The 288,358-nt window shown below is 44.8% G+C and overlaps 3 protein-coding genes across 5 annotated transcripts; 2 read left to right on the top strand and 1 right to left on the bottom strand.

Moving 5' to 3' along the window:
• Nucleotides 1-73,609: 73,609 nt before the first annotated feature.
• Nucleotides 73,610-100,831, top strand: gsdma (gasdermin A). Its single transcript, XM_033035588.1, has 10 exons — nucleotides 73,610-73,696; nucleotides 85,136-85,347; nucleotides 87,147-87,339; nucleotides 88,171-88,342; nucleotides 89,730-89,838; nucleotides 91,325-91,387; nucleotides 94,910-95,040; nucleotides 97,404-97,578; nucleotides 99,026-99,099; nucleotides 100,484-100,831. The coding sequence occupies exons 2-10, from the start codon at nucleotides 85,137-85,139 to the stop codon at nucleotides 100,700-100,702; spliced, it is 1,347 nt and encodes a 448-aa protein (XP_032891479.1). The 5' UTR covers nucleotides 73,610-73,696; nucleotide 85,136; the 3' UTR covers nucleotides 100,703-100,831.
• Nucleotides 100,832-124,522: 23,691 nt separating this feature from the next.
• On the bottom strand, nucleotides 124,523-214,685 carry rapgefl1 (Rap guanine nucleotide exchange factor like 1). The gene is made up of 17 exons (XM_033035033.1): nucleotides 214,634-214,685; nucleotides 183,147-183,728; nucleotides 162,988-163,066; nucleotides 158,186-158,336; nucleotides 151,735-151,832; nucleotides 150,191-150,227; nucleotides 148,536-148,614; nucleotides 146,445-146,618; nucleotides 144,608-144,705; nucleotides 140,731-140,853; nucleotides 138,644-138,822; nucleotides 137,687-137,777; nucleotides 134,000-134,050; nucleotides 131,771-131,858; nucleotides 130,182-130,246; nucleotides 125,834-125,888; nucleotides 124,523-125,134 (listed from the first exon to the last, which is right to left on the bottom strand). Exons 2-17 carry the CDS (start codon nucleotides 183,532-183,534, stop codon nucleotides 125,010-125,012), a joined length of 1,881 nt encoding a protein of 626 aa, XP_032890924.1. The 5' UTR covers nucleotides 183,535-183,728; nucleotides 214,634-214,685; the 3' UTR covers nucleotides 124,523-125,009.
• A 61-nt stretch (nucleotides 214,686-214,746) lies between these two features.
• med24 (mediator complex subunit 24) lies at nucleotides 214,747-258,901 on the top strand. Of its 3 annotated transcripts, none has more exons than XM_033035030.1 (27): nucleotides 214,747-214,931; nucleotides 217,354-217,492; nucleotides 218,298-218,380; nucleotides 220,203-220,241; nucleotides 220,880-220,953; nucleotides 221,928-222,151; nucleotides 223,613-223,724; nucleotides 225,129-225,276; nucleotides 226,517-226,630; nucleotides 227,483-227,530; nucleotides 230,569-230,651; nucleotides 233,168-233,254; nucleotides 234,555-234,666; nucleotides 236,867-237,009; nucleotides 238,072-238,109; nucleotides 239,676-239,758; nucleotides 241,215-241,390; nucleotides 243,269-243,368; nucleotides 246,038-246,213; nucleotides 247,028-247,292; nucleotides 247,971-248,152; nucleotides 249,691-249,784; nucleotides 251,265-251,364; nucleotides 253,014-253,094; nucleotides 254,130-254,278; nucleotides 255,132-255,258; nucleotides 258,017-258,901. In XM_033035030.1, exons 2-26 carry the CDS (start codon nucleotides 217,363-217,365, stop codon nucleotides 255,246-255,248), a joined length of 2,958 nt encoding a protein of 985 aa, XP_032890921.1. In that variant the 5' UTR covers nucleotides 214,747-214,931; nucleotides 217,354-217,362; the 3' UTR covers nucleotides 255,249-255,258; nucleotides 258,017-258,901. The 3 variants fall into 3 exon arrangements, with proteins under 3 accessions (XP_032890921.1, XP_032890922.1, XP_032890923.1); XM_033035031.1 differs by lacking the exon at nucleotides 258,017-258,901 and adding an exon at nucleotides 256,589-257,135 and having other exon boundaries at nucleotides 214,816-214,931; XM_033035032.1 differs by lacking the exons at nucleotides 214,747-214,931; nucleotides 218,298-218,380 and having other exon boundaries at nucleotides 217,357-217,492.
• Nucleotides 258,902-288,358: the final 29,457 nt, after the last annotated feature.

Here is a 288,358-nt window from a genome sequence, read left to right as displayed (position 1 = left end):
TTAGGTTGAACGGATGTAACCGGTGGAAGGCAGAGTGTACGGCATCTAAATTGCCGGCAGCATAAAAATAGATGGGAAGGCATGTTGTGATGTGAGGGGGTAAAACTTGGCAAATGGGAGAAATGAAGCCACAGCACTTTGTTAAGAGAAATGTAAAGGAAGATTGTTATCTAAATGGTGGCAGGATGCGGATGAGTATTGTACTTCTTGTGCGAGAGGAGTTTGTATTTTAGTTTGAGTTTGAGTTTAGTTTTATTGTCACCAAGGCACAGTGAAAAGCTTGAAAATAAATTAACAGGATACAATTAACAGGCAGGTGAAGCAGACATTTAGATGGCAAATGGCAGATAGATATTTATCTATGCAGTGCAGGCTCGAAGGGCCAAATGGCCTCCTCCTGCACCTATTTTCTATTTTCCATAACAAGTGGATTGGAATTTAGAACTAGCGAGGTATTGAAACAACTGTACAGGATACTAATGAGGCAATGCCTGAAATAGCGGGCTGTTTTGGTTCCATTATTTGAAGCAAGAACGCACTTATATTGGATGCAGCCCAAGAAATAATCACCAGGCCAGGTCCTGGGCAGAGAAGGTTGTCCTTTCATGAGGAGCTGAGGAAATTAGATTTCTATTCTCTGAAGTTTAGAGGAATAAGGGTCGATCTTGTTGAAACATGTAACATCTTGTTGAAACATGAGGGGGGATCTTATAGAAACTTACAAAATTCTTAAGGGGTTGGACAGGCTAGATGCAGGAAGATTGTTCCCGATGTTGGGGAAGTCCAGGACAAGGGGTCACAGTTTAAGGATAAAGGGGAAATCCTTTAGGACCGAGATGAGAAAAACATTTTTCACACTGAGAGTGGTAAATCTCTGGAACTCTCTGCCACAGAAGGTAGTTGAGGCCAGTTCATTGGCTATATTTAAGAGGGAGTTAGATGTGGCCCTTGTGGCTAAAGGGATCAGTGGGTATGGAGAGAAGGCAGGTGCGGGATACTGAGTTGGATGATCAGCCATGATCATATTGAATGGCGGTGCAGGCTCGAAGGGCCGAATGGCCTACTCCTGCACCTATTTTCTATGTTTCTATGTTTCTATGTCAGATCCTGAGGGGTGTATACTGAGATGCTTCACTTGCGGGGGGATCTCAAACAAGGAAATATAGTTCAATGGTTCTTCATGGTCACAGATGCCTAGCACAGTGAAATTCTTTTGCACAACCACATATGCACAGTCGCCACCATTTGTTATGAATTTGAGGGTGATCATTTAAAACTGAGGCGGAATGGAACTGAGGGAGAAGGAGGTGACGTTTCGGGTCGGAACTCTGGACGACAGATGGCACAATGGGCTAAGTGTTCGGCTGGCAACCTGAAGGTGGCCGGTTCAAATCCTGCTTGGAGTGTGTACCGTCGTTGTGTCCTTGGGCAAGACACTTCACCTACTTTTGCCTGGGACTAGAGACGGAAATTAGCTACTGATTGGCTACAATCTCGCATATTTACATGCAAAATGTTCATTAATATGCACTGTCCCCATAAACAAAACATTATTATTATTCAGACTTCAGTCTCAAAAAAGGCTCCAACCCGAAACATCACCCTTCCTTTTTCTCCAAGGATGCCACCTGACCCGCTGAGTTACTCCAGCACTTTGTGTCTATCTCTGATATTGTATGTTCTGCTTACTTAGTGATGCATCAAACACTCTGTGTAATTTAACATCCGGAATGAAAACTATTGAATATTTATTGTCTCTTCCACAACTGATATCCATGACATTTTGTCAGTCCCGTGAGTACAGAAGCTGGTGAGACACTGGGCAACGTTACAGCATCCATGTCTTAGCTTTAAAACTTAGTTGCATTTTTAATAAGATATTTATGCAGCATCTTTTCAACAGAATTAATTGGCACAGAATTAACTATGATGCTTGATTTCCTTCAGCATTCGGTTCAATATTTACAACAGAAGGGAAGGGGAATCCTGTTTCAAAATTATTCATTGGCAGGCATGAAACAAATGGCATTGGTATATACGCTCCAATTATTTAATATGAAGTAAACATCAGGCACGTAGTGTGATCGCTTGCAAAATTGATACAGTCTATTTATATCACTGATAATCCATTAGGATTCGATTTATCCTATCATCTCTGGTTTTGCTTACACTTTATTGACATTGAAACAGCTCTACAAGTTCACAAGAGATGGGAGCAGAATGAGGTCATTGGGCCCATCAAGTATGCACCGCCATGGTTGATCTATTCTCCATTCTCCTGCCTTCTCCCCAAAACCCCTGACACCCCCGTACTAATCAAGAATCTATCTACCTATGCCATATAATATCCATTGACTTGGCCTCCAAAGCCTTCCGTAGCAAAGAATTCCACTGATTCACCACCCTGATAACTGTGTGATTTTTTTTAATTAAAAAAAATATATATTTTTATTAGAAGTACGGTAAATTACAATAACACACAACACATATATCTTAATACATTTTTTGTAGCGCTTCATTTTTTTGAGCTTTAAGAAAAAGATAGAAGTAAGGAAAGTAAAGAAAGTGCGCAAGAGTCGTGAAGGTGCAGGAGAGTGTTGGGAAAAGAAAGCCCCTTAGAAAAGAAGTTAGAGAAGGAAGTAAAGTAAGAAAGTAGACCCTAGAAAAGAAAGAAAACGAAAGTAGGGACAATCGCTCTGTTATAACATTAAACTCCGCAGAAAGGGGACTACCAACCAAGTCTATTTTTGTTGTTTTACCTCCCAATGCCAGGTCCTGATACCATTTATTTATTTATTTATTTTTAAAATTACTATTGCACCTCATGCTTGTAATACCCGCTGAAGGTAGTTGAGGCCACAGTTCATTGGCTATATTTAAGAGGGAGTTAGATGTGGCCCTTGTGGCTAAAGGGATCAGGGAGTATGGAGAGAAGGCAGGTACAGGATACTGAGTTGGATGATCAGCCATGATCATATTGAATGGTGGTGCAGGCTCGAAGGGCCGAATGGCACGTCTTTTGGAATTGGTCTGCTTTACCTGCTAAGAGGAATCTCATCTCTTTCAGATGTAATGTTTCCAACATATTTGATGTCCACATTTTTATTGTTGGTGTGGGCGCATTTTTCCAGAATAACTGTGTGATTTCTTTAGAAATTAATCTCATTCTCCCGCTTTCTCATCTCTCACACCAGTGCTGATGATACAACTCCTCATACCAGGGATTTATTTGGATTTATTTTTTCTTCAATTGCATTCCCATCTATCTTGGTTGACACTGACCTGAGCTGTGTTGTTGCATTTCCTGTACTTCTGCTCTACCCCTTACTCCCTGAATCACGATAGCTCCCTCTTGTCCTGTACTTTGTACATTCTCCCCGTGACCGCATGGGTTTTTCCTGGGTGGTCCGGTTTCCTAACATACTCCAAAGACCTACAGGTTTGTAGGTTCATTTGGCTTTGGTAAGAACAATTGTAAACTATCCCTAGTGTGTAGGATAGTGCTGGTGCACAAGGATCACTGGTTGGCATGGACTCGGTGGGCCGAAGGGCCTTTTACCGCGCTGTATCTCTAAACCACACTAAACTAAACTAAGCTAAATTAATTTAAACGTTATAGACAATAGACAAAGGAGTAGGCCATTCGGCCCTTCGAGCCAGCACCAACATTCAATGTGATCATGGTTGATCATCTAAAATCAGTACCCTGTTCTAGCTTTTTTTCCCCATATCCCCTGAATCATTTAGCCCCAAGAGCTAAATCTAACTCTCTCTTGAAAACATCCAATGAATTGGCCTCCACTACCCTCAATGGACTGTGAAGGCTCAGCTGCTGTGTACATTCAAGACTGAGAATTGGTGATTTTGTCCATTGGGAGAACTAATGGATGTGGTGTGGTGGACTCAGCCCGGTCCATCATGGGCACATCCCTCCCCTCCATCGGAAACATCTACATAAGGCCTTGTCTCCGGGCAGGAGGTACTGAAGCCTGAAGTCTCACACCACCAGCTTCAGGAACAACTACATCAGGTTATTGAACCGACCTGCATAACCCTCATTCTACCTCAGCAATAGGAAAGTATGGACCACCTCTTGCACTACCGTGAAATTGTTATTTTTTTCTAAATTATGTTTTTGCACTATTGTCTAATTATTTTGCACAGTTTTATTTCTTTTAGACTTTTTGTGTTATTTATGTTTAATTTATTTACACTTTTGTCTTTGTGTGCTTGTCTGAGCCTATGTGGTTGTAATGCTACTGTGAGGAAGCTTTATATTTGATTTAGTTTAATTAAGTTTAGAGATTAGATTCTTTTTTAGATTAGATTCGTTTTATTGTCATTCAGACCTTTCGGTCTGAACGAAATTTTGTTTCCCTGCAGTCATACATATAATTTAAAAAATGGCAAAAACACACAATCAACACAAATTTAACATCCACCACAGTGAGTTCACCAAACACCTCCTCACTGTGGTGGAAGGCAAAATCTTAAAGTCTCTGTCTCTTCCCTCTTTGTTCTCCCTCTGCGCCGAGGCGACGGTTCAAACTCCGCGGGTGGTTGCTGCCTCCGCCACAACTCCAGGGCCGTGTCGGGTCTCCGCCGCTGCTGCTGCTGCCGCCGCCACAGCTTCGGGGCCAAGCCGGGTCTCCGCTGCTGCTGCTGCCGCCGCCACAGCTCCAGGGCCGAGCCGGGTCTCCGCTGCTGCTGCTGCCGCCGCCACAGCTCCAGGGCCGAGCCGGGTCTCCACTGCTGCTGCTGCCGCCGCCACCGCTCCAGGGCCGAGCCGGGTCACTGCTGCTGCTGCAGCCGCCGCCACAGCTCCAGGGCCGAGCCGGGTGTCCGCTGCTGCTGCTGCCGCCGCTACAGCTTCGGTGCCGAGCCGGGTCTCCGCTGCTGCTGCTGTTGCTGCTACAGCTTCGGTGCCGAGCCGGCTCTCCGCTGCTGCTGCTGTTGCTGCTACAGCTCCGATGCCGCCAGCTCCGCCATTAGGCCTCGGCGCATGCAGATATAGCACGGAAACAGGTCCTTCGGCCCACCGAGTCCGCACCGACCAGCGATCCCCGCACATTAACACTATCCTACACACACTACATCGAAACATAGAAACATAGAAAATAGGTGCAGGAGTAGGCCATTCGGCCCTTCGAGCTTGCACCGCCATTCAATATGATCATGGCTGATCATCCAACTCAGTATCCTGTACCTGCCTTCTCTCCATACCCCCTGATCCTTTTAGCCACAAGGGCCACATCTAACTCCCTCTTAAATATAGCCAATGAACTGTGGCCTCAACTACCTTCTGCGGCAGAGAGTTCCAGAGATTTACTACTCTCTGTGTGAAAAATGTTTTTGCTCACTACGGACAACTTGCATTTACACCAAGCCAATCAACCTACAAACCTGTATGAAGATCTCAGACAAAACCCACACGGTCGCGGAGAGAGCGTACAAACACCGTACAGACAGCACCTGTAGTCGGGATTGAACCCTGGTCTCCGGCGCTGTAAGTGCCGTAAGGTAACAACTCTACCGCTGCACTGCCATGCCGCCCCATTTGATACGGAAATCAAATAGGAAATTAGATTTGATTTACAATTCAGCCCTGGTTTAACTACCTCACTGGCCTATAACTGCTCATACGTTTGGGTTGATGAAAGTTAAAACAAGCCATTCTTCAGTCTGAAGAAGGGTCCCAAACCAAAACATCATCTGTCCATATTCCCCTGACCCTCCGAGTTACTCCAGCACTAGGTATCTCCAGCATCTGCAGCTTGTTGACTCCACAAGCCATTTTAACACCCAAGGAGCTTGGCTTCTACAGGAAACAAGATTAAAATTGGGCTTATACTCTGTATAATTACCAAGGATATAGTGAGACAGAATTAGCGAAGGTAATTAGAAACCTAAAATTAATTGCTAATTTAATTCAAGGGTTGTTATGAATTTAAATCAACCTCCAGAAGCACCATTTACTCAAATGTAAACAAAGAAAAGAATTTGGTTCCTACAGTTACATGGAGAATAAATGTTCAAAGTTAAAAATCAATGCGGTGTAATTGAGCCCACAGATAATGGGACTCAAGTTAAGTGTCCTCCCTTAAAGGAACACCGAACACGACACTGAAAAATAACACAATGCCGTTTCAGAGAAATGTTCTCTCCATCTTGAATAACGACTGCTCCAGGGCCTTGGCATTCTTGTTAATTCATTTGTGCTTTGTCAGATCGAAAAACCATTTATCTTAAGCCAGAAATGGGAAGGACTTCGTTGAACCGAGGAACTAAAGGTGCTTCAAGCCAAACCAAATAGCCATGTCTGCAGCTCCCAACTTGATATCTATTCATTATATTGTCAGGGCTGCCAACATTGGGTGAGAGTTGGGAGTGAGAAATTTGCGAGAGACCAAGCCCGAGGGAGCATAGCGACCGGGGGGCGGGGGGGGGGGAAGGGTGCTCCCTCCCATTGGTACGGAACATTTGCATTTCTCAGCTTCAAATTGTGCAATATGGTGCATACTGTAGCGAGTCTTATAACTTACACTTGAATGCAATATATATGCTTTAAATTGGATTGGAGCGTTTTTGAAAGGGGGGAGGCTGAGCGATCACTGATCACTGGCCTTGGGGGTACCCGGTGAGGGAGTGGAGCAACTGAGTGGGGAGAGGGTGTGGAAGAAGGGTATCCCCCCCCTCCCAGGGTAGGAACTTTTTGAAATTTGATGTATTAAAATCATGTTTTAGTGCACTGTAGAAGTATGATTTCAATGTGTTTTGTATGAAGTATTTTTAATAGGTCACTTTTTAAGGGGTAACTTTATCCACACAAAGGGTGATGGGTGTATGGAACAAGCTGCCAGAGGAGGTAGTTGAGGCAGGGACCATCCCAACATTTAAGATCATGGCTATTCATCTAAAATCAGTACCTCTTTCCTGTTTTTTCCCCATATCCCTTGATGTCGTTAGCCCCAAGAACTAAATGTAACTCTCTCTTGAAAACATCCAGTGAATTGGCCTGCACTGCCTTCTGTGGCAGAGAATTCCACAGATTCACAACTCTCTACGTGAAGAAAGTTTGTCCTCATCTCAGTCCTAACTGCCCCCCCCCCTTTATTCTTAAACTGTGACCCATGGTTCAGAACGCCCCCAACATTTTTCCTGCAGTTACAGTAAGTGAAAATCTAGCAGGCAAGCAGAATGCTTTCACCAACCACCCCCATTTGAAGTCCATTATCTTCCACCGTTTCTACCCAGTGCTTGGTACTTACTTCCAGCAGCCACTGGTTGTCCTCCACGATGCACCGAGCCGCAGCCTGATCCATGCCGGTCACCTGGGCAAATTTGCCTCTCTCTCTCCCCCTCTAGCTCCCCCCCCTCTCTTTCCTCTCTCGACTCAGAGAAGAGCTCCAAGATCGCGGAGAGCCTCGAAAAATGAGAAAGAGACCACGGACGGAGGAGCCCCCCCCCCTCGAGAGGACCCTCGAGAGCCCTCCTCTCGAGCAACCTCGGGCCCCCCTCTCTCCCTTCTCTTGCGCAGAGAGCCTCAAACCTTACAAGGCCCCCCTCGCGCGGGAGTCCCCTCTCGAGCTCTCGACCCCCGCTCTCCCGCGCTCGCCCCTCGAGGGCCCCGAACAGAGCTCCCCCGCGGGCCCCCAAAACTCGATCCCCGCCGAGCGACACGGAGCGGGAGGAGACGAGCCCAAGGGAGCTCTTCGAGACGAGAGCGAAAAAGCTCTCTCCCCAAAGCCTCTCTCTCAAGGCCAGAGGCGCCCAAGAGCGCTCTTTCACGCGCAACGCGCTCTAGTCTCCCGAGCGCTTTCAGCCTCGGCTCCAGGGCGACACAGACCGGCACGCTTCCAGGGACGAGGAGAGACAAGAGAGCGGGAGCTAAGAGGGAGAGAGAGAAGGGACAGGGTCACCGAAGAGAGCAGGAACAGGGGAGGAGGGAAAAGAGAACCAATCCTACTGTCCCTGATCTTTTTCCCTTTTTCTTTGCCCCTTCTATCTTCTTCTCTTTCCCCTTTTCCTTTTTCTTTCCCCCCCTTTCTCTTTTCACCCCCTCTCACCCCCTCTCCCCCCTCTCCGGTTTTAACCTCCCCTCTCCCCCTTTCCGTTCCCGTTCTCTCTCTACCCTTTTTCTCTCCACTCTACCTTCGCTGAACACTCCCCCTCACACCCTCTCTCACATCCCCCCAAAAACCCCCTCTCTCCAACAGAAGGAAAAAAGAGAGACCCACCCGAAAAAAAAAGAGGAGCCCCCTCCAACAAAGAGAACCGAGCGAGCAGTTCAACAACCCCTCCCCTGTCTCTCCCCCTCTCTCTCCTCTCACCCCCCTCTCTCCCCCCCCCCCCACTGTCTCCCTGTCTCCTTCCCCTCTCTCTCTCTCCACCTCCCTTTGAGAGTCTGTCCCTTCGGCACAGAGACTCTCGCGGCAGCGGCAGCGGCATGACGCTTCCGACGCCTCCGACGCCCGGGACTTGCACTGTCCGGAGCTGCTCCATGGCCGGAGCTGTAGCGAGCGATTCGCAGCCCCGGCAAACCCTCGCCAGTCCCGGCTCCCCGCATCTTTTCCCGCCACTGGTTCTGCTCCCATCCCTCCCGCAGCCCCTGCTCTCCAACACCCGCGGACCATGCAGTTTATCCGAGTTTTGAAATTTTCGTTGAACACAAAATTTCTCACCACTGAGCGTGAGAAATTTCTGATGAGCGTGAGGGCGTGAGAGTTTGCTTGAGGGCGTGAGTCTCACGCTCAAAGCGTGAGAGTTGGCAGCCCTGTATTGTTTGCAGTGAAATCAAATACAAATTGACGCTCTTTGCAAAGTCTACCACAATGAACTTTGAATGGGTAACTTGAATTCTATCCTTTTCCTGGACGTTCGGCATGCCCTCAGCAGCTCTCACCAACTTCTACAGATGCACCCTAGAATGCATTTTATCGGGATGCATCACAGCTTGGTTTGGGAACAGCTCTATCCAAGACCGCAAGAAATCGCAGCCAATTGCAGACACAGCCCAGCCCATCACACAAACCAACCTATATTTATACCTCACGCTGCCTCGGCAAGGCCAGCAGCATAATCTAGGACAAGTCGCACCCTGGTCACTCCCTCTTCTCCCCTCTCCCATCGGGAAAAAAGTGTAGAAGTGTGAAAACGCACACTTCCAGATTAAGCGACTGTTTCTTCCCAGCTGTTATCAGGCAACTGAACCATCCCACCACAATGAGAGGGCAGTCCTGAACTACTATCTACCTCATTGGTGACCCTCATACTATCGTTGATCGGACTTTACCGGCTTCATCGTGCACTAAACGTTATTCCCATCTTGTATCTGTCCACTGTGGACGGCTCGATTGTAATCATGTATTGTCTTTCCGCTGACTGGTTAGCAGGCAACAAAAGCTTTTCACTGTACCTCGGTACACGCGGCAATAAACTAAACTGAACTGACGTTCATGATGATCCTTGACTTCAGAAATAAATGGACTAATTCAGTATTTCTTAATGAAAACCAATAGAAGGCTGATTCAACCTATTTTTCTTGGAAACTTTACAATTTCAAGCTGCAGCTTCCTAGAATTGTCAATGGATAGAGGAACAAATACATGCCTGCATATATCAATAACGACATACAGCTGTAGGGGTTTTGCGTTTCCCTTTACTCCACTTCGGGCCCAACTGCCCGAGTTATTCTTTCCCTTGTCGGAGGGTCAAACGGCCACCACACCACTCGAGCGGTTTCCAAGAGAGAGAATACAACAAAAAGGATTCCCCTAGGTTTTAGACCTCGGAATTATGGTGGGATATGATAAAAAGGTTGAATTGACCAGAGTGTGCTGATGAGAGAAAACAGAAACCAAGATGGACTCAAAGCAAGTCTAAATTACAGGCTTTATTAAACAATGAGAAATCGAATCTCACCAACACTACATAATACGTGGCTAAACTTATGCTTTAAACTAAGACTATGGACGAAAAACTATCGGGCACGTCGTAAAACTTACTTTACACAATTTTACCCCCCCTTTGACCTCTTTCCCCTTCTCAACCACTATCCTATTTCGGGAATTTCACCAGGTCACCGGGATACTCACAGCTAGGTCGGTGCAGGCCCACGAGCTGTCCAGCAGAGCAGAAAGAGCAGGAAGAGAGCAGGAAGAGCAGGAAGAGCAGGAAGAGCAGGAAGAGCAGGAAGAGCAGGAAGAGCAGGAAGAGCAGGAAGAGAGCGAGTTCTGGCTTGACCTGTTTTATACCTGAGATTCCTTTGAAACCCCCAGGTGGTCCTCTGGATAAAAGGGGTTCTTTTGATGTTTCCCAGTTTCGATCTGGCATGAACAATAGGCTTCCGATGATAAGGGGTTTGCTGATGTCATGATCCCTCAGCCTGATCGTTATCATCCCCGATGGTGATTGTGCTTCTGCTGGCCTGTTTACCACCGTCTGCTGAGGCTTGGTTCCTTCCTTTGTGTATCCAAGAGAATCTCGTTATCTCCATCTCAGCCTTTCCTGTGTGATGCCCAAGTCCACAGGCCAGACAGGTTTGAAACTTGAAACTGATTCTTTCTGTGGATTGGGGGTTTTTCTGTTGCAGCCAGCAAATCTGTCTTTTTAAAATATCCATGTCCTTATCCAAGTTCTTCCATTATTTTGGAGGATTTGCCCCAATAACTTACACAGCTAAAATGTAGAAATCAACGAGTACCCAGTCACTCTGTGAAAATGGCGGTGCCTCGAGGCAGCGGCCCCTGCTGTCCGTCTGTACATTTAATTTTTTTTGTCTCGTTCAATATGTAGTTTGCTGGCTGGCCTCGGAGCGCGAGGAGCTGTGGTGGCGCGCGGCTGCGACCAGACTTCGGAGCTTCGGAGGCTCCAGTTGCAGGCCTGTGGACGGTGACATCGGGAGCTCGCGGGTCCCTGGTTGGAGACCGCTTTTCAGAGCTCCCGCGGCGGCTGCTTCTCCCGCCTGAGATGCGGGGCTGAAAACGACCCGGAGCGGGACCTGACATCGCCCGGCGCGGCTTTAATGGCCGCGGGACTTGCCAACGTCTGCCGGTGGTTCCAACATTAAGACCCGGAGCAGGGCCTTACATCGCCGGCGCGGCCTTAACGGCCGCGGAACTTACCATCGCCCACCGGGGGTTTTGATATCAGGAGAGGATGGAGAACGTGGGAGAGACAAGACTTTGCCTTCCATCACAGTGAAGAGGAGATTCACTGTGATGGATGTCTGTGTGAATTGAGTTGGTTGTGTGTCTTGTAAAATTGTTTCTACTTGTTGTATGGCTGCAGAAACCAAAGTTCCTAACGGATAAATAATGTTTAATAAGAATAAGAATAAGATAAGTACTTGTTTGGAAAGCCATTGCCAAGAAGAGGCGGGAGAATACAATGAGAAGGACTGAATGAAACATAAACATTATAATTCAGTGAAGAGGAAACAAGGAACTGCAGATGCTGGAATAGAAAAAACCCCACAAGTTCTTGGAGTAACTCAGCACGGGTCAGACAGCATTCCTGGAGGAACATGGGTAGGTGACGTTTCGGGTCGGGACCCTTCCTCAGCATGAGTGTAGTAGGGGGGAGAAATCTAGAAAAAAGGGTGGTGGTGCGAGACAAAGCTTGGCAAGTGATAGGTGGATACAGGTGAGGGAAGGTTTGATCAGCAGGTGGGTGGACAAAGGGTGAAAAGAAGACTAAAGGGCGTAAGGAGAGAAGAGGAGTGAAAATGTGAAGCAGGAGGAAGGAATGTAGGTGGAAGGGGACAGAAGGAAGGGGAAAGGGGGGCAAGGTAGTGGGGGAAATGGGTATGAGTGGTATGGAGCACAGGGAAGGGAGGGGGGAAAGGGGGGGATATTACCTAGAAATGGAGAATTCAATGTTCCCATTGTTGGGGTGTAAGTTACTGCTTGGGAATGAACAGTATGAACATTGAATTTCGGCCCGAAAACGTTGCCTATTTCCTTTGCTCCATAGATGCTGCCGCACCCGCTGAGTTTCTCCAGCACTTTTGTCTACCTTCGATTTTCCAGCATCTGCAGTTCCTTCTTGAACATGAATATTGAATTTGTGACTGGAATCGCACTCCAAGCAAACTCTTCAACTGCTTCAATGTTGATCTTTCATCGCAAGGTCAGAAATGAGCATGTTTGCCGATGAATACATAATATTTCTTAAGGTCATAAGTTCATAAGTACATAATATTCAATTCCATTTGGTACTCTGCAGCAAATGAACCGGTGCATGCCTGAGTGCGGCAGGGACTGGCAAATGGAAACTAATGGTCATGTATATACTGCTGGCAATGACCTCATTCCCACTGCTGGCACTCAACCAAAGTAATTGTGCCCAGTCCCAAGCTATCAAGATTCCCTGGGGATCACCATGAAATAGAACTCAATTGGACCAACTACACCGAGCTGTGGGTAAAAGAGCAAGTCAGTAACTGCGTACGTACACAAAAATGCTGGAGAAACTCAGCGGGTGCAGCATCATCTATGGAGCGAAGGAAATAGGCAACGTTTCGTCCCGAAACGTTGCCTATTTCCTTCGCTCCATAGATGCTGCTGCACCCGCTGAGTTTCTCCAGCATTTTTGTGTACCTTCGATTTTCCAGCATCTGCAGTTCCTTCTTAAACAGTAACTGCGTACGCTGTGGTGAGTGATTCATCTCCCCACAGTCTCAAACCTGTCCACAAATTACAAGGCAGAAGCATGATAGTTTAGTTTAGTTCATTATTGTCATGTGTACCAAGGTACAGTGAAACGTTTTTTTGTGGTGTGCTATTCAGTCAACGAAAAGAGTACACATGATTACAATCAAACCTTCCCTGTAACCGCAGGAGATGCAACACCTGTCCCTTCACCTCCCCTCTCGACTCCATCCAAGGACCCAAACAGTCTTTCCAGGTGAGGCAGAGGTTCACTTGCACCTCCTCCAACCTCATCTACTGTGTCCGCTGTTCCAGGTGTCAACTTCTCTACATCGGCGAGACCAAGCGCAGGCTCGGCGATCGTTTCACTGATCACCTCCGCTTACTCCGCCTTAACCTGATCTCCCGGTGGCTCAGCACTTCAACTCCCCCCCTCCCATTCCCAATCTGACCTTTCTGTCCTGGGCCTCCTCCATTGTCAGAATGAGGCCCACCGTAAATTGGAGGAACAGCACCTCATATTTCGCTTGGATAGTTTACAGCCCAGCGGTATGAACATTGACTTCTCCAATTTTAGGTAGTACCTGCTTTCCCCTCCCCTTCCCAGCTCTCCCCACTGTCTCCACCTCATCCTTTCTTCTTCCCGCTCCCCCCCCCCCCCCACTTCCACATCAGTCTGAAGAAGGGTCTCGGCCCGAAATGTCGCCTATTTCCTTCGCTCCATAGATGCTGCCTCACCCACTGAGTTTCTCCAGCATTTTTGTCTACCTCATATTTCCCTTGGGTAATTTATACCCCAGCGGTATAAACGTTGACTTCTCAAACTTCAGATAGCCCTTGCTTTCTCTCTCTCTCTCCCCTTCCCTTTCCCAGTTCTCCCACTAGTCTTACTGTCTCCAACTACATTCTATCTTTGTCCCGCCCCCTCCCCTGACATCAGTCTGATGAAGGGTATCGACCAGAAACGTCGCCCATACCTCCTCTCCAGAGATGCTGCCTCACCCGCTGAGTTACTCCAGCTTTTTGTGTCCACCTTCAATCAAGCCGTCCACTGTATACAGATACAGGATGAAGAGTATAATGTTTGTTGCAAGATAATGTCCAATAAGACCCGATTAAAGATGGCTGGAAGGTCTCCATTGAGGACAATGGGAGGTCAGGACTGCTCTCTAGCTGGTAAGAGGGCGGCTTGGTTGCCTGTTAACAGCTGGGAAGAAACTGTTCCTGAATCTGTGTGTTGTGTGTTTTCAAACAGCTGTACCTCTTGCCTGATGGGAGTGGGGAGAAGAGGGAATGGCCTTGCTGGCCTTGCTGAGGCCTTGCTGAGGCAGCGTGGAGTGTAGATGGAACATTCACCACGGAAGCTACACGTGCACTTAAGCAGCATGGCGCCATTCAACACAAAGGAAGCCACTTGTATGACACCCTATCCCCCTCCTCAACATGAATTCCCTCCGCCAGCTGGCCACTGTTACTATTATGTACATCATTTACCAAATGCACAGGTTAGTCAAGCACACCTTCCAAAGCCATGACACCTACTACTATAAAAGGACAAGGCAGCAAGCGTATGGGACAATCACCTCTTGCAGGTTCCTCTCCAAGTTAAATACTATCCTAACTTGGAAATATATTGTTGGTCGCTGGATTTAAAATTTGGAATTCCTACCTCACAGCACAGAGGGAGTATTTTGATCAGAAGAAATGGTAAATTTCAAGGAAGTAGCTCACCACAGATAGACACAAAATGCTGGAGTAACTCAGCCGGGACAGGCAGCAACTCTGGATAGATCGAATGGATGACGTCTCGGGACGAGACCCTTGTTCAGACTCACCACCATGTTGTCACGGTTCACCTAAAGACGGGCAATTACCTGTGATATCCACATCCTGAAACATGTACGGAAAAAAAAAGTATGGATCTGAAAAAGACAGATAAAAATAAACTCTGAGTGGGATGAACAATGACAGGTAGAAAATAATGGAAACATATGACGTATTGCACTATGGAAACAAAAATGCTGACGGAAGTGTCCTCTGAATTGTGCTGAAACAGCCTAGCACAAGTTTGGAAATAAACTTAAAATGAAAAAAAAACACAATCCGCTCCCTGTAAGTTACGGAGGCCAATTAATGTACAAACACACACGTCTTTGGGATGTGGGCGGAAACCAGAGCATCGAGTTCATTCCACCATTCAATCATTTGGAAAGTGGTGAAATCATTGGACAAAGTCAGCATGGATTTACAAAAGGTAAATCATGTCTGACGAATCTTATAGAATTTTTCGAGGATGTAACTAGTAGCGTGGATAGGGGAGAACCAGTGGATGTGGTGTATCTGGACTTCCAGAAGGCTTTCGACAAGGTCCCACATAAGAGATTAGTTTACAAACTTAAAGCACACGGCATTGGGGGTTCAGTATTGATGTGGATAGAGAACTGGCTGGCAAACAGGAAGCAAAGAGTAGGAGTAAACGGGTCCTTTTCACAATGGCAGGCAGTGACTAGTGGGGTACCGCAAGGCTCAGTGCTGGGACCCCAGCTATTTACAATATATATTAATGATCTGGATGAGGGAATTGAAGGCAATATCTCCAAGTTTGCGGATGACACTAAGCTGGGGGGCAGTGTTAGCTGTGAGGAGGATGCTAGGAGACTGCAAGGTGACTTGGATAGGCTGGGTGAGTGGGCAAATGTTTGGCAGATGCAGTATAATGTGGATAAATGTGAGGTTATCCATTTTGGTGGCAAAAACAGGAAAGCAGACTATTATCTAAATGGTGGCCGACTAGGAAAAGGGGAGATGCAGCGAGACCTGGGTGTCATGGTACACCAGTCATTGAAAGTGGGCATGCAGGTGCAGCAGGCAGTGAAGAAAGCGAATGGTATGTTAGCTTTCATAGCAAAAGGATTTGAGTATAGGAGCAGGGAGGTTCTACTGCAGTTGTACAGGGTCTTGGTGAGACCACACCTGGAGTATTGCGTACAGTTTTGGTCTCCAAATCTGAGGAAGGACATTATTGCCATAGAGGGAGTGCAGAGAAGGTTCACCAGACTGATTCCTGGGATGTCAGGACTGTCTTATGAAGAAAGACTGGATAGACTTGGTTTATACTCTCTAGAATTTAGGAGATTGAGAGGGGATCTTATAGAAACTTACAAAATTCTTAAGGGGTTGGACAGGCTAGATGCAGGAAGATTGCTCCCGATGTTGGGGAAGTCCAGGACAAGGGGTCACAGCTTAAGGATAAGGGGGAAATCCTTTAAAACCGAGATGAGAAGAACTTTTTTCACACAGAGAGTGGTGAATCTCTGGAACTCCCTGCCACAGAGGGTAGTCGAGGCCAGTTCATTGGCTATATTTAAGAGGGAGTTAGATGTGGCCCTTGTGGCTAAGGGGATCAGAGGGTATGGAGAGAAGGCAGGTACGGGATACTGAGTTGGATGATCAGCCATGATCATATTGAATGACGGTGCAGGCTCGAAGGGCCAAATGGCCTACTCCTGCACCTAATTTCTATGTTTCTATGTTTCTATCATGGCTGATCTACAGTGCCTCTCCCTCTCAACCCCATTCTCCTGCCTTCTCCGTGAAACTCTTCACACCATTACCAATCAAGAACCTGATCATCTCCGCTTTAAAAACACCCAAATGACTTGGCCTGCACCGCCGTCTGTGGCAGTGCATTCCACAGATTCACACCCTTTGGCTAAAGTAATTCAATCATCTCCTTTATAAAGGTACTGCGTGTTCTTTAAATTTGAGGCTGTGCCCTCTGGTCCACTCTATTGAGACCTTTCATTATTCGGTAAGTTTCAAAGAGACCATGCCACGATTGATCACCCACATTTGCCTCCACTCCCTACACACTAGGGACAGATGGCTACATATTGCTAAAAAATGTCATGACTTCAGGAATAATATGCTCCTGTGCACTGCATGAAATATCCTAAGACACTGCCTAACGAATTTTGTGTATTGCTTGATTGTACTCATTACAGTGCGATTTGACTGGATAACATGCAAAGTTTTTCACTGTATCTTAAGGGCCTGTCCCACTGACGCGACCTTCCAGCGACTGTCTTCGACCTTCAAGCTCGAGGGCACTCGCCTGAAAAACCTCGAGCTGGACCGACCGTCAGCGTTGACACCGCGACCTGGATCGACCGACCGCATACACACACACACACACACACACACACACACACACACACACACACACACACACACACACACACACACACACACACACACACACACACACACACACACACATCGCAAAGGTAGGGGCCAGGGAAAGCAGGGGAGCGCTGTCTGAAATTCACACCCGCGATGAAGAGGAAGGTAAAAGACAGCTGCACAGTGTACGGTAAGTCCTTTAGAGAGCGGGGAGGGGGGGGTGGGAGAGAGAAGGAGAGAGAAGGGGAGAGCAGGGGAGAGATGGGGAGAGAAGGGGGGAGAAGGGGGGAGAAGGGGGGGGGGGGAGAAGGAGTGGAGACACCTTTAGGACGACAGAGAATGTTTAATAGCGGGCATTTATCGTACCGGTCGGTTTTCCTTGGTCCTGAAAGCTCCAATGAGCCAATTAAAATGCCCGGTCAGCGAAGGTGATTGCCTACGGCTGCCCTCGACTGCCTATAACTACATAGCGACCCCACTCCATTGCACTACGAGTTCAAAAGAACTATGCCGACCAATTTTTACTCACAGGAAATTTTCCAACATGCTGACATTTTTTCCTCGACAAATCTGAGCGGGAACATCCCTCGAGCATGAAGGAGAGTTCCCGTGACCTCATAAGACCTCCTAGGACCACGTGTCGACCATGCTGCGAGTTTGAGTCGGGGGCAAACTCTTCTAAACTCGCAGATTAGGTCGCCGCAGTGGGACAGCCCCTTCACAACCAGAAGGAAGGTTTCTAATGGACATTATAGTGTAATAAGATGTGATAAAGCATTCCTTTGGCAAGTTATTAACATTTTCCATGACATTTTATTTTCAGCCGTATGATATATTGACGGAAACATCAATTAAAAGTCTATTAATGTCTACAATTTTTCGTAAATAAGATAGGTTACATACTTTAAGAAACACAAGCTCTAAAGTTGGGTTAAAATTAAATTGCTAACATGGAGTATTGTTATATATCTGGTTGATGTGATTACTTCCACAGTATATTCAATGTTCTCTTGTTAAAGAAGCATTAGTTGCACTAACATAATTGGATTCTCGCACCGTGCTACAATTCTTTGAAAACCTAATTGGCTAGAGTCAAATTAGTATTGACAACAAGAAACAACCTTGAGGCATGGTTCCTAGGCATTGTGAAAGAAAGTCCCACTTGGTCACATTCAGTGCAGTGCACTTCCTCCATAAATTATTAAAGGTATGATAGACCTCTCCTTTGAAGAGGCTGGCGCTGTCCTCTGTAACTAACAGCACAGTGACAGGGTTGGTTGGCATACTCAGAGCTCATCTCCATCAATGTTAGAGTTAGAGAGTTAGATAGCGTGGACATTCAACTTGCCATTCAACCCACCTCGTCCATGCCAACCATCTTGCCAGTACGTGCAAGTACCTCACGCTAACCGTTCAAACCTTTTCTATCCCTGCGCTTGTCCAAGTTGCAATTGTCCCTGTCCCTAACATTTCCTCTATAACTATCCTGCAACCTGGGGACAGTTTACAATTCTCACCGAAGCCAATTAACCTACAAACCTGCACGTCTTTGGAATGTGGGAGGAAACCGGAGCTCACAGAGATAACCCACTTGATCGTAGAAGTTGGGGGAGAACGTAGAAACTCCGCGCAGACAGCACCCGTGGTCAGGATCGAACCCGGGACTCTGGCGCTGTAAGGCAGCAACACTACGTGCTACACCGATCTCGCCTTTCTTTGGTTCCCAATGCCCTCACTCCTCCCTCTACTGGACCCCCTCCTTGCTCTCCCACCCCCTCCCATACGGTGTGCACACACTCAAACCGTGGTTTGGAAGTATTTGCCTATAGAGACAGTCCAGAAAGAGAAACTGGTTTCAAATACGCACAAGAGGATGGGGCTGGGAAGGGACAATTATAGAAAAATATATATTATTTGGCAACTTATAATGAGGAAACTTATAGTGAGGCATAAGCAGATGACATATATCTAAGAGTATTTGATGCTTTGAACATTCAAGGACTTCAGTAACTCCGTGAGGGGCAACTTTTTTCACTCAGAGGGTAGTGGGTATATGGAATGAACTGTCATTAGGGGTAATAGCGGCAGGTACTAGAACAGCTTTGAAAATATACTTGGACAGGTACATGGAAAGGAGAGGTTTAGATGGATATGGGGCAAACACAGGCAAATAGAACTAGCCTAGATGGGGTACATGGTCAGTGTGGACGAGTTGGGTCGATGGGCCTGTTTCCATGTTGTGTGTCTCTATAACTCCATGACACAAAGTTATGGGCTATTCTCCGTACAATGAGATTTCTGTTCAGTAGCTTTACGAATATTGTACTTGGAGGTGGGCACTGCTGAGGTGGTGTCTGTAGTATTCAAGATTGATAGTCTTTAAAGAAAGGATTCCTTCCAGTATTTCCTGGCAAGAAGGAAGTTTCAAATTATTTCTGTAGTCTGAGTTGATTCTTTTCAGTATTGACCAAACCCCTATCTAGCAAGTCTATCCTGGCCAATGACTTGTTACTGCATGATACATTACCACTAGAGAAATAGGAAATCTATAGTTATCTTGTACAGTGTGACCTACTTCCCACTCTATCATGGAACACTCCCTTCAATACAAGAGAGCTTGGGTGACGGTAATGATAAAAGAGAATGTTAAGGGCCTGTCCAACTTGGGGGTGATTTCCGTGTCATTTACGCGACATCATTTATACGACGCGCACGTGATGCGTGCATGGCGTGCATTATGCCCGCATGGCGCGCGGTGAGGCGTGGTGGCATAGGAAGTGACGCGCAGTCGCGCGCGGCGCCCCAGGTTTTTGGGATTCACAAACGTGATGCGCAAATGACGCCCAAGTGGGACGGGCCCTTTACAGTGGTGGAGAGCGAGGGTGTCGCTGAGAGGGCAAAGTCAGCATCGGTTTCGTCAATGGGGAGAACGGTTTACCACTTTAACTGCTCGATGCATTATAGCGGGGTCACCAACGAGGGGGACTGATAGAGAGGAGCAAATATGTAAAGAGATTACGAGAAATGTCAGGACTAAAGGTTACATATATCGTGGGATTTTAATGATCTGAATGTGAATTGGTACAATAATAGTGTTAAAGGGCAGAGAGGATGAAAGATTTCTAAAAGGCTCAGGGGGGTTCAATGAAGGCCAACATGCCATCAGCTTTCTTCACCGCCTGCTGTACCTGCTTGCTCACTTTCAGGGAGAACGTGCAAACTCTGAACAGACAGCACCTGAGGTCAGGATAGAATCTGAACAAGCTGCCTCTCTCTGCCGCCCACTGCTTCGTTCACCAAAGTGAATGACCTCATATTTTTCCACATTATATTCCATCGGCCATGGTTTCACCCATATACAGTATGCAACATATCCATATCCACTTGAAATGTCTTTACATTCCCCTCTGCACTCATATCCAACACAGTATAGTTTTGTTGTCAAGTTTGGAAACGTTCCTGAGTCTAACACTCAATATTGTCATTCAGGCTGGTGTCCAAGTAACAATCCCAGTGATGCCTTCCTAGTCCCAACGTACCAACTGGAGAATCTTCCGCCTATTCCCACTCCTTGCTTCCTTCCCAATACCCATTTCTCACGTTGTCAATATATGTGGTCTAATCTTGCTGAACAACTTCCTGTGAGGGACCTTATTGAATGGTTTCCAAAAATCCAAATACGCCACATCCACTGGTACAACTTTATCTACTCTTCCAAGTCAATCTCTCAAATGTGACCCGGCTCGCTTCAATTCATTTTGGCCTTGCTGAATCTAACATTCTCTTCAAGATGTCCTTCCATCCTTCGTTATAGATTCCGGCATTGTTTATCGTAGGCTTATTGGGTACAGACCACCAGATCTTCAGAACTAATTGAATTCGTTTTTCTCTGACTGTGCAGCTTTGCCGCCTCCAGGAGGAACAATTCAATACTTCAAGATGTAAGGAAAGCACAAGAACCAATTTAAAGACGTCAACATCTCACAAACTTCGAGGAGATTAAATTGCTGTTGCCTGTGGAAATATTTTGTTGAGTTGACTGATTGGAGTGGAATCGTTTTGGAAAGAAGTAATCAGGTTTATTCAAACTAAATAGTAAATGTAGACCAGGGTGACAGTTTTCATCAAGAGGAAGTTGATGTAACGTGATCCATTTCTGACACTGATCTTTGTTTGGTGTTCCTTGGAGTTTAAACATCCCTCGTTCAACAACTCAACCGGCTGCCTTTCCTTTCCTGTTCGCCACTTTCCCGCCTTTCCTTACCATCGCGGTGGTGCAACGTGCTGCACAGTGATGCAGCTGATAGAGCTGCTGAATCACAGCGCTAGAGACCGGGTTTGATCCTGACCTTGGGTGCTGTCTGCGTGGAGTTCGCACGTTCTCTCTCTGTGACGGCGTGGGCCTCCTCTGGGTGCTCCAGCTTCCTCCCACATCCCAAAGACGGGCGGGTTTGTAGGCCTCTGTTATTGACCTTAGTGTGTATGGAGTGGATGAGATGGTGGGATAACATGGAACTAATGTGAACGGGTGTTCGATGGGCAGCATGGACTTGGTGGGCCGAAGGGCCTGTTTCCATGTTGTGTCATTCAATCAATCAATCAATCTACCTATCCTTGTTGTACCACTAAATATTCAAAAGTCAAGTGTTAAATATGATATGTGCTGGCCCCAGAACAAGTTTACTTCGGAGTCACGTGAGTGACTACGTGAAGAACCCCGCCAGGACGCATGCGTGTCATATCTCTACACGCATTGCAACGTGTCACAGCAGGGGGAACGACGTACCCCTTAGCGGCAAAAATTGAAAGCCGGGAACAGCAGGTAAGGAGACTCTGCGTACCTTCCACTTACCTTACAGGTGGAGACATGGACCAGATCCACGAAGGCTGCGGGAAAGCTGGCGGGGGAGAACCGCGGAGTTGCGGGCAGCCAGCAGCAGCAGCCAACGGCACGCCAATCTCCCGTAATGGGAACAGCTGTGCCCGACTTCGCTCCCGCACCGGCCACGGCCGGGCGGTAGAGCGAAACAAAAAACCAACAGAGTCGTTGACTCCGATGAGTCCGACTCTGAATAGCCGCGAGCGGCCAGTGCCCATGCGCATTGGGGCCGGTTGGAGCGGCTGGGAGCGGGGAACAAAGCAGCCGCGAGTGGCCTATGCCCGAGAGCATAAGAGCCAGTTGGAGCGGCTGCTGGAGGAAATATTCCAAAGTGGCAGGCTCCGGGAGATGGAGGCTAGCCACAGTGGGCAGTTAGTAAGCCCCACAGCAGTACCTCTTGTGGGGCTGCACAGTGTTTCTCCCTCATCAGAGGGGAGCACGGAGGGTCAATCCTGGGCTGACTGCAGGAGCTGGAGCAGGAGCGGCTTCAGGAGCAGCCGCGACGGCCAGTGCCCGTGAGCATTGGAGCCGGTTGGAGCGGCTGCAGGAACTGGAGCAGGAGCGGCTTCAGGAGTAGCGGCTTCAGGAGCAGCCATGACGGCCAGTGACCATGAGCATTGGAGCCGGTTGAAGCGGCTGCAGGAACTGAAGCAGCAGCGAGTGGCCAGTGCCCAAGAGCATCAGAGCCAGCTGGAGCAGCTGTTGGAGCAGGTAAGTGGCAGGCTCCGGGAGATGGAGACTAGTCACAGGGGGCAGCTAGTAAGTCCTACAGCAGTACCTCTTGTAGGGCTGCACAGTGTTTCTCTCTCATCAGAGGGGAGTATAGGGGGTCAATTCTGGGCTGAACCTGAACAGGGGTGCAGAACATACCCCTAGTGCACATGGAGTGCAAGAAAACCTATTGGAAGACACTTACCATCAGGGAACTGCAAAACACTGAATGTTCCCAGTGTCAACCAGTGTATTTGAAAACATGGCAGAGCCAGGGACTTGAAACAACAGAAAGTTCTGAAAGTCCTAACAGCGGGAATTACGGGTTTCGCCCGCACAATAAACAAAAAAGACATGACACAAGATCACCAGGATGCACTGGCTTTATTTTGCAACTACCAATACGAGTAAACAGCATTAGAAGAAGTGCCATCCAACCGGCTTTAGACCCTAATTTGTAGGCCTATGCAAACCTGGAACCTCCAAACCACCAATATTACTATTTGGAGGCAACTTATCAAAACAGGTAAAAGAACTTGACAAAGAGGGTAAAACCCTGGGGCTCATTAAAGCAACGTCTAAAAACTACTTCCTGGGGAATGCGCTAACCCTCAACACCGACCCAACTACAGATCCAGACACCGGCACCTCAACGTCCACGGTGGATGCCGAAAAAGTAACAAATCTACCAATAGTAACCATGGAGGTAGGTGGGTCTGGTTCCTTACGAGGTTGGTGGGAGATTACAATTCTATCTGGATGCATGGAATAAATTAACTACCGACACTTATATTTTCAGAAGTATAGGGTTATACCATAGAATTTATACAAAACATAATCCTCCAGTTCAGCATGTACCGAACCGAATGTTCGTGTTTACAGGCAAAGAAAAAAAAAAAAATTAAAAGCGCATGCTGAACTACAGTGCCCATATAAAAAAGGAGTAATGGAGGATATCCAACACGAATCACAGGAATTCGTGTCCAAAATCTTTATCATAAACTAGATGGTGGTTGCCACATCATCATAGATTTGACTAATTTGAATACTTTCATACTATATATTCATTACTAGATGGAAACCTTTGTTACTGCTAAGCAATTGATTCCTAGGTTACTACATGGCAAGCATCGTATTAAACGATGCTTACTATACAGTACCCATTAGAGGTGACCACAGATGTTATTTAACACAATGGATCATCTGCGGTACACCCTTAACACAGCTCACATGTCAGTGACTTTGCCGAAAGAAAAGGTTACAGCTTTAATGGAGGCTTGCAGCAAAACAAAACCATCCATCAGACTGGTAGCAAGAATAATTGGCATTATAGTGGCTGCGTTTCCAGCCACACAAATCGGACCTTTACATTATCAAAAATTACAGAGGGCAAACATTCGTGCACTCAAAAATTATGGGGGTCATTCTGACAGACCAATGAAGCTACCAACAGAGGCCACAATCGAACTAAAATGGTGGAAACATAACATTAGGCATTGTTCCGATCCAAACATTATCAGCTACCCGTCTATGGAACTACATACTGATGCCAGTGCACTTGGATGGGATGCTACCAATTCCATCTCCAGCTGTGGGGGAGATGGAATGCACAGGAGGCATCATTATTACAAACACTGGGCATAAACTACCTGGGAATGTTGAGTGCATTCCATGGCTTTAAGTCATATTGTTCTGGGTTATATCACCAGCATGTTAGACTACAAATTGACAACACCACCGTGGTAGCATATATCAACCATATGGGTGGAAACATATAGATATAGATAGATAGATATGCCATTTATTGTCACTATAGATGTACAATGAGATTAAAAGCAGCTCATACTCAGTGCATACATATAATTTAGTACAAAAAACAAGAAACAGAAAACAAAACAAGGGGGGGGGGGGGTAGGTGCACAATTCTGCGGCGCTATATACATATCTATAAAGGCAAAATGGTGAAGGATGAATAGGTAGTATTCTTAGGCAGATGTTTAAAAGTTATATTAAAATATTAAAAATTATTTAAAAAATATTAAAAATTACAATTACAATACACATTACAGTTCCAAATTTCAGTACGTGGATAGAATAGATGGAAGTCCGGGTGTTGGGCTGTGAAGTCAGTGCATGTGTGAGTTAAGAGTAGTTATGACTTTCGGAAAATAACTGTTCCTGAGTCTATTTGTCCTAGTTTTGATGCACCTATAGCGCCTTCCAGAGGGCAGCAGGTCAAACAGTCCAAACGCAGGATGGGAGCTGTCCTTGATGATGTTCTTTGCCCTGCTAAGGCAGCGGGAGGTGTAAATATCCATCAGGGAGGGGAGAGGGCAACCAATGATCTTCTGTGCTGTCCTAGTTACCCTCTGAAGCCTCTCCCTGTCTGCCATGGTGCAGCTGCCGTACCATGCTGTAATGCAGTATGTCAGCAGGCTCTCGATGGACGAGCGGTAGAAGGTCAGGTTAGAGTCCAGGTTGTGCTTCCTGAGAACCCTCAGGAAGTGCAGCCGCTGCTGAGCCTTCTTGATGACCGCTGTCGTGTTGTCTGTCCAGGAGATGTCAGCAGAGATGAGGACGCCGAGAAACCGGAAGGTGTAGACCTTCTCCACACACTCGCCGTTGATATGTAGGGGGACTAAGTCGGTGCTGTGCCTCCTGAAGTCGACAATGAGCTCTTTTGTTTTCCTGGTGTTCAGAGCCAGGTTGTTTTCTGAGCACCAGGCTGTCAACTTCAGGACTTCCTCTCTAGGCTGCCTCGTCTCCCTTTGAAATAAGTCCGACTACAGTAGTGTCGTCAGCAAATTTGACGATGTTGTTGTTGTTGTGGGCCGGACTACAGTCGTAGGTGTAGAGACAGTATAGGAGGGGGCTTAGCACACAGCCCTGTGGGGAGCCGGTACTCAACCTGCGAGTGGAGGAGAGGTGGGGGCCGAGTCTCACAGTCTGGGGCCGGTTGGTGAGGAAATCTTTTATCCAGGCACATGTGAGAGTGGGGAGGCCGAGAGTGACCAATTTATCAATGAGAATGTCCGGAATGATAGTATTGAAAGCTGAGCTATAATCCACAAAGAGCTCTGCCCCAGCTCCAGGTGGCTCAGCACAGAGTGGAGATCTACGGTGATGGCGTCTTCCGTGGATCTGTTTGAGCGATAGGCGAATTGGTGCGGGTCGAAGTCTGGTGGTAGATAGTCCTTGATGTGCTGGAGGGCCAATCTCTCGAAGCACTTCGTGATTACCGGAATGAGGGCCACGGGACGGTAATCATTTAGGCTAGTGATGGAAGGTAGGCGGCGCGACTCTCGTCAGCAGCGGCCTCTACAGTCCGTCTGCGTTTTTATTATTTTATGTCTATGTTTTAATGTAGTTTTTGTTATTTTTGTTGGGGTATGTGTGTGGGGGGGTGGGGGTGGTGTGGGGGGGTTGGGGGTAACTTTTAAATCTCTCCCTGCACGGGAGACCCGACCTTTTCTTTGTCGGGTCTCCGTTGTCGTTGGGGCTGCAACGAGGAGCGACCTCCAACAGGAAAACCGGGGGCTCTGGTACTGACTACTCACCTCACCGTCGTGGAGCTGGCCGAGTCCAGAGCGGGTGGAGCTGTGGTGGACGCTGCTGCGACCCGACCCCCGGAGATTCGGTGGCTGCAACTGCGGGTTTGGCGGGCGGCGACACCGGGAGCCCGCGGGTCCCTGGGGGGAGACCGCTTTTCGGGGCTTCCGCAGCGGTGACTTCTCCCGCCCGAGTTGCGGGGTTGAAGAGCACCTGGAGCGGGGCCTACATCATCGCCCCGCGCGGCTTGGAATGGCCGCGGGAGTTTGCGAGCGCATGCCGGGGGCTCTAACACCAAGACCCGGTGCGCGACCTTGCATCACCTGGCGTGGTTTTAATGGCCACGGGACAATTCGCCATCGCCCGCCGGGGGCTTTGACTTTGACTCTGACATGGGGGGGGGGAGTGCAGTGGAGAGAAAAGTTTTTTTGGCCTTCCATCACAGCGATGTGATGGATGTTTATGTAAAATATGTTGTGTCTTGGGTCTATTTGTTTGTAATGTATGGCTGCAGAAACGGCATTTCGTTTGGACCTCAAGGGGTCCAAATGACAATAAATTGAATTGAATTGTATTGTATTGTATAGTGATGGGAGACTTCTTCGGCACTGGGACGATTGCGGCTGATTTTAGGCAGGACGGAATAACTGCCTGGTCCAGGGAGAGGTTGAAGATTCTGGTGAAGATGACAGTGAGCTGGTGGGCACACGCTTTGAGCACCTTACCAGGTACTCCATCCGGGCCGGCAGCCTTCTTGGGGTTCACTGCCAGGAGCACCCGTCTGACATCGTGCTCCCTGACAGTGAGTGGAGTAGTACAGGAGCCAGGTGAGGGTGGGAGCAGGGCTGTAGCAGGTGAGTGCTGCTGTTGTGATGTTTCAAAGCGGGAGAAGAAGCAATTTAGCTTCTCTGCCAGCGGTGCACTCAGGTCTTCTGTCGTTGTGGCATAGCCTCTGTAGTTTGTGATGTCTTGTATGCCCCGCCATAGCTCCCGTGTATTATTGCTGGACAAGTGGGACTCTATGCTCCTCTTATGGTCCGCCTTGGCTTTTTTAATTCCACTTTCCAGATCGGCTCGAGCAGCCCTGTACAGAGCTCTGTCACCTGACCTGAAGGCAGCATCGCGGGCTCTGAGGAGTGTGCGGACCTGGCTGGACATCCAGGGTTTCTGGTTTGGGAAAACCCGAATGTTTTTGTCCACAGTCACGTTTCCGATGCAGAACTTGATATAGTCCAGCACCGTTTCTGTGAGAATTTCCAGATCCTGGTGTTCGAATATGTCCCAGTTTGTCTGTGTAAAGCAGTCCTGTAGTTTGGAGAGTGCATTTTCAGGCCAGGTTGTAACAGACTTTATGGTGGGCCTGGCACTGCGTCTGAGGGGGGTGTAGGCTGGGGAGAGCAGGAGGGAGAGATGATCTGACTGGCCGAGTTGGGGGAGGGGGATGGCTCTATACGCATGCTTGATATTGGTGTCGACATGATCCAGCGTGTTCTCCCCTCTAGTAGAACACTTGACATGTTGATAACATTTCGGCAGTACAGTCTTCAAGTTGGCCTTATTAAAGTCCCCTGCAATTATGTGAACACCTTCGGGGTGGGCCCGCTGCTGTTCATTAATGGTGTTCAGCAGGAGAGAGAGCGCCGTGTTTACATTGGCGTCGGGTGGAATATACACAGCCGTGACAATCACTACTGTTAGTTCTCTCGGTAGAAAAAAAGGCCGGCATCTTACAGACATGTACTCGAGGTCAGGGGAACAATGATTGTCTATGATTATCCCGTTGTTGCACCAATTCTCATGCACGTATATACAGAGGCCCCCTCCCCTGCTCTTACCGGAGTCCATAGTCCTGTCCCCGCGGAGCAGAAAGCGTCCTGCTAGCTGCATGCTAGCATCAGGTATCCCCGGGTGAAGCCAGGTTTCGGTGATAATCATAATACAGCAGTCGCCAACATATCGATTTCCAGCGAGTTGTAATTCCAGGTCATCCATTTTGTGAACCAGGGAGCTGGCATTGGAGAGATACAGGCTCGGTAGAGGTGGCTTATGTGGTTGTTTTCTTAGCCTTAGCAAAACACCGGACCTGCGGCCTCGCTTCTGCTTCCTCTCCCTCCTCCGTCTGCGCCGCCTCTCAGACCCGACGACAATCCACGGGGACCCCGATGGTCTCGCTATGTCGCCCGGGGTGTTATGCGTGCGATGGAAGACACCCGAAACAGATGTCTAATGCTGGTCACCGATATCCACGAGGTTCTGGCGGGTGTAGCGGGTGTAGCGGATGTTCGTAGAACCGACAGCAAAGACGTACACGGACAACGCAACGTACACGAACAACAAGAAAGAGCACCGAGACAGAGAGCCGTGCGCCGCTGCGACTGTGCGCGCCGCCATCTATCGACATCATGTGACAATCTGGCCAACACAATTTGGCAATAGTGTATCCAGAGAGATATTTGGATATCAGCTACCTACTTACCAGGTAAACTGAATTTAGTGGCAGACAACAGGTCACGCTAATTCTATGAAAACACTGAATGGATGTTGGATAAAAAATGTATTGCTGAAATTACTCAGCAATGGAACACCAGATATCAACCTATTCGCATCCATGCTCTCACCAGTTATCGAATTATGTTCATGGGAACCAGAACCTGGGGCAGTGGCTACAGATGCATTTTCGCTGCATTGGGGGATTATTTATTTATGCATTCCCTCCTTCTGCCTCATCAGTCGGGTATTTAGGAATATACAGTAGACTCCGCGTCTGGTATTTTGATAGTACCCGATTTGCCTACTCAACCATGGGTCCCGGTGATACACGACATGGTTTTAGAACCATGCATCACCATCCATCATAGACCTAATTTACTGGTTCTTCCCGCAACAAGGGGTAGCTACCCATGTCATAATTATATAAACCTATTAATTTATAGAGTTGAAAGCACCTCTACTACACCTGGGACTGACGGACCGAACAGGGGATATTATTTCAGCGGCCCACAGACAGTCCACCAAAAAACAGTACTTGGTGTCATCAAGAAATGGGAAGTACTGTCACAACAATAAACATCACCCACAGACCTATGAACATCCCATCTGTTCTGCAATTCCTGGCAAGCCTCCATTACGATGAGAGGCTCAGTCATAGTGCCATCAACTGCGCCAGAAGTGCTCTGTCAACATACCTGTGGCAAGGAACAGAGCGGCATTCTGTTGGGACACACCCTGGTAACCAAACTCATGAGGGGCATTTTAATGTTAATCCCCCAAGAAATATGGGATGTGAGCATTGTACTGACCATGTTAAGAAACTGGTCTCCAGCTACAGCTCTGTCCCTACAGAAACTGACTATGAAAACAGTCATGCTGATGGCCTTGGTCACGGCACAAAGGGTCCAGTCACTACAGAAACTAATGCTGGACAACATGATTATTTCATCTGGAAATTTAACTTTTCACATCAATGAAATAGTCAAACAGAACAGACAGGGGTCAGCAGGCCTAAAAACAGAATTCAGGGCCTACCCGACAGATGGTCGTCTCTGTATTGTAACACACTTACTATTATATATGGAGTATACTAAGATCATCAGAGGGAAAGAAATGTCACTTTAATCAGCTACAAACAGCCACTCAAAACAGTGACAGTCCAGACCATCTCTAGATGGCTAAAAAAGGTCCTAATAAAGACTGGAGTAGACACTAGCATTTTTAAATCTCACTCCACCAGGGCTGCAGCTACATCGGCAGCTATGAAGTTGGACGTTCCTATGGACCAAATCCTCAAGACAGCAGGATGGTCAACGGAGGAAACTTTCCAACGACTTTATAACAAACCAGTCATTGAACCTGGAACATTTGCAGAAACAAATTTAAGTTCTGTAATATAATTTACCCCATAAATAGGGGCAATAATTGGTGTTAATATATTTATCGTTGGGTTTCAATATCATATTGATGTCTAATGATGTTAACTCTATTCTCCCCATAATCAAGGCAGATGTGATGCATGGACTCGTTTCCACGGCATGAAATCACAGAGCTTTAAAATCTTCACGTAGTCACTCACGTGACTCCGAAGTAAAATAGTAAGATTAAACGAGAACTTACCAGTTTGAAGTTTGATCGTTATTTTATGAGGAGTAACGTTGAGGGAATACGTGCCCTCCGCTCCCACCCTTGATCATATACTCAACTGGTATCTCTTCTCTAATCTTACTATGTTTAGTCATTACAGTTATCTGTGATTTCACACCGCTGCTTTGAAGAATGACACGCATGCGTCCTGGCGGGGTTCTTCACGTATTCTCTCAACGTTATTCCTCATAAAATAACGATCAAACTTCAAACTGGTAAGTTCTCGTTTAATCTTACTATTAAACTCTATTCTGGTAACACATTTTCCAATTCGTTTTCTGCAGCTGCCTCGGTTTTCCATTGTCAATCAGTTCAGTGTGGTTAATAGGTATATGCACATCATGATTATAGTTACAAAGCTCTTTGTTTGAGATTTAGTTCGACCAAATTTAATCTCTCCCATCTCGATTGTAAGCTTACATAGGATTACATTCAATACGTGACGTAGAAACAGGCTTGCGTCCAAGTTATGAAAAATATGAGGAACTCTTCATAGTTTTAAAGATCTCTTTCGAGAGAGTTTAAGAAGGAACTGCAGATGCTGGATAACCGAAGGTAGACAAAAGTGCTGTAGAAACTCAGCGGGTGCAGCAGCATCTATGGAGCGAAGGAAATAGGCAACGTTTCGGCCCGTTAACGTTGCCTATTTCCTTCGCTCCATAGATACTGCTGTACCCGCTGAGTTTCTCCAGCACTTTTGTCGAGAGAGTCTGTTTACCCTTTCCTGATATGTATTTATCACATTTCTGGTATCATCCTTGTAATCCCTGTGATATGCTTATTATAAGATGACGGCTCCAAATAGTGGGCAGTGTGCATGGCACAGCTGTTAGAACTGCTGCTTTACAGAGTCAGATACCCAGGTTCGTTCCTGATCACTAGTGCTGTCTGCGTGGAGTTCGCATGTTCTTCCTGTGACCACGTGGGTTTCCTCCGGGTGCTCCAGTTTTGTCCCACATCCCAAAGATGTATGGGTTTGTAGGTTGATTGGCCTCTGTAAATTGTCCCTGATGTTCAGCAGGCAGTGAAGAAAGCGAATGGTATGTTAGCATCATAGCAAAAGGATTTGAGTATAGGAGCAGGGTGGTTCTACTGCAGTTGTACAGGGTCTTGGTGAGACCACACCTGGAGTATTGTGTACAGTTTTGGTCTCCTAATCTGAGGAAGGACATTCTTGCCATAGAGGGAGTACAGAGAAGGTTCACCAGACTGATTCCTGGGATGTCAGGACTTTCATATGAAGAAAGACTGGATAGACTCGGCTTGTACTCGCTAGAATTTAGAAGATTGAAGGGGGATCTTATAGAAACATACAAAATTATTAAGGGGTTGGACAGGCTAGATGCAGGAAGATTGTTCCCGATGTTGGGGATGTCCAGAACAAGGGGTCACAGTTTAAGGATAAAGGGGAAATCTTTTAGGACTGAGATGAGAAAAACATTTTTTAAACAGAGAGTGGTGAATCTCTGGAATCCTCTGCCACAGAATGTAGTTGAGGCCAGTTCATTGGCTATATTTAAGAAGGACTTAGATGTGGCCCTTGTGGCTAAAGGGATCAGGGGGTATGGAGAGAAGGCAGGTACAGGATACTGAGTTGGATGATCAGCCATGATCATATTGAATGGCGGTGCAGGCTCGAACGGCCGAATGGCCTACTGCACCTATTTTCTATGTTTCTATAACATAGGACTAGTGAACGAGTGATCAATGGTTGGCCACAACTTGATGAGCTTTATGGGCCCGTTTCCATGCTGTATCTCAAAACTAAACTAAACTACAGTCCTACTTCTAAGCTTGCATATATATTTGATTGACTTTTTCATTTTACATTATGGCTTTTGTTGGAAGAAACATAGAAACATAGTGAGTTGATTGGGAAACAAAGGCTGTATGAAGATGAAAATAAAATTAGACACATTGACAATAGACAAAAGGTGCTGGAGTAGGCCATTCGTCCCTTTGAGCCAGTACCGCCATTCAATATGATCATGGCTGATCATCCAGAATCAGTACCCCGTTCCTGCTTTCTCATCATATCCCTTGATTCCGTTAGCCAAGGAATTGTAGATGCTGGTTTACACCGAAGATAGGCACAAAATGCTGGAATAATCCCAATGAGATAGGCAACATCTCTGAATAGGAATAGATGACGATTTGGGTCGAGACCCTTCTTCAGACTTGACTTGTTTGAAATATGGAAGTAGTTCAGTAATGAGCCAGAAATTGTCGATAGCAGCTGGTCTCAAATGCTAGTAGCTGACTTGTATAACAGAAGTTTAACTTAAAGTATGTGGGATCCATCACTGTTAACTTGCTGTGCAGGGAAGGAACTGCAGATGCAGGTTTGCACCAAAGATAGACACAAAATGCTGGAGTAACTCAGCGAGCTAGGCACCATCTGTGGACTAGGTGACGTTAACATGCTGTAAACTACTGCCCTGATCCTAAAGGGCGAGTCCACATGGATTCCTTGCCTGAGCAATTCCCTTACGATGGGGGATTAGGAAAGGAGGCAGACCAAATGAGCAAAATAGCTGAAAAGCTCATTACCGAGCTAGCCGAGCCCTATCTCCCAGGTTAGCAGACCTGCAAGAATCAATTCATCAATTTAATCTAAAATTAATGAAAATATTAAACATTTTAAAATGGTCGAAAAAAAGCATAAAAGCTTCTATCCAAATAAAAACATTTTATTAAACACTATTAACCTAAAGCATTAATTACTGAATTGCAGTAACACTCCGTTAATGAGGAAGGTATGGGACTTTAGTGGTACCGAACTGACAGATTTATGGACCATTGGATGGTAATTCTGTCCATTCCTCAGCGCTATTTTATTTCACTTTTTTATTGATATTACATGCTAGATTAATACATTTTCCAGAGAGCCAAAGTAGGTTTACAGGAAGCATAGCAAACAGGCTATGGTGAGTTTAAAGGGAGCGTGTGAATCGAGCTTGCGCTGACGTTCAAAGGAGTGCTGGAGACGGTGTCTCGGTGTGTTTAAAGGAAGTAGGAAAAACATTACCTGGTGAGGCAGATGCTGAACCTGTGCAGTTTTCTGAGGAATTGCAGGATAGTGGACGATCAGAGTTTTACCCACACCACCCTGGCCACACACCCTTTCCACCCCTGCCATCAGAAAGAAGATATAGGAGCCTGAAAACTGTATAAGAACCCTACCACCATTGAGCTATTAAACACTACAACCTCCAAAGAAGCTCTGAACCACATAGACTTGGGGCACTGGTTTTGTCTTTTTGCACGATTATTGTGTTTGATTTTATGTGTATGTATGTATGTGTGTGTGCGTGTGTGTGTGTGTGTGTATGTGTGTGTGTGTGTGTGTGTGTGTGTGTGTGTGTGTGTGTGCGTGTGTGTGTGTGTGTATATATATATATATATATATATATATATGTGTGTATATATCTGTTTTTATATCTATATATAACTTTTTTCATTTCTTATATTGTTTACAGAGCACTATGTTGTGCTGCTGCAAGTAACAATTTTATTGTTCTGTCTGGGACATCTATATATTACTAAAACTCTCATCTTGTTTGTAATTCTGTGTGCGTGCATGCGTGATCCCAGAAATACGCCAAAACAGTACATGATAGCGCTACAATTTTTGGACCACTTTACTCACAATTGCCTTGTGGTGTGTTTTTATCAAGTTTCGTTCGGATTGATGTTATATTTTACAACTTATTCACATTTTTTACTTTACATAACCCCACTTTGAGAAAAATGACGAAGCTACAATGGGATCTCATTTACATAAACTGCCCCTCAATTGCTGGCCCTTCCTGCTACAATGTTGCAAATCCCAGGATACTGAGTCCTGGCAGCAAGTGCAATTGGATATTTTATCCTGCCAGAAAGTGCAATTGGATTTTTTTTTAAGTTTAAAAAGAGGGCAGGTGAATAAAGGGAAATGAGCCACCCCTGCACAGTTGGGGGCTATGGGTGAGTGGTGGAATATTGCGTTGAGGAAACGGGTTGCTTTGGGGGAACAGGTGAGTGGTGGAATATTGCGTTGGGAAACGGGTTGTGTTGGGGGACTAGGCCTTCCTTGGGAACTATGGGTGAGTGGTGGAATATTGCGTTGGGGGAACGGGTTGCGTTGGGGGACCAGGCCTCCTGTGTGACAGGGACCCAACGGGTCCCACTTGGTCTAGTATGACAATAAAACCCTCCTGAATCTTACCTTTGTCCCTCATAGCTGTCGCTCTCTTATTAAAATGAACGGACTCACTGCCAGTAGGTTCGGCAGGCACATTATTCAACCCAAGTGACAAATGAAACAGCCTGTCAACCATTTACCCTTCCGATATACAGAAGTCCACAATTTTCCCCAAACCAGTGGTGATTATTGCCATAAACATCATTATTTCCCTGTTGCGATGTGGCAATCTGCCACTTATTCTGCAAGTCATCACCGAGCTGAGAGAGCCAGTATGCAGGTCTAGTTTATGAATCAGAAATGAAACTACTTACAAGCAATAAAACTTAATTGGTTTCTTAACAGAATTTACTGGTGCTTAAATATGTTAGAAGGGAGAGGAAGTTTTTATAAAGGTCAATAAAGATTCAGGGCTGGAAATGTGGATATATTGCACTGAGTATTTCTCAGAGTTGCATATATGAAAATCATTTATTTTCAGATTGGAATCAGATTACAACCAATTCTTGGTGGGCCAATTCCTAGTGGAGTCGCCCCCACTATGGAAATTTGAACAAGTGCACCTTCATTGTGATTCACCTTTAAGCGTAGCGTGATTTCCATATTTGTTGCTTTCAGAATGTAATTGCTCCCACGCAATGTTCCTCCCGCTGAATTGTTGGGAATCATTAACCATGTAGTCCCTGTTCTAACAATGGCAGTCCCAAGCTCTGTGTCCCCATCCAGCCCCTTGTCCCATTGCCATCGACACTTGGCAATGGGCTTAGCCTTAGGTTTAGCTTCATTATTTTTACTTTAGATTAGTTTAGTTTAGAGAAACGGCGCGGAAACCGGTATTTCGGCCTACCGAGTCCGTGCCGACCACCGATCCCCGCAGACTAACACTGTCCTACACAAGCTAGGGTCAATTTACAATTCTGCTAAGGCGATTAGCCTACAAACCTATATGCTTTTGGAATGTGGGAGGAAACCGGCTCTTCTGAAGAAAACCCACGCAAGTCATGGGGAGAACGTACAAACTCCATACAGACAGCACCCATGGTCAGGATCAAACCCGGGTCTCTGGCGCTGTAAGGCAGCAACTCTACCGCTGCGCCACCGTGCCGACATGTAATAAATTACAATGAAAAGCTTTGTTTGGCATGATATTCAATCAGATCAGATAATCCTCTACATAAATACAATCAAGCTAAAGATAGATCAAAGGGGAAGATACAAAGTACAGAATATAGTTCTCACCATTGTAGCTCATCAGTCTCATAGACAAAGTCCAACATCCACAGTGAGGTAGTGGTGGATCGGACAGTACCCTAGCTTATGGAAGGACCATTCAGAAGGCTGATAAAAGAGGGAGTATGGTCTGTTGAACTAACGTCTTCCCAAACCACTTCCCAGACCCTAAAGGGCCTGTCCCACTTGGCCGTCATTTGCGTGTCACGCAGATGGCGCGCAAAGATTTTGTACATCACAAAATCCTGCGACGCCGCACGTAGCCGCGCGTCACTGCCTATGTCATCTCGGACCATGCTCGTGAATTGCGCACCACGCGCGCATCACGTGCCTGCCATGACGCGTGCGTCGTGCGTCGTGGCGCGTAAATGATGTTGCTGCTTGCATTTAGTTGCAGTCAAGGCCCAGGATCTCGGTCATGACCATTAAGGCTCGGCCTATTTTTGGGACCCAACATGTGCCACCCAGCGTAACGAGCCTGAGATTGATGTGATGTTGTGGGAGCAAGGGGAGGAAATCAGTGGGAGAGGTCTAGATGAAAGCGAGGATAGGATGAACTGGGGGATGTGGGTGAGTGGTGGCAGCAAAGGAGATGAAGAGAGGGAAAGGACATTACGGAATCAGGTGGGCTACAGATCCGTGCGAGTGGGAAATTGGTGATCCTCATTAGATCATAATATCATGTTCATAAGTGATGGGAGCAGAATTTTGCCATTCGTGGTGCCGGAAATACATTTTAATAATAATATATTTTAAATATATATATATATTTAATAATATATTAAAAATAATATTATTTTAAAATAAATCATAAATTGAATTTCCTTTTGAGTCAAGTGTCTCAATGAATTTAATGAAGACGCCAATAGTAATAGCAAGGAAAGTATTGGTTCCCAAATGTGAGTAGTTGTTCAAGGTAGACAAAAGTGCTGGAGAAACTCAGCGGGTGCGGCAGCATCTATGGAGCGAAGGAAATAGGTAACGTTTCGAGCCGAAACCCTTCTTCAGATTGATGTAGGGTGGGGGGGGGGGGGAGCAAAAAGAAGAAAGGAAGAGGAGAAGCCAGAGGGCTGAGGGGGAGCTGAGAAGGGAAGTTGTTCAATATGTGATTCTCCCTTTATGCTTTCAGGGATATTGGAAGTACAGCCCATTAAGTCTTTGGTTCTTCCCAAGCTACAGTTTCCCCATTCAGAAGGGAGGGTTCTGGCAGGAAGTGAGCCTGGTGGCAGGATAAAGGAGATGGGAAGTTCACACACAGAGCAAAGAAAATCAGACAGTCCGGAATCATTGATTGTGTTCTTCCCGGGGAGGCATAAATCAGAGGAAGGAAGGAACATTTGTGTTCAGTTTTGGTCGCCCCCATTATAGGAAAGATGTTATTAAGCTGGAGAAGGTGCAGAGAAGATTTCTGAGGATGTTGCCAGGATTTGAGGGCCTGAGCTACAGGGAGAGGTTGAGCAGGCTAGGACTTTATTCCAGTTTGACAGAACATGGTTCCTTCGAGGTTAGACTACGCATGCAAGCAGCTGTAGCTTAGATTAGGAACATAGAACAGTACAGCACAGGAGCAGACCCTTCGGCCCACAATGTCCATGCCCAACATGATGCCAAGTTCAACTAATCTCCTCTGCCTGCAAGTGAACCCTATCTCTCCATGCCCTGCACGTCCATGCACCTGGATGAAAGCCTCTTGCAGTAAATGCTACTATCGTATATGCTTCCGTTACCATCCACGGAAGTATATTTCCATGCACCCACCACTTTAAAAAACATTCTCCACACATCTCCTTTAAACCTTGCCCCTATCATCTTAAAGCCATGCCCTTGAGTCCTTAACAATTCCACCCTGGGAACTAGTTTCTGTCTACTTATATTTTAATATCATCATTTTATAAACATCTGTCAGGTTTCCCCTCGGCCTCTCTCTCTCTCTCTTTTTTCTTTTTTTTTTCATTCAAAAACTTTATTCGACACAAACATATGATACAACACATTAAATCATAAACAAAAATTACACTATATCAAGTATCATTATAATACAACATTGCATTCATTATTCACAATACTCTCAACCCCACGCGGTGAACAGCGCCCACGGAAGCCCTCTCTCTCTCTCCCTCTCCCTCTCCCTGTCCCTCTCCCTCTGGAGAACATGGACAGCGACACTTTGGGTCGGGATCTGAAGAAAGGTCCAGACCCAAAATGTCACCTTTCAATGTTCTCCACCTGACCTGCTGAGTTACTCCAGCACTTGGTGTATTTTTGTTGTTGTTGTAATCCTGCAGTTCCTTGTGTCTCCTGGATCAGAATATTAATTTCTTATCCAAAGACAAACCCATTTGAATAAAAAGCTCGTAACGGCCAACCAAAACACCACCAGACTATTGCAGGCTGCCAATGTCCTAGAGGGGTACAAAGTCTGCCATGCCAGTTCGGTCTGACAGATGCAAGGCTGCCACCACACAGCAATGTAATTGACACCTAACTAGTTTCTGCATCGGCACTGATATCCCCTGAAAGAACTAAAACTGTAATTGCTTGTGAATGTTCACTGCCGTGTTCAGCTGTCGCACTTTAGGCCAAAGGAAGTCGGAAAGAAATGGATTTGTTCGAGTGGAAGAGGCCACGCTAGAGCAGGCTACTGATTGTCTACCAACCCAGTCAGCATTGCTGCCAAAGACCCACTTCACTACTGGAGGTTCTTTGTGTGCACTCGCATGCTCAATAAATAGATTGCATCAAGTACAGTGTTATGATTCAGTGAAAGCATTCTTAGTTTAGTTTAGGTCAGAGATACAGCACGGAAGCTGGCCCTTCGGCCCATCGCGTCCATGCCGACCAGCGGTCCCTGGCCCTTCGGCCCATCGCGTCCATGCCGACCAGTGGCCCCTGCACACTAACGCTGGTTCTACACACACCAGGGACAATTTACAAGCCAATTAACCTACAAACCTGTACGTCATTGGAGTGTGGGAGGAAACGTTGCCCCACACAGCTCCTTTAAACTTTGCCCTACTCATGGTGAACCTATACCCTCTCATCATAGAACATAAAGTCAGGCCCTTTGGCCCAACTTGCCCATGCCGACCAACATCTCCCATCTACACTAATCACACCTGCCTGTGTTTGGCCCATATTGCTCTAAACCTATCCTATTCATGTAGCTACTCAAATGTTTTTTAAATGTTGGGATAGTATCTGCCTCAACTATCTCCTCTAGCAGCTCATTCCATATACCTACCACAATTTATGTAGAAAAGTTGCCCCTCAGGTCTTATTATATCTTTCGCACTCCACCTTAAACCTATGTCCTCTGGTTCTTGACTCCCCTACTCTGGGTATTCCCCCTATCTATTCCTCTCATGATCCTGTACACCTCCCTAAGATCACTCCTCATCCTTCTGTGTTCCATGGAATAAAGTCCTAGCCTGCTCAACCTCTCCCTGGCAAAGCTCGTGGCAAAATCCTCGTAAATCTTCTCTGCACGCTTTCCAGCTCAATAACATCTTTCCTGTAACAGGGCGACCAAAACTGACCACAATACTCTCAACGTAGCCTCGCCAACGTCTTAAACACTCCTTGACGTTTCCACCTTGGAGAAAAAGGCTCTGAATGTCTACCTGATCTACGCCTCTCATAATTGTATATACATCTATCAGGTCTCCTCTCAGCCAACGTAGTTTATTTTCTCTTATTTATAAAAAGGGATCTATTGGTAAATATGCAACCAGCTTTATTGGCTTTAGCACAGTAGCAAATCAAATGCCCTGACAAAACGGAACAATTCAGTACTTGCGTACCAAGTCGTATGAAAAGTCAAAATTTCAGCATTAAAAACAATGCACAGTGAAGATGTCTCGGTGATGAATACATTGGATACTGGAGGCACCGCATTGAACTATCATTAAGCTAAGCAAGAGCCATAAGTATATAAAGCAGTGAAGCAGGCGGAAAATAAATTTCAGCATTTTATTACTCATAAGTCTGGCTCAGTCAGTAAATAGATGGAAGGCAGTTTATCAAGGGAGGCAAGTTTTAACCATTAACAGTGAGGAAATGGGAAACGTCCCAGAGCTTTATGAGATGCGATCTATCATGAAGCTTCATCATGCATTCATACATTTTTTCATCATTTTCTTCAGATGAAAGTATATTACTTTTACCCAGCTACTGCGGTGCAATTGAGCAGGCAGTTCCAACATTTATTTTGTTGAATGAGATTTTTCATTTTGTGCTGCCAATGTTATTTTCCTCTCACCGTGACTTCCATTACAATCAACTCACCTGGCGCTTAATAAGTTGCTGGCGGGACGTAGTGGGTTAAGAGGCATCTGTGGATGGTTGACAGTTTTAAGGGCGGCACAAACTAGAGTAGAGCAGTAGAGTTGATGCCTTACGGCGTCAGAGACCCGAGTTCGATCCTGACTACCAGTGCTCTCAGTATGGAGTTTGTATGGTGTGGCCGATTAGGGAAGGGGAGATGCAACGAGACCTGGGTGTCATGGTACACCAGTCATTAAAAGTAGGCATGCAGGTGCAGCAGGCAGTGAAGAAGGCGAATGGTATGTTAGCATTCATAGCAAAAGGATTTGAGTATAGGAGCAGGGAGGTTCTACTGCAGTTGTACAGGGTCTTGGTGAGACCACACCTGGAGTATTGCGTACAGTTTTGGTCTCCTAATCTGAGGAAGGACATTCTTGCCACAGAGAGAGTACAGAGAAGGTTCACCAGACTGATTCCTGGGATGTCAGGTCTTTCATATGAAGAAAGACTGGATAGACTCGGTTTGTATTCGCTAGAATTTAGAAGATTGAGGGGGGATCTTATAGAAACTTACAAAATTCTCAAGGGGTTGGACAGGCTAGATGCAGGAAGATTGTTCCCGATGTTGGGGAAGCCCAGAACAAGGGGTCACAGTTTAAGGATAAGGGGGAAACCTTTTAGGACCAAGATGAGGAAAACATTTTTCACACAGAGAGTGGTGAATCTCTGGAATTCTCTGCCACAGAAGGTAGTTGAGGCCAGTTCATTGGCTATATTTAAGAGGGAGTTAGATGTGGCCCTTGTGGCTAAAGGGATCAGGGGGTATGGAGAGAAGGCAGGTACAGGATACTGAGTTGGATGATCAGCCATGATCATATTGAATGGCGGTGCAGGCTCGAAGGGCCGAATGGCCTACTCCTGCACCTATTTTCTATGTTTCTATGTTTCTATGTTTCTATGTACACTCTCCCTGTGCCCTGCGTGGGTTTTCACCGAGTGCTCCGGGTTCCTCCCACTTTCCAAAGACGTACAGGTTTGTAGGTTAATTGGCTTCTGTAAATTGTAAATCGTCCCTAGTGAGTAGGACAGTACTAGTGTACGGGGTGACGGCTGGTTGGTGAAGGCTCGGTGGGCTGAAGGGCCTGTTGCCGTGCTGTATCTCTAAACTAAACTAAACTAATCAGGCACTGCCCTGGTCACTAGAGCATGTTACCCACCACACGCTGAATGGGGTTGTTCTGGAAATGCTGGAGTAACTCAGCGGGTCAGGCAGCATCTCTGGAGAAAAGGAATAGGTGACGTTTCGGGTTGAGACCCTTTCTTCATACAAAAGTGATACAGTTTGTAAAACTGTACAACTTTTGCCCTCATCACAGACAAAGAGTTATCACTGGGTTGATTAACACTTTGCTCCAGTTATTCATTCAGACTGTGACTTAAGCAAAGTAAACTGATTCATGTTTAGTTTAGTTTAGAGATGCTGCGCAGACACAGGCCCTTCAGGCCCACCGAGTCCGCCCCGACCAGCGATCCCCGCACACTAACACTAGCCTACACACACTAGGGGCACTTTACATTTATACCAAGCCAATTAACCTACAAACCTGTACGTCTTTGGAGTGTGGGAGGAGACTGATGATCTCGAAGAAAACCCACGCAGGTCACGGGGAGAACGTACAAACTCCGTACAGGCAAGCACCCATGGTCAGGATTGAACCAGGGTCTCTGGTGTTGTAAGGCAGCAACTCTACCACTCCGCCACCGTGCCACCATATCTGACCTCTCCATTCCTCCCCATGTCTAACCCAATGATGGAATTCTGTGTACTCAGCCAAATGGCTCTGAACTGTCTCGGGGTTTTAACACTTGGCTGTGAGTCAAGCTGAGACAAACCGCTTACACAGAGCAACCTGCAGCTGTGCATTAGCATGGCAAGATAATTCATAAAGAGCTGAATATTGGGCTGACCCTGGATATAATTTGTGATCTGTCAAACCAATATTCACCTTGCCATTCTTCAGTCTTGCTGTTATACTGTGCCTCTGGCATGGGTTAATCACTTAGCTAATCAGTTAAAAAAAACACTCTTTGTGCTTTTGGATGGATAGTAAATGCTGGCACTGTGAGATATGTCTCCATGATGTCAACAGACAATAGACAATAGACAATAGGTGCAGGAGTAGGCCATTCGGCCCTTCGAGCCAGCACCGCCATTCAATGTGATCATGGCTGATCATCCCCAATCAGTACCCAGTTCCTGCCTTCTCCCCATATCCCCTGACTCCACTATCTTTAAGAACCCTATCCAGCTCACTCTTGAAAGCATCCAGAGAACCTGCCTCTGAGGCAGAGAATTCCACACACTCAAAACTCTGTGTGAGAAAAAGTGTTTCCTCGTCTCCGTTCTAAATAGCTTACCCCTTATTCTTAAACTGTGGCCCCTGGTTCTGGACTCCCCCAACATCAGGAACATGTTTCCTGCCTCCAGCGTGTCCAAACCCTTAACAATCTTATATGTTTCAATAAGATACCCTCTCATCCTTCTAAACTCCAGAGTGTACAAGCCCAGCTGCTTCATTCTCTCAGCATATGACAGTCCCGCCATCCAGGGAATTAACCTTGTAAACCTACACTGCACTCCCTCAATAGCAAGAATGTCCTTCCTCAAATTAGGGGACCAAAACTGCACACAATACTCCAGGTGTGGTCTCACTAGGTCTCTGTACAACTGCAGAAGGACCTCTTTGCTCCTATACTCGACTCCTCTTGTTATAAAGGCCAACATGCCATTTGCTTTCTTCACTGCCTGCTGTACCTGCATGCTTACTTTCATAGACTGATGAACAAGGACTCCCAGATCCCGCTGTACTTCCCCCTTTTCCAACAAACACCCATACCACGCGCGCTGACCTTTCAGTTCAGTTTAGTTCAGTTTAGGTGAGTCAGATTAATGGAAATCCCAAAGCTTTTTATACCTATATTAAAAACAAGCAGGTAACCAGGGAGAAGGTAGGACTACTCAAGGATTAAGAAGGGAATTTGTGCTTGGAGTCTGGAGATGTAGGCAAGCTATTGAATGAGTATTTTGCATCCGTTTTGAACAAGCAGAAGGATATGAACCGGCCAATATGTCCCATCTACACTAGACCTGGCAGCAATTGGCCCATATCCCTCTAAACCTGTCCTATCCATGTACCTGTCTAAATATTTCTTAAACTTTGCAATTGTACCTGCAGTGTCTATAGTCCCAGATCCTCACTCAACCACCTAGCTTTTACCTTAAATCTATGCAGTCTTGTCTTGCACAGTTAACTGCAGGAAAGGATTCTAACTACCTGACTACAGGTGCAGTCTGTATGGAGTTTGTACGTTCTCCCCTGTGACCACGTGTGTTTTCTCCGGCTGCTCCGGTTTCCTCCCACACTCCGATGATGTACAGGTTGGTAGGTTGTGTAGGAAGGAACTGCAGATGCTGGTTTAAATCGAAGATAGACACAAAATGCTGGAGTAACTCAGTGGGACAGGCAGCGTCTCTGGAGAGAAGGAATGGGTGACGTTTCGGGTTGAAACCCTTCTTCAGACTGATCAGGTTGGTAGGTTAATTGCCTTTGGTAAAACTGTGTAGGATAGTGCTAGTGTACGGGGATTGCTGATCGGCTCTGACTCGGCGGGCTGAAGGGCCTGTTTCCACGCTGTATCTCTAAACTAAATTAAATTAAACCAAGTCTCGTGGATTAAATGGATTCTCATGGAGGTTTGAAATGTACACCCTTGTTATACAATCTTTCTTCAGGTTACTCTCCCTCCCTATCAGGGAATTGATGCTGACCAGCGCCATCTCATGGTAATGCACCAATTGTGGGTATCAAGCATTTCCAGATCAGTGGAGCTACCATGATTGATATTCTCTAAATTGCAGACTTGTGCATGGCTCAGAAATAATATCTTAATTCGCCTAGAACCCAGTGGATGTGACAAGGAATACCCTTATTAACAGCAGTGCGTCATAGTCATAGAGTCTTACAGAGTGGAAACAGGTTCATTGGGCCAACGACCACAATAACCAATATGTCGCATCTACACTGGTCCCACTTGCCACGTTTGGCCCATATCCCTCTAAATCCCCCTGTCCTATCCACGTACTTGTCCAATTGTATCTTAAATGTTGTGATAGTACCTGCCTCAACTACCTCATTTGGCAGCTCATTCCATATACCCACCACCCTTTGTGTAAAAATGTTAACCCTCAGATTCCTATTAATTCTTTTCCCCTTCACTTTAAACCTATGTCATCTGGTTCTTCACACTGTGTTTTTGATTTTCTGTTTTTGGATTGAATTCTGTTTTTAATTTGTGTCTCTGTGATGTCTTTATTACTTGTTATATTCCGATTATATGTTATTCCGATTACTATGTAAGGTGTCCTTGAGATGTCTGAAAGGCGCCCATTAAATAAAATTTATTATTATTATTATTATTATTATTATCCATGTTCCTGACTAAATGTGTTTTACATTTTGTTACTGTACCTGCCTTAGCTACTTCCTTTGGCAGGTCATTCCCGATACCCACTGCCTTCTGGTTGAAAATGTTGCCCCTCAGGTTAGTATCAAATCTTTCCCCTCTAACCTGAAACCTGTGCTCTCTAGTTCTTGATTTCCCTACTCTGGGTAAAATAATCTGTGCATTCACCCTATCATTTCCCCTCGTGATTTTACACACCTCTATAAGATCACCATTTAGCCACCTGAGCTCCAAGAAATAAAGTCCTAGCTTGCCCAATCTCCCTCTAGCCCTCGAGTCCTGGCAATAACCTGGGACCATGGGGCATAGCCCCAAAACAAAAGGACGTACCTTTAGAGTGGAGATCCAGAGCAATTACTTTAGCTAGAGGGTGGTGAATCTGAGGAATTATTGCCACTGACGGCTGTGGAGGCCATCATTGGGTATTTTCAAAGCAGAGATGGATAAGGTTCTTGATTAGTAAAGACGTCAAAGATTATGGGGAGAAGACAGGAGAATGTGGTTGACAGGTTCAAATTACAGAGCAGACTCAATGGGCTAATTCTGCCCCGAAGTCATATCATTTTTATAACACCCTTGTAAATTTGACAAAAAATGCGGAGAAACTCAACGGGTGAGGCAGCATCTATGGATAAAAGAAGTAGGCGACATTTCCTGCTCCTTTTCTCCATAGATGCTGCCTCACCCGCTGAGTTTCTCCAGCAGTTTTTGTCTACTTTCGATTTTTCCAGCATCTGCAGTTCCTTCTTAAACAACTGTAAATCTTCTTTGGGCTCTTTCCAGCTTAATGGCAACCTTCCTATAATAGGGTGACCAAAACTGCTTGCCTCGTGATTCCCCCCCCCCCCCCCCCTTAATCGCTGGCAATGTTTACAAGGAGAAGACAACATAAGTGAAGATAATGTTGTGTCTGGTTGGCCACTGAGGCAGAGAGCTCAACCAATCATTTGGACATCCAGAGAAGAAGTTTCCAAATATTTTGAGAATTATTGCAACGAGACCATGGACAGTTTCAAGCATTTCAGAATAGACAATAGGCAATGGGTGCAGGAGTAGGCCATTCGGCCCTTCGAGCCAGCACTGCCATTCAATGTGACCATGGCTGATCATTCACAATCAGTACCCCGTTCCTGCCTTCTCTTCATATCCCTTAATTCCGCTCCTCTATCTAACTCTCTCTTGAACACATCCGGAGAACCAGGCTCCGCCGCCCTCTGAGGCAGAGAATTCCACACACTCACAAATGTGCTTGGCCAATGGAGAGATTTTGACTGGATTGAAGTTGCGAATTGTAACTTCGGAGATCGGAGGGGCTAATTGATCCCTGCGGGGTTCTGCACTGAATTTGAAATGCAGGACCGAAGCGGTATCTGTTGAGAAAAACAGACTTTGACCTGACTGAGCACATGTAATCCTGCAGAGCCTCAGAGCTATCTGAAGCCAGCGTTGCCGAGCTGGACGGAAGACAACACAATACGAAGATGTTGCCAGGACTAGAGGGTCTGAGCTACAGGGAGAGGTTGAGTAGGCTGGGTCTCTATTCCATGGAGCGCAGGAGGATGAGGGATGATCTTATAGAGGTGCATAAAATCATCAGAGGAATAGATTGGGTACGTGCACAGAATCCCTTGCCCAGAGGAAGGGAATCGAGGACCAGAGAACATAAGTTTAAGGTGAGGGGGGGAAAATTTAATAGGAATCTGAGGGGTAACTTTTTCACACAAAGGGTGGTGGGTGTGTGGGAATGCGATGTAAAGCGCCTTGAGTATTAGAAAGGCGCTATATAAATCCCATCCATTATTATTATTATTATAGTTGAAGCTGGGACTATCCCAATTTTTAAGAAACAGTTAAACAGGTACATGGATAGGACAAGTTTGGAGGGATATGGACCAAGAGCAGGCAGGTGGGACTAGCATTGCTGGGACATGTTGGATGGTGTGGGCAAGTTGGGCCGAAGGGCCTGTTCCTATGCTGTATCACTCTATGACTATGACTCTATGTCCAACCACTCAGTAGAACAAAGCATAGAAGGAAAGAAGAGCAACCGTTTAAAAGATTGTGTCAAACAGCATTAACAACAGAAATCGAGAAATACCCAACTTATGGGAAGGAACATTGATGGTTTTGGCATCATGTTCGGCATGGACATTTTTATACCTGTTCCTGTGCTGTACAATTCTGTGTCGGAAAGAATTGGAGACGCTGGTTTAAATCGAAGATAGACACAAAATGCTGGAGTAACTCAGCGGGACAGGCAGCATCACTGGATAGAAGGAATGGGTGATGTTTCGGGTCGTGACCCTTCTTCTTGGGACTCGGAGGAGAGGGAAACTGGAAATATGAAAAGCTACAGGACAATCGGACCCTGCACCGATGACTCAGGGAAAATGGAGCCCTCAATGGTCAATGAAATAAGGGATATATAATATATAATTGATATTATGGGAAGGAATGCCATAATGTAAACAGATGAAAAGAACACAAAGTGCTGGAGTAACTCAGCAGGTCAGGCAGCATCTCTGCAGAACACAGATAGATGATATTTTGTGTTAGGACCCTTCTTCAGTTTGAAAAAGTGTCTCTATCTAAAACACCCGTATGGGTCTGAAGAAGGGTCCCAACCCGAAACATCACCTATCCATGTTCTCCTGAGATGCTGAGTGACCTGCTGAGTTACTCCAGCACATTGTATCCTGTTGTATATTAACCAGCATCTGCAGTTCCTTGTTTCTACAAAGTAAATAGTTGGAGCAAGTTTTATCTCACTACAGAGTAAAGGTGTTTCACGACTATGCTCAACTTATTAAGTGGTGTAGAATGTCAGAGAAAGACAATTACACTATCAGTTATGACAGGTAAAAATGAAAGGAACACATTATTTGTTTCCGCGCTGTATCTCTAAACTAAACTAAACTAAACTAAACTAAACTAAACTAAACTAAACTAAACTAAACTAAACTAAACTAAACTAAACTAAACTAAACTAAACTAAACTAAATGAAATGGCCAAGGACCAACACACAGTTTTTGCTACAATTGAAATGCAACGAAAGGAGACATTTTCAGGTGGATGGTGATGTAACATGGGAAGATTGCAAAGAGATTTGAAACGACAAAACACATACCAACTATGTACAAAGTGTACCATTGTGGCGTCAATGGCAAATGCAAGCTGGAAATGGAAAATCTATGGAAGAAAGACAAGTGCAAAGAAAACGTTGTTGTACCATGTGTGGAGTTACTCCAGCTTTTTGTGTCTATCTTTGGTTTAAACCAGCATCTGCAGTTCCTTCCTACACATTCGTACCATGTGTGTTGGAACATAACCACATTATAACAGAGGAGTTGCTGGTGGGGTCCTTGGATAGATTGTTGAATCAATCGGAGGTAGACACAGAATGCTGGAGTAACTCAGCGGGACAGGCAGCATCTCTGGAGAGAAGGAATAGGTGGATGTTTCGGGTCAAGACCATTCTTCAGACTGATGGGTGATCCTCAGGGCTTGATCAAGTGTATCCAAGGACATTGTAGTAAGTAAGGACTTGCGAAGAGAGTACAACAATTCAGTCAGTTCCCGATGTGGTAGATGTAGGAGAAATAGTCATCAAATGAAAACTCCTGTAGATTTTTGTGCTGGAACTGATAGTGTTATTAGTGGCCCGGGTATTTGCATTGAAATTGTATGCTGGCAGTATAGGATTTCTGTTGAAAGGTAGTTTAAATTACATGGATGCCTGGTAATTAATGTAAATTTATTTGGGTTTATTGGAACTAGGTGTATCCGTTTCCCATTTTTTTTTCAATGCTGAATTCAAAACACTGAAATATCTGGAAGAGAGCAATTTTTAAAAAGCCGACAAATAGATAGCTAGAGGATCTCAGCGGGTCAGGCAGTTTCTGCGGAGAGGACGGACAGACATATCGGGTCGCTGAACCCCTTCTTCAGCCTCAGACTCAGTCTGAAGAAGGGTCCCGAATAGGGAAATGTCATCTCCCCATTCCCTCCACAGATGCTGCCTGACCTGCTGAGTTCCTCCAGCATTTTAGGTTTTGTTCAACATTCCAGCATCTGCAGTTTCTTGTGTCTCCACTTGTCAATGGCCAAGCTTTTCAGGTCATGGGGGGAGGTTCCTAAGATGGAGGACATCCATATTGCAGGTTTGTGAGGACCCTGACCAAGGGTGCTGTCTGTATGGAGTTTGTACGTTCTCCCCGTGAACTGCTTGGGTTTACTCTGAGATCGTGGATAAAAAACTGTTTTTATCCACGAGTAGTTGCTCTACTCAACAGCCAAAAATCTGTGGCCTCCCTTTGATCTGGTATTTTGTTGGTTCACATGCTTGATCAATGGTGTTTTATCAGTAATGTTTTATTATTATTAATGTTTAGTGTTTTCTGAGTCATTCGTAACTGTCATGTTGTTACTTGTGGGCGGAGCACCAAGGCAAATTCCTTGTATGTGAATAATTGGCCAATAAACTTACTTACTTATCTTCGATTTCCTCCCACACTTCAAAGAAGTACAGGTTTGTAGGATAATTGGATTGGTATAAGTGTAAATTGTCCCTAGTGGGTAGAATTGTGCTAATGTGCGGATCGCTGGTCGGCACGGACTGGATGGGCCGAAGGGCCCGTTTCCGCGCTGTATCTATAAAACTAAAAACTAAACTAAAACGAGACCCTCCATAAAACCTGGTTATGACAAGGAGTGTTTTACTTTCAGAAAGAAATGCTATCTGATATAACATAGTGGTCATCCATCTCCTCACTATCCTCACTTCTCCAGAGCCATGCTATTTGCAGTCTTCTAATTTTTAGTTTAGTTTAGAGATATAGCGTGGAAACAGGCCCTTTGGCCCACCGGGTCCGTACCGACCAGCGATCCCCTGCTCATTAACACCATCCTACACCCACTAGGGACAATTTTTTACATTTACCAAGCCAATTAGCCCACAAAACCTGCACGTCTCGGAGAAAACCCATGCAGGTCATGGGGAGAATGTACAAACTCTGGACAGACAGCACCCGTGGTCGGAATCGAACCGGGGTCTCCAGCGCTGCATTCGCTGTAAGGCAGCAACTCTACAACCCTGACCACCGCTGTCTCTGAATTTAAACTCTCCACCATTGGTGGTTGTGTCTTTGGGTTCTAACATCCTAAACTCTGGAGTTCAGCCAGCCACCCCCAACTTCTGCTCCTTCATTCTTGAAGGCACTTCACAATGCCTCCCTGCTTGGCTCCAGTAAATCTGCTCTGATCAAGCTTTTGGCCGTCTTCAGTGACTGGCATTTTTGTTTCTGGCCACTTCTGTTTATTGGTTTAGTTTAGAGACACAGCACAGAAACAGGCCCTTCGGCCCACCGAGTCCGCGCCGGCCAGCGATCCCCGCACGCTAACATCATCCTACACCCACACTGGGGAACTATTTACAATCTTTACTGAAACCAATTAACCTACGAACCTGTACGTGTTTGGAGCGTGGGAGGAAACCGGAGCAGCCGGAGAAAACCCACACAGGTCACGGGATGGGACGAGCGTGCAAACTCCGTACAGACAGCACCCGTAGTCAGCATCAAACCTGGGTCTTACTCGGATGTAAGACAGCAAATCCACTGCTGCGCCACCGTGACGCCCAGCGTTGAGCCTTGAGCGGCTGTTGTGTAAATGGAAGTAATTGTGGTTGCTAAAAGTGAGAACAAGTTTTTGCAAACTGTAAAGATCTGGATCTGCTGTAAGCCCTGAGACCTCGGTCTTTATGACATTGCATTCATTGCTTTAACAAAAGCTCTTCAAAATCACTGCAAGAGCCAAGGAGGATTTTGTTTTGGCAGCCTTACAGCAATTGCATTCATATTAAAGTATAAATATCTCGAGGGACGATTCCAAAATGTAATGTACGATGCAAGCTCGGTGGAAATTGGACTCCCCGAGGGCACCGTTCCAGCATCATCACCATCCCTAAATGAGGAAGCTGCCTCCTGAGGGCGACAAAGCTGTTTCATGTGCTGATGAGTTTGTTTAATTGTAGCCTAACAAATCATCTGAAACTGTTAAAAGCATCAAGGCTCAGAAAGCAAATCTCTCAAACTATAATCGCCACCTTTAATTTGGTTTATAGCTTGATAATTTATGATTTTTTTCAAAATTTCGTGACAAAACATTGGTGAGATAGTTGAACACAGTGACCACCTGGCCACTGCTTTATTTATGCTGGTTCACTGATGTCCTTTGGAAAGGAGATCCTTGTGTCGGATGGAACTGCAGATGCTGGTTTAAACCGAAGATAGACACAAAAAGCTGGAGTGACTCAATGGCACAGGCTGTATCTCCAGAGAGAAGGAATGGGTGACGTTTCACAGAAGGGTCTCGACCCAAAACGTCACCCATTCCTTCGCTCCAGAGATGCTGCCCGTCCCGCTGAGTTACTCCAGCTGTTTGGATCTGTCATCCTTATAGAAACATAGAAAATAGGTGCAGGAGTAGGCCATTCGGCCCTTCGAGCCTGCACCGCCATTCAACATGATCATAGCTGATCATCCAACTCAGTATCCTGTACCTGCCTTCTCCCCAAACCCCCTGATCCTTTTAGCCACAAGGGCCACATCTAACTCCCTCTTAAATATAGCCAATGAACTGGCCTCAACTACCTTCTGTGGCAGAGAATTCCAGAGATTCACCACTCTCTGTGTGAATTGTTTTTTTCTCATCTCGGTTCTAAAAGATTTCCCCTTTATACTTAAACTGTGACCCCTTGTTCTGGACTTCCCCAACATCGGGAACAATCTTCCTGCATCTAGCCTGTCCAACCCCTTAAGAATTTTGTAAGTTTCTATAAGATCCCCCCTCAATCTTCTAAAGTCTAGCGAGTACAAGGCGAGTCTATCCAGTCTTTCTTCATATGAAAGTCCTGACATCCCAGAAATCAGTCTGGTGAACCTTCTCTGTACTCCCTCTATGGCTAGAATGTCTTTCCTCAGATTAGGAGACCAAAACTGTACGCAATACTCCAGGTGTGGTCTCACCAAGACCCTGTACAACTGCAGTAGAACCTCCCTGCTCCTATACTCAAATCCTTTTGCTATGAATGCTAACCTTGCCTGCTCTGTAATCTCAATCCCACATCAATGTTGTTGGGGTATTGATAGTGCTCCTATATTCATGTTTCTCTGGGTAACTTTGTGTTTTGGGTGATAAATACCAACTATTCCATTGATTTCATGCAACATTGAAGTGGGCCCTTCGGCCCAACACATCCATGCCAACATTCGGTTGGCTTCACAAATCCCATCTGCCCACATTAGGTTCTTACCCTTTCATGCCTTAGTTATCTAAGTGCCTGCCTAAAAGTCTCTTAAACATAGTGATTCTAACAGTTTCCTCAACATCCTCTGCTGGCATATTCCATGTATCGTATAGTCTGTTCTTGATTTCTTGGTCCTCCAAAATATTGCAAATGGAATTTAAACTGGAGGTGGTGGAGGGAGTACTGTATAAAAAACCTTGTACCCTTTAATTTACTGTATATGCCATACTCTATTTGCAGCACCTTGCACTTGTCATGGTTAAATTGCATGTACCGAACCTTTGCCCAACCTTTGCCCAACCTTTGCCCAACTTTCCATCTGATCCATGTCCTGCCGTAGCCTTGGACAAACTTCCTTGGCATCAGTAACATCCACAAACTTACTCATCATGTCTACATCTTGAGAATGAATTTGAAAGGGCATTTAAGCATCTACCAAATACTAAGTGGGAGACCAGAGAAGATAAGCACCCTTACACAGATGGATGGTGCCGTTTGGGGGATTTGGGTTCATACGTTCTGGGAGCAGAATAAGGCCATTCATCCCATCAAATCTAGTCCAACATTCAATCATGGCTAATCTATCTTACCTTCTCAACTCCACTCTCCCACCTTCGCCCCATAACCCTTGACACCCTTAATAATCAATCTCCACCTTAAAAATATCCATTGACTGCCTCCACGGTCGTCTGTGGCAATGAATCCCACAGGTTCACCACTCTCTGAGTAAAGAAATTCCTTCACGTCTCCTTTCTGAAGGAACGTCCTTTTATTCTGAGGCGATGGCCTCTGGTCCTCGACTCTCCCACTCGTGGCAACATGCTCTCCACATCCACTCTATCCAGGCCTTTAACTTAAGGCCTTAAGGATACAATTAAAATCAGTTTTGCACACCAAAATGGCAACGGTAAATTAATATCAAATGACAATTCAATTAAAATCAATTTTGACCATTATGCTAATCTTTTGTAAATCTTAATGAATGTGCCACATAATGATCTGAACACTTTGATGGTCATTGTTCAATTAGGCAGTCGATATGTAGCAGTGTGATTAAGTTACTGAACTGCCTACATGAAGACTCCGATTATTCATCTGGAACCACAAATTAGGATCCCATTATGTCAATAGGGTAAATTAATTCCAAATTACAAGAAAAAAGTTTGGGAATAAACTGCTGGCCTCACAATTACTCCACTCTTACACGACCCATCTGGTTCAGTGCAGGGAGAAGCAAATTTGCTAACCTTATCTGGTTTAATATGGTTGAATTTTAATTACCATCTGAAATAGGCTATCTTGACTCTTGGCTCAGTCCTGCTCACATTTCACGACCAAAGAGAAACTGATTGTCAGCGATTTTTTTATTTCCTGAAATACGATTTAAAGAATGTTTATCACTGAATACCAATTTTGTTCATGATGCCAAAAAGTTTTGAATCCAAAACTGAATTACGACAAAATGAATTACGACATATAATTATTCTCTCTGGTCAACAAAACGCCTATCTAAACTCAATTAAACACGCAGAGAGAAAAAATGTTCTCCGGCACTTCGTAGAGAAAGGATTGTGCATCCGTTTCTGGATATTGGCACATTGAGGGCGGCACAGTAGCGCAGCGGTAGAGTTGCGGCCTTACAGCGCCAAAGACCCGGGTTCCATCCTGGAGTTTGTATGTTCTCCCTGTGACCATGTGGGTTTCCTCCGGGTGCTCCGGTTTCTGCCCACACTCCAATGGCGTACAGGTTTGTAGGTGAATTGTCTCCGGTAAAAATTGTAAAATGTCCTTAGTGCGTAGGATAGTGCTAGAACACAGGGTGATCGCTGGTCAGCACGGACTCAGTGGGCCGAAGGGCCTGTTTCCACGCTGTATCTCTAAATTCTAAAGTAAATTGAATCCCTCCTCAACACCTAACTAATACAGCTGCAGTGAGTAGTCGAGGATGCTGTTGAATAGAATGATTTTCTTCTTGCTTGCAAGATTTTAATAGTCAGACTTCAGACTATCCTAGTCTGAATTTCTCAAGCTCTCATTCCTTGTTTATACAAAATAGACCAGTTTAAACACAATCCCAATTTCCCAACCTCATCTTGTTGCCGTCATCTTTTAATAATGCAAGCCATTGGTATTTCCATTTTCTTCTCACAATAATAATAATAATAATAATGGATGGGATTTATATAGCGCCTTTCTAATACTCAAGGCGCTTTACATCACATTATTCATTCACTCCTCAGTCACACTCGGTGGTGGTAAGCTACTTCTGTAGCCACAGCTGCCCTGGGGCAGACTGACGGAAGCGTGGCTGCCAATCTGCGCCTACGGCCCCTCCGACCACCACCAATCACTCACACACATTCACACACAGGCAAAGGTGGGTGAAGTGTCTTGCCCAAGGACACAACGACAGTATGCACTCCAAGCGGGATTCGAACCGGCTACCTTCCGGTTGCCAGCCGAACACTTAGCCCATTGTGCCATCTGTCGTCCCAACAATGATTGCATTGACTTTGTTCATCATTCTGCAATTGTACAAGTCATGTTTTACACTTCCGTTAGCTTTTCATGTGTTATTGCGATCATCTTGAGAGAGAAGCTGTTCCCAACTGCAGGTGGTTCTGGCTCCAAGGGGACCTGTTTCTGGATGAAAGTTGAAGGGAGGATTTTTTTTTTTTTTGGTGTGGAGAGTCGTTATGATCTGAAATGTAGGCGACATGGAAATATAATCAACGCCTTCAAAAGGGAATCAGTAGGCAACTCAAACATATAACTTCTTCAATGTAATTTCACCCAAAGAGCAAGAACAAATGATGGCAAGCGGAAGTTGAGAAGTTAGTTTGGAGAGCTGCCTGAAAGTACAGGAAAGATATTGGAAACATAGAAGTTTTGGGGATTATTTTAACGCACAGTCTTTTACCCAGAGTAGGGGGAATCAAGAACCAGCGGGCACGGGTTTAAGGTGAGGGGGGGGAAAGATTTAATAGGAACCTATGGGGCAATGTTTTTAAACAAAGGGTGGTGGGTGTGTGGAAGGAGCTGCCAGAGGAGGCAGTTGAGGCAGGTACTATCACAACACTTAAAATACATTTGGACAGGTACATGGATAGGATAGGTTTGGGGGGGATAGGGATTAAATGCAGGCAGGTGAGACCATGTTGGTCAGTGTGGGCAGGTTGGGCCAAAGGGCTTGTTACCATGCTGTATGACTCTATGACTTAAGAATGAAGGGAGAGGATAAGGCGGACTGGATTCAAAAGAATCATAGAATTGGTATTACTCCGAGGAGAGCATTTGGACTGTTCCAGGTGGAGCAACTCTTCCCCACAAGTTTGTGTCTCTCAAATCTCTGCTCCGTCCTATTTTTAAGCACTGATTCCCCCATCCCTACAGGCGGAGATTGTCAGATTCTAATTACCTTCTGCATGAAGAAGTCTACTCGAAGGACCACCTACCTTATATAGCAACCTATCACCATTTCAAATCATCCCTCGGTCTTTGCTCCCAAAGATAAACTTGTCCCCTTCTTGCAGAAGTCAACACAGTAATTGTAAGCAGTGCAGAGATAGTCATGGACATAGTAATGGCACCTTATTAAATAGTGAAGGAGACCAGAGGGAGCTGGGATCATGTTTAGAGTCAGCAGGCAATCATATATAGATAATGACTTAGGGCTTCAGAAGTTCGGACTGGCTTGAACTGGAGTTTGACTTTTGAGATATGGAAGGCAAGAAGAAAATCATCCATCTAATATATTGCAGAAGAAAGAGGACACATTGGGGTGGCGGCATTTTTAAAGAAAAATGGACAAACCTTGAAGAGATTTGTATAATTCAAGGAGAAATTTGAAGTCAATGAGGTGGAAAATCGAGAACTGCTGGACCATGTTAGCAGGGACTGGGATGAATCACCACTATTTTGCCTAAAGGAATGATCAAGCTCCTGGTCACTTTCTAATTCTCTGTCTCACACCTGCTCAGATTTCTGCCTTCAGTTCTTGAGTCAAAAGACCCCCCAGAGTCAAGAGTATTTAATTCTTATATAGTCATAGAGTGATACAGTGTGGAAACAGGTCCTTCGGCCCAACTTGCTCACACTGGCCAACATGTCCCAGCTACACTACTCCCACCCGCCTGTGTTTGGTCCACATCCCTCCAAGCCTCTCCTATCCATGTACCTCCGTCTACGCCGCAACTGCGCCCAGGATGAGGTTTTCCATACCAGGTCATTGGAGATGTCCTCATTCTTTAGGAAACGGGGGTTCCCCTCTTCCATTATAATTGAGGCTCTCACTAGGGTCTCCTTGATATCCCACAGCTTTGCTCTTACTCTCCCTCCCTCCATTCGTAACAAGGACAGAGTCCACCTTCCACCCCATCAGCCGTCGCATATAATCCTCCAACATTTTCGCCACCACCAACGGGATCCCACTACTGGCCACATCTTCCCATCTCAACCCCTTTCTGCTTTCCGCAGTCACCTATTGTCTATTGTCGATAACATACAGTAATTAACCAAAAATAATTCAATAAACTTAAAAAATATATTATTGCAAAACTTCAGAAGTCCTTAGTGCAACCAAGACCATTTGTATTTCGTAGTTTAGTTGGTGTTTGTAGCGTTCAAGAGCCTGATGGCTGAAGGTATAGAAGTGTGAAAACGCTCACCTCCAGCGCCATTTTCTTCCCAGCTGTTATCAGGCCACCGAGTCATCCTACAAACAACTAGAGAGCAGTCCTGAACTATTATATACCTCATTGGTATCTCAGGTTATCTCTGATTGGACTTTACCTGGCAATAAATGTTATTCCCTTATCATATACCGATGGTAGTGGGTTAAAAATAAATTGGATAGGCATATGAATGAGAAGGGAATGGAGGGTTATGGTATGAGTGCAGGTAGGTGGGACTAAGGGAAAATAATTGTTCGGCACGGACTTGTAGGGCCGAGATGGCCTGTTTCCGTGCTGTAATTGTTATATGGTTATATGTTATATGGTTATATATCTATACACTGTAAATGGCTCGATTGTAATCATGTATTGTCTTTCCGCTGACAACAAAAAGCTTTTCACTGTACTTCGGTACACGTGACAATAAACAAAGCTGAAATATTGGGAAGAACCTTTCCTTGAGCCTGGAGGTCACGGGTTTCAAACTTCTGTACCTCCTCCTTCTTCATCCCAATTTGCTCTTGCATACATTAGTATTCTCAAGAACGTTAAAGGATTGTGTGTGTTTTTCTGGCAGTTGGGTCCTGGGGAAATATCGACCTGAATGCTGTTCAAGAGCCACAACATCTCTTAGGCCCCCCTCAGTCATGGCTGACCACGGGTGTCTCCAGGGTGCTATTCCCTATATGGAGGGCGCCTGTGCGTGACTTTGTTTAATGTGGGGAGACTGGTGCACAGACAGCCACCACACCACAGGTCCTTGACAGATCTGGGTCAGGATCCGGTGGCATGGAGTCCAAGACGACCGGAGACCCTTTTCTGCTGCAGCCTTCATCCGCCTTCCCAGCCGTTGTGACGGTCCACAAAGGTCAGCCATCGTCCTCCGCTTGTTCCACCGTTGAGGTCTTGGTTGGATTGCTCTGTCAGAGACCTCCCCCTCGACCTTACCGCCATGGGTGGCCCTACCAGACGGCATCACTCCACACAAGCTTCTCCACCACGATAAGGTGATAATCCACGGAGAAGGACCCCTCGCCCCCAACATCTACTTAATCTCAAGATGCCCTTGCTCATTAGTATTCTCCACACTGATTTCATCCTCATTCATATCCTTCTCCTTGGTGAAAACAGATGCAAAATACTCATTCTATAGCTTGCCTACATCTCCAGACTCCAAGCACAAATTCCCTTCTTGATCCTTGAGTGGTCCTACCTTCTCCCTGGTTACCCGCTTGTTTTTAATACAGGTACAAAAAGCTTTGGGATTTTCTATAATCCTACTTGCCAAAGTCTTTTGGCTCTTGTACATATATGATTGTGCCTATGTATAATAAGATTTTTACTGAACTCTATACGAATGAAGAAGTTCACTGCATCTAGTGAAATTCTTTTGCTAAGGGGTGAAGTCAAATTTAAAGATGCGTTGTGCTCAATAAGGTTTGTGTCTCTAATCATTTTTAAGGGGGGGGCAAGGAGGGAGGGGGGAGTGGGAGAGTGTAAGGTGAGAGGGAGGAGGTGGTGGGGAGGAGGACAGAGGGAGGGGGCAAGGAGAGAGGGGGAGGGGGAACAGGAGGTAATGGGAAGGGGGAGGGGGTGGAGAAATGGGAGGTGGAGGGGGAGGGGAAGATGAAGGGGAGGGTTTGGAGGGGGGAGGAGGGAGAGGGGGTTAGTAGGAAGGGGAGAGGAGGGGGTGTGGGGAGGGGGAGAGCGGAGGGGGAGGGAAGGAGAATTACATTAGCCTCTTTTAAAGTGATTTCCCCTGCCGTCTTTCTTCTTTTATCTAATGATTCTTTTTTTTTTAAATCATATTTTTATTGGAAGCAGTGCACAGTAGTATAAACCGCCGCATATGACAAAATACATTTATTGTACATCTTCCATTTTCATTTTAATTTGACAAAAATGAAATAGAAAAATAGAAAAAGAGCAAGAAAGAGAGCGAGTGAAAGAGCTAGCGAATGTGTAAACTCCTAAACTACCAAAGAGTGTGGTCGCAGAGTGAAGAAGTAAAAACTTGCAAAAAATTTAAAAGACAAAAATGAAAAATAATAAAAAGAAACAAAAAAAAAGGCCAAAGCGTGTTGATATACCTACTTTGTTTCTCACCACACCCGTCACCCTGTCCGTATGATTCATTCTAATGACTTGTACAGTCCAATTTAAGCAGATGGAAGAATAGTCTTCTCTGTGGAATTAGTCTGGTGTTAACTCACCTTCATGCATTTCCAGTTTACATTTCCATTCTCAATTTTCCTTTATTTAATCTCACAATAAAACACCTCGAAAGGAATAATGGGCTATTCATAGTGCCTAAAAACAGACGCAGATTACAATATATAGATTAGTCATGAACGGAAGACAAATGTTACCATGAAGAACTATTACCAAATTCATTAAACAATAAGGGTGCTTGCTGAGTTGATTCATACCTTCACTAAAATCTGAACTCCACTGATAATCAGAGTGTTGGTATTTAACTGGCGGCGATGGAAACTAATGAGAAATGTGTTGAACAGCATTCAGCTGACAATCTCATTTACTTTCCAATATTCTCCCCAAGGTGCATGCAGGGCTTCTGATATATGATCAGAGCGGTAAATCAGAAGTGGGAGGTGATTTGAGCTGCAATTTAATACCCTCCTTAAAGCGACTGGAACTGATGATAGATGGTGCAGTAGGTTTGTGAATAGTCCCCTCACCTCTGCCACCTGGACAGGAGACTGGAGCCAACATTGGACAATGGTAAGGTGCAGGAAAGAACAGCAGACGCTGGTTTAAATCGAAGGTAGACGCAAAATGCTGGAGTAACTCAGCGGGATAGGCAGCATCTCTGGAGAGAAGGAATGGTTGACGTTTCGGGTCGAGACCAACAGAGATAAGGAAGGGTAAGGTGTGAAAACGAGAGATCAAAGGGACATGAAGGTGAAGATGGAACGGGGAAGATAACCCTAGCTAACAATGATTTATTCTACATTTTCCTTGAACTTCCTCCCCTTTGATATCTCGTTTTCACACCTTACCCTTCCATATCTCTGTCTCTCTCTCTCTCCCTCCCCTGACTCTCAGTCTGAAGAAGGGTCTCGACCTGAAACATCACCCATTCCTTCTATCCAGTGATGCTGCCAGTCCCGCTGAGTTACTCCAGCATTTTGTGTCTGTCTTCGGTGTGAACCAGCATCTGCGGCTCCTTCCGACACAAGAGAGTGGAGGGTTTGTTGTGCGGGAAAGACTGCAACAATGTAAAAAAATCCCATCATCGCCCTCACTATTATTTTGTACAAACCCTCCATTGCCGTAGAGAAGATTAATGACAAAATGTGAACTGAATTCCTACTCTAAATAAGCATTAATATTTAAATATAATTTGTGAAATGCATCACTTTCCAATTTGCCTGCCACAGACCAAATTACTGTACAGATTTTCAATTTATTTTTTACATTCACCCCATTTAACCTAGGTTTACTCTCATGTGCCATAAATGATTTTTATTCCACAATTATTCTAGTGGCTTTGAAGAGTATAATTTCCTCTTTGACGATCATACAGTTCACCACATCTCACGGCACATAAGGCGCATTGTACTGTAATGTCTACAGCTGCGGCCATCGGCATTTTATATGTTCACATTTGCAGCTTGTTTAAGGAATATGTCTGACAAATTCTTACAAGAAGTACACCACTGCAACATCAATGGGATGCTCTGAGTCTCATTCTTTAATATTAGAACTCATGGTCCTGCATTAAATATATCCTTGATAGACACAAAATGTTGGAGTAACTCAGTGGGTCAGGCAGCATCTCTGGAGAAAATTACTAGGTGACGTTTCAGACCGGGACCCAAAATATCACCTGTGGGTCTGAAGAAGGGTTTCGACCCGAAACATCACCTATCCATGTACTCTTGAGATCCTATCTGACTTGCTGAGTTACTCCAGTACGTTGTGTCCTGTAGTGTATTATTTATGTATTGTATTTATTTACCTTTCTTGTACATCAGTGGAGCTGCACACTAAATCTCGTTGCACTGACGTGCAATGACAATAACAGATATTATTATTATTATTATTATTATTATTAACCAGCATCCCGAAACATCGCCTATCCATTCTTCAGACTGAAGAAGAATCCCGACCTGAAATGCCATCTATCCATTTTCTCCAGTGATGCTGCCTGACCCGTTGAGTTATTCCGGCATTTTGTGTCATATCTTTGGTATAAAGCAGCATCTGCAGTTCCTTTTTTATAACACTATTAAATTATCCTTGATCCTCTTGACGATGTAACGGGATTGGAGAATGTCCAAACAAATTTTGCAATAATTTCAAAATGATGAGGAGAGCCAAAGTTGGGATTTCTATCGATGAGTTAAAGGAGAATGAGGGGAGATATAGTTGTGGTGTATAAAATCACGCGGAGCTTAAACAGGATAAATAAAACTGATCTATTACCCCCATTGGAGAAAGTTCAAGGTATAAGGATTAATTGGTAAAATTAGACCAAAAGATAATGAGAATCGGAAATCCTACTAGCTGAAAGGAAGATGGAGGCTGAGATGGACATCGTACTTGGTAACTCCAAACACAAGATGGTAGGCGTTGTTAACATGGAGGTATCTAAGAAGATGGACAAGATAAGGTGGTAGATGCTGTTTATATGGGAGGCAACTAGGGAAGTTGAAGAAGACAGGTTTTTAGATATTGCTGAAATGTGAGGTAACTAAGAAGACTGAAGGGTAGTGGAATAAGGGGTTATCTGAGAAGGTTGAAGAAGGCAGGGTAATAGACATTTTACTTTGGAGCCACGTGAGTGACTACGTGAAGACCCCGCCAGCACGCGTGCGCGACATAGCGTCACGCAGTGCAACAGCGACGGGCGGGGGTGGAGCGCTCCCGCGGGAAAAATTCAAACCGACCTAGGCAGGTAAGGAAAAATTGAAGTTGTATTCTGCCCCTTGCTGTGCTTTATGTTACAGCACGTTGGACAAGGGGAAGAAAAAACGGACCTGGACCGCAGGCTGCCGCGGGGAACCAGGTAGGTCCCGGCAGCCAACACCACGGACGCCCAGCGACTCGAGGACCACAGGCTGCGGGGAACAAGGCAGGTCCCGGCAGCCAACAGCCATGGGCAAACAGCGGTTCCAGGACCGCAGGCTGTGAGGAACTAGGAAGGTTCTGGCAGCCAACAGCCGGGTACGACCGGCGCAGGCTGAGCCCAGCACCGCGAGCTGTATATCTGGAAACAACACAGCGGGCTGCAGGCAGGCAGGAGTCGGTACGGCCGATAGACTCAGGGAGTCCGGCCAGGAGGATGCACTGCCCAAGGGCAGTGAAAGTGACCGTTGGCGTGGTTACTATGGTCCACTTACCGACTCCAAGCAGAATCCAGCGCCATGAGTCGTACAGCTCAAAGCAGCGCAGCAGGCTGGAGGCAAAGCCCAGCAGGATTCGGCCCGGCCGATCATACTCATCTGAGTCCGGCTGAAGAGGCGCGCTGCCCGAGTGCAGCAGAGGTCCGCCCGTGACTTGCTCCGGGAGATGGAGCAAGCTCACTATGGGAGTCTTCGCACTCCCACAACAGCACCTTATCGAGGGCTGTAAAACAATGCATCTCCCTCGATAGAGGAATGCGTTGTGGACCAGGACTGGGCTGGTCCGGAAGAAGGGGACGTGGCTGAAGAAAGCGGCAGTGTGCAAGGGATGCAGAATCCTAAGGAGCTACAGGGAGTGATCACCAAAATTGCGGATCAACGAAAAGTACCATTACAGACCAGGCTGGCGGCCAGCATCGACTATGTGTACTTCCATCTTCTGCAGGAACAGGCAACGAAATTATGCAGAAGTGTATAGGCCTCCTGTGAACTTTACTTCGTTAAAAATGCCTGCAGCAAACAATGCGATCTGGGGGTACAGTGGGACTGGCACAAAAACCCAGGAGGTCAAACTACAGAAGATTTCAAAACTTCTGACAGCGGGCATATCATTGGTTGCTCGCCCAGACGATGGTACAGAGATGACAGCAGGATTGACATTGCTCTGCAATACCCACTATGAGATCAATTGCTTGCGAGAGCACAGTAAACCTGCACTAAACCCCATATTTGCAAGGTTGTGCGAAATAGCTGCAACATAACCACGGGGGAAACTTGTTTAAACAAGTAATAAAGCTCGACGAAGAGATTAAAAGCCGTCGGGCTAATAACAGCGTCATCAGCAATGACAGCACCCCTATGCATCCACCAGCAGGTATCAACACCAGGGCGCTGGTGAAAGCATGAGGACCGCGCAGCGCCACAAAGGTCCTTTTTAGGCCAAGGTTCAGAGCGACCCTCATGGAAAACGTGCCAACCCCGCACTCCGGAGCCTCTTCCGCAGAAGAGGCAGAAATTGAAGAAATGGACGTACCACCGGCAACCAGGTAAGTAGGTGGATCTGGTTCCTTCCAGAACACAAAGGTGTACGACCTGTACTAACAGGGGGAATATTACACTTGTTTTTGGAGACAGAGGGATCATTGTCGATACCTAAAATTTAACTGGATGGGGCAACAATGGCAGGGTATAGCGTTGCCTAATGGCCTAACTTCAGCCCCAAGACTTTTCACCAAGATATTAAAACAGGCCTTGGCAATATTAGAAACAAAAACATATTGTCATGGCATATCTTGATATATCAATTGTGGGGAAAAAACCCTGGATCTAGCTAAATCAGCAGTTTTAGCTACCAAACATAGGGTGAAACTCTGGGGTCATCTCCATCCAGATAAATCTAAGTTGACGGCATCCACAACTGGACTTTCTGGGATTTACAATTAACGTTATCCATATGTCTGTAACATTGCCAAAGAGTAAAGCAGACTTGGTGGAAGCCTACAACAAAATTAATTACTAAAAACACTGGTGTTGGGTGCGTTTTATGGGCTAAAAGCCTACTGCTAACAATGCACCATCTGCATGTCCGCCTACGAATTGATAATATCACAGTGGTGGCATATATTAATCATATGGGAGAAAAGATCGATATCATATGTCAATCTGGCCAATATATTTGGCTATGGTGTGTTAACATACATATTTGGCTATCAGCAAACTTACCTACCAGGTAAGCTCAATACTGAGGCACACTGAGTCATGAAAATTCAATGACAGCACCGAATGGCTGTTGGACCACAAAAAAGTTGCTGATATTACCAAAAGAGGGACACCAGATATCGATCCATTCACCAGTTACCAACATATGCCGCTTGTGAACCACACTTGGGGCAGTAGCAATGGACGTTACTCACTGAATGGGGAATAATTGTTTACAATGTTTTTTCCCTCCTGCCTCATCAGTCTGATCCTAAGCAAAAACACATACGGACTCAACATCAAGTGTCTTGAAAGTACCTGATTGGCCTACACAGCCATGGATCCCTGTGGTCTCGGACATAGTCTCTGAACCATAGTCCACCATGCTAGATCCGGGCTGGCGGACAGGACCATGAGCTTGATCACGGCGGCCTATCAAGAATCAACAAGGACTGGTGTAGCGTATAATACAGCTACAACCACCAACGTCCTGGGAATTCCTATCCAGCCTTCATGTAGATGAAGGACTGAGCTGCAGTACTATAATTATGCAGGAATGCCCATGTCAGCTTGCTGATGGCAGGCACCACGACAACTCTCCATGGGATCTCACCCTCTAGTTGTCAAACTTATGAGGATTATTTTTAACATCAACCCTCCTAGAGGGAAGTACTCCCAGATATGGGACGTCAGTGTTGTACTAACATTGCTAGGGGCACCAGCAATGTCCCTGTCCCTGGGGGGGGGGGGAAACTGACATTTAAAAACAGTATGCTGATAGTACTGGTCTCAGCTCTAGGGGTCCAGTTTCTACATAAACTGAGACTGGGATAAATGATGGCATCTCCAGAAAAGATAACTTCGCATATTAGGGCTTGTTAAACAAGATAGACCATGAACATCAGGACAAAATTTGGAATTCCAGATATACCCAACTGACACCCGACTATGTGTAATGACACACCTTCTATTATACCTTAAAACTACTAAAACTTAAGAGGAAGTAAATTAGCACTATGGGCAGCCATAAACAGCCTAATGGCCGGGTATCAGCACTAACCATCGCTAGATGGCTCAGACAGGCTTGGGAGCTGCTGGGGTGGATACTGACATCTTAAGTTTCTATCCACAAGGGCAACAGCAACACCGGCAGCTAGAGACAAGGAAGTGCCTATGGACCATATCCTGGCAACAGCAGGATGGTCTAGAGAAAGACCTTCCGATTCTTTATAATAAGCCAATAACCAAACCTGCGGTATTGCAGAATCAAGTTTGAATTCTGCAATATATTTAGCCCTAGGAAGGATTATTTGTTAAAATAAATTGTTATTGCCTGAATTGGATGCATGTCTGAATACAATAACTTACTTCCTCCCTTGAATGACTTCGGCAGTGAGTGAAGCATGGACTGTTCCACGGCTTGAAATCACTGAGCTTTAAAATCTTCACGTAGTCATTCACATGACTCCGAAGTAAAATAGTAAGATTAAACGAGAACTTACCAGTTTGAAGTTTGATCTTTATTTTATGAGGAGTTACGATGAGGGATTACGTGCCCTCCGCTCCCGCCCTCTATAATAAAGGTCAACTGGTATATTAGTTCTTCTTATCTTACTATGTTTATTTCAATTACTATTACTGTGATTCCACACCGCTGCTTTGAAGAATGTCGCGCACGCGTGCTGGTGGGGTCTTCATGTAATCCCTCATCGTAACTCCTCATAAAATAAAGATCAAACTTCAAAATGGTAAGTTCTCGTTTAATCTTACTATTATATAGGAGGTAAACAAGATGATTGAAGGAGGCAGGATGGAAGATGTTGTCTATATCGAGGTAACTAAGAAGACTGATGCAGACAGGGTAGTGGCCATATGCACTTCACTAAGGCACTGCATGGAAGATGGGATCCAAGGCAAGCTAAGTAATTGGATGTAAAATTGACTTAGGTGATGAAAGGCAGAGTGCATTGATGAAAGGTTGTTTTTCTGAGTGAAGTAGGTGACCACTGGTGTATTTCAGGGCTCGGTGCTCAGGCCTTTCTGATTTGTTTTCTATAAATATTAATGACTTGGTTGTGAAGGTAGGAGTGATTAATAAATTTGTGGATGACATGAAAATTGGTGGTGTATGAAGGTTATCCAAGGCTATAGCAGGATATAGATCAGACAGAAACTCAGTCGGAGCATCGGCAGATGGAATTTAACCCCGACAATTGCAAGGGTAGAAGATATACAATAAATAAAATTGATGTGCAGGAGGACCTTGGGGATCAAGTCCATTGCTTCCTGAGGGTGACAAGACAGGTGAATACGATGGTGAAGGAGACTTATGGCATGCTAGCCTGCATGGGTCAGAGCATAGAAATGTAATAGCCTTTGACGGAACTGGGCCTGTACTCGCTGGAGTTTAGAATGATGAGGGGGGACCTCATTGAAACTTACCAAAAGGTGAAAGCTTGGATCGAGTGGATGTTGAGAGAGTGCTTCCGCTAGTGGGAGAGTCTAGGGCTAGAGGTCATGGCCTCAAAATTAAAGGACATTCCTTTAGGAAGAAGATGAGGAGGAATTTCTTTAGTCACAGGGTGGTGAATCTGTGGAATTCATCGCCGCAGAAGGCCGTCAATGGATATTTTAACGGCACAGACAGATTGTTGACTAGTACGGGTGTCAGAGGTTATAGGGAGAAGGCAGGAGTATGGGGTTGAGAGGGAAAGATAGATCAGCCATGATTGAATGATGGGCCGAACGGCCTAATTCGGCTCCTATAAGTTATGAACTTATGAATGTCACGTGTACGGAGATATAGTGAAGATCTTTGCTTTGTGTACTTTAGCAGCTGATCGTGTCATTTATGAGTACAACAGATTGTGCAAAAGAGAAAATAAGCAAATGCAAAACATGATGTCAGCTACAGGGAAAAATGCAAAGGAGGTCAGGATCATACCTGGGTCTTTGGCCCTGTGAGGCTTTGATAATAAAATTACTGGTTTGTGGGTATCTACCCACTGATGTCTGCTCCACTTGGACTAACTCATTTCCTACATTCAAGTCCAGCAGCAACATTTGCCTCAGAAGTAAAAACATTCCCATCAATAAAGTGTGTAGGGAGGAACTGCAAGACAGACGCAAAGAAGTGCTGGAGCAACTCAGTGGGTCAGGCAGAATCTCTGGGAAAAGGGTGATGTTTCAGGTTGAGACCTGTCTTCACACCAATCAATAAAACTCTTCAGAACACACTTAAGAAACTCCTCCCCTTTGCCCCAAATGCTTTTAGGATAATTGATATCCCTCATTGGATGGCACAGTGGTGCAGAGCTAGAGTTGCTGCCTTACAACTCTAGCGACCCGGGTTCGATCCTGACTATGGGTGCTGTCTGTACAGAGTTTGTATGACTGCCTGGGTTTTCTCCGGGTGCTCCGATTTCCTCCCGCATTCCAATGACGTGCATGTTTATAGCTTAATTGACTTCTGTAAATTGTCCCTATTGCGTAAGATAGAACTAGTGTAGGGGTGATCGGCATTGACTCGGTGGGGTGAATGGCCTGTTTCCACGTTGAAACCCCAAACTAAATAAATTAAAATTACTGCAGCTTTTCCACATCTATGTAATTTTCCATGTAATTTGCTCCTCAATACCGTTTACACTAAAGAGTTGGCCCAATGATGTAAAAAAGAGAAGGTTTCTTTATAAGGTAGACAAAAATGCTGGAGAATCTCAGCGGGTGAGGCAGCATCTATGGAGCGAAGGATAGATGCCGCCTCACCCACTGAGTTTCTCCAGCATTTTTGTCTACCTTCGATTTTCCAGCATCTGCAGTTCCTTCTTAAACATGTTTCTTTATAACCTCATTTTAATAACATTTTAATAACATTACAATATTTTGACATGGTTGAACATGGTTTTACTTTTTATTCATATTGTGGATCATTTTCGTTTTAATTTCTGAAGAAGATGTCAGAAGAGAGTCCATAAAGTTTCAGCTGCTAGGGACTAAATAACCTTGTCTAATAGAACAGCCACTTCAGTAGTGATGGAGACAGTACTCAGGGAGTTGCACCTCAACGGTGGAACAGGCGGAGGATGATGGCTGACTTTAGCGTCACAAGGGCTGGGAAGGCAGAGGAGGGCTGCAGCAGAAAAGAGTCTCCGGTCGTCTTGGACTCCACGGCACTGGCTCCTGACCCAGATCTGTCAAGGACCGCGTGGTGGCTGAGTGTGCACCAGTCTCCCCACGTTAAACGAAGTCACGCACAGGCGTCCTAAAGGACAGTCATACAATTTCTGAGTGACAGCTGACGATGATGATGATTACACAGCCACAAAATGCAAGTGCAATTGTAAACGTCCATGAGAGGTGAATGAGAGGGGAAACACAATTTTGTTGCAAGGTGGTCCGCTAAATTAGTTTTTAATCAGTAAAGGAGCATAAAAACAATTCTACCTACAACGTATCTAATCGAATCTAGTGGCAACTTCTGGCACGGAACCTTGCAAAGCTTTAACAGAATTAGATGTAACTACAGGGCTGAGAAATTACAGACAAGGATCGAGATAAATCCTCACAGTTGGCAGATCTACTGTAAGCTTGAAGCAAATGGCCAGAACAGCGCTCGAGAATTCCATCAGTGATTCACAGCCCCCAGGGTGAATGGTGGATCTTAATTAAAGATTAACGACAAAATAATCCTCGTTTGTTAAAGCAAACAGTTTCTGTGTTGGAATTCCCGTCACTGGCTCTTGTAGATATGGCTCCAAATTGCATGATGAACAAGGCAATATAGACTTTGTCAGCCTTAATCTACCCACAGCTGAGCCCTACGTAAACTCCCAGCTCACAAATGTGTGCTGTACCTGGTCACTGCTCAGAAGCAATTTGTGCCTTTTATCTCAGCCTGTGGAGGTTATGTGTTATGACAGTGGTGCAATCAACTTCCATTGGGACTTTCAAAAGAAAATTAGACCATCCAGAATCGGGATAATTGTTGAACTTAAAGCTGACAATTCCTTTGCATGAGGTGTTGCCGGATGAAGAATTAACCCATAATTCTTCATTGCAAACTTTGGGCTTTTTCTCGGGAACTGTAACGTTACAACACTGAACTATTATCTGCTAGGGCGGCACGCTGGTGCAGCAGTAGAGTTGCTGCCTTACAGAGCCAGAGACCAGGGTACGATCCTGACTACGGGCGCCGTCTGTGTGGAGTTTGCACGTTCTCCCCGTGACCTGCGTGGGTTTTCTCCGGGAGCTCCGGTTTCCTCCCACGCTCCAAAGGTTTGTGGGTTAACTGGCTTTGGTAGAATTGTAAATTGTGCCTAGTGTATGTCGGATAGCGTTAGTGTGCGGGGATCGCTGGTTGGCGAGGATTTGGTGGGCCGAAGGACCTGTTTCCACGCTGTATCTCTAAACTAAACTGAACAAAACTATTTCTGGTATTTTTCTCTTTGCTCTACCTTGTAGGTGTGTATGGTTTGATGGTATTCATGTACACTATTCGGTGATTGAATCGGATAGCACACAAATAAATGCTCTCACTATATCTCAGTGCACGTGACAATATTAAATCAATACCAATACTAATAATTCCTTTCGGCATGAAGACCTTCTAACTATTTATGCCCCTGTCCCACTTAGGAAACATGAACGGAAACCTCTGGAGACTTTGCGCCCCGCCCAAGGTTTCCGTGCGGTTCCCGGAGGTTATTGTCAGTCTCCCTACCTGCTTCCACTACCTGCAACCTCCGGCAACCACCTGCAACCTCCGGGAACCGCACGGAAACCTTGGGCGGGGTGCAAAGTCTCCAGAGGTTTCCGTTCAGGTTTCCTAAGTGGGTTACCAGAATTTATTTTCTGCAATCAATCAATGAAACAGTGACTTTACTTTAGACATTAGACTTTGGAAATACAGCATCAAAACAGGCCCTTCGGCCCACCAAGTCCATGCCGACCAGCGATCACCCCTTAGTCTAGCCCTATCCTACGAACATCAGGGACAATTTACAGAACTTATGGAAGCCAAACCTGTACGTCTTTGGAGTGTGGGAGGAAACAGGAGCACCCGGAGACAATCCATGCGGTCACAGGGAGAACGCACAAACGCTGTACAGAGAAGGCCCGCGGTCAGGATCGAACCTGGGTCTCTGGTGCTGTGAGGCAGCAACTCTACCGCTGTGCCACCGTGCCTCAAGACAGACAGCCTCATCATTGCCGTAGAAGTGACAGACCTTCTGCAGCCCTGACTGAGAAACAAACAAGAAGCAGTGGTGAGTTCTAAAAGAGGTTGGAATCACTGGAGATAATGACACATCCCTTTCAGGAAGGAGGAGGAAAGGTTTATAGTCAAACACAGCTCGTCTCCAAAGACAGACACAAAGTGGTGGAGTAAATCAGCGGGTCAGGCAGCATCTCTGGAGGAAAAGAACGGGTGACGTTTCGGGTCACCTACAAGAGTCTGAAGAAGGGTCCTGAACCGAAACCCGACTGTCACCCAATCGATTTTCTCCAGAGATGCTGCCTGACCCGCTGAGTTACTCCAGAACTTTGTGTCTGTCTTCGGTATAAACCAGCACCTGCAGTTCCTGCACAACACCTCTCCGCCTGGGATCATGGTTCCCATTCCATCTCAACGTTGGGCCCACATTTTACGTAAATACATCCAATAAGCTATTTAAGAAAGAACTGCAGATGCTGGTTTAAATTGAAGGTAGACACACAATGCTGGAGTAATTCAGCGGGACAGGCAGCATCTCTGGAGAATAAGCTGTTAATGGACACGGGGCAGTGGAGACCAGGCTCAATTTGAATGAAACATAACAGCAGCTGCTTGGTTCAGCGTGTGGAGAACATCTCACCATCTGTCGCTGTCCACGACACTTCTGCCTCAATTAAAGTTTGATTCCTTACCTTCAGGAACAATTTCCCATTGTTTCCCCTCTGCAGCTGCAGATTAAAACAGGTTGTTCACCCCAGGCGTGAAGGATTATCCATGGGCTCAGCACCATCTTTACTGGCAGTTCTTTACAAGGAAGATGTATCATGATCAAATAGTTGGAAGCAAAGGCTGCCAGCTTATAACAGCCAACACCAGGTGATTTCTGCATCTGTAAATTAACCTATTTTAAAAAAACCCTGCAGATGCTGGATATTTAAAACCAAACAGAAAAGGCTGGACTTGCCCAGCTGGCCAGACAGCATCTGTGATAAGAGAAACTGAGTTAATTGATAAATTGTGTAGGAAGGAACTCCAGATGCTGGTTTACACCGAAGACAGACACGAAATGCTGGAGTAACTCAGCGGGATGGACAGGATCTCCGGAGAAAAGGGATGGGTGATGTTTCAGGCCGAGACCTTTCTTCGGACGAATTGACAAATTGTCTTCAATCTGAAGATGCTGAATATTTGCGACATATTCCTTTTTAATTTCTATCCTTGCAACAGGTTCAATGGTCCAATGGCACTTTAGTTGTCGAGGTACAGTTCAGTACGTATCACTATACATAAGCTCTTAGATAAGCATCTCAGATACAGTACAGGGACGACAGATGGCACAATGGGCTAAGTGTTCGGCTGGCAACCGGAAGGTAGCCGGTTCGAATCCCGCTTGGAGTGCATACTGTCGTTGTGTCCTTGGGCAAGACACTTCACCCACCTTTGCCTGTGTGTGAATGTGTGTGAGTGATTGGTGGTGGTCGGAGGGGCCGTAGGCGCAGATTGGCAGCCACGCTTCCGTCAGTCTGCCCCAGGGCAGCTGTGGCTACAGAAGTAGCTTACCACCACCGAGTGTGACTGAGGAGTGAATGAATAATGCGATGTAAAGCGCCTTGAGTATTAGAAAGGCGCTATATAAATCCCATCCATTATTATTATTATTACTAGTGTACAGCAGTAGTACACTGAGGCAGTATACAGGGTCGCCAGTTTGGCGCCATTTTCAAGTCCCAGTTGTTGTAAGTGCAGGGATCTTGACCAAACCATATAATTGTATACGTTTCTATAAGATTTCCTCTCATCCTTCTAAATTCCAGTGAATACAAGCCCAGTCTTTCCAATCTATCTCATATGACAGTCCCTCCATTCCGGGGATTAATCTTGTGAACCTACACTGCACTGCCTCAATAGCAAGGATGTCCTTCATCAAATTAGGAGACCAAAACTGTACAACAAAAACAATTGTAATCAATTATGTACAAAAATGATATGTACAATACAAAACAATACAAACAAACCCACCAGCATGATACAAAGTAAAATCAATATTCTTTAAATTCAAAATATTAAACAACTATTTCCCCATCCTTATTGAGGTTTACTTTTCACCCCCCCCCCCTCCCAGCGGTGCCCAACGGTCCCGGAAATCCCCCCAGGGCACCCGTGGTCAGCGCCCGAACCCCAGGCTGTTGTAGGGCCCACTCCATGGTCGATACACCGCACTCCCTCCTGTAGCCAGTCTACTCACCGGCACTCCATCCCGCTATCTTCCACTCTGGACCTCACAACCAGATGCAGTAATAGAATAGAATAAAATAGAATGCCTTTCATTGTCATTCAAACAGCTTGGTTTGAACAAAATTGCATTTTCTACAGTCTTAACAGTTACAAAAAAATCCCAAGACCCACACTTAACACACTTTACACAATAGTCAAGGCGCCAGGTGAAATAGGACTGCCTGCCCCTCTTACACGGTTACGTCCGCGCCTGGGTGTCACTAGAGAGGGACTACGCACTGTCCATGTGGGAGGTGGAATTTACCCTTAACAAGGAGTGTAATATAGTTGTTTAACATTCAATCTATTTGATACTTAAGAATATTTGTTTTAATTATGTACTGTGGTGGTGGGTTTGTTGATATTGTTTTTTTTAATTGCATATATTATTCTTGTAAATAATTGATTATTGTATCGGTGGAGGGTCATGTGGTCATTGACCAGCAGGTGCAGGTGGTTCAGCCTCGCCATCGGGGGCGTCCACTGTCTCAGCCCCTGTTGCCCGTGCCTGTGATGTGTCCGAATGCGGATCCTGTGGTTATGAGATCAGGCCGTTGCATCCGTCTGACTGCTTGCTTTTGTTCCTCTGGTTCGGTGGGGGGGGGGGTTGTGTGGCACTGGTTAATTACTCATCATGTGGTAAGAGGCGCATGACTGAGGGACGGGGATTAGAAAGGAAGTCAAGGGTGTGCCCTGCTGCAGCAACACGCAGTTACTCCGGGTTCTGCAACACTGCTATTGTTTTGGAATTCTTTGTGTTTAACAAAGCTTGTCCTTGAATTTACAACATGTGACTCACTTCATTGCGCTTTAATATTGATGATAGACACAAAATTCTGGAGTAACTCAGCGGGACAGGCAGCATCTCTGGAGAGAAGGAATGGGTGACGTTAATTAGTCCTTCTCTCCAGAGATGCGGCCTGTCCCGCAGAGTTACTCCAGAATTTTGTGTCTATCTTCAGTGCAAACCAGCATCTGCAGTTCCTTCCTGCACAAAAAGCTTTCTTGGTGTTGAAGTGGTCTCTTTTTCTGGATGTGCCACTAAATACATCCAACCCCAACTTGGAGTATCATTGGTGATATCTTGGAGTATCATTCCGAAGGATGATAGGGCAGTCTGCACCCTAGCGGCATAAACATTGAATTCTCCTATTTCCGGTAGCCCTTGCTGTCTCCTCCCCTTCTCAGCTTTCCCTCAGCCCTCGGGCTCCTCCTCTTCCCTTTCTTCTCCCCGCCCTCCCCCCCCCCACCCTCCATCAGTCTGAAGAAGGGTTTCGGCCTGAAACGTTGCCTATTTCCCTCGCTCCATAGATGCTGCTGCACCCGCTGAGTTTCTCCAGCAATTTTGTCGACCATCATTCAGAAGGACTTCCCTAGTTTTGGGTCAGTTTAGTTTAGTTGAGAGATGCAGCGTGGAAACAGGCCCTTCGACTCACTCACTGAATCCGCACCGACCAGCGATCACCTGTATACCATTTCTAACATGCACACTGTAAATTAAAATACATCACATGAGTCCAACCTACTGTGAATGTCAGTGTGGTCATTGCTGAACGTGGCGTCATTTCTAAGGGGGATAGTGAGAGACAAGTGAAAGACAAGACTAGGAAGGTCATTTTTCAAAGCAGAGGCACCAGCTTAAATCAGCTTTTTCTCCATAACTTCCTAATTTCTCATCACTGGTACAGATCATCTGACTGTAATCCACTAAATGTCGCAACTTCCTGTAACTTTGTGCTCTGCTCTGAATAGAAGTCGCTGTAACCACATTCGCTGCAACATCTGGGACTGTAAGTGTGCTGTCGAGAATGACAAATATCAGATGAGGATTAGACTGTGTGTTTGCCGTCAAGGTAAGCCTCAAGCTCTCGTTATTTCGGGGGTACTTTGTCTCCCCAACTCCGATTACGCTCAGACAGGTTGTTTTTAAAAATCATTTTGAAGCTGTTTCTTCTGAAGCTAAAAGAGGAATCTTTGACAGACCAGGGGGGTCTGTACGGAGTTTGTGCGTTCTCCCCGTGACCTGCGTGGGTTTTCTCCTGTTGATCCGGTGTCCTCCAACACTCCAAAAATGAACAGGTTTGTAGGTTAGACACAAAATGCTGGAGTGACTCAGTGGGACCTCTAAGGGAAGTATGTCATTAAATTGGAGAAGGTCCAGAGAAGTTTCACAATCATGTTCCCGGATCTGCACGTATTCATTTTTATTTTTTTGGAGATACTGCTCGGAAACAGGCCCTTTGGCCCACCGGGTTCGCACCGAATAGCGATCCCCGCACATTAATATTATCCTATAAACATTAGGGACAATTTACATTTTATACCAAGCCAATTAGCCTACAAACCTGCACGTCTTTGGAGTGTGGAAGGAAACCGAAGATTTCGGAGAAAACCCACACGGTCACGGGGAGAAGGTACAAACTCCGTACAGACAGCGCCCGCAGTCGGGATCGATCCTGGTTCTCCGGCCCTGTAAGAACTGTAAGGCAGCAACTCTACCGCTGCGCCACCGTGACCCGCCACATGTTGGGAGTTGAGGATGAATAGGCCGAGTCTTCTGCCAGTGAAGCATAGGATGCTGAGGTCTGACCTTACGGACGTTTATGCGGGGCATAGAGAAGGTGATCAGCCACAGTCTTTTCCCTGTGGTATGGGAGTCTACATACGAGAGGATTTAGGTTTAAGGTGAGAAGTGGGAGCAAGATTTAAAAAATAATCTGAGGGGCAACTCTTTCGGACAAATAATGGTGCGTATATGGAATGAGTTGCCAGAGGAAGTGGTCGAGGCAGGTAGAACGATGTCATTTAAAACATTCAAGAACAGGCATGTGGACAGGAAATGTTCGGGGGTGCAGGCAAGGGGGTCAGCACGGTCGAGTTGGGCCAAAGGGCCTGTTTCCATGCTGTATAGCTCTTTAACATTATGATTTAAATTAGAGCCTCACCACACTATGGTCAGGTACATTCTCGAAGAAGAGCAAAAACATCTCCAAGGTTTGGTGTTGTGGGTTGTAAATAGTTTGCTGGTCTAAATCTGGGTTAACCCATTCACCATTGAAGTTCCTGTTTGAGTATTGTAAGTGCTTCTGTAAACTGGGTCACAGGCATATGAAAGCTTAAAGAGAAAATATCTTGCGCTGCTCAACCATTCAGTAATAGCAGGGCTGATCTATCACCACGGTGGGTTGAGAGGGAAAGATAGATCAGCCATGATTGAATAGACAATAGACAATAGGTACAGTAGGCCATTCGGCCCTTCGAGCCAGCACCGCCATTCAATGTGATCATGGCTGATCATCCCCAATCAGTACCCCGTTCCTGCCTTCTCCCCATATCCCCTGACTCTGCTATTTTTAAGAGCCCTATCTAGCTCTCTCTTGAAAGCATCCAGAGAACCTGCCTCCACCGCCCTCTGAGGCAGAGAATTACACAGACACCACTCTCTGTGAGAAAAAGTGTTTCCTCGTCTCCGTTCTAAATGGCTTACTCCTTATTCTTAAACTGTGGCCCCTGACTCCCCCAACATCGGGAACATATTTCCTGCCTCCAGCGTGTCCAAACCCTTAACAATCTTATATGTTTCAATGAGGTATCCTCTCATCCTTCTAAACTCCAGAGTGTACAAGCCCAGCTGCTCCATTCTCTCAGCATATGACAGTCCCGCCATCCCGGGAATTAACCTTGTAAACCTACGCTGCACTCCCTCAATAGCAAGAATGTCCTTCCTCAAATTAGGGGACCAAAACTGCACACAATGCTCCAGGTGTGGTCTCGCTAGACGTCTGTACAACTACAGAAGGACCTCTTTGCTCCTATATTCGATTCCTCTTGTTATAAATGACAGATACTGCTCCAAGAACTTATGATATGAACAACAGTTAGATTCGGTCTGCCAAGGCCAGCTGGATCTCCTGGTTGCTAACGATTTGAAGAAGGGTCTCAACCCGAAACGTCACCCATTCCTCTCCAGAGATGCTGCCTGTCCCGCTGAGTTACTCCAGCATTTTGTGTCTATCTTCGGTTTAAACCAGCGTCTGCAGTTCCTTCCAACACATGCTAATGATTTTAACACTCCTTCCCATTCCCGTACTGGCATTTCTGGCCTCGGCCTCTGAGACAGTCTGAAGAAGGGTCTCAACCCGAAACGCCACGTATCCTTGTTCGTATCCAGAGGTGCTGAGTTACTCCAGCACTTTGCATCTTCATTTGTAAACCTCCATCTGCAGTTCCTGGTGTCTACATCTTCCTTAGGTTGGCTGATTCCGCATTCCCAGTGAAAAATAAAAATAAGGCAGTGACAAATATTTGGGAAAATAGCAAGGGATTAATGGGATAGTCCTATCGATGAGCACAAGGGGCCGAATGGCCGTCAGAGCAGTATTCTTGTGAGATTCTGCGCAATTATGGCACCAGGAGACAGGTTTTTGACCCGGTTACTCAATCAAGCTGGAAGTATCTAAAGAGTTGGAAACTATTTATTTGTTGGGGACTTCCTCCCATGTCTCAGGGGAGCAGGATCGCAACAAAAAAAAGAATCCAATTACTTTTAAATCTAAAAATACAACACTGGTTTTATTTTTCTGTCAGGGTTGATGTGTGTGAGATTCATAAATCCCATTCTGTCATGCAGAGTTCATCTCTTCAAGCTGTTCTCCTAATGTCCTGTCAGACTAGGTTTGCACACTTTGCTGAATGTGTAGCTGATGGATAGATGGTAGTCTTTTGAACAAGCATCCATTGTACACCAGTGTCTTCCCTGACACCTCTCCCCTAACCTCTCTCTTCCCTCAAACAAATGGTACAGACTTTGTGATAATGATTCAATCCCAGAAACCTTTGTGTTTGGAAGAAATTTATAATCAGAGGGAAGTGAAAGATATAAGATTGTTAAGGGCTTGGACACACTAGAGGCAGGAAACATGTTCCCGATGTTAGGGGGAGTCCAGAACCAGGGGCCACAGTTTAAGAACAAGGAGACGAGGAAACACCTTTTCTCACAGAGAGTAGTGAGTCTGTGGAATTCTCTGCCTCAGAGGACGGTGGAGGCAGGTTCTCTGGATGCTTTCAAGAGAGAGCTAGATAGGGCTCTTAAAAATAGCGGAGTCAGGGGATATGGGGAGAAGGCAGGAACGGGGTACTGATTGGGGATGATCAGCCATGATCATATTGAATGGCGGTGCTGGCTCGATTAGGCCAAATGGCCTACTCCTGCACCTATTGTCTATTGTCTATTGTCTATTATCTATTGCTTAAGTGTTATTTTGAGGGAGAGATAGATAGATTCTTAATTAGCATGGGTGTCGGGGTTATGGAGAGAAGAGAGGAGAATGGGGTTAGGAGAGAGAGTCAACCATGATTGAATACCAGAGTAGACTTGATGGCCCGAATTGCCTAATTCTGCTCTTATCACTTATGACCTTATAGGTAGAAGAGGGAGGGAGGATTTTATGGGTGAGATCAATAGAAGGCATGAGATTTGGGGAACTATATACACTGGCATGCACTAGATAGGCCAAATGGCCTGTTTCTCTATTTATTTCATTATGAAAGAGTGTGCGTAATTCACAAACGTTGATCTTCCAGCAAAGTAAATTTACTGCAGCAGAATTAAAGGCCGTCTAGTTTAGTTTAGTTTAGAGATACAGCGTGGAAACAGGCCCTTCAGCCCACCGAGTACGTGCTGACCAGCGATCCCCGTACACCAATACTATCCTACACACACACTAGGGACAATATACATTTTGTACTGAAGACCAATTAATCTACAAACCTGTACGTCATTGGAGTTTGGGAGGAAACCAGAGCACCTGGAGAAAACCCACGTGGTCACCGGGAGAACGTACAAACTCCGTACACACAGCCCCCCTCCCCCCCCCCCAGTCAGGATCGAACCTGGTGTCTGGTGTCTACCGTGCCACCCCTAACTAGACATTTTAATACAATATTGATACAAGGACAGTGTAAGCTAAGGTATTGTCTGAATTACCTCTACTCCTTTGTGGACATTGGACTTTGTCTATGGAACAGATGCGCTACAATGCTGCAAACTATATCCCTCACTCTGTATCTACCCCTTTGCTCTACTTATTTTACTTGAGTTTGACTTGATTGTATCTATATATTTGATTTGTTTGGATAGAATGAAAAATAAAGCTTTTCACTGTACCTCGGTATCTGTGACAATAGTAATCTATACTTAAAGGCCTTAATTTCAATCACCTGAACTAAAATAAATTAAAATAAAAGCCCTGTCCCACGGTGCGAGCTCATTCCAAGAGCTCTCCCGAGTTTAAAAAAAATCAAACTCGTGGTATGCATGGAGAATGAACGTAGCAGGTACGTCGGAGCTCGGGGACGTCTCTTAGCGCTAACGGCAGGTACTCGGGAAGACTCGCTAACGGCAGGTAAGCACGGGAAGACTCGTGAAGATTTTTCAACATGATGAAATATATCCACGAGAGCCCCGAGTACCGACGAGTGGCTGTTACCGTAAATCTCCGAGCTCGAATCAGGGCAAACTCGGGAGAACTCTTGGAATGAACTCGTACCGTAGGCCAGGGCTTTAACGGGCTGAGTGCCATTTGTTCGCATTGATGTTAAGTGAGGGGACTTGTGCACTTATTTTCCTTGACCAGTTGACCCAGTAGTAACATTTATCAGATTTATCAGTTTGGCAGAACTAGAAGACATAAGGTCTGAAAAAGGGTCTCGACCCGAAACTTCACCCATTCCTGCTCTCCAGAGTTACTGCCTATCCCACTGAGTTAGTCCAGCATTTTGTGTCCACTTATGTTTAAGGTATGAGGGGGAAAGGTTTAATAGGAGCAGCTTTTTCATGCAGAATGTACAGAAGCCAATTAACCTCCAAACCTGCACGGGTTTGGAGTGCGGGAGGAAACCGGTGCACCCGGAGAAAACCCTCGCAGTTCACTGGGAGAACGTACAAAGTACGTACCCGGGTACCTGGCGCTGTAAGGCAGCAACTCTACCGCTGCGCCACTGTGCCACAATGGATTCTGTTCCAACTTGGAGGCTGCAATTAATCAAACCCTTTCTCCAGATCAAATAAATGTGAAGTTGTACATAGTCCTGCAGGCCGTGTTATTCCATCATCAATCTAAGTCTGGTTGTTGGATCAGAGCATTCCTCCTCCTTTATTAGTTCGTAGTGTTGCGAAAGATTATTTCATTAGCCAGTTCCAGCGGTCAGCATGAGCCTGCATGTTATCAACATTTCTAAACAAGACAAATGCGTGAAACAGCCACGGATCCTCTGGTTGGTGCCGGCGTGATCTCAAATTCATTTCATTGATTCCAAAGGTCTCCAGCTTCACGGGTACAGTTGTGATCTGACTTTAAAACTGAGGCCTTTGCCCTTCAAGTTGGCACAGTGCCAGGCTAACTTGGCCTTACTGGTTGGCTGCAAGCAACATGTACTTTCCTCATAAGGACCTATATGATCACGATACATGGACGCTGGTTGCATTTGTTGAATGAGGAGGGGGTGAGGGGGGAGGGAGGCCGAAGATTCAATAGGAACCCGAGGGGTGACTTTTTCATACAAGGGGTGGTGGTTGCATGGAATAGCAATGTCACAAAATTTTGAGATTTAAAAAATCAAGTCTGCAATTTATCCCATCAGATAAAGCATAAAAAGAAGTTTAATTTGACATCTAATTCACTTTCATATCTTCAGTATTAAAAAAGGTATGGTCATTTTCATACTCGGAAATTAGCATCTTGTTCCCTATTGATTTTCCATTGACTTAACACAAAAGCTGTGATCGAGGACAGTCAAATGGCCATAACTTTATTAAAAATTAAGAGAACTGAAAGAAATTTTCAGTTATTATAGATTGAAGCATTCTGAAACAAATATTGAACAATCTTACTTGGATGACCTGAAATTAAAGCAGATAATTAGTTAGTTACCCAATTGTAGCTAATTCCAAAATTCAATTACTAGATCTAAACATCTATCCATTTCTTAAGAAAAGATTAACATTTTTAAATAGCCTAAGTGTCTAAAGAACATTCACATAAGAATTCACAATAAAACATGATTTTTTAAAATCTCACTGACATTAATTTATAGGCCAAATGGAAGGAATTTAGTGTTCAATTGCTGTAAATTAATGGCCATTTAAATCAGCTTGCGAGTGGGTTTTTCTGGAACGCGATGGTTTGGAATGTTGCCATTGCAGTGGATTTGAAGCCCATATGCGGCATGAAAGATACTGCGGGTTTGAATGGGCCCCCAAGTCACGTACTCGCAACTTAAAATTTTGAATAAAGGGATCTTAAGAAGCACTTTTTAATGTAAAAATAAACAACCTACCTTGCGTAGTCCCCTACATGAGATCCGTCCCGTTGTCGGGGTTCGCGGCTTTAGAGGATGATTTTTAATCTACTATAACAATTAAATAACCCAATCTAGTTTAAAAATAGCTGCAGCAAACGAATGTCGCTGCGATTTTTCGTCAGCAACTAAGTAGGCTGAACAACCTCGATTTCAATAGCCTAGAGAAAAATCGCGTTTTAAACCCGTCCCCCCTCTCAAAGGCGCCAAAGTCGTGCACACGGGCAGCGACAGAACTGCAGCGCCGCTGAAGGTAAGATTTGCAACATACCTACATGGAACGAGCTGCTGGAGGAGGTAGTTGAGGAAGGTACGACCACAACGTTTAAGTAACATTTACATGGGTACATGGATAGGATACGTTTAGAGGGATATGGGCCAAACGCAGACAGGTGGGTCTAGTGTAGATGGGACATGTTGGTTGATGTGGGCAAGTTGGGCCGAATGTCCTGTCTCCACGCTGTCAGACTCTATGCTGGAATAACTCAGCGGGACAGGCAGTATCTCTGGATAGAAGGAATGGTGAAGAAGGGTCTCGATCCGAAACGTCACCCATTCTTTCTATCCAGAGATGCTGCCTGTCCCGCTGAGTTACTCGAGCATTTTGTGTCTATCTTCGGTGCTGTGTTCTGTGCATTCCCAGCTATGGCGTGTGGGACTGAGTCATGACATATATTGCACAATGATTTTTTTGCCTTTTGGATGATTCAGCTGACAAAAGAAAGATTGCAAAATAATTCTCTTGGAGGTTTGACGTTGGAAATTCCACGGCGACCCTTTTATTTCATCAGTGTCTGGTGAAAGAGAATGGGTTTAAAAGTTGCAAGACAATTCCTCCTTTCACAGCCTGCCTGTGTACATGGAGAAGGGGAGGACAGGAGTAGCACAAGGACTGCCAACATCTGGAATTGGGAACTGAGGACGAAAGTCAGGGTGTGTGCCGTCCCTGTCACAACATTTTTCCACGTACGTGAGCGCATTTTTCTTATTCAGACCTGAAACATCTCAACGTTTCCCCCAGAAACAGGCAGTGGCGCAGCGGTAGAGTTGCTGCCTTGCGGCAAATGCGGCGCCAGAGACCCGGGTTCGATCCTGACTACGGGCGCTGTCCGTACGGAGTTTGTACGTTCCCCCCCGTGACCTGCGTGGGGTTTTCTCCGAGATCTCCGATTTCCTCCCACGCTCCAAAGACGTACAGGTTTGCAGGTTAATTGGCTTGGTAAATGAAAAATTGTCCCTCGTGGGTGTAGGGTAGTGTTAATGTGCGGGGATCGCTGGTCGGGGCGGACCCGGTGGGCCGAATGTCCTGTTTCCGCGCTGTCAGACTCTACGATTCTATGCCTATTCCAACTAGGAAATAGAATTCATCTTTATTTGATGCATTAATGGATGTTGTGCTTGGCACCATGCCCAATGAAGCACAGGCGTGTAGGTAACTTGGCTTAGTTAGTGTAAACAATGTGTGTAGGATAATGTTAATATGTGGGGATCGCTGGTCAGCTTCGATGGGCCGAAGGGCCTGTTTCCATGCAGTATTTCAAAATGAATCAGGAGTTAAGATTGCACAATAACACTGTTGGCTTGGAGCTTAGTCCTGGTGTTTCAAAGTCAGATGGTTACACTGGCTGAAACTCCAGTGCTTCTCTTATAGGTGATGCAGGTGGGGCCTCTCAAAGGGCAAACCACTAGCTTTGCTGCTCTTTTGGGTGAACATAAAATATCTGATGGCAGTATCTTGAAAAGGATCTGGCGAAAGGCAACAGATCCTCACTATGTAGGTGAGAGGGGCAGGGTTTGATGTGAACCTGAGGGGCATCTTTTATATTCAGAGGGTGGTGGATGTATGGAACGAGCTGCCAGAGGTGATAGTTGAGGCAAGTACTATCACAGCGTTTAGAAGACATTTGGACGTGTGCATGGATGGGGAAGGTTCAGAGGGATGTGGACCAGGAATCCCAAGGGAAGTGACGGTGAGGCAGGTTCCCGATCAAGAATTATTGGTCTTTGCCTGACTATTATCATTTGATTTGTGCCATTCTGCACCAATTCGTTTTAATTTAGAGATACAGCGTGGAAACAGGCCTTTCGGCCTACCGAGTCCGCGCCGACCAGCGATCCTCGGACACTAACAGTATCCAACACACACTAGGGACCAATTTACAATTTGACCCAGCCAATTAGCCTACAAACCTGTACGTCTTTGGAGTGTGGATGGAAACCGGAGCACCCGGAGAAAACACACGTTCTCTCTTTGACTGTGTAGGTTCCATCCGGGTGTTATGGATCCCTCCTGCATCCAAAAGTGAATTGGCCTCTGTAATTTGCCCCTGGTATGTGGAGAAAATGGGATATCATAGAACTGGTGCGAATGGGTGATCAATGGTCAGCATGAACTCAGTGGGCCGAAGGGCCTGTTTCCATGCTGTATCTTTAAACTAAACTAAATTGTGGTGATATGCATTCTCCACTGTAAGACTGCAGCAGATACTCTGATTTATTTATAATCAAACATGTAGAACACCTTTATGATTGCAGAATAAGAGAAGTGGCTGATGTTTATGACGTTACGATGCCCAATATGTTCCTGGAAGGGTGACATCTACACCACTCAGGTCTTTGCTTTGAAGCTGATTTGACAGTGGGAGCAACCTACCCGTTTGGGTTTGTGTTTGCAGTGTTTGGATGTCACGGCTGCTTGCTGCTCATGACTTCAGTAATTGCCGAGATTTATGCCTTTGGATAATCCGGTTTTGTTGGCATAAGCGGTGACTCCACCTGGCAACCAATGATGCATCACACCCAGAGACTGTCGTGACCTCTACACTTGGATCCTTGGTGCTAAATTGTGTTGGTGGTGTGGAATCACACTGCACTGTTGAGGCAAAGGTGTGCGAGGTTTGCTGTGGACTATCATAGGGGCATTGAGTCATACAGCTTGAAAATGGGCCCTTCGGCCCAAATTGCCCAAGCTGGCCAACATGCCCCATCTACACTAGTCCCACCTGCCCGCGCTTGGCCCATATCCCTCCAAACCTACCCTATCCATGTACCATATCAAAACACGTCAAAGCGTTTTCTGTGATTATAGACAATAAACAATAGACAATAGGTGCCATTCGGCCCTTTGAGCCAGCACCGCCATTCAATGTGATCATGGCTGACCATCCAAAATCAGATTAGTTCGGAGTAGAAGAGAAATAATTTGGGGGGTTGTCTGATGGGATCGCATCCGATCCAATTTAGGAGAATAAGACTTTGGAGGGATATGGGCGTAATTGAGGCTAATGGGTTTAGGCCAATATGCCAAGTTGGGCAGCGTGGACAAGGTGGGTCAAAGGGCTTGTTTCATTGCCGTACAACTCCATGACTCTATGAATCTACAAGGAGTCCACAGCGCATTGATGGGCCAAATGGCCTGCTCCTGAACGCTAACAATTTTATGATTTCACGATTTTTGAATTTATTTTAGGAGTGTGGAGGTGGTGAACAATAATTCATTTATCACCATTTTGCAAATCCAAACGAAAACAAGTGAGGCACAGATAATTGTTAAACCCAGTGAAGGTTTTGATTTTAATCAAAGAAAGGGGATGAAAGTGAACAAAGTCGTCCCTCTGGTTTCAGTAAAGGTGATAAGGTCATGTGGTCGGAGCAGAATTAGGCCATTCGGCCCATCAAGTCTACCATTCAATCATGGCTGATCTATCTTCCCCTCTCAACCCCATTCTCCTACCTTCTCCCCACAACCCCTGACACCGATACTATTCAAGAATCTATCTATCCCTGCCTTAAAAATATCCATTGACGGCCACCACAGCAGATTGTGGCAATGAATTCCACAGATTCACCACCCAAAAAACAATTTGTGGAAATGTATTAATTTCACCAAACATGCACAGAATGAAGTCTGTGTAAGAAGGGACTGCAGTTGCTGGTTTAGCCCGAAGAGAGACGAAAAATGCTGGAATAACTCAGCGGGACAGGCAGCATCTCTGGATAGAAGGAATGGTGAAGAAGGGTCTCGACCCGAAACGTCACCCATTCCTTCTATCCAGAGATGCTGCCTGTCCCGCTGAGTTACTCCAGCATTTTGTGTCTATCTTCGGTGCTGTGTTCTGTGCATTCCCAGCTATGGCGTGTGGGACTGAGTCATGACATATATTGCACAATGCTTTTTTTTGCCTTCTGGGTGATTCAGCTGACAAAAGAAAGATTGCAAAATAATTTTCTTGGAGGTTTGAAATTGGAAATTCCACGGTGACCCTTTAATTTCATCAGTGTCTGGTGAAAGAGAATGGGTTTAAAAGTTGCAAGACAATTCCTCCTTTCACAGCCTGCCTGTGTACATGCAGAAGGGGAGGACAGGAGAAACACAAGGACTGCCAACATCTGGAATTGGGAACTGAGGACGAAAGTCAGGGTGTGTGCCATCCATATCACAACATTTTTCCACGTACGTGAGGGCAATTTTCCTTATTCCGTCCTGAAACATCATAACGTTTCCTCCAGAAACAGGCGGTGGCGCAGCGGTAGAGTTGCTGCCTTGCGGCAAATGCAGCGCCAGAGGCCCGGGTTCGATCCTGACTACGGGTGCTGTCTGTACGGAGTTTGTACGTTCCCCCCGTGACCTGCGTGGGTTTTCTCCGAGATCTCCGGTTTCCTCCCACACTCCAAAGACGTACAGGTTTGTAGGTTAATTGGCTTGGTAAATGTAAAAATTGTCCCTCGTGGGTGTAGGGTAGTGTTAATGTGCGGGGATCGCTGGTCGGCGCGGACCCGGTGGGCCGATGGGCCTGTTTCCGCACTGCATCTCTAAACTCCAAACTCTAAATGCTGCCTGACCCGCTGAGTTTCTCCAGCATTTTGTGTTTTGTTATATAAAATCTTTTTTCTCTCTCTCGCTCTAATCAACCATATTGATTCCCTCGTTTAAGGATGTTTAAAAAAGCAATGGAGCAGCTGATCAGCCAGATTGATTGTGGAGGCGAGCTGACGCCAGCCACCAGTGCGTACGACTCGGAGAGGTTTAAGCCTCTGTGCCTGGTCCACAGGAGACGTGGTGGCCCATTCTGGAGAAAGGCCAGGTACCGTGGCACGGATTTCAAGCTGAAGCAGATACTGGCTGATGGAAGCAACTTACCGACTGGTGGGTCTCCCCCTGTTCAAGTGGACACTCGTTGACCGCACGGTTCTGACCTTGAACCATCCCATTCACGTTTACCTGCCGCTCCTTGGTAACAACATCTGAAACCACGGCACTGGGTTATACATCAGCATCAGCTCCCTTGTCCCATCTACTACCTCCAGCTTGCACCAGTTGACTCCCAGTTAAGCCACACTCTACAGCTCTCAACCTTGTCCATAAAGGTCCAGAATTATCTCTCGTCTTTTCTCTATTGCAGAATTATCACATTAATGCTTTAACATCTTGCCATTCGTTGCATTAGATGCGTAGTATCTGATCCACATTTCTTGCTTTAGTTTCCTCCCACACGTTTGTAAGTTAATTGGCATCTGTAAAATTGTAAATTGTCCCTAGTGTGTGTAGGATAGTGCCAGCTATTGTATGGAGTGATCGCTGGTCGGCCTGGTCACAGTGGGCCGAAGGGTCTGTTTCCACGTTGTATCTGGGAGTCCAGAACCAGGGGCCACACAGTTTAAGAATAAGGAGTAAGCCATTTAGAACGGAGACGAGGAAACGCTTTTTCTCACAGAGAGTGGTGAGTCTGTGGAATTCTCTGCCTCAGAGGGCGGTGGAGGCAGGTTCTCTGGATGTTTTCAAGAGAGAGCTAGATAGGGCTCTTAAAGATAGCGGAGTCAGGGGATATGGGGAGAAGGCAGGAACGGGGTACTGATTGGGGATGATCAGCCATGATCACATTGAATGGCGGTGCTGGCTCGAAGGGCCGAATGGCCTACTCCTGCACCTATTGTCTATTGTCTATTGTCTATCTCTAAAGTCAAAATTCTGAACAGAGGACAAAGTCCACTGGTTGGCTTCACTGAATCCTTTTCATTGATGGAATTTGCAAAGTTGCATAGGTGGATTCTTCTTCTTTTATTCTCTTCCCCTCTTCCTCTCAGCTGCTTTTCGCCTGTGATCGCTGCTATCGAGCCATTGTTATCAATGTTGGTGGGAAAGTGCAACAAGCTCACAGTTATTCCTTTAACCGATGAAACAAGATTGAGAAATAGAAATCCTTCATCTGTGTTAGATGTTTAGTTCAGTTTAGTTTAGAGATACAGCGCGGAAACATGCCCTTTGGCTCACCGAGACTGCACCGACCAGCGATCCCCGCACACTAACACTATCCTACACACACTAGGGATAATTTTACATTTGCACCAAACCAATTAACCTACAAACCTGTGTAAGAAAGAACTTCTTGCGTATGGCGTGCACAGTCTAAAGTTGTAGGACAACTTGTTCTATTTGATCTATTTGTTTGTGCACGTCGGGTTGATTGCATTAGTCGAAACAGGCTGGACCACGTGAAGGTTGCAATCTCCCACCCCAAGAAAGAACTGCAGATGCTGGTTTAAATCAATGGTAGACACAAAATACTGGAGGGACTCAACGGGTGAGGGAGCATCTCTGGAGAGAAGGAATGGGCGACGTTTCAGGTCGAGACCCTTCTTCACGCCCATTGGGTCTCGACCCGAAACATTGCCCATTCCTTCTCTCCAGAGATGCTGCCTCACCCGCTGAGTTCCTCCAGCATTTTGTGTCAATCTACAAACCTGTACGTCTTTGGAATATGGAAGGAAACCGGAGCATCCCGAAGAAAATCCACGCATGTCACGGGGAGAACGTACAAGCTCCGTACAGACAGGCACTCGTAGTCAGAATCGAACCCGGGTCTCCAGCGCTGTGAGGCAGCAACTCTACCGCTGCACCACCGTGCCATCCTAAAATGGTGATATGTTTTATTTATTTTCATGCAGTTCAGCAGACTGATATGTCCTTCCAGTTTTCGAAGTCATTCGAGCGGCCGATTAAAGGGATGGCTAAGCTAAGTATCGATCCACTGGTGGGAAATGTTGCGATTACAAATAAAGTGAGCAAAACCATACAGCTGGAAGGAACCAAGCAAGTTTACATCAGAGTGTCAGATCTAGCTGAGTGCCTGGAAAACAGGTAACATACAGCGATAATGATATCTCTAATGTGGTCAACTTTAGTCATTGATTGTTTAGCTTAGTTTAGTTTCGTTTAGAGATACAGTGCAGAAACAGGCCCCTCGGCCCACCAAGTCCGCACCGACCAGCGATCCCCGCACATGAACACTATCCCGACACACACTGGGGACGATTTTACATTGAAACCAAGCCAGTTAACCTACAAACATGCAGGTCTTTGGAGTGTGGGAGAAAGCCGATCTCGGAGAAAACCCACGCAGGTCACGGGGAGAACGTACAAACTCCGTACAGACAAGCACCCTTAGTCAGGATCGAACCTGGGTCTCTGGCGCTGCAAGGCGGTTGTTCGATTGTAAGATTGATTAAACATTGAAACAGGCCGTTCGGCCCACCGAATCCATGCCAACCATCGATCAAACATTCACACTAGCTCTACATTGTCCCACTTTCTCATCCACTCCCCATCCACAATTTACGGAGGCCGACTAAACTACAAGCACGCACGTTCTGGGAGGAAACCGGAGCACCCGGGGGAAACCCACGCAGTCACAGGACGCACTCTGGAAAATAGGAATAGGTGATATTTCGGGTTGAGACCCTTCTACAGATACGTCTCGACCTGAAACGTCACCTATTCCTTTTCTCCACAGAAAAGGACCTGCCTGATCCGCTTGAGTTACTCCAACTTTCCTTGTGTCTATCTTCAGGCCTACTTCCATGTGTATCTTTGAACTAAACTGAAGTACTTGGGTACCAAGATTTATGGTTCGAACAATAGATTGAAAGCTAAAAATTTGAACCTGTTCACAATTCTGTTTTTTTCTTTCAGTAAGGTCAGTCGGTCTTGGGAGCTCATTGAAAGAAATTACTCAGGCGATCTCTGTATAGTGACTGAAGTATTATTGTCAGTGCAACCCCTCACACTGAAGAAAGTTCATCAAAGTGGATCAGAATTCTACGTAACCATACCTTCCAACTCCCTGGTTGGAGAACTAGCCACGGTTAGTAAATTAATTCCTTTACTCTGAGAATTCTGCAATAGAGTTTGATCGATAAAATCAGATTATTTTGGAAAACAGTGGTATGAAACAATCTACCTGTTCAATCTGTGCAGGAAGGAACTGCAGATGCTGGTTTACTCTGAAGATAGACACAAAATGCTGGAGTAACTCAGTGGGTCAGGCAGCATCTATAGACAAAAGGGAACTTCATTGAGGAGAGGGAAGAGGGGTTAGCTCTCCCCTGAGTCTCAGTCTGAAGAAGGGTCTCAACCCGAAACATCGCCTCTTCCTTTACTCCAGAGATGCTGCATAACCCACTGAGTTACTCCAGTATTTTGTCTATCCACCTGTTCCAACTACCTGATCTGAAAGAGGGCCCCTGACCCAAAAACATCACCGCTGAGTTTCCCCAGCAATTTTGTGTACCTTCGATATTCCAGCATCTGCAGTTCCCTTTTGAACTCAATAGAGATACTGTTGGGCTGTGTCCATGTGAACTTGGGGGCAGGGTGGCGTCTTGTAGGAAAGTTGATAAAGTCGATGAATTCTGAATGGATTCAGGAGTCATCTCTGATATAATTGTTGATGTGGTGATCCAAGTGAATTTGTGGGCAATGTGGATATTAGTAGTAAAGTGTCCTAGTGAGTTTGGGGGCTGCGTGCCTGTTCAGTACAATAGCTTCATGCCTCACAATTTTAATTAAGAGACTCAGCCATTTAAGGAGATTGAGTATATGGCCAAAATCTTGGTCAAAGAGTTGGGCTTTAGGGAGGAGAAGGGAGAGAGGCAGAGAGACTGAATGGAATTTGGTAGCTGATATTTGGATGGAACAAAGAAAATGAAGGCAGAGATCGATAGATTCTTGATTAGTACGGGCATCAGGGGTTATGGGGGAGATGGCGGGAGAATGGGATTAGGAGGGAGCGATAAATCAGCCATGATTGAATGGCGGAGTAGACTTGATGGGCCGAATGGCCTAATTCTGCTCCGATCACATGAAAATCAAGGGACTTATTGGTGATCTAGGTGGAATTTGAGTATTCCTGTTGGGAAAGCTGACAGAGAGGGGGGAAGAGTGAGGCAACGGAGAGATTTGATGGAGGTCCAGATTCTGCCCGTCTCCGTTGACAGTGCAGAATTTCCTTCAGAAGATGACAAGACAGATTATTAATCCAAGCAGAGGGACTTTAACAGAAAATTCTCCTCTGACTCAATTGATTCTAATCTAGGAGATTGCGCAGAAAATAAATCAGATAAATTGGTTTCATGCAGAAGTTATTTTTAAAAAGGAAAGCCATTTGTGATTCCTGAGTTTCGGAGCGATCAGCAGCTCCCTTGTTTCGGATCTCAGGAGTATTTCATCTCTAATCACTATGTCCTTTTTAGGTGGGTGCAGAATACGATCTTTCTACAGATAGCACACTGTGCATCCCTGAGGGATCAGTCCTTGCCTACAAAGTGTGGGACCTCTCCCTCACAAAAGAGGATGTGCTGTGTAAGTGGAATTAGTTATTGAACTGTCTCAAGAGACAAGAGTCAAGAGAGTTTTATTGTGTGTGTCCCAGATAGGACAATGAAATTCTTGCTTGCTGCAGCACAACAGAATATGTAAACATAATGCGGAACAGGAGGTAAAAGTCCAGTGTGTCCATATCTCACATTCTCTCACATTCCTGCCTAAAGCGTGGCTGCATGACCCAGCACAAGTCCTCCTCTTCAGTTTGGTTTAGTTTAGTTTAGTTTATTGTCACGTGTACCGAGGAACAGTGAAAAGCTTTTGTTGCGTGCTAACCAGTCAGCGAAAAGACTGTACATGTTTACAATTGAGCCGTCCGCAGTGTACAGATTCATGGTAAGGGAATAACTTTTTCGTGCAAGTTAAAGTCCCAGTAAGCCAAGTCGCGTCAATGATAGGCACATAAAGCTGGAGTAACTCAGCGGGACAGGCAGCATCTCTGGAGAGAAGGAATGGGTGACGTTTCGGGTCGAGACCCTTCTTCAGACTGAAACGTCACTCATTCCTTCTCTCCAGAGATGCTGCCGGTCCAGAGTTCCTCCAGCATTTTGTGTCTATCACAGGGACAAAGCTCCCTGGCCTCATTAATGAGACGTACATTCAGCAATACTGGATTGATTTCTTTCTCAATCGCAGTTCATTCCAGGATCAATAGCAGTGTTGTTGCTTTTGCTCCAGGCATATGAGCTATCATCACTGGGCAAGGATTGATTATGGAGCTGAGTGGCTCAGCAGGGATCTGCTTCACCCCAGTAAAGGGTCACAGGTTTCATTTTCCATTCTGCCTCCATTATCTGGAAAAGGTTCAATGACCCAAGTGTACGTTTAATCCCTTCATTTAACTCCATCCACTGAACTCTATGCAATTTGGGCGGCACGGTGGCGCAGCGGTAGAGTTGCCGCCTTACAGCGCCAGGTTCGATCCTGACTACGGGCGCTGTCTGTATTTAGTTTGCACGTTCTCCCTGTGACCACGTGGGTTCACTCCGGGATCTCCGGTTTCCTCCCACACTCCAAAGACGTACAGGTTTGTAGGCTAATTGGCTTGGTATAAAATGTAAATTGTCCCTAATGTGTGTAGGATAACGTTAATGTGCGGGGATCGCTGGTCGGTGCGGACTCGGTGGGCCGAAGGGCCTGTTTCCGAGCTGTATCTCTAAAAAAAAAACAAGTTAGTGTGCGGGGATCGCTGGTTGTGGTAGACTTGGTGGGCGAAAGGGCATGTTTCCGCGCTGTAACTCTAAACTAAAGAAACGAAATAATAAAAAGTTATAGGTACACAAAAAAGCTGGAGAAACTCAGCGGGTGCAGCAGCATCTATGGAGCAAAGGAAATAGGCAACGTTTCGGGACGAAACCCTTCTTCAGACTCAGAAGCAGTTCCTTCTTAAATAAAAAGTTATAGGTTTGCTGCACTCGTTTGCCCTCCATTTTCCTGTAACTCAGTGGTTTTTTTTCTTTTTCAGGTCTGTCGAAGCCAAAGTGGAGGAACCAGGCGAAGTCTTTGTTTTGCCAGGACACTGCAAATGGTACCGTCACTGATGGAGCTGGTTGGAAATTAGTGAAAGGGTAGACCATGTTCCTGATAGAAGCAGAAACAGGCATAGAGTCACAGAGAAACAAAGCATGGAGATAGGCTTCTCGGCCCAACAAACATCAACGGCCAAATTAAAGTGGTCATAGAGTGATACAGCGTGGAAACAGGCCCTTCAGCCCAACCTGCCCACACTGGCCAACATGTCCCAGCTACACTAATCCCACCTGCCAGCATTTGGTCCATATCTCTCCAAACCTGTCCGACCCATGTACCTGTCTCACTGCTTCTTAAATGTTGGGATAGTCCCTGCCTCAACTACCTCCTCTGGCAGCTCGTTGCATACACTCACCACCCTTTGTGTGAAAATGTTACCCCCTCAGATTCCTATCAAATCTTTTCCCCTTCACCTTAAACCTATGTCCTCTGATGCTCGAAGTAGTTCAGCTTTAATCCCATTCGCCCTGCTTTGCACTAATTCACCCAGATTGTACCTCAGCATAAGCAACTTGCAATGATCAATTACTCGACCAACCCGCATGTCTTTGGAATATGGGAGGAAAGATGGTGAAGGAGTTCCCTGGGTGAATCTTACCCGGAACGAGCATCTTAGCAATTGTAGCGTTGTTTCACTGCCCAGGAGGTGTTGAGGTAAAATGAGAGACAAGGCATTCATAGCAAAATAATTTGAGTATAGGAGCAGGGAGGATCTACTGCAGTTGTACAGGGTCTTGGTGAGACCACACCTGGAGTATTGCGTACAGTTTTGGTCTCCTAATCTGAGGAAAGACATTCTTGCCATAGAGGGAGCACAGAGAAGGTTCACCAGACTGATTCCTGGGATGTCAGGACTTTCATATGAAGAAAGACTGGATAGACTCGGCTTGTACTCGCTAGAATTTAGAAGATTGAGGGGGGATCTTATAGAAACTTACAAGATTCTTAAGGGGTTGGACAGGCTAGATGCAGGAAGATTGTTCCCGATGTTGGGGAAGTCCAGAACAAGGGGTCACAGTTTAAGGATAAGGGGGAAATCTTTTAGGACCGAGATGCGGAAAACAATTTTCACACAGAGAGTGGTGAATCTCTGGAACTCTCTGCCACAGAAGGTAGTCGAGGCCAGTTCATTGGCTATATTTAAGAGGGAGTTAGATGTGGCCCTTGTGGCTAAAGGGATCAGGGGGTATGGAGAGAAGGCAGGTACAGGATACTGTTGGATGATCAGCCATGATCATATTGAATGGCGGTGCAGGCTCGAAGGGCCGAATGGCCTACTCCTGCACCTATTTTTCTATGTTTCTATGTTTCTAGGTAGGCGGGCATGGTAGATATGACGAGGATGTTTTGTTACCTTCCTGATACTTACTCCAGTGAAACTAGTTTATCTTTTATCTATTCAGGCTAAACCTCTATTTTTTTCAAAATAATCTCTCCTTCATCTCTTTGTGTGGAGAGAAAAAGAAATAGCAGTAGATATTTCCAGTAATCCTGCCAACAGTTTAATACAAGAACTGGATTCGAAATCGGGCTCTGGGGAAGGATCAAGCAAAGCCCTGAACTATCTCAGAACAATGAAAAGTGTGTGTGTGTGTGTATGTGTCCGCTTGCATCTCTCTTACTGCTCCTGAGGACACAGAGATTCATTTACCTGTGATTATATTGAGTGCATTCCTTCTGGAGTCCTAAGTTTGATTCAAGACCTTAAATCTTACCTGTTATATGTATCTACAAGTATCCTCACTTTACCCTGTCTCAATCGATATTTCAAAGACTAATTTACTTCACTGCCACAGTTTCTTTACTGAAGGGGTTTGCTGTCACTGTCAATAATAGCGGGCCCAACCTTCCCCAACCAAGGAGAAGACTCTTCCATCTAACGAAGGAGTTTAAACACAGTTATATTATTAAGTGAAGCATGTTTAATTCTGAGGGGGTAATTCCTTACAGAGGTCATAATTTACAAAGGATGTACGAAACATAAGTACAATTCTTACAAACTAGAAAAATATATCAATGTTCGAGAGACAAAAACAAGTTGTCCATCGCAGAAAGAAGGCTCCAGGGAGAGATTATTCATCTCTCGCAGCTGTGGAGTGGATTAATCTCTGACCACCTTGACTGTCCTCTAACATTGATACTGTTTTTTTACTAGTTGACATCATCTGCATGGGATGTTTTGCAGGTAAATTGAACACTGTATGTTGGCACAGCAGTAGAGCTGCTGCCTTATGCCCCTGTCCCACCTAGGAAACCTGAACGGAGACCTCTGGAGACCCAAGGTTTCCGTGCAGTTCCCTGAGGTTGCAGGTGGTTGCCGGAGGTTGCAGGTAGTAGAAGCAGGTCGGGAGACTGACAAAAACCTCCGGGAACCGCACGGAAACCTTGGGTGTGGCGCAAAGTCTCCAGAGGTTTCCGTTCAGGGTTTGTGGGACTGGGGCATGACAGCACCATAGAACCGGTTCTGGTCCTGACAAAAAACTCTGCCAGTACAGAATTTGTACCTTCTCCCAGTGACCGCGTGGGTTTTATCCAGTTTCCTCTCACATTCCAAAAACGGGCAGGTTTGTAGGTTAATTGGCTTCCGTAAATTCTCCCCAATATGTAGGATAGTACTATTGTACGGGCGACTAAGGTCTGCATGGACTCGGTGGGCCGAAGGGCCTGTTTCCAAGCTGTATCTCTAAAAAAAAAAGATGGAATGACTTCATTAGGTCCACTCGAACCCTCTGGTTTCCCTGGGACAGATCACAGTCATAACTAGGTCAAGGTGGTGTTTACTATTTCTTTTTATCAGGTCACGAGGGTGATAGTCATTCTGGTTACTATTGTCAAGAGGATGTGGAAATTGCACCAGTTGGAGGTTTTAACTGAATTAACAACAAGCAACTTGAACCTTGGACAGTTTCTATGGCTGTGTTAAAAAGCTGAGGTTACCAATAAGCCATTTGGACCTTTGTCAATGCATTTTGCCCTTTGAGCTAGGGTAATGAATGACCTTCACATATTGGTCTGGTAAAACAGGGTCACCTTTTTCAAATATCCCCATTTTAATTTAGTGTATTTTATGCTTGGATGGTTAAAACCATGAACGAAAACAGGGCGGCACAGTGGCACAGCGGTAGAGTTGCTGCCTTACAGCGCCAGGGACCCGGGTTCGAACCTGACTGCGGGTGCTGTCTGTAGGGAGGTTGCACGTTCAACCGCCTGGGTTTCCTTCGGGTGTTCCGGTTTCCTCCCATATGCTAAAGACGTACAGGTTTGTAGGTTAATTGGCTTCTGTGAATGGTCCCTAGTGTGTAGGATAGAACTGGTGTACGGGTGATCGCTGGTCGGTGTGGACTCGGTGGGCCGAAGGGCACGTTTGCACACTGTATCCCTAAACTAAACTAAACTAAACTAAACTAAACACAGCCCAGCCAGGATTTTTAATAAGATGTCTACACCACATGGGTACAACTGCTGCAGAGTCTCACACACTTTTAATCTACCAGTTCTGATTGAATTTTATTTCTTCCAGTTAATGGAGATGAAGTGTTTGAAATCTGCTGCGAGCTTCAATGTCTCGACAAAGGTTTGAAGCAACGTCTCCTGGGCCTCGTGTGTCAGATCATTGAAGACTCTGAACTTCTTTCAATTCTGAGTGATGTGGTAAGAAATTATTTTTGATATTGATGGAAAGATTGACTTCAGATTTGATTCTGATCGGAATTGGTGTTTTTTTTTATGTCAAAAGAGGCACTGGAGTGTGGAGGACAATCGTACAAATGGACCAGTAACTATCCAATGGCTCCACGTGGGAAATAGCCGAGAGGGGAAGATGTGTGTGGACAGGATAGAGTTTAGTTTAGTTTAGTTTAGAGATGCAGCGCGAAAAACAGGCCCTTCGGCCCACCGTTGCTGGACGCGACACGGCTGAACATGATGCCAATTTTAAAAAAAGTACTGGACCGTGCAAAAGATATCCCACTTCTGACACCATGTTGAGTTCCTCACACATAGATCTGGTATATACAGTATTTATTGAGTAACTTAATACAACACACTGCAACATGTTACTCCTACCATGCAGCAGCACTAACTAACAGCACATGTCGGGTTGCGATAATATGAATGGTGTGGTAGTAGGCGAGGTTTATAATAATAATAATAAAGAACTACATTAGTTAGTAAGTAAAGTAACCAATTGATCCCCGCACACTAATACCATCCTACACCCACTAGGGACAATTTTTACATTTACCAAGCCAATTAACCTACAAACCCTGTACGCCTTCGAAGTGTGGGCAGAAACCGAAGATCTTGGAGAAAACCCACACAGATCACGGGGAGAACGTACAAACTCCGTACAGACAGCACCCGTAGTCGGGATCGAACCCGGGTCTCTGGTGTTGCATTCCCAGCAAGGCAGCAACTCTTCCGCTGCGCCACCGTGACTGTTTGCAATGGCCCTCCAATATAGTCATAGAGTCATACAGCATGGGAGCAGGCCTTTCAGCCCATCTTGCCCACACCGGCCAACATGTACCATCTATACCAGTCCCACTTGTTTGCATTTGTCCCATATCCCTCTAAACCTGTCCTTTCCATGTATCTGCCTAATTGCTTCTTAAACATAGCGATAATCCTTGCCCCAACTACCTCCGCAAGCAGCTTACACCCGCCACCCTATAAGTGGGCAAGTTACCTCTCAGATTCCTATACACTCTTTCCCTCCTTCACCTTAAACCTATGTCCTCTGGTTCTTGATTCCACTACTCTGGGCAAGAGACTGTGCATCTACCCAATCTATTCCTCTCATGATTTTATACACCTCTATAAGATCACCCATCATACTCCACTGGTCAGGAAAAAACTTGGACAAAATCACCAGCAAGACTTTTCATTGAGAGCTGGACTCAACCGTAATGGAGAATTCACAAAATGTCAGCGACGACACGATGACTAAATATAGAAGATGCTGGAAACTAAACCAGAGACATCTGCGGATAGAGAAACAAAGGAGTAAACGCCCCAGACTGAAAACCCTTTGTCAGAAAATGGAGAGAAAGAGGAAAAAAGTTTGTTTTAATTCATTTGTGGAAACAAGCAAGTAACCAAGTGAAATAGTGGAATTGCACACAATGAGATCAGGTTCCATGTTTAGATGATTATTGTCACGTGCACCGAGGTACAGTGAAGAGATGTACGTTGGGCTTTACGGGTAGGTTTGGAGTCAGAGAGCGAGAGGTCACACGCGGGCAGGTCAGAGCGAGGGTCGGATAGAATAGACAACTTAAACTCAGGATCACATGAACACACAGGTTGACGGTGTTCCACAAAGCAGTCATGCAATGTGGAGGAGACCACCTTGTTCGTTATGCAAAGTGCAAGTGATTCTGCAGCTTCCTCCATTGGTGTCCACGCGATGGTTTCATTCATTTCCGTGAACCTCCTCCGCATGATCCTTCTGTGTTGCTCTGTTTAATTAAGACAATGTTGTGATTAGGGTCGCCAACTTTCTCACACTCCCAAATAAGGGACAAAAGGTCAAAATAAGGGACAAATTCCCGACGGCAATTCGTTGACCGACTCGGCCGTGGCTGGGTGAATGATGAGTTGGCCCGGGTGCTGGACTGCACACAAAGCCCAGCCGGCGGGCCAGCTGAGGAGTTTTGGCCCGGGCAACGTTGCACACAAAGTCCCGGCACCCCATCCAACTCATGAACCGGTGATCGGCCATGAGAAGGAGGGGTGGTGGTGGTGTCGGCGGCAAGCGAAGGTCTGAAGGTCGGACAGCTGGCCGGGCTGCCGACCGACGGGGCCACGGGCGAGGCTCTGCTGCTGCACTCCATGGGCTGCACTACGTCGGGACGGGTGAGGTGGGGCCGGACATGGCGCTCCGACCCGACAGTCCCCTCGACACGAGTAGTAGCCGTCAAATACGGGACAAGGGCGGTCCCATACAGGATAAACCAATTTAGCCCAATATACGGGATGTCACATTTCCGCACTGTCTTCCCTTCAATTCCCAGCTGTGTGAGGCTTGTGCTGGAACCGACTACACCCTCTCAGAGCTGGAGAAACTGGATAAAAAGAGAAGAGAGTGCGGGGAAAACCTCCTGGCCATCTGGAGTGAGGACCAGTTGAAGAATGCAGTCGAGGACAACCTTCTTAAGGCTGTCTCTATTCTCTTTGCAGCTTTGGAAGGTAAGGAATCAAATACCTTCAGTGTGGCTCAACCTTCCTGGAGTTGACGTAGACATAGATGCAGATGGCTGAAAACACATGCGGGCTGGTTAGCTCGTTTACAGAGGCCACCAAGATTGCCGTGCTGTGTGAGCCCTCAGCTGCCTGGCTGTGAACTCTTGCGATAGAGTGGATGTGGAGAGAATGTTTCCACGAGTGGGGGAGTCTGGGACCAGAGGCCATAGCCTCAGAATAAAAGGACGTACCTTTATAAAGGAGATGAGAAGAAATTTCTTTAGTCAGATGGTGGTGAATCTGTGGAATCTGTGGAATTCATTGCCACAGATGGCTGTTGAGGCCATCAATGGATATTTCTAGGGCAGAGATGGATAGATACTTGATTAGTAAGGGTGTCAGGGGTTATGGGAAGAAGGCAGGTGAATGTGGTTGAGAAGGAAAAATAGGTCAGCCATGATTGAATGGCGAAGTAGACTTGATGGGCTGAATGGCCTAATTCTGCTCCTAGAGCCTATGAACGTATGAAGTCTACAGACCCTTCTCAGCTTCGATACTGTCCCTCCTAAAGCCCCTGTCCTAGGATGCGAGTTTACCCAAGAGCTCTCCCGAGTTAAAAAAAAGAATCAAACTCGTGGTACTTCATCACAAGTATTTTTTTACTCTTGGAAATTTTTCACACTGTTGAAAAAACTTTACGAGTTTCCGCGCTTCCCGAGTACCTGCCGTTAGCATTACGAGCCGCTACGGGACATCCACGAGCTCCGACGTACCCTCTACGTACATTCTACGTACTTACCACGAGTTTGATTTTTTTTTAAACTCGGGAGAGCTCTTGGGTAAACTCGCATTGTGGGACAGGGACTTTAGACCCCTCCTTATAATATGGTCTTTAAGCAAGTGACTGGTGTCTAACTCGAACTTAGTTTAGTTTAGCTTAGAGATGCAGTGGGGAGACAGGCCCTTCGGCCCACCGAGTCCGCATCGACCAGCGATCCCCGCACATTAACACTATCCTACGCACACTGGGGATAGTTTACATTTATACCAAGCCAATTAATCTACAAACCTGGGCATCTTTGGAGTGTGGGAGTAAACTGAAGATCTCGGAGAAAAGCCATGTGGTTAAGGAGGGAACGGACAAACTCCACACAGTCAGCACCCGTAGTCGGGATCAAACCGGGGTGCCTGGAGCTGTAAGGCAGCAACTGTGCCACCGTGCCGTCCTAGCTAAGAGAACAGTTCAGTGTCTCAGTTGACGGAGGCATCTCCAGCACTGCAACTACCCACTGCCCCAGCACTCCCACTCCCCCACTTGGACCGACAGCCTGGATACCTCGCTCTAAGCTCTGGGTGAGTGGGTTCAATTCCAGACCAACCCCCCCCCCCCCCCCCCGATCGTCCTTGAGCAGCCTTGCCAACAAACCTGGCTATTTTTCTTTTCTTATTTCAGATCTGCCACCAACAACGTTACCAGTGCTAATTCAAAGTTTGAAGATGCAGATTCTGCCCCAGCAGCTCACCCTGGTAAGATGCCACAAAAGGGGGAAAGAGGCAAATAACCTTCCGCAGTCAGGGTAAAGATTACCAGAGGATGTCTGAACATTGGCCACAAAAATGGAAATAGTGAGACCCAACAGTAAATTAAAAGGGGAGAAATAGTCACCTGGAAATTAGTATGGAAAATGTGAATTTTAATCATTTTGAAGATAATGTATTTAAAGGCCAAAATATTTGAAATTGGGAATACTATATAGACGATGAAAATCTAAATCTAAAGCATTGATTCCAGGAGTGCATTAAAACGGATTAATACTATTGGGGCAGGTTAAAGTTAACATTGAATTCTCCAATTTTAGGTACTATCCCCCTTATTCCCCCCCCTCTTCCTCACGCCTCACCTTGGCGCACACCTATACCTTCCCCACTGCAATCCCCTTTTCCTCCTTCCCCCATCTCCTTCCATCTACATTCCTTCCTCTGGTTTCAATTTTCAATCCACTTCCCTCCTGATCTTACACCCTTTTGCTTCTCCTGCCTTTTCATCTCCAGCCTTTGTCCACTTCTCCGTCACTCTAAACTCCCCCTCACCTGCATCCACCTATTTCCTTCGCTCCATAGGTGCTGCCTCACCCGCAGAGTTTCTCCAGCATTTTTGTCTACCTTCCACCTATCACTTTATCACTTGCCGGGCCTCGTCCCGCCTTCACCTCTCCTCCGGCTTTCTCCAGCCACCCCCCTGATTACAATACGGCCGGCACGGTGGTGCAGCGTGTAGAGCTACTGCCTTACAGCGCCAGGGATCCGGGTTCGATCCTGACGAAGGGGGGGTTGACTGTACGGAGTTTGTACCTTCTTCCTGTGACCTGTGTGGGTTTTCTCCGAGATTTCCTTCCACACTCTAAAGACATGCAGGTTTGTAGGTTAATTGGCTTGATATCAAATGTAAATTGTCCCTAGTGTGTGTAGGACGGTGTTAGTGTGGGGGATCGCTGGTCGGCATGGACTCGGTGGGCCAAAGGGCCTGTTTCCACGCTGTATCTACTAAAGAGGGTTCCGACCCGAAATGTCATCCAGCATGTCCTCCAAAGACATTCCCTGTCTCGTTGAGTTACTCCAGCATTTATAAAGTTTTATTGTGTTAAAGGTGTGGGATGAATCCAACTTATTGTTGTATATGTCTAGGAAGGAACTGTGGTGGTTTAAACCAAAGATAGACCCAAGAAGCTGGAGTAACTCAGAGGGACAGGCAGCATCTCTGGAGAGAAGGAATAGGTGCCCTTTCAGGTCGAGGCCCTTCCTTCTCAAGTCACCCATTCCTTCTCTTCAGAAATGCCGCCTGTCCCGCTGAGTTACTCCAGCTTTTTGTGTCTATGTTCAACTGACTGTTGCACTCTTTGTATTGCCGAAGGTCACCGGCATCCTCAAGGATCTTGATCACAGCCAAGTGGACCAGGCGCTGAAGGTGGAGACAGAAAGTTTCACGGAGGATGCGTTTGGAATAACTGCGGAGATGCTGACTGATGTCGGGCTTCACCTGGAGAGGGACAGTGTCCAGAAAACGAGGGAACCCAGTCTCCATGAACTGTCCGTGGCCTTGTACTGTCTAAACGCGCTGAGCAGCAACTGAGGGAATGAATGAAGGGGGTCCCAACACACAAATCACTTTGAACAATCTGTTTCTCTTCATTATTATTTTATCCAAGACAAGGATAAAATCGTAAAATCCTCTATTAAACTAGATCTTAGTTCCCTCAGCAATGACCAGAATTGTCCCAAAATAATAAAATAATTTGGAAAAACTCAGATCAAATTTTCGGGTTAATTTTCTGAAAGATCTATTTGGATATCAGTCACGTTGCCCACAATCTACTATCGAGCTCCTGTATCATCTCCAGTAGAAAAGCTCAGTGGTGGAGCTGCTGCCTCACAGCGACATGAGTTCGATCCTGACTACGGGCGCTGTCTATATGGGGGTTGTACCTTCTCCCCATGACCTGCGTGGTTTTTCTCCGGGTGCTCCGGTGACTTGTCTGGTGAAGTGGGGACATATTGAGCAGAATGGAAGTGCTGCGGGCGCCGATCTTTGAGTGCTGACTGATCACAAGTTGTGTCTGCAAGAGTTTGCGTCAGCATAGATAAGGGGAGGCAGGAGGACAAAGTTCTGGGCAGGGCACACAGAGTGGTGGATGAGTAGCAGAGGGCGGAACCTGAGTTACAGCTGGCATAGACCCGAGTGTCTCTTATCATAATTCACATTGTTCAGGGCGAGAGTGGTCATCTCCACTGCCTGCTCCATAAACACTCTCCACTTGTATGGTAACGGACGGTGCTGAGATTGCTCTTTGAGTCTCCCACAGCGATGGTGTAACTCAAGAGGCCTTACTGGAGTCATTGTCCTGCGTTCAAAAAGTAAGTGGATCTTTCAGCGCAGGGAAGGAACTGCAGATGCTGGTTTTCGAAACCAAAAGCAGGCACAAAGTGCTAGAGTAACTCGGTGGGTAACTCTGGAGAAAAGGGATCAGGAGGCGTTTCGCGTGTCGGAACCCTTCTTTGGACTGAAAGATAGAGAAGGCCAGAACAAAACAGGGTCGGCAACAGATGACCTCGGGAAAGGGTGGAGTCCATAATGGGGAAGATGTGCCAATGTGAGAGATACGAGGATATCAACAGTGGAACTAATAGGCGAGTAGGGTGGGAGAGAGAGGAGAGGGGTAGAGGGAGGGAGAGGGGATGTGGTTTAAGTGTATGTGTTTGTGTCTGCATGCATACATGTGTACATGGGGTATAAGGTACAGTATGTACTTCCAGCACAGTGCAGCAAATGGTTCCACAATGGCAACGTGCAGTTTCATCAGTATGGCCGCAAGAGTTGCTATCAATTCTTTGTCATCAAATAAATGTAACACTTAATAATGACGTATTTAAGGTCACTTAACGACTGGTGTCTGGGACAGAGGGTATTACCTGTACGGTGAGATTGGACAAACTTGGATTGTTTTCCCTGGAACATCAGAGGTTGAGGGGGGAAACGTGATAGCAGTATATAAACATTAGGAGAGGCATCGATACCAACGCTTAAAATGTGGATTTCAAACATGTTGGAAACCCTACATCTTGCGATTCCTCCTAACAGACAAAGTAGACCAATTCCAAAGGATTTGGTCTCCATTTGTCGACTTATTGGTATTATTTATTTATTTTTATTTTTATGATACTGCCTGTAAGGGAAATTCATTGTGTTGTCTCTAACTGAGACAATGACAATAAATTTGAATACAATACAATACAATACAGTATGGTGCAACACAAACGTAGAAACGATACGTTTCAGGACTGGGTGAATGGTGGTCAAGAATAACAAATAGCTATCTCTCCTTTATTCTTCTGCTTACTACCTCTGCTTCTTTTCTCTTAATTTTCTTTCTTTTCCCATTTTCCTTTCCTCACTTTCTGATATCACACACTTCTCTATTTCTTTTCTATTCTTTTTCTGTCTCCTTTTTATTGTTAAAATAAAAATAATAAGAAGCTGTACTTGAATTGTAACATGACAATATATACTAGGTACCTATGGTACCATATTATTGTACTTACTTCTAATTATTTTTTTTTTTTAAACATTTAGGAGAGGCATTATTAGCGTAGACAGTCAGAACCTTTCTCCCAGGGTGGAAATGTCAAAGACTAGGGCCGTAGCATTAAGGTGAGAGGGGAAAAGTTTTGGAAGGAGATGCGTGGGGCAAGTAATTTTACACGGAGAGTGGCCGGTGCCTGGAATGTGCTGCCAGGAGTGGAGGTGGAGATGACAGCGGTGCTTAAGAGGCTTTAGACGGGTACAGGATATACAGGAAATGGAGGCATGTAGGCATATCATCCCACCACAACTAGAGAGCAGTCCTGAACTGCTATCTACCGCATTGGTGACCCTCGGACTATCTTTGATCGGACTTTACTGCCTTCACCCTGCATCAAACGTTATTCCCTTATCATGTATCTATACAGCGTAAATGGCTCGATTGTTATCATGCATTGTCTTTCTGTTGGCTGGTTAGCATGCAACAAAAGCTTATCACTGTACACATGACAATAAACTAAACTGAACTGAAACTGAAACATATAGACCGCCTACAGGCAGAAGAGATTAGTTTAACTTGGCATCATGTTCAGTAGGGATAATGTGGGCCGAAGGGCCTGTTGCTCTGTTGTATTGTTCGATGCTCTACATCCCTGGCAGGGTGAAAGCTGCAGTTGCTTTAAGGCCAGTTTGAAAGCGTTAGTAACTTTATCTTTTCGGGTTTTGTTTGAAAATCATTGCTGTTTGCTGCTCATTACTTTGGTAATTCACCAAGATTTATGCCTTTAGATAATAATGTTTTGTTGGCACAAGGGGTGAGTCCGCTTGGCAACCACTGGTTTATTGCACTCGGAGATTGTCATGACCTCTACACTTGGAGTTGTGTTTTTTTTTAAATGTTTTTATTAGAAGTAAAGTACAATAATATAAGGCATGAATAACATATTACATTTTGTGTACAACTTATTTTAAATTTTAATAGTAAAGAAAAAGAGTAAGAAAAGCCAGAAATAGAGAGAAAGAATTATATAAAGTAGCGATATTGTTAGTTCGAGAGGAAATAGAAAAGAAAGATCCCATGGGGCTGTATAGCCCGAAGGAGAAAACAAAAAGGTGAGGTGAAATAAGAAGAAAAAGAAAATAAAGAAGAAAAAAGAGGAAAAAAAAGAGTTGAAAGGAATATACCCACTTCGTATCTTTACCCACCCCTCACCCGGTTCTGAAACAGTTAAGTTCTAAGGTTGCGTTGCACCATATGCTTGTAATAGGTCGATAAAGGGAGACCAAATTTTTAAGAATTAGTCTGACACTTGGAGTTTTAGTGCTACATTGGTGTGGAATCCCACTGTGCCAAGGGAAAGGCTTGTGTTGGACCAACTTCTGTGAGGCTGTCGAATGGAAGGGATAGGATTATCCAAGGGGTAACATTTTCACACTGAGGGTGGTGGGTGTATGGAACAAGCTGCCAGAGGAGGTAGTTGAGGTTGGGACTATCCCATCGTTTAAGAAACAATTGGACAGGTACATGGATAGGACCGGCTTGGAGGGTTCTTGGTTCTTGGTTTCCTGGTCCTCCAAAATATTCCAAATGGTATTTAAACTGGAGGTGGTGGAGGGAGGACTTAAGCCAGAAAGGGAAGAAAGAGCTACTTTAAATGTAGTTGCATCTGGTTGGGTAACTATGGTAGGGTGAAGACTATTCCATGCTTCAATTGTGGTTATGGACCAAGTGCAGGCAAGTGGGACTAGGGTAGCTGGGACACTGTTGGCCGGTGTGGGCGAGTTGGGCCGAAGGGCCTGTTTCCACAATGTATCACTCTATGACTATGACTAATTGGAGACTTTGATCAATGGTATTGCTCTGAAGATAGACACAAAAACCTGGAGTAACTCAGCAGGACAGGCAGCATCTCCGAAGAGAAGGAATGGGTGACGCTTCGGGTCGAGACCCGTCCTCAGACTGAGAGTCTGGGGTAACTGGAGGTATGAAAAGAGGCATCTTTTCATGCTTCATCTTTAGGGAGTCAGTAGAATCGAGGCAGCATGTTTGTGAGCTCCAGGTCATTTTCACCTTGCCATCTAGGTATAGTTTTATATCTAAATTTCATTGCTTCCTTTGTCGACAAAGTAATTATACAAAGTGCAAAACACAGAGTGTCGGAGTAACTCAATGGGTCAGACAACATCAGTGAAGGGAATGGATAGGTGATGTCTGGCTGAAGAAGGGTCCCGACCTGAAACGTTACCTATCCATGTTCTCCAGCGATGCTGCCTGACCCGTTGGCTCCTCTTCGGAGATGCTGCCTGTCCCGCTGAGTTACTCCAGTGTTTTTTGTGCCTATCTTCAGAACGATACCATTGATCAAAGTCTCCAATTCTACCCCCTCCACTCCACACCATCACAGAAATTGGTCTGGCAAAAAACCTTTGTGTTTAAGAAGGAACTGCAGATGCTGGAAAATCGAAGGTACACAAAAATGCTGGAGAAACTCAGCGGGTGCAGCAGCATCTATGGAGCGAAGGAAATAGGCAACGTTTCGGGACGAAACCATTCTTCAGACTGATGGAGCCAAAAACCTTTGCCTTGGTGATACAGTGTGATTCCACACTACTATCACCATCTTGCACCGAGTTCCAAGTGTAGAGGTCGTGGCAGTCTCTGAGTGTTCTCCCCAGCACCCTGTGTCTTTTTCTGTTAACCAGCGTCTGCATTTCCCTTATTTCTCCAGAGTGAACTCATCTTTCCCAGAATTTCCAGATTTGAGAATTTAATTTGAAAGTATCATTAAGTGAATTGGTCTGTCGCTGCCTCAAAAAGGCTGGCAGTATCATCAAAGACCCACACCATCCTGGCCACACACTCATCTCCCTGCTACCTTCAGGTAGAAGGTACAGGAGCCTGAAGACTGCAACAACCAGGTTCAGGAATAGCTACTTCCCCACAGCCATCAGGCTATTAAACCTGGCTCGGACAAAACTCTGATTATTAATAACCCATTTTCTGTTATTTGCACTTTATCAGTTTATTTATTCATGTGTGTATATATTTATATTATGGTATATGGCCACACTGATCTGTTCTGTAGTAAATGCCTACTATGTTCTGTGTGCTGAAGCAAAGCAAGAATTTAATTGTCCTATACAGGGACACATGACAATAAACTCACTTGAACTTGAACTGTTCCCCGTGGTCTGGTAACAAAGGTTTTAAATTGACCACAATAACTCGCGTTTTTATCATCTCTTTAAGGCATGTCGCAGGAGTGTTATCAGGCTGTTTGTGACACAAACTGCTGCTAGAAAGGGAACAAAGTGTAATCGGAAGCCACTGCAGGAGATGGGAGGGGTAGGTGAGGGGGGGTTAGAGGGATCGGCAATAAGGGTACAGAGAAGGGGAACGGAGCAGAGTGACAAAGGAGATGGTGGAAGGAATGTGCGTGCGTTGGTGAAGGGAGAGGTTGGTGAAGTAGTAGGGGCATAGTAGCTTGAAATTGGGAATTCAATGTTGATACCGCCAAGTGGTAAACTCCACGGGCTGAATATGGGGGGGTTGCACGTAAGGTCATCGGGTCAAAGGCCGTAACGCACGGACCAGCTCAATCCATGTGGAGGACAAGGCAGCTTCCGGCATATGCTGTTAATACACGAAACGCGTACTATCTTATCCGTTTAAAAAACGCTGAAAAGGTAAAAATTTTTTGCACTGTAAATACTTGTGGAAATCGGGGAAAGGGTGAGAGGAATTTATCCTACTTCAGAATTGCAAAAGTGAGGAGAAATGATGGTGGAGAGAAGCGAGAGCTGAAGGGACAACAACAGCCAATGTGCTTGGCGAACATTGGCCGTACAGATATCGAGATTGTGAAAATATTGGGGATTATCGCGTATGCTCGCTGCATTTCAGCAACTTTAAGGCATTATTTGTGTTTTTTCTTGATTCCTTTGGTATCTAAAAAGTTTCAGAAGTGATAACCCACTTGAGAACTATGGGCGATTTTTAAATCTTACAGCCAGATTTATCACTTCTGAAACTTTTTAGATGAATAAACATAAGTGTCACGTGGCCATAAAATAAAATAATGAAGTTTAACATTTCAGAGGCGTAAGTACACCGGACCACTACTGACTCACAATAAATACACAGCTGAAGAGGAGCAACTCATTGCGTGATAGATTATTGATTACATGATCACCTTACAGACACACGTGACCTATATAGACGCAGAATAACATAATGTCTCGATTAGTGAAGGAAAAGGTGAGGAGAAAGATGCCATGGAGAGACAGAGGCAGAGACTGAGAATGAGAGGGGTGGGGGAGAGAGAGAGAGTGAAAAGAGAGAGAGGTGGAGAGAGAGAGAGAGAGATCAGAGGGAGAGGAGGAAGGAGAGCAGTATTTTAGACCCAGCTCATGCTGTGTTCAATTTTCTCATATAGCACATATATTATCTCTTGTTTAAGGATGTTTAAAAAAGCAATGGAGCAGCTGATCAGCCAGATTGATTGTGGAGGCGAGCTGACGCCAGCTACCAGTGTGTACGACTCGGAGAGGTTTAAGCCTCTGTGCCTGGTCCACAGGAGACGTGGTGGCCCATTCTGGAGAAAGGCCAGGTACCGTGGCACGGATTTCAAGCTGAAGCAGATACTGGCTGATGGAAGCAACTTACCGACTGGTGGGTCTCCCTCTGTTGAAGTGGACACTCGTTGACCGCGCGGTTCTGTCCTTGAGCCATCCCATTCACGTTTACCTGCCACCCCTTGGTAACAACATCTGAAACCACGGCACTGGGTTATACATCAGCATCAGCTCCCTTGCCCCATCTACTACCTCTAGCTTGCACCAGTTGACTCCCAGTTAAGCCACACTCTACAGCTCGCAGCTTATCCACGAACATATCCAGGATATTCCTCTCTCCTTATAATACTGATAGAGCACAATAACAGAGACACAGAGTTGCTGCCTTACAGCGCCAGAGACCTTGGTTCGATCCTGACTACTGGTTACTGTCTGTGCGGAGTTTGCACGTTCTCCCCGTGGCCGCGTGGGTTTTCTCAGGGTGCTCCCACTCTCCAATGACCTCCAGGTTTGTAGGTTGATTGGCTTCTGTAAAGATTTTAAACTGGCCCTGGTTTGTAGAACTGTGCTGGTTTACGGGCATCGCCGGTCGACGTGGACCCGACGGTGCTTCTGCGCTGTATCTCTAAACTAAGAAACGGGTGCGTGAAAAATATAGAACAGTACAGCACAGGAACAGGCTCTTTGACCCACAAATTGTCCACGTTTAACATGTTGCCAGTTAAGGGCCTGTCTCAAGTGGCGATTTTTTTCGGCATCATTGACTGGCATATCAGGTCACTGAAGCATTTGCGGCGTGACAATGTGTTACTCGCGGTGTTTTTTCAAGTGTCGCCGCTGGATTTCGAATTTTTTGGCGACACTGATATGATGCCAAAAAATTGCCAAGTGGGACAGGCCCTTTAAACTGATCTCCTCTGACTGCATGGGATGCATATCCCTCCGGTCCCTGCATATCCAAAAGCATCTCACATGCCACTATTGTACCTGCCTTTGCCACCACCACAAGCTGTGTGGTCCAGGCACCCACCACTCCCTGCGTAAATAAAACCTGCCCCACAAATCTTTACTTTAGAGATACAGTGCGGAAACAGGCCATTCGGCCCGCTGAGGCCACGCTGACCAGCGATCACCCGTACACTAACACTATCCGTCACAATAGGGACAATGTTACGAAACTATAGAACTTTATTTATCCCAGGAGGGAAATTGATCTGCCAACAAAAACACAAAATATATGAAACATGAAATTAAAGTGACAGGTGGAAAGGATTGGGCATGTGCGAAGATTGGGGGTCAAGGAGGGGGGTTAACCTCAGTCTACCCCACGACAGAAGGGGGAGAAGATGCAGAGTTTGATAGCCACAGGGAAGAAGGATCTCCTGTGGCGTTCTGTCCTGCATCTTGGTGGAACCAGTGTTCAAGAAGGAACTGCAGATGCTGGAAGATCGAAGGTACACAAAAATGCTGGAGAAACTCAGCGGGTGCAGCAGCATCTATGGAGCGAACCAGGTGGAACCAGCCTGCCAAATCCTACCAAAGCCAACCAACCTACAAACCTGTACGTCATTAGAGTGTGTGGGGGGGGGGGGGGGGTGGGGTGGGGGGGCTGGAGCTCCTGGAAAAACCCCACAGAGTCACAGGGTGAAGGTACAAACTCCGTACAGACAGCACCGTAGTCAGGATCTAACCCAGGTCCCTGGCGCTGTAATGCCCCTGTCCCACTTAGGAAACCTGAACGGAAACCTCTGGAGACTTTGCGCCCCACCCAAGGTTTCCGTGCGGTTCCCGGAGGTTTTGGTCAGTCTCCCTACCTGCTTCCACTACCTGCAACCTCCGGCAACCACCTGCAACCTCCGGGAACCGCACGGAAACCTTGGGTGGGGCGCAAAGTCTCCAGGGGTTTCCGTTCAGGTTTCCGAAGTGGGACAGGGGCATAAGGCAGCAACTCCACCGCTGCGCCACCGCGCCGCCCTACATGTTTCCCCTCTCACCTTAAACCTAAACCCTCTAGCTTTTGACATTACCACCCTGAGAAAACTCCCGATTCTTTGACCTGCTGCTTGAAGCTGCAGAGAAATATCGGCCGGGGCCAAAATGAGAAATTCTTATCCTGTTTCTTTTATCCGCGCAGTGCAGCAGAATGATTTCTCCTTCCATTTCTCGGAGTCATTGGACATGAAAGGGTTTGCGAAGCTGAATAACAACCCGTACATTGCAAAACATCTTTACGTAACCATTCAGCTGGAAGGAGCAAAACAAGTTTCCATCAGTGTCTCAGATCTAAACGAGAGCCTGGAAAACAGGTACTGTATTGTACAGCGACAAGAACTTACCTAACGTAGACACAAAATTCTGGAGTAACTCACCGGGTCAGGCAGCATCTCTGGTGAAAAGGAATAGGTGACGTTTTGGGTCAAGACCCTTCTTTGGACTCAGAGTCAGGGGAGAGCCGGCACTGATTTGTTCTCAACCTCTTCATGCCATTAGTTTCCCTCTCCCCTGACTCTCAGTCCGAAGAAGGGTCTCGACCCGAAACGTCATCCATCTATTTACTCCAGGGATGCTGCCTGACCCGCTGCGTTACTCCAGCGACTTGTGTCTATGTTTGGTTATGTTGGCATGCTGGTTAATGTACTTGGCAAGCATCTGGGACCAAAGACCCTATAGCGAGCAAGATAGCCCACTCGATGAAAAAGACGTAGTACGGTCATGGGCAGATTCTGAGAAGAACTTTTTTTCACACAGAGAGTGGTGAATCTCTGGAACTCTCTGCCACAGAGGGTAGTCGAGGCCAGTTCATTGGCTATATTTAAGAGGGAGTTAGATGTGGCCCTTGTGGCTAAGGGGATCAGAGGGTATGGAGAGAAGGCAGGTACAGGATACTGAGTTGGATGATCAGCCATGATCATATTGAATGGCGGTGCAGGCTCGAAGGGCCGAATGGCCTACTCCTGCACCTACTTTCTATGTTTCTATGTTTCTATTCATGGGTAATTTTCGGCCCCATTTCCGTAACCGGCTTCCGTCTCCGCACCAAAGATCTCACAGCGGAGCAAAGGTAACTAGTACGGAGACGGAAGCCGGTTACGGAAACATCCTCGTAAGAATAAAAGTTCTTTGGTAAAAATCTTCTCCTCATTTTCAGAATTTAAATTCATTAACATAAACTGTTCCCCCGCGACAATGATTACACTGCTGGTCGGGTCGGGTCGGGTCTGGTTACGGAAATGGATGAAAAAAAGGCCCACGTTCCGCTCCGTTGCGCACTACACCTCAGCCCATTGCATTTAGCAGGAGTATCTCAGCGGGTGCAGCAGCATCTATGGAGCGAAGGAAATAGGCAACGTTTCGGGCCGAAACCCTTCTTCAGACTGAAGAAGGGTTTCGGCCCGAAACGTTGCCTATTTCCTTCACTCCATAGATGCTGCTGCACCCGCTGAGTTTCTCCAGCATTTTTGTGTACCTTTGATTTTCCAGCATCTGCAGTTCCTTCTTAAGCATTTAGCAGGAGTAGTCTATTTTGCTCTGCTATAGGATCTTTGTCTGGGACTATTGATCAGGACATGAAGGCTTGATTCCCTTCACATTATTTTATGAAATTAATAAAAGTAACTAAATAAAATTGATTGAATAGAATTGAGTCAGTGATGGTCTTCTGAACATCGACCAATTTTCAGAATCCATCATCATAGAACAAGTCCAAGAACTTTTGGAAGGCAATCATAGGTGTAAAGAGATGGTTCTGGAGTAAGCTGGAGTCACAGGTCCATGTTTAATATTGTGGCAGGTCTTGCACATCATCTATTATCACTTCCAACAAGGCAAAACTGGGTAAGCCTAACTGGCAACGACATATCAGTTCCAAATGAGTCAATGTGCAGGAAGGAACTGCAGATGCTGGTTTACACCGAAGATAGACACAAAATGCTGGAGTAACTCAGCGGGACAGTCAGCATCTCTGGAGAGAAGGAATGGGTGACGTTTCGGGTCGAGACACATCTTCAGCCTGGGAGTCGGGGGAGAGGGAATCTAGAGATATGGGAGGGTGAGGTATGAAAATGACATCAAAGAATTACAGGTAGACAGAAATGCTGGAGAAACTCAGCGGGTGGGGCAGCATCTATGGAGAAATGGAATAGACAACGTTTCGGGTCGAAACGTCGCTTCAAAGTGTAATGCCCCTGTCCCAATTAGGAAACCTGAACGGAAATCTCTGGAGACTTTGCGCCCCAGCCAAGGTTTCCGTGCGGTTCCCGGAGGTTGCAGGTGGTTGCCGGAGGTTGCAGGTAGTGGAAGCAGGTAGGGAGACTGACAAGAGCCTCCGGGAACCGCTCGGAAACCTTGGGTGGGGCGCAAAGTCTCCAGAGGTTTCCGTTCAGGTTTCCTAAGTGGGACAGGGGCATTACTGTACTTCAGTTGTGCAGTTGTACTAGTCATGTCTCTACTATTTATTTCATTCCCCTTACATGTTTTTCCTCTACATGCTCAATTTTTGTAAGGTGTCCTTGAGACTCTTGAAAGGCGCCCATAAATAAAATTTATTATTATTATTATTACCTGAGCACCAAGATTTCTGGTAATAATAAAAGGTTGTCAGTTAAGAAATTGCACTTATTCACAATTCTGTTTTCCTTTCAGAAAAGTCGGGCAATCTTGGGAGTTTGTTCAAAAAAATTACTCAGGAGGTCTCTGTGTGGTGACTGAAGTATTAATGTCTGCGCAGCCCCTAACGCTGAGGAAAGTTCAAAAAAGAGGAATTGAACTTTACATGGCTTTACCCAACCTCGTTTCGGTAGGAGCATTTCTTTGAAAGTTTGCTGTGAGATTTCTGCTTGATTTCTGTGCGATTTGGAACTGATATGTCGTTGCCAGTTAGGCTTACCTGGTTTTTTTGTGCCTCTCTTCGGCTGTGGAGGGAACTGTGTCGAGTGGTTTGGTTCCCGGGAATTTCTATTGGACAAGGTTACAGCAACAGGGAGCTGTGGGATGTGGCGGAGGGATTTGATGGGATGCACATTCTTCCTGCCTCAGCTGATATCACAAAGTTTACACAAGCCTGATTACTTACCCAATCAACCGAAACATTTGGAAAAACTCTGCTCTGACCAAACTGAGTCCAGTCTAGGAGATCACACCGAAAATAAATTGCAAACAGTTGGTTTCAGGGAACATGTGAACTCATTGATCCGTGTTTTCTTAGTTTCGGAATAGTCAGAGCTCTCTTGCTCCATATCTCACCGGATAAGGCAGCACGGTGGCGCAGCGGTAGAGTTACTGCCTTACAGCGCCAGAGACCCGGGTTCGATCCTGGCCACGGGTGCTGTCTGAATGGAGTTTGTACGTTCTCCCCGTGACCGCGTGGGTTTTCTCTGGTTTCCTCCCACACTCCAGGCTTGGAGGTGAATTGGTTTCAATAAAATTATAAATGATCCCCAATGTGTGTAGGATAGTGTTAATGCAAGGGGCGAATCCTAGTTGGCACAGATTCGGTAGGCCGAAGAGCCTGTTTCAGTGCTGCATCTCTAAACTCTAGAGTCTGAAGTATTTTATTATTCCCCACCTTCCTGTCATTATTCTGCCTCAATTATTTCCTTCTAGTATATAGTCTGGTCTGCTGGGAAAGTTTAATGGAGATGTGCGGGGCAAGTTTTTTTTTTTTTTAACGCAGAGATTAATGGGGACCCTGGAACCCGTTGCCAGGGGTGGTGGTGGAGGCAGATAGTTATGTTTCAGGGGCTTTTATATTGGCACACGGAAGGGCAGGGAATAGAGGGATATGGGTCATCCCCAGAGCTATAGTTATAGCTGCTCTGAACCGGCCCTGCAGTGTGCCCCCTACCCCCATTAACTGTCTCCCTCAGATGGTCACGTCGCACAGACACATTTACACTTTAGACTGTTTTGACTGTTTTACTGTTCTTTTTATAATGTATAATGTTCTCAGGGTATCTAAATCTAAATTTTAATAGTTGTTTAAGTTATGACATCGGATGGAAGCTGCATACCAAATCTCGTTGCACCTATGTGCAATGACAATAAAATATATTATTATTATTACAGGCAGATGAGATCAGTTTAACTTGGCTTCGTGTTTGGTGCAAACATTTTGGGTGCAGTCCTGTTTTACGTTCTACATTCTAATGACAATGTCCTTTACAGGTGGGTGGAGAATACCTTGTTTCCGCCAAAAGCACTCTGTGCATTCCTGAGGGATCGGTCCTTGCCTACAGAGTGTGGGATCTCGCCCTTACAGAAGACGGCGAGCTGAGTAAGTGTTTTGGGAATTGAAATTGGACGTCACAGTTTTCACATATAGTTCAAACAAGTGAACAAAATCACTGCCTCATTCAAACAAGACCCATTGACTAATTAGTGAAAGGCCTGTCCCACTTGGCCAATCTTTTTCGACGACTGCCGGCGTCATATCAGGGTGGCCAAAAGATTTTGAACATTTCAGAATCCAGTGGCGACAAGAAAAAATGTAGCGACACTTGAAAAAACACCGCGCGCCATACGTCATCAGGCCGCGTCACGCCACAAAATTTTCGGTGACCCGATACATCAGTCAATGATGCCGGCAGTCGCCGATAAAATCGCCAAGTGGGACAAGTCCATACTTGATTCTTTAAGTTGCACAGCTTTTTAGTTGGTTGTGTTCAGATATTTCTGACTTTGATTAACCTGGCTGGCCAAGGGTCGATGTGACAACTTCATCTGTGAATCAGGGACTTGGGTTCCTCATCTCGGGTTAGTGGTTTCCAGAGCTATTGTCACCATTGATCTCATGAGGCCACTTTTAAAACATTTCTTTACAAAGGTTGCTCTGATTTTACACCAATTTTATCGCTATCAGTCAACCTGCTTCCGATATATTTGCAGGAAGGAACTGCTGGTTTACACCAAAGATAGATACAAATTGCTGGAGTAACTCAGAGGGTCAGGCAGCATCTCTGGAGATAAAGAATGGGTGACATTTCAGGTTGGAACCCTTCTTCAGACTCAAAGGTGGGGGGCAGGGATGGAGGGGGGGGGGGGGGTTATAAACTTGGGGCAAGAAAAGGCCAGAACAATTCAGGGCCAGCAACAGATGACCTCAGGAAGGATGACTCGGGAAATCTGAGGAAGGGTCTCGACCCGAAAGGTCGCCTATTCCTTCTCACCACAGATGCTGCCTCACCTGCTGAGTTCCTCCAGCATTTTTTGTCTACCTTCGATTTTTTTTCCAGCATCTGCAGTTCCTTCGTAAACACCTCAGGAAGGGTGGAGCCCACAATGGCTCATTGTTGGCTGGGGATGGTGTGACAACAAGAGGGATACAATGATGCGACCCGTGGAACTGGTCGGACTAACTAGGGAGGGAGAGGGTGGGAGACAGGGGAGGGGAGGGAATACAGGAGTCAATCGAAATCAACGTCCATGGGGTGTAAGCTGCCCGAGTGAAATATGCATGTCCAGAGATGTTGCCTGACCCGCCGAGTTCCTCCAGCATTCTGGGTCTATCTTCACTTGGGGTAAATGTTTCTTTTATTCTATCAAATTCCTACCAGCTCCCACGATCACATTAGCCACCTGCTCTGCAATTATCAGACTTTAGGCTTGTGCAATTTGCCAGATTGTATCCGCAAAGGTTTGTGCACATCCAATTATCCTTATCTGTCTTCCACACTGTTCAGGGATAGTGATATTTTCTCCGGGCTATAAAGACTTCTTGGCAGAAAAGCTGAAATAGTTTTTCAGCCCAGACAGAGCTCCCTGCTGCTCGCTATTTCAATTCCGCTTCCCATCCTCATAGCAGCCCTCCTGTTCTCAGCATCCTCCATCACCAGAGGGAGGCCACAGGCAAGGTGAAAGAACAGCACCTCACAAGGTAACCTACAAACCAATCCCACGGGCATTAAATTCTCCAAAGGTAGACGCAAAAAGCTGGAGTAACTCAGCGGGACAGGCGGCATCTCTGGTGAGAAGGAATGGGTGACGTTTCGGGTTGCGACCCTTCTTCAGACTGGGCCCGAAACGTCACCCATTCCTTCTCTCCAGAGAGGCTGCCTGTCCCACTGAGTTACTCCAGCTTTTTGTATCTATCTTCGGTTTAAGCCAGCACCTGCAGTTCCTTCTTATACATTAAATTCTCCAGTTTCAGGTAACAAGCCTGTTTGATTTTTGCGTTTTAAATAACATACGTGTTGCTTTAATGCCAAATCTGGATTTACATGCTGGTATTTTTGTAATATCGTGCTCAGATTTACTGCTGACAACGTGTTTGCTTACATGTGTAATTTACGCGTTGTTGCATTACTTGTCATGCCACCCCCGTGTGGAATGCAAGGAGCATGCAGATTAGTTTGTAGTTTAGAGATTCAGCGTGGAAACAGGCCCTTTGGCCCACTGAGTCCGTGCCGACCAACGATTCCCGTTAAGGGCCTGTCCCACTTACCCGATTTTTTTCGGCGACTTGCTGGCACCCGTCATGGTGGCTGCAGGTCGCCGAGAATTTTCAAACTGTTGAAAATCCAGCGGCGACCAGAAAAAGGTACGTATCTTTGGCCGACTGCTCACGACCACACAGGCGTCACTCCGCGACATTCACGCTATCAGTATCCGCGCACTCGGGACAATTTACAACTTGTTAGGGAAGCCAATTAACCTACAAAACCTGTTCGTCTTTGGAGTGTGGGAGGAAACCGTAGCAGCCAGAGAAAACCCACGCGGTCACGGGGAGAACGTACAAACTCCGTACAGACAGCGCCCGTAGTCGGGATCAATAATAATAATAATAATATCTTTTATTGTCATTGCACAAAGGTGCAATGAGATTTGGTATGCAGATTCCATCTGATAGTCCATCCGAAACCCGGGTCTCTGGCGCTGGAAGGCAGCATCTCTACCGCTGTGCCACCCTGTACCATAATAATTGTTCACCATCCAGTACAATCCAGGAGCAATTACCCTGTTCCTGCTTTTGCCCCAAACATGATGAGCTTTCACCACTTGGAGAGGATCGATTATTGAGCTGACTGGCTCAGCATGGCGCCACATCACCCCAATTACTCCAGTGCGGGCACCTTGTATTTCCACGCAGAGGTTACGTGCTTGAGAAGCAGCGCGGAATTCAAAAACGCATAAATGAAACATATACTTGAATATCTTGTCAGCAGGTAAATTTCAACATGGTATTCCCAAAAATACCAGCATGTAAAACTAGCTTTGGTTAAAAAAAATGGAACAAGAGGATTATTTCAAAAAACGCACAAATCAAACATGCGTAAAACAGAAGATCTTGTCTTGCTGAAAAGCTTCCAGAGTGAATACACGGCTGATTAATTAAGTCAGAGAGTCTGGGGCCCTGTCAGGGACCAGAGATTTCATCTTCCCTTCGATCTCCATTATCAGGGAAACAGTTCAATGATCCAACCAGATGTTTAATCCCATTCGTTTAACTCCATCCTAAGAGTTACAGCACTCGTAAGCTCTGCAATTTCCTGCAACTCAGTGGTTTTATCTTTTCCTTCTCAGGCCTGTCGAAGCCAAACAAAAGGAGCCAGCCACAGTCTTGGATCTGCTGTGACAGCGCAGATGGTACAGTCTCTGCTGGAGCTGAGTGGAAATTAGTGGAAGGGTGGATCGTGTTCCTGCTAGAAGCATAAATAGTTATAGAGTCCCATAGAAACAGCACGGAGTCAGGCCCTTTGGCCCACGGAGTTCCACACCAACCATCAACCACACATTTGTACCAGTTACACTAATCCTTCATTAATCCCATTCGGGTGGCACAGTGGTAGAGTTGGTGCCACACAGCACCAGAGACCCTGGTTCAATCCTGACTATGGGTGCTGTCTGTACGGAGTTTGCACCTTCTCCCTGTGACTGCGTCGGTTTTCTCCGGGTGCTCCGGTTTCTCCCCACATTCTAAAGACCTGCAGGTTTGTAGGTTAATTGGCTTCTGTATATTGTCCCTAGTGTGTAGGATAGGACTAGTGTACGGGTGATCATTGGTCTGCGTGGACCCGGTTGGCCAAAGGGCCTGTTTCCATGCTGTACACCGAGGCCCTTCTCCGCTGAGTTACTTTTTGTGTCTAATCTTCGGTTTAAATCAGCATCTGCAGTTCCTCCCTAAACTAAATTAAGTTTTAGTCCAAAATCTGGATTTGAAATAGAGCTCTGGGGAGGGATCGAACAAAGCTACTAATTCTGAACTTACTTCCGATGGTCACAGTGGCGCAGCGGTAGAGTTGCTGCCTTACAGCGAATGCATTCACCAGAGACCCGGGTTCGATCCCGACTACGGGTGCTGTCTGTACGGAGTTTGTACGTTCTCCCCGTGACCTGCGTGGGTTTTCTCCGAGATCTTCGGTTTCCCCCACACTCCAAAGACGTACAGGGTGTGTAGGTTAATTTGCTTGGTGAATGTAAAAATTGTCCCTAGTGGGTGTAGGATGGTGTTAGTGTGCGGGGATCGCTGGTCAGCGCGGACCCGGTGGGCCGAAGGGCCTGTTTCCGCGCTGTATCTCTAAACTAAACTAAATGAAACTATCAATGCAAAGTGTGTGTATGTGCCAGGAGGCATCTCCCTTTCTTCTCCCAAGGACAGAGATCCATTTACTGGCCATGCAGAATATGCCCATTTAAATTCAGCGCACATTGCGGCAACAATCCTTGGACGGTAGAAGCAGTGAACATAAATGTTGCCCACCAGGGATGTTCAATAAAATGTCCACACTGCATGAGTACAGTTTCTGCAGAGTATCAAACGCATCTAATTCACCAGCCTTGATCGAGTTTTATTTCTTCCAGTCAATGGGGAGATCTGCTATAAGCTTCAGTGTCTCGACAATGGGTTGAAGCAACGTCTCCTGGGCCTTGTGTGTCAGGTCATTGAAGACTCTGAACTTCATTCAATTCTGAGTGACGTGGTAAGGTGCAGTTAAGTCAAGTGTCAAGTTAAGTCCAATCGAGTTTACTGTTGAACCAGAATAAAAGGACGTACCTTTAGAAAGGAGATGAGGAGGTATTTCTTTAGCCAGGCGGTGGTGAAGCAGTGGAATTCATTTGCCACAGACGGCTGTGAAGTCATTGGGTATTTTTAAAGCCAAGATTGACAAGTTATTGATTAGTACGGGTGTCAGAGGTTTTGGGGAGAAGGCAGGAGAATGAGATTGAGAGGGAAAGATAGATCAGCCATGATTGAATGGCAGAGTAGACTCTATGGGGCGAATGGCCTAACTGTGCTCCAATGACTTATCAACATATGTACAAGTACTTTGAGGTACAGCTCTAATGAAAATCTTGATGGTAGCAATGTCACAGGCACATAAACACAGACAACTGACAGACACCTAATTTATACATAAATGACTACAAAATATTGAAATGTGAAGAAAAAGATATGATGGGCAAACACAGGATCAGGTCGGGTCCCTTTTTCAAACTAAAAGTAGACGGGAAGGAAATGGGGGTTAGAAAAGGCCAGAACAAAGCAGGGCCGGCAACAGATGATCAAAGAGCAGAGCCCACAATGGCCCATTGTTGCCTGGGGAAGGGGAGATAACAAATGGATACAAGGATGCGAACAGTGGAACTGGCCAGGTGACCAGGGTGGGCGGAGAGAGGGAATGTAAGGGTTACTTGAAATTAGAGAAATCAACATTCTTACCACTGGGTTGTATCAAGCACAATATGAGGTGCTTCCATGAACCTCCTTGGGATAATCTTTCTACACTGATAATGTTGAGATGTTGTGGTGCTAATCACATTCTCTCCCTCTCCCTCTCCCTCACCCTCTCCCTCTCTCTCCCCCTCCCTCACCCTCCCCCTCCCCCTGTCCCTGTCCCTCCCCCTCTCTCCCCAGTTGGCTGATGCTTGTGCTGGAGTTGATTACTCACTCTCAGAACTAAACAAGCTGGATAAAGAGGGGAGGGAATGTGCAGAAAACCTCCTGGCCATCTGGAGTGAGGACCAGTTGAAGAATGCAGCTGAGGACAACCTTTGTAAGGCTGTCTCTATTCTCTTAGCGTCTTTGGAAGGTAAGGAATCAAATCCCATCCTTCAGTGCAGATCAACATTCCTATAGGGGTCGAGAAGGGAATGATACCATTGGACGCAGTCTTTGACAAAGGGACCATAGATACTGCAGATGGTGGTGGGAAGAACACGTTCTTTGACGAGAGGCTTGGACTGATCTCCCGGAGAATGTCTGAAAATGAAAGCAATGCTTCTGAATGAGTGTCGAGAGTTGACATTGAGAATAATAACCGGCTGCTCTAATTAGATGTGGCCTCCATACGACGACAGGCACACACAATGTCCTGCCCACAAATTGGAGGAACAGCACCCTATAGTTCGCTTGGGCAGCTTACACCTCAGAACATTGACTTCTCTAACTTCAAGTAACCCCTCTCCCCATCCCCCCCCCCCCCCCCACTTCGCAATTCTCCGACCAATCTGGCTGTCTCCGACTACATGTTATCTCTGTTTGCTTTTTGTAAACCATCTCCCAGCAAACAATGATCTATTTTACATTTTCCTTGATCTCTATCCCCACTGTCCTGTTTTCACACCTTACGCATCCTTATCTATGTATCTCCCCCCCCCCCCCCCCCGACATCAGTCTGAAGAAGGGTGGCAACCCGAAACGTCACCCATTCCTTCTCTCCAGAGATGCTGCCTGTCCCGCTGAGTTACTCCAGCTTTTTGTGTCCACCTTCGGTTTAAACCAGCACCTGCAGTTCCTTCCTACACATAATGTACAGATGCCCAACTGTCCATTGAAGTTACCCAGCTATTGTTCACCACTGCACTGGTGTGTGAGTCCTCAGGTGTGTGGTCTGCCTGTGAGTCTGTAGTCCCCTCTGTACCTCTGTACCGAGCCTCCTTAGTCCTCTCCTTATAACGTGGTCTTTGAGCAAGCAATTGGCGTCCAACTCCAGCTGAGAGGTCCGTTTAGTGCCTCAGTTGATGGAGGCATCTCCAGCACTGTAACTCCCCACCCCTCCAACTCCCACTCCCCCACTTGGACCAGCAGCCTGGATACTTCGCTCTAAGCTTTGGGTGCGTGGGTTCGATGCCAGAACAACCCCCCCCCCCCCCCCCACATCCTGCCCCCGATCGGTCTTCAGCAGCCTTGCCAACAAACCTGACTATTTTTTTCCTTATTTCAGATCTGCCACCTACAACGTTACCAGTGCTAATTCAAAGTTTGAAGATGCAGATTCTGCCCCAGCAGCTCACCCTGGTAAGATGCCAGCTGATGCCACCAAAGGAGGAAAGAGGCAAATAACCTTCTGCAGAGATGCGGCCTGAGCTGCTGACTTATTCCACCACTTGGTGTCCTTGTGTATATTAACCATAATCTGCAGCTCCTTGTCACGTAACCTTCTCAAACACCACAATCCTTCCGCATTCCTGACTTTGTCCATTTCTGTGTCAGTGGTGGCCAAGCATTCAGCTCCCAAGGTCCAAGCGTTGCCATGGGTGGCACGGTGGCACAGTGGTAGAGTTCCTGCCTTATAGTCCTGTCCCACGGTACGAGTTCATTCCAAGAGCTCTCCCGAGTTTGCCCTGATTCGAACTTGGAGATTTACGGTAATGGCCACTCGTCGGTACTCGGGGCTCTCGTGGGCATTTTTCAACGTGTTGAAAAATCTTCACGAGTCTTCCCGCGCTTACCAGCCGTTAGCGAGTCTTCCCGAGTGCCTGCCGTTAGAGTTACGAGCCACTAAGAGACGTCCCCGAGCTCCGACGTACCCGCTACGTTCATTCTCCGTGCTTACCACAAGTTTGATTTTTTTTAAAACTTGGGAGAGCTCTTGGAATGAACTCATACCGTGGGACAGGGCTATTACAGCGCCAGAGACCCGGGTTCGATCCTGACTACGGGTGCTGTCTGTACGGAGTTTGTACGTTCTCCCCGTGACCTGCGTGGGTTTTCTCCGGGATCTTCGGTTTCCTCCCACACTTCAAAGACGTACGGGTTTGTAGGTTAATTGGCTTGGTGTCATTGTAAATTGTCCCTAGTGTGTGTAGCATAGTGTTAGTGTGCGGGGATCGCTGGTCGGCGCGGACTCGGTGGGCCGAAGGGCCTGTTTCCATGCTGTATCTCTAAACTAAACTAAAATGCTGGAATTGCCTTCCTGAGCTGTTCAATTTCTTGACCTCAAATTCCTCCTTGCGGGCACCTGTTTAACTCTTAATCAAACTTTTTACAATCAATCCTAATCTCCTCAGTAGGCTCAAACTTTGTTTGTTAATCTTTAATGAAAGTCCCTTCGGACGTTTTGCGCTGTCAAAGGTGCTATGTGTATCCCACAAGCTGTTGTACCTGGTTGTATTTCCGAAGGTCACCGGCATCCTCAAGGATCTTGATCACAGCCAAGTGGACCAGGCGCTGAAGGTGGAGACAGAAAGTTTCACGGAGGATGCGTTTGGAATAACTGCGGAGATGCTGACTGATGTCGGGCTTCACCTGGAGAGGGACAGTGTCCAGAAAACGAGGGAACCCAGTCTCTATGAACTGTCCGTGGCCTTGTACTGTCTAAACGCACTGAGCAGCAACTGAGGGAATGAATGAAGGGGGTCCCAACACCCTGATCTTGGATTTATTCCTGCTGATCACAGCATATCTGTGTGTTTTTATATCCATTTATTATGCTTTTCTTATTTACCTTGAACAACCTGGGTGTCTCATTGGTAATATTTTACCCAAAGCCACGTTGGAGGAAGGAACTGCAGATGCTGGTTTAAACCGAAGTTAGACACAAAATGCTGGAGTAGCTCAGCGGGACAGGCAGCATCTCTGGAGAGAAGAAATGGGTGACGTTTCGGGTCGAGACCTTTCATCAGACATTCTTCTGTCGAAGGGGCTCCACCCGAACCATCACCCATTACTATGTACAATCAGAATCTCCTGGGTCAAAATAGACTTTAAGACCTCCGACAATTATCAGAAAAGTCCCAATTAGAAAAGGAACGTAAGGAAAACACAGACATCACCGGCAACAATACTGATTCAGTTTCTATTTGGATACCAATTATATTTGCCACAGAATACTGATTTGCTCATAACCTGCTCATCATTACCAATTTGCATAGTATGCCTCGACATTTTAACCCATTATTACTAAAATAGCCAAGTAAATTGGTTGTTTGCGGGCATTTATATAACATCCTTCCAATGTATGTGTGTCATTCTTGTGATTAGGCCTTGAACATTTACGTTTTAATTGATTGTAAAAATAAGATTTATTTTAAAGTTAAAATAAAGTTTCATTTCATTTGGAGATACTACACGGAAGCAGGCCCTTCGGCCCATCGAGCCCACGCCGAGCATCAGTTTTGGATCCACTCCCTGCATGCGAAGGGCAATGCACAGTTGCCGATTGGCCGACAAACCCGCACGTCTTTGGGGTGTGGGGGGGAAGCGGAGCACCCCGAGGTTAGTTTAGTTTAGAGAGACAGCGCTGAAACGGGCCCTTTCAGGATCCAACCCGGGTCTCCGGCGCTGCATTCGCTGTAAGGCAGCAACTCTACCGTTGTGCAACCGTGCCTCACAGGGAGAACGTACTAACTCCACATAGACAGAACCCGTGGTCAGGATTGAACCCGGGTCTGTGGAATTCTCTGCCTCAGAGGGCGGTGGAGGCAGGTTCTCTGGATGCTTTCAAGAGAGAGCTAGATAGGGCTCTTAAAAACAGCGGAGTCAGAGGATATGGGGAGAAGGCAGGAACGGGGTACTGATCGGGGATGATCAGCCATGATCACATCTGCCACAGAAGGTGGTTGAGACCACAGTTCATTGGCTATATTTAAGAGGGAGTTAGATGTGGCCCTTGTGGCTAAAGGGATCAGGGGGTATGGAGAGAAGGCAGGTACAGGATTCTGAGTTGGATGATCAGCCATGATCATATCGAATGGCGGTGCAGGCTCGAAGGGCCGAATGGCCTACTCATGCACCTATTTTCTATGTTTCTATGTTTCTATGAATGGCAGTGCTGGCTCGAAGGGCCAAATGGCCTACTCCTGCCTATTTGTCTATTTAACAGACATTTGGACAAGTACATAGGACAGGTCTGGAGGGATATGGGCCAAAGGCAGGCAGGTGGGACTAGTGAAGATGGGGCATGTTGGTTAGTATGGGCAACTTGGTTCTACCTTTGGAAGACTTTTACTGATTTTTGACCACTTTTCCCAGGGCCACTCTCGGCCGAGGAATTCTCAGCCCCACATTCCCACGTCCGGGGAAAGACATGCCACGTTTTGTTTTTTTAAAAACGATGATTTATTCATTCTTTAGCGCATGATTTCAGTCAGACCTGTAAGTGCTTTATGTAGACAACACGTAGAGAGCAGATGAACACAGCTTAGCCATCTCACTTTGAAACAAAATAAAACTAAACAAGAGAACCCATTCTTTGCACAAAATTAAAAACAACTATTTTCTAAATGCAATTCTTGAAATTAGAATCAGAAATAATCGATCAATATTATATTACAACTTATATTACAAATATGTCAAATCAAGTATGGATACAAAACTGGCAGTGTTATGCAGGGCTGTACGAGTCTGGTCTGAAAATGTTTTCTGTAATGGAATTGCCATCCAGGATCCCCAATGGAGATGGGGGGGGTGGGGGGGTAGGAGCAGCTCAAGGGTCTTCCCAACGAGGGCAAAGGGGTTGGAAAGGGGTGTCAGTCCATCCCTCCCTTCCTCAACACTCTTCCAGTCACCCTCACCCATGTCTGAGTGGCCCAGAAAAGTCAGACTGGTGGGTGGACATACAACTGGAGCAGTCACTATAGTGGGAGGCGCGGTGAGGGGGGAAATACGAATAAAATATATATTTTTAAATGGCGGCTGAGGGAACGAAGGGAAACTGCACGCTGGATTCACAACAGTAATGATGCAGTCGAAGCTCGCAAGGGACTGGTTTAAAACTTGCACCTTCTACTCCTTGCCAACAGAGGGAGACACCGTCTAGGGATGAAGACCTTGGAATGAGGCCCACAGTCACCAAACCCAACCCAACATGGAAATGTGGATATTCCCAAAGGCCCACTTGCACACACATACACACGTACATGTGCACACACACACACACACATTCACACGTATACACTTGCACACATACACACATGCATGTGCACACACACACGTACACACACACACACATACGTACACACACATACACACAGATTCAGATTCAACTTTAAGTGTCATTGTCAGTGTATAGTACAGAGACAACGAAATGCACGTATACACTTGCACACACACACACACGTACATGTGCACACACGCACACGTACACACGTATACACACGCATACATATACACACGCACACATACACACGCACACGACATACACGCACACATACACGCACACGTACACACATCCCCTCCCGTCTGCTCCAATTCCTGATTCTGGTTCAATCAAGTTTTGCTTGACAAGAATTGTTCCGTGGCTTAGCGAAGCAGAATGATAAATAGCTTGCAGCTTACGATATCAGTGCATGCAATTCCTGGGTTGGAAACAGAGCATAGAGCAGGTGTTGCTGTCCTGTGCTGGCCCAGGATCTGTTCATGAAGGAGTCAGCCATGGGGCCCACCTCATGGTGAGGGCTGGTGGGCAGTGCATCATGAAGCCGGTGCAGAGAGGGCTCTTTTGGTCAGGTTGATGGTTCTACACGGTTACACACAGTAGGTTCTGGTCAGCAGTGGCACAGCCACATACACTTCCAACGCCATCGACTAGCATTGCAGACTGGGAGCAGCAAGGAGCAGACGCTCCAGGGATCACGGGTCCTTGGGCTCGAGTCGGTACGACAGATCATACAGCAACTGCTGGTTGTCGATCACCTGGAGCTGGCGCACGTACGCCTTAATCTGGAAGTGGCTCGCAGCTGATTCCGACTCCAGGACTGTGTGAAGAGGAACGAGGAAGAAAAGTTAGTCAGTAATGGGACAGAGAGGGAGTGAGAGAGAAAGAGAGAGAAGGGGGGGGGGGGGGGGGGGGGGTGGGGGATGAGTAGCTTTCTCTCTCTTCTCTCTCTCTCTCTCTCTCTCTCTCTCTCTCTCTCTCTCTCTCTCTCTCTCTCTCGCTCTCTCTCTCTCTCTCTCTCTCTCTCTCTCTCTCTCTCTCTCTCTCTCTCTCTCTCTCTCTCTCTCGTCTCTCGTCTCTCTCTCCTCTCTCTCTCTCCTCTCCTCTCTCTCTCTCTCTCTCTCTCCTCTCTTCTCTCTCTCTCTCTCTCAATATCTCGCGCGCTCTCCTCTCTCCTCTCTTTCCCTCTCCCCTCCCTGTGCTCTTCGTCTAACTGGGCAGAGGGAGGGAGGAAGAGAAAGGACACAAGGAACTGCAGAACATGAATCTTGTCGGCACGTGTGGGCATTTAGTGTCGGGGCCCTTCAGGTGACCCACCTATCCACGTCCTCCAGAGATGCTGCCTGACCTGCTGAGTTCCCCCAGTATTAGAAAATACTCCATTCCTCATAGCTGTCAACCATGGGCCCTGGTTCCCCATCAAGAATCCCTTACGGGGACTCCTCTTGTTCCCACTGAAGCTGACATGTGCATGTTCTTGTAAAACCCCCTGCCCCTTTAGATTGTGTTGGTCACTCACCGAGCGGACTGCTGCGATACTTCCTCAAGGTCCGTACTGCATTTGCGACCATGTGCTGTGAGAGAGAGAGGTGAACAAGATTGTTGGTCAACATTAACATTTCAAGATCTTTATTTTGACATTAGCGGCAAACTCCTGCTCTTGGTCAGCTTTAGACTTCACTTTCGAGATACAGAGCAGAAAAGGGCCCTTCGGCCCACAGTGTCCGGGCCAACCAGCGATCACCCATACACTAGCACTATCCTACACACTAGGGACACCTTACCAAACCCAATTTTGCCCCAACAAACCTGTATATCTTTGGAATGTGGAAGGAATCCGGTGAAAACCCTCGTGGTCACAATGAGAACATACAACCCCCGTACAGACAGTTCCGTAGTCACAAGCAAAGCTGGGTCTGGGGGGGGGGGCAGTAAAGGGCCTGTCCCACTTTCACAACCTAATTCACAACCTTTTTTACTCGTGGACATTTTTCATCAGGCTAGAAAAACGCCCCGACTTACCTGATGCCACGAGTACCTACGACTAGCATCACGGCCTGCCTATGACTTGCCTATGACCTCGTGACGACCATGCTGCGGGTATGAGTCAAGGGCAAACTCGGCAGAGGCCGTGAATTAGGTGGTGAAAGTGGGACAGGCCCTTAGGGCAGCTAATCTACCGCTGCGCCACTATGCTGCCGTAACTGTCATCTCATCATAGTTGAAAACATTAGCGACGCAGTGGTGCCGGTTTCCAACGGGAACGGTGACGGACGCACCACCACACATCTCTGTCCTCCAGTTCCTGTGTGTGTGGTTTATCATCATTCTTTACAATGCCGTGTACGACAGTGATCGCAACTTCCACTGAAGTGTGGATGGCCGTTGGCTCGCTAGAAGCTCATCCCGCCCTTTGGCAGGTCTTGTTTTTGGCCCTGCTGGGGGTCCACAGCCCCCTCCTCACCTGGCAAACCAGGTGGGAGAGACGGTTTAGTCGCCGACTATCCGACCATATAACCATATAACAATTACAGCACGGAAACAGGCCAACTCGGCCCTTCTAGTCCGTGCCGAACACTTATTCTCCCCTAGTCCCATCTACCTGCACTCAGACCATAACCCTCCATTCCTTTCCCGTCCATATAACTATCCAATTTATTTTTAAATGATAAAATCGAACCTGCCTCCACCACTTCCACTGAAAGCTCATTCCACACAGCTACCACTCTCTGAGTAAAGAAGTTCCCCCTCATGTTACCCCTAAACCTCTGTCCCTTAATTCTCAAGTCTCAAGACCATGGAGCAGGTAGCACGGGATTACATGGTACCCCTGGCGGGGGAACTCCCCCCCGACCTGACCTGATACCACTGTCATCTGATGACACTCAGGTGAGGTGATTTACTGGCTAGAAGTGCTGTAGAAATGCAAGTTGTCGTATGAAGGTTGTCCCTTGCGAGTGTGAAGATCATATGATCAGCCATGATCATATTGAATGGTGGTGCAGGCTCGAAGGGCCGAATGGCCTACTCCTGCACCTATTTTCTATGTTTCTAAGATGGGTCCCGACCTGAAATGTGTAGGAAGGAACTGCAGATGCTGGTTTAAACCAAAGATTGACACAAAAAGCTGGAGTAACTCAGCAGAACAGGCAGCATCTCTGGGGTGAAGGAATAGGTGAAGTTTCGGGTCGAGAACCTCCTTCAGACCTTAAAAAGTTGTCTATCCATTCCCTCCCCAGATACTGCCTGACCTGCTGAGTTCCTCCAGCACTTTGGGTTTTGCTCACACGTCCAGCATCTGCAGTTCCTTCCGACTAAAGTGCATCCTTCTGTTGTACAACAGGATGCCTGTAAAATACCGACAGCCTGCAGCTGGAACAGCTTGAGCTGTGGAGAGTCGCTTGCCAGGGGAACAATCCATTTAGCCGTCACACTGAATCATCCTCCAGCCCTTGAGGACGCTGTGTTAAGCTGGAAGAGCAGACAAACTGTTTCCTCCATGAGTTTCCACACAGAGCGCTCAATAGCGGAGGTCTCAGGAGATCAGTTCAGTGAAATGAATGCAGTGGGACTGGCGTCAACGTTTATGATCCCTGACAGTGGCTGCTTGCTCCCTATTCCTGATCGCCACGGATGTTCATTCACCGCACCACCGCCAAACTCACAGGTACGGCTGCCGTTTTCATGGGCGATAGGAGCAGAATTAGGCCATTCGGCCCATCATCAAGTCAACTCCGCCGTTCAATCGTGACTGACCTATCTTCCCCTCTCAACCCCACTCTCCTGCCTTCTCCCCATAACACCCTGACACCAGTGCCAATCAAGAATCTGTCAGTCAGTCTGAAGAAGGGTTTCGGCCCGAAACGTTGCCTATTTCCTTCGCTCCGTAGATGCTGCCTCGCCCGCTGAATTTCTCCAGCACTTTTGCCGACCTTCAATTTTCCAGCATCTGCAGTTCCTTCTTGAACAAGAATCTGTCAATCTCTGCCTTAAGGGCCTGTCCCACGAGCATGCGACCTGCATGCGGCAAACGCGACCAAACCGGAAGCGAGGTCGAGTGAGTGGCGTGCAGTTCGAGCGAAGTCCGCGGGAAGTTCGCGCGTGACGTACGGCGTCGAGGCGGCTGCGGGCCGGCAGGCCGTTGCTGCACGGAACTTTTGAACACGGTCAGTTTTTCGGAGCCCCGCGCGATGTCGGGACCAGCTCCGCACAACCACATACGGCCCCGCGAGGCCGTACGGCTCAAGCGACCACGTTGGGTCGCGCTTGCCGCATGGAGTCGTATGCTCGTGGGACAGGCCCTTTAAAAACATCCCTTGACTTGGCCTCCACAGCCTTCCGTGGCAATGAACTCCACAACTCACTGCCCTCTGACAAAATAAATTCTTCCTCATCTCCTTCCTCCGAAGGAACGTCCTTCAATTCTGAGGCTGTGGCCTCTGGTCCTAGACTCTCCCACTAGTCCGGAGACTCCGAAGTCTTAATTTTAAAAAAAAAACAGCTAATTTTATCTTGTTCCTGAGAACAATTGTGCTTCTTGAACCGATAACTTAGCGAAGATTAATACCTCACTATTGGGAACTTTCTGTGCTGTGTTATTCTGTCCCTGCGGCAAAAGGGAAAGGTTTCCTTAAATTAAATCAGTATTAAAAATATAACAGCTGCCATAGAGAAACTGCAGTGTTCTCATACATTATTGATCACTATACGTGTCTCTGGGGACCAATTCGAAGTCTAAATTCTTGAACAGATCGTGACTGTCTGAAAAATCCATAACACAGTGATTAGCAGCCGCTTGCAGTGTTATTATGTAGAGATCTTCAGGTGTCTGAATAGTTTTGCCTCTCTCAATGAACTAAGTTGTGCCATTCAAGCCTTCTCACTGTAAAGATTTTCACTCTGGTCTTTTCACTGAAGATTTTCACTGTACCAAGGCTCGCTTGGCAATAAACGAAACTAAACAAAACAAATCTTACTTCCTTTCGTTGTAATATGAAGGAACTAGGTGACATTGTGTCAGGAGATAGTTCACTTGGACGTGTGCCTGAACATTATACATTGGGTGCGGATAGCGTACTGTGTGCTGGAACAGTACAGCATGATAGCACACTGTTCATTTGTATACTGGATAGTGTACTCATAAGTGATAGGCGTAGAATTAGGCCATTCGACCCATCGAGTCTACTCCGCCATTCAATCATGGCTGATCTATCTCTCCCTCCCAACCCCATTCTCCGGCCTGGCCAAGCTGGCCATTCGCCAGTCACGGCACCAGAGGGCTTCGCCCGAACCTGATGCTTGCCCCTTTACCGGGGCTACGTCCGCGCCCGGGTGGTGTTAGAGAGGGACATAGTTGTATCGTAGTTATTTAATATATTTGTAAAGATTGTAACATATGTTTGGAAATCTAGTGTCTGAATAATTTGGTGATTTTGTAATACGGTGGTGGGCGTGCCACCACGGTTTGGTTTTGGATCGTGACAGTAATTAAATATTTTATTTTTGATTAAACAAAACATTCTCCTGCCTTGTCCCCATAATCCCTGACCCCCCCCCATACTAATCAAGAATCTATCTATCTCTGCCTTGAATATATCCACTGACTTTGCCTCCACAGCCTTCTGTGGCAAAGAATTCTACAGTGTTAGAATACTGTGCATTTGGACATTGTGTGGTGTACAGTGCTAGACTGTGCCAGAATCTTGCCCATTTGTGAAATAGAGCAGTACAGAGTTGAGTCCATGGTACATCCGATCATAGGATGGTGGAGTGTACTAAAACACTGCCCAGTAAACTCTCGGGCGGTTAGGTGCGGCAGTGTGGAAACTGTTGCTGTTTTATTCCAGAGCAATAAAAGAACTACTCACCATTTTCTCAAAGTTCACCAGCTGATTCAGGAATGTCTTGTTGCCTTCGTGAATGAAAGTCATGTCTGGAAAAAGCATGAAAGATAAAATGACTGAGATTTCTGCGGTAAACTGCCAATAAGGTGAACACTGTGACTGTTTAGATTTCGTTTAGTTTAGAGATACGGCCTGCCCTTTTAGCCCACTGAGTGCGCGCCAACCAGCGATCCCCGCACGCTAGCCCTATCCTACGCACACTTGGGACCATTTACAATCTTCTACTGCAGCCATTTAAATACCTGCAAACTTGCATGACCATGGAGTGCGGGAGGAAATCGGAGAACCCGGAGAAAACCCACGCGGTCACGGGGAGAACGTACAAACTCCTTACAGACAGCACCCGTAGTCGGGATCGAACCCAGGTCTCTGGCGCTGTAAGGCAGCAACTCTACCGCTGCTCCATCGTGCCACCCCTGGTCTGGACACTGGACAATTCAGGAGCTTCCCATCTACTGTAATATTTAGTCTATCAAGCAGGTAGGGATGTCCTGAAATGGATGTGAAAGGTGCTACAGAAATGCAAATCTTTTTTTGTGAGCTATTCATCATCTATATCAGTGAAGGTCCTACACTGTGACCCCAGTGCTGACACTGGGACTCCCCTGTTGCTTCTCCAGTGCTCTGGCATCATTCTGTCGACAATATTCTCCTCCCACAGGGTTGCCGTTGGTCTGGTGGACATCTGATGTGGACAAAGAGGGCAGCTGTCATCCCCCCCCCCCCCCCCAGGATCATGGTCGTGTAGCAGTTAGTACCGCTGCCTCCGTGGACCCAACCACCTGTCTCAACCCTGACCCATGCTGCTTTCTGTGTGGAGTGTGCACATTCTCCCTGTGACCATGTGGGTCTCTACCCCACCCCCCCCCCCAAAGAGTCGCTGGTCGGAAATTCAATTAGCGGCTGTAACCAAGTGCCTCTGGGTGGAGGAGATAGGAACAGGATGGCGGGATATTAATGTGGGGGATGGGATTGAACTGAGGGTCAGGATAGATTCGATGGGCTGAGTGGCCATCTACATTGTCGGAGAACAGTTTAACAAAGAAAACTGTGCAGCAGCTGCAGTCCCAAGGAAGAGAAGAGAATGGAACTTAGAAACAAAGAACTGCAGATGCTGGTTTATACCAAAGATAGAAGCAGAGTGCTGGAGTAACACAGCAGATCAGGCAGCATCTCCGGAGAAAAGGGATGGGTGGCGTTTTTGGTCGGTACCCTTCTTCAGACTGACAAGTCTAATGCCCGAACCGAAGCATCACCCATCCTTTTTTTTCTCCAGAGATGCTGCCTGACCCGCTGAGTTACTCCAGCACTTTGCATCCATCTTTAGAGAATGGACAATAGACACAAAATACTGGAGTAATTCAGCGGGTCAGGCAGCATCTCTGGAGGAAAGGAACAGGTGACGTTTCAGGTCGAGACACTTCTGCAGAATGGAACTCATTTGACACCTCTTTCTAAGAGTTTCCGCAAAGATACAGCACCTCGATGCTGTGGCATTTGTTGGGGACGCAGCCAAGAGGAGATTGGTGATAGGGGCAGCTCCGTTGTCTCACCTTTCAGTAGCAGGGGGACAAAAGGAATAATAGGAGGCTTCATCCTGGCAATGGTGTCTCTGTAGGTTTTGTGATTTCTTGAGGGATCCTGCAAGACAGGAAAGTGTTCACATTGTCAGCTCTCATGTACAATGGCACAATAGACAATAGGTGCAGGAGTGGGCCATTCAGCCCTTCGAGCCAGCACCGCCATTCACTGTGATCATGGCTGATCATCCACAATCAGTACCCCGTTCCTGCCTTCTCCCCATATCCCTTGACTCCGCTATCTTTAAGAGTTAGATAAACTCTTTCTTGAAAGCATCCAGAGAATTGGCCTCCACTGCCTTCTGAGGTAGAGAATTCCACAGATTGCCATCTCTGTGGGTGAAAATGTTTTATCTCATCTCCGTTCTAAATGGCCTACCCCTTATTCTTAAACTGTGGCCCCTGGTTCTGGACTCCCCCAACATCTGGAACATGTTTCCTGCCTCTAGCATGTCTAATCCCTTAATGATCTTATATGTTTCAATAAGATCGCCTCTCATCCTTCTAAATTCCAGAGTGTACAAGCCCAGTCGCTCCATTCTATCGACATACGACAGTCCCGCCATCCCGGGAATCAACCTTGTGAACCTGCGCTGCACTCCCTCAATAGCAAGAATGTCCTTCCTCAAATCTGGAGACCAAAACTGTACACAATACTCCAGGAGTGGTCTCACCAGGGCCCTGTAACCACTACGGAATCGGTCGCCCTGCTAATTATTCAACTCGGGTTTCCCAGTACAAAGCCTTGCACCCGTTATTAAAGCTGGGCCGGAGCGAGCGGGAGCCTGGTTGAAATTGATCCAAAGTCCATGGGAAGTGACCAATACTGGAAACAACAGCCAGGTGGATGGGAAGTGAGAAGTACCTTCGGTGGACTTTAAATATTCCACCACCGCCATATAATGGTGGTTTCACGTACCATGTACACTAACTCTACCCCACACACACTTGGGACAATTTATATTTATACCAAGACTTCTTCTTCTTCTGTTGTATGTCTTTTAGACCTGCAGCTCGGTTGAGGCGAGCCAGGCCAACGTGTCATCGTCCAGGTCAATCAGACCGCGTTCACCATTCGGTGGCCGGTGTTTGGGGCAACTGGTGACTGTGTGTGAATGTGTGTGAGTGATTGGTGGTGGTCGGAGGGGCCGTAGGCGCAGATTGGCAGCCACGCTTCCGTCAGTCTGCCCCAGGGCAGCTGTGGCTACAGAAGTAGCTTACCACCACCGAGTGTGACTGAGGAGTGAATGAATAATGCGATGTAAAGCGCCTTGAGTATTAGAAAGGCGCTATATAAATCCCATCCATTATTATTATTATTATGTGCTCCACTGTCTGTGTTGGGTCCCCACACTCGCAGGAGGCGCTGTCCAAGCCAATTAACCTACAAACCTGCACGTCTTTGGAGTGTGGGAGGAAACCGGAGCACCCGGAGAAAACCCACGCGGTCACAGGGAGAACGTACAGACAAGTACCCATAGTCAGAGTCGAACCCGGGACTCTGGCGCTATAAGGCAGCAACTCTACCACTGCACCACCGTGCCGTCCCAATCCCTACAAGGTCACCCCGTAGCCTCTTAGGCTCGAGGGGTAAAAAAGCCACAGCTCCTTATATCTCAACTTCTCCGAACCCAGGAACATCCTTCGAATTTATTTTTGCAACTTTCCAGTTTAATGACAACCCTCCTATAGCAGGATGACCAGAATTGTACACACCTCATTGAAACGTACAGAATAATGAAAGACACGGATAGAGTGCATGTGGAAAGGATGTTTCCACTGGTGGGAGAGTCTAGGACCAGAGGCCACACCCTCAGAATTAAAGGGCGCTCTTTTAGAACGGAGGTGAGGAGGAACTTCTTTAGTCAGAGGATAGTTAATCTGTGGAACTCATTGCCACAGAAGGCTGTGGAGGCCAAGTCAGTGGATATTTTTAAGGCAGAGAACAGGGAGGAGGTAAGAAAATGGAATGGGGAGGCAGAGATCAGCCAGGATTGAATGGCGGAGTAGACTCGATGGGCTGAATGGCCTAATTCTACTCCTATAACTTGTGAACTCGTGAGTCCAATTGTGGCCCTCTGCAACTGGCCCAATGCCTGTACTCAAGACCCTGACTGCTGAAGGCAAGCAGAGGGATTCAAAGAGATCGCAACTGTAACCACCCCCTGTCCAGTTCAGAGCGAGACGACGCAGCTTACTTACTGTTAAACTTTCAAATTTCTGGAAGAGCTTTTTACATTTTGTCGGGAGTTTCTGTGGAGCAAACAAGACATCAAACAAGAGTTGAAATCAGGATTTTCGTATTTTTGTTTTGGAAAATCAAAAATCTTCTAAATAGAGGAAATTGGAAATAAAAATAGAAAATACTGGAAACACTCTGTGTGTGGAGAGAGAAGCAGAAATTGTTGCTTCAGACCAGAGAATGGGGGAGGAGGGGGGGGGGGGGCTTATGATGTAGAGTTCACCTGTCTCTCTGTCCACAGATGCTGCTGGATGTCAAAGTATTTTCCACATGTGCTGGGGTTTTTTCATTAACTATACATCTTGCTTTGGAAAGGCAAGCTAAATTAATAAATCACCTTTTCATATTGGATGTTATTAGTATTTTTGGGTAGCATTTCTTCTTCTTCTTGAGTGAATTATTGTCATTGCACATGGTACAACGAAATTGAAAAGTCAATCCCACGGTGCAATTCACAAGAGCAATTTTAAATATATAAGAAAAGGTAAAAATATACACATATAAAAAAAAAAAATTACAGATAAATAACAATAGCAGCTGAGGTAGAACCATTCAGTTGAATGCGAGTGTTATTTCTTATTTTGTATTGTTAAGTTCACGTATGGCTATTGGGGTAGAAGCTGTCTCTGAGTCTGTTTGTGCGAGTTTTGAAAGACCTGTACCGTCTGCCGGAGGGCAGCAGGTGGAACAGGTTGTGTCCAGGGTGGGAAGGGTCCTTCAGGATGTTGGCTGCCCTGCCAAGGCAGCGAGAGTATCCTCAATAAGGATTGTATCATAGTTGTATAGTAGTTTATTATGGATACATGTTTGTATTGTATTATGGTGGTGGGTTCTGGCTTGTTTTATTGTAATGTAAATATTATTTTTAATAATTGAATAAATTTTTTGATTAAAAAAAAAAAAAAAAAAAAAAAAAAAAAAAAAAGGCAGCGAGAGCTGAAGATGTCCTTCAGGGAGGGCAGTGGGCAGCCAGTGATTTTTTGTGCGGTGTTGATGACCCTTTGAAGGGCTCTCCTGTCCGCTGCAGAGCAGCTGGCATACCATGTGGTTATACAGTACGCCAGCACACTCTCGATGGAGCAGCGGTAGAAGGACACCAGCAGCTTCTCCTCCAGGTTGTTTTTCCTGAGGATCCTCAGAAAGTAGAGTCGCTGCTGGGCCTTCTTGACTGCTGTGGTGGTGTTTGTAGTCCAGGAGAGATCCTCCGTAATTTGTGTGCCCAGGAATCTGAAGTCTGAGACCCTTTCCACACAGTCCCCATTGATGAATAGGGGTTTGGGGGCTGCACTGTTCTTACGGAAGTCTATGATAATTTCCTATGTTTTTGTGGTGTTTAGGATGAGGTTGTTGTCTGAACACCACGCTGCCAGTCTTTGGACTTCCTCCCCTGTAGGCTGCCTCATCTCCTCCTGAGATACGTCCAACCACAGTCGTGTCGCCCGCAAACTTGACGATGGTGTTGGTGGAGTGGGCGGGGGCACAATCGTGGGTGTAGAGGGCGTAGAGGAGGGGGCTCAACACACAGCCCTGTGGGGAGCTGGTGCTGAGTGTGATGGGGGTGGGGAGGTGATGGCCCAGTCTGACGGTCTGGGGGCGGCTAGACAGAAAGTCCTTGATCCAGAGGCAGATGGGTTGGGAGAGTCCTAAATCCATGAGTTTGGTGACCAGTCTGCTGGGGATGATGAGATTGAAGACGGAGCTAAAGTCAATGAAAAGCATCCTCACATAGCTCCCCTGGTGTTCGAGGTGGGTCAGTGCAGTGTGAAGAGCAGTGGCGATGGCATCCTCAGTGGACCTATTTGCTCTGTAGGCAAACTGGTGTGGATGGAAGGTGGGCGGGAGGCTGGCTTTGGTGGGCTGCTGGACCAGCCTCTCGAAACACTTCATGATGACTGGTGTGAGAGCGACCGGTCGGTAGTCGTTAAGGCCGCTGATAACAGGCTTTTTTGGTAGTGGGATGATTGTGGCAGACTTCAGGCCACGGTGGGATGATGGATTTGGACAGGGACAGGTTGAAGATTTTCGTGAAGACCTCGGAGAGCTGGTCTGCACATTCCTTCAGAACCCTTCCCGTCACGCCATCCGGGCCGGCAGCCTTCCTCTGGTTCACCGCCCTGAGCACCCGCCTCACTTCATGCTCCTGCACAGTGATGGCGTATGGCGTGCACAGCCTAAAGTTGTAGGACAACTTGTTCTATTTGGTCTTATTTGATTGTGCACACCGGGTTGATTGCATTCGTCGAAACAGGGCGGACCACGTGAAGGTTGCAATCTCCCACCCCTGGGTGACACTGTGTAATCTAGATTGGTAAAAGCGCCATTGGCAGAACCACCATTAGGGGGTGCTGGTGGACAAAAGATGGCCACCCTCACTCTGTCACTTTCCTCTCCCCCCTCGACAAACGGTCTTGTTTTTCTCTGATTTACTGAACCAATAGAGCCTATAAGCCCTGTCCCACGGTACGAGTTCAGTCCAAGAGCTCTCCCGAGTTTAAAAAAAAAATCAAACTCGTGGTAAGCACGGAGAATGAACGTAGCGGGTACGTCGGAGCTCGGGGACGTCTCTTCGCGGCTCGTAACGCTAACGGCAGGTACTCGGGAAGACTCGCTAATGGCAGGTAAGCACGGGAAGACTCGTGAAGATTTTTCAACATGTTGAAAAATGTCCACGAGAGCCCCGAGTACCGATGAGTGGCCATTACCGTAAATCTCCGAGTTCGAATCAGGGCAAACTCGGGAGAACTCTTGGAATGAACTCGTACAGTGGGACAGGGCTTTATGTATTCTCAAACTTTGCTGCGTTATTGAGTCCCACTTTTCCATTCGGAGCTCTCACATTGAAGAGAGAGCCACACAGTCGGGGGAAAGGATTCCAAGGACTCTTGGTCTGCATCAAAGCTGGGTTTGGCCAGGGCTCTGCCTTGGACCACACAAGGAATTTCAGAGCAATTTACAGAGGCTAATTAACCTGCAGGCCTGCACATCTTTGGGACGAAACCAGAGCGTCTGGAGGAAACCCCACGCAGGGGGTCACAGGGAGAACGTGCAAACTCCACACAGACAGCACCCGAGGTCAGGATCGCAGCTGGGTCTCCGATGCTGTGAGGCAGCAGCTCTACCGGTGTTAAACCCGTCTGCAAGAAGTAAGAAGACCTCTTCCTCCAAATGATTTTCCTCTCAACTACTCATCCCATTCAGTATCAGATTGCAGTTACTGCAACACCAAAGGCAGTCGGCGACTGTAATAGATTAATTAATAATGTGTACACATTTTTAAGGCGGACATAGATAGATTCTTGATTAGTGTGGGTGTCGGGGGTTATGGGGAGAAGGCAGGAGAATGGAGTTAGGAGGGAGAGATAGATCTTTATCATTGTACCGCTGCTGGCAAATTCATTTCACTTGCACTTTATGTGCAATGTGACGAATAAAACTGATTGATTGATTGATTGATTGATTGATTGATTGATTGATTGATTGATTGATTGATTGATTGATTGATTGATTGATTGATTGATTGATTGATTGATTGATTGGCAGAGTAGACTTGATGGGCCGAATGGCCCGATTCTGCTCCTATCACTGCTGAACTCAGTAAATGGGGTGATGAATGAGCGTGTACGAGGGCCGTGCTGTGTTCCACTCACCTCCCAGGTCAGGCAGAGGCGACTGACTGCCGGATTGCACAAGCCCATGACAATGGCAAAGAACGAGAACAGGTTCTGCTTCTCCTTGCAGCTGCAAGAGGGAACGAGCATCAGGGTCGGCATAAAGCATGGGGGGGGGGGGAAGAAACATTCACATCAACGAAGAAACAAGGGACTGCAGATGCTGTTTTAACCCCCCCCCCAAAAAAAAGACACAAAGTGCTGGAGCAACTGAGCGGGTCAGGCAGCAATCAGTCTGAAGAAACATCCCGATCCCAATCCCAATCCAAGACATCATCTGTCCATGTTGTCCAGGGATGCTGCCTGACCAGCTGAGTTGCTCCAGCATTTAGTGTCCTTTCCATCTTTTCATCTATGGCCTTAGCCCAACCATCTACCTGCCAACAGCCCCACTCACCTGTATCGACCCATTTATTACCCGCAAGGCTTTGTCCCTCCCTGGTCCTCCTCTCTTCCAGCTTTCCCCCAACCGCCCACTACAATCAGTCTGAAGAAGGGCCCCGACCCTAAGCACAACCCATCCATGTTCTCAAGAGATGCTGTGTAAGGAAGAACTGCAGATGCTGGATAAAATTTAGGAGTTTAGGAGTGTTAAACTCCTAAAACACTCAGGAGTTTCTCCAGCACTCCAGAGTGCTGGAGAAACTCAGCGGGTGCAGCAGCATCTATGGAGCGAAGGAAATAGGCAACGTGTCTGAAGAAGGGTTTTGGCCCGAAACATTGCCTATTTCCTTTGCTCCATAGATACGTCACCCATTCCTTCTCTCCATAGATGCTGCGGGGGGGGAAGGGGCGAATGGCCTGTTTCCGCGCTGTATCTCTAAACTAAACCAATCTAAAGACCAGGAGCCGGTGTTACAGTCCTGTCGCGGTGCCCATCTCTCCTCGTCCCCACCATTCCCCAGTCACGAGCCTAGATGGCAAACGAGTACTTACAAGGCGGCCATGTTGATGAAGTTTTTGAGAAGCTGCACGCGTTTGCCCAGCCGCTCGCACATCAGGATCTCGGTGGCCACCCAGTGCTGCACCTCACTGCACCGCTGCAGCACCAGCTCCAGGTTCGCCGTCCGTTTCCGAATGCTGTCGTTCCGGAAGACGTAGTGGATCAGCTCCAGCTGCAAGAGTGTCAGAACCCCGGGTAACACGGTTAGTATCGTTTAGCTGAGTGTCACGTGTACCGAGGTACGGTGAAAAGCTTTTTTGTTGCGTGCTAACCAGTCAGCGGAAAGACAATACATGATTACAATCGTGCCGTCCACAGTGTATAAATATATGATAAAGGGAATAACGTTTAGTGCAAGATAAAGCCCGGTAAAGTCCGATTAAAGATAGTCCGAGGGTCTCCAATGAGGTGGATAGAACTTCAGGACCGCTCTCTGGTTGGTGATAAGATGTTTAAGTTGCCTGATAATATCGGGGGAAGAAACTGTCCCTGAATCTGGACATGTGCGTTTTCACACCTCTGTCCCTCTTGCCCGAACACTAGAATTGTTTTGGTTAGCCACCTTGTCTGCTGCGGGTATGTGACGTTATTGTCCCTGAAACTGTCCTTTATCCCAGGGGAGAAAGGTACACAGTTTACAGCATCGAGAGAGGCCATTCAAGAGTGTTTTATTGTCATATGTCCCAGATAGAACAATGACATTCTTACTTGCTGCAGCACAGCAGAATGTGGAAACATAGTACACTGTAAACAATATAATAGAGAGAAAAAAAGTTTCCGTGTGTGTGTATATACATACTCACAATATATACACACACATATATACATATATATATACACACATACTCAAAAAATAAATAATAATAATAATAATAATGGATGGGATTTATATAGCGCCTTTCTAGAATACTTAAGGCGATAATAGTGCAATAATAATAATGATAATAATGACAATAATGACAATAATAATAATAATAATAATAATAATAATAATAATAATAATAATAATAATAATAATAATAATAATAATAATAATAATATTATTAAATGGCGGCGCTGTAATGGTGCGGCCCCTGCAGTTCGTCTGTCCATTTTTTAAATTTTTGTCCCGTTTGCTGTGGTTTTTATATTTTTTTCTTTTTTCGGCCCATCAAGTCTACTCCGCCATTCAATCATGGCTGATCTATCTCTCCCTCCTAACCCCATTCTCCTGCCTTCTCCCCATAACCCCTGGCACCCGTAATAATTAAAAATCTGTCAATATCCGCATTGAAAATATCCATTGACTTTACCTCCACAGCCGCCTATGGCAATGAATTCCACAGATTCACCACCCTCTGACTAAAGAAATTCCTCCTCATCTCCTTCCTAAAAGGCACATCCTTTAATTCTGAGGAAATGGCCTCCGTGGAAACTCTCCCACTGGTGGAAACATCCTCTCCACATCCATCCTATCCAAGCCTTTCACTATTCGGTAAGTGTCAATGAGGTTCACCCCTCATCCTTGGGATGACAGATGGCACAATGGGCTAAGTGTTCGGCTGGCAACCGGAAGGTAGCCGGTTCGAATCCCGCTTGGAGTGCATACTGTCGTTGTGTCCTTGGGCAAGACACTTCACCCACCTTTGCCTGTGTGTGAATGTGTGTGAATGTGTGTGAGTGATTGGTGGTGGTCGGAGGGGCCGTAGGCGCAGATTGGCAGCCACGCTTCCGTCAGTCTGCCCCAGGGCAGCTGTGGCTACAGAAGTAGCTCACCACCACCGAGTGTGACTGAGGAGTGAATGAATAATGCGATGTAAAGCGCCTTGAGTATTAGAAAGGCGCTATATAAATCCCATCCATTATTATTATTATTATTATCCTTCTAAACTCCAGCGAGTACAGGCCCAGTGCCGACAAACGCTCATCATATGTTACGCCAATAATTCCTGGGATCATTCTCGTAAACCTCCTCTGGACCCTCTAGCATGGCCAGCACATCCTTCCTCGGATGTGGGGCCCAGAATTGCTCACAGTACTCCAAGTGCGGTCTGACCCAGCGCCTTCTAGACCCTCAGCGTCACACCCCTGGGCTACCCACCTCATGCACACAGTTTAAAAGCTCCCAGTCAAAGGCCGTGATCTGGATGGCCATCTCCATCATGTTCACTTCGTTGATCTCTGGGCCATCGTGAGAGAGCCGCTCGATGGCGGGAGGGGGAACCTGTGAACCGATGGAGAAACAACAGTCAACTTTGCACAGAACATAACGCAATGACAAGGAACTGCATATGCTGGTTTATAGACAATAGACAATAGGGGCAGGAGTAGGCCAGCCAGCCCTTCAAGCCAGCACCGCCATGCAATGTGATCACGGCTGATCTATAACAAAGATGGGCACAAAATGCTGTAGCAACTCAGCGTGTCAAGAAGCATCTCTGGAGAATATAGATCATTGACGTTTCGGGTCGGGACCCTTCTTCAGACTGATTGTGAGGCGGGGGGGGGGGGGCGGGGCGGGGGGGGGGGGGGGTGAAATGTAAAGCAGGAGGGAGGGTTATGGGTGTAAAGGGAGGGGAAAGAAGAGGGATAAAAGGGGAATGTGGGATTGGAGGGTTGGGAGGTGAGCGTAACGTAATGGGGAATGAGACACAGTGATGAATGAGGAAAAATGTGGCCACCTCAGTGGGGGGGGGGGGGGGGGGGGGGGGGTGAAGGGAAAGGGGGGGGGTGGGGGGAGAGAGGTGATTAAAGTTTGTTAGATTGTAGAAATCCATATTCTTCTTCAAATACTGTGGGATCCATTTCAACCGCCTGAGTTAGCAGATACATCATGGGTCTAATTCAATTCTAATACCTCTCCCTCAGCACATCGATGAAGTGTCAGCCTGGATGACATTGTAAAGATTCAAGATTCAGGATTCAAGAGAGTTTATTGTCATGTGTCCCAGATAGGACAATGAAATTCTTGCTTTGCTTCAGCACAACAGAATGTAGTCAGAATGTATAAAGAAGAATACTTCGATAGACACGAAAAGCTGGAGTAACTCAGCGGGACAGGCAGCGTCTCTGGAGAGAAGGAATGGGTGACGTTTCGGCCCGAAACATCACCCATTCCTTCTCTCCAGAGACGCTGCCTGTCCCGCTGAGTTACTCCAGCTTTTTGTGTCTTGTCTTCGGTTTAAACCTGCATCTGCAGTTCCTTCCTACGCGAAGAATACTTCATCCCAGGTGGCATTGAGTCTGGAAGATCAGTTGTGTCTGCTTCTGTCCTTTTGTGCCCCAGTGATAAACAGGCATCAAAAACAAATGAATTAAATCATTCATGCACTTTCCACGGTAGCCACTGGTGCGGTCTGCAAAGTGATCCTTTCATTAGCAGCAATGGAACCATTTCACCGCAAGCTCAATGGCGCCACCTGCTGTAAGTGGAGTCGAGAACAGCAAACATCATCTCCCGGTTGCTAAACACATCAAAGGGCCTGTCCCACTTTCACGACCTAATTCACGACCTTTTTGTACTCGTGGACATTTTTCATCAGGCTAGAAAAAACGCCCCGACCTACTTGATGCCACAAGTGCCTACGACTAGCATCACGGCCTTCCTACGACCTCGTGACGACCATGCTGCCAGTATGAGTCAAGGGCAAACTCGACAGAGGTCGTGAATTGGGTCGTGAAAGTGGGACCAGGCCCTTAATTTTCCTTCCCATTCCCACACACAGACCTTTCTGTCCTAGGTCTCCTCCATTGTCAGAGTGAGGCTAAACGCAAATTGGAGGAACAGCATCTCATATTTCGCATGGGCAGCCTACAGCCCAGGGGTATGAATGTTGATTTCTCTAACTTCAGGTAGCCCCGGCATTCCCTCTTTCTGCATCCCTCCCCCAGCCAAGTCACACCAGCTTCTCGTTTTCACCCAACAAAAAGCTAACAATGGTCTGTTTCCGTTATCGGGGGATCAGGGGATATGGGGAGAAGGCAGGAACGGGGTACTGATTGTGGATGATCAGCCGTGATCACATTGAATGGCGGTGCCGGCTCGAAGGGCCGAATGGCCTACTCCTGCATCTGTTGTCTATTGTCTATCACCAATACATTTTTTTTGCATATCTTTTATTCATTATTCTTTATCTCTCTACATCATCGTCTATATCTCTCGTTTCCCTTATCCCTAACCAGTCTGAAGAAGGGTCTCAAACCCATTCCTTCTCTCCAGAGATGCTGCTTGTCCCACTGAGTGGTTCAATTCTCCAGCTTTTGGTGTCTATCTTCGCAGCAAACATAATGCTCAATATTGAAGATAGACACAATATACTCAGCGGATCAGGCAGCATCTCTGGTAGAGAAAAGGAATGGGTAATGTTTCAGGTCGATTGATTTATATTGAGCAGCACAGGAACAAGCTGCCCGGAATACAATGTGTATGCTGAACTTGAGCCAAAACAGCAACGTTTTCATTCCTTAGATCTCGAAAGCTAAACTCCAGCTAGTTTAGATGCATTCATTTTGCATTTTTTAAATGTTTTCACATAAACCATTCAATTTTCTCCAGAGATGCTGCCTGACCTGCTGAGTGACTCTAGTACTCTGTGTCCATCTCTTGTATAAACCAGCATCTGCAGTTCCTTTTTATTACAATCAATCAACCAACAACTTAGGACAGTACCCTAGCTTATGGAAGGACTTCTGAATGGTCCTTCCATTAGAAAAGACACAAAGTGCTGGAGTAACTTCGGTCTGATGGAGAGTCCCAACTGGAAACGTCACCTTTCCATGTTCTCCATAGATGCTGCCTGGGTCGGGCATGAGGTTAAATTTAGTGGAGTGTCCTGCAGAAGGGGACAAAGGTCAAGGAGGGAGATACAAGAAACTGCAGATGCTGGGATGTGGAGCAAAAGACAAAGTGCTGGAGGAATTCATTGGGTCAGGCAACATCTGTGGAGGGAATGAAGAAGCATTTTGAAGAAGAGTGCCAATCCGAAATGTTATCTGTCTTTTCCCTATCCTGACTCGTTGAGTTCCGCCAACACACTTGGTGTTTGGTTCAGGAAAGAATTCCAGAGCTCAGCAGTTCCAGCATGCTGGATCCATGGTATTCAGGGGTGCAAAGGCCAGGACCGTTAGAGCACAAAGAGTTAGCAGAGATGTGGAGACAGAGGGAGTGACACAGGTCGGGAAGGGAATGAGTGGGGTAACATATGATGAGCCTTTGATGGCACACGGCTTCTACTCGCTGGAGTTTAGACGGATGAAAGGCGACCTCATAGAAACTTACCGAATAGTGAAAGGCCTGGACAGAGTGAATGTGGAGAGAAGGTTTCGACTCGTAGGAGCCTCAGAATTAAAGGACGTTCCTCTAGGAAGGAGATATTGAGGAATGTCTTTAGTCAGGGGGTGGTGAATCTGTGGAATTCATTGCTACAGAGGGCTGTGGAGGCCAAGTCAATGGATATTTCTACGGCAGAGATAGATAGATTCTTGATTAGTGCGGGTGTCAAGGGTCATGGGGAGAAGGCAGGAGAATGGGGTTAGGAGGGAAGAGATAGATCAGCCATGATTGAATGGCGGAGTAGATTGGATGGGCCGAATGGCCTAATTCTACTGACCTTAGGACCTTATTTAATTGAGAGAATAGTATTTAATGTGCCTGCTTTGTAATCTCACAAATGGCCAAAGGATTTCCTAACATCAAAGTGGTTCAGTTCTGCTCTGATGTTCACTTTAATGACAGGTCTGTGTGTTATAACCAGGATAAGGGTTAGACAGACCTGTGTTTCGTTTGAGTTTATACAGTGAACAGCTTTTGTTGCGTGCTATCCGGCCAGTCAGAAACAATACATGATTAAAATCGAGCTGCCCCAAAGTGTAAAGATACATGCTGAATGTAATAACGTGAATAACATCTTCTGCTCCTATCACTTATGAACCTATGAGACATGGGCGAGCGGCGATGTGTCAGTACGTTGCTGTCTCACCAGCGATTCCACCGACTCCTTCGTGCAGGCAAACAGGTGAGTGTTCACACCCAGCGTCGTAAACACCGAGTCTTCATCCAAACGAAACGTCGTTTTCTCTGCAGAATGAAAACACAGTTTTGAACATCAGAACTCGAGAAGGAGCACAATGTTACTCAAGCAGGAGAAGTTTCTTGGTTTCTTGGTCCTCCAAAATATTCCAAATGGAATTGAAACTGGAGGTGGTGAAGGGAGGACTTAAGCCAGAAAAGGGATATTGGGAAGAAAGAGCTACTTTAAATTTAGTTGCATCTGGTTGGGTAACTATAGTTGGGTGGAGATTATTCCATGCTTTAATTGTGTGGGGGAAGAACGAATTGCTGTACACATCTGTCTTTGTAGCTGGGATCACAAATTGGATCGAATGCCCTCGTCTGCTCCTAATTGGTTTGGGTTTGGTGTAGATCTTGTAGTCTATGTCGAGCTGACCATTAATTTGACAATTAATCCTCAGTGAAGGAGAAGTTACTGATGTCTGAAGATGGGTCTCAACCTGAAACGTCTATAATATGTCCATTCAATGTCTTCACTGTTCTCTTGTACCAACAATGTCTTATTCTCTGGATAATAATAATAATAATAATAATAATGGATGGGATTTATATAGCGCCTTTCTAATACTCAAGGCGCTTTACATCGCATTATTCATTCACTCCTCAGTCACACTCGGTGGTGGTAAGCTACTTCTGTAGCCACAGCTGCCCTGGGGCAGACTGGCGGAAGCGTGGCTGCCAATCTGCGCCTACGGCCCCTCCGACCACCACCAATCACTCACACACATTCACACACATTCACACACGGGCAAAGGTGGGTGAAGTGTCTTGCCCAAGGACACAACGACAGTATGCACTCCAAGCGGGATTCGAACCGGCTACCTTCCGGTTGCCTGCCGAACACTTAGCCCATTGTGCCATCTGTCGTCCCTCTTCTCAATCTGAGTACACCTCTTCTCACTTCTGCCCTGAATGAGCTTGTTTGTGACAGGACAACATCTGTGGGGGGGGCAATGGACAGTCGACGTTTTGAGTCGCGATCCTTCCTCTGTGCCGATGAGAGATGGACACTAGACAGAGGTGAGGCGGCCGGGACACGAGCTGACACAAGACACACAATGACACAACGGTGGCGCAGCGGTAGAGTTGCTACCTCGTAGCGCCAGGGACCCAGGCTCGATCCTGAGTACAGGTGCTGTCTGAGCGGAGTGTGTACTGTACGTTCTACCCGTGATCTGTGTGGTTTTTCTCCGGGATCTCCGTTTTCCTCCCACACTTCAAAGACGGTCCCGTTTTTGTCAACTAATTGGCCTGGTATAATTGTAAATTGTCCCTGGTGTGTGTAGGAAAACGTAAATGGGCGGGGATCGCTGGTCAGCGCGGACTTGGTGGGCCAAAGGGCCTGTTTCCGCTCGGTATTTCAAATTTCTAAACTAAACTAACCAATAGTCGGAAGAAGGGTCTCAACCCGAAACGTCACCTATTCCTTTTCTCCGGAGATGCTGCCTGACCCGCTGAGTTACTCCAGCATTTTGTCTAACCGATGGGTGGATCCCGGTGAGGAGGGACGGACTGGTGGATGGAGTCAAGTGGGGAAGAGAAGGGGGGGAGGAGGGAAGGCTGGAGATAATGGGATCAGGAGCTGGGATGTTGTGGGAAGGAACTGCAGATGTTGGTTTAAACCAAAGATAGACACAAAGCTGGATGTGATCGGTGGAGGTGACCCAGGGGCTGCAGATGATATGGAATCGGATGGGAAATGAAGGCGGAGGATGGGGCCAGGTTAAGGACAGGGTCTTTCTTACCTCCTGAGGATCTTATCGCCACCAGCAGCAGGTTCGTATGCACAGGCTCCTTCGATTCCTCCTCACAGTGCTGAAGCTTCTCGGCCACCGACAACACGATGTCGTTCACCGACGCCGATAGCCTGCTCTTGATGGTCACGTAGGAATGGTCAGTAGCGTAAATACGGCAGAAAACTGGTGGGGCAGAAAGGAGGAAGGGAATTAATATCAGTAGCACATTGGCAACTGGGAAACAGGCCTGGTCTGAACCAGACACAATCATGACTTCTTCAACAACCTGCTCATAGTTTTGGGGAAATACTCAATTTCATTCAGTTTACAAATTCGACAAACATTGCAAGCATCTTATAGTCATAGAGAGTCTTAGTTTAGTTTAGAGATACAGCGCGGAAACAGGCCCTTCGGCCCACCGAATCCGTACCGACCAGCGATCCCCGCACATTAACACTTCTGTACACACATAGAAAATAGGTGCAGGAGGAGGCCATTCGGCCCTTCGAGCCAGCACCACGGGGGACAATTTTACATTTATACCAAGCCAATTAACCTACAAACCTGTACATCTTCGGAGTGTGGGAGGAAACTGAAGATCTCGAAGAAAACCCAGGCAGTACACTGGGAGGACGTACAAACTCCGTACAGACAGCACCTGTAGCCAGGATCGAACCTGAGTCTCTGGTGCTGTAAGCTCTACTGCTGCACCACTGTGTTGCCCTTAGGAGGCATCGAATCCTACAGCATGGAAACAGGCCCTTCGGCCCAACTTGACCATGCCGACCAACAGGCCCCATCTACACTCGTTATACCTGTCTGCATTTGGCCCATATCCTTCTAAACCTGTCCTATCCATGCACCTGCCCAAATGTCTTTTAAACTTTCACACCAGTTCTATGTTGTCCCATTTTCTCATCCACTCCCCGCACTCTAGAAGCAATCTGCAGAGGCCAATTAACTTATAGACAAACCCACACGTCTTTGGGGTGTGGAGGGAAACCGGAGAAAACTCACGTGGGCATCGGGTGAACGTGCAAACTCCACACAGAGAGCAACCGAGGACAGGATTCAACCCGGGCCTCTGGTGCAGTAAGGCAGCTACCAGTATTTGGCCACTGGATGATTATTTCCAGCGGGGAGGGAGGGGGGGGGGGGTGATGCGTGGAAATCAGTCACAAAACAGTCCGATAATGAAGTTGAATCATCAGCTGCACCTATTTCTCCGACACAATAGCCGGATGGCACACCCATTGTATGCACATCCCTGACTCACTACCTGACTCAGTCCAACTTAGTCGCTGCCCATCAGGGATGTGTTTCAGTGACAGGAAACGCCCACTAAATATAAGACACAAAGTTTAATTTTGTATCGGGTTGGGTCCCTTCTCCATGTTCTCCAGAGATGCTGCCTGACCTGGTTCAATGGGCAAAGTGTTTAAGAAAGAACTGCAGATGCTGGAAAAATCGAAGGTAGACGAAAATGCTGGAGAAACTCAGCGGGTGAGGCAGCATCTGTGGAGCGAAGGAATAGGTGACGTTTCGGGTCGGGACCCTTCTTCAGACTGATGTGGGGGTGGAGGATGGTAGGGGGGGGGGGGGGGCGGGAAGAAGAAAGGAAGAGGCGGAGACAGTGGGCTGTGGGAGAGTTGCGAAGGGGAGGGGAAAGCGGGAGAAAGCAAGGACTACCTGAAATTGGAGAAGTCAATGTTCATACCGCTGGGGTGAAAACTACCCAAGTTCAATGGTTTCTTTATTGTCGTATGTACCAGGTGCAGTGAAATATTTTTTTAGCAAACAGCTCAGCAAAACCATCCCATACATTAGCACAATGCCCGGTCAGTACAGAACAGCCCGTCGAGCCCATACGCAAGAGGCACCATTTAGGTACCATTTAACTGTCTCAGCTGCAGCTACTGAGTTACTCCAGCACTTTGTGTGTTTTTTATGTTGTAAACCAGCATCTGCAGTTCCTTGTGTCTACCCACGAAAAACAGGGGTGGCTTCAGCAAAGCCTCCATCACGCGGGCGGCAACGTGCTTGGTTCGGCACAGGTGGGGCCTCACTTACTGCAACAGGGGCCAAGTAATGGACACTTACTCTCATCCGTCCCACGCAGGGGCTCCCTCTGCTGGAGGCAGATATCAGTGCGACTGAAGTGACGGAACAGAGGCTTAATCTGTTGGGTGAAGAGTGATAATGATTAGCCTGTTGGTGAAGAATGCCGAGACTGTTTACATTTTCAACCAAGGGGGATAATCCTCAACGAGACTTTTTGTACTAACACTGCTGAATCATCCTACCACACAACCAGAGAGGGCAGTTCCGAACTGCTATCGATCTCATTGGTGACAATCGGACTATCCTTGCTCGGATTTTACTGGCTTTACCTTGCACTGAACATTATTCCCTTATTCATGTGTCTGTACACTGTGGATGGCTTGATTGTTATCATGTTATGTCTTTCCAATTTCCTCTGTACACGTGACAATAAACTAAACTGAGAAGTTCTATTTCTGCTGACTCTATGCTAGATAACTTGGAGAAAGTTTCGCCATGTGTGAACCTGACCCTCGGACTATCTGTAATTGGCATTTACTGGACTTTACCTTGCGCTAAACGTAATTCCCTTTATCATGTATCTGTACACTGTGAGTAGCCCGATTGTAATCATGTATTGACTTTCCGCTGACTGGTTAGCACGCAACAAAAGCTCTTCACTGTATCTTGCGACACATGACTATAAACTAAACATTTAGAGATACAGTGCGGAACCAGGCCCTTTGGCCCACTGGGTCCGTGCCGACCAGCGATCCCCGCATATTAGCACTATACCACACACACTAGGAACAATTTACATTCGTACCAAGCCGATTAACCTACAAAACTACACGTCTTTGGAACATAGGTTAGTTTGTACTGAAGATAGACACAAAAAGCTGGAGTAACTCAGCGGGTCAGACAGCATATAACCATATAACCATATAACAATTACAGCATGGAAACAGGCCATCTCGAACCTTCTAGTCCGTGCCGAACACGTATTCTCCCCTAGTCCCATATACCTGCGCTCAGACCATAACCCTCCATTCCTTTCCCGTCCATATAACTATCCAATTTATTTTTAAATGATAAAAACGAACCTGCCTCCACCACCTTCACTGGAAGCTCATTCCACACAGCTACCACTCTCTGAGTAAAGAAGTTCCCCCTCATGTTACCCCTAAACTTCAGCATCTCTGGAGAAAAGGAATAAGTGACGTTTCTTCAGACAGAATGGTCTCGACCCGAAACGTCACCTATTCCTTTTCTCCAGAGATGCTGCCTGACCATCCTGGGTCCTGAAAACTCCAATGGCCTGGTCTGCGAAGGAGATTGCCTACGGCTGCCCTCGACTGCCTGTAACTACATAGCGACCCCACTCCATTGCACTACGAGTCAAAAAGAACCACGCCAACCAAATTTTAATCGCAGAAAATTTTTCAACGCACTGAAAAATTTTCCACGACCTAGCTGAGGCCGCGATTAGGCGGGAACTTCCCTCGAGCATGAAGGAGAGTTCCTGTGCCCTCCTAGGACCACATGTTGACCATGTTGCGAGTATGAGTCGAGGGCAAACTCTTCTGAACTCGCAGATTAGGTCGCCGCAGTGGGACAGCCCCTTTACTCCAGCTTTTTGTGTCTATCTTCTGTTGAAACCAGCATCTGCTGTTCCAGTGTTTACAGGGAATTTACAAAACGATCAGAATGTTTACCTGTTTCTTTCTCAAACAGCTCCAATCCTCAGGTGGCCTGCCAGAGAGATAGATAAATGGAGTTATTGCTAGACCTGCAACATATTATATCAACTCTACGATACTTGATGGAGAAGACAATTGAAGCACTCAGGGAACACCCACAATAAATTGTTAACATTTAATAGATACAGCAGGCAGTGAAGAAAGTCTTGTCGCCAGCATGTTGGCCTTCAATGCGAGAGGATTTGAGTTTATGAGCAAGGAGGCCTTACTGCAGTTGTACAGGGCCCTGGTGAGACCGCACCTGGAGTATTGTGTGCAGTTTTGATCTCCTAATTTGAGGAAGGACATTATTGCTATTGAGGTGAGTGCAGTGGAAATTCACCAGGTTAATTCCCGGGATAGTGGGACCGACATATGATGAAAGAATGGGTCGACTGGGCTTGTATTCACTGGAATTTAGAAGGATGAGACTCATGAGAGGGGATTAGACAGGCTAGATGTCGGAATTGGACAAGCTAGATGCAGGGAAAATGTTCCCGATGTTGGGGGAGTCCAGAACCAGTGGTCACAGTTTAAGAATAAGGAGTAGGCTATTTAGGACTGAAATGAAGAACAAGTTTTTCATCCCATTTAACAATTCAACAAATCTAGGGGTGATTTATTTGTTTCGAAAAGTGAACAGAGACAGTGACTTTACAGAAATCATAATCAGGCTGGCACAGTGGCATAGCGGATAGTCCTGCAACCTCACAGCGTCAGAGACACGGGCTCAATCCTGACCTCGAATGCTGTCAGTGCGGAGTTTGCACGTTCTCCTCTGCCTCACCTGGAAAGACTGTCGGGGTCCTTGGATGGAGTTGAGGGGGGAGGTTAAGGGATCGGCTGCATCTCCTTCGGAGGGAAGGAGGAATCACAGAGGGGGAGCATCGAAGGGAAGGTGATGCAACACCTGTCACTTTACCTCCCCCCCCTCGACTCCATCCAAGGACCCCGGCAGTCGTTCCAGGTGAGGCAGAGGTTCACTTGCACCTCCTCCAACCTCATCTACTGTATCCGCTGTTCCAGGTGTCAACTCCTGTACGTCGGCAAGACCAAGCGCAGGCTCGGCTGGTGAACACCTCCGCTCAGTCCGCCTTAACCTGATCTCCCGGTGGCTCAGCACTTCAACTCCCCCTCCCAATCCCAATCTGACCTTTCTGGCCTGGGCCTCCTCCATTGTCATAGTGAGGCCCAGTGAAAATTGGAGGAGAGGCACCTCATATTTCGCTTGGGTAGCTTACACCCCAGCGGTATGAACGTTGACTTCTCTAACTTCCACTAGTCCTTGCTTTCCCTCTCTCTCCATCCCCTCTCTCTTCCCAGTTCTCCCACCAGTCTTACTGTCTCCGACTACATTCTGTCCCGCTCACTCCCCTGACATCAGTCTGAAGAAGGATCTCGACCCATTCCTTCTCTCCAGAGATGCTGCCTGTCCCGCTGAGTTACTCCAGCATGTTTTGTCTATCTGCCATTGCTTTGTTTGTTCACCCTGTGCTGGTATATACAGCGTCACTCCTCACCTGAACTCCACCTTCTCCACCGTGCGCTGTAGCCTGGACATGTCGTCCTTCAAATTCGGGTAGCGACGCAAGTCCTTTTTGGCAATGGTGTTCAGGTCCTACTCGATTCAAGCAAACAAACGGACAAATCAATGCATAAGATGCATTAGAACCGGCCTGGCTCGGCAACACTGCCCAGTCCGTCACGGGTTCTGCCCTCCCCACCATCGATGGGATTTACCGGAAAAAGGCAGCCAGCATCATCAGAGGCCCACACCACCCTGGCCACGCTCTCATTTCACCCCTGCCGTCGGGAAGAAGGTACAGGAGCCTGAAAACTGTAACGTCCAGGTTCAGGAACAGCTTCTTCCTTGCAGCCATTGGGCAAGAATAGGATCTATGACACCACAATGATGCTGGAGAAACCACGGTTGGACTATGGATGGCAATTTACTCTGTGCATTTCCCTGGCAGCAGTGAGCAGACAGAGGTTGCAGGTGCATGTTGTCTAGGGAAGCAGCAGCGCATGCGTCTTCCTGCAACGGAGGGGCTGTTGTGCAGCTTGTAGTCCGTCACACACGTACAACTCATCAACAACTGGCTGCATGCTATCAGGCAACCACCTGTTATAGGGGAAGTGAATCATCCCACCACAACCAGAGAGCAGTCCTGACCTACTATCTATCTCGTTGGCCATCCTCAACTATCCTTGATCGGACTTTGCTGGCTTTACCTTGCACTAAACGTTATCATGTATCTATACACTGTGAACGGCTCAATTGTAATCATATATATTGTCTTTCCGCTGACTGGTTAGCACGCAACAAAATCTTTTCACTGTACCTCGGTACACGTGACAATAAACACAACTGTAACAACTTGCCCGCCTGTTATTTCCCTTCGTGCCAATGTCCCGGTGGCTTCCGTTCAAGTCAACCCTGTACAGCTCGAACTGGCTGCAAGTCTCATGAATCTCCGCTCTGCCAGTCGCTGATGGTAACACACAAATACATGAGCGGGGGGGATGTGTCTGTCTGCCTGTTATTGAGCATCCTGAAGACAATGTGGCTCTGATAACACTTAACCCGCAGAGTGCAGCGCTGTGTGGAGATACAGCTCGGCCGTTTGCGTTTGTTTCATCCAGAACATCATCACAATGTCGCCCAGACCAGCCCAGCTTCCAAGGGAGTGAGGAAAGTCATCTAATTTTACAGCCTACAGCCACTGCATTTCCTCACTCGCACCTTCATGATCACTGCCTGCTTTTCAGAATCCTTCACCCAGTGATCTCCACCAGCAAGGAGTCTAGCTCACAGCTGTCATTCTTACTTATATCCTGCTCTCTCCAGTTGGTTGGGCTGTGTTTGCATATAGAGAGGTCAGAAAGGGGGAGAACATTTTTGTGTGTATGATGTTTGTTTGTGTGTGTGTGTGTGTGTGTGTGTGTGTGTGTGTGTGTGTGTGTGTGTGTGTGTGTGTGTGTGTGTGTGTACGAGTGAGTGAGTACGAGTGAGTGAGTCAGTCAGTCAGTCAGTCAGTCAGTCAGTCAGTGAGTGACAGACAGACAGACAGACAGACAGACAGACAGACAGACAGACAGACAGACAGACAGACAGACAGACAGACGGATATACAGACAGGCAGACCTTTCTGTCCTGGGCCTCCTCCATGGTCAGAGTGAGGCTCAGCGCAAATTGGAGGAACAACACCTCATATTTTGCTTGGGTAGCATACACCCCAGTGGTATGAACATTGACTTCTCTAACTTCAAGTAACCTTTGCCTTCCCTCTCTCTGCATCCCTCCCCCTTCCCGGTTCTCCGAGTAGTCTGATTGTCCTCGTTTACATTTTATCTTTAATAATAATAATAATAAATTTTATTTATGGGCGCCTTTCAAGAGTCTCAAGGACATCTTTGCTTTGTAGTTACCTTCTCCTAGCTAACAATAATCTATTCTACATTTGCCTTGATCTCCATCCCCTTCGTCTCGTTTTCACACCTACATTTCCTTATCTCTGTATCTCCCTCTGTATCTCCAATCTGAAGAATGGTCTCGACCCAAAACGTCACCCATTCCTTCTATCCATAGATGCTGCCTGTCCCGCTGAGTTACTCCAGCATTTTGTTTCTATCTTCCATATATATATATAAGGTAGAAACAATATATATGAGGAAGTGGAAGATCCAATTGCAGAGGGATGCGCAGAGACCCAGTTCTGTGAGCTTGGTAACCAGCTTGTAGGGGATAATGGTATTAAATGCCGAGCTGTAGTCTATAAACAACAGTAAGTGTTTTTATTGTCCAAGTGGTCCAGTGCGGAGTGGAGAGCCATTGAGATCGCATCCTCCGTTGGTCTGTTGTGACGGTAGGCAAACTGTAGTGGGTCAAGGTTTGTTTTGAGGTAGGAGTTGATATGGACCATAACCAACCTCTCACAGCACTTCATCACCACAGACGTTAGTGCCACTGGTCGATAGTCGTTGAGGCGCGTCACCTTACTCTTCTTGGACACCAGTATTATTGATGCCCTCTTAAAGCAGATGGGAACCTCAGACCTCAGTAATGAGAGGTTGAAAATGTCAGCAAAAACTCCAACCAGTTGGTCTGCACAGGTTTTGAGAACTCGACCGGGTGTACCGTCAGGATGTACCGTTAGGGTTTCGGCCCGAAACGTCACCTATTTCCTTCGCTCCATAGATGCTGCTGCACCCGCTGAGTTTCTCCAGCATTTTTGTGTACCTTCGATCTTCCAGCATCTGCAGTTCCTTCTTGAACACGTAACGTCAGGATGGTTCAGTTGCCTGATAACAGCGGAGAAGAAACTGTCCCTGGATCTGGTGATGTGCGTTTTCACACTTCTGCACCTTTTGCCCGATGGGGACAAGGAGAAGAGGGAGTATCCGGGGTGTAACTCATCCTCGATTATGCTGCTGGCCTTGCATAAATGGAGTCAATGGAAGCGAGGTCGGTTTGTGTGATGGTCTGGGCTGCGTCCACAATTCGCTGCAATTTCTTGTGGTCTTGGATGGAGCTGTTCCCAAACCAAGCTATGATGCATCCCAGTAAAATGCTTCCTACGGCACATCTGTTGCAGTTGGTGAGGGTTGTTGGAAACATGCCGAACTTCCTGAGCCTTCTAAGGAAGTAGAGGCGTGGGTGTGCTTTCTTGGTCGTTGCTTCAATATGGGTGGTCCCTGTGATGTATATGTAATGTACTATGCCAGTGCCCCTTGAGGCCAAAAGCAGAAGCTGGGAAATGTACCTGTGCCTCGTGACTGAGGTCAAGTGACCTTCTAGAAGTTTCAGTGATGGCAGATTAAACCTTTCCTACAAGATGTCGGACGTGTCTTCATTGTGCAAGTCACAACAAGGTCGTAAGGACGACGTTACAGTCCCGGAGAAGTTGTTGGTGATATTTACCTCCTTGGGAATTTCAAGTCTTCAACCTTCTATACTTCGGGACCGTCAATGCAAACTGGGGTGTGTGTCCTGAAGTCCATCACTATCTCCTTTGTCTTGCTGACATTGAGTTATTGGCAGGTTGTTGGTGATAGTTACTCCTAGGTATTTGAACTCTGGATTTTTGGCCTAATGAATAGCCCTGTTTCGAAGACTCTGTTGGTTTGGAACCTCAGAAGAAATGAACTCTGCAGGTGTATTCATCCCAGATATTTTACACCCTAAATAATAATGTTGGATATTCCTGAACGTGAAACAGTCACGATTCAAAGTTCACTCACAGCAGGCAAATAAACTCTGGATGAGTTGAGTCTATGTTTACCTAACTACGGTTAGAGATGTGGACTTAAAGAGATCAGGGTCAAATCTTTATTAAAAAAATAATAAAAGCTATCGCGTCACCCTTCAGTCACTGAGTGCGTTATCAAAGAAAGTCCAAAGTCGAAAAGATAACATTGACTTCACACATTGCAATGCAGCAAATGGAGTTTGTTCTGTATGAGAACGGCCAAGGAATTTGAGTGAACCTGAGTGGGTGGGCAGGAAGGTAGAAGCAGCATTTTGGATGCGGGCCGTTTTCAGCTACGCCTCAGCACATTTTCATTGCTAAAGACGGCCAACTAGGACCGAGACTGGGAGTTGAGGGGTAGTGACGGTGGTAGTCCATTGATCAGGGCTTGGAATTGGCGGACCAGTCTGAAGAAGGGTCTCGACCCGAAACATCACCCATCCCTTCTCTCCAGAGATGCTGCCTGTCCCGCTGAGTTATTCCAGCATCTTGTGTATATCTTCGATGATTGCAAGTGTTCACTTTACGGGAATTGGTAGTGGTTGGGGCTACCTAAAAAGATTGGGATGAGGTTGGGATGGACAGAGGAATGGGTGGGTGCCTGGAATGGCAGGTGCCTGGAATGGCAGGTGCCTGGAATGCACTGCCAGTGGTCGTGGTGATGAAGGCAGACATGATAGTGGGGTGTAAGAGGCTTTTAGATGGGCACATTGATATGCAGGAAATGGATCACATGCATGCACAGGGGGGTTAGTGTAACTTGGTTTCGGGTCGAGGCCCTTCTTCAATCTGAAGAAGGGTCCCGACCCAAAGTGTCATCCATCCTTTTCTCCAGAGATGCTAACTTATCGGTTGAGTTACTCCAGCACTTTGTGTCTTTCTACAGATCATCCTCTGTAATTTCTTCCACCTATACCACAATGTCACCACTCCTCTCCTCTGCCCGATCAACATTCCAAGGGTCTGCTCCTTCCAGAGCTCCCTGCTTCTCCCTTCTAGAGTCGCAACTCCTGCCCTTCCCACCATCCAGGTGAAGCAAAGATACAAAGATACACGTATACCATTTAAAATGTCGTGTTCTATATTCAATGTTCACTATCATGTCTGCCTTCATCACCATGTTCAATGTTCACAAAGTGGCTAGCCTCTTTCCTCAATCTCCAAGAGTGACCTTTAATTTCCAGTTCCCTCCATCCCATTCACACTCGCTCCCAACTCCCAAGACACCATTTCTTCCTCCACAGATGCTGCCTGACCTATCGAGTATTTCCAGTATCTCCCCTTATTTTAACTTCAGATTTCCAGCATCCGCTGACATTCACTCCCTCCAAGTTCTGGTGAAAGGTTATCAACCCGAAACATTGACTCTCTTTCTTCCTCCACGGATGCTGCCTGACCTGCCGAGTACTTTCTTTTTTTAAATTTTCAGATTCCGAGCATCTGCAGATTTTTGTGTACTTCATCCACCTTAAACCTTATTTCTCCTACACTGTTCCAGTGAAGCTCAATGTAGGCTTAAGGAACAATATCATATCTGCTGCCTACGTATATCACAGCAGAGGCCACACAGCATTGAAATCCAACAGTTTCAGAGTACGAGCATTTCCAATTTGTATTAGAATTGACCGGTTCTGATAAAACCTGTAACATTAAACCTGTTTTACATTCACCACATATGCCATGTATTTCCAGCATTCCTTTTTATTTATGTCATGTTCTACATCTCACTGTTCCAACATTGGCATTTGTCAATATCAATATCAACCCTGTCTGTTCAAAGGTTTCAAAGGCCTTTTATTGTCACATTCACCAATTAAGGTACAGTGATATTCGTATTGTTCTCTTTCACCCCCTCTATTTATATCTCCTGCAGAGGGGCGGCACGGTGGTGCAGCGGTAGAGTTGCAGCCTTACAGTGGCAGTGACCCATGTTCGATCCTGACCATGGTTGCTTTCTGTACGGAGTTTGTACGTTCTCCCCGTGCCCTGCGTGGGTTTTCTCCAGGCGCACCGGTTTCCTCCCACTTTCCAAAGACGTACAGGTTTGTTGGCTAATTGGCTTTGGTAAAATTGTAAATTGTCCCTAGTGTGTGTGTGCGGGGATCGCTGGTCGACGTAGACTTGGTGGGCAGAAAGTCCTGTTTCCGCGCTATATCTCTAAACTAAACTAAACTAAACTAAACTTGGATAAATCAACTCCAACTCAAAGGCCTTCAGCAAACTCTCTTAGGCAGCATCAGCACATTTGGTGCCTTTCAGTCCCTCCCTACTAGTTTAGTTTAGTTTAGTCTAGTTTGTCACGTGTTAGTTTCACACAATCCCTTTGGCCACTCCATCCATCCATCCCGTCCATCCCAGTGTAGCTGAGGCGTGTTTGGGCAAGTGCGGGCAAGTTGGGCCGAAGGGCCTGTTTCCACACTGTATCACTCTATGACTCCATCTCTCTTCAACTCAATCCACGCCTAATGTCTAACTTTTCCCAGTTTTCCATGACCCGGGAGGAAATCGGAGCACCTGGAGGAAACCCACGCAGTCACAGTGAGGATGTGCAAACTCCACACAGACAGCACCTGAGGTCCGGACCGAACCGACAAACCTGCATGCCTTTGGTCCTTGGCATTTTTGTTTTGATTACACGATATTCAGCTGCAGTTGTAATAAGCGCGTGGGCATTGGAATGCAACATCCGTATTTTATATAAGTAATTGAGGCAGCCACCTACCTTGAGCAACTTTACAGCAGTTTCATCTTCCAGAAGGAGATCCTTGCATTTCTCTGCCCAATCTATCGTGATTTTCAGCACCTTCTGCTTCTTCAGTTCCGGGTAGGCCTCATTGTAGTTTTCGGCCTTCCCAGCCATGCCCATAGAGTACGTAATACATAGTTAAGGAGAACTGCTTTCACACCTTCAAAGGCAATCCCCCATCACAGCTCAGCGAAAGGACATTCGAAGAATTTAGAATAGATCGGGTGCAGGTACAGAGCATCTTGCCCAGAGTGGGGGAATCGAGAACCAGCGGACATAGGTTTAAGGATAAGAGAGGGAAGGTGAAGGATTTTATAGGAATCTGAGGGGTAAAAGCTGGCGGGTGTATGGAACGAGCTGCCGGAGGAGATAGTTGACACAAGGACTATTGCAACGTTTAAGAAAGCAATTAGACAGGTACATGGATAGGACAGGTTTGGAGGAATAAGGCAAGTGGGACTTGTTGGTTGGTGTGGGCAAGTTGGGCCGAAGATTCTGTTTCCACACTGTATGACTGTGATTCTGTGACTCCAATATCTGATTCTTTTCTGTTAAAAGTGCTGCCTCCATGCATGTTGCTGTTGATGGTATAATGAGAAATCTTGATTGCATCTTCTATTATTTTATTACAATGTGAGAATTGTGCACTAAATGACTGTGCCTGAAAGAGCGTTTGAAGAAGTGTCCTCACTGGTCACGTTGCCTATTCTTGTCCTCCAGAGATGCTGTTTCATACAGGCAACAGGTCGCCAATCGAGGAATGTGGAGTTTGGCAGCCACAGTAACATTACTGCCACATGAACGAAGTGGTATGTCGTGCAGAACAGAATGAGTGAGGTTATTGTGAGAGAGGGCTTACTAGGATTAGCATTGCTCTCATTTGAAATTCCTTGGATCCTGCTCATCGCTGGACCAGCTGGCTGACTAAGGACTGTCCAGGTTGGTGAAAACAGTATGGGTGTACGCCCTGGTACCGGACTGTAGTTATCTGTGGAATTCATCGCTACAGACTGCTGTGGAGGACAAGACATTGGGTATTTTCAAAGCAAAGATTAACAGATTCTAGATTTGTAAAGGTGTCAATGGTTATGGGGAGGGGACAGGAGAATGGGATTTACATGGGGAAATAGATCATCCACGATCAAATGGCAGTGGACTCGATGGGCCGAATGGCCTAATTCTGCTCCTATGTCTATCGTCCATGAGGAAGTATGCTATAGTAAAATGCTGGAGAGTTCCTGCAGTCTTTCAAAGACACACAGGTCTGTCGGTTAGTTGTTTTCTGTAGATTGTCCCTAGTGTGTAGCATAGGGTGATCGCTGGTCGGCAATGGACACGATGGGTCGAAGGGACCCAAAGGGACTCAATGGGAGATATGGATGGGAAACAGGGCCTTTAGTCCACTTTCAATCTCCCATTCACACTTGTGCGATGTTATCCCATTAGCATCCACTAGGGGACAATTTACAGCGGCCAACTGGCCTACAAACCCGCACGTCTTTGGGATGTGGGAGGAAGCCGGAGCACCCGGAGGAAACCCACGCGGTCACAAGGAGGACGTGCAAACTCCACACAGACGGCACCCGAGGTCAGGGTCGAACCCAAGTCTCTGGCACTGTGAGGCAGCAGCACTGACAGCTGCACCACTGTGCCACACGAAGTACAGCTTCAATATCAGCACAGGAAAATGTTGCTATTCGGGATGGCTAAATATCGATTGACGGGATATGCTTCAACAGACCTGGTGCACTTCAGGTGCATCACCTATTCTAATGGCGTGTTCCTGTGGGAAAAGCAAGGGTGAAAATTGCTAATGTTAAACCCTTGTTCAAAACAACTGGTGTTGTGATGAAGCCTGTAATTTACAGACGAGACAGCTTAATCTCAGTGCCTGGGAAAGTTTCAGACACAGCAATCAGAGACAGAATTTGCAAGGGCTTGGACAAGTTGAGATCGATTAGGGAAAGACAACGTGAGTTTGTTAAGATTTCACATCACCAATTTGATGAAGGTACACAAAAATGCTGGAGAAACTCAGCGGGTGCAGCAGCATCTATGGAGCGAAGGAAATAGGCAACGTTTCGTCAAAGTTTCTCCAGCATTTTTGTGTACCTTCGATTTTCCAGCATCTGCAGTCCCTTCTTAAACACCAATTTGATGAAGCTCATTTTTGAGGCCATAACAAAGATGATCAGAGAGGGCATTGTGTTTAAGAAGGAACTGCAGATGCTGAAAAATCGAAGATAGACAAAAATGCTGGAGAAACTCAGCGGGTGAGGCAGCGTCTATGGAGCGAAGGAAATAGGCAACGTTTCGGGTCGAAACCCTTCTTCAGAGAGGGCAATGGGGTATATATGGATCCCCAAAACATTGGACAAACCGCGAGGTAATAAGCTGGCAATCAAACAGGTACTATAGCAACGTTTAAAAGAAAACATTTTGACAGGTACATGGATAGGATCAGTTTGGAGGGGTGTGTCACAGGTAGGACTAGTGTAGACGGGACATGTTGGTCGGTGTAGGTGAGTTGGGATGAAGGGCCTGTTTCCGCACTGTATTACCCAATGGCTGGAGACTATAAGCAACAGAATGAAGGAGTCTGCCATAAGGAGCAGAGCACTAAAGAAAGGATAAAATAGACACAAAAAGCTAGAGTAACTCAAACAGACTGGAGAAAAGGAATAGGTGACGTTTTTGTCAAGACCCTTCCACCCGACCCGAAATGTTACCAGGGACGCTGCCTGTCCCACTGAGTTACTCCAGCATTTTGTGTCTATCGTCGGTGTAAACCAGCATCTGCAGTTCCTTCCTACGCCAAAGAAAGGCTGGCCATTTGTGAGTTGAAAGTACAGAGGAATTCCGCATGGGTTAGAACGAGAACCATTGCTTCACTTAATCTACACGAATTAGCTGGACTTGGGCACACAGGGAATGATTTCAAAATCTCCAATTGCCACAAAGTCTGGGAGCGGAATAAACGGAGGAGGATTGTAACTGTTTTAGTGGAGATATAGACAGATAGTAACATGATGCGGAGAAATGTGGCTGGAAGAATGGGAAGAGGAAATGTAAACTTGAGGCCACAGACCAAGAGCAAGTGGTCATGGTACATGTGGGTAGTTTGTGAAAAGTAGCCGGGCAGGTTGATAAATCGATTATATTGAACACATGCAGGATTCTGAACTTTATAAACATTTTAAACCATGCACTTCCTGGGGTAGATGTGGAGGTAGATTCAACTGTAGCGTTCAACAAGTCAGCTGGGTAACTCTCTGAAAGGAAAGAATCTACAGGGCTTCTGGGGGGGGCAATGGACTAGCTGGACTGTTCCATGTCTGAAGAAGGGTCTCGATCTAAATCGTCACCAATTCCTTTTCTCCAGAGATGCCGCCTTTCCTGCTGAGTAACTCCGGCTTTTTGTGCCCATCTTCTGTTCTAGGAGGGAACAGTCTGGGATCTATTGATGGAATGGACTTTACATTCTGCGACATTTCTGCACATGACTTCTTGTAAACTAAGGGGTGAAGTACAAGTACAGGGAGGTCAGCGTGAATCTTTGAAAAAATACTAGTTGTGACTCAACTAGCTTGCGTCTAGATTTGGTACCACCCTCATTGAAAGGGTTGAATGCTTTGGAAGGAGTGCAGAAGAGATTTACTAAAGTGACTCAAGGAATGGGATCTCTTAATTATGTGAATGGATTAGGAAACATTGTTGGGGGGGGGGGGAGGGAGGAGGGGAGAAACAATAGAGATATTTAAAATCATAAAGGGAACGACAGAGTTAGTAGGGAGAAAATGTTCTCATTGGTGGAGAGCTCAAGAATTCTCAAAGGTTGCTGCCAATTGAAACACAAGTGACATAATACTTTATTTATTTTGAAATGATAGATTCTTGATGAGTAAGGGTGTCGGGGACGGGAGATTGCAACCTTCACGTGGTCCACCCTGTTTCGACTAATGCAATCAACCCGACGTGCACGAACAAAAGATCAAATAGAACAAGTTGACCCACAACTTTAGGCTGTGCACGCCATACGCCAGAAGAAAAAATAAGGGTGTCAGGTGTTGTGGGGAGAAGGCAGGAGAATGGGGTTGAGAGGGAAAGATAGATCAGCCATGATTGAATGGTGGAGTAGACTTGATGGACCGAATGGCCTAACTCTGCTCCTAGAATTATGAATATGAACTATTAGCATCTGGAATGCACTTCCTGGGGTAGATGTGGAGGTAGATTCAACAGTAGCATTCAACAAGTAAGCTGGGTTACTATCTGAAAGGAAAGAATCTACAGGGCTTGTAAGAGGGAAATGGGGCCAGCTGGACTGTTCTAGGAGGGGGTGCTGTCTGAAGAAGGGTCTCGACCCAAAACCTCACCTGTTCCTTTTCTCCAGAGATGCCGCCTGCCCCGCTGAGTTACTCCGGCTTTTTGTCTCTATCTTCTGCTCTAGGTGGGAACAATCTGGGATCTATAGACTGAATGGACTTTACATTCCGCGACCTATCTGCACATGACTTTTTACGCTTAAGGGTGTGGAGAGAACACAGGAGAGAACGATAAATGAAGGACTTATCATCAATCGCCAGAGATTACAGAGGGTCTTTAAAAACCTAAAAGGATCTGTGCGCTTGTTAAATTACTGGTGCAAGCAGTTGTGAATGAAAGACGTTTTAGCCCCATATCCGATGAGTGGAATGTTGCAAGATTTGCCAAGCAGCTGCTCATTCCCGTTTGATGTAATAATGAAAACGATCCGATGTTTTCCAAAGGAAGGATATTGTTTGTGTAAAACCTGCAGCAACTTGTCGGTCGGCATGAAGACGGAGTGGGTGAGAAGGAAGTCGTCCAGAAGGATCTCTGTAAGAAGAGGAGAAGTCATCAGAAAGCAGCAGGCCTGCTGACATGTACAGAATACATTTACAGCTCACCATGACCTCAGCACTGCAGATGACACTATTCTGGCTGCTTCAGCGTCTAAACTGAACACGCAATCCAAGAAAGCCTGTCGTAAACCAGCTCTGCAGCTTTCCAGCTCCCGGGGAGAGATGTGAGGCAGAATACAGATGATTCTGTCCCACCCACAGACAAGACGCAAACACATAGTGGGGAGGGGGTGCTGGGGAAGGCAGGGGAGGTGAGCTGGGAACAGCTATAGAGAGGAGCTGCAAACATCAATATTAAAGGGGGAGGTGGAGGATTCCTGGTCTGATGTAGCACGTAGCAGAAGATGTTCAATGGCAACACCCGCTGATTTATTCCCCTTCATTTCACTCTCATACTTTTCCTGAGTTTGACGAGGAAACTTTGGACCGTGTAGGTGCCCAATAATAAACATGTCAGGGAGCTGGAACAGAAAGACTGGGATCTACAGGGTTATTTTATTGAGCAGGGAGGTCATTTTGTTTTCGACGAACAGAACAGCAGATGCTGATGTACAAAAAAGGACAACAAGTGTTGGTGTAACTCAGTGGGGACACTGATTTACTCCTGCACCTGGGTCATTTTTCTTTTGTTTCCCGCTCTCTATCAAAATCCCACTGCCCTGCCCCACCCCCACCCCCCTCCTTCAAGCTAACCCTTCACTCATCACATCGGTTTATCTCCAGTCCTTTATATGCAGGAAAATTAAAGGAATTAGTTATTTTGTTCAGGTGAAACACATGGATTTTTCCTGCAGTTGCGACCGAACTTGAAAACAAAGTTTGAAGTAAATCTAAGATAGACATCTTAATACTGTATATAGTTATTAATATTTAATATATATCTTAATATATAATAGATTTTGTGTCTACGATTTAAACCAGCATCTGCCGTTCCTTCCTACACATTTTAAGTAAATCTAACCTTTTTAAAAATAGGGTTCAATGGTAACAATCGCACCTACCATTCCAATTGTCATTTCACAGTGTTACACCCTTAATCTAGATCACTCCTTCCCAACCTCCGGCAGCAGCCCAAAATTAGGCTACAAAGGATTGAACTTGAACCGTGAGGGAGTCCAAAAAAAATTAATTTCACGGTTTAAAATTGTTTTCAATTATTTTATTTGATTTTTATTTCATGCTTTAATTTGGCGATTGATAAAATGTGCAGCCAAAATAAAATGCTTTGAAAATTCCAATAATATAGATTTTGGTAGTTACTAATTCATTTATCATGCCAACTTAAAATATTTCAGCAATTTTCATTCTCAGATGAATAGGGTTGGGAGGCATTGATGAAAGAGCCTGTGCCACTTGGGCGTCATATGCGCGTCATTTACACGGTAGTGACTGACACGCGACTGTCGCACGAAAATCGTCTAGCTGTACGACAGTCGCGCGCCAAGTGCTCTTGAGGGCCCTGCTTCATTTGGGAGCCATTTGTGATGTAGTTCATACTTAGTCCGATCTCCGTGGCAAGGATTTATACCCGGGTGGTCACGTGGTGTGGTGCGGCGCTCAATGGTGTGCCGACGGCGTAAGGGCGGCGCATGGTTACGGACGTTAACGCGTAATAAATTAGCATAGGCAACGTTCGTGCGTCACCATGCGTAACCACGCTACACGTCAGTACGTCAGCGTACGCCATCAGTATGTCAGCGTTAGCAGTTGCTTAGCATATTTGTTCGTCTTGTATTATGGTGGTGTTTTGTTTTATTGTATTGTCAATACTATTTTAATATTTGTATAAATATTTTTGATTTAAAAAAAAAAAAAAAAAAAAAAAAAAAAATCAGCATGTCAGCGTGCGCAAGGTATACGTCACGAAGGTGGCACGCAAGGATTTTGAGCCTCACAGAATCCTGGGGCGCCGCGCATTACCGCGCGTCACTGCATACGCCACCATGCCTCACCACGCGCCATGCGCGCGTCACGTAGCGCCAACCAAATTTTTAGGATGACACGCAAATGACGCCCAAGTGGGACGGCCCTTAACGCTCCAGTGTATTGCAGGCGACTCCTATGTTGCGGATGTCCGGGTAACAGAAGTTCACCCTTACAGAATTCACAATCTCATTCCAAAAATGATGAGTTGTGGAATAAAACTCTCTCTCACCAAATTTGTGTAAAAAAAATAAACAAGCAAACACATGGACCGATGATGAGGCATTGCGGGATATCACGATTCTGAATGTTTTCTGGCATGCAAACCGAGGTTGAGGGGGGGGGACTTGATAGGAAAGAAGGATATAAAATGATGAGAGGGATAGATAGGGTAGACAGTCAGACTCTTTTCCCCAGGGTGGAAATATCCAACACAACAGTCACGGTGGAGCAGCGGTAAAGCTGCTGCCTTACAGCAAATGCAGCACCGGAGACCCGGGTTCGATCCCGGCCACGGGTGCTGTCTCTACGGAGTTTGTACCTTCTCCCCGTGACTGCGTGGGTTTTCTCACAGATGTTCGGTTTCCTCCCACATTCCAAAGACCTACAGGTTTGTGGGTTAATTGGCTTGGTAAATGTAAAGATTGTCCCTGAGGGGATGTAGGATAGTGTTAATGTGCGGAGATCGCTGGTCGGCGCAGACCCAGTGGGTCCTCCAAACTACAGGACATAGTTATAATGTGAGATGGTGAAAGTTACTGTCTGTGGGGCAAGATTTTTGTTTTACAGAGGGTGGTTGGGGCCTGGAACACATCGCCAGGGGTGGTGGAGGCAGGTATGAAAGTGCCGTTTAAGAGGCTTTTAGAGGGATATGGATCATGTGGATGCAGATAAGATTAATTTAGCTAGGCATCATGTTCGGCACATGCAGTGAAGGCCGAAGGGGCCTCTCCTGTGCTGCACTGTTCTACATAGCCTGCTTCTTGCTAGCCTGCCAAAATAAGTTCAAGTATGCACAACTCTGCACTATTTCTCACTAACTGCACAATAAATAATTTAATTAGATGCATGGTGCTCCACTTCATTTTTAACTTCTTGGTTGAAGTAGTGCCGATCAACATGCCATCAGAGCTGGGACACAAACAGGTGCAGGCTGGTAAATAACAATGGACATTTGCAACAGGCGGGAGCCAGGCAATAACCAAATCTAACCGGAGAATATCTGCCCACCAGCCCCAACGACAGCATCATTGACTTCCCACCTCACAACGTGGTGGGGATCACAACTGATTAGAGAATTAATCATGTCAATACTGCAGGGGGAAGGAATCTTAAAAGCGGCACGGTGGCGCAGCTGCAGAGTTGCTGCTTCACAGCGCCAGGGACGAGGGTTCGATCCTGACTACGGGGGCCGTCCTTATGGAGTTTGTACGTTCTCCCCATGACCTGCGTGGGTTTTCTCCAGTTTCGTCCCACACACTCCAAAGATGTACAGGTTCGTAGGTTGATCGGCTAAGGGGAGAATTATAATAGTAAATTGTCCCTAATGTGTGTAGGATAGTGCTCGTGTACGGGGATCGCTGGTCGGCGTGGACTCGGTGGGCCGAAGGGCCTGTTTCCGCGCTGTATCTCAAAATTAAACTGACCAAAAACTGGAAATACTGCAACTCCTGACGTTCCCTGTGTCTTTCCATCATCAAAAGGACACAAGTCAGGTGTCTAATGGAAAAACTGTCTATTGTGGAGATGATTGCAGATGCAACACTCAAAATGCACATGAGCACGCAAGGATGAATATCCCACTGGATTGGCCCACCTTGCCAAATGGCACTCTCTCCTGTTCTGGGTATGCGTTATTTTATTCTTGATCTTCTCTGGGTCAGAACCCTTCAACTCCCAAACTAACAGCACTCTGCCTGCAGGTTTTATCAGATCCGCAGCCCATCACCACCTTCTCATAAGTTCCTGCCTTCTCCCCATAACTCCAGACCCTCCAAGGAAATCTTTGTGTAACTGACAATTGCTCAGCAGGAGGCACGGAATCACACAATTCTTGATTAGGACGGGTTTAGTTTAGTTTAGAGACACAGCGCGGAAACAGGCCCTTCGGCCCACCGAGTCCGCACCGACCAGCGATCCCCACTATCCTACACACACCAGGGACAATTTTTTTTTACCATTTGCTAAGCCAATTAACCTACAAACCTGTACGTCTTTGGAGTGTGGGGGAAACCCGATGATGTCGGAGAAAACCCACACATTTCACGGGAAGAACGTACAAACTCCATACAGACAGCACCCGTAGTTTGGATCGAACCCTGATCTCCGATGCTGCATTCGCTGTAAGGCAGTAGCTCTACTGTTGCGCCATCGTGGGTTATGGGACGAAGGCAGGAGAATGGGGTTGGGAGGGAGAGATAGATCAGCCACGATTGAATGGCGGAGTAGACGATGGGTCGAATGGCCTAATTCTGCTCCTATCACTTATGATCTTATGAATCAGGGATCACATGACGAGCCAGATTTTATTTGCTGTCCATGTCATTTATTTCCAATGCAAAAATCAGAAAAATGTCGGTCACAGGAGGAGGCGATTCAGCCCATCGAGTCTATGCCAGACACAACATTGTTGCAGATTATCCTGCATCCAACAGATGGTGAGAGGAAACGGTGCTCCTGTAAATGTGGTACACTCAGCTCCACGGTCAAGGTGCATAGAGCAGTGGGCCTTGAATGTTCAGTCAGACAGAACACTTGTGAATTATTCATTATTTGCAAACCCATTAAATTAATCCAGAACAATAGTAATTGGATAAGTGGATGGGAATTAAAGGGCAAGAGTACATTTCAAGGTTTGTTTGACTGATATTGATCACAAACCTTTTGCATTTTAAACAGTATTTAGCAACTAATCCTTGCCTGAAATGGATGAATGGAGGAGTTGCAAGCTCAAGCAAAAAAAAAAAAGCATTTAGTGCAGATACATCATTTAAGAAAGAACTGCAGATGCTGGAAAAATCGAAGTTGGACAAATATGTTGGAGAAGGAACATGTGACGCTTCACCTATCCCTTCGCTCGATAGATGCTGCCTCACCCGCTGAGTTTCTCTAGCATTTTTGTCTAGTGCAGATACAAAGTGGATAAAGAGGGGAAACAGGGAAGATGCTCAAAGGTGGACACAAAATGCTGGTGTTACTTAGTGGGTCCGGCAGCAGATCTCTGGAGTGAAGGAATGGGTGATGTTTCGGGTCGAGACCCTCCATCAGAGTTATTCCAGCATTTTGTTTCTATCTTCGGTGTCAACCAGCAACTGCAGTTCCTTCTTACACATCTTGAACGGAGAGGTTGGGTTTGCAGAAGTAAAATAAATATACATCTGAAAAAGGGTCTCGACCCGAAACGTCACCCATTCCTTCTCTCCAGAGATGCTGCCCGTCCCGCTGAGTTACTCCAGCTTTTTGTGTCGATCTTAAAATAAATATACATTCCTCATTATTACATAAGTAATCGAAGTATCTCCCGGAAGAATGAAGCAAGACTTAAGAGCCTGTCCCACTTACACGATTTTTTCAGCGACTGCCGGCACCCGTCATAGTCGCAGCAGGTCGCTGAAAATTTTTAACGTTGAAAATCCAGCGGCGACCAGAAAAAGGTACGACTCTTTGGGCGACTACTCACGACCATACAGGCGTCACGTGTCACGTATGTGGGACAGCCCCTTAAATTTTAGCTTTGAAATAAACATTCAACTTATAGAAACCTGCACGGGGCAGGAACAAGGTCGAATGGATTAAGCATTGCACAAAGTGTTCAAAAGGGAACTGCAGATGCTGGAATATCGAAGGTACACAAAATTGCTGGAGGAACTCAGCGGGTGCAGCAGCATCTATGGAGCGAAGGAAATAGGCGACGTTTCGGGCCGAAACCCTTCTTCAGACTGATGGGGGGTGGGGAAAGAAAGAAGGAAAAAGGGAGGAGGAGGAGCCCGAGGGCGGGCGGATGGGAGGGTGGGAGGAGACAGCTAGAGGGTGAAGGAAGGGGAGGGGACAGCACAGGCTAGCCAAATTGGGGGAATTAGCACCTCATATTCCGTCTGGGGTCCTTGCGCCCTTATGGCATCAACATTGAATTCCCCCAATTTGGCTAGCCTGTGCTGTCCCCTCCCCTTCCTTCACCCTCTAGCTGTCACCTCCCACCCTCCCATCCGCCCGCCCTCGGGCTCCTCCTCCTCCCTTTTTCCTTCTTTCTTTCCCCACCCCCCATCAGTCTGAAGAAGGGTTTCGGCCCGAAACGTTGCCTATTTCCTTCGCTCCATAGATGCTGCTGCACCCGCTGAGTTCCTCCAGCAATTTTGTGTACCTTCCAAGCATTGCACAAAGGTGTTTTTCATGCACCTTGGAACATTCAAAATGGGTGTCTCCTTGCCAGGCTATTTAAAGATTTGAATCAAAAGTTGCAGACACTTATATTTATACCTGAAAATATGTATCGGATGCAAGACAAAGCTTCATCTGTAATATGAATGCAAAGGTCTTGCACCACGTTAATGCTTTGCATTTTAAAAGACTTTAACATCAACCCATTTCACACAAGGTGCTCATCTTTTTTGGTCCATCATTGACATAGAAACATTTGTTTGGCGTTCAAACACAATTAGGGAAATGGGCTTCCCATTCGCAACTTTGACCTTCCCAGCTGTAAACAATTTTGAGATGTTTAGTTTAGTTTAGTTTCCTTTAGAGATACAGTGTGGAAACAGGCCCTTCGGCCCACCAAGTCCACACCGACCAGTGATCCCCGCACACTAACACTACCCTACACACACTAGGGACAATTTACACATACACCAAGCCAATTAACCTACATACCTGTATGTCTTTGGAGTGTGGGAGGAAACCGAAGATCTCGGAGAAAATGCACGCGGGTCACGGGGAGAACGTAGAAACTCCGTACAGACAGCACCCGTAGTCAGGATCGAACCCTGGACTCTGGCGCTGCAAGGCAGCAACTCTACCGCTGCGCCACCGTGCCGCCCACATGTTCTGAAGTTATAAAAAGGAGTTGTGTATATCCAAGGTTTTAAATAAAATTAACAACCAAAGGGGAAAATTAGGCATTACATTTTCCTTGTCCCTCCAGGTTACTCGGCTGAATAATGTTTACACTGAGGACATTCCCCAGTGCGTTGCGTGTCGTAACTACTGAGATAAAGAATGTGAAGAGAATTGATGTGGCATCTCAAAGCTGTACAGCCAAGAGGCACTGTGCGTCATCAGCAGCACCAGCACCAGCTATTTCACCCAAACACTCTGATGCCAAGGCTTGATACATCCCTATCTGTATGTGTTGCTTACATTCCTTGCTTTGAACCGAAGCACTGCAGAATCGGTGAAGAACAATAAAGAAACACAGGGAGCTGCTGGAACAGTGTCAACTGGTTTATTCAACCCACTTTAGAACAAAATAAACAGAATGTAGCTGGAAATACTCAGCAGGGCAGACAGCATCTGTGCAGGGAGAGCCAGATTTAGTTTCAGGTCAATAATCTTTTGTTATAATTTTTAAAATGTAAGGTGATCATCCTGAACAGAAGGCTGTGGTTATGAGGAGAAGGCAGGAGAATGGGGTTGAGAGGGAAAGACAGATCCCTCTGCTGTACTGCTTACAGCTGCAAGAACGTGTAGCAATCGATAAAGGGCTATAGGCCTATTGCCAGTTTATGTACAGGGACATATCTATCCATGCACTGTCTACTTGTATTTATACGTATGCATTTTAAATATGTATGTCATGTTTTATACTTTGGCAATATAACGATGTATTTTATAATGCCAATAAAGTTTTTAAATTGAAAATTGAAATTGATAGATCAGCCACGATTGAATGGAGGAGTAGACTTGATGGGCCGAACGGCCTAATTCTGCTCCTATCATTTATGAACGTGAACATTCACTTTGTGCTTATCTTCAGTATAAACCAGCATCTGCAGTTCCTTACTACACAACCTGAATATTTACATGGTTTCACTTTTCAAAGATTGACCCCTTGCTCGTTGACTATTTCTAGCATTTTATGACATTTTATTTCAGATTTACAGCATCTGCAGTTTTTCAGCCATTTTGTCGCCATTCATCTCTCCGGCACGGTGGCGCAGCGGTGGAGTTGCTGCCTTACAGCGCCAGAGAGCCGGGTTTGATCCCGACCACGGGTGCTGTCTATACAGTGGTTGTAAGTTCTCCCTGTGACCGCGTGGGTTTTCTCCGGGTGCTCTGCTTTCCCCCCACGTTCTAAAGACATGGTGGTTTGTAGGTTAATTTGGCTTCTGTAAATTGCCGCTCGTGTGTGGGATAACTTTGAGCTAGTGTACGGATGATTGTAGACTGGCGAAACCTCAGTGGGCCGAATGGCCTCTGTCCATGCTGTATCTCAGAACTTTAAAACCAAGCTAATGTATCCCAATATGCATTTATGAATATGTCATACATTATTCATGTTGTTATAGATTTGCGTGCATTTCACTATTTATACCCTTCCTAAATGAGGGATTCACGCATTGGTTTCATTCTACAGGTTCAACCAATTTTCAGACTTCAGAGATCACTTTATTCAGATGCGTCTGATCACGGGGGTCACTTTGATTTTCTAAAAAGCACTTGCGTCATTTGGCATTATATCCACTTGTTGATTGGAGGTGAGGTCACTTTTTGACACAGTTCATGAGGATCTTCATCCAATCTCTACGTCCAGGACGGACTCATAATCAAATAAATCTTCAATGTCGTGGAAACAAAGAACTGCAGATGCTGGTTAATACACAAAAGGACAACACTAAAGTGCTGGAGTAACTCAGCAGGTCAGGCAGCATTTCTGGAGAACAGGCACAGGTGACATTTTTGGGTCGGGATCGTTATTCAGACTGACAGCAGCACTTTGTGTCATTAAGCTACAATATTCTCTCATTGTGCTGCTGCAAGTAAGATTTCCATTGTTCTGTTTCGGGAGATACAACAATAAAACCCTCGCGACGTGACTCTTGTACATTGCCTGCAGGAATTAAGTTCCCCCCATGCATGGTTTTGATTTTTCCTCCCTTTTCATACAGTATCTCTTTCTGCCACAGTTCCGCTTTCTGGTGTCAGATTTACAATATCACGTCAATAAACAAATTCTATCATTTCTGTTTCAAAATGTTTTTTACCGTGACTTAAGATATAATTTCATTTCTGTCTCAGCTGCCTCTCTTCTACCTTGCCCTCAAGGTTTAACAGAACAGAGCCTAGTCACAGTCCAAACCTCCGGTACATTAGTAATCCAGCAGCAATATCACCCACAGAGGAATCTGGCACTCTTCTGTGGTTCAGCAAAAATTCAGCAAACCAAACTCATTATTAAAGTCGAGGAACATGATAATGCTTGTTCCTTCGGTGCTTCTTTGACAAATGTCATTGATCTCTGAAACATCAGGGAATCAAGGAGTACCACAGCACCAAAACAGGTCCTTTGGCTATCTTGCCCATGCCAACTTTGTACAATGTTATACCAGTCCCAATAGCCACATTTGGCCCATAACCTTATATGACTTGGTAATTCAAGTGCTTATATAGATGCTTCTTAAATGTTGTAAGTGAATCTTCTTCCACTAGTCTAGTTCATTGTTATGTGTACTGAGGTACAGAGCAAAGTTACTACCACTCTAGTCACCAGATTCCAAACACTCTGTGTGTGTACGAATTCTCCCTCAGATTTTCACTAACCCTCCTATCTTTCATCTTAAACGTACGCCCTCTTGTTTTAGACAACCTCACCGAGAGACAAACATTCTTGCTATCTTTCAGGACCGGACATGGGTCTCTAGCTCTGTGAGGCAGAAGCCCCTCACGTTACGCCACTGTGCCAATCCATCTCTTCTCTGAGACTAGTTCTTTTGATAAGTTACAACGTGAGAAAATAAATCTCGATTCTTTTTGACAGCAGCCTCTGCTATTACAATAAACTCCACTTGGATTATTTATCCAATTATTTCTTATTTACTAAGAAGATGGTCCCAACCCAAAATGCATATTCCCCTCCATTGATGCTGCCTGACATGCTAACTGCGTCCAGCAATTTGTTTCATGCCCAAGAGCCACCCTCACTGTGATCATATATTCCTTCACAAAGTCCCAACGACTACCTCCATCTCTGTACAGGTACCTTCATTTTTCTGCTCTGCAATCTTGACAGAAAATACACTTGTCTACGAGCTCTTCGAGATCATTACCTAACCCTGAACAATATTTAAAAAAATCTCCTGCCCTTTCCTTCATGCTTTATTAATTTTACCCTACTTAAATTATTGTGCAGAAGTCTGGGGTAATAACTATAAAAATTCGATACACTCATTAACCATGATGCAAAAAAGAGCAATTCGTATTATCCATAATGCTAAGTATCTGGGTCATACGAATCCATTATTTTTAGAGTCAAAATTATTAAAATTAGAAGATTTGGTTACATTCAAAACAGCTCAGATAATGTTTAGGGCCAAAAAAAAAAAATTTACCTGGAAACATTCAAAAATTATTTAACGAACGTGTGGGGGGTTACAATTTAAGAGGAATATTTAACTTTAAGAAACAAAAAGTCCGTACGACTAGAAAAACCTTTTGTATTTCGGTTTGTGGAGTAGGAGTGTGGAATAAATTGAACGGGGAATTAAAGCAATGCACAAACATGAATCATTTTAAAATGATATATAAAAAAATAATTCTCAAGGGGTACAGGGATAGAGGGGATGGTTGACAAGTGGTGGTTGATGTTTATCTATTGCTTTACTATTGTTTACTTATGTTTGGGTACTTCAGATATGAAGTTTGTATGTACATAATAGTTGTATGTATATATATGTCTGTAGGTATTATGGGAAATTGCCTAGGGTAGTATTATTATTAGTAATTAATTGATTTTTAAATATGGTAGAAGTGTTGGGGAAAAGGGGTGAGATTTAATAAGTTATTCTTCTTCTCACTCCTTTTCGAGCTTGTACAGACACAGAGTTGGACATTGGAACTTTGCTTTTGTTCTTCTCATCGCTTTGTAAATATTGATTGTAATGTCCAATTGTTTGATAATTTCGATTTTGTTACTATTAATGTCTTTAATGTCTTTACTTGTTCGGAATAAATAAATAAATAAAAAATAAATAAATAAATGCTCCCAATGCCAGAATACTCAATGTGAGTCTATTCCAAAATGCATTCTAATTCTATTCTATTCTAAAATCAGGGCTGCATGGTGATGCAGCGGTAGAGGTGCATGGTGATGCATGGTGATGCAGCCTTACAGCGTTTGCAGAGGCAGAGACCCGCGTGGGCTTTCCCTGAGATGCTCGCTTTCCTTCCACTTAGTGTAAACGTACAAATTGTCCCTAGTGCGTGTAGGCTTGAGTTAATGTGCGGGGCTCGCTGGTCGGTGTGGACTCGGTGGGCCGTAGGGCCTGTTTCCGCGCTGTACTTCACAACTAAACTAAACTAAAGGTACACAAAATTGCTGGGGAAACTTAGCGGGTGCAGCAGCATCTATGGAGCGAAGGAAATAGGCGACGTTTCGGGCCGAAACCCTTCTTCAGACTGATGGGGCGTGGGGGGGGGGGGAGAAAGAAGGAAAAGGGGAGGATGAGGAGGAGCCCGAGGGCGGGCGGATGGGAGGGTGGGAGGAGACAGCTAGAGGGTTAAGGAAGGGGAGGAGACAGCAAGGGCTAGCAAAATTGGGAGAATTCAATGTTAATGCTATACGGACGCAAGGTCCCCAGACGGAATATGAGGTGCTGTTCCTCCAATTTCCGCTGTTGCTCACTCTGGCAATGGAGGAGACCCAGGACAGAGAGGTCGGATTGGGAATTGGGAATTTAAACTAAACTAAGCTTCTTCTCAACCAATATGATTTGTATTTTTGTGGTTATGTTCATAGCTACATCTAGAAAAATCACCTTTTTCATTGTGAAGATAATGCTTACATTTCTTCTGTCTAAATCCTCATATGGTAACCCTGACCATGCATCTACAATAATATTTGTTTCAGTTGTTTGTATTTAAACACATCTTTGCTTCCCACACATCGCCTTTGTCAATATGACCTTTTTCCCCACAACAGTTGTCTATGACCAAAGAAAATGGTCAGTGTGATAGGGACCGATGACACCTTCCCACTCCTAAGTTAATTTCTTATATCTCTTTACCAATGTGATTCAAGATTCAAGATTCAAGCTAGTTATTGTCATGTGTCCCTGATAGGACAATGAAATTCTTGCTTTGCTTCAGCACAACAGAACATAGTAGGCACGACTCTCTCTCACCCAATTCTCTCTCACCCTTCATCGATGGGAGTGATGCAAACACAATATTTTTCCAGATTTTTGTCCATTACGTGACAGATTACTGCTGTAATGTCATAATTCAAAAGAAAACTTTGCTCATAGGTTACATCATGTGTGTTGCAAGATTGTGATCTAATCGAGATCACCTCTCTGTCTCCTCTTTCATAAGTCATAGTGTTTGCTGGTCTTTACCCCAATCCTGTTTATCAACTTACTTCAGGAAGTGTGAAAACGCACACCTCCAGATTCAGGGATCAGTACAGTTGCAAAAACTGGAAAAATTAGCACGTCACTATTAGAATGACCTCGGTTCAGTGAAGTTTTTAGATTTCCTTGCCTTTACAAAAAGCTTCTATTACATTCTATTGGTTACATTCTATTTGCATCAACTTTTAGACCAAGATAAACTACTTCAATACAAAAAGACCAAGGTAAAATACAAATTATAGATAGTTGGAGATTCACTGTGATGGATGTTTGTGTAAATTGTGTTAAGTGTGGGTCTTTGTTTTTTTTTGTAATATTAAGACTGTAGAAAATGCAATTTGGTTCAAACCAAGCTGTGTGAATGACAATAAAAGACATTCTATTCTATTCTATAATGGACTCTTGATTCTATTGAACCCTACCTCATGTACATTAAGCCAAATGAATGCTGTTCATTTTAGTATCCAAAGGATTTTTTTTTAATGTTAGAGCAATTAGTGTAACATGATGATTGCACGAGAGAAGGGATGGGTGATGTTTCGGGTCGAGATCCTTCTTTAGTCTGAAGAAGGGTCTCGACCTGAAACGTCACCCATCCCTTCTCTCCAGAGATGCTGCCTGTCCTGCTGAGTTACTCCAGCATTGTGTGTCCATCTTCGATTTGACCCAGCATCGACGGAGCCTGGGTCGACGGAGCCCACGGCTGGGGCCTGGGTCGGTGCCACAGAGGCATGCGGAGAGGACCTGGCAGCGACAGTGGAGAGGTGGGCACGGCGGTCGATGAGGGCGCCGACCGACAGACAAGGACGGAACACGTGGAAGTGCGCGCCCCTGCCGTTACCTTGGGTAGGCAAGCAAAGAATTTCACTGCGACTTGTCGCGAGCAACAATAAAATATTCAATTCAATTCAATTAATTATATTTTTACGTTGAAGTCATTTTGCTATTGAAGCCAATTCTCTACTGTTCACAGTGTCAGGGTTTTTGGACCAAATAATTTAACATTCCTTGATGTCACAATTTTCCACACAAGATTAAAACCGTCATTCTCTTTGTTTAATAACCTTCATTGAATCTGCAGTTTAATTAAGGCACAAACAAACCTGCAACACAGCATGTTGTCTGAGAAGGTGAATTCACAGTGTTGGGAGCAAGTCCTTCATTATTATTGCTGTCTGTACCCCCTTTCATCTGATTCTACTTGCCAAATTTGTAGCTGAAATAGTGCATGGTTTTAGAACTCTAACTTAAAACATCTAAGTTTTTAGAATTCTAACTTAAGTAAGTTAGAATTGCTTTTTTGTGCCCCAGTATGACATGGATTTGTGCAAGCTAAATTCTCACCCTCACTGAGACCTTCCACAGCACCATTTGCTGTAAAAATATTTTAAATTTCTTCAAATAAATTATTTAAATGTCAATTTAATTAGAAATAAATGTAATTGAAAACTTTAAAATACAACAGAATAATTAAAAACTGTAAAGTAAAATAACTCGGGCACATACCCTTTTCATAAGGTTTGTGTGTGAGCTCGGTAGTTTTATCCATCAACATTCCCAGTGTAAAGCTGCACACTCAGCATTTCATAGCTCCATCACTGAGCTCGATGGTGAGTTTAGCAAATCTGAGGAAGGACATTATAGCCATAGAGGGAGTGCAGAGAAGGTTCACCAGACTGATTCCTGGGATGTCAGGACTTTCATATGAAGAAAGACTGGATAGACTCGGCTTATACTTGCTAGAATTTAGGAGATTGAGAGGGGATCTTATAGAAACGTACAAAATTCTTATGGGGTTGGACAGGCTAGATGCAGGAAGATTGTTCCCGATGTTGGGGAAGTCCAGGACTAGGGGTCACAGCTTAAGGATAAGGGGGAAATCCTTTAGGACCGAGATGAGAAGAAACTTTTTCACACAGAGAGTGGTGAATCTCTGGAACTCTCTGCCACAGAGGGTAGCTGAGGCCAGTTCATTGGCTATATTTAAGAGGGAGTTAGATGTGGCCCTTGTGGCTAAAGGGATCAGAGGGTATGGAGAGAAGGCAGGTACGGGATACTGAGTTGGATGATCAGCCATGATCATATTGAATGGCGGTGCAGGCTCGAAGGGCCGAATGGCCTACTCCTGCACCTATTTTCTATGTATCTATGTATATAAGTGTCAATACGCACACCTCCAGATTCAGGGACAGTTTCTTCCCAGCTGTTATCAGGCAACTGAACCATCCTACCACAACCGAAGAGCCTGTTTCCACCCTGTATTTATAAATTAAACCAATCTAAAATTTGCCTCCCAAAGAGACCATGCAGAGCCCCTTTCTCCATCTGCAAGAGTCTACACAGTACAATGGTAGCAAATAGACACAAAAGCTGGTGTAACTCACCGGGACAGGCAACATCGCTGGAGAGAAGGAATGGGTGACGTTTCGGTGCGAGACTTAAGAAGGGTCTCGTCCTGAAACATCACCCATTCCTACTCTCCAGAGATGCTGCCTGTCCCGCTGAGTTACCCCAGCATTTTAGTTTTTAGTTTAGTTTATAGATGCGGCATGGAAACAGGCCCTTCAGCCCACCGGGTCCGTGCCGACCAGCGATCCGCGCACATTAACACTATCCTGCACCCACTAGGGACATTTTCTTTTACATTTACCAAGCCAATTAACCTACAAACCTGTACGTCTTTGGAGCGTGGGAGGAAACCGAAGATCTCGGAGAAAACCCACGCAGGTCACGGGGAGAACGTACAAAACTCCGTACATCTTGTCTATCTTTGGTTTAAACCAGCATCTGCAGTTCCTTCCTACACACAATGGTCGCAAACATGGAACTACAGACTCAAGTGCACAATTAATCCCTTTGAACATGATCTAACTTGAGAGCAAAGGTCTCAGGGACGTATTATTAATTTAATTGTTGTCTCAGCCAAATTGCACCTACTGATGGGAAATACTTTCATTGCAAAGTAGGTCTCGAGTTCTGTTAATAAACTGCAGAGGCAACTCTTAATGCACTTTGATGTGCTTGAAGTGTGAGTGCCAGGTTCTGTGAAGGAATTGTCATCTTCCCGTGCTCAGTCTAACTCAGGAGTTAATAAGCGGAGGAAGTTCCCACTGACCCTGACTGTCTTTCCTGACCACAGCTTTAAATAATGGGCCGTTATACTGACTGAGACGTTTTCTCCCCGAGGGAATTGTTTTATGCGGTGAAGAATGTACACTGCAGTGCGATATCAACATAGAGAAACCAGGGATGAGCTTTCAGCTAAATGCATTAGGCTGAGTTAAGATGACAGATTGTTGCATCCAATCCCTCTTTCTCAATGTGCAAAGGGAAAAAGAGTTTGAATTTTTTTTAATACAGCCTCATTCCATCTTCCAAGCCCCAAAGCCACGTACAACCAGCGGATTATCTTAATTAGTGATAGGAGCAGAATTAGGCCATTCAGCTCATCAAAACCTACTCCGCCATTCAATCACGGCTGATCTATCTTTCCCCCTCAACCCCATTCTCCTGCCTTCGCCCCAATACACCCGTACTAATCAAAATCTTCCCATACAAAAATCTTCTGAGATGCAATCTTTTCTTTATCAAGTACAACGCCCCCTCACTTCAGCATTGATGCAGCAAGGATAAATTGTTGGAATGGGACTTGAAGCAACATCCCACTGACTTATTAGTGAGGGGAACATCCCTACGTTGACCCTGTCAAGCCCTGGAAAACATATTGTATCTATTGGGCGGCACAGTGGTGCAACTCGTAGAGCTTCCGCCTCACAGCGCCAGAGACCCGGGTTTGATCGCCACTCCACTGCTGTCTGTGAAGCTTGCATGTGCTCCCTGCTGTGACAGCGTGGGTTTCCTCCGGGTGCTCCGGTTTCCTCCCGCCTCCCAAAGACGTGCGGATTTGTAGGTTAATTGACCTCTGTAAAATTGCCACCAGTGTGAATGGAGTGAATGAGAAAGTGGGATATCATGGAACTGGAATACAGTACATTCTTCTAAACATGACTGTATTGGCCTGGTCTGCTTAAATTCTCCTCATAGGCCAATTCTACCTCCAATCCCAACGTATTCCCGGGAATCAATCCAGTACATTCCCGCTCTATCTGCATACGGAGATCAGAACTGTACATCGAAGGTAGACACAAAATGCTGGAGTAACTCAGCGGGTGAGGCAGCATCTCTGGCTCCTCCCTTTTTTCCCCCACATCCCCCCTCCCTTTCATCCCTCCCCTATGCTCCACCTCGACTCCCATTTATTTATCCCCCTCCCTCCATCCCCTACTTTCTTCCTTCTGCCTTCATAGTCAGCAACTCTTCAATCCTGTCCCACTCCTCCTGTTTTTGTCCCAATTATTCTGCCCATGGAGAAAACCCTCGCCTGTATCCACCTATAACGTGCCATGTTGGGTCAGGGCCTCGGGGTTCATCACCAACATCCACTTGCTGCCTGTGAACAACTCCCCCCCCCCCCCCCCCCCCCCCCATATAATCTGTCTGAAGAAGGGTCTCGACCAAAAACGTCACCTACCTATGTTCTCCGGAGATGCTGCCTGACCTGCTGAGTTACAGCAGGGCTTTGTGTAGTTTGGTGGATTAACCAGCATCTGCCGATCCTTGTTTCTACATGTTCGCAAGGATGTTGCCTGAATTGCAAGGCTTGAGTTACCAGGAGAGGAATGGGTAGGCTATCTCTATTTCTCTTGGAGCAAAGAAGTTGAGAAGTGACATGGTAGAGATACATAAAATTAGGAGAGGCCAGTGCTTTATATGTGACACAATGTACCAGTACAAGGGCGGCACGGTGGTGCAACAATAGAGTTGCTGCCTTACAGCGCTAGAGACCCGGGGTCAATCCTGACTACTGGTGCTGTCTGTATAGAGCTTGTACGTTCTCCCCGTGACTTGCGTGGGTTTTCTCCAGGAGCTCCGGTTCCCTCCCACACTCCAAAGACGAAAAGGTTTGTCGGTTAATTGGCTTGATATAATTGCAAATTGTCCCTAGTGTGCGTAGGATAGTGTTAGTGTGCGGGGATCGCTGGTCGGCGTAGACTCGGTGGGCCAAAGGGCCTGTTTCCGCGCTGTATCTCTAAACTAAACTGAACTAAACATGCCAGCACCTCTAAAAATTGAAACGTCATGATTTCCTCTTTTGGCGAAGTAACATCTATGTTTATTAATCGAGCAAACCAGCATCTCTTTCTTTGTAAAAAAACATTGGGAGAGGTGATAGATGGAGTAGATAGCCAGGGCATGTTATATCTAAAATTAGAGGCTATAGTTTTAACGTGAGAGGGAGAAGGTTTAAAGGGGATCTGAGCGGTACATTTTGAACGCAAAGTGTAATTGGTTTATGAAATTAGCTATTAGAGGTGGTGGTGGAGGCAGGAACAACATTAACATTTGAGATAAGGAATTAATGCAAGCAAGCTATGTTAATAAAATAGATTGGCATGATGGCCAGCACAGATATAGTGGGCCAAATGCTATGACCCTTTGCCTGAACACGAGGCCACCAAATCCAGTACTCTGACTCTGAAATACAGGGTGGCACAGTGGCAGAGCAATTGATGCAGGTGTCACAGCTCGAGAGTCCCTAGTTCCATCCTGTCCTCAGCTGTGCGGAGTTTGCACGTTCTCCCCATGACCATGCAAGCTTCTGCTGGGGACTCTGATTTCCTCCCACCCCCCCCCCCCCCAGAATGTGCAGGTTAGCAGATTAATTATCTCCAGTAAATTACCCATTAGTGTAGCTAAGTGCCCTAAAAAATTAAAGGGGAGTTGATGAGCTTCTGAGAGACAAACAGTTGCAGAGGTACAAGGAGGCCTGTGGAGGCCAAGTCAATGGGTATTTTTAAGGCAGAGATAGATTCTTGATTAGTACAAGTGTCAGGGGTTATGGGGAGAAAGCAGGAGAATGGGTTTAGGAGGGAGAGATAGATCGACCATCATGGAACGGTGGAATAGACGAATGGGAGACAGTGGGAATGATGGTATATTGTTCTGCTGGGAGATAGCATGATCCTGATGAGTCTTTAGACGTCACTTTAGACAGCAAGGAAACAGGCCCTTTGGCCTACTGTCCGCCCAGACCTGCGATCACCCCTTATACAAACACAATCCTACACACCAAGGACATTTTACAATTTTACCGAAGCCAATTAACCTAAAACCTGTACGTCTTTGGAGAATGGGAGGAAACCGGAGCACCCGGAGGAAACCCACGTGGTCACAGGGAGAATGTACAAACTCCGTACAGACAGCACCCATAGACAGAATCGAACCCGGGTCCCTGGCGCTGTAGATAGATAGATAGATAGATAGATAGATAGATAGATAGATAGAAAATAGGTGCAGGAGGATGCCATTTGGCCCTTCGAGCCAGCACCGCCATTCACTGTGATCATGGCTGATCATCCCCAATCAATAACCCGTGCCTGCCTTCTCCCAATATCCCTTCATTCCACCAGCCCCTAGTGCTCTATCTAACTCTCTCTTAAATCCATCCAGTGACTTGGCCTCCACTGCTCTCTGAGGTAGGGAATTCCACAAATTCACAACTCTCTGGGTGAAAAAGTTTTTTCTCACCTCAGTCTTAAATGGCTTCCCCTTTATTGTAACACTGTGGCCCCTGGTTCTGGACTCGCCCAACATTGGGAACATTTTTCCTGCATCTAGCTTGTCCAGTCCTTTTATAATTTTATATGTTTCTATAAGATTCCCCATCATCCTTCTAAACTTCAGTGAATACAAGCCCAGTCATATCAATCTTTCCTGTTGTGACAGTCCCGCCATCCCAGGGATCAATCTCGTTAACCCTCGCTGCACTGCCTCAATCACAAGGATGTCCTTCCTCAGATTAGGAGACCAAAACTGTACACAATACTCCAGATGTGGTCTCACCAGAGCCCTATACAACTGCTGTGAGGCAGCAATTCTACCGCTGCGCCACCATGCCACCCAGAGTTGAGTGGCCTCCCCCTTTCTGAGTTGTTATAAATGTCAGGAACAATAGTTGGCACGTTGAACGTAAATACACTGATTAAAACATTAAAATAACACTGGAGAATGAATGGGAACATTGTCTTTCCGATACCCTAAGTTTAAAAAAAACATGTACATTTAATATAATTTGTTCAATTTTGCTCAGTGTCATCATATCGAGTTGTATTTTCAACAGCTACAATTAATAGAGAGACGTGCACTGATTTACTTGAGACTGGAGGTCCATACATCTTACATTTCCAAAGCAATTTCCAAAAGAGACCACAATATTTACATGGGTTTGGAACGGGAATGATAGTTGAAAAATCCAAATGAAGTCTTAAGTACTTTTCTCTTATCTCGGTTATGCTTTAAGTATGGTTTCACAATCTTGGGCTAAGAGCCAAGAAAATTGGCGCTTGATTTGTACAAGCTGTGCTGATTGCAGATTGCAAAGTCTGACTTCAGTATATCGTACTTCCAATTCCACCCCGTTAAACCTGAAATTGGTGGACTCCTGTCCAAGTAGGACAGACGTTGCATTCCACCTCCAGCCCCGGTTATTGATAGTGCTCTCACACGTACCTGTGTCAATGCTGCTCTTTGGACTTTCCATCAGTCCCTCCAGCACATGCTCCACGATGTTCTCCGGGGTGTCTGAGAAGTGCCACAACGTACTGCTTAGCGTTGACCCATTGGGGCTCATTTCCCCCGATGACAGAGACGGACTGGTCAGCTCGTCATCCGTGTCCGCCCATTTGTTCTCCAGGCAACCGATGTCGGAGCCGAACTCATCCTTGGGGCTCGGGCTGTCATTCCCGGGGACCGCTTCCTTTAAGAAGGGGAGGATTTTGGAGGCGCTGGGTCTCCGCTTGAGAGTCGCTGGAAAGAAGCTGTCCTTGTCCACACGGCCTCTGGTCAGTGTCGAGGTCTGCTTCTTGAGAAATTTTTCTATTTGCTTCATCCCTGTCATTGTCTTCGAACACTGATCGGGGCTGAAGGATTTCAGCGCGTCTCAACGCCTCTACTGCGTGGGAGGGGCTCTCCCCACCTCATCACCAGAGCTGTTTGTTTCAAACCAGGGCGAGCGTGGTGCTCGAGGGCAGTTCACTCCCATTGACTATTTGAAGCAAGGCAGGAATTTCCATGGCACTCTGCAAGCTGATACTAGTAGGCAAGAGGCAGAGACAAAAAAAAACAACATAGCCATGATCAGTCAAGGTACAAGGCAGAGCAAAATTAATTCTACAACATAAAAATTAAATTAAAAGGGAGTTTCCAGAAACTCAAATGTGTGAAACTACTTCTCTGAATTCTCCCATCTTTAATTACATTCTCACTTTTATTGCTTATCACAAAGCCCATTTATCACTTTAAAAATCAAACAGTCAATCTAGAAACTCTTCATTGAGCATACAGCATTTTTCATAATGTTGCCACTCATCCGATGGTTAATAATTTCTTTGGCTGCCTCAGTTTACTTTAGTTTAGTTTAGTTTATTATTGTCACGAGTCCTGAGGTGCAGTGAGAAGCTTTTTTGTTCCGTGCTATCCAGTCAGCAAGATGTCTATACATAATGTTTAAGAAGGAACTGCAGATGCTGGAAGAAGGGTTTCGGCCCGAAACGTTGCCTATTTCCTTCGCTCCTTAGATGCTGCTGCACCCGCTGAGTTTCTCCAGCACTTTTGTCTATACATGATTATCGTCAAGCATTCCATTAGTGTACAGATACAGGATAAAGGGTGTTATGTTCAGCGCAAGATAAAATCCAATAAAGATATTTCAAAGGTAGACACAAAATGATGGAGTAACTCAGTGGGACGGGCAGCATCTCTGGAGAGAAGGAATGGTGACGTTTCGGGTCGAGACCCTTCTTCAGGCTGTTGTCGGGGGAGCGTGCGGTACAAAGATAGAATGTTCAGATATTTCAAATTTCTCCAATGAGGTGGTGGGAGGTCAGGACCGCTCGCTAGCTGGTGGGGGGGCCGTTCAGTTGCCTGATACCATTGTAATCCGTGCACTCCATACATTGCCCTACAAATGAACGCAAAAATATCTCTGAATAAAAGAGTGATTCTACCCTTACAGAATGACCTTCATTTGAGATGAAGCTTTTCAGATATCTCAACAACCTCCATTAAAGAAGGGCCTCGACCCGAAACGTCACCCATTCCTTCTCTCCAGAGATGCTGCAAGTCCCACTGAGTTACTCCAGCACTTTGTGTCTATCCTCGATTTATACCAGCATCTGCAGTTCCTTCCTACGCATTTAAAGAATATAGAAACATAGAAACATAGAAATTAGGTGCAGGGGTAGGCCATTCGGCCCTTCGAGCCTGCACCGCCATTCAATATGATCATGGCTGATCATCCAACTCAGTATCCCATACCTGCCTTCTCTCCATACCCTCTGATCCCCTTAGCCACAAGGGCCACATCTAACTCCCTCTTAAATATAGCCAATGAACTGGCCTCGACTACCCTCTGTGGCAGAGAGTTCCAGAGATTCACCACTCTCTGTGTGAAAAAAGTTCTTCTCATCTCGGTTTTAAAGGATTTCCCCCTTATCCTTAAGCTGTGACCCCTTGTCCTGGACTTCCCCAACATCGGGAGCAATCTTCCTGCATCTAGCCTGTCCAACCCCTTAAGAATTTTATAAGTTTCTATAAGATCCCCTCTCAATCTCCTAAATTCTAGAGAGTATAAACCAAGTCTATCCAGTCTTTCTTCATAAGACAGTCCTGACATCACAGGAATCAATCTGGTGAACCTTCCCAGCACTCCCTCTATGGCAATAATGTCCTTCCTCAGATTTGGAGACCAAAACTGTACGCAATATCCCAAGTAACTTCCATCAAAGATCAACTTTGAATGGAAACTCACCAGAGGGGTAATATAGAGTCTGATAGAATCTGATGATAGAATCTATCTCCAGAGCACAACACAGAGTGAGAATAGCATTAAACCTCTAGCCTTTAAACAAGCAATTCTGAAATGTACTTTTTGCCATCTCTTAAAGCAAATCTTTTTATATATATATCTCTTATTTGGGTAAATTTTCCTTCTTTAAATCAATTGGATGTCCGTTTTCCCTGGGGTAAGGAAGGATTGTGAACCAGTCAGGGTTCTAGCACTAATTACTGGGTGACAATAAATATTGCAGAGACAATTTCTGTTTGAAAGTGTGTCGAATTGCAGAGACTCTCAGCAAAGGCAGCACGGTGGCGCAGCGGTAGAGTTGTTGCCTTACAGCGCTTGCAGCGCCAGAGACCCGGGTTCGATCCCGACTACGGGTGCTGTCTGTACGGAGTTTGTACGTTCTCCCCGTGACCGCGTGGGTTTTCGCCGAGATTTTCGGTTTCGTCCCCCACTCCAAAGACGTACAGGTTTGTAGGGTAATTGGCTTGGTATAAGTGTAAATTGTCCCTAGTGGGTGTAGGATAATGTTGATGAGCGGGGACCGCTGGTCGGCGCGGACTCAGTGGGTCGAAGGGCCTGTTTCTGTGCCGCATCTCTAAACTAAACTAAACGAAGAAGCTTTGCGCTTTAGTAGCTGTCCAATTGATCCCACTTCTGAGGTTGGTATTGGATCTGCGGTCACCAACTCTTCAGGTTGTGCACTCCAGACCATTCCAACGTGTTGTGTAAAACAGATGCTAAGCAAGAACAAGGCACGGTGATGTATCCCAATTGTGCATTCAGCTTAAGAATGGTCGCTCGAACAAGTTACTGGTGATCCAATATTGCTTGAACCCAATCAAGCAATCGAAATCAATAGACAATAGACAATAGGTGCAGGAGTAGACCATACGGCCCTTCAAGCCAGCACCGCCATTCAATGTGATCAAGGCTGATCATCCACAATCAGTACCCCCCCCTGTTCCTGCCTTCTCCCCATATCCCCTAACTCCGCTATCTTCAAGAGCCCTATCTAGCTCTCTCTTGAATGTTTCCAGAGAACCGGCCTCCACCGCCCTCCACAATCCCAGGAGAGAAGCAAGGAATTAAGTAAATGGTGGAGGGAGACGAGGGTGGGGTATAAATGAAGATTGTGTTGCAAGAAGGGTAGAAACATCTCGTGAGAAACGACTTGAAAAGTCACTCTTAAGGAGGTCCCGTGTAGTAATCTGCATTGCATAACGTCTCGTAAAGTGGAATAGGATGAACAGTGGTTCAAAGGGGACAAGTTCAGCTCCTCACTCTAAATGAGATGTAATGCTCTCACGTGATAAGTAGAAGCTTGTGTCTTTTATCTTCTGTATCAACTAACTCCATCCACCACTCCAAGTCAGAACCAAATGGGAAAAATATGTTTTTTAATAATTCTTCATTCATTCGTTTCGCTGCTAATCTGCCTTTCATCAAGCTAACACCTTGTTAATCAGCATTTGGCAGAAGCACAAGCAGAGCTGCACCAAACAAAACTATTAAATCAGGCTGGGGGCAAAATTCAAACACCTTAATCATCCTTCAACACTTCGCTAGTCATCATTCCAATTGACAAACTTAAATAATTGAACGCGATGAGTGAGCTGTCATAGCCCAGCCAAACCCTAGTTACTGGAATTGTTTTAAACAGAGAAACATAGAAAATAGGTGCGAGAGTAGGCCATTCGGCCCTTCAGGCCAGCACCGCCATTCCCATGGCTGATCATCCAAAATCAGTACCGCGTTCCTGATTTTTCCCCGTGTTTTCTTGATTGGGACGATGCACATTGTGGGATACCAATGATAATCTGTCAGGGCGGTGCCATTCATAGAAATTAGGTGCAGGAGTAGGCCATTCGGCCCTTCGAGCCTGAATTCCATAAATTTAATTTGTTTTTAAACAATGGTGTGTGGTGGCGATAGCCAAGATATGAAAGAAATTCTTATATTTATCCCAGGAACTTGGAAGCAGCACAGTGCACTGTCTAGGAAGGAACTGCAGATGTTGGTTTAAACCGAAGATAGACACAAAAAGCTGGAGTTACTCAGCGGGACAGGCAGCATCTCTGGAGAGAAGGGATGGGTGACGTTTCGGTCGAGACCCTTCTTCAGACTTGACGTGGGATGACGCAGGTGGTCGCCGGCTGCTGACTTCAGTGAATTCCATTGGCGACTACCTACGTCAACCGGCGACTGAATTGTCTTCAGTTGTCGCTGACAGGGTCGTAGCTTGTCGCGGGTGGACGTAGGTTGTGGTAGGTGTGGTCGTAGGTGGACGTCCTAATGGGTCGCCAGTTGTCGTTAGCTTCCTGTAATTTGACGTCGACTAGGTGGTAGGTAGTCGTAGACATTGTCGTAGACATTGTCATAGGTGGGGGGGGGGGGGGGTCCAGTCGCCACTTTTTCGGCAACCTGCTACGACTGTGACAGTCGCCGGCAGTCGCCGAAAAAATCGCCTAAGTGGGACAGGCCCTTTAAAAACCTTGCCCCTCTCACCTTATAGATTTATGCTCGCTAATCTTTAACATTTCCATTGTGGGTTGAAAGGTTCAGACTATCTATGCCTCTCAGAATTTTACATACTTCTATCTGGTCTCCCCTCAACCTCCAGCGTTTTAGAGAAAATAATCCCGAGTTTGCCCAAACTCTCCTTGTTGCTAATACCCACTAAACCACGCAGCATTCTGACGCAGCAACCTCTTCTGCACCCTCTCCACAGCCGCCACAGATTCATTCATAGAACAAAAAGCTTATTAATAAAATGTACAATAGACGTTCTTAGGAAATGCGCGGCAGTATAGGAAAGTGTTTCCCCCATGTGTAGGAACTGAAGCATTTAGAATAGAATGCTTTAGAAGCAGATATCGATTCATAAAATAAAAGTGGTAATTGGCCCACTGTGTCTATGCCAGCAATTCATCGACTAAAATAGCCAATTACTGATTTATTGTGTATTGGTAGGCGCAGAACTGAGTGATTGATATAAAAAGGCAGTATGTTCATCGATTACTTAAATTTTGATTGGCGGGTTTTTAATTAATGAGGGAATGTAGCTGCAAAAATCATCATCTGTAAAATAATGTCATAAATGGCTACTTTGAAAAAGGATTCATTTCAATTGGCAAGAGAATGCGTCCTTGACATGTACAAGGTGTACACACACCAGCAATCTACATTAGTACTGCTTGTTCAGAGGATTTATTGTTTTAAAGATTTTCTTTTACCACTTATATGGTTGTCAGGATGTGGATGCGTTTGGCAAACATGGCATTTGCTTTTCTTCTCTAATTCTCCTGACATTTGGTGGCTTACCCAGGTACAGTTAACATCCTGGGAACAAGTTCTTAAGAAGGAACTGCAGATGCTGGAAAATCGAAGGTAGACAAACGTGCTGGAGAAAACTCAGCGGGTGCAGCAGCATCTATGGAGCGAAGGAAATAGGCAACGTTTCGGGACGAAACGTTGCCTATTTCCTTCGCTCCGTAGATGCTGCTGCACCCGCTGAGTTTCTCCAGCATTTTTGTGTACCTTCTAGAAATCCACTGTTTATTAACCCGGATCTGTCCTTTCGCAACTTCAAATGTTACTTTAGACTTCTTCAGACTGATGTAGGGTGGGGGGTGGGGGGAAGAAAGGAGAAAGGAAGAGGAGGAGCCCGAGGGCTGAGGGAGAGCTGAGAAGGGGAGGAGACAGCAAGGGCTACCGGAAATTGGAGAAGTCAATGTTTATGCCGCTAGGGTGCAGACTGCCCAAGCGGAATATGAGGTGCTGCTCCTCCAATTTCCGGTGGTGCTCTCTCTGGCCATGGAGGAGGCCCAGGACAGAAAGGTCGGGAACAAGTTCTACGCTCAGTCTGAAGAAGGGTCTCGACCCGAAATGTCACCCATTTTCTCCTATCCAGAGATGCTGCCTGTCCCGCTAAGTTACTCCAGCATTTTGTGTCTACCTTTGGTGTAAACCGGCGTCTGCAGTTCCTCCCTACACAAGGCTAACAACCTATTTTTTCACTCAATTACGGCAGTGAACCAGATGACCAGAACCACTAGTTGCCAACTCAAGCTTGCAAGCACCAGCTTTTTGTTCTTACACTTGAACCTTGCAATCAACTACCTTGATAGGATTTGAACTCATCACTGCTAATAAATGGTGCTAGTTTCTGGATACAACTCCAGTAACTTAACCACCAAGCCATCACACCCACTTGCACACAAGATATGTATTTATATACAGCTATGCATTCTTTACCAGGTGTGATAGCTCTATCTTCATGCGTCACAGTGAGGTTGATTGTTAATTAACGAATCCTCGTAAGTTAATGGATCCTCAGGTGCATTCAGACTGCATTCCTCCTTAATAGTTCTAACAAACTGAAAGTGCAACTTTGGCACGCGTTATTCAGCTCATTAGAATTACTTGAGCAAAACACAAAGTGCTGGAGTTACTCAGAGGGTCTCAAAACATGTGTGGAGGGAATGGACAGGTAACAATTTGGGCGGGACCCTTCTTCAGACCGTTCCCGACCCAAAATCTCCCCTGTCTATTCCCTACGCAAATGCTGCTTGACCCGCAGAGATACTCCAGCTCTTTGTGCTTTGCTCAAGATTCCAGCAGCTGCAGTTCCATTAGAATTAGTTGCTTCCTATTCATAAAAGATCGTGTTGCCCTGGAGGATATAGACCGTGCCTGCCAATCTTTATAATGAGGCTGCGGTATATCTATGCAAACCCCCTGGTTTAAATGAACAGTTTTGCTCTCAGTCATTGAAAGAATTGAATATGAAATTTAACCTGATGTAACCCAAACAATTACGCCTTTGAACACAAGGCAAATGGTATCCCTCTCCTATTGCCCTGCAGGAATTGCATACATTATGTAGCAAAGTCTCACACACTTAAGGGCCTGTCCCACTTACCCGATTTTTTCGGCGACTTGCCGGCACCCGTCATAGCCGCGCGAGCAGGTGGCCGAAAGTTTTTGACATGTTGAAAATCCACCGGCGACCAGAAAAAGGTACGCCTCCTTGGGCGACTACTCACCACCAAACAGGCGTCACCCCCGCGACATGTCGCCTGTACGGTCGTGAGCGGTCGCCCAAAGAGTCGTACCTTTTTCTGGTCGCCGCTGGATTTTCAACATGTTGAACATTTTCGCCGACCTGCTGCGACTATGGCGGGTGCAGGCAAGTCGCCGAAAAAATCGCGTTAAGTGAGACAGACCCTTTAGCACCTGCAAGATATTATGAAGAGAAGGAGTCTTCAGCAAATTGAATTGTGAAAGTGAGCACTGACAGGGGAGGGGGGGGGGGGGGGGGTGATGAAAGGTGTAAGATCGTGCTGATCCCTACGATTTTACCGAAGCGGGTGTAATTTAAGGGTGAGATTTTGTGCTGTTGTTTTATTGAACAAGGGCAGCAGATGGTGAGGACCACCATCCACGGATTAGCTGCGGGCAGCCTCAAACTGAGCTGGGAATGCGCCAATTTAAAATTTAAAACAGCAACATGGGCGACACAGAAAATACTCTTAATAAATTAAACATTTTTTTGTTCATGGGGGAGGGGGGTGCTTAAAGAGCACGTTCAAAGGAGGTGTCTCTGGTGTATTCCTCGTGGCGAGTGAGGGGGATGGGGGGGGTTGTATTAATCACATCAGGGCTCAGAATTCTGAAATGTGTTTGATCTGAAATTATAGTGTACCGTGGAAGACTTCATTAAATTTTAATACAGTGAACTCTCAGTCTTCCAGGGTTCCTGAGGATGCATCATCATAAGAAGGGATGGAAAAGGAGGAAGAGGTGTAACAAGTGGAGGGGGTGGGAAACAAAGATTGCATTTACTTGGTGCATAAATCGATCGCAATATGATTTAGAACAAGATCCTGGCCATGACACCTTTATGCCAAATTCGGAGATATGATAATGAAGTGAATATCCAGCTTGCTTTCTGACTGTGTTGATTACATGAATATTCATCAATATTCTCTTGAGAAAATCTACACTTTTTATCGCTGCACAGGGTTTATTTTTAGAAGACATCTGCCCAAGTCCAAACCAGTACTATTTTCTTGACTCCATTCAGGGGCTTTTTAGGGGGTGCGTCAGAGGTTGTGGGGAGAAGGCAGGAGAATGGGGTTCAGAGGGGAAGATAGATCAGCCATGATTGAATGGTGGAGTAGATTGGCGGGGCCGAATGGCCTAATTCTACTGACCTCATGACATTTCATTGGGAGAATAGTATTTAATATGCCTACTTTGTGATCTCACAAATAATAATAATAATAATAATAATAATAATAATAAATACTTTACTGATCCCCTCAGGGAAATTCAGATGTCCAGAAGCCCCCAACCAACAAACCCACAGATTCACAACGAACGCAGACAGAAAATACATAGAATACAATGTGGACACTACCTGAGAGCAATAAATATGTAAAAAGACCAATAATTAACAATTAAAAATTGCAAAATGCATCCCCCTACAGCCTAGCGGTCCGAATTATAAAATCTAATGGCTGCAGGGGTGAAGGATCTCCTGAACCGCTCCGTTCTACAGGGCAGGGAGAGGAGCCGGTTGTTGTTCCGAGTGCTCTTTTGACTCTCCAGAATTACATGGAGGGGATGCCCGGGGTTTTTCAGGATGGCCTGCACCTTGTGCCTCATACGCCTCTCAAGCACATCCATCCCAGAGTCTACTCTCCCCTCCAGCACTGAGCTAGCTCGTTTAACCAGTTTGACCAGCTTCTTGTTGTTTTTTGCACTAATGCTGTTGCCCCAGCAGACAACAGCGTAGAAAATAACACTTGCAACCACAGTGTTGTAAAACATGTGCAGCATCTCATTACACACATTGAAGGATTTGAACCTTCTGAGGAAAAAGAATCTGCTCTGGCCTTTTTTGTAGAGGGAGTCAGAGTTGACAGACCAGTCCAGTTTGTTATCAAGGTGCACTCCAAGGTATTTATATGTCTGCACCACCTCAATGTCAGCCCCTGCAGCGTTGACCGGCTGAAGGGGGAGCTTGGACCTGCCAAAGTTAACCACCATCTCTTTAGTCTTAGTTGTGTTCAGGATGAGACAGTTCTCTTCACTCCAGGCACAAAAGGAACTGGTCAAGTTCCTGTATTCCTCCTCCTGCCCGTTCCTTACACATGCCACAATCGCTGTATCATCTGAATATTTCTGTACGTGGCATGTGTCAGACTTATAGTTAAAGTCTGCTGTATACAGGGTGAAGAGGAACGGGGCCAGAACCGTTCCCTGTGGGGCTCCAACATTGCACACCACTGTGCCAGAGACACTGTCCCCCAGCTTGACAAACTGTGGTCGACCCGTCAGGAATGGACCAAAGCCAAAGGATGTTTTCCTTACGTCAAAGTGGTTCAGTTCTGCTGTGATATTCACATTCATGATAGGTCTCTGTTATCACCAGGTAAGGGTTGGAACTGTGTTTAGTCTGAGTTTAGGTTATTGTCATGTGTACCGAGCTGCAGTGAAAAGCATTTGTTTTAATGCTAAACGGTCAGTCAGAAACAATACACATTACAATCGAGCCATCCACAGTGTAAAGATACACGATAAAGGGAATAACATGAATAACATATAGTGCAAGATAAAGTCTGATCCAAGATAGTCCGAGTTTAGTTAAACTGATTGAAAGTAATTCATATATGTACATGTTAAATGTAACATCTAGCTTTTGAGAGCACTGAATAATTAATTCCTCACATATCATTTTATATCAACTAATTCATCACTGCAATTAATTATATTTTCAACAAAATTCCAAGGCTGGTCTATATAGCTGTTCTCCAGCCCAAAGAACATAGGGATTAGGCACAAAATGCTGGCGTAATTCAGCGGGCAAGGCAGCATCTCTGTAGAAAAAGCATAGGTGGCGTTTTGGGTCGAGACTGAGAGTTATGGAGGAGGATTCTAGAGGCATGGGAAGGTATATAACAAAGCAGATCCTGCATCAATGAACATTGAACATAGGTACAGGAGTAGACAATATTCCCCCGAGTCTGATCCACCACTATTTGAACGGTGGTGCAGGCTCAGAGAAATTCTGTCTCCTACTATATCTATGTTCCTTACACTTTTAGATTGTAGACTTTTGAGATGCAGCGCGGAAACAGGCCCATTGGCCCACCGAGTCCTCACCGACCAGCCTTCACCCCTTACACTATAACGCCCCTGTCCCATTTAGGAAACCTGAACGGAAACCTCTGGAGACTTTGCTCCCCACCCAAGGTTTCCGTGCGGTTCCCAGAGGTTGCAGGTGGTTGCCGGAGGTTGCAGGTAGTGGAAGCAAGTAAGGAGACTGACACAAAACCTCCGGGAACCGCACGGAAACCTTGGGTGGGGCGCAAAGTCTCCAGAGGTTTCCGTTCATGTTTCCTAAGTGGGACAGGGGCATTTAACACTACACCACACACAAGAGACAATTTACAATTTTACCAGGGCCAATTAACCTACAAACCTGTACGTCTTTGGAGTGTGGGATGAAACCAGAGCACCCGGAGAAAACCCTCGCGGTCACAGGGAGAACGCACAAACTCCGTGCAGACAGCATCCTAGGTCAGGATCGAACCTGGTTCTCTGGCGCTGTAAGGCAGCAATTGTGCCGCTGCACAGATTGGGGAAAGGGTAAATTGGTCTGGTGTGGAAATGTGTTCAAGATTCCTAGCCTAGCCATTAGCAGGATTGTCTGCCACCTGCACAACTGACAAATAATACAGCTGCCACATGAAAGTATATCAAATGTTTGACACCTAATCCAAATACAATGACACCATACTAATATATGAGGCACACAGACAAAAGGGAAACACAAAGTGTCTTCAGATAGCATCTGTAATTTAAGCTCCATTCTTACCACCACACTCGATGACTCCAGATAGCCCTGCGTCACTCACAATATGGCTTTGTCATTTCTATCACAGACCCAATCCCAGCACATCAATTCATTGAATCATCGAAAGGCACAGCGTGGAAACAGGCCCTTCGGCCCACCAATGCTGATCAACGATCGCCCTTTCACACTCGTTCTATGTTCCCCCCACCTTCTCATCCACTCCCTACACCTTAGGGGTCAATTTACCGAGGCCAATCGGCCTCCAGGTTTGCACGTCTTCGGGGTGTGGGAGGAAAGCCACACGGTCGTAGGGAGAGCGCGCAAACTCAACACAGGCAGCACCCGAAGTCAGGATCGAACCTGGGTCTCTGGCGCTGTGAGGCAGCTGTTCTACTAACTGCACACTCCTTGCACATGGTCATTCCACTGCCCCAAATACCAATGTTTTTCAAAAAGGTAGACAAAGTTTTGATCAAATGTATTGACTCCCTATTTTCTCCCTTTATAGATCTTGTTTCCAGCATTTTGAGTTTTTACTTCAGATTCTCAACAATTTCAGTAATTTGGTTTTGGACAAGGGAGCAGACCACTATGGTCCTGTGGACCGCTGTGCCACCAAGGCACAGCAATAATATACGTGCAGGCAGTGGTACAAAACCATATCTTATTTCCTGAAAAATCAGCAGCACAAAAATATTTATTTCATATTATCATGGGACCACAGCTGGTGGATGCAGTTAAGGTTACAGATCAGCCAAGATCTAAAACAGCAGAAATATATTTAGCATTGCTGCAAAGCTATTTCAAGCTGTTTTATCATTGTCATGGGCCCGATACAGTGTAGTTTAGTTTAGTTTAGAGGTACAGCGCGGAAACAGGCCCTTTGGCACACCGAGTCCGCGCCGACCAGCGATCCCCGCACATTAACACGATGCTACACACACTAGGTACAATTTAGAATTATATCAAGTAATTTGACCTACAAACCTGTGTGTCTTTGGAGTGTGGGAGGAAACCGGAGCACCCGGAGAAAACCCTCGCAGAGATCGTGCAAACTCCGCGCAGATTGCACTCGTAGTCAGGATCTAACCCGGGTCTCTGGCGCTGTAAGGAAGCAACTCTACTGCTGGGCCACACCTACAGAGAGTAGGGTGAAGTAAGCATGTTGGGTTGAACATTTAACTAGGTATTTCCAGCCTTTTCTATTTTTATTTGAAATGCCCAGCCTTTGCTTGTTACTGCACAAACTGTGCAGACGGCTTTGAAGTTCATATAATGAAGGGAGTGCCCGGTATTACTGCTCCAAGACATGCTACAAACTTGCACTCAGAATGCTAACTATTGGCACCAGGTATAAAGAGAATGAAAAGGCTCAGTTTCCTAATGCCATCAAATCCCTCCTGCACAGCAAGAGAAATGTTATGCCCAAATCCCATTCATTGATAAGTACGATCAACTGTGTTTCTATGCTGGCTGCTTGGAGCCACGAGGAAAGTACAACCGCTTTCACGTTCTCAGTGAGACAAGCTGCTACATGCCTGCATTTTCCAAGAGTTCAAGATTGGGCAGGTGTTTCGGCAGAGATGTTTACCTCAACTCAAGCAACAGGATGCTGCCAAACCTGAAATCTCTCTGGGAAACAGTCGGATGCGAAAGCAATGGACTTTTCCACAGCATTATGTAGCAATATAATTGCCTGCGTAAATGTGGGTGAATGGGGCAGATGAAATCCAGTGGTGGCGTACAACAATTCACCTGAGAGGATTTGACAGCAATGGACAACATGATAAAAGGGAAGGTACACAAAAATGCTGGAGAAACTCAGCGGGTGCAGCAGCATCTATGGAGCGAAGGAAATAGGTGACGTTTCGGGACGAAACCCTTCTTCAGAGGGGATAATGTTTCTTCTTCTTACTTCTTAAGCCCTTTGCTCCTCTAGGGATAAAGGGAATAACGTTTAGTGCAAGATAAAGTCCAGCAAAGCCCGATTAAAAGTAGTCCGAGGGTCTCCGATGAGGAAGATAATAGCTCAGGACTGCTCTCTAGTTGTTGGTGGGAAGGTTTGGTTACCTGATAACAGCTGGGAAGAAGCAGTCCCTTCAGAAGATACAAACTAATGCAAAAATGTTAATGAGGTTAAAAATTAGATTTTCCCACAAAGGGTGATGGTTGTGTGGAACAAGGTGTCAGGGGAGGTAGTTGAGGCAGGGACAGCCCCAAAATTTAAGGAACAGTTAGACATGGATAGGACAGGTTTGGACCAAATGCGGGCAGGTGGAACTAGTGTAGCTGGGACCTATTGGCCAGTGTAGGCAAGTTAGGCCAAAGGGCCTGTTTCCACGCTATATCACTCCATGAGAGTGTAACATAATGTCAAAGAGATTGGTGTCAAGACAAGCAATTTGCAGATTATCTATTTTGGTGATACTGTTTGGAAGAAAACTAATGATCAGGACATTGCTGGTAATACTCTTGCGCTTTGAATGGAGCTTCCTTGGCCGTTAGTGTCTTTGACTTAACATCTCATGAATATAGCACAGCCTTGACATTGCACCCACACTGCATCACTCTATGACTCCGACTCTAAAAGAGACTGATATCAAGCCAAATAATTCGAAAGCCGGAAAGGATGATGAAAGCTTGGGTGGGGAAGTAGGTTTTCACGAGAAAGGTTGAGTGATTTAGTTCCAGAACTTGCTGATGTGACAATGTGAGAAAGGGAGTGGGACGGAGATGAAGGAAGAGCAGCAGGAGATGAGGGAAACAGGAAAGGGCGCGGCTATGCACGGAGTTGTAAGGAACAAGTTTACAGTAACCCAGCAGTCGGCAAAACTAAAGATAGACACAAAAAGGTGGAGTAACTCCGCGGGACGGGCAGCATCTCTGGAGAGAAGGAATGGGTGACGTTTCGGGTCGAGACCCTTCTTCAGACTGAGAGTCAGGGGAGAGGAAGTCTAGAGATATGGAGTGCTAATTGTGAAAACGTCGGATCAAAGCAGTTGTTGATAAGGAAATGTAGAATGGTTCATTGTTAGCTGAGGGGGGGGGGGGGGTGACAAGGAGCATAATGTCGCCTGACCCACTTACTCCAGCATTTTGTGTCTATCTTCCAGCATCTGCAGTTCCTTCCTACACAAGTCACCAAGACAACATTGGTTCCAAACAGTCTGAAGAAGGGTCTCGACCCGACACCTCACCTATTCCTTCGCTCCATAGATGCTGCCTCGCCCGCTGAGTTTCTCCAACATTTTTGTCTACATTATATTCTCAAGTGTTAAAATGGAACTTAAACCCAGAATCTTTCTGACTGGGAAACAATAGTGCTCCCAGTTAAATGTATGTGTACAGGTCTAGTGAGTAGGCCATGGCCATCTGTGGTGCAGTAACTTGGCCTAGTTTTATGGTATCTGATATCAAAACAGCTTGTCAGACCCTTATCTCTACGCATTTGAGTTGGATTAGGAAGGAAGCCAACTGATGTGGAAACAGATACAGCGCATGGCAGCGTGCGCCTGAAGGGAAGGAATGTGGCTGAGATGGAGGCAATGGCAAACTACAGGATTTTGGCAAAAGAAGACTCAAACTGACATAAGGCCCAGCGGGTGGCAAAGTGGACGAATTATCAGTACTGTCGAGAGGAGTGCAGACCAAACAGAGTAGCAAAGGTTGGGGCAAAGAAATTGGACTAATATCAAGACGGCGCGGGATGAGAAGGTGAGCAGTTCTCAGAAATGACCCAATATATATTGTTAGGTGGAAATATTAAATGGTCTGCATGCTCAGTTCGAATCACAGATTTGAACTCATTCTATGCAATCACTATTTTGTGCTAATTGTGACCTGTGGAGCAAGGAGAGAGACACAGCAAGGAAACAGGCCCTTCAGCCCACTGAATCCGTGCCAACATCAATCAGCCATTTACTCTAATCCTAGGTAGACAAAAGTGCTGGAGAAACTCAGCGGGTGCAGCAGCATCTATGGAGCGAAGGAAATAGGCAACGTTTCGTCTCGAAACGTTGCCTATTTCCTTCGCTCCATAGATGCTGCTGCACCCGCTGAGTTTCTCCAGCACTTTTGTCTACCTTCGATTTTCCAGCATCCGCAGTTCCTTCTGATAGACTAATCCTACATTAGTACCATTTTTATTCCTAGGATTGAACCTGGGTCTCCGGCGCTGTGATACGGTGCAATATGATTAGCTACGTATATGTGGATGAATGGAGTAGATGAATTCAAGTGGTTATTTGATTGTAAAACCTTGGCCTGAAGCTTCAGTGCAAAGTTAATGAAAAAGGATGATACTTGAAGTTCTACCACTGCCACTGAAAAGGTGAACAATTCCTAATTGCCCAAGCTTGGATGCGGTTGTTATATGGTTATGATAACCTATGAAAAGGCCAAGTGCATAATTGGGATGTTTGATTCGAATTCACACAGAAGACCAGAGACTATTAAGTAGTTGTTTTAAATCGCAGGTCGGCAATTTATCTTGTCGCACAGTGTAAAATATGTATGAAGGAAATAGTTTTTCTTGTATTTCATTGTCAAAAGTAACTAGCTACAAAATTATGTATCTCAAATGGCTTGGAACTGAAACACGATGGGACCAAAAGGGGGAAACAGATTCAGATTCAACTTTATGGTCATTGTGCAGTGTACAGTACAGAGACAACGAAACGCAGTTAGCATTTCCCAAGAAGAGCGACATAAAAACAGTCATAGTATTTTTTTTTTTCCTGGTGGGAGGAGTGTCCGGGGGTGGGGGGGGGGGGGGGGGGGGGGGGGTGATTGGCAATCACCGAGGTACAGTGTTAAGTTGTGTAACAGCCGCAGGGAAGAAGCTGTTCCTGGACCTGCTGGTCCGGCAGCAGAGAGACCTGTAACGTCTCCCGTTTTAAACTTGCAAAAATTGTAATAGAGTCATAGAGCCATTCAGCATGGAAACAGGCCCTTCGGGCAACTTGCCCGCAGTAACCAACCTGTCCCATACACCGACCAACATGTCCTATTATAGTTCTAATTTCTCTCAAAACATGCATTAACTCCCCCCTCCCATTCCGAATCTGACCTTTCTGTCCATTGCCAGGGTGAGGCCCACCGCAAATTGGAGGAACAGCACCTCATATGTCGCTTGGGTAGTTTACACCCCAGCGGTATGAGCATTGACTTCTCCAATTTCAGATAGTCCTTGCTTTCCCCCTCCTTCCCCTCCCCCTTCCCAGCTCTCCCACAAGCCTTCTGTCTCAGCCGCTTCCTTTCTCTTCCTCCCCACCCCCCAACAACATCAGTGTGAAGAAGGGTCTCGACTCGTAAACGTCGCCCATTCCTTCCCTCCATAGATGCTGCCTCACCCGCTGAGTTTCTCCAGCATTTTTGTCTACCTTCGATTTTTCCAGCATCTGCAGTTCTTTCTTAAACATGCATTAATACCGAGTCTTTCAAGGCAAGGTCAACTTCCATAGTTGTGCCAAAGACCTAGCTGCAGGTCTCTGTCATGACTGTCATACCAGGAGCAGTTTACGCAGGTTACCTCCTAATCTGACCCATTAGAGAGAGCCTTGTGGGTCTCATTGACAAGATTACCTGACCCTTCGTAGACTGGGGAGATGATGGCCAAATTTCTTAAACATCTGTAGGTGATTATGCTCCCATACAGCAAAACCCACCGACTCATAGCCTTCATTCTTACCAACATAATCTGGTTCTACATGCTGCAGTAAATTTATATTCCCCACCTACAAACCATTCTGTGTTCCATCAGACACATACAATCATATCACACTTTTGACCAGTCAACTTCGCCTCTGAGCTGTAGGAAGGAACTACAGGTGCTGGTTTTACACCAAAGATAGACCCAAAATGCTGGAGTAATTCAGCGGAACAGGCAACAAATCTGCAGAGAAGGAATGGGTGACGTTTCAGGTCGAGATGTCTCATGTCTGAAGAAGGGTCTCGACCCAAAATGTCACCCATTCATTCTCTCCACAGGCGCTGAGTTACTCCAGCATTTTTGGTCCATTTATTCTAAGGTCCCAGTACTATTCTTTCTAAATTTTAAATTGCAGGGAAGTGGGATTGGTATAGAAAGGCTTGATAGTCAGCGGAAAGATGGTAGGCCGAAAGGCCTGTTTTCAAGTTGTGCAGGTCTATGACTCTATGAAATAATATCTATTAAACAGGATACTTCTTAAAAGACATGAGAAAACATGCACATTTAATTATTTTGATTTACTAAGATTTAAAAAAAAGCAAACATGTTCCAAGTTTTCTTTTAAAACCAAGCCTCCTAATTTAAGGAGTTTGCTTGACTGCCTCCAATGTGCAATTAAAAAGGAATTTGTTCTGCTCTAAGGTGGAACATTAATATCATTAATCCTCAGCCGTGTTGCAACATACCTCCAACAAGCAGGTAGCACGTTATTATAAATACCTATATGGTCAATGTTATCACTGCTTTTCCTAGTCATCCAAATGTTTCCCTGCTGAGCCACAAATATCAAGATGAGTCAAAATTTTATATCCAATCTGTTGCGGACTAGCTACTGTAACCTCAGACAAATATAGGCATCATTGGTATTGAGCAAAAAAACAAAGTGCTGGAACAATTCAGCAGGTCAGGTAGTAACTGTGGAGGGAATGAATAGACAATAGACAATAGGTGCAGGAGTAGGCCATTTGGCCCTTCGAGCCAACACCACCATTCATGGCAAAACATGAATGGTGGTGTTGGCTCGAAGGGCCAAATGGCCTACTCCTGCACCTATTGTCTATTGTCTATTCATTCCCTCCACAGTTACTACCTGACCTGCTGAATTGTTCCAGCACTTTGTTTTTTTGATCATCCCCAATCAGTACCCCATTCCTGCCTTCTCCCCATATCTCCTGACTCCGCTGTTTTTAAGAGCCTTATCTAGCTCTCTCTTGAACGCATCCAGAGAACCTGCCTCCACCGCCCTCTGAGGCAGAGAATTCCAGAGAAGTAGAAACACAGAAATGCAGATCTGGCTAATACTCAAATGTGTAGAAAAGAACTGCAGGTGCTGGTGTAAACCGAAGATAGACACAAAAAGCTGGAGTAACTCAGCAGGACAGGCAGCATCTCTGGAGAGAAGGAATGGGTGACGTTTCGGGTCGAGACCCTTCTTCTGACTCTGGTCTCTAGCTCTTTGGTTTTGCTCATGATTCCAGCATTTGTAGTCTCCTGTGTCTCTATTATTAGTATTAGCATTGGTTTATTATTGTTATTATTATTACTATTATTATATTATTGTTACTCTTTCCAAGAAACAGCGAAAAACTCTGAGATGTTCGGTCAAATCATATTATATACGTGTATAATCGAACCATTACACAAGTACACAGGTAGCACAAATAGAAAAATACCAGAGTGCAAATTATAATGTTACAGTGTTATAGTGATACAGTTAGAGAGAAAGTATAGATTTTTTAAAAAGTGCAGGGGTTGCAATCAGGTAGGTTGGAAGATCAGGATTCCACCCTTAGCTTATATGGGGATGTTTAGAAGTCTGATAACAGTGGAGATTAAGCTGTTTTTGAATTTGGCGGCATATACGTTCAAGCTCTTGTGCCCAACGGGAGAGGGAGAATAACTGGGGTGCAAATGGTCTTCTGCATCAGAAAAAGAAAATATAATTGAGGCTTCTTATTCCCAATTGTTGGCTAGCAAATTGCAGCTCACATGTAGAAGCCCACGGCTAGGACATGAAGCAATTGGTTGTAGTTTCTTCACTATGAGAATTCATACATGGAAAGTTGCCAACTGAGCAACCATTAGCAACGGACACATTCCCGTAAAGGAAGTTTATTCTTTCAGAGAAGGAAGGGAATTTAAAAAGCTGCAATGGGAAAGGCAGCAGTGGGCGGAGAGGGTAGGTGGTAAAAAGCATGTCGTGTCATACCTTAACATTACACAGCAGTGGTGCATTGTACCACAATGGGATTAAAGTTATTTTGAACAGGAAGTACGGAATTATTTGAACTCTCATAAAATCATAGAATGATACAGGTCCTTCAGACCAACTTGCCCACACCGGCCCAACATGTCCCAGCTACACTAGTCCCACCTGCCTGCATTTGGTTCATATCCCTTCAAACCTGTCCTATCCATGTACCTGTCTAACTGTTTCTTAAACATTGGGATAGTCCCAGCCTCAACTACCTCCTCCTCTGACAGCTTGTTCCATACACCCACCACCCTTTGTGTCAAAACGTTACTCCTTAGATTCCTATTCAATCTTTTCCCCTTCACTGTAAACCAATATCCTCTGATCTTCGATTCATCCACTCTGGGCAAGAGACTGTGCATCCATCCCACCTTCCCTCTCATGATCTCATGAGATTTACAGCATCAAGAATATGTTCTTGCCCTCATTGCCATTGTTGTTCGCACCCTGGACATAGGTTGTTCATCCCTTTTGTACGGAAAATATCCGATCTGTTCTACCAGACCACTTTGCATTGTCTCAAAAGCACAACAATTTTTTCCGTTTCCCAAAATATTCACGTCATTAAATTTAAAAGCATGCAGCTGAATCTGTTCAGGCAGCATGCATGAAAGGAAATAGGTCGGGGTACTTTTCACCAAGATTGAAACCACGGGGATTAGATGGAAAATGCCATGTTTGATTAGGAATTCTGGAAGGATGCCGTTGAAACCGATGGCCTTTACTGTTTTTTCCATTGGTGTGGAGGATAAAACCAGCGAATTCTGCTGCAGATAATATGATCTGTTCAAGTGCTACAACAGTACACAATCTTTAATAGCTGCTGCGCAGATCATAACACGTTGGCAGATTGGGCTCAAGACTGCCAAAAAACATTTCGTTTGGTGAAATGTGATGTTATACTTGTTAGCACGGTGACAGTTCAATGTTTAAATACATTGAAGGGGAAAGCATGATAGTGGTTAGAGGAAGAAAGAGGTCTGTGTTTCAGCGTGTGCAGATAAATCAACATTGAAAGAAACCTGTAGATGCTGGGAATCTTAAATAAAAATTAAAAATACTAGGTAGATAGACACAAAACGCTGGAGTAACTCAGAGGATCAGACGGCACCTCTGGAGAAAAGGAATAGGTGACGTTTCTGGTCTAAACCTTTCTTCAGACTGAGAGACAAGGGATAGGGAACTTAGAGGTTTGAAAAGATTCAGAACAAATCAGAGCCGGCACCGATGACCAAGGACAAACTCCATACAGACAGCGCCCGTAGTCGGGATGGAATCAGAGTGTCCGCTGTAAGGCAGGAACTGTACCGCTGCTCCACCGTGCCGTTCTCTGATAGAAACATAGAAAATAGGTGCTGGAGTAGGCCATTCGGCCCTTTGAGCCAGCACCACCATTCAATATGATCATGGCTGATCATCCAACTCAGTATCCTGTACCTGCCTTCTCTCCATACCCCCTGATACCTTTAGCCACAAGGGCCACATCTAACTCCCTCTTAAATATAGCTCCCACATCTCCATCTCTTCAAACATTGTCACCTTCGGACATTAGCAAATCAAATAAATTTTACAATAAAACAGGAAAATTCCCCAAAATTAGTATTTCCAATGTCAGCTTTTTATTTCTGACTTATTTAACTACTTGAATTAAATTCCTCAGCTGCTTAAGTGAGATTCAACTTGTATCACCAACTCAATAATTCACACTTAGGCATTGCCAATATGTTGACCGGCACATTGTCAATGCAAGTCACTATGCCAGATCTATTTCAGGAAGAGCTGGTTCTGTGTTCAGCTAGCTGTGAAGATCATCAATTACTAAAGATACCATAGGGATTAAAAGCCAGAGCGATCTTCTGGACTAGTATGAATCACTTCAAGGGCGGCACGGTGTCGCACCGGTAGAGCTGCTGCCTTACAAACGGCAGAAACCCGGGTTCCATCCTGACTACGGGTGCTGTCTGTGCGGAGTTTGCACCTTCTCCCTGTGACCGCGTGGGTTTTCTGCGGGTGCTCAGGTTTCCTCCCACACTCCAAAGACGTGCAGGTTTGTAGGTTAATTGGCTTCTGTAAATTGGCCCTCATGTGTAAGATGCGAATGTGGGATAACATGGAACCGCGTCACCCAGCGATCCCCGCGCGCTAACACTACCCTACACACACTGGGGACAACTTACAATTATACCAAGCCAATTAAACTACAAAGCTGTACGTCTTTGGCGATGTGGGAGGAAACCGGAGCATCGGGAGAAAACCCCATGCGGTCACTGGGAGAATGTACAAACTCTGTACAGACAGCACCCTTGGTCAGGATTAAACCCGATTCTCTGGCACTGTAAGGCAGTAACTCTACTGCTACGCCACTGTGCCTCCCAAATATGACTAAGGGGGCACCAAGATTTGAACTAGGGACCTCTTGAACTGCAGTGAAATGTTCTATCACTGAGCTATACCCCCATGTAGTTCTTACGTACGACTCTGACTTTGGCACATGGCTGACATGAGGGTTGTCAGACGTGAATTCCAGTAACTCTGTGTTTTGTATCTCACAGATCCAAAGTTGTTTTTCTGTCTCGCCCATGCTCAAGCACCTCCCTGTAATAACAGCCTTCCAGACATATCAACAAAGGCCTTTGAGCAGCCAACTCGGTTTCATCCAGAACACCGTCGGCATTTGTGTCACCTGGACAATTATGTGACAGGGTGGAGACCTGTTATCCCCACTCCTCCCTCCTCTGTCACACGCCCGTGTGCTCGCTTTTCCAGTTTTGATGGCAGGTGATCAACCTGAAACATTCTCCCTATTTCTCTCCCCGCTGGTGCTGCCTGTGCGGCTGCTTATTTCCAGCATTTCCTTTCGTTTAAAAAAAATTTGCGATTTGCAGTAGTCTGCGTGCTGATCAAAGCGCGGGTCTAAAAGCATAGCAACATCAAGACGTTGCCATGTCTGTATGAGCATCTGACGTGCACCCTGTCAGGTCAACTACTTGCCCTAGTGTGGGATAAGGCACAAAGGAACAGAGGACCAATCATCTGAATAACCAGCATAGTCAAGGTAACTTTTCAATAGATCAGGATGAGATTGACTTGCACTTAATAAATATGACCTAGTTGGTAATTAGTTATTAAGGGTAGCACAGTGGCGCAGCAGTACAGCTGCATCTTTACAGCGCCAGAGACCTGGTTTTGATCCCGACAATGGTTGCTGTCTGTACGGAGTTTGTACATTCTTCCTGTGACCACGTGGGTTTTCTCTGGGTGCTCTGGTTTCCCCCCCACTCTCCATAGACATACAGGTTTACGATACGATAAATCTTTATTCATCCCTGGAGGGAATTTGGTCTGCCAATTTTGTAGGTTAATTGGCTTTGATAAAATAGTCAATTTGGCCCTAGTGTGTGGGATAGTGCTAATATATGGGGTGATCGCGGGTCAACATGGACCAGGTGGGCCGAAGGGCCTGTTTCCATGCTGTATCTAAGTTTAAACTTTAGACTTTAGAGATACAGCATGGAAACAGGCCCTTCGGCCCACCTAGTCCACGTTGACCAAGGATAAGGTTAGAAACATAGAAAATAGGTGCAGGAGGAGGCCATTCGGCCCTTCGAGCCAGCACCGCCATTCATTGTGATGGTACATAGTGATCATTCAACTGTTGTTTCCTTGGATATTTGACACAAATTAAATAATCTGTATTTTTGGATTGCAATTTTCACAAATCAGCACATGAACTATTTTCCTGTAATAATAAAATTATTGAAGGCAAATATCAATAATCCTTGAGCTAAACTATATGCAGTGCACCATTTTAATGTTTCAATCGTGGTTTGGGTTCATTTGTTCCTCAGCGGAGTTCCAAGATATACCAATAGGCGCCTTCTACACTGTGGTTCTGTGTTAAACTTTGCCTTTAGTTTAGTTTAGAGATATAGCGTGGAAACAGGCCCTTCGACCCACCGAGTCCGCACCGACCAGCGATCCCCACACATTAACACTATCCTACACACACTAGGGACAATTTACACTTACACCAAGCCAATTAACCTACAAACCTGTACGTCTTTGGAGTGTGGGAGGAAACTGAAGATCTCGGAGAAAACCCACGCAGATCACGGGGAGAACGTACAAACTCCGTACAGACAACATCTATAGTCAAGATCGATCCCGGGTGTCTGCCGCTGCAAGCGGTGTAAGGCAGCAACTCTACCGCTGCACCACCGTGCCGCGAGTAAATTGTCCTACCATTCTTTGCCTTAACTATCTAAAAATAAAGTGCCTACACATCGATCATTTTCCATTTCCCAATTCTATTCCATCTGATTTTACCCTCATCCAGGAATTATGTAAAATTCAAGCACGGACCTGTTTTGACTGACTTAAAATTCCCTTCAAGTGCAGATGAGCGGGAACCAGATTTCAAGGGACAATAATGACATAAAGCTGGAGTAACTCAGCAGGTCAAGGAGCAAATCTGGAGAAAAGGAATAGGTGATGTTTCGGGTCGAGACCCTTCTTCAAACCATCTTGGCCCAAAAGGTCACCTATTCCTTCTCTCCAGAGATGCTGCTTGACCCGCTGAGTTACTCCAGCCATTTGTGTCTGTCTTCGGTTTAAACCAGCATCTGTAGTTCCTCCCTACACAAATAATGACATAAAGGTCTGATTCATTTATTCGCAGCAATGTTCCTCGTGAAATGGAAGCCTAATTTTCCTCGCATTATACTGAGAATAATTAACAGATCCATTGCCATTTCGGCTATCAGTGTGGAATCCTATTCTTTGACAGAAATCACTGAACATAATTTTTTATTTATCAGTATGGCTCAGTTGATGCCTTGTTGCTTCCATTTGACAAGGTTGTGGATTTAATATTTACTCCAAAATGTGAATGCATGATCTAAACTGACAGCCCAGCAACATTCTGAAGGAAGAGATGCCACCTGGAGCTTAATGGGTTGGTGAAATAAGATCTGCTCAGGCAAGTGCCTGATGTCACGCACACCACTTTATTTTTAAAATAATATTTTTTTAAACAGGCCCTTCAGCCCACTCAGTCCATGCTGGCCAAAGATCCCCGCACATTAACACTACCCTGCACACACTAGGGACAATTTACAATTATCCCAAGCCAATTAACCTTCAAGCCTGTAGGCCTTCGTAGTGTGGGAGGAAATCAGAGATCCCGGAGAAAACCCACGCAGGTCACGGGGAGAACGTACAAACAGCACCCGTAGTCGGGATCGAACCCGGGTCTCCGGTGCTGCATTCGCTGTAAGGCAGCAGCTCCACCTCTGCGCCACCATGACCGCCCGAAATATGTCGTCCTGCTCACTCTCAACCAAGCAGCTGATGCTTTGACAGCTAAACAGTTCCTTCCTTCCCTCACCCTCCCTCCCCTCTATTGGAGCCTCCAAACGCCACTCTTCCCTTCCTCCTACTTGTTTTCAGGACCCACCCCTGGACAATTCAAAATGGTTCCGCATCGAGCCAATAACCAAAGAACAATTTGTCCCGTCCTGCGCAATTTCCAAGCCAATTATTGATCAATTTTGTCCTCTCAGACCGTGGAATCTTGCCACAAATATCTAATTGCAGCAGATACGTTAAATTAAGACACAAAGCGCTGGAGTAACTCAGCGGGTAATGCTGCTCTGACATGCTGAGTTACTCCAGCATTTTGTATCTTTTTCTGTAAACCAGCAGGTGCCTTGACCCTTCGTTAAATGAAGAGTGTTTTATTGTGGAACACGATGAACTGCTGCCAAAAATCCTTGCGTGCTCCTTGGCATAAGGAGGTCTTCATTTCCGTTGGGCTGGCAGCAGCGTAGATACAAGGTCAAATGAAACTTGCAAAGCTATGTTTAAAGATTTAAACTGGACAGGGGGAATGAACGTTAAGGAGGACAGACAGGCGACTGGAGTTAAGATTTAGACCACTGCACTGAAAGATGGCAAAAAGCTCTTGGAGTAGAAATGGTTAATTGCCGAACAGTGCTTGGCTTAATCTCTCTGCTACTAACGATCCATAGCTATCTTCCTGTTTGAATGTAAAATCGGTCAGAATCTTAATTGCAATGCAGAAAGGACTGGAACACGTGCGGCTCCACTTCAGATAAAATGTGTTTTTCCTTGGGTCTTGAGCTCACTGATTCCTGGGACACGTATTCTCAATAAGGCAATTCACTTTTAATTTACCGAGCTCTTTCAGATATGGATGAGCCAAACGATAAGGCTGGTGGTTTGCGATGGCTATTTCGCTTCAAATAAAAGATTCTCAATTACCATAAAATATTATTTTGGGGCAGGGGGGGGATGGGAATTTGTTATACATAATTAATTATTTACTAAGTAGATTTTCTTGTCACATTCAATTGACGCATATATAGCTCGGGCTTCAGGTGAAAATTTAAACTAACACTTCTGCCAGCTGTTTGGCATTGCTCATCAGTTAATCTCATTATAAACCATTTAATGAAGAAGACCGAGATACAACAGCATCTAAAGCATTACAGCTCCCTCAATCAATGCTATCAAAACCGATCATTCAGAGATGGATACACAAGGAATTGCAAATGCTAGAATCTAGAGCAAAACACAAAGTTTTGGAGGAACACTCTGCTTTATTCTAAACTCATTGCTTCTATTCAATAGATAATTGGTTTACCTGTGTCACACCATCTCAATCCCCGGCAAATCCCGTGTGCTTAAAATAATCTAAATCCAGTGCGCATAAAATAATCCCACCCTCCGCGTTCAAAAGACAAAGTGCTGGAGGAACTCAGTGGGTCAGGCAGCATCTGCGGAGGGAATGGACGGGTAACGTTTCAGGTCAGGACCCTTCTTCAGACTGATTTGAGTCCGACAAAAGATCTGAACAAAGGTCCTGGCCCAAAAACGTCGCTCCTCCATTCCCTCGACGGATGCTGCCTGACTTGTTGTGTTCCTCCAGCACTTTGCGATTACCTGGTCATTTGTTCACAAGCTGCTTCAGGGATTAAGTTGTACAGAATATGGGCATTATGGTGGCTCATGTGACACGGTTCATTCCGTTTCCAACAACTAAATGTGTGAAATGCTCGGCGAGGCTATTGAGCAAACAAGTGCTTTAAAAACACAAATTATTTTCCATTTAGATAAATTATCTTTCTCAGTTAATTAATCATTTTTCATCGAATTGTTCCATCAGTAACCACAAGAGGATAAAACCGAAAATGCAATGTCAGTGTCAGTTATTCATTATCATGCCAATGGAAGCTGGAAAACAGGTGGCTATTAAGATAAGATGTCTACACCGTATATTAATGTAGAAACAAGCAACTGCAGGTGCTGGTTTAAAAAAAAAAGACACCAAATGCTGAAGTAACACAGCGGGTCAGGCAGTATCTCTGGAGAACATAGGTAGGTGGTGTTTTGGTCTCCAGAGATGCTGCCTGACCTGCTGAGTTCCTCCATTACTTAGTGTCTTTTTATGTATATAGTCAAGAATACTATATTCCAAATCATTTAATAACTTTTCGACAGAAAGAATTGGATTGGGAAGCTCTCCGTTAAAGGCGTGCCTTAGTAACTCTGTGCTGAAATACATGCTGAGTGACTGTTGTGTAGTGCTGCCATGACTCTTTCAGTTGTGGGAACCTTTTCAGAAAACATCAGCAGTGCCCGAGTTATTACTGAGTTGGCACTGCACTCTCCACTATGCCATCAGAGATGAGGTCAGAGATTGGAAAGGGGGTGAGATCGTTTGTGGCCAGGAGACTGGTGCCTAGTGAAAGACAGATGGAGACCGGTGGGGAAAGAGGATCAGTGGTTCTAGTGGCAACTGATGCCGTTAACACCATGAATGCACGTGCACCGGCCAGTCTTCATTTTGTAACAAGGTACATGCGCCACTGGGTACTGAACGTTTGATTCTCGCCTCATTATTTTAAAATGTTTCTAGTTTTGTCACAGAAACAACTTTGTTCATGTGAACTAATATGCCATGTGAACGACCATTTAGGTTTGACCTTCACCTTTCAATCATACCAAGTTGTAAGTACAAAGATAAATTTCATACACACAATGTTTCGGTTGTCGGGAAATGAAACCTATTTCTCGTGTCTGTTTTATTCTAAACTCATTCAGTGGGAAATCGGTTTACCTTTCTCACACCTTCTCAATCCACAGCAAATCTAGTGTGTGTAAAATAATCTAAATCCAGTGTGAATAAAATAATACCCCCCCCCCACCCCTCCATGTGCAAATGACAAAGTGCTGGAGGAACTCAGCGGGTCAGGTAGCATCAGTGGAGGGAATGGACGATGTTTCGGGTCAGGAGCCTTCTTCAGACTGATCAGACTGATGTGTCACCACACCGAAACGGCACCTGTCCATTCCCTCCTCCGATGTTGCCTGACTTGCTGGGTTACTTCAGCACTTTTTCCTTTGTTCAAGATTCTAGCATCGCTGTTCCTCGTGTGCTCATTTACGTTGCTTTTTAAAAATAGCAGCACAATCTTCTTTTATATATTGTCAAATCCAATTTTCGTATTGTTAAACCTTTAAAATAAATCTAAACTTTTAAATCTGCAGAGATATTATGCCACTTCTCTTTGAGATTTGTTGCAGATCCTGTCGCTGCTCAGTAAAAGACACATTGCCAAATGTGCAATCAAGAACAAGTTCTCTCCTATCTAATGAAATTTGGAAGTGTGAGTGTTCAAGAAAGAAATAGATAAACATGGAACTACAGATGCAGGTTTACAAGATAACTATTACTTAATGGCATGTGTGTAGGAAGGAACTGCCGTTGCTGGTTTAAACCAAAGATAGACACAAAAAGCTGAAATAACTCAGCGGGTCAGGCAGCATCTCTGGATAAAAGAAATAGGTGACGTTTTGGGTTGAGCCCCTCCTTCAGACTTCAGGCAATGGCATATATTGTACTTTATTTTATTAACTGGTTTTAAGAGCCAAATTAAATTATTCCTCTTTGGGGAGGTGACTTCCTTCGCTCTCCTACTGTTTTGATATTTACTACATATTACCTTTTGATTTCTAAAAATGCAATTAGAACAAGTGAAAACATGTCCTAACATAAAAACAGAAGAATGCAGCCCTCCTTGTCATGTTGACAGATGAGCAAATTAGATAAAGGTTATACAACCTTCATGTCAGTTTAGAACTGCGGTGAAGAATCTTCTAAATCCTAGAGTAATATTGTTTAGACGTGGTATAGCTGGGGGATATTAATAATGTTTTATTATTAAAAATTCTGGCAGTTTCCAACCAGCTCTTAACAGTGCTCACATCGCCTTCAAATCGAGTAGATTTTGCATGACAGAATTCAACCACAATTAAGGCTTCGACCACCAAATCAAGCGAGCGATTGGAGTCAAGCTGTGTAAATAGTGCGAGAATAAGAGGTAACCACCGCGTGAACATTTTTTATTACTCAGAATATTGAAGACGTCTGACAAGCAGTGCTGTCATTACTGAAGGGAAGATAAGAGTCGCTTGATGCCTGTGAACAGAGGAGGCTTTTAAGAACTGGAGTACATGTGCTGAACAGCTTTAGTGCCTCACCCTCAAACAGGGGCAGGGATGTTACATCTGGAGGCTTATTTCAGGCTGATGAAGGCTTTAATTGAAAAATACAGCATGGAAACATGCCATTCGGCCCACTGAGTCCATGTTGACCATCCATCACCCCTTCACATTCGTTCTGTTATACCACTTTTTTCTACACCTTACACATTGGGGCAATTTGCAGATGCCAATTCACCAACAAATCTGCACGTCTTTGGGATTATGGGAGGAAACTGGAACACCTAGAGGAAACGCCTGTGCTCACAGGGATAACGTGCAAACTCCACGCAGGGAGTACGCGAGGTCAGGATGATACCCGAATCTCTGGCACTGTGAGATAGCTGCTCTACCAGCTGTGCTACCCTCAGGGTTGGTGAGGATTATGCTGGGACAAGATTTACGATAACGAACACCAATGTACAAATATGTGGCACCTATTGCAACAATATAAAATATAATTCCCCATTCCAACCAATTCCATTGAGGGGCAATTTTATATTGTGAGGCCATTATATTCAGAGCCATGTTGAATTAAACCTAACTGATTTCACAAAGTAGACATTGTGTTGAAGGTTTTCATCCAAAGTCTTCACCTCTCTGTCAGATGTACAGTGGCCACTGATATATCTTTCCCACATTTTCATTTAATTTCTCTTGCTTGCATTCTGCAGTTCTATTTATCACTTTCCTCCAACTTTTCTGGCTTGTTTTCTCAGTTACTCCTACCTTCTGCTTACCAGTGCGCCACTGGAAAAGCAACAATAATCTCACAACTGATGCTAAAATCCCACGAGACCATCACTGCTGCCTGGGAAATGAGCTGTGTAAAAGGTTGTCCTGAGCTCCAAGCAGGTGAGTGCACGAACATGTATTCCCAACATGTGGATGTGGCTGTCAATGCCCGCAATCATTGTCTATTCCTAATTGCTCCAGGAAGAGGAGAAGGTTGAGAGTCAAGCATAATGGCGAGTTTGGAATTACACACACGCCAGAGTGGATAAGGAAGTGTAAAAAGGAACTGCAGATGCTGGTTATCATTGAAGATGGACACAAAATGCTGGAGTAACTCAGCAGGGCAGGCGGCATCTCTGTAGAAAAGGAATATGTGATGAAGAAGAAGGGTCCCGACCCAAAACATCACCTATTCCTTCGCCTCAGAGATGCTGCCTGTCCTGCTGAATTAGTCCAGCAGTTTGTGTCTATCTTTGGTGGATAAGGATGGCAGATTTTCTTCCCAGAATCAGGTGGAGTTTTATAACACTCTGCTATTTTAATGATTACAGTTACTGTAAATGATCTCTCATTTATTTTCTGACGACACAGAAGGTGGCCATTCAGCCCATCAAACCTATGCCAGCTCAAAGAGCAATTTCATTCTCCCACTTATTTCCTTGCAAAATATTCTATTTCACATGCCTATTAACACCATCCTGATTCTTCCACAATCCACTCAGGATAATTTAAAAATAACAAAACTAACCTACCAACCAGCACATCTGAGCATAAAGGGGGAGCCCATATACCCACGGGAATAATGTTCAGGTGGAGGTCAGGATCGAACTCAGCTTGCTGAAGCTGTGATGCTGCACTATTGCTCTGTAGCATTATGCATGGTATCTCAAAAGGAAAGAAATTGCAGGGCTTCGGAGAAAAGGCAGAGAACGGAACTAGCTGCATCACTATGAGATAGATCACGTACAGACTTGATGTGCCAAATGGTCTCTCTATGCTCTAACTATCTTGTGATTCCGTGTATTTCTGGTTCATGTTTGATTAGCCAAAATCATCAGGAATGCCGGTGGTCATTTAGCTTCAACAACTCTCAGAGAGAGAGAGAAAAAAAATCTATTTTTACACACCGTGTGTATGTCAAAATGGAAATCGAGTTGGTGTTGAATCTATTATCCCCTCCAAAAAAAGCCTGTCAACTCATCACGTCTGTGCCCAGTAAAGAAAAGCTTCTTCAAGCTAAAGCGTTTGTGTGAATAGAAAACTAAGAGTGCGAAGAGAGAAGAAATTGGTGTGAAAATAGTAGCTGTCCAATCCTGAGGAATATAGAAGAACATAAAGAAAACACGTTTGCTGTTGCATTATAGGGTTTGAACGCCTTGAAGAAGAAACCAAAATGCAGCGGAATTCTCTGTCACCCTGAGCTGAATGTTTAATAAGGCGGGGGTGGCATGACATTACTTTATCACTTTTATAGGGAGCAGAACAATGAATGGGAAATCACGTTTCAAAACAGCAAAATCGAAGCATTTGGAGTTACACGGAGTATCGTGTATGTTCACACCCACCCAGAAAGGCAAGCTGACCCCATTTCCCGGGAAGCACACATACATACACATACACACACAACGTAAGAGAATCAATAGCACGTCTGTTGGTGCATCCAACCTGCATGCAAGGGTGGAGGAAGGGGGGGACAGGCAATCTTCGTTAGCACTGCAGTCCTACAACTATTCCAAAATCGCAATCCAACGTGGAAGAAGGACTACGAAACCTTTTGGAGGGAAACAAGTGTGTACAAGAGTGAATGAAACGCAATCTTTGGACCTCAGCCAGCATTAATGGGTAGAAAAGCAGCCCAGTTCATTTAAAACACACACACACACACACAGTTAAACAGCAGATCTGGGGACAAATGCAAACCATAACATGAAACCCCCAAATGCACACAAATCCACAGACAAATGCTGAAATAATGTACTAAAATTAGATCTCATGTATTTTCACAAGCGAATGCAATCTGACTCACCAGCTCAGAGGTTCCAGCGCAGGTGACAGGGAGCTGTTCGCAGTGCGCGCTGGGAGTTGTCGTTCAGGCTGCCGCGTTTCGCGCAGACTCGCAGAGGGTCGGACTACACCTCCCAGCCGCCACCGCGGCACAGGCCACCTCATTGAGTTGATTGGCCTGCGCTGCTCCGGGCTCGGCCAATGGGCGCAGCGGTTGTTGCCCGGTGCTGATGGCTGACTAAAGATGGCGGAGCGTTTTGCTTGAGGCGTCGACTGCAGGAACCGGGGCCCTAGTTTGGATTTTAGGCTGAAAAACCCAGGTAAAGTGCCCGGAGCTGCCGTCTGACCCGCGTTACCTTATGTTTCCTGTGGCGATGGACGATCCTTGGCGCAGCTTGGCACCCACAAAGCAGGGAATCAGGCTGCCAGCAAAGACGAGGGACCATCATCTTCATCACTCTCCATCCAAACTCTCATGAAAAGCGCTTCTAACTGTTCAATGCTTACACAAAACTGGCATCTGCTCCAGATTTCAGCATCTGAGGTTCCCCGTGTCTCGCTATTAACTGCATGTTGTCAGCTGGGATGCTTCCAGGCATTAAGTATTTCAGCTGCATATGAAGAGACTGGAGTCACCAGGGTTACTCTCCTTGGAGCAAAGGTGATTCCGAGGCGATTTGATGGGTGTGCAAAGATCATGTCAGACTAATATAGGATAAATAGAGGCTCTTCCTATTCGTGGAAGGATCACGGATCAAACATTGATTGAAGCAAAAAAATAAAATTCTAGCGAATCTTTGCTCGCAGGTGGCTTGGGTGGGGGGGGGAGCATCTGTGATCTGCATAGATCACAGATGCCGCCTAACCTCCATCCACCTCCTAGTTCCTCTAGCATATTGTTTTGTTTATTTTTTGCCAGCATCTGCAGTCTGTTGCAAATAGTTTATTGGGGCTTTTAGAAGAGGTTTGGTCGAAAAATAATAAGTGGTTTTACATGGAAATGGAACTTGATGTTCTTTGGCAGCATATCGATCAGTTAAGTAATGAATCAAAGAAACAATGTTGGTGTAAGTGATCAGAGAGGCTGATATACTTTGCCACACTTGTGGTGAAGCAAAAATTCAGCAGATATAATTATTTGTTTTGAGGAATCTAAATGGCCAACAGAAGTGAAAGTCTGGGTGGGTTTATATTGGGTAGTTGAGCAAAGAGCTGAACCAGGTATAGTGGGTAAGTTTTTTTATCTATTGTTTATTTTGATAGTCTACTCATTTGGTTGTCAGTATCATCCACTTCTTTTAAAGCTAAAACAATATTTTTCACGTATAAACCTGCTCTTGAAAGAGCACAATTTCTTTCATCTAGTGTGGATGATTTTCAGTCCCTTTGTGCTTGAGTGAACATCCAACTTAGTGAACATCCAAACATCTATACACTCTCCAACTAGCAGACAGGAACCATATACAAACAGATAGTGGAACAGTCACACTGAAGCCTAGCCAATGGTTCCAAAGTGAAATGCCAACAGGTTGAAGAGTGTATGTTGATATGTTCCAGATTTGTCTTAAGAAACAAGTAAAGTGTGTTTAACTCATATTTATTGGCAACGGAACAATGAAATTCCTTCTTGCTGCAGCTTAACAAGCATGTCAATGCAATAACACACAGATAAATACATAATAAATTGTGATGCACAGAAGATCATAGTTACTGAGTTTAATGCGCAAAAGGCTGATGGTTGCTGGGAAGAAGCTTCTTGAACCCAGTGGTCATGGTTTTGAGGCTCCTTTGCCTTCTTCTCAATGGTAGAAGTGAAATGGGAGTGCAACCAGGGCCGTATGGGTCCCTGATTTTGGCTCCCTTTTTATGCACTTGTTTCATGGTGGGGAGGTCAGTACCTGTGATGGATGGGGCAATGTCTACCACGCTCTGTAGTCTCCATTATTCCTGCACATTTGAGTTGCTGAACCGGGCCGTGATGCAACCAAGTCAGTATATTCTTTACTGTACACCTGTAGAAGTTCAAGAGAATGTTTGTTGACATACCAAATCTCCTCAATTTTCTTAGGAAGCAGAGGCTTTGTTTAGCTTTCTATGTGATTGGAATGATATGCTAGGCTGAGCACACGCAGGAACTTGAAGCTGTTGACTCTCTCCACACTCTACAGCATAGAAGTTCAAGTGCATCTGACCTCCAGCTCCATCCTGAATCACCAAGTACAGAGGCATTTTGTAATGTACTTAGCCGATTCTGAGGCTGCATTCAATTTATCTCTGGCACCTCAACATCCTGGCACATATAGCATGGCATGTCATTTGCATCAAGTGGCTGACACAATGAAAAACTACATGGTTTTGTTTTTGCATAATTGTAATCAAAGTTACTTTTTCTAATTAAATTGTTGAAGTTGAATATGGTTTTGAAATGAACATTTTTAGTAATAGTTTGAATTTATTTTTCTAATTGTCTCTAAGTGCTTCTGATCATGACATCAAATTCAGTGGAAAATTCTTTCTGACAGCATAAGGCTGGGAGGATGTTGGGAGCTGCACAGAAGGAAAAAGCAAGTGTGACAGCAAGGAGTTCTGAGAGAAGTGAATACTAGGCACAGGCTGGCTGACAACTTCTCTGTCCCTTAGGCGTTTAGACTGTTCCTTTTGGATTGCTAAAGGATAATGAATTTGGTACATTGGCACAGTGGAATTACTTTTTAAAATTTATTTCCCTCTTATTGATTGTAGCACTCAAAGATGAAGGTGGTAAACCTGAGGCAAGCCATTCTCCAGGCATGGAAGGAACGATGGACAGACTATCAATGGGCCATAAACATGAAAAACCTTTTTCCAAAGGGTCCAACCTGGGACCTCCTTGGACTCTCAGGTGAGACTATGCAGCCTTTGAAGTGGAATTGCTTCACTGTTTGGAATTTAAATGAAAATGCAGTTTTAGCAGATTTAAAAAAAAAAAAAAATTAGTAACTGGCTCAATTTTGTTTATTGTCTTTTAGCAATTTAACCGGACTGTTGATATGCAGTAATCTGATTGCATATTCATGTGTCATTGTATTGAAACAGAATGCGTGAAAAGTGTTCATGTAGACTGGTAACTTTAGAGATAACCCATAAAATAATGTTTCAAAATATCTTTCCAACAGATTCATTTTCAGGTAGAAACTCCTGAGAACTTAATTGTATTCATTATTTGAACTTAAGTTGGGTTCCTACTGTTTATTTTAAGGCATATTAAGGCTGCATGTTTTCTTCCACCTTGTGGTAAAAGCTGCCCTTAATTATTTAATCCAACTGTCCATCGTTCATGTGTGTACCTAGAACATGCAGCCTTTTCACTCAATCCCAATATGGCTAGCCTGACCCTGCAGTTCCCAAATTGGCCTCATCCGTCTCACCAAGACACGCAAAACCAGATAAAAGCAAATCATCCTCGATTCATAGGGCTGTCTTGGAAGAAGTACTGTAATCAAGTAATATCCTGGTGTTGGTGAAAGCAGAAAGATTTGCGTATATACATGCCTTTCGAGATATCAAAAAAAGCTTTTCAGATAAAGTTGTTCTGTAGATGTGCTAACATAATGTCTGCAAGACAGTGAAAAGAGAGAGACAGGTTTAGAAAACAAGACCATGGTACTTAAATTAAATGGCTCCAATCTTCCTTGCATTTCTTCCAGATCATTTGCTGGAACAGGCCTTGGTTGGCCCTTCACCAAATCCACTGATTATGTCCTATTTGAAGTATGCAATTAGTTCACAGGTAAGGGCTTAAAACTCCACAAATTGATAAGGCCATTCTATGGGTTGTGAACCATTTGTGATTCTCAACTTTTAGTGTCCAATGCTCGACATTTACATTTTAAAATTTACATTTACATTTTAAAACATTTAATAATTTAAGGTTTCTATTAAATGTCTGGAAGCTTGGAAAGTTTTTTTTGTATGCTTTTACCTCATTAGAAATTATAGTTAAGCAGACCACTAATATCTGGTTAAATTCAACAAGTGCAAAGCTGTGGGAACTTGGACTTCAGCTTTACACGTGGGGGCTTGCAGCTGCATCTTGTCCAACTTTTCAAAAGAGAGTTAGATTTAGCTCTTGGGGCTAAAGGAATCAAGGGATATGGGGAAAACGTAGGAACAGGATACTGATTTTAGATGATCAGCCTCGAAGGCCCTAATGGCCTATTCCTGCACCTATTTTTCTATGTTTATGATCCAGGTCAAAATCTGGCCATCTACAGTATTAGACTTTTGACCGAGACCTTGTAAGTGCTTTAACTTGCACTTTATAAGGAGAACAAATGTACTTAAAAGAGCAACCACAGTTCTGTAAAAAGGTCTTGTGACAGATGAGAAGATTAACTCATATCAGAGTAATGGCAAGAGCAAAGTATGGAGGAGAGAAGGAACTACCCAAGATCCAAAGCATACCACCTCATCTGTGAAACACGGTGGTGGGGGTGTTATGGCCTGGGCATGTATGGCTGCTGAAGGAACTGGCTCACTTATCTTCATTGATGATACAACTGCTGATGGTAGTAGCATAATGAATTCTGAAGTGTATAGACACATCCTATCTGCTCCAGTTCAAACAAATGCCTCAAAACTCATTGGCCAGCAGTTCATTCTGCAAGACAATGATTTCAAACGTACTGCTCTAGCACCAAAGGAGTTTTTCAAAATGGTCAATTCTTGAGTGGCCAAGTCAATCACTCAATCTGAACCCAATTGAGCATTCCTTTTATATGCTGAAGAGAAAACGGAAGGGGACTAGCCCCCAAAACAAGCATAAGCTAAAGATAGCTGCAATACAGGCCTGGCAGAGCATCACCAGAGAAAACCCCCAGCAACTGATGATGTCCATGAATCGCAGACTTCAAGCAGTCAATGCATGCAAAGGATATGCAACAAAATACTAAACATGACTACTTTAATTTACATGACATTGCTGTCCCAAACATTATAGTGCCTTGAAATGGGGGGGGGGGGGGACTATGTATAAACACTGCTGTAATTTCTACATGGTGAAACCAAAATGTATAAAAATGGCCTTTATTAAAATCTGACAATGCGCACTTTAACTACATGTGATTTTTTTTTTCTCTTACAAAGCTCAAATTGTGGAGTACAGAGGCAAATAAATAAATTATGGTTCTATGTCCCATAAGACCCCACACATCTCCATCATGGACTGTTCACTTAGCTGCCCTCGGGCAAAAGGTACCTCGGTATAAGGAGCAGAACGGCCAGGTTTTGCAACAGCTTCTTCCCCCGAGCCATCAGACTCTTGAATTCCATATAATATGCCGCCACTATTATCTATTTTATCTTTTTATCTATTTTATCCTTTTGTTATTTTATGTTGCACGGTGAGCCAGATGCAATTAAATTTTGTTCAGACTTGCATTTGTTGGTGTTTTTTTGAATGACAATAAAGTCTTTGATTGATTGATTGATTGAACATTATAGAGGGCACTAAGTGGGAAGAGTCCAGCTCTTTTATAGCTAAATTAACATATTTGTTCTGTTCACAAATCTTTTAAATTCAGGCTCTGAATTTTCTCTGATAATTTTTGCAGATGGTGTCTTACGCAAGCGTGATGTCTTCTATTGCAAAGGTCTGTATTTGAATTGGAGTGACTATTAGATGCCGAAATCGGAAACTTTCGCAAGCATACTCCACGCAAGGAAATGTTTCCAGTTTCGGCTCATTCTCATTTACTACTTTAAAGAAAAAATTGTGCAGGCTGTTATATCTATTAATTGCTTTTTTTGTGTATTATTCACTATACCCAAATTGGTTTAGCTCAAGTCATTGTCTTAATGGCATCTGTTAATTAAAAAAGGAAATTGCTTGAGGGTAACTGTTCTTTTCCATCTATTTCTGATGAAGGGCTTACACAAAAAAACATTTGGCTGAATTCTTGAATATCAATGAGCCAGCACTTTATGCCTAATTTTTTAAGTAATTAGAATTATTTTCCTTCTTTTCCTCCATAAAACTGAAACCAAACCATTCAGCTTTGGTTAGGTTTGTTTTCTGGCATACAAATAACCGTGTAATTTTACCTTGTATGAGCAAGCACTGTCAAATTCCTTGTATGATAACATATTTGGCCAATAAATTGATGCTGATAAATTGCTTTCAGATCTTCATTGATAGCACTTGTGTTTATGAATCAAAGTGATATGATTGTTATATATTAAAGATTGCTATATTTTCAGTACCTACATTTTCTTAATACTATTGTTTCAGTTTGAAGATTACTCCAGGGAATTGTGTGTTAAAGCTCTATTAGAACTGATGGACATGTTTTGTGATCGACTCAGGTCAGTGGTAATTCAAATTATTATTTTTCCATACCTCTACTTCCTGCCCTTTAGGTGCCATATGAAAATATTATTTCATAGATAAGATTAGTAGGTCCCCTTCAGTCATGACTGACCATGGGTGATGCATCCTGGTCAGATGCAAGCCTGGGCGATGTCATATGGAGGACAGGCTGTTGCCCATGCAGCACATTCCCCCCCCCTCTCCACTTCGCTGATCGATCGAAAGGAACAGCAGGGCCGTTACAGTTTGGCACCAGCACCGTCGCAGGAGCTGCCAGAGCAAGGTTGTAGACAACGACGAACTGCCTTAGGGGCTCCGACTCCGGATTTTCTTGAGGCTTTCTCCTGGAGCCTTTTCCATGACTGGATATGGCCACAAGGCAGTGGAGGTTTTAAATCAGAGTTTTCCCTCTCCGAGATGGACTGCCTTCCCAGGCTGACGAGCCCCATCTGCTTACAATAAGCATTAAGCATTTAAATTATGAGGAAAGAGTTATAACTACTTATGCAGGAGTAAAGGAAGACACAGATTTAGGTACGTGACTGAGTGGACACTGAAGGAGCATACACGGCCAAAAACAGTCTTGATTCGTTTGTCATCTTCATATACCATCAGACCTGTCGTATTTTATACAACGTTTTGTCTATATCATCATTTTTCAAATAATCAAGTGTAAATGTTTCTAAATGGACAAATACATTTGCATTGCTCTGCGATTCTAGATCATTGAATGATTAAATTATTTTCAAAGGATGGGCATCGTTTTGTGTCAGGACCATTCTTCAATTTGAAGAAGGCTCTTGACCCAAAACGTTGCCTATCCACGTTCTTCAGCGATGCTGCCTAATCTGCTGAGTTAGCCCAGCATTTTATGTCTTTCGTTGGTAAACCAGCATCTGCAGTTCCTTATTTCTAAATTATTTTCCAAGTTTTCTACGTAAGGGCCTAATGATACTTTCTAATCCTTCAGCTGTCAAGGCAAAGCAGAAGAATGCATAAGTCTCTGCCGTGCTTTGCTAAGCACACTAGGATGGCTGCTGAAGTGTGCTGTTCATTTTACTGAAAGGCTGAAAGAGGGGCCAGATGCATCTTCCGGAGAAGAACAGCTCCAACTCTGTGTTAACCGGATTGAGAAAGTAGTGAGCAGGAGAAAGAATAGAGCTCTTCTTCATATAGCGAGACTGGAAGAGCCAGGTATGTGTGCCAAGCTAAATTCTACGCATCGATATATTAACTGCTTTACTTCAGTTTTCTATGTTGAGGATTACCCTCGTGATGGTGTAATGAATGAAAATTATCAGTTTAGTTTATTGTCACGTGGTACCGAGGTACAGTGAAAAGCTTTTTGTTGCGTGCTAACTAGTTAGCAGCAACACAATACATGAATCGATGAATTGATTGGGGATGAAGTATGGTATTCAGACCGAGTTCAAAGGCACCTAAATTAAATTTTTCCCCAGTCTGATCACAATAGTCATCACTGTTGAGGTACTGTAGTTAACCTCAGCAGTCCTAGTTCAAGTTCAAGTTCAAGTTAGTTTATTGTCATGTGTCCCTGTATAGGACAATGAAATTCTTGCTTTGCTTAAACACACAGAAAATAGTAGGCATTTACTACAAAACAGATAAATGTGTCCATATACCATGATATAAATATATACACACATGAATAAATAAACTGACCTATGTTTCCACCTTATTTGCTGTCTAATTATATTGTCTGATGGTGACGCCCTTCACCATTGGAGCCTGTGGCTATTCACTGTCTAGGCCAATGTCCACTCATGACGAAGGGCTGCAAAGCAGCTTCTAACCATGGTAGACAAAAATGCTGGAGAAACTCAGCGGGAGAGGCAGAATCTATGGAGCTCCATAGATGCTACCTCACCCGCTGAGTTTCTCCAGCATTTTTGTCTACCTTCGATTTTTCCAGCATCTGCAGTTCCTTCTTAAACAAAAGCTTCTAACCATGGATCAATAACAGAGTACAAGATGCAGGTAGTTCTGCTGTAACATGGCAGTTACATTCCAAAGAAGCCTCATGCGATAGAAAAATGCAGAATAAAATAATTATTAATGGAGGAAAGGATGTTGAGGACTACAGAGTTTGAGACTCACAATGACAACATTATTTTTCCCAAATGGTTTTCAAAAATGAAAGTCCTTTTAATATCTGCAAGTTTGCTTTTGTTACTACGAGCTTAACATACTGAATGCTATCTGTTATATTGTTTGATGTATTGTTGTACAGGCAGCAGTAGCTGCAAATTTAGCGAGATTACCGAACTGTGGGATAATCTAGAGATTATGAGGTATCTTGGAGATAATTAAATCTGATTACTGGGGGGGTGGGGGTTGTTAGATGGAAACAGTTTCTTTTCCCTAGATTATTTTTACCCTGATATTTTTGCTTGTTAATTTCCAATGTAAATTTGAAGTCGTTTTCCAGTACACATTAATGGTAGTTTTGCCTTTGCAAGTTGCATTAATGTCTCATCTTGACATAGACAAAATGTGTCGTGACCTGTTCAGATATGTGTGTTGAAAAAAATCTTAATTATCTTCAATGACTGGAGCTTAGCTATGTAGTGAACTGTACAATGTCTCTGAAATATGCATTAAAATGATTATCTGTTCATTTTTTCCATCTTTTAGTTACATGGGCTAATGTGGAGCAAGCATTCATCAAGCTAACAGAACACTGTAACAAAATAAGTAATCAGCAGCTCCGACTAAAGCTGGATGAATGCATTGGATTGATTAAGAGGTAAGGCTATCCCATTTAGTTACTATGGTAAGCTGTTGCCAAGTTCCAAGTTTCCAAGTTCAGCTGGACGAATCCAGAATGATGGATTTACTTATACCTGTAGAGGTAGAAGAGGAATAATACACTCAAGATTCTCTCAAGCCACTTGTTGCTGGATTTAAATTTCATAATCTCAAACATCAAAGAAATCCAACACCAGAATGTTGTGGAAATGCTTGGTAGAATACCTTTACGTGTTGTGGAATATCATGTTTGCTGTTATGTTTCTCAAGTCCCATTCTCAGCACTTGGCACAACATTTAGTCTCTTGTCACTCCATTGCAGAACTGAGTGTGCTGATGGAGGTGGCATTTTGTGCATGAACCTAATTCCTCATCCATCGACCGACTGGATGTAAAGAATAACTCGTAATCCTGAAGAAAAACAGAGAGCACTATTCTATATCTTTTAGCCCATGTCTTCCTTCAGTCAACATCTCTTTACTATGGAAGGATCTGCAAACTGGCAGATAGTTCCCTCAGTACAGCAGTGTGTGAATTTCAAAAATACTTAGAGGACTGTACTGATCACTGGAAGTTTGTGGTTGTAAAGACAATGTATAAATGCCTTTACTTGTGTGAATGGAACCCTTCTGTAACCCGGGGAGACCCTATATAGAAGAAAGTCACATAATGTTGGAGTAACTCATTGGGTCAAGAAGCATCTGGAGAAAAAGGATAGGTGATATCTTGGGTCAGCACACCTCTGCAAAATGATTGCATGGTGGAGCGGGGGGGAAAACTGGAAGAGGAGAAACAAAGGCTGGCTAAATTATATCTGGCAACAGATGAGTTCAGACGAGGGGGTTCACTGATAGGCAGGTTGATGGTTCGGCTAATATTCCGAAAGACTATAGCAGTCCAAGAAAGCAGCTTATTTCCAAGAGCAAGACTCACTTTCCAAGATAAATTAGATATGGACCATAAATCCTGGAAAATGAATGTAAAGATAATTAGTTTATGATACCTTTTTAGGAGTGGAATAAATAGGGCTAAGGGAATCAAGGGATATGGGGGTAAAAGCCGGAACGGGGTACTGATTTTGGATGACCAGCTATGATCATATTGAATGGCGTGTGCTGGCTCGAAGGGCCGATTGGCCTACTCCAGCACCTATTTTCTATGTTTCTAAATTCAAGAATATCAGAATGTGGAGAAGTTAATTGACAATAGTTTCTACATTTGTTCAAGACTTGCTCAAGACTTTGTGTTCTGCATACATTACTGATTTTCAACGAAATATTTGTGAATAATTCATTTTCAAACATGTAGATTTTGTCCAAAACTAGCTTTGACGGCTTCCCCACAAAGTTTAGTAAACTGCTGTCTGTGCATACAATACTAATGCAGTGCAAATTATTTCTAGTATTTCAGTCATAACAACGCAGACTGAGCAGAACACCAAGATGGAATTCCCAACTGTTCATGCCTTGATTATATTGGAAGGAACTCTAAATCTCACATCTGATACCCAATCACTTGTTGAACAACTGATCATGGTGAAAAGAATGCAGGTAACTAGAATTTTAAACTTAATTACAGGCAGTAAAATATTGAATATTATTACTATCTTCTTGCCATTTTGTGATCATAGATTAAAATGGGGTCAAACGTATATTTGAAAATATAGCTTCATACCAGCATTACAGAGAGCAGTTACAATGGTCTTATTTTTTGCATATTGTAAATCCAAGATTCTAAATTAAGATGCTTACGATTTCTAGAAGTGTTTTACTCGAAGAAATGATTAAGGTAGTTTAAATTTCCAAATGAAAAAGTAGCAGTGAATGAAGGGCTATTTGGCTGTTGCATCAAAAGGAGTGTTACAAAGATATGGCAGTCACGGGACGAGTCCAGTGTAATCTTTTAGGATATAAGGAGAAGAAATGGCCAGGAGGATGAAGTGCAGTTCAGACTATGACATTGATAGAATAGATGCAATATGAAAGCATATAAGAATTGAAGTTCTGTTGTTGTTGACAAATGTAGCTTATGAATAGAATAAATTGATTTGCTGGAGAAGCTAGGGAGAGTGCATGAATTTACAAGTAACTGCAAGGTTGTTAAGGTTGTCTCTTTTATCTCCTGAGCATATCATTTATCCTAACAGTAAAGAAGTTGGACGTAGCAGATTATCTAAGGTTGTCAGCACCCAATAAACTCACACAATATAGGCTAAGGTTCTTAATGGGATCCTAGGCTCTGTAACTGGAGAGTCTAGAACAGCGATCATCACCTTTGGGTAAGAGGCTGATCATTTAGGACAGAGATGTGAAGAGACGTCTTGTAACAGGTCACACATATTTGGAATTCTCTACCTCAAAGGGAAGTGAATATTTATTCACAGAGTATTGTAAGATTGAGGTTGATTGTTGGCCACAAAGGGAATTGGAAGACATGAGGATCCAGGGGGAAATGGATTGGATATAGGATCAGCCATGATATAATTAAATGGGGAAACAGTCTCAAGGGAACGATATAGCCCACTCCTGGTCTTAGTTCTCGTGTTCTTACCATGTGTCACCCTAAAGGCAGCACAGGGACCCAGTCAGACTGGAGTCTGAATGTTCCATAGTTTTATCATCTTTACCTGTTTGTTATTCTGTTATACATTGATAATAACGTAAATGAGGCTGGAGATAAGCACATATGTAATTGGGAAATTCGCTGTGATGGGAAATCAAGTGATTTCGACGTAATAAAACTTGATGAGATCATTTAATTCGAAGCTTTTAAGATTGTTCTTTTTGTTAGCGAATCCCCTCGCCTCTCTTTTTACTGGAAATCTGGAAGGCCTGTTTTGTCGGTCTTATTGAATCCCCAGAGGGAACTCAAGAGTTAAAATGGACGGCATTCACATTCCTCAAGGTAAAGGTTTTTCCTTTTTTTTTTTTAGCTCTGTATTTTAAGGTATTTTGTTTGGAATAGCCATGGACACTGACTCGATCTGCTGGGCGTTTTCAGCATTCCCCCTTTTGATTTCTATTCTCTGCAACAGTTCCAACCTGTATTTTATAGCTTTTCCATATCTCTTTGTTATCTCTACCTCAAGCTGCTCTTATTACTTTTATCAACTCAACGGCTTTGTAAACCGTATGTCACCATGGTAACACTGACCTCGCCCCATCAGAAATAATCCCTTTAACACATCACACCCTTTCTGCAACATAAAAGCAACTTATTTTCTCACATTTCCGATGCTGAAAAGCCTTTAACCTGAACCATTAACTCTTAATCTTTCCATATGTGCTGCCTGACTCACTAAGTGCATAAAACATTTTTTTGTTTTTATCTGATTTGGCTGTAGACTTACCAGTATGACCCCAAAACTGCGCACATGTCTTAAATTTCTTTGTAGAGTGGAAAGTAGGCCTGGATTCTTTGGTTTAACATGGATAACAGTCAACAAGTAGATTGATCCAGAATTATGCATTTTTTAAAAAGCCTTTGGAGCATGGCGCCCTTTCATCATACTATCATGTTATCCTGTGCATTCTTGAATACATCAAGTGCCTAGCTTTAACCATGCTTTTCCTCAACTGCTTATTTGTATTCCACCTTACCAACTTTAATCATCTTGTCCTCTTCCAGTATGATGTTATCAAAGTATTCAACAGCAACGACGTGATTTAAATTATGTTTTTGGTTTAAAGATAACTTCTGGAATTTTGTGTGATTGTGGTCATATTAGTATATTTACCTGGTGTATAATCTTTCTAGATTCCACAGGCATTACTGAAGCTCAAGGAATACCCTCTTGGTGATAAAGTAAGTTGTTTTTTATTTACCATGCCCTTTTATTAATATTTTCTTTCTCTATGTCCCCAGTAATTTAGTGAATGTCTTAATGCTTTGGTATCTAAAAATCCACTGATCTGTTTCATGGAAATACTTGGGGTCATTCTCCACAGTCCCTTTTTCAAAAGATTTGCCACCAGTTAAGTGAAGAGGTTTCTCTCTATTTCTGTCCCGAATGGCCAACCCATTATTTGAAGACTGTGACCTCCCCATCCCAGCCCTGTTCCCTTAATTCTAGTTGTCTCAGTCAGTGGAAACAACACTTGAAGTATAATGTTCAGTTTTGGTCACCCTGCCATAGGAAAAATGCCAATAAGCGGAAAAAAAATGTTTTGGAAGATTTACAAAGATGTTGCCAGGACTAAAGGACCCGACCTGTAGGGACCGCAGATTGTGCAGGGTAGGACTTGATTCCTTGGAATGCAGAATGCAGGAGGTTAAGGGTGATCTTATAGAGGTGTATAAAACCATGAGAGGACTAGATAGGATGACTAGATTCTGCACAGTCTTTTACCCATAGGAAAGCTAGAGGCCATGGGTTTAAGATTAGAGGAGAAAGATTAAATAGAAACCCATGGTACATTTTTTTAGCTGGTGGTGCCAAATGAAACAAGTCAGAGGAAGTAGTTTGGGCAGATACAATAACAACATTTAAAGTAATTTAGCGGGTGAGGCAGCATCTAAGGAGCGAAGGAAATAGGCAACGTTTCGGGCCGAAACCCTTCTTCAGAAGAAGGGTTTCAGCCCGAAACTTTGCCTATTTCCTTCGCTCCATAGATGCTGCCTCACCCGCTGAGTTTCTCCAGCATTTTTGTCTACCTTCTATTTTCCAGCATCTGCAGTTCTTAAACATTTGGAGTAATTTAGTCATGTATGTGAATAGGAAAGGTTTAGAGGGTATGGGCCAGACCAGGGACAAATAGGACTAGCTTGGATATGACATCTTTAGTGGCATGGATGAGTTGAGTCTGAGGGCCTGTTTCCGTGCTGTATGACTTTGACTCGGACTTAAGAATTAACCCTGTCCAGTCTCCTCTGGTATTTAATTTTGCTGAACACCATCCCTCTTCCCATCAGAACTGCCCCCTCCATCGACTCTTTTAAGTCGAGACTTAAAACTCATCTTTACTCTCAAGCCTTTCTTGACGTCCTCTGAGGGAGGGCTATATGTATGTATTTATGTATGTACTTAATCTATGAACCAATGTTGTATAACGTTAGTACCTCCACCAATGTAAAGCACTTTGGTCAACAAGAGTTGCTTTTTAAATGTGCTATAGAAATAAAAGTGACACGACTTGACTTTAATAAGGCTATGACAGATTGTTCATAACCTCAACTCCCAACACGTCCTGCTTTGCTGAAGCTGAATATCAACTTTAAATAATTCATGTGCAGAAAGACTTGGATCTCTTTGATCATTCAGTTTCTCACAATTAAAAACATTTTTTGCATTCTTATTTTTTCTCTACTGAAGTGCTGAGTTTTGTGTTTTTCCAAACACGGTCTAATTCTGTTTCTGTGCTCTAATTCTGTTTCATCGCCTCTTATGAAGTATGATGTCCAGAGGCTTTTTGAAAGTCCAAATATTCCCCCATCAACTGCTGTACCAATATCTATATTGCTAGTTAAAACCTCAAACACTGCTCCAGATGTGGTCTCGCCAGAGAACTGTGAAGTTACCTTGCCTGGTAGACACAAAATGTTGGAGTAACTCAGCGGGACAGACAGCGTTTTGGGTCGAGACCCTTCTTCAGATTTTGTTATCTTGCCTTTTGTTCAATAATAGCTAATGTTCCATTAGCTATCCAAATTACAAGCTATATTTGCATGTTAACCCTTTGTTTCATGCACTAGGGCGTGCGGATGTGCTTTGTGTTGCACAGATTTTAAAGTCTCACTCCATTTATACAATGATTTCATTTCATTCTTCCTTCTCAAATGGACATATTTGCATTTCTTCATATTATGTGCCTGTTTCATATCCATTCGAGTACTACAGCAGCATTGCAATAGCTTTCAGGTGCAATTGCTATAAAATAAGCAAAGCCATAAGGAGGAACCCAGTTGCTAACAACACATTTAATAAAGTTTTTTTTGAGAATTGAAGTGCACATTACAAATAAAACACTAAGGAAATCTGAAAATAGTATTTGCATTAGTGAGGACATATCAGATATTAGTGCCACTATTGCACACATTTTGTAATTTTGTATACGATCCAATTATAAAGTCGATGAAGATTGTATTTAATTCCTTATTAGCTATACCACACCCTTGGTCTGAGTGAAAGACTTTGATTACGTGGACCTGATGGTTTTATGTTACTGGTCTCAAAATATTGCACTATTATTTATTTTCTGCTACTTGGTGTTTTTGTTAAGTGTTGATTCAAAAAGCGAGGTGTGCATCCAGCAAATTTAGTGATAACCAGTTAAATGATGTTGAATATAAAAATCTGATTCTGAGAATTGACATACTACACCTGCATTTTTCATGGGTAGATGGTTTAGTACAATGTAATATGTTGTGACAAATCGGTGCTACTATCTCATTGCGCAATTCGCTGTTTAGGTTTCTGTTCTGCAAAAATCCTAGCCTGAATGGGGCCCATAGTTTTAAATGATCCTTGTGCTACTTGACTGAACTGTATTTTAACAGGCCCAACACTGCTCATTTATTAGTGACAGAAGGGAATAAAGTTCACTTCTAGATCAGCCTAGAAGATTGGTGCTTGTTTGATGGATGAGAACAAGGGTGATTTGCTTAGACAGTTAGGCCACTCAATAAAATCAATGGTTGATCTATAGTCCTTATGTCATTGCATATCCCTTAAACTCATTGCGAGATTTTTGTTAACTAATCTCCTATTTACAATTAGCATTTCAAATTACATGGGAGGGATAATCTGCCTGTGAACTCCCAGCCACTTGCCACAAATTTTACAGGGGTATTATTTGATGGCAGTGGCCTAAGTGTGTTAATGTTTATCCTATTTTTGGGTACAGGACTTCACTGAAGATGTGAACACTGCCTTTGAGTTTTTGCTTAAACTTACTCCACTTTTGGACAAAGCAGATCAGCGATGCAAGTAAGTACCGATTTTTGATGAATCATAATCGTGCAGTGTGGAAATTGACTTTTGAGCCCAACAAGTCACCACCAACCATCAAGCACCCATTAACACACATCCTCTTTTATTTATCCTACGTTCCCAACAATTCCACCACAAATTCTATCACTTACCCACACATGGTAGCTAATTTTCAGTTGCTAATTAACAAGCCCACATGTAATGCGAAAACCCACACAAGCACAGGGCGAACATGCAAACTCCACCCAAACAGTACTGGAGATCGCAATTGAAAACAGATTGCTGGAGCTGCGAGGCAGTAACTCTACTCATTGTGCCATTGTGCATGAGAGATTTTTAATGTGGCTCTGATCCATGATAATACTTTTGGCCCTTCATTGTGTCAGAGTTGGGTGTGTTTGCAGTATGGGTGGCGTTGATTAATTTACTGTTTTTTTTAATGTTTTTTTCCCTGAGGTTAAGTACTCAGCTAATAAAAATGATTTTATGCTCTACCTGAAAACAGGTTACTGTAGAATTATCCTACTCTTGGCAACCTGGTACACTTTTGTGATTCATAGTTGATGAGTAGAGTATACTGTTCAGTTTAAGTGAGGAATTATGCACAGAATATTGTAATTTGAGCTGCTGGTTAGCCTCTCCTGCTGTGGGCATACAAGGAGTGGGTGGAGAGTATGAAATTATTAGGAACGCCATAAACTGCCATCTGAGTCAGGAGTCTTACATTAAGAGTAAACAAAGAAAAATTAATCAAACTCGCAGACAGCTAGTTCAGGGCTTCTGATTTAGATACAATTATGCCTCGTACTCATACAGTATAAGCAAGCTTTCAAAGTAATTGCAACCATTTAACCATTATGCCTCTTGGGCACCTCTCATCTGTTGGAATATCTGCCATTAGAGTTGCACATCCTGGTTGAATGTGCTTCTTGCTGTGATTTGGATTTTCAGTATTTATTGCCATCTAGTGGTTAAAAATCCATAGATATGTCTTTAATGTTTATTATGATTGAAATGGTGAGCACTGTGCAAAAAGTGGTGTGGAGATATGGAGGTATGACAGGTTTTATTGTTAGTTGCTGCCAAATGCTCATAACCTCATTCGATTATACCCCTTCAATACTTCAATAATCTTTTTGCACTACTCGACAGCACAGTAGCACAGCTGGTAGAGCCGCTGACTCTCAGTGTCAGAGACTTCTGTAGGTTCAATCCTGACCTCTGCTGTTCTGTTTGGGGTTTGCACTTTCGCCCGATGGCCGTGTGAGTTTCCTCCGGAAGCTTGGGTTTCTCACAACATCCCAACGACATGTGGGTTTGTAGGTTAATTGGTCTCTGTGAATTGCCCATACTGCAGGGAGCACATGCTAAAGTGGGATAACGTAGAACTAGTATTAACAGGTGATCGATGGTCAGCATTGACATGTAGGGCCGAAGGGCCTGTTTCCATGGTATCTTTCAATCAATCAATAAATACTTGGAAGGTACACAAAAATGCTGGAGAAACTCAACGGGTGCAGCATCATCTATGGAGCGAAGGAAATAGGCAACGTTTCGGGCCGAAACTCTTCTTCAGACATGTGGGTTTGAAGAAGGGTTTCGGCCCGAAACGTTGCCTATTTCCTTTGCTCCATAGATGCTGCTGCACCTGCTGAGTATCTCCAGCATTTTTGTGTACCTTCGATTTTCCAGCATCTGCAGTTCCTTCTTAAATAAATACTTGGATTTTCCTCTCCAGTCTTGCACCATTCGTCTGTTTTGCACTATTGTATTTATTATCTTTGTAATTACTGCATGTATGCTGATTCCTCTGGGCTTCATGTGATAATTGACTAATCTAAATTAATTAAAAGCATTTTTTTAATTCTTAAATTTTCGAGCAGAACAATGTGCAAAGTTACAAATAGCTGGAGGCAATTAACAATTGCTGACCCCAAATTTATGACATGATCAAATAAAAATAAGAATATAATTTATCATATCTTGAAACAAAATAGATGGATCATTAAACAGTAGTAATGTTCGTAGACAAACCAACAATATTTTTCAATAGGACATCTGAAAGTACAATTTTGCATTCAAGATGTGACATCAGATAAATGTTCAGAACAGAGTGTGTGCAGGATTGAATAATCTCCCATCTATTTTGGAGATTGCTGCTTGATGCAATATTTTTTCAAACTGGGTGGAATAATATGGGGATTGAGATACAGAGGTGCATTTTCCTTGATCATCATATCTTAATCTCTTAGACTTCCTTATCTCCTTGACTCCCCCTCTCCTGACCCTCAGTCTGAAGAAGAGCTCGACCTGAAATGTCACCCATTACTTCTATCTGGAGATGCTGCCTGTCCCGCTGAGTTACTCCAGCATTTTGTGGCTCTCTTTGGTGTAAACCAGCATCTGCAGTTCCTTCCTACACAAAACAATAACTACCACTAATTAGAAATGAAGTCTCATTAATCTACCTTAAATGCCCTTAGACCAATGTATTTTTGTTCTTCTCGTCTTAGTTGTGACTGCGTCAGTCTCCTGCTTCAGGAATGTGGAAAATTAGGGTTGCTTTCAGAGGACAACATGAATAACCTAGTTAACAAAAGGTAGGACTGGTACAGTGCATTTTGCAGGAACATGAAATGCAGCTTTGTCTTTCTGCGCCATGTGCATTGTGTTCCGCTTGTTTCAAAGGTGGGGCGTTATTTTTGCCAGAAGATGTAGGTTTAATTTTGGCAACATTGGATTGTTCGAGATATAAAAATTTAGAAAAATTCCACTTTAGCGCTTTGAACACTTCAATGAAAAGAAAAAAAGTTATTTAGTTGACCAAACATTTCAAATACATTTCATAGCGCTTTGGTGCAGTTGTTAATTAAGCCTAACAGAAATTTGGCAACACTACTAGCTGAGCACAGTCTTATGAAAGTTCTATGAAATCAAGTTGTTTACTGCATTTGTCCTTTAATTCATTAGCAACCAAGTCACTTCTAGAAAACATGCCCTCATACCAGTATTACATACCAGCTGCCACCATTTGTCCCAGCTGCGCTATGGCCAGCAGAGTTGCCCATATCTCGGCTATGGTTATTCAGAAGCTAGGAATTGGACCAACTTTTTCTGTGTAGTAAATTGGGGAATATCTGACTGTTAGTGTATTTCATTGTCCAGTCAAATTGCTGGTAAGGGAAATACATTATTAAACTTATGATGAGAGTTTATATTAAACTTCTTGATGTTTACATGAGTAAATAAATGCTGGCATTATTAAGCAGACCATCTGGTATTTCTCAGGAAAGTAGGAGCTGTACTGTTTCTAGTGCTTGCAACTTTTCAATTTTCCTTCTATACTGTTGGCAGTCCATGGCCAAGAAAGGTACATTTTTACCCCGGCGTTAAACTTTATAAATTTTCACTTTGCAGTCATCTCAGACTCCATTTACACCTCCTTCTGCCTCACCAAGGCCACCTGCATAATCAAGAACAAGTCTCACCACGATCACTCCTTCTTCCACCAGGCACGAAGTGAAAATGCACACCTCCAGATTCAGGGACAATTTCTTCCCAGCTGTTATCAGGCAACTGAACCATTCTATCAACAACCAGAGAGCAATCCTGAGCAACTATTTACCTCATTGGAGACCCTTGGACTATCTTTAATCGGACCTTACTAGCACGAACGTTATTCCCTTTATCTTGTATCTGTGCACTGTGGATGGTTCGATTTGCAATCATGTATTGTCATTCCGCTGACTGGTTAGCACACAATAAAAGCTTTTCACTATACATCGGTACATGTGACAATAAGCTAAACTAAAAAAAAATGCAAACTTAACTGAGTTTTCAGAATTATAAATACCTGAAAATTCTTCTCACGGCATTTCTTCTTTTTTTTTCACATTGCAGGACAGCAGATAGAGAGCTGGCTCCCCAACTAAAATCTGCTGAAAATGCCAGCATTCAGCCCAACCCAGGCCTGATTCTGCGTGCAGAGCCCACCGTCACAAATATTTTAAAGGTGAATTTTGCTCCTGTTTGTTTCTATTAAACCAATACTATTGTAATTTTTGGACATAATTTTTCTCCACAGGTTCTTGTTGCAAGGCAGGAGTGAGATGAGAGCATGGCCAGGGTGGTATGGGTCAATGATGATGCTGGCTCTCTTTTAGAGGCAGTATCTCCAATAGATCCCTTAAATGACCTGTGATGGACTGCAGAGTGTTCGCCACTGTTTGTAATCTCCATCATTCCATGGTCGTTGGAGTTGCTGAGCCAGGCCTTGACGCAACTAGTCAATGTGCTCTACCGTACGCCTGGAGAAGTTCAAGAGAGTATTTGTCAAATCTCAATTTTCTAAGGAAGTAGAGGCGTTGATGGGATTTATTTTTGGTTACAATCAATGTGCTGGGTCTAGGACAGATCTTCAGAGAAATGCACGTCTAGGAACTTGAACTTGTATGGGTCTCCCATCGATGAAGACTGGTTTGTGGATCATTGGACTTCCTCTTCTAAAGTCAACAATTAGTTCCTTGGTTTATCTAACGTTGAGAGCCAGGTGGGTTGTTCTGGCACCATTCAATCAGACGATTGATCTCCCTCCTATACTCTGACTCATCAGATGTCATCAATGAATTTAAAGATAGTTGGAAATGTGTCTTGCTATAGACACATATGGGTATAGAGTAGGTAGAGCAGGGGGCTGAGCACACAGCCTTGAGGTGCCCTGCTGCTGATGGTTATCGAGACGGAAGTGTTGTTGCCAATATGTACCTATTGTGTTCTGTTGATGAAGAAGTCGAGGATCCACTTGCAAAGAGATGGCAGACCCAGTTCCCTGAGCTTGGCAACAAGTTTGAGGGAAATGATGGTATTGAATGCCGAGCTGTAGTCTATGATCAGCAACCTGTGTTTTATTATCCATGTGGTCCAGTGGAGAGTTAGCAAAATCGCATCCTCTGGTCTATTATCGCCTCAGTGCAGAGGGAGAAGAGGAGGGAAGAGACTGCAGACCTAAGACTTTTGCCTCCATCACAGTGAGAAGATGCTGGGTGGACTCACTGTGGTGGATGTTAATATGTGTTTATTGTTGTTTTTTATTGTATTATATGTATGACTGCTGCAATTTCGTTCAGACTTCGGTCTGAATGACAATAAAGGCATATCTATCTATCTATCTATTATGATAGAGGCAGATTGCAATAGGTCCAGGTTGTTGCTGAGGTAGGTGTTGATATGTGCCGTAACCACTCTCCAAGCACTTCTTCACCATGGCTGTTAGCTCCACCAGTCAGTAGTCATTGAGGCCTGTCGCCTTAATTTTCTTGAGCATTGGTATTATTGAAGCCCTTTTAAAGCAGATGGGAAACTCAAACCTCAATAATGAAGGTTGAAGATGTGTGCAAAATCTCTAGCCAGTTGGTCTGAGCAGGTTTTAAAAACTCGAGCAGATATACCATCAGGTCCAGACACTTTCTGAGGGTTCACTCTCCTGAAGGACCTTCTAACATCTGCCTCAATAACAGTTTGCTGTTGGAACCCCAGAAGGCACTTTAGTGTTCTCCCTAGTGAAGCATGGATAGAAAGCATTGAGTTCGACCAGGATTGAAAGCCTTGTATCGTAACTCTTCCATTCACTTATCTAAAAGTTAAATAATATGCACTTCAAAACTACTAAATTTTTTGCATGATTAATTTACACAGGTAACAAATTTAACATAAAATATGTTGTGTTAATTAATAATATGAAGATCTAAGAATAAGGGGTAGGCCATTTAGAACTGAGATGAGCAAAAACATTTTCACACAGAGTTGTGAATTTGTGGAATGCTATGCCTCAGAAGGCCGATTCACTGGATGCATTTAAAAGCAAGTTAGATAGAGCTCTTAAGGCTAGTGGAATCAAGGGATATGGGGAGAGGGCAGGAACAGGGTCACATTAAATGGCGGTGCTGGCTCGAAGCTACTCCTGCACCTATTGTCTATGTATCTTTGTAACCCATATAGAAGCAATATTCTGTGTTTTTTCTGTTTACAAAGGCGTTTGGTTAGAAAATCATCCTCTGTCACTTGCAATGAATGAGCAACATAGCAGTGTCTGTATATGTGTATATACCCTGCTTCTGAAATTGAGCTCCTTTTTCGTCAATGGCTCCCTAATACTATGCACTTAAAATTTGACCATTATAATAACGCTTGAAAGATGAATTTGTTTCTTGCAGACCATGGATGCGGACCACTCCAAATCCCCCGAGGGGTTGTTGGGAGTCCTGGGTCACATGCTTTCAGGGAAGAGCCTGGATTTACTGTTAGCAGCTGCTGCAGCTACTGGAAAATTGAAATCTTTTGCCCGGAAGTTTGTCAAGTAAGTGAAAAGTGAGTCGGAAATCCCTGAGGATCTGCTTTGAAATTTAGATATTTTACAGATTTTATGACAGTAATTTACCTAATGTAATTGATTGACCAGATGAATTCAGCGTTATTTAGTAAAGTAAGCTGTGTGTATGACTTGCTTCCTCAGATGAATATTGTGGTAATTGACCCATATTAGGGGAAGAATAACCACTGCTCATTTACTCTGTGACAAGGTAAATGCCTCAGACATTTTCCTTGCTAATTGACATGTTGTCTATTACCAGCACTTTTAAATTTTTTTAAATTTGGGCTATTGAGAGCTGGTTGAGACTTGCAAGTATGGAGTTGAAAAACGTGCAGGACTTAAGGCAGTACAGACTATAATCATTAAAATTTCTGACCAGCGGCAATTTAAGGAGCATTTTGGGTGTATTAAGCAATCAAGGATGGTATAAGATTTGTTAAATCTAGACTGGAGAAGTATGTAGAGAGCAAGTGCCCTATCATTCTTGCAGTAATTAGATTTAGCACTTCATATTGACATGGCTAATAGTACAGTATAATGTATGATGCATAATTCTATAAGCCTAATATAATGCAGCCTAGCATCTGAACTGGTTTAACACCAACAGCATGAAATAATTGATAATATTATTTATCATGCTGTCTCTGCTGTCTGAGTTTGCAAAGCTGGTCTGTGGGAACTATCAAAAACAAAATATGTATGTTAGAAATTATATGACTCGAACATTTTTCTTGGAGTTGTTCATGTTGTTATCAGAATTGCAACCTCAAATTTGGAGGTGTAGTTATAAAGTAATTTGTAAAATATTTTGACATTTTTCAACCTGAGGCTGGCATGGGTCTGCAAATGACCACCCAAAAGGGTGGTGAAAGAGGAAACACTCATCACATTTGAGTACTTGGTGTGTACCTGAAAACCCATGCCCTCAAGGTGGTTGGACAATCTAGGCTGAAGAAGTCTTTCTTTACCTGCTCAAGTTGATGGGTCAAACAGTTGCTTCCTGTGTCATAAATCTTCTGTAAACTCATTGTTTAAATTTTATCTTAGGTTAAATGAGTTTGCCAAGAACATCACTATGGAGGGATGTAAGTATTCTTCATGTATAATTATGACCTGATTCAGTTAATTTTGTCTTCAATAGACAACGGGTGCAGGAGTAGGCCATTTGGCCCTTCGAGCCAGCACCGCCATTCAATATGATCATGGCTGATCATCCCCAATCAGTACCCCGTTCCTGCCTTCTCCCCATATCCCATGACTCCGCTATTTTTTATAGAACCCTATCGAGCTTTTTTTTAGAACCCTATCGAGCTCTCGCTTGAAAGCATCCAGAGAACCTGCCTCCACCGCCCTCTGAGGCAGAGAATTCCACAGACTCACCACTCTCTGTGAGAAAAAGTGTTTCCTCGTCTCCGTTCTAAATGGCTTACTCCTTATTCTTAAACTGTGGCCCCTGGTTCTGGACCCCCCCCCCCCCAACATCGGGAACATGTTTCAACCTGATGTCACTAGGTGTCATGCTTTCAACATCTTTTTGGGCAGTAAGTAGTTACAATTCTAATGTGAGGGTTGCGGTAAGTGGACATGGGATCTGCAACACTTACATTTTCCAACAGTTAGGATTAGATAGGAGGCTGAAACCTGATTGCGTTTTTCTTTGCCAAGCGACCAAATACTCTGAGAGACGAGACTGCAGATGCTAGAATTTTGAGCAAAAGTGCTGGAGGAACTCAGCGGGTCAGGCAGAATCTGTGGCAGGAATGTACGGACGATGTTTCAGGTTGGGACCCTTGTTCAGACTGAGCTGTTGAGCTGGATGTAATTGAGATTTTAGGACATAATTACCATTGATCAATATTTCGAGAAGCACAAGACCATCCAGGGGGCAAAGCAGCCTCTATCCTAATAACCATTCCATTTGTATCTGGTGCATAGCGGAGGCATTGTAAGCCATCTACAAAATGCAATTACTCACCCAGGATACTCCTATAGCATCTCCCAAATCATGACCCTCCACACCAGGCCACAGATGCCTGCAGGGCTTTGTCCAAAATGCATGCCGCTCTAATTTTGGGAGTAAAACATGTCACCGGTCCTTCATTACTTTTGGAAGTAAATCCTACACAAGAGTACTATAGGAATATATTCATCAAAAAGAATACAGTAGTTAAGGAGTTAACTCGTCATCACCGTTCCAATGGAATCTAGTGGTGAGCAAGATCCATGAAAGCTGACTAAATAAAAATAATTTAAAAATCAACATACATTTAGAAGTTCTTGTTGGCAGCATGGTGGTGCAGCGGTAGAGTTGCTGCTTAGCAGTGCCAGAGACCCGGGTTCGATCCTGACTATTCGGAGTTTGTACCTATCCCTGTGACTGCATTGGATTTCCCAGGTGTTCTGGTTTCGTCACACACTCCAAAGACGTACAACTTTGTAGGTTAATTGGCGTCGGTTAAAACTGTAAATTGTCCCTGGTGTGCAGGATAGTGCTAGTGTACGGGGATCACTGGTCGGCACTGACTCGGTGGGCTGAAGGACCTGCTTCCATGCGCTATCTCTCAACTAAACTAATAAGGTTTCTATATATATATATAACCAATATCATGTTGAAAACCCATTGTTAATCTGTTCTGTCTTTTTCTTTCCAGCAAAAGCAGCCTCTGTGCGAGCATTACTGTTTGACATTTCCTTCCTCATGTTGTGTCATGTTGCTCAGACTTATGGATCTGATGTAAGTGCAAACTGGGCTCATAAATCTGGTGAAAATGAACCTTTCCATGCATATCAAGCACCATATATTTAAGATTCATAATGGTAACTCGTTCCTATCAATGATAATTGTCCCCACTAATTAAGATGCTGCAGATAATCATCTGTGCACTGATGGACTTTATTTGTTCCAATTAGTCTTTGCTGTTGGTACTTATTTATACATTACATTTTAATGGAGTTTCTATAGAGAAGAGATATCCAAACATTTCTATTTGGTGCTCGTTTGGCCAAGGTCTATGGAACTCCTGTTGCTAATCATTTTGAACTCCTCTTCATATTTCCAAGCTGACCTTTCTGTCCTGGGCCTCCTCCATTGCCGAAGTGAGACCACACGCAAACTGGAGGAACAGCACCTTGTATTCCACTTGGATAGCTTACAACCCAACTCTTAAATTGTACTCTTAACATTTTCAGAATAATAAAACGGGCAGCACAGTGGCACAGCAGTAGAGTTGTTGCCTTGCAGCGCCAGAGACTCTGGTTCATTCCTGACTATGGGTGCTGTCTGCACAGAGTTTGTACGTTCTCCCTGTAATATGCAATATCCCTACAGCTGGTTATATTTAACCTCTTAAAAATCTTGGCCTTTCCCACCTTCTCCAACTTTCCTTACTGCTCTCTCAATAACCTCTCTACAAAGCCATGGGTCTTTCTTACATAGAACAGTTCAGCACAGGGAAGAGGCTCTTCAGGCCATGGTGTTAGTGACAACCATGGTGCCAATTTAAACTAATTCCATCTACCTTCATGGTTCATACTCCTCCAATCCCTGTATGTTTCTGTGCTTGCCTAAAATCAATGAACAATTATGGTTGTCTTCACATTCTCAACTCACTCGGGACTATTGCAACAATAGATTTGCTGAACCACTACATGTTTGGTTCCCTGGATAAAACATTTGCATTCAACATGTTTTTTGAATGAAGGAATTCCCTGTTTTTAACTCTTCCTTCACTTGGCATTTGATGCTTAGTTTAATGTTGAAGTGTTTAAATACAACAATCTGCCAGTGGTCACTCAGCGGGTCGGTCAGCAATCTCTGGAGAAAAGGAATAGATGACGTTACCTTCTTCAGACTTCACCTATTCCTTTTCTCCAGAGATCCTGTCTGACCCGCTGAGTTACTCCAGCTTTATGTGTCTATCTTCAGTTTAAACCAGCATCTGCACTTCCTTGCTACACAACAATCTGACAGTGTTAATTCAATTTTGTGTTAGTTGTTACCTTACCTTTTCCTTTGTTACCTTTTCCTTCACATACTTTAAAAATAGCCATTCATAAATAGCTGTTCTGAGTTTGTTTTGTGATCTTCCTGGCATCTGAGAACATGAAAGGTGTAGATTTTGTTGTTGTGTTAAATCATTTCATTCTAACTTTGTGGGAAGACACGGTGATGTTTTGCATTTTGTTTGCAGGTAATTCTGTCGGAGCCCTGTGCGTCGGGTGAGGTGGTCTTCTTTGAGACCTGGATGCTGACTTGCATGCCCGAGGAAGGGAAAATTCTAAATCCAGAGCAAGGCTTTCGTGCCGATCCCACTAAAGTAGAATCGCTGATGACGCATCTCAACTCCTCTGCTGAAATGAAACTCGTGTATGTTGCTGTTTCATTTTCACTCAATCGGATTGGTTCTTAAATTGTATGGGTAAATACTTAGCCGTATATATATATTAGCCGTTCAGCCGACCTATGTTTTGATTAGCGTAGGAAGGAACTGCAGGTGCTGGTTAAAACTTAAGATAGGCACAAAAAGCTTGAGTAACTCAGCGGGACAGGCAGCATCTAGAGAGAAGGAATGGGTGACATTTCGGATCAAAACCCTTCTTCAGCCTGAATTAGGATGGTTTGGCTGCTCTCATGGCCACTCAGTTCATTATATATTTCACTGATAATTTTAAGCAACAGGTCTGTAAGACGGTCACTAAGCAGTTCTACTCTTATGTCAAGTGAGGAGTTTTAATACTAAAAATATAGTCAGATGTATCTCAGTTTCTGAAGTAACAATGTTATGTTAGAAGACCATTTTTCAAAAATAAAAACTAAGAAGGCGATAACATGGTATAAATGACTTGCGGTGAAACTAGGGCAGATGAGCGAAGGTTTGCCCAGAAGAAGGTTTTAAGGAGTATTTAATGATGGAAGAGGCCAAAAGAATTACATAGGCTACCAAATCTATTGCTTATAATCTTGGTAGATGGTGTGATTAAATTGGCGAGTGTGATCAAGGAGTGAGTAGAATTAGAGGACTGCGGTTATCTTGCAGGGATTGAAGGAGATAGAGAAAAAATATAATGGTTTTAAAGTTGAGACATTGCTAAACTGGGAACTAATATGCCAGCAAGAACAGGGGAGATGGATGAATTAATGTAGGCAACGGAGTATTGGGTGGTCTTTAATTAACAGAAGGTTGGACAAGTATGTGGAAATTAGGTTAGAGACAATGGGGGGGTGGGGGGGGGGGGGAGATGCAGAGGAGAGGAATGAGTCTGTGTCTAACAATTGTCACGTGTAACTGGCCAGCAGTAGGAGATTATGTGTCTTCTCATAATTAATTGGAGGACAGTTCTGTTGTCAAGCAGTCCAGCAATTTGTAGAGATTGTGGCAGTCATATAAAGTGTTGAGGTTTATTTGGGTGTTATCATTGTACAAATGGAAACCATGGTTTATGGTAATATTGATTTGTGGCAATGCCTACTGGAGAACCAAAAGACATGGGTTGATTTCTGAGAGACACAAGAGGTCATGGTTGATTGCAGAAGGAAACCCCATAGCCAGTCAGCATCCCCTTAAAGTAAATCTGAACCAAGAGCGCATGAATTCAGCTTGTTAGGTTATAGTAGAGAGGCGTTAGAGGAGGTGAAGAGGTTAGACGTGTCCAGTACTGCAAACAAATTGAGAATTGGGAAGGGCTGGCACGGTGGCGCAGTGGTAGAGTGGCACAGCACCAGAGACCAGGATTCGATCCTGACTGCGGGTGCTTCTCTGTACGGAGTTCGTACGTTCTCTCCTGACCTGCATGGGATTTCTCCATGCTCCGGTTTCCTCTCACACTCCAAAGACGTACAGATTTGTAGGTTAATAGAAATGGTATAATTGTAACTTGTGTGTTAGTGTGCGGGAATCGCTGGTCAGTGTGGACTCAGTGAGCTGTTCTCTCGCTGTATCTCTAAACTAAACTAAAAGATTGAGGGATTAGATGACTTTGAGTGATATTTTGATGTTATACTTGAGATCCACATTACTCAACTTCCATCAGTATCAAAATTATCTCCTGTAACGTAACTATTTTATAATTCATTTGAAACTCCTGTAAGCTTTCAATTCTCTTCTGTTAAAATGTCCACATGTCTGTGCTTTTTTTTTTTAAAGTCGTCTTTCTGGATTCACTGATTCACTTTGTTACCCTTTTAATGTTTGGATTACCATATGTAATATATAGCAGGAGTAATCAAACTCCTATTATTCTCAAGGCAGGTGAAGTGGCATGAAGTATGCTCTTGTACACCAGCTGCTATTCTGGAGGTCCTAAACGCCTGGGAACATGGCCTACTGACTTTGGAAGCTGTGCAGGTAATGCTACCCTTTATGTTTTGCTGTGGGTCCGATTGATGAATGTATGCTTGTCACTTGCGTTGCTGTCCATACCACAAATACAAATGTATATTTCAAAATTCTGCCTTTGAATCACAAAAAGTCTGTTAGAGCCTAATGTCTAATAGGTAAGATGCTTCCCAGTTGAGCTATCAAATTTGTTTTTTGCCAAGCTACTTGATCTCATCAAGGTGGCAATTTAGTGCTAAGTTGATCTCACTTAGACTGGAGAATTGCGTACAGTTTTGGTCTGCTAATCTGAGGAAAGACATTCTTGCCATAGAGGGAGTACAGAGAAGGTTCACCAGACTGATTCCTGGGATGTCAGGACTTTCATTTGAAGAAAGACTGGATAGACTCGGCTTGTACTCGCTGGAATTTAGAAGATTGAGGGGGGATCATATAGAAACTTACAAAATTCTTAAGGGGTTTTACAGGCTAGATGCAGGAAGATTGTTCCCGATGTTGGGGAAGGCCAGAACAAGGGGTCACAATTTAAGGATAAGGGTGACGTCTTTTAGGACCGAGATGAGAAAAACATTTTTCACACAGAGAGTGGTGAATCTGTGGAATTCTCTGCCACAGAAGGTAGTTGAGGCCAGTTCATTGGCTATTTTTAAGATGGAGTTAGATGTGGCCCTTGTGGCTAAGGGGATCAGGGGGTATGGAGAGAAGGCAGGTACGGGATACTGAGTTGAATGATCAGCCATGATCATATTGAATGGCGGTGCAGGCTCGAAGGGCCGAATGGCCTACTCCTGCACCTATTTTCTATGTATCTATGTTTCAATGGATTACGGATCAATGGAAAATGGATGAAAGTCTAGCAAGGTTTCCCACTCCTGTTCACTGTTCAGTAATTCCTGCTAGATTCCCAGAGCTATGTAGCCTATAAAGCAAGAAGGATTATTCTATTCCTCAATGTAAAATAGATAGTCAGCGTGAAGATTGGCTGGTAGAGCACAGCCCAGCAGACATGAAAATTAAGAAACAGGGGAGACTGGAATTAATAATGTAGGAAAGTGAAGATACATTATCCCTGTACACAAAACTTAATGTAATTTTAAAAAACTGTAAATACAGAATTAAAAAGTTTGTTTTGAACCAGCTGATCCTGCGTTTATTGTGATGTTAGATTCATTCAACTTATTCTGACGATACTGGACCCAACCTTATCTATTGTATCCGCTGCTCTAGATGTCAGCTGCTCTACATCGGTGAGACCAAGCGTAGGCTTGGCGATCGCTTCACCGAACACCTCCGTTTGGTTTGCAATAACTATCCTGATCTCCCGGTGTCTCAGCACTTCAACTCCCCCTCCCATTCCGAATCCGACCTTCCTGTCCTCGGCCTCCTCCGTGGCCAGAGTGAGGACCACCGTAAATTGGAGGAGCAGCACCTCATACTTCGCTTGGGCAGTTTGCACCCCAGCGATATGAACATTGACTTCTCTAATTTCAGGTAGTGCTTACTTTCTCCTCCACTTCTCGGCTCTCCCTCAGCCCACTGAATCCACCTCTTCCTTTCTTCTTCCCGCCGCCCCACCCCCACATCAGTCTGAAGAAGGGGTTCGGCCTGAAACGTTGCCTATTTCCTTCACTCCATAGATGCTGCCTCACCCGCTGAGTTTCTCCAGCATTTTTGTCTACCTTCGATTTTCCGGCATCTGCAGTTCCTTCTTAAACAACGTGTTCTACATCTGTTGGCCTTATCGCTTTCCTCATGTACTTGAACTTTTGTCATGATACATCTCATGCCCTTTATCTCAGTCCAGCAGTTCTGTTTCAAAAGTTTAGCGAAGAATTCCTGCTCATAATTATGGCACTGGTTATTACACAAATATTGAGTTGCATGGATTACTAAAAGTTGAGAAATAAAGTTAGCCATTAATATACATTAACCTAGGATCTCAGATGAGAGCCTTCTGAAATCCCAATTTAAACATATTCATGATATTTATAAAGATTTACAGTGAGACCATGCAAAGGAATATATTCCTGGGAGCTACAATCTGCAATGGCTATTTCTAAATAATTATTCATGAGCCAGTACAAAGGTTTATCTATAAGGGGAAAGTATATATAAAAATGAGGTGTAGTCTCTTTATGCCCATTAATCCATTCATCATAATGTGCATGGACTGAAAATTATGATAGATTCAAGCAGCTAGGAGTGGTGGAATGTCATGAATCAAATAAAATATCAGATTCAACCACTTTGAGCAAAGAGCAGAATTTAAAACTCTTCTTGACAGGAAAAGAACAAGATCAGGGCTAATTTTAGTGCAAAATTGATAATGAACTTATACAACACAAGTTGCTTGATAAAGGCATCAACGCATCGCTGGCTTCATCAATGCCCTAACATCAGAATTAATTAGAATTGAATAAATGAGTTTGAAAGTTGATCAATACAATTGCAAAATGATTTCCATGAGAGCATCAAGTTACTCTAGGTATTGGCTTTATATTTGATATCATTCAGAGTGCATACTTGGGCAGGATTAATGGGAGCTACTGCTTATTCCTTTTGTAAGAGATCAGAGCATAAATGTAGTTATCAATCCTCATCTCATGCAATTAGTATGTGATCTGTTTTGCAGCAAGGAAAAATTTGTATGAACCATTGCTCGATTTCTTCCCAACTAGAAAATCACCGATAACATCAAGGGGAAGATTTGCAGCATGGCTATCTGTGCAGTAGCATGGTTAGTAGCGCACGTTAGGATGTTGGGTCTGGAGGAGCGTGAGAAACCATTGCAAATGATTTTCCAGCTTGTGACACCACTCTATGCAGAGAACACCCTTCAATTCTACAATGAAAGGTAACTTCATTACATAGTAACTTTGAAAGAAAAACCCAGCAACTCTCTTTTTATTTTGACAAATGCCTCAGTCTGAAGAAGGGTCCCGACCTGAAATCCATGTTCTTCAGAGATGCTGCCTGACCTGCAGAGACTACACCTCATCAATCCATGTTCTTCAGAGATGCTGCCCCACCTCCAGAGACTACACCTCATTTTTATATATACTTTCCCTTTCTAGATAAACCTTTTGTCCTGGCTCATGAATAATCATTTAGAGATAACCGTTGCTGATTGTGGCTTCTAGGAATCCTTCATATTCATTCATGGTCACAGAGAAATAATATGCTCTCTTCACAAGTCCTTATAAACATTGTGACTATTTTTTCAATTGGGATTTCAGACGACCCTCATCTGAGATCCTATGTGAATATATATTATATGTTCTTTGAAATATGGTAGCTCCAGCTAAGCAGAGCTGGTCTTTTATATAGGTTTAGCATAACATGCTGATGTTTATACTAGACTTTTATTTACAAAGCCAGTATGTGCTAATTTATTATTTGTTTAAGAAAGAACTGCAGATGCTGGTAAAATCGAAGGTACACACAAATTGCTGGAGCAACTCAGCGGGCGAGGCAGCATCTATAGAGAGAAGGAATTGGCGACGTTTCAGGCCGAAACCTGAAATTCCTTCTCTACATAGATGCTGCTCACCCGCTGAGTTTCTCCAGCATTTTATGTCTACCTTTGCTAATTTATTCTCGATTTCAAAATTCACTAGCTTACCAGGAAAACCTGTAATTTGTGCTGCTATTTTTCTGCTTTCTCCCAGAGTTGCTATCATGAACCTGATCCTGGAGCAGATGTGTGCCGATGTCTTGCAGCAGACAGCAACCTCCATAATGTTTCCCACAGCAAACCTGGGCCCCATCCCATACCGCAACCTGCTGCCAATGAAGATGCCAATTAAAGAGGTGCTCATTACCAATTTCAACAATGTACTGAATAAAGGCTGGGTCGACAGCCGCACTATCCACGTATTTGAGGCGCTGCTACATATGGGAGGAGTATACTGGTTCTGCAATAACTTGGTCAAGGTTGGTGGACATGTTGAGAAAGATTTGTGAAATTCGGCTAACCCATCTCTTGGCCTTTGTATTAATCCTTCTTATAGACTAGCATAGATTAAACTTAATCAATTCTAAAACAATAAAACAGTTTGTTCTCATTCCTAACTACATTCACACACAGCGGGTACATTACTTTGAAATACATTGATGGCTGTATTTGTTAAAAAAACGTCTTCTATTCAAAAGTGTAAATCCCCCCCCGGCAATAGGACAGATTGCCACAGAATGTGTAAATCTTGGAAATTTTCCAACAGACAAGATTTGTTTGGTGTTCTTTATCATTCATTGTTCTTTATCTCTCCACATCACCGTCTACATCTCTCGTTTTCCTTATCCCTAACCAGTCTGAAGAAGGGTCTCGACCCGAATCGTCGCCTATTCCTTCTCTCCATAGACGCTGCCTCACCCGCTGAGTTTCTCCAGCATTTTTGTCTACCTGTTATTCTAGCTAAATGTTTTGTGCAAGAAAATTATTATAATTGGATTCTTGCCCTCTAATGTCAATATTTTAAAATCTAAAATGCTATTAATGTTTGTGTGACTCCACGAGGTTGAAAGTTTTAGTCTGTCTCATTTCTTATTGAGAACAATTATCAACTACGTCACCGACTAATTGCCTCGTCTATACATTTTGTTTCCCTTTAGGAATTATTGAAGGAGACAAGGAAGGAACACTGTTACAAAGCTGTTGAACTCCTACATAGTGTGTTTTGCTTGGACATGCAACAGATCACCTTGGTCCTGCTGGGCCATATCCTGCCTGGGCTCCTGACCAATTCCCTGAAGTGGCAGACGCTCATGGATCCACCCGGAAGAGCTCTTGCCAAGTATTTTCTTTTATTATTACCTTAACCATTCATGTTACACAATTGAAGCAACTACTACTGTAGATTTTCTTTAATCTGTTTGATTTTTTAAAAAAACTTATGGGCTAGAACTGACAAATCGAAAAAAGTTCTCTCTCCCTTTTGAATCAATCAATCAATCAATCAATCAATCAATCAATCAATCAAAGACGTTGTCATTCAAAAATATACCAACAAATACAAATCTGAACGAAATTTCGTTGCATCTGGCTCACCGTGCAACATAAAATAACAAAAGGATAAAATAGATCAAAAGATAAAAATAGATAATAGTGGCGGCATATTATATGGCATTCAAGAGTCTGATGGCTCGGGGGAAGAAGTTGTTGCAGAACCTGGCCGTTCTGCTCCTTATATTGCGATACCTTTTGCCCGAGGGTAGCAGAGTGAAGAGTCCATGATGGAGATGTGTGGGTCGTTTATAATGCTGTTGGCCGTGGACAAGCAACGTTTGCACGCAATGACCCGGATTGAAGGAAGAGAAGTTCCAATGATTTTTTTCAGCTGTCCTCACCACTCTCTGCACGGACATCCAGTCGGAGGCTTTACAGTCCCCAAACCAGACAGAGATGCAGCTGGTCAGAATACTCTCTATGGTGCCCCTGTAGAAAGTGGTGAGGATGGGATGGGGGAGGTGAGCTCTTCTCATCCGGCGCAGAAAGTGCAAATGCTGCTGCGCTCTCTTAACTAGTGATGCGATGTTTTGTGACCAGGTCAGACTGTTTGTGATCTGCACCCCCAGGAACTTAGTGCTACTGACCAACTCCACATCGATGTCATTAATGTATAGTGGTGTATGACTGTGCCGGTTTCTCCTGAAGTCGACGATGAAGTTCAGCTTTCTTATATTTGAGATATGAACTTTGCAAGAATGTAATTGAAAAGTAACCCAAGGTATTGCCTAGATAGTGTAATGATAAATCAAAATTAATTCCTGCCGTTTTTATTTTTCACTTTTTGGCCTTGTTTCCCTTCTCACTCCTGAAAGGTGTGGCCCCTTGCTGGGAAACATTTCCTTGGATATCAATAATGCTCCTGCACCTCTGTGTGAAATGAGGTGATTTGTATTGGCTGTACATTCAATACTCAAAGGAATCTTAGAACATCTTTACTTCTCATTTCATTTGACCCTCACAAATGTGGGCTTTTCAGCTGGAACTTTCCTTTCCTTGAGATGCATTTCTAACTGTAGTTTGGCACAGTTAGAACATCAAATACTATTTCATTTAACTTCTCAAGCTGCAAAATGAATTCTTCACTCTATCTTAAATACCAGGCAGTAAGCTCCTGTTAGTGCTATCATAAAGTACCTGTCCCTCCGGCCCATCTTGCCCATGGTCCTCCAAAGTGCTTTACTGAGCTGGTCTCAATGCCTGCATTTGACCTATATCATGCTAAATCTTTTCTTAATATTAAAATGATATTCATTTCCCTTGTTGACTCACCTGCTTGGTTCTGGGAGAAATTCCATTATTTGACCAATTTCTGTTTTATTGCAGGCTCTCGGTCTGGTGTTCTCTGAGCTCTCATTCCACTCATAACAAGGGTCAGGCCACAGCCAAGCAGAGGAAAAGACACAGAGAGGATATTGAGGTGAGAACAGTACCTTTTCAAAAGGAACATCCATCGGTATATTGGTTCTGTTAGAAAAACAAATCAGTAATACTATTGATCTGTAACCTTTAAAATGGATTATGTTATGAAAACGATTCACAGAAATTGATTTTTTTTCCCCAGAGAAAACGGGATCGTCCCATTAATATAGTACATTTCACATTCAGGAGATGTTCAAAAATGCATAACTCATCCTTAAACTGATACTGTTCCATTAAATTTCCTCTCTATCTTCTTACTTATTAAGTAGGTTTTTAGTGAATTAGTTGCAAGAAGAATTTTATTTTATTGGAGTTCAAATAAAGGATTTCTGAGACTAAGCTGCAAAACCTATAGGTAGAATGAACCTGATCTAGTTGGATGCATTGACATTCCATGACCCCAACATTTCAGTGTGATCTTATCACAGGATTGTCCAACTGCAATAGTCTGTCCCAAATATGTGCTGCGCTTTGCTGAATTTCTAAACTGCTGTAAAGTTTCCCCACTCTGTGGTAAGGTGGCTTGTTCCACGAGAGTTTGATTAACAGAGAAACTGACTAATAGGTTAGAAGTGAAAGGATACCTTTTGTAACTAGATTCCCCTAATCACACAGTGGGCTGCTGACACCCAACAAATTTTTCACACTCCATTCAGCCTTCAACAGTCAGCAGTAAAAAATGAATGGCAAAGAAATAACTTTTTTTCACTGAGGTTATTGCAATGTCAGTCAAAAAACATTTTCAAAATAAAAATAGGTGAGAAATTTCAGGGCTGTTCAGAGATTCACCAATTTACCAATAACATTTCGTGCAGCATGGTGGCACACCGGTAGAATTGCTGCTTTACAGCACCAGAGACCTGGGTTCAGTCCTGATTACTGCTGCTTGTCTGTACAGAGTTTGTACGTTCTCCCCATGACCTGCGTGGGTGTTCTCCGGAATCTCCGGTTTCCTCCCACACGCCAAAGACATACAGGTTTGTAGTCTGTCGTTTGTAGTTAATTGGCGTAGTATAATTCTAAATTGTCCCTTGTGTGTGTAGATTAATGTTAATGTCAAGTCAAGAGAGTTTATTGTCATGTCCCTGATAGGACATTGAAATCTTTGCTTGCTGCAGCACAACAGAATATTGTAGGCATGAATACAGAACAGATCAGTGTGTCCATATACTATAGAATATATATATACATACACACACAAACACACATAATAAACAGATAAAGTGCAATAGGCTGTTATGTGCGGGGATCACTGGTCGGCGTAGACACGGTGGGCCGAAGGGCCTGTTTCTGCTCTGTATCTCTAAACCAAACTAAAATCTCGGACAAAATCTTCCCTTTGTAACTTTGGCAAAGTGTTACTCGTTGGTTGCATTTAAGATACAATTTGAGTAGCACTGGGCCACCCTAATTTACAATTGAAGTGTATCATTTAAAAAACAGTGAAATGTAAAACTGTTGGGCTTCTGTTTCAACAGGACTACATCAATTTGTTTCCTCTGGATGATAGCCAACCATCAAAACTGTTACGATTGTTAAGCTCGAATGAAGAGGATCCGAATATCCTTTCCAGTCCTGGTAGGTGCTCTTGACACAAATCACGTCGTAGCCTAATAAAGAGCACTGTATTATTAAACGTATGGGTGTACTAATATATTATGTTGCAGCTTTCCATTTAGGAAGATTAGTGAGTAGCGTCAAATCATATGTATTTTGAATAATGCTACAATATGAGAGTGTAAGATGATATACATTAGCACCAGGAGTTCCACAAATTTATGAACTGTGATTTCAGACACATGGCATTTTCCTCTAGAGAGTCCTTACTGTGCACTGTATGTTAGACGTGTTTAATGGAGTGGGCTTATGTGCAGCTTGCAATCAACAGCTATAGTGAGATACAGTCTGCCCTCATTATTATGGAGCTCGAGAACAGATTTCAGTTATGACGGATGGAGCATCCCCACAGTAATCAGACACCACCGTTTCTTTAAAAACATAGGCTGCGAGTTGCACTGCGGAAGGTCGTTGAAATTGACAAGCAATTGCTTCGGTCGACACTTGTGCAATGATAACCTATTAAACAATGTATCAAACAGTCTTTAGTATTTTTAACTTACAGTAACAAAAATACATTTTTTGCTATTAAAAAGAACATTATTTAAAAACAATTTGTCGCTTCACGGAGTAACTGCTGAGTGGTTGGAGCGAAACCCTCAGTCAGTTTTTGCGGGCAATCGACAACAATGAACACCATTACCACCTTCCCTATGGTCTATTATATCTGTATGATTATCTGTATGAAACCTGACCTGACAGAGCAAAAGATGCAAGATTGCAATCTTCACAGCCAGTGAGTCAGTGGTTTACTGTGACGGCACAAAGTTTGCTTTTTTTAAGCAGAGTGATAATCAGTTCACTGTAAATTTTGTTAAGTTCGGATCCACAGTGGATCAGCATTGCCATATTTTAGAATTTCATAAGACATATAAGTAAACCATGCAATCCCTTCCGCCTGCTCCATCTCTTATGGCATAATATATTTCTTATGAAATTCTAAAATATGGCAATGCTGAGGTTCCTTTACTAACCTCGTATCCCTTGGTTCTCTTAATGATGAAAACCTATCAAATTGTTGCGTACTAGCATCAGGAACGGGGTACTGACTTTGAATCTACTGAGAAAGCAGGAACGGGGCACTGATTTTGGATGAACAGCCATGATCATATTGAATGGAAGTGCTGGCTCGAAGGGCTGAGTGGCCTACTCCTGCACCTATTTTCTGTGTTTCTATGTACTATCATCCAATGTCCGTTTGTGTGTGCTGAAGGCTACACTCTTCAGGTAGGGGCTATCCCCATTAGCTGATTCAAGTTCTTAAATGAAAGTTGGAAGGAATCTTCAGGCTGATTGTTCAATTATGTTTCTTTGTGGAAGTGTGGCCTGCTGAGCTTGGGTGTTAATCACATCTGCCCCACGGAGTTAACTGTACTTCCATCATCAGGCACATGCTGTCATATCCCTGGCACGAGACCAATTAAAAAGCACTTTGTTTTCCTCTCATTCTTCCCTGTTCATATATTCTGACAGTTCAGTTCTCCTTTGCAATTTCCGTTTGCATTGGAAGTCTGGGCTCTGGCCTCTTTACATTTTCTTTATTTCTCCTGCGTCGCTGTTTTAGTCACTGTTCTAATTGTTTTATAATTATTTCAATGTTTGACCTTTAGGTGACCGTTCAATGAGCAGCTCACTGACTGCCTCTCAGCTTCACAACATAAATATGAGAGATCCCTTGAACAGAGTATTGGGTAAGTTATAGGTGTTCATTCAAACCCATTCAGGTGTGTGTTGAGTCCAGTGTTGTATTTAACTGACATTAAATTGTATTGCAGCATTTAAATGGTCCCACAGATCCAATAGAATAACTAAATTGTTGGTTCCTTCTTTAGAATGTGATTTTAATTTTGTTTTTGTATTTTTACCTATTTCATAATTAGATATTCTGCAACCCATTATTTGCTGTTTCATTACTAGGCATATCTATATTGTGATACACACTTAGGTTGATTCTTTGCACAACTTTGCTGTCCTCTTTGATGATCAGAAATATTAAGAAACAGTTGAAACATATTTGTAATGAGAAATTTAAAGTTATCCTCATACAATGAAATAATTCAAAAACATTTAACTTGTATAACTTAATCATTACATTTTGTAAAGAGCATTCAGTCCACAGGGCAGCAACTGCATTCAGCTGAGTGGGGCAAAGCTAGGTGTAGCATCTGTGGCCAGTGCAAAACCAAGGGACAATTTATGAAATGTAACCAATCCCTCAGACAAATAATATCTGGAACCACTTAAGGACTCAGTGCATCTGCATCTAATCTCCAGTGAATTGTGTACTTCTGTGCTGCAAACACTCAGCTGCAATGTGCAGAGGAACAAGACAGTTATTTTTTCTGGGAAATTGCCAGCTGGACACATCAGCATATTCTAGCCTAATATTTTGGAAAGTGAAAATAACTGCCTTTATTTTCTAATATTCCCTAACCTATTCAGAACTCCAAGTCTAAATTCCTGCCCAAACACATTTTGAAGTCATGTTTCTGTAATGGCGTACTTCTTTACATTCAGTGGACAAAGAGACAGCGGTACAGCCAATTCTATTTTGTTCAGCTGATGGAAAACTAAATTGTCTTAAGGTTTATCTCATTAATGTCTCGGGGGAGTCGTTCAGATTCAACAGAATGTGAAATATCCCTCCACTGACACTGCTGAATGTGAACTAAAAGCTGGAATAAAAGATGAAAAAAAACTCTTAACTTTCTCAACTATCTTTTCAGCAAACTTGTTCCTTTTGATTTCCACAATCTTGAGCTCAAAGGTGGCTGGTCCACATACTCAGTTTGTTCAGTGGTTTATGGAAGAGTGTGTGGAGTGCTTGGACCAAGGAAGTCGTGGTAGCATTCTCCAGTTCATGCCTTTTACCATGGTGAGTCAGATCTTCAAACCAGTTGATCACTAAGAAAAATAATATTGGATTAGTGCTTTAAATTACTAAAGGACTTGTCCTACTTACGCGGTTTTTTTTTTTTTTCCCGGTGACCTGCCGGCACCCGTCATCGTCGCAGCAGGTCGCCGAAAATTTACAACATGTTTCCTAACGGCGACCTGTAAAAGGTACGACTCTTTGGGCGACTACTCACGATCATACAGGCGTCACCCCACGATGTGCTGGAGTATCTCAGCGGGTCAGGCAGCATCTCTGAAGAAAATAGATGGGTGACGTTTCGGGTCCAACCAACACCTGACGTTCTTTATTTCTATGGTTCTCCCTGTGTCCTTGTCAGATTATTCTTCAACTAAAACCAAAGAAAAAAAACTCTGCTTATTTGTGTTTATGAGAATTTGTTGTGAACCAATTGGCTGATCAAGTCAAATTCATCTTAATGTCTGTAAAAAGTTTTGGATATCTTGAGGTTGTGAGAGGTGCAACGTAAATGCATGTGTTCTTTTTGTTATCCCATATTTTATAGTCATGTTTCAAAATACAACATTCTAACAATTTGATTACATTAAAGAAGTAACGGTTTATATGATTGTTTTTTGGAAAATGATTTTGTTGCATGGGTTTTGTTTTCAGAATCTGACAGCTGTAAAATATATATATTCAGTTTCTCTTCTTTGTAACTAAATACCATAAGTAATGTTGTCTAATTGAATCTTCTTGCAAGTAAAAATTACTGCAAATTTCTAGATTAAGTTTTTGTATTACCAGTATATTTTACAATTCAAATGTTTTTGTTTTCTTTTCATTGACACTGATATTTTTTATTCTGAAATAGGTTTCTGAGCTCGTGAAGTTGCCTGCCCTATCCAAGCCAAAAACAGTGCTTGCTATAACCGATTTAGGCCTCCCTCTGGGACGTAGGGTTGCCGCAAAGGCGATTGCTGCACTTTAACGGCTGGCTGGTGAGTCTCTGGGCACGTGATACAGTGGAGTTGCCTTCATGTAAGAACAGATTACACAGCCTCTTGAGTCTTTTCTGCTTGCGCTGAAATTATAGATGATCTTTGATTCGCAAGTTCCTCTATTCTCCCACTGCTGAGAAACCTTTCATTCTCAGCCCTCTTGTGCTCAGCATCTGAGCATCCGCAGCACTGGCTAGTAGAGAAATCCCCAAAAAATCATAATCTAACACATCAAGAAACACATCTTGCTCCTTATGTGTCCCAGCAGAGGACATCTTGGCCAGTGGAATCAGTCTCTGGGCATCGACCATGTTAAACCCGATCAAAATGTTGTATCTCTCGTTCTTCTAAACTCCATAAAGTATAGACGAATCGTATTCCATTTCGCTTTGTGCAACCCACTCGTTCCAGGAATAAATCTTGTAAGTCTCTGCTGCAAAAACAATTATATTCCTCTTTACGTGCAGAGCCCAATACTACGCACACTGGAGACCTGGGTTTAGACCAGGGACTGCATGATGGCACAGCCATTGGAACCACTGCCTCGCAGTGCTGGAGACCAGGGTTCATTCAGTCCAGTCCTGACCTTGGGTACTGCCTGCGTGGAGTTTGCACGTTCCCTTTGTGACCACATGGGTTTCCTCCCATGTCCCAATAAAGCTTAGGTGGCCAATGGAAATTGTCTCTTGTGTATAGGTGAGTGGGTGGGATCTGAGGGCAATGGGGGTGATGTGTCCATGGCAACTTATAGAGAATGAATAGGATTAATGTAGGATTAGCGTAGTAAAAGAATGATGGTGGGCATGACTTTGATGGGCCAAAGGGCCTGATTCCATCTTATATCACTCTGATTCTATGACCAAAGCCCAGTAAAATGTCAACATTCTCCTTAATTTTGCATTTCAATGTTTTTGCAGTAAAGCTGAGCTTATCATATGGTTTGCTAAGTTCTCATTGTTTCTGCATGTTTTGTTACTGTACCTTACAGCCTGGTACACCATAATTTACAATTTATATTCCGACTAAAGATTACTTTTTTGATTGGTTTATTTCCATATACACCAGGGTGCTGTGAAATTCCTCGTTCTCATGTTATTCCTTACAAACCTGTGGCCCCTGTACTTTAAGATTACTGGCTGTTCATATCAACTTGTACATTTGTAACACTTGCTGCTAAAGTAAGAAATTAGCACAGCGGATCAGAATAGCAAGTTTGGGCACGACCATGGCAAAAATCCACGGTTAAATTGTTCATTGAATTGTATAATTAGAGCCAATTTTGTGCAATGTGGTGGTAAGGTCACCAACTTGAACTTCTTCCTGTCCACAGTTTCCCTGCTGGAACACGATTACACATTTGTTTACATGTTATCTGTGAAAGCAGACATAAAAATGTTGAGCTGCTTGGAGTTTTTGCATAAATATGAGGTAGAGGCAAAGACCTGGGTATTCTAGTCGGCGGCTGGCTACCGCTCTCACCTCCATTCTATGCACTGAGAGTGCCCTTATCTAATCACATCCTGCAGCTTGAACTTGTTGGATGAAGACTTCCAGATCCTTGGTGACAAAGACTTGGGAATGAAGGGCTCGACTGCCTAAATGCGGCATTACACACGGGCTGCTTCAGACCAAGCCCCATGCAAGAAATAGATGCGGAAAAGACTTCTGGCAATCTTAAGTCAAGCCTTCGCATTTGCTATCAAACCAGAAAATAGCTATGAATGTTCCTGAATGACTGTAAATCAGAAATGCTAATCTAATTGATTATTTTAAAATGTTTTTATCAAAGCAAAACATGTAAGATCACAACAATTAAATAAAAACATTTAAATCAATTTAAAATAAAAAGAGACAGTGCTGGAGTAACTCAGCGGCTCAGGCAGCATCTCTGGAGAACATAAATAGGTGACGTTTCGGGTCAGGTCTCTGTAGGAGGGTCCTAACCCAATATGCCTCCGATCCATGTTCTCACGAGATGTTTCCTGACACGAGTTACTCCAGCACTTTGTATCCTTTTTTGTGTTGTAAACCAGCATCTGCAGTTCCTTATCTCCACATTCAAATCATTTTGTTCGATTAGAGTCATACACTGGAAACAAGCCTTTCAGTTCAACTTGCTCAAACTCACCAACATGTCCCATCTACACTCGTTCCTTCTGCCTGCATTTGGCCCATATCCCTCCAAACATGTCCTATCCATGTACTGTCCAAATGTTTCTCAAACATTTAGCTTAAATTTAGTGTTATACCATTTCCCTCATTGCCAATTCCTCCATTCTGCAGTGTTTGGTCTGGGGAATTGTTGCAATTTTTTGCTCTGCTATTGGACTCCATGAGGAGTTTATTATAGGAATGCATAAAGGAAAGTGCAGATGAAGCATGATCAGCTAGTCCAGAACTTTCATATTCCAATGCACACTTTGAGGGATAAAATGCTGGTATTTCAAGGTGGATCATAGTATCATATGACACCATCATAGTACCAAAGTGCTCGTATATTTAGCTGTGACTCAGTCATAAATTGGCTTGAATGAAAGACATAGGCCTTCCTTAGCATCTGCATTTTGGGCATACCACTTTTATTACTGCAGCACTAGTTGTGGAAATCTTGGAACATCTTCAGTAGCAATATTATTTATCTAACTTTTTATATACACGCATATCATGATTTTAACATTGCCTCCATTCTGTTAATGATGTATTGAGCATTGTGTAATACAGCAGTATTTTACATGTGTAAATTATTTTGTGTCGGAAGGAACTGCAGTTACTGGTTTACACCGAAGATAGACACACAATGCTGGAGTAACTCAGCAAGACAGGCTGCACCCCTGGATACAAGGAATGGGCGATGTTTCGGGTCAAGATCCTTCTTCAGACCGGAAAATATTTTTTTGTTAATATCGTTTAATATGGTATTGACATCAATTGTTAAAACCCTAAATGACTGAAGACTGTGCAGCAAATTGCCTAAACAAGAAATGGTCACTGTAATGAATATGTGAGAGACAGGCTGGACTCGATAGAATTGAAGTGAACGATGGTGCTGAAAGCAGATAAAGATGATGTGTTTTTTTACCATATATTTAGGGTTGTTGCATTTCTCAGGCAGTGGCGAGATTAGTCCCAACATTCATTAAAAGAATAAAGAAAAATACACTTGTGAAATGCAGAGTATAGGAAGTTGGGTAAAACCTGGGCTCGTTTAGAGAGATCTTTAATTTTTTTTAAGTGAGAGGGTTTAAATCTTCCCGCTTATTTGAATGTATAAGATGTGTCTCGAAACACCCATAGTTAGAGGACTGGAACTTCAATCGCCATCAGTATGTACACTCCATAGGAAACTTGAAAGGACTGGTAATGTGATTTCTATAACCTCAAACCAACTGGGGATTGTGACTATCAAGTAAACAGTTTGATAATGAGTTGATCTCTTGATTTCTTATTCTTTTGTGAATTTGTTACACATTTGTTCTACATTTTTTATTTAAGTCATTTTAAAAATCATATTTAAAATGATATTAAAATCATAGTAAACTGTTTGTGTTTTCCTCTGACAAATGTTTGCAAGTTATGTTCACCGCTGCTGAAAGATTTGCTGGGATTTCAAAAGGCACAATAAATTGATTTCATACAAATACTATTTTTGGAGTGAAAAGTTTATCGTTAATCACATGTTGCATTATGTTGGTTTCTTTTTGTAAGAAAATAAATGTACATGTCAGTCCGCTGGTTTCATTGTTACTGGGACTAGGCCACATGTAGGCAAACAGGACGAGCCCAGTGTGCCAATTTGGTGGGCATCGATAGGGTGGGCTGAAGGGCCTGTCCTCTGTAGCAATATTCTACCGTGAACCATGATAGTCTTAATAAAGCATTTAGATGTTACCATTTTAGTCAGCAATTATTAGATTTCTCTGTATCAGTGTTATTGGCTCAGCTTGATTCATTTATCCTTCTGAGGATGGAGGAACTAGCCCATTCTGACCTGCTGGGCACATCTTCCTGCTCCACATTTTGCATCTCATCCATTTTATTACTTTAGTTTACAGTGCAGAAACGGGCCCTTCAGCCCACCGAGACAGCGCCGACTAGCGATTCCCTTACACTAAGACTCCGACACACGGGGCAATTTACATTAATACCAAGCCAATTAAACCTACAAACCTGTACGTCTTTGGAGTGTGGGAGGAAACCAGAGATCCTGGAGGAAACCCACGCAGGTCTCGGGGAGAACGTACAAACTATACAGCCAACACCCGTAGTCAAGATCGAACCCGGGTCTCTGGCGTTGTAAGGCAGCAACTCATGCTGTGCCACTGTGCCGCCACCATTATTGTCTGCTCGCTGTCTAATACCGCTCCCATTCACTCATTGACCAGACGGCTTGTTTACAAGTTATTGCCATGGTCACCCCCAATTTTACCTGTTCGAAACATCCCCCTTCACCCTCTCCACAGCTTAGCAAGCTTCTTTCCTCTGCTTCCACTTCTGATAATTCTTTGAACTGAAACCTCGACTGTTTCTCTTCCCACAGGTGGCTCCTGAACTGCTGAGTATTTCCAACATTTTCTGATTTTTCCAGCCTTTGCAGTTTTAATTTTCCAGTTTATTCTCTGGTGCGCTCACATTAGGTGTGCTGCTTATTACTTGTATTTATCTCACTCATGGGCCGAATTTCCTTTTTGCCATCTAGTGGACTTCTTGGTCTTGGGCAACCCTAAAGTCTCTGAAACTGAAGTAGCCCTGGTGTGTAGACATTGATGCGACATAAAAACTCCTAGTCAACTCTTTACCCCACTCCTCCCTATTTAGATACCACGTCTAACAGACGCCTGATCCATATCCATTCCTTTTTAAAATGAGACACAAAATGCTGGAGTCGGGTCGGGCACCGTCTGGAGAAATGGAATAGGTGACATTTTGGGCCAAGACCCTTATATAACCATATAACAATTACAGCACGGAAACAGGCCATCTCGACCCTTCTAGTCCGTGCCGAACACGTATTCTCCCCTAGTCCCATATACCTGCGCTCAGACCATAACCCTCCATTCCTTTCCCGTGCATATAACTATCCAATTTATTTTTAAATTATAAAAACGAACCTGCCTCCACCACCTTCACTGGAAGCTCATTCCACACAGCCACCACTCTCTGAGTAAAGAAGTTCCCCCTCATGTTACCCCTAAACTTCTGTCCCTTAATTCTCAAGTCGTGTCCCCTTGTTTGAATCTTCCCTACTCTCAGTGGGAAAAGCTTATCCACGTCAACTCTGTCTATCCCTCTCATCATTTTAAAGACCTCTATCAAGTCCCCCCCCTTAACCTTCTGCGCTCCAAAGAATAAAGACCTAACTTATTCAACCTTTCTCTGTAACTTAGTTGCTGAAACCCTTCTTTCCTACAACCTATTTAAACTAGCTTCATTAGACTGCTTTCTGAGCGAATAGAGTGAACACATTAGCATTTGAGAAAATGATGCAATTTTAAGAAACATAGATGTGAAGAAGGCAGCAGGACTTGATTCAAATCTAGGTTACGATCACCTGGTTGCCCTTTCATTGAAACCAAAAACAATTCCGTCTCAGATGAAGGTGTTACGAACATCTGCAGATCTACTGTCATTTACACAACCAGCATTCATTTCAGTGCAAAGACACTTCCTTTAAGAGTCATACCAGTTGATTTGTAGGATTTTAGCAAAGTAATTGTATAGAGGAATTTGGGTAGAGTGTTATCACACCATGACTAATCAGTCATCTTTTTTTTTTTACCCATAAAGAGATTTGCCAACCTACTCATTTTCTAACTGAAAAGAATAATCAGGTTCTTGTGGTTGTTTGTGTCAGGTGAGTCATTTAGGATTGCGTTCTCATCATTGGCAAAGAAGGGATCAAAAAGAAAAGTTGCCTAACTGGGGGTGTAAATAGACATTAAAGACACATACAGTAAAAGATACTTAAAAATACACAAGGAAAACACTTATTAAGTTGGGGAAATAAAGCGGTATGCTTGAAGATTGGGGAATTAAATTTCAGAATTCAGCAAACGAAGACCAAAGCAGTGTTAGGAAAAGTAAAATAATGGGAGTAGGCTTACTGGAAAAATATAAAGAGACTAAGTAAGAGCCAAGTACAAAATGTTGGAGTAATTCAGTGGGTGGGGTACTTTAGACTGTGGGCGGGTGACGTGTTGGCTCGGGGACCTTTCATCAGACCTGATCCAAAACGTGGACGCGGCGAGCGGGGCGGACTCGACTTGCTCGTTCTTTCAGTGTCTTTTGGACTGGGGGGTGGGCAGAGTCTTGAATAACGGGGGGGGGGAGGAGGGAGAGGTCGGGGTGGTGACATGACTCGCAGCGCGAGGAAGAAGGGCACGCAGACAGTCGTTTTTAAATTCAAAGTTTTGTCCGATTTTTGAACATTTTCAGTAATACTCGAGAAATGAAGCATGAAATTTTCAGATAAGGTGCTTTTGGACTCCACGGGAAATATCTCTACCGGAATATGTAAAAATGTTACCGTTAGCGCGTCGTTTTTTGGAGAAGATGTGATTATACACAAACAAACACACACACACACACACACACACACACACACACACAAGATCAGACTTTTAAGTATATAGATTGTCAGATACACCAAGTTTAGTTTAGTTTAGAGATACAGCATGGAAACAAGCCCTTCGACCCACTGAGTCTGCACCGACTGGCGATCCCCACAGACTTAACACTATCCTACAGACTAAGAACTACTTAAATTCATACCAAACCAGTTACCCTACACACCTCCACTTCTTTGGTGTGTGGGAGGAAACCGGAGATCCCAGAGAAAACCCACGCGGTCACAATGAGATTGCCCAAGCTCCGTACACACAGCACCCATAGTGAGGATCGAACCCGCGTCTCTGGCACTGTAAGGCAGCAACTCCACCTCTACACCACCGTGCCGTCCTGTAAAAGAGTGGAATGATCAATGTGGATAATAGTAGATCCTCTTCTGGGACAGCAGGCAAGAGTCGCCAAGTTCTGCCACCAAGTTACATCTATCAAGCTTCAAGTCTCTGCAAATATCATATCTGATCTTGGCCTGATTTGTTCAAGGAAGAAAAAGTAGGCTTGCAAGAAAAAAATATATAAACAGATTGAAAACATCAGCACCTTTTGACCAAGTGGGGATAGGTGTGATGCCTTCCAGGTAGTAAATCACCTTCGCTGTCCTGTTGGCCACAAATCACTTGGTAGAACATTTTATGCCATTAGATCACAGAACAGTAGAGCAGAAGTGCAGACCCTTGGATCCACAATGTCTGTGCCAAACATGATGCCAGCACCATCTCTTATCTACCTGCACATCACCAATATCCCCCCATTCCTTGCATATCCATGTGCCAAAGATAGACACAAAAAGCTGGAGTAACTCAGCGGGACAGGCAGCATCTCTGGAGAGAAGGAATGGGTGACGTTTCGGGTCGAGACCCTTCTTCAGACTCAATGTGCCTATCCAAAAGTCCCTTAAATGCACTTTTGAATTTAATACTGTAATGGCCGCTCATTTGTATGTCGAGGTGCTCATCGTTCAGGCATTTGTAACTCAGGGAAGGCCTACAGGAGAACAGTTATAGAGTACACCCCACACATCCTTCCCCACCCATACACATGCATGGTTCCTTCCAAGTGATTATGTTTCGAGTTGTTTAAGAAAGAACTGCAGATGCTGGAAAAATCAAAGGTAGACAAAAATGCTCCAGAAACTCAGCGAGTGAGGCAGCATCTATGGAGAAACATAGAAACATAGAAATTAGGTGCAGGAGTAGGCCATTCGGCCCTTCGAGCCTGCACCGCCATTCAATATGATCATGGCTGATCATCCAACTCAGTATCCTGTACCTGCCTTCTCTCCATACCCTCTGATCCCTTTAGCCACAAGGGCCACATCTAACTCCCTCTTAAATATAGCCAATGAACTGGCCTCAACTATCTTCTGTGGCAGAGAATTCCAGAGATTCACCACTCTCTGTGTGAAAAATGTTTTTCTCATCTCGGTCCTAAAAAATTTCCCCCTTATCCTTAAACTGTGACCCATTGTTCTGGACTTCCCCAACATCGGAAACAATCTTCCTGCATCAAGCCTGTCCAACCCCTTAAGGAATAGGCGACATTTCGGACCCGAAACGTCACCTATTCATTCTCTCCATAGATGCTGCTTCACCCACTGAGTTCTCCAGCATTTTTGTCTACCTACTGTATGTTTAGAGGTGAGTTCAAGCAGCAGCCAATACTCTCGCAGATGTCTTCAGCTCACAACCTGAGCCAAATTTATCACCCATTGCTGCTTATGTATAAAATCATGAAAGGAATAGATTGGGTAGATGCACAGAGTCTCTTGCCCACAGTAGCTGAATCAAGGATCAGAGGACATAGGTTTAAGGTGAAGGGAAAAGGATTTAATAGGAATCTGAGGGGTAACTTTTTGACACATGGGTGTATGGTGGGTGTATGGAACAAGCTGCCAGAGGAGGTAGTTGCGGCTGGGACTATCCCAACATTTAAGAAACAGTTGGACAGGTGCATGGATAGGACAGGTATGGAGGGATATGGACCAAACACGGGCAGGTGGGACTAGTGTAGCTGGGACACGTTGGCCGGTGTAGGCAAGTTGGGCTGAAGAGCCTGTTTCCACGATGTATCACTCTATGACATTGTTTTCTGAAAGTGCAGTCAAAATATATATATTTTTATGGCTGAAATGGCTGAATGGTTTATAACGACAAATGCAAGTTCAGCAGCCCTTATCATGACCAGGACAAACTTGGATTGTATGGTCAGGAACGCCGGAGGTTGAACAGAGATCTGATAGAAGTACATACAATTATGAAGACACAGAGAGGGGGGACAGTGTCAAAGACTGGAGGGCATGGTGAGGTGAGGGGAGCAAACTTCAAAGGAGAAGTGCGAAGGGCCAAATGGCCTACTCCTGCACCTATTTTCTATGTTTCTATCATGTTCGGCGCATACATGGTGGGTCAAGAAGCCCGTGTCCCTTAGATTTAGCTCTTAGGGCTAAAGGAATCAAGGGATATGGGGAAAATGCGGGGATGGGTTACTGGTTTTGGATAATCAGCCATGATCATAGTGAATGGTAGTGCTGGCTCGAAAGGCCGAATGGCCTCCTCCTGCACCTATTGTTTATGTTTCTATGTTTCTATGACATATAACCATATAACATATAACCATATAACAATTACAGCACGGAAACAGGCCATCTCGGCCCTACAAGTCCGCGCCGAACAATTTTTTTCCCTTAGTCCCACCTGCCTGCAATCATACCATAACCCTCCATTCCCTTCTCATCCATATGCCTATCCAATTTATTTTTAAATGATACCAACGAACCTGCCGCCACCACTTCCACTGGAAGCTCATTCCACACCGCTACCACTCTCTGAGTAAAGAAGTTCCCCCTCATGTTACCCCTAAACTTCTGTCCCTTAATTCTGAAGTCATGTCCTCTTGTTTGAATCTTCCCTATTCTCAAAGGGAAAAGCTTGATCACATCAACTCTGTCTATCCCTCTCATCATTTTAAAGACCTCTATCAAGTCCCCCCTTAACCTTCTGCGCTCCAGAGAATAAAGACCTAACTTATTCAACCTATCTCTGTAACTTAGTTGTTGAAACCCAGGCAACATTCTAGTAAACATGGCGGAAAAAAATGATGTGGATTTTATTAACTGCATTTTGCACAGTTTTTTTTTCCCCCCAAAAAAACTCCGTGCCATCATTTTGCGTTTGTTTGTGATCTTACTTAATTTCAGTCAGTGCTTTTTTGTGGGCTTTGGCTGAGAATGATTTGCCATTGATGTGGTTAGGACTGATAGACAGCTTGCCATTCACATAGGTTTAGGTTGCTCTGTTTCATTACCTCTATAATGACTGTTGATAAGTGAATATTTTACCAAAAGTCTAGCACTCGTTAGACCAAATGTAATAGACATGGAGCATGACAGTAAACCTAGTAAACTTGAAATATCATTTACTGGCATCGTGCAAATCTTCCTGCAACTGGCACAATGTATTCCGATTAAATACAACTTGGGTTTAAAGTGTTCCGAAGCTATCTTTTGCACTTAGCCAGTTCTTTCCGTTTAAATTAAAGGGTGGCCACGGTGGCACAGCGGTAGAGTTGCTGCTTTACAACGCTTGCAACGCCGGGGACCCGGGTTCGATCCCACTACGGGTGCTGTCTGTGCGGAGTTTGTACGTTCTCCCCATGACCGCGTGGGTTTTCTCCAAGACCTTTGGTTTCCTCCCATACTCCCACAAACATCATTAGTAAGGCCTTTGACAAGGTTCCTCATGGAAGGTTGGTTAAGAAGGTTCAACTGTTGGGTATAAATGCAGGAATAGCAAGATGGATTCAACAGTGGCTGAATGGGAGAAGCCAGAGGGTAATGGTGGATGGCTGTTTGTCGGGTTGGAGGCAGGTGACTAGTGGGGTGCCTCAGGGATCTGTGTTGGGTCCTTTGTTGTTTGTCATGTACATCAATGATCTGGATGAAGGGGTGGTAAATTGGATTAGTAAGTATGCAGATGATACCAAGATAGGGGGTGTTGTGGATAATGAAGAGGATTTCCAAAGTCTACAGAGTGATTTAGGCCATTTGGAAAAATGGGCTGAAAGATGGCAGATGGAGTTTAATGCTGATAAATGTGAGGTGCTACACCTTGGCAGGACAAATCAAAATAGGAAGTACATGGTAAATGGTAGGGAATTGAAGAATACAGTTGAACAGAGGGATCTGGGAATAACTGTGCACAGTTCCCTGAAAGTGGAATCTCATATAGATAGGGTGGTAAAGAAAGCTTTTGGTATGCTAGCCTTTGTAAATCAGAGCATTGAGTATAGAAGCTGGGATATAATGTTAAAATTGTACAAGGCATTGGTGAGACCAAATCTGGAGTATGGTGTACAATTTTGGTCGCCCCATTATAGGAAGGATGTCAACAAAATAGAGAGAGTACAGAGGAGATTTACTAGAATGTTGCCTGGGTTTCAACAGCTAAGTTACAGAGAGAGGTTGAATAAGTTAGGTCTTTACTCTCTGGAGCGCAGAAGGTTAAGGGGGGACTTGATAGAGGTCTTTAAAATGATGAGAGGGATAGACAGAGTTGATGTGGACAAGCTTTTCCCTTTGAGAATAGGGAAGATTCAAACAAGAGGACATGACTTTAGAATTAAGGGACAGAAGTTTAGGGGTAACATGAGGGGGAACTTCTTTACTCAGAGAGTGGTAGCGGTGTGGAATGAGCTTCCAGTGGAAGTGGTGGCGGCAGGTTCGTTGGTATCATTTAAAAATAAATTGGATAGGCATATGGATGAGAAGGGAATGGAGGGTTATGGTATGAGTGCAGGCAGGTGGGACTAAGGGAAAAAAAGTTGTTCGGCACGGACTTGTAAGGCCGAGATGGCCTGTTTCCGTGCTGTAATTGTTATATGGTTATATGGTTAACATGTAGATTCATTGGCTTGGTATAGGTGTAAACCGTCCCTAGGATGTGTAGGGTGGTGTTAATGTGCGGGGATCGCTGGTCTGTGTGGATTCGATGGGCCGAAGGGCCTGTTTCCACACTGTATCTCTAATCTAAACTAAACTAAACTAAATTCACCATTTGTTTCATTGGACTGTTGGGTGAAGATATTTCCTGCATTCTGTGTTGTGTGAGTGCTTCACCCAAATAGAGTTTGCTCTGAAATGGATCGTGACATTTTAACCCAAGGAGTAGCATGGCAAGGAAGAAGCAAATAACACACAGTGATCTGGAATCAGGTGATCACACCACAGTGATCAGCATCATATCAATTAACAGACATACCTAATAAAGATTCCTTTGCTGTATCTCGAATGAAACCATACTTGACATTATCTTAATTCAAAATCGAGCAATATCTGTATGCAATCGAAAAGCAAGAAAGAGAGTCCTGAAAATCTGAAGCAAAATCAGAAAATGATGGAAATACTCAGCAAGTCAGGCAGCATCTGCGGTGTGAGAAACAGATTGATCGAGACTAAACAGATAGACATAAAATGCAGAGTGACTCAGTCAGTTAGGCAGCATCTCTGAAAAAGAGTAGGTGATGTTTCTAGATTATAAAGGAAAATTGGTTGCAGAGGCTAATGGGGTGGAAAGTGTACTCGTATCCTTGTGTGAGAAAAAACTGCAGATGCTGGATAAAATCGAAGGAAGACACAAAATGCTGTAGTAACTCAGCGGGTGAGGCAGCATCTATGGAGAGAAGGAATGGGTGACATTTCGGGTCGAGGAGACCCTTCTTCAGACTGACGTCCGGGGCGGGAAAAAGATAGAAAGTTGGGGGAGACAGTAGGACGTGTGGGAGAGCTGGGAAGGGGGAGGGGAAGGAGGGAGAAAGTTAGAGAAGTCAATGTTTATACCACTGGGGTGTAAACTACCCAAGCGAAATATGAAGTCTGAAGAAGGGTTTCGGCCCGAAACGTCGCCTATTTCCTTCGCTCCATAGATGCTGCTGCGCCCGCTGAGTTTCCCCAGCAATTTTGTGTACCAAGCGAAATATGAGATGCTGTTCCTCCAATTTGCGCTGGGCCTCACTCTGACAATGGAGGAGGCCCAGGACAGGAAGGTCAGATGGGAATGGGAGGGGGAGTTGAAGTTGTGAGCCACCGGGAGATCAGGTAGGTTACGTCGGACTGAGCGTGTCCTTGTGTTCTGACTAGAGGAAAGGCGATCAGAGTAAAAGTGTGGAAATTGGTGGTGTTGTGAGTCCTGTTAACTATGGCAGTGGAGAAAGCAATGTTAAAGAATACTACTATGAACATGGAGTGGTCACATTTCTGGTCACCCGTTCTGCCAGTGTTCCCCCTCGCTCTCCTCCTCTCATCCACTTTTGTTCTCATGCCTGTATATCCCCCTCCAGCCCCATCACCAAATTTTCATCCCCCATCTCTTCTTACACTGAACCCCAATATCCCCATCCTTCCGAGGGTGGTGAATCTGTGGAAGTCTTTGCCATGGAAGGCTGTGGAGGCCAAGTCAATGGATACCTTTAAGGCAAAGATAGACAGATCCTTGATCGGTACGGGTGTCAAGGATTATGGGGAGACCTCAGGAGAATAGAGTTAGGCGGGAGAGGTAGATCAGCCATGATTGAATGATGGAGTAAACTTGATGGGCCGAATGGCCTAATACAGCTCCTATCACTTAAGACATCCTATCACTTCCTAATTTGAGGAAGGATGTTCTTGCTATTGAGGGAGTGCAGCGTAGGTTCACAAGGTTAATTCCTGGGATGGCGGGATTGTCATATGATGAAAAAATGGAATGACTGGGCTTGTATTCACTGGAATTTAGATGGATGAGAGGGGATCTTTTGGAAACATATAAAATTATTAAGGGATTGGACACGCTAGATGCCGGAAACATGTTCCCAGTGTTGGGAGAGTCCAGAACCAGGGGCCACAGTTTAAGAATAAGGGGTAGGCAATTTAGAACTGAGATGACAAAAACGTTTTCACCTGGAGAGTTGTGAACTTGTGGGATTCTCTGCCTCAGAAAGCAGTGGAGGCCAATTCACTGGATACATTAAAAGAGAGTTAGATGGAGCTCTTAGCGTTAACGTAATCAAGGGATATGGGGAGAAGGATCTCTCAACTCTCAACTCCACCCTTCCCACTACCCTATCTAGCTCCAATCGCCTGTCAATGTTCACCCACCTCTGCCGTCCTGTCACCATTTTACACCTTCCCCTGTCACGGAATTTCTTTGCTGAAACTACAGCTAGTTCATGTAGCACAGGTCTTCAATACCACAGCTGGGACCGTTGCTGTGGTCAGTGCTCTAATGTTGTGTTCCTTGATATCACATACATTGAGTCAAGTTCGCTGGAAGCGGGTTTCTGCGACCAGGAAACTCAGCAGGAAGCTGAGATGAATCATCTCACCGGGCATAAGACACACGGGGTCGGAATAAATCGGTCATTTTTGGGTGGAGACACTGGGAGGAGTGAGGTGGCACAGGGGTCAGTGGTGGGGCCCCAGCTGTTCACAGTCTCTATCATGATTTGGGTGAAGTGGTCAAGTGTAATGTTGCAGATCAGCACAAAATGCTGGAGTATCTCAGCAGGTCAGGCAGCGTCTCTGGTAAAAAGGAGTAGGTGACGGTTCAGGGTGAGACCATTCTTCAGTCTGTGATTCAGGGGAGCGGGAAACTAGAGGCATGAAAAAGTACAGAACAGATCAGAGCCGGCACCGATGGCCAAAGAGCCCACAATGGTCCATTGTTGGTGATAATGAGGGGATATGAACAGTAGAACTAGCAGGATGATTAGGGTGGGGGAATAGATGGAGCGAGAAAGAGAATGCAAGAGTTACATGAAATTAGAGAAATCAATATTAATACCGCTGGGTTGTAAGCTGCCCAAGCGAAATATGAGGTACTGTTCCTTCAATTTGCAACAGTCAGAATCATTTTTTTTTCAGGGTAGAGGGCCTGGCTTTAAGATGAGAGGGGCAAAATTTAAAGAAGATGTGGAGGGCAAGTTTTTTACACAGAGAGTGGCTGGTACTTGGAACCTACTGCCAGGCATGGTGGTGGAGGCTGATATGATAGTGGCATTTAAGTGGCTTTTCGTAATCATAATAATCATAATCAGAATTATACTTTATTAGCCAAGTATGTTTTGCAACATACGAGGAATTTGATTTGCCGTACAGTTGTACTAATAAAAAGCAACAGAACACACAAAATAAATTTTAACATAAACATCCACCACAGTGACTCCTCCACATTCCTCACTGTGATGGAAGGCGAAAAAAAAGTTCAATCCTTTCTTTGTCCTCCAGTGATCGGGGGGCCTCTAACCTTCCGTTGACGGGACGATCTTACTCCCGTAGCCGGCGGCGGACCTCCTCGTCCGGGCGATCAAGCTCCTGCATCGGGGGGGAATCTCAGCTCCCCCGCGCCGCGCGATCTAGCTCGGGTCAGGGCTAGTCGAACGTCGTGCGTTTTTGGACCTTCCCGACTCGGTCTCTCACCGAGACTGCGAGCTCCTTCATGTTAAAGCCCGCAGACCCGTGGTTGGAGTGTCGATCCCAGGCAAGGAATCGGCTCCGATGGCAAGTCCACGGCCCGCGGTGGGGGCTCAAAGTCAGTCCCGAGCAAGGCCTCCAGCCCCACGATGTTAGGCCGCAGAGCGACCGGAGATACGATCCAGAAAACAATCGCATCTCCGGCAGGGTAAGAGATTTTTTTAAAGTTTCCCCCGACCCCCCCCTGCCCACCCCCCACATAAAACAAACCAGAGAACATTAACACAAACTTTTTAAACACACTAAAAATTAAAAATTAAACCCTAAAAGGACAGACAGACTGTCGGCGAGGCTGCCATCGAAGCGCCTCCTTGGATATGGATCATGTGCAGGCAGTTTAATTTGGCATCATGTTCAGCATGGATATTTGGACTGAAGAACCTATTGCTGTACGGTACTGTTCTATGGATTCTGTTCCATGTTATATGAGGCAGGATATCATTGCTCTTAAAGGGAGGTCTCAGAATGGTGTGGTATCATTAAATGGAGGCAGTAGATATGAATGAATGGATGAATCAACCAATCAAGACTTTATTGTCATTCAAAAATACACGCAAGTCTGAACAAAATTTCGTTGCATCTGGCTCACCGTGCAACATAAAATACCAAAAGGATAAAATAGATAAAAAGATAAAATAGATAATAGTGGCGGCACATTATATGGAATTCAAGAGTCTGATGGCTCGGGGGAAGAAGCTGTTGCAAAACCTGGCGGTTCTGCTCCTTATACTACGATACCTTTTGCCCGAGGGCAGCAAAGTGAACAGTCCATGATGGAGATGTGTGGGGTCTTTTATAATGAATGAATGAATGAATGAATGAATGAATGAATGAATGAATGAGTGAATGAGTGAATACTTTACAGTGATAATTCTTTGTTTTGCAAACTTACCAAGTATCCCGTGACGGGTCCTCCCTTGTTCCCCGCCCCTGCCCCCCCTCTCCTTCCCTCCCCATCCCCTTCCCCTGGCTGGGTCCCCCTTTGTTCTCCTACACAGTGATGTGGAATCAGTTTGAGCTGAAGTTATGAGGAGCAGGGGAGAGAAGCTGTGCCAAATTGTGGCCTCTCGTCATGTTTAAAGAGAGCTGCAACTGTCAGGAGAGTTTCAGGATCCTCCTCTGCGATGATCATGCAAAAACAAAAAAGGCACTGAAACAGTTAAGCGTATCATGGAAGAAAGTGCATTACGGATTGCTTCTTGGAACAGTTTGTTACGCAACCTAGCCAGGGACAGGCTATTTTTGATTTGGTCATGATTAACGAGGAAGGATTAATAAGAGATCTTGCCCTTAAATATCCCCTTGAAACTATTGACCGCAGTATGATATAATTCCAGATGCTATTTGAGGAACACAGTATTCAAGTGACAAGCCAAGAGACAGGTCAGTAAATGGACGATGATCGTCATTCATAAAAATGATCCTGGGTTCCGACCTATAACGTCACCCATTCTTTTTCTCCAGAGTTGCTGACTGAGCCGCTGAGTTACTCCAGATTTTGTTTCCATCTTTAGTGTAGTTTATTGTCACGTGTGCCGAGGTACTGTGAAAAGCCTTTTGTCGCCTGCGCACCAGTCAGCAAAAAGACTATACGTGATTACAATAGAGCCGTCCACTGTGGATCTTCAGTATAAACCAGCACCTGCAGTTCCTTCCTACACAATGACAGCTATTCAAACGGCTGGAATTAATACTGGACGGGAATTTATCCCAATTTAAGTAAGTAAGTTTATTGGCCAAGTATTCACATACAAGGAATTTGCCCTGGTGCTCCGCCCACAAGTAACAACATGACATACAGTGACAGTTACGAATGACTCCGAAAACACTAAACATTAATAATAATAATAAAACATTAATGATAAAACGCCACCATTGAAGAGGTGGATTTCACTAGAAACAGACATGGTATGTGAATAAGAAAGGAATATACCTCACGCTGCCTTGGTCTACACTTCACGCTGCCTCGGCAAGGCCACCGGCATAATCAAGGGTGAGTCACACCCTGGCCACTCCCTCTTCTCCCCTCTCCCATCGGGCAAGAGGTACAGACTTTTGAAAACGCACAGCTCCAGATTCAGGAACAATTTCAAGGCAACTGCGGGCACTTTCATCATCAATTAGAGTTCGGTCCTGACCTCCCACCTACTTCATTGGAGACCTTTGAATTATCTTAATTGGACTTTATCAGACATTCTATCTTTGCACTAAATGTATCGCCCTTTATCCTTTATCTGTACATTGTGGACGGCTTGATTATATTTGCGTATAGTCTTTTCTTTGACTGGATAGCATGCAAACAAAAGCTTTGCACTGTACCTTGGTCCACGTGGTGATAATAATAAACAAAACTAAACTAAACTCAAGGATAATGCTAAATTTTCTGAAGAAGGGTCTCAACCCGAAACATCACCCATTCCTTCACTCCAGATATGCCGCCTGGCCCACTGAGTTATTCCAGCTTTTTTTTTTGCCTATCTTCATGCTAAAGTTTAAACCTGGCAAATGGGGATAGATACAAAATACTGGAGAAGCTCAGCAGGTCAGGCAGCCTCTCTGGAGAAAATAGAGAGGTGATGTTTCGGATCGGGACCTTTTAACGTGGGAGGTGTGAGATTATGAAGTTTGGAACGACGCTGGGTCAAACGCACAAAATGGATGCTTTACGGTTCGGAAAATCTCGAACGCTTTTCAATTCTCAATTCACAGTCAAAGTTACCGTAAGACTGTACGGATTGAGGCTGACCTGAATGAAAGTCTGACACCTTCCCAGATTGTGAAACTGTCTCACGGCTGGCAAGGTGATTAATAATGATTTTTTTTTTCTGAAATATTCTCCATTTTACAGTTTGTCTGATTTTGTTTTCAAGTCAAGGGAAGCATGAGAAAGGGCTGACGAAAGGACAGAAACATAACTTGCTCTCACCGCAACTCTGACATCTGGGCAGAGACCAACCTCCCATTGCTTACTAGAACTTATTCTCACCATACACTGTGAGATGGTACATGTATTTATTCAAAATCCATCTAATCAATTAGAAGTTCCATTGGAACAGCAGATGTGATAAGTTCACAGCAAAAGAGATCACCTCTCTCAAAATGCTGCTGAACTAAAACTACTTGGGCTGGAGTATCAACAAGAAGATGTTTTGTTTCGAGCAGGATTTGCTGTTTAAATGTTATGCTGGAATTAATTATCTGCTGTGAACCATTGATCTATTAACCATCAAACAACGAGAGGGAAACACAAAATGTTGGAGGAACTCAGCAGGTCAGCCAGCATCCATGGAGGCAATGGTCAGATGACATTTCGGGTTGGAACCCTCCTTTAGAACTAGAGAGTGGCCCTGACCTAACACCGAGCTCTTTGGAAACCTTCAGACTATCTTTAATCAGACTTTACTGGACTTTATCTTGCACTAAACATTATTCCTTTTATCCTGTATCCATACACTGTGGATGGCTCGATTGGAATCATGTATGGTCTTTTCACTGGCTGGATAGCACGCAACAAAAAAGCTTTTCACTGTACAGGTGGCAATCATAACCTATAATGAGAGGCTATGGACTTGTTTGGATTTGGTTTAGATTCTTCATGCCACAGCATTATCCTTGAATTTAGTTTAGTTTATTACTAGCACGTAAGTAAGTAAGTAAGTAAGTTTATTGGCCAAGTATTCACATACAAGGAATTTGCCTTAGTGCTCCGCCCACCCACAAGTAACAACATGACATACAGTGACGGTCACCAAGCAACTGGACCAAGGCACAGTACATAGGTTTGATCCGCAGCAAAACCATACAGCAACAAACGTTGAGAAAACTCTGCGGCTCGTAATGTCAAAATCCAGGAACTCTCTCCCTAAAAGCATTGCAAGTGTGCCCACAACAAAAGGACCAGCAATTCAAGAAGACAACTCTCCTACACCTCCTTAAGGGCAATTAAGGATTAAAAACAGGCTCTGCCTGTGAACCGCACATCTCTGGAATGAATAAAATAATGGTAAGAAGCAACTTGATCTGCTGGGGTTTGGTTCAAGGTTTGGATGGAATTAAGGTACTGCCTCCTTTTAAAGACTGAACATGCTATTCATCTCCCCATCATCGATCTGGGAATTTATGGGGAGAGGGGTGTAAAGAGGTCACGTAACTCAAATTTGTCACATTGTGGCTACACTGCCAGTGCTCTTCTGGAGTTGATGGCATTTCTCTGAGTGTCAGCATTGGACTCAATGGGCTGAGTGGCCTCCGACCATTTCACAAGGGAATATCCAGTGAACACATGAATTTCAGCGACAGCGAGAGTTTGGGTCGACTTGGATTCTTTTTTTCCTGGAAACCTGGAGGTTGGTGGGGGGGGGGGTGGAAATCTACAAAATTATGAGAGGCGCAGATAAGGTAGACAGTCAGAACTTTTCCCCCAGGGTGGAAATATGCAACACAAGAGAGCATAGCTATAAGGTGAGAAGGGGGGGGGGGTGTTTAATGGAGATGTGCGGGGCAAGTTTGTTACACAGAGAGTGGTGGGGGACTGGAGCACACTGCCAGGGGTGGTGGTGGAGGCAAATACAACAGTGGCGTTTAAGAGACTTGTGGATAAGCTCATGGAAGTGCAGAGAATAGAGGGATGTGGATCATGGACAGGCTGATAAGATCAGTTTAACGGCATCGTGTTGGGCACAAACATTGTGGGCCAAGGAGCCCGTTTCCTGTGCTGTGCTGTTCTATGTTCTATGAATACATAGATACTGTACATACAATAGACAATAGGTGCAGGAGTAGGCCATTCGGCCCTTCAAGCCAGCACCGCCATTCAATAAGATCACGGCTGATCATCCTCAATCAGTACCCCGTTCCTCCCCATATCCCCTGACTCCGCTATTTTTAAGAGCCCTATCTAGCTCTCTCTTGAAAGCATCCAGAGAACCTGCCTCCACTGCCTTCTGAGGCAGAGAATTACACAGACTCACCACTCTCTGTGAGAAAAAGTGTTTCCTCGTCTCCGTTCTAAATGGCTTACTCCTTATTCTTATTCATACATTAGGATTAACAACCTCATCAAGGCTGGCTCCATCCTGGGGACGGAGTTGCATTCATGGAAGGTGGTCTTGGAGGGGGGGGGAATGCTCCTCAAACTGCGGAGCATCCTGGACAATACAGCTCACCCCCGCCATGACACACTGATCAACCTGTGGGGCACCTTCAGCAACAGACTGGTTCCACCAAGATGCAGGACAGAACGCCACAGGAGATCCTTCTTCCCTGTGGCTATCAAACTGTACAACCCCTACCCCTTCTATCGTGGGGTAGACTGACTCCCCTCCCACCACCCACCCACCCCCCCTCCCACCCCCCAACCGCCCCTCCCCCCCCCTGTCCCCCCCCCCCCCCACCTCACAATCTTTGGACACCCACAATCCTTTCCACTCGATACTTTAATTCAATGTTTCATGTATTTTATGTGTTTATGATCAATTTCCCTCCTGGGATCAATAAAGTTCTATCGTATCATTTCATTCGGGACATATCGATAATTTGAAAAATATTTAAAAATCAATTTCGTCTTTCCTTCCCGATCATTTCTCATGATCAAATGTTAGGTGTCCTACACTCTGAATTTCTACCTTAACCATTCTTAAACATCGAATCGAAATATGCGGCATACGTGTCTTGTTGTATCTCACCCTGCGATGAGATAAGCGGTTCGTGTTTGATGCAAGATTATTGAAACGGCTGATGTGGTGAGATTGCGTTCAGTTAATTCTGATGTAATCTCCGTATCGGGCAGAAAAAGGTGCAAAATGAAAGTGCTGCAGATGCTGGAAATGCAGAACAAGAACGTAAGAGGGTGGCAATGCTCAGCGGGTCAGGCTGTAACTGTGGAGAGGAAATCCGTGCTAACATTTCGGGTTAATGACTCTGCAAGCCGAACAATTCATCTGAGAAGTTCAATCTGTTTCCGTTTCCGCAGACCTGCTGAGCAGGCATTAGAGTCTCTGTCGTACAGTGCGGGAACAGGCCCTTCGGCCCAACTCGTTCATGCCAACCAAGATGCCGCATCAAAGCCCATTTACTCACCTGTGGTCCATATCCTTCCAAACCTTTCCGATCCATGCACTTGCTCAAAGGCCTTTTAGATGTTGCACGCGTATTGTACGCGTCTCAAATACTTGTACTCAAATACTGTACACTGCAAGGGCCAGGAAGCGAGTGGGCAAGATCATCTCTGACCCCTCTCACCCTGGCCGCAAACTCTTTGAATCACTTCCCTCTGGAAGGCGACTCCGGACAGTCAAAGCTGCCACAGCCAGACATAAAAACAGTTTTTATCCACGAGTAGTTGCTCTACTCAACAGCCAAAAATCTGTAGCCTCCCTTTGATCTGGTATTTTGTTGGTTCACATGCTTGATCAATTGTGTTTTATCATTAATAACCATAAACCATATAACAATTACAGCACGGAAACAGGCCATCTCGACCCTTCTAGTCCTTGCTTAATGTTTTATTATTATTAATGTTTAGTGTTCTCTGAGTCATTCGTAACTGTCACTGTATGTCATGTTGTTACTTGTGGGCAGAGCACCAAGGCAAATTCCTTGTATGTGAATACTTGGCCAATAAATTTACTTACTTACTTACTTCCTCTGGCAGCTCGTTCTATATACCCACATTCCCAGTATTAAAAAGTTGCCTCTCTTAGGTGGCTATATGGCTTCTAGGTTGTTATTAAATCGTTCCCTTCTCACCTTAAGCTTATACCTTCTTGTTCTTAATTCCTCCACCTTGCGTAAAAGATTCTGCATTTACCCTCTCTATTCTCCTCATGATTTTATACTGAGGAATTTCCTCATTGTGGGTGGTGGGAGTCTGGAGCGCACTGCCAGAGAGGGTGATGGAAACAGAAACCCTCAGAACATGTAAGAAGTATCTAGACAAGCATTTGAATCTCCAATTCACTGAAGGCTATGAAACAGGCGTTGGTCGATGGGGTTAGTGTTGATTAGTATTTGATGGTTAGTATGGGGCATGGTGGGTTGGAGGGCCTGTCTTCTGCTCAGTATGACTCCCTAAAGCTAGGTGGCAGTGTGGGCTGTGAAAGGTTTAGTTTAGTTTAGTTTAGAGATACAGCGCGGAAACAGGCCCTTTGTTCCTCCAAGTCCGCACCGACCTGCGGCCCCCGTGCATTAACGCACACCAGGGACAATTTACAATGATACCAAGCCAGTTAGCCTACAAACCTGTACATCTTTCGAGTGTAGATCGAAACCGGAGATCCCGGAGAAAACCCACGCAGGTCACGGGGAGAACGTACAAACTCCGTACTGACAAACACCCGTAGTCAGAATCGAACCCGGGTCTCTGGCGCTGTAAGGCAGCAATTCTGCCAATTCTGCCCCACGGTAGGCAGGGGAGCTTCAAGGGTGAGAGAGATGGTTAATAATAAACGTGGCCAGGATGTGGCGGATGGAATGTGGAAAAATGTGACTTCATCCACATTAGTAGAAGAAATAGAAAGTTAATTTTATATATTTTAAGATAGTTAGAGGCTAAAAGGTGTTGGTGTCAGAGGGAACTTGATGTCTATGTACATAAATCATTGAATGTTCACATGCATAGTCAGTGCGGAGTTAGAAGGGCAAATAATACATTGCAATGAGATTTGAGTATGGGGGCAGAGATATTTTGCTGTTTACATGGGGCCCTGATGTTGACCACACCTAGAATAGCGTGGACAGGTCTGGTGTCCACGCTATTTCTCACAGAGAGTGTTGAGTCTGTGGAATTCTCTGCCTCAAAGGGCGGTGGAGGCAGGTTCTCTGGATGCTTTCAAGAGAGGGCTAGATAGGGCTCTTAGAAATAGCAGAGTCAGGGTATATGGGGAGAAGGCAGGAACGGGGTACTGATTGGGGATGATCAGCCATGATCACATTGCTGGCTCGAACGGCCGAATGGCCTACTCCTGCACCTATTGTCTATTAATTGTCCATATAACACATCATACAGTATAAGGAGATAAAAAAATACATTAAAAATTGCATATTAGCCTAAAAGATATACAAGCTATTGCACCAATGCCGTCTTAGCCTAGAAGTGAATCTATAGCAGCTTTTCAGAGGGCTTCAATTATGTGGCCACATCTAAGGGAGGATGTCCATGAGTTGGTGCAAAGGGCCTTTCTCCATGCTTTGTGAATCAATGGCGCTAAACCACTAACAGGATCTCTCTTTAAGATGCACTGGCGATGAGCCTTTTGCAGCTGATTTGCAATCATGCATATGAACCTGCAGCAGACATGCAGTATTGATCGCAACGGCTGTTCATTCTGACTGGCTTTGTTACTTTCTCAGAATATCTCTAAAAACACAGCAGTGCAAAAGATGTTACTGTAATCCTCGGGATGACCAGGTGAGATGTTTGGGGGACTTTATGCAATCCAAGGTGAGAATAGATCAAGAGCAAAAACGATTGCCTTTGCAGCTTTTGTACCACACTTTTGGAAAGTCCAGTCATGTTGGTTACTGAAATGTCTAGGTGTAACCCAGCACCAACGCGAAAGGATTTCGAAAAAGCGAGGCAGATATTTTTTGGGTGGTGGAAAGGTTAAATGTGCTGCGGTTGGCGATGTTCCAGGTCTCTGTTGCAACCTTTGCTCGGCCTACGTGCGTAAGAGGCGCTGATTCAGTTCCTTCCATTACCTCACTTGTTTACCCGTTTCGTTAAGGTGGGAGATGTTTCGACTCCGAGCTCGTTCCCAGCCTCAGACGGTACAGTTCGGTAATGACCGGGGTGGGGGCCTTTGGTTGACAATCTCCGTACCTGTACAGACCTGTACATGCTGCTGCAAGTAAGAATTTCATTGTTCTGTTTGCGGTACATTTGACAGTTAAACAGGCCTGACTCTTCTGGAAAGGCTGGAGTATCTAAGGTTCAAGAAGGAACTGCAGATGCTGGAAAATCGAAGGTAGACAAAAGTGCTGGAGAAACTCAGCGGGTGAGGCAGCATCTATGGAGCGAAGGTGCCAGCCCTCTGGGATACAAAAACAACTCTCAGGTCCCTGACAAATTCAATTTCTGCTCACCTGGATCAACCTTGCCGGGGAAAGATTCTAACTCATCCTGAACAATATTTATCTCTCAGTCATCATCACTGAAACAGATGAATGGGCTGTTATCTCTTAGCCATTTGTGGGAGCTTATTGAATTTAAATCAAAGATACAGCCTGGATACAGGCCCTTTGACCCATTGAAGATAGATACGGAATGATGGAGTAACTCAGCGGGTCAGGCAGCATCTCTAGAGAAAAGGAATAGATTACGTTTTGGGTTGTGGCCCTTCTTCAGACATGGAGTCCACTCTGACCATCACTTAACCGTTCTTTGTTATTCCCAATTTCCCAATTTATTCCCAATTTCAGATCCACTCCCTACACACTGGGGACAATTTACAATTTCACAAGTTATAAGAGTAGAATTAGGACATTGGGCCCATCGAGTCTACTCCGCCATTCAATCATGGCTGATCTCTGCCTCCTAATCCCATTCTCCTGCCTTCTCCCCTTAACCCTTGACACCCGTTCTAATCAAGAATTTGTCTATCTCCGCCTTAAAAATATCCACTGACTTGGCCTCCACAGCCCTCTGTGGCAATGAGATCAACAGATCATCGACCCGAAGCATCACCCATTCCTACTCTCCAGAGATGCTGCCTGTCCCGCTGAGTTACTCCAGAATGTTGTGTCTATCTGTAGTGAAACGACTATGCATGAATACATGAAGAATCAGACGTTGACAGAGTACAGGTACAGGATGAAGGGAATAACATTTAGTTCAAGATGAAGTCCAGTAAAGTTCAATTAAAGAGAATTCAAAGGTCTCCAATGAGGTAGATGGAAGATCAGGACCACTCTCGAGTTGGTGAGAGGGCAGTCCAATCCCCTGATAACAGCTGGGAAGAAACGGTCCCTGATTTGGGATGTGTGTGTTTTCAAACTTTGGTACCTCCTGCCTGATGGGGGAGGAAGAAGAGAGAGTGACCAGGGTGAGACTGGTCCTTGTTTATGTTGGTGGCCTTGCCGATGCAATATGAAGTGTCGACCCCATCCATACCATTCTGGTCACCCTTTCCTTCATTTAGAGGGCATGGGCATGGCCAAACTCTGGGAAACAGATTAGGGGCAGCACAGTGGCGCAGCGGTAGAGTTGCTGCCTTAGGGCGCCAGAGACCCAGGTTCAATCCTGACTACGAGTGTTGTCTGTAAGGAGTTTGTAGTTCTACCTGTGACCGTGTGGGTTTTCACCGGGCGCTCCGGTTTCCTCCCACACTCCAAAGACGTACAGGTCTGTAGAGTACCGGAATTTGGCTTCGGTAAATTGTAAAATTGTACCTAGTGTATGTAGGTTAGTGTACAGGGTGATTGCTGGTTGACACAGACTCAATGGGCCGAAGGGCCTGTTTACCGCACTGTATCTCTAATGTCTAAAGTCTAAAGTTCTTTGAGTTGCTCACCTCTACCTCTGCATCTGTATTAACACATTTGAAGAATAAGGAGTAGGCCAATTAGGACTGAAATGACGAAAAACGTCTTCACCCAGAGAGTTGTGAATCTGTGGAATTATCTGCCACTGAAGGCAGTGGAGGCCAATTCACTGGATGTTTTCAAGAGAGAGTTAGATTGTCTCGGTTGCAGTTGGCAGCTTGGCAATAGTAGTTTTCATCCCAGTGACATGATTCCCTCCCCCTGACCGCCATGTCATGCAGGATGGGTCTCCCCACATCCTCCCCACTGGCACTTGCTTTAAAAATGAAAGTAGATTCTGAATACGAAGGAAACTTCCAGCATTTCTAAAGAGGTTTACGTTCCTTAAAGGAAAGGTCAACCTCATCTGTCACCAGAGATTCCCATGTGTCTGAAGCAATATTTACTTCATCCACCCATCCTTGTTTCAACGCCCTCTATCTTTCGTTTCATTTGTACAATTCACAAAAAGAAGAACCAATCCAGTTTAGTGCTGCAATGTTGATGTTCCATCACGTTAGCGTAAGTCCCCAGTGAGATTAGTTTTGCTAGTTTCCTCCCCACTTGCGCAATGGTATCATGTGAAATAATCCGTCAGGTTCAGTTTACAAAGCTGCAGCTTCCAAATTCTTGTCAGGTTTCTCTGTTCCCTTTTTTCCATGGGATGCGGAGATCCCTGGGAAATGGCAACATTCATCCTTGTTTTTGGCCTTCACCGCATGAGAAGTGAAGATGTAACTTTATTGTTGGGTGGGGAGTCACATATAAGTACGGTACGATGGTAGATTTGCTTCTGCGAAGGGCATTCGTGAACCGAGTGGATTTTACAACAATCTGCCACGTTCACAGTCATTGATACTGGATCTATGTTTTTTTCTTAATTCCACATTGACCATGTTGAACTTATTGTCCTATGCAACAGTATGGTGAGGTACAGGTACAATTAAATCCTTGCTTGCAGCAGCATCACGGGCTCATCACGGGCGCACAGATTCAAAACAACGCACAAAAACAAATTAAGAAAATAAAAATAAAAATTCAGAAAGGAAAATTAAGAAAAATAGCAAGTCCATGGTATTGCCAAAGATGGTCTCTAGTGTTCCGATGTCACGCTAGGATTAGGGTTGTGCACGTTGGTTCAAGAACCTGATAGTTGTAGAACGGTGGCAGCTCCTGAACCTGGTGGGGTGGGACTTCAGGCTTCTGTGCCTCCTGCCCGAAGGTGGAGGTGAGAAAGGGCATGGCCCAGATGGTGGCGATCCTTGATGATAGACGGCATCTTCTTGAGGCAGCGCCTCATGTAATAATAATAATAATGGATGGGATTTATATAGCGCCTTTCTAATACTCAAGGCGCTTTACATCGCATTATTCATTCACTCCTCAGTCACACTCGGTGGTGGTAAGCTACTTCTGTAGCCACAGCTGCCCTGGGGCAGACTGATGGCAGCGTGGCTGCCAATCTGCGCCTATGGCCCCTCCGACCACCACCAATCACTCACACACATTCACACACATTCACACACAGGCAAAGGTGGGTGAAGTGTCTTGCCCAAGGACACAATGACAGTATGCACTCCAAGCGGGATTCGAACCGGCTACCTTCCGGTTGCCAGCCGAACACTTAGCCCATTGTGCCATCTGTCGTCCCATGTAGATGCTTTCGATGGTGGGGAGGACCGTGCACGTGATGGACCAGCCTGAGCCCACCACTCTCTGCAGCCTCTTGTGTCACTGCTAGTTGGAATTGCTGTACCAGGCTATATAGCAACCAGTCCGGATACTCGTGCACTTCATGTGTAGAAGTTTGTTAGATATTCTGAGATACGCAGAATCTCTTTAAACTGGAGAAGTGGAGATGCAGGCACACCTTCTTCACGATTACCTATGTGCATCCCAGTCTCACAATTTTCCCTTACCAAAGTCATGGTCATACAGTGTGGAAATAGACCCTTCGGCCCAACTTTCCCACACCACCCAACATGTCCCATCCACACTGGTCCCACCTGCCTGCTTTTGGCCCATATCCCTCTAAACCCATCCTATCCATGTACCAGTCTAATTGTCTCCTAAACTTTGTGATAGTATCTGCCTCAACTACCTCCTACGGCAGCCCTGACCTCACCTTAAACCATAGGACATAGGTTTAAGGTGAGGGGAGAAAAGGTTTAATAGGAACCTGAGAGGCAACGTTTTTACACAATGGGTGGTAGATAAAAGGAACGAGCTGCCCACATGTTGCTGCCTCAGCCTATGTGATCTCTTGTTTGGAAACCATTTTAACTCCTCTTCCCATTCCCACACAGACCTTTCTGTCCTGGGCCTCCTCCACTGTCAGAGTGAGGCCACACGCAAATGGAGGAACAGCACCTCATATTTCGCTTGGGCAGCTTACACTGCAATAATGATTTCTCTCCTTGCTTTCCTTCTCTCGCTGTGTCCCCCCCCCCCCCCCCCCCCCCCCCCATTCACCTACTAGTTCCATTGTCCTTATAGGAGACATTTATGTTTAGGCTAGTTACTGTTGGCATATTATATTATTTTGTCTAAATATATCGCAGTGTTATTCTGGACACTTGGGGGTGGTCATTAGATGCACAGGGTGATGTATATATTGGCATATTGACAGGAAGTGACAGACACAGGGAGCGGTGAGCATACAGTTTTCACCAGACTAGGTGGAACCAGACTGGGGTGGAACAGTTTAGCTACAACTTGTATGCAGATTTAAGGAAGGCCTGGTACATTCATCTCTTTGTATGTACAACTACTTCAATAAATAACCAATGAGGTCAGGGCTGCCGTAGGAGGTAGTTGAGGCAGGTACTGTCACAAAGTTTAGGAGACAATTAGACAGGTACATGGATAGGATGGGTAGGGAGGGATATGGGCCAAAAGCAGGCAGGTGGGTGGGACCAGTGTGGATGGGACATGTTGGGTAAACTGGAAATTACGACAGGAGGATCTGTTCTATTAGGTCTGCGTGAGATCACTCCTCCTTCCTGTGTAGTAATGGCAACTGGGAATGACGAAACTGGAAAAGTTAGAAATTGCCATTACAGCCCTCCTCATTAATTCTATCTTGCATTCCCTCCTTTTGATAACCATCTGCACTATCTACGATACCAGCCGCTTTAGTGTCATCTGTAAACTTACCAATCATGCCTTCTGGGTTCTTATCCAAATCATTGATATAAATCACGTATAAAACAGCAATGGGCCCCGCACCAACCTCTGAGGCACACAACTAGTCATAGGCCTCCAGTCTGAAAAACAACCTTCTACCATCACTCTCTGCATACTTCCATGAAACCAGTTCTCTAATTAAGTTAAATTAAATTTAGATTTGACGGCTAGTTAAGAGTCCAAAGTGTCAAGAGTGTCTTACTGTCAAAGGACTAAGGACATTTATTGTCACGTACACCAATTGGTGTAGTGAAATTTGTCTCGCCATGCAGCACACAGATAAAGATAAGACACAACATTAAAGAATTTAACAATAAACATAAAAACATCCCCCACAATGGTTCCCACTGTCAAGTCCCCATCCCCATGTCCGCCCATAGTCGGGCTTATTGAGGCCTCCGCAGTCGCCGCTACGGCGGCCCGATGTTCCAGGCCGTTCTCGCCGGGTGATGATGCTCCGGCGTTGGGAGAACCATACTGTAATAAGTTATTTGAGGAAGGACATCCTTGTGATTTGAGGAAGGACATCCTTGTGATTGAGGCAGTGCAGTGTAGGTTCACGAGATTGATCCCTGGGATGGCGGGACTGTCATATGAGGAAAGATTGAAAAGACTAGGCTTGTATTCACTGGAGTTTAGAAGGATGAGGGAGGATCTTATAGAAACATATAAAATTATAAAAGGACTGGACAAGCTAGATGCAGGAAATATGTTCCCAATGTTGGGCGAGTCCAGAACCAGGGACCACAGTCTGAGAATAAAGGAGAGGCCATTTAAGACTGAGGTGAGAAAAAACTTTTTCACCCAGAGAGTTGCAAACTTGTGGAATTCCCTGCCACAGAGAGCAGTGGAGGCCAAGTCACTGGATGGATTTAATAGAGAGTTAGATAGAGCTATAGGGGCTAGTGGAATCTAGGGATATGGGGAGAAGGCAGGCACGGGTTATTGATTGGGGACGATCAGCCATGATCGCAATATATGACGATGCTGGCTCGAAGGGCCGAATGGCCTCCTCCTGCACCTATTTTCCATGTTTCTATGTTTCTATGTTTCTAAGTCCTGAAACAGAACAATAACAATTCATACTTGCAGCAGCACAACAGATATGTAAACAAATATATAAATGCTAGTTTTGGTGATGGTCACCACAAACCTACTGTATCGTCATGAAATTCTTCCCCTCTGTTATCATGCTTCTGAACGGTCCATCCACAAACTAGGGTACTGTCCGATTCCACCGATTACCATACACACCCTCATATTCACTAAGACATATTCAGCAACCCTTCTTTTTCATTCCAAGAACTAACAAAGAAATTGGGAGACGTGCATTTAAATTCAAAGCTCCTTCTGACTGGAACACTCTGCCTAGTACCATAAGAACTATTAGCTCATTTCGTCTATTTAAAAATACACTTTTACCCTTCCTTACAAAACCATGTACCTGCTTCTAGTATTAGAGTCTTCGAGCTCCTTTATCTAGCTTGCTCTGTGTGTGATCATTTGGCATAACTATTGTATATGCATGGCCATTGCACTTAAGTATTATTGTATTGCATAGGGTAACAAGGTCTTATATTGTATTATGTCACAATATCATGAAATAATATATCATGTAATATTGTTGAAAGTATGTATTAACATACGATGTATGATAGGTGGTATATGGTATTATGCATCAACATTATGCTGTAACACATAACTATTATTATTATTGGATATGTAAAGCCAATTAACAATTGTTATAAACTATAACAAGTGGGGATGGAGGGGTTTTGGGATTGGTGTGCGGGTAGGTGGGTCAATGAGAGCCTCTATGTATGTTATGTCTTGTGCTGTATGTTATATGATGGACCCCCTCGAAAACGAGATGACTGTCCATCTCAAGGGGTTATCCATGAATAAACTTGTTTCAAACTTTGTCTCTGGAACTGTTGAGCTAAGATGCTGAGAACTACAGTATATACTGCACTCTGTACCTTTCCTGCTTGCTGCTTCCTCAAGTCTGAAGAGGGGTTCCGACCCGAAACGTCACCTATTCTTTCCTCCAGAGATACTACCTGACCCGCTGAGTTACCCTGTATACTGTGTATACTGTGTATACCCTGCGTTTTGTGTCGATCTTCCAAATAGAATGTTCTCACTTAACCCAGATCTTCCCCCGTTTTATTTTCATTGACCTGAGTATTTGACCTGATTCTGGCTGGATCTGAAATAAAAGCAACATCAAACCTCCATTTGAAACCAACCATCCACATGTAATCACACCATTCTATGTTAAATGAAAATGTGTCCATTCCCCATAAACTTTTTGAGAATCCCCTGACCTTTCCAACCTCTGACATTACTTCCCATGTGGAAGATCTGACTAATCATCATTTGCATCGATCACCATATAAATGGAGCATTCTTCACTGCTCCTCCACATTCACTCCATCATCTGCCCATTACAGAGCAGACAGGTTCCAAAGAAACCCAAGACTTCTCACCATGAATGGTATCAGTGGTAAGTGCGTGCTTTTGTTAACCACCAACGCCAAATTATTAACAATCCGCTTTTTCGAGTAATGTCTTTTAGCGTGGATGTACTAATTCATTTGAGATGGTTGAACTACAACAAGTAGAAGGAGATGAAGTTATGTCAACGAATACAAATAGGAGCAGGGTCGTTGAGAGGAGAGATGTGAAAGAAAATATTTGGTGCTTGAACCTCGATTACAACAGTTAGTTAACTGCAGATGGACATAAACTTGCTGGAGTAACTCGGTGGGTCAGGCAGCATCTCTGGAGAGAAGGAATAGGCGACGTTTCGAGTGGAGACCCTTCTTCAGTCTGTCCATTCCTTCTCTCCAGAGATGCTGCCACCAATCCCGCTGAGTTACTCCAGCATTTCGTGTCTATCTTCGGTTTAAACCAGCATCTGCAGTTCCATCCACACACACACACAGTTAGTTTAACTGTCTCGTTCCTCTTTCCAGCTAGATGGATGGTGTTGTGGATATTGACGGGGACTGCGTGGGGTGCTCCAACATTGCCCATGGAGATATCTGGTGATCAGTTAACGCCGGAATTCCGGGAAGCAGCGGCCAGGAACAAGAACTTTGTCCTCCATATCCGCCAAGGCATCATGGAACTAATGGAGCTCTATGTGAGTATAGCACAGACCCGACAGCAACACTTTCAACGCGCGGTTCGTTCCGGATGATAAATGTGTATAAATAACGGGGAATCAAATGCAATGCAACAAAATTACATTACATTTTGTACAGAGGATAAAATTGAACCGCCTGTCGGGCAATTCGCGAGAAACGCCTTAAATATTAGTTGGCAATCGGCTTGAAACGCGCTCTCTACAAGTTGTGCATGAAGGAACTGCAAATGTCTTCTCTCCAGAGATGCTGGTCGCCCAGCTGAGTTACTCAGCATTTTGTGCCTGTCTGAGGAACTGTAAATGCTATTTTAAGCCGAAGATGGACACAAAATTCTGGAGTGACTCAGCGGGACAGGCAGCATCTCTGGAGAGTGACGTTCCGGTTGAAACTTCTCTAACTTCAAGTAGCCCTTGCTTTCCCTCTCTCTCCACCCCCCCCCCCCCCCCCCCCCCTCCCTCCCGCCTCCCAGTTCTCCGACCAGTCTGACTGTCTCCCAGTACATTTTATCTCTGTTTGCTTTGCTGTTACCTTCACCCAGCTAACAACGATCTATTCTACAATTTCCTTGATGTCTATGCCCTTTGTACCTTTTTCACAGCTCATACTTCCTTATCTATGTATCTCCCTCGCCCCCTGGCATATGTCTGCAGAAGGGTCTCGATCCGAAACGTCACCCGTTCCTTCTCTCCAGAGATGCTGCCTGTCCCGCTGAGTTAATTACTCCAGCATTTTGTGTCTATCTCCATTTCAATATCTTACATTTTATTTTTATATCTTATTTAAAAACAAGTTGTTTTTAACACTGCCGTTTCCCATGGACTGTCTAGCTGGAGAGGTAGAAAGGGAGGGTGTGAGAATTGGTTAGCGGATCAAGAAGAGCGAATGACTATGTTCTAGTGTTACTATTTGCTGGTAGTGGTGACGTTACCTGATCCTGGCTGCCAATGTTTCATGCAGCGCCAGTGCCGTTCGGTTACAATCCCTTCATGTTACCCATTCCTTCTCTCCAGAGAAGTTGCCTGAGCCGCTTGAGTTACTCCAGCGTTAAAGTTTAGCGGGTCTGGGGCAGATTGCAGCGATGGGGAAGGGGTGGGACTTTCAAGAAGGGTAACGTCTAGCG

Source organism: Amblyraja radiata, chromosome 16 (assembly GCF_010909765.2).
Source record: "Amblyraja radiata isolate CabotCenter1 chromosome 16, sAmbRad1.1.pri, whole genome shotgun sequence".
Classification (NCBI taxonomy): Eukaryota; Metazoa; Chordata; class Chondrichthyes; order Rajiformes; family Rajidae; genus Amblyraja; species Amblyraja radiata.
Note: the sequence above shows the minus strand (reverse complement) of the source record. Positions and strands in the feature narration are given on the sequence as shown.

Bases quoted from the DNA above. Each gene is read 5' to 3' on its own strand.
- med24 (XM_033035030.1), top strand. From the start codon at position 217,363: ATGAAGGTGGTAAACCTGAGGCAAGCCATTCTCCAGGCATGGAAGGAA. The intron at 234,667-236,866 runs GTGAATTTTGCT...TGTTTCTTGCAG, and splicing joins CCGTCACAAATATTTTAAAG to ACCATGGATGCGGACCACTC. The intron at 251,365-253,013 runs GTAGGTGCTCTT...TTTGACCTTTAG, and splicing joins GAATATCCTTTCCAGTCCTG to GTGACCGTTCAATGAGCAGC.
- rapgefl1 (XM_033035033.1), bottom strand. From the start codon at position 183,534: ATGACAGGGATGAAGCAAATAGAAAAATTTCTCAAGAAGCAGACCTCG. The intron at 158,337-162,987 runs ATATCCTTCCTT...ACTATGTATTAC, and splicing joins CTGCAGGTTTTACACAAACA to GTACTCTATGGGCATGGCTG. The intron at 134,051-137,686 runs GTGAGTGGAACA...TTTGCTCCACAG, and splicing joins GCCTCTGCCTGACCTGGGAG to AAACTCCCGACAAAATGTAA.
- gsdma (XM_033035588.1), top strand. From the start codon at position 85,137: ATGTTTAAAAAAGCAATGGAGCAGCTGATCAGCCAGATTGATTGTGGA. The intron at 88,343-89,729 runs GTTAGTAAATTA...TGTCCTTTTTAG, and splicing joins TGGTTGGAGAACTAGCCACG to GTGGGTGCAGAATACGATCT. The intron at 89,839-91,324 runs GTAAGTGGAATT...TTTCTTTTTCAG, and splicing joins CACAAAAGAGGATGTGCTGT to GTCTGTCGAAGCCAAAGTGG.